The sequence below is a fragment of the Cavia porcellus genome, unplaced genomic scaffold, assembly GCF_034190915.1.
Source record: "Cavia porcellus strain 051 isolate PalLab524CR breed Dunkin Hartley unplaced genomic scaffold, mCavPor4.1 scaffold_17, whole genome shotgun sequence".
Lineage (NCBI taxonomy): Eukaryota > Metazoa > Chordata > Mammalia > Rodentia > Caviidae > Cavia > Cavia porcellus.
The window spans coordinates 25595236-25867550 of NW_026947500.1; the positions used below are offsets into that span (position 1 = coordinate 25595236).

Consider the following 272315-nt stretch of genomic DNA (forward strand, 5'->3'; position numbering starts at 1 on the left):
ATGACTGGCTCCCAAGGAGCAGAATACAGCAGAAATAACGGGCTGTCACTTCTGACATTAAGTTCCTGGGGACTCTGGCTCCTGCCTTGTCTTCCCACCTCCGGCCTTCTGTCTCTCCCTCACTCTGAAGGAAGATAGCTGCCCTGTCGTAAACTACTCTTGGGAAGGGTCAGAGGAGTGACAGCCAACAGCCAGCAAGAAACAACAGCCCTCAGTCCAGCAAGCCTCGGGTAGGGGAATTCTGCTGCACGTGGCAGGGGTGGTCTTCGAAGCCCATTCGCCCACAGCAGGACCTGAAAAGCCCTTTGTGGTAGCCTGGGGGAACCCTCAGCCAGAGTCCCGCTAAGCCATGTCCCAGTCTGGGCCCACAGAAACTGAAATAATAAATGTGTGTTTTATCTCATTTAAACCATCATGAGGTTTAAATGATATTAACAGAGGCATTAGCTCCAGAACCATTAAAAATGCTAAAAAAAAATAAATAAAAATAGTAGTTAGAGCCAGAGGAGAAGGAGGAAAAGGCAGTGCGACCTGGTCCCTTGGCCTGCACTCCTCACTCCACTGGTAATGTGTCACACAACCATGAGCAGCACCAGGTGTTCATGCTATGTCAGGCCCAGAGACACAGATGAAAGCAGTGCACCTCCAAGGATTGCCTGGTCCACTGGGGGACGGCACATGCCTGTGCTAGTGCTGGGCAGGCATCGGAGGCCTGCAGAGCCACATGTTGAAGGGTGAGACTGCTGGCCATGTGAGGAGGTCGGGCGGCAGGGGAAGGAAGGGTAGGAATGCGTGTTTTCTTCTTTCCTCAGTGGATGGGAGAGGGTAAAGATTATGGATTTAGCAAGTGTTCTGCATCAGTGCACTTGACACGCACCCAGGCAAGTGATTCAGTCCAGCGCGTCTCGGAGGGGTGTGAATCAGCAGGCTCCTCCTGATGTAGGCCTGGGAGAAGGGATTCAAGACTGCCTGTGCCCAGGCATGGGCACTGCAGAGTGGGTGACAGCCAGTCTCTGTCTTCAAACTGGCTTGGAGGTTAAACACAGGAAGGTGGGCAGGGTTGCAATACACAGGTTTGGGCATGCGATGGGATCTGTGTTTGGGACAGGTTCAGGCAGAACATCAGGCTCCTTACTTTTATAGCAGGAAGCAGTAGCTGAGCTTGACAGACCTGAGAAAGCCTTCCCTCAGACGGGAATGGTGATGTACACGTGTAATTCCAGCACTTGGGAGGCTGAGGCAGAAGGATCACAAATTGGAGCCCTGCTTTCGAAACTTAGGACTTGGTGAGACCCTGCCTCAAAATAAAAAAAATCAAAAAGTCTGGAGAAAGCAAGAGACCCTTTACCAAGAATAGCCCAGAAACAGAGGGAGAAAAGGGCCAAGACCACATCCAGGGGATGAAGATGGGATGGACCAGGAGTCGTAGCCAGCACCTCCCTGACTGTCCCTACTAGTCTGTGTAGCAGCCCAATCGAGGAGGACACAAGGCTCCTGGCTCCTGTCTTGCCTCTGTCACCAGCACTGGAATAGGAGAGTAGAGTGATAGAAACATAGACTTCAAAGTGGGAGTCCCAGTACCACCACTTACCAAAGATGCTCTCTGGCCAGCTGCTTGCTGTCTGCAAGCCTCACTTTCCCAGTCTATAAAAATGGAACAGCTTGGGGCTGGGGATTTAGCTCAGCGGCATAAGCGCCTGCCTTGCAAGCAGGCAGTCATGAGTTCCATCCCTGGTACCGAAAAAGACAAAAAAAAAAGGAACAGCTTGAGCATGGTGGTGCATGCCTTTAGTCCCAGCTAGCCAGGAGACTGATGCAGGAAGATCATTCAAATTGAGGAGTTTTTTTGATTTTTGGTACCAGGGATCGAACTCATGACCTTGCACTTGACAGGCAGGCATTTGTGCCACTGAGCTAAATCCCTGGCTAAATTGAGGAGTTCTGAGGGCAGCCTGGGCTACATAGGAAGACCTTCTTTAAAAAAAAAAAAAAAAAAGTAATCTGGGTGTGATAACACATGTCAGTAGCTCTAAGACTCTAGGAAGCTGAGGCAGGAAGACCAAGAGAGTTCAACCCAGTCTGGGCAACTTAGCAAAATCATATCTCTAAATAAATACATAAATTGATTAATTAATTTAAAAACAGGACTGGGGATGGTAGCTCAGTGTTAAGATGCCGGTTTCAATTCCCACTACCACATAGATCAAATCGAATCAAATGCAATCAAATCTCTTCCTCAGATTAACATAATGTTTAAATGAAATCCATGGAGGAATTAGCTGCAGAACCAGAAAAATGCTCAAGACTAAAAAGAGTATGACTCAGAGGTGTGAGGTCCCTTCAGCCTTCCAATCCTCTGATTCTAGGGAATCTGCTGGCCCAGCCTAAGACCTCTCCTTTTTTCCCTGTCTTGTGGGACAGAGCTGCTGGCAGTTTTGCTTTGAAGGGTAGCTACCTTCACAATTTCACTTTCTTCCTTTTTTTTTTTTTTTTTTTTTTTTTTTTTTTTTTTGAGATAAGCTCTCAATATGTAGTCCAGAGGGTCCCTGAACTTGGTATCCTTCTGTTTCAGTCTCCCACATGCTAGGGTTATAGGTATACCCCCCAGCTCAATTTCAGCTTATAACCAAAATGACCAATCTTATAAATAGGCTGACCAAGAAAGAAAAGTTTACTGCTCATAATGAATGTCACGAACTCTTTTTTGGAGAGGCATTGCTATATGTATGCCGGATGTGCCGTGCTGGAATATTAGGAGCAGAATGAGGCCTGGAAGAAATTCCAGGCTGGAAGATCACAAGTTTGAACCCAGGCCTGAACCACTTGGGGTCTTAGCAAAAAAAAAAATTAAAAAGTTGGGCATGTAGTTCAATGCAAAGGCCTGGGTTCAATTCTCCAGTAACTGATAAATTATAAAAAGCACCAGTCCCTTGGTCTGAACTCTTTGCCCCAGAAGGTGAGGTAGTGGTGGTGAGGGTGACTCAGAGATGCTCAGCCCATGGCTTGCCCTTTGGTTTACGATGGCCACCTCAGCAGTGCCAACCTTTGCCCCCAGGAGATCAGCTGTCTGACCGGTGGAGGCGGCAGACCATCTGGGAGGCTCGCCAGTGCCAAGGAAGCCTCCAGAGCTATGGGAACCGGGTTACGCAGCCGCTCCTTTCGAAGCCCCCGGTCCTCCTATGGGAAGCTCCAGGAAGGACAACTCCGGCGGACACTGAGCCTCCGGGAGGGCCGTCACAAGGGCAGGCCCCAGGACCTGGATGGAGGCCCAGAAGGGCTGGAGTCCCCTGCTCAGGAGTGGCTGCCCGGGAGACTGGAGGACACCGATCAGCTGATCCAAGCCCAGCGAGGTGCAGGCAGCCGACAGTGGCTGAAGCAGTACCAACAGGTACACTGAGGGCTGGAGGAAGGGTGGCACCATGGCAGGAGAGAGGAGGGTTCTGGGAGAGGCACCAGGGCTGCAAAGGTGGTGCAGGGTGGACACACATAGGCTACGGAACCAGGAAAAGAGCACAGCGGTCTGGACGCAAAACTGCAGACAGAGGCACCCAAGGGTCACCTTCAGAGCGCCCTGAAGATGTTGGAGATTTTCCCACGGGCACTGGGGAGTCATGCAGATTTTAGGTTGGGGATGGGTGTGCGTGTGATGTACTCAGGGTGTTTTAAAACTTTCCATATACTATGTAATGTAGTATGTTGCATGGGTGACAGAACAGAAGGCAAGGAGGGCAGCCAGTAATGTCCCAGGGTGTCATTTTATTCCTCTCTTACCCTGGGGAAAAGGAAAAATCCAGACTGCCTTGGGAGAGGTATGGGGCTGCTGGCCCTGCTGGTAGGAGAAAGGGTCACAGGTGAGGGGCACTTCTCCCTGGGGTCTACCCCCACCTTGTGGCTGTTTGTAGAACAGCACCCCAAGCCCACCGCTCAGCCCTGGCTCCTCATTTCCCTCAACCCTGGTCTTCCAGCAGGTGCGGAGGACGTGGCAGAGCTTTGTCACCAACTTCTCCCACGTGACTTTGAGTCAGTCGGCCTCCCCAGAGCCCCCACTGGACACCACTAGCTAGCAGTGTTGGAGGATGCCCCTTGCTGACCCTGCCTCTTTGCAGCTCTTCTGGACTCTGGACTGCACCGGCCTGTGTCACGTAACCCAAGGAGCCACCCCACAACCTCCACCACCCACCCCCAGTTCACTGGGAGCCCCATGCGGCTGCCCCAGGCCATGACCCTCTCTCTCCAAGGCTGGGTCTCAGCAAAGACCCCGGTGGGGCTGAAGGGAAGTGGTCGGCTCTGTGCCCTCTGGGCTTAGAGCTCCCAGAACACATGAGATAGCTCTTAGGAGCCTGCCTAGAAGTGAGGGTATCAATGCTCCCAGCCCCATGTAAGACCCCACAAGATCAGTTACCACTTCCAAGACAGAGCTTGAGGAAGCCAGACTTGTGGCTGAGATGCTCTTGGATGGATGTCATTTGGTCACAGGGCCACCACTTGCTGCTGGGTCCCCTCCCAAACAGTGAGCCCACTCAGGCAAGGACCATGTCTGGGAGGCTCTCAGTGCTGGGCACCCACTGGCCAACAGACCCAGCCTGTTTGTTGTTGCCTTCAGGCCTCAAAGTATCCCAATGAAGGAAGCAAGGGGAACATTTCCTCTTGATGTGACAGAGGGGAAACTGAGGCCCAAGGTGGAAGGGATCTGTTAATTTTGTCTTCCCTCACCCTACCCACGTCAGTGCCCAATATCGGCGCTAAACACAGGAATAAAGATCTGTTGCACTGAAGTGAATGAGTTGTCCGGTGACTGAGATGAGGCCCTCGGGCCACTCCCACTGCTGTGAGCCTGGGCCCTGAGCCCAAGCAGGGCTTACTTTGAGGCTCAGAGAGGCATAGGGGCTCGTCCAGGGATGTGCAGAGGGAGAGGGGGGACTGACCTCCAAAGAACCTGAGCTCTTTGAGGGATACCAGCGCCTACTGCAGGATCCTGGGGCTTTCCTAGCTCCAGCAGACCCACAGTTAAGAGACAGGGAGTGGCGAGGCCTCACCATCCTGGTACAGGGTCTCTTTGGGAATTGAGGAGGTACAGCAGAAATAGAGTGGATCTCCTTGTACCTCCAGAACCGAGAACCCTGGCAGGAGCACTCGGGAACAAGAGAGGTCTAGGGGAAATGCTGTCACAGCCACTTACATGCCAGTTTGGAAGCTAGACAGAGCTGAGCAGAAGCCTCCAGCCCTATTAGGTGCTGACTTCAGTTGCTCCCAGCTCAGTCCTTTTTGTAGCAGTACTAGGGGTGCCTTGGGGAACCCCGGGTCTCCAGGAAGCAGCTTGTACTCACAGCCCTGCCAAGCCATCTCAGGGTCTGCAGGAGGAAGCTGGGCCAGGCCTCTGCTCTCTGGGCCTGTCCTGGCCTCTTTGTCCCTAGAAACAAGCCCTGTGATCCTGTCTAATCCATGTCTGTCTTCCACCAGGCCAAAAGTTGCAAGGAACCTACCTGGTTTTTCCACCGGGATGCCAGGGTCACATTTTAGGGTTTAGGCTTTAGACCTGGTGTTTAGTAGATGCTCGGTAAATGATTATTGAGTGAATGTCAAGGGACAAGCTCAAGGTCACACAGGGAGTTGATGGCTGAGCTGGCCTGTAGTTCATGATCTGGGTGACTCTCACTTAGGGTGACTCTCACCTACAGTCCCACTAGTAATCCTGTGGGCAGGCAGGTAGTCCTTCAGCAGGGTTCAGCCTGTTAGGAAACTGGTTCCCAGCTGTAAGTGATACAGGACATGAAATACAAAAATATTATATTTCCTAACTTGTTAGATGTCTGATACAGCAAGATTGGATTCTCTAAAAATCAAAGAATGAATTCTAGGAGCAATGGAAGTTAATAGTAAGAAGTATTTATTGAGAGGGAGAGATATAGCTCCTGAGAGGGAAGAGGAGGCCCAAATTGGTTGCTGAGGACCCTACTTTAAGGGAAATATTATGGAGCAATACCCACATGGGTACGATGTGGATTACAGCTGTGATAAATCAATAAGGATACAAGTATAATCACTTCGGCAGCAGTGATCCAACGGGAAACAAGGATGCATGGAAAGAACAAAGACTTTTTCTAGGAAATCAAGGGACTGGAGGTTTTGGTCACCCACTGGGGTGACTGATGTCTATCTAGGTTTCATTAGGCCTAGTGTTTGTCCTTTAAGGAAATGCACAGCCCTGTTCATTTTGACTTTATCTTGAGGCCTGATCTCCAACAGATGTGTCTCTGGCCACAGTTGAGATGCGTTTCACTTTTGCCCTGGCTTTCTCAAGGACCCAGCCTTATTTGACTGCCTATAATATTTCTGCCTAGCTAAGCTGTCTATAATAAACTGTCTCTGAAGAGGTATTCCTAACCTGTCATGAGGGGGCAGTGGGCCATGACTGTCCTGGCTTCTTCAGCCTGAAGGGAGTCATAGTTATGATTGGATAGAGAGACTCTCTCAGAGGATCTAAATAAAGGCCCTCGGTAGATGTCAGGTGTTCTCATTTTGGGCATGCACATAGCTTTAAGTCTGGAGGGGAAAAAGCTAAAGAAACAATTAAGTACATGGGCCAGACAAAATGATCTACAAGACTATAATGGATATAACCAACAAATGTTTCCACCAGGAAGATCCAGTTAATCGCCTTCCATAAAGAGGATAAAGAGAAGGTCCAGGGAATTTCAGAATCTGATAAGGCCTGAATCTGTCATCAAACATCTTGCAGCCCTCAAGATATCAGCAGAAGGATCAGGAATATATGCACAACATTCAGCTTTTATAATTGCACAAGTACTCCTTGTGCTGTTGACAAGATGTCTAAGGCCATTCAGTTTTAGAGGACAGCTTCCCTCGTTAAGTTTACTTCTCATTTAGGGGACAGAGAGATCATTTGAGGTGTCATTTAAGGCCTGTTGAGTATAGTTGGTCAAGGCCTTGATGTACTGCATAACATCTTCTAATCCTAGGAAAGGGACAAAGATAGGCCAAAGGATCATTCTAGTGAAACAGTCTTCTTGACTATCGATGTTATAGAAAAATATGCAGGTTTGTGAATGTTTTTGACACTCCTGCCTTGTAGCCATATGAATCTCAGTGTGTGTCTCCCTATCAACCCTGGGGATAACCAGGACCATGAACTGGTTCCACAAGACCAATAAGTGCCACTGGGAACTTCTCATCTAATTCCAGGGTGACTAAACTAGTCACTTGCAAATCAGCCTTCAACCTGGAAAGTTACAGTTTATATACATTGCTCGGGGAGTGTTCATCCCAGGAATTTAGTAGAGTTGGGCCAATGAGAATAGGAATTATTTCTTTGTTCCCAGCATAAGGGGGCCTTCCTACCAAGTTGCCCTATAGTTGGAGATAACCATATATAATCATCCCAAATCTGAAAATAGCCATCTTGATATTTATGCTTGTTGGCTCTCATGATAGGACACTTACTTTTTCTTCAATAGGGGTTTTACTGGTACCTGTAAAGATGCTTCAGTAGTAATTTTAGAAAAGGTCTGAAAACGTACAGGATCATTAAGGGTGGAGTTCATAGGCCACTCGGTTATCTTGTAATGGTGGGCTAAACTATGAATATTTGTGCCTAGCTTAGCTGTCTATAATATAAGGAAGGCAGAAGGCTGGCTCAGGGGCTCCTAACCTGTGTTGCCACACTTAATTCAGTAATCATTCCTGGAGAATTTTAATACTGAAACAGTGAAAGGGAGGAGGGAGGAAAATCGTTTCTGGAGGAATCGCCGTGGACACTGTTTTGCTCTGTGCCAGGTCACTGAGGGGACAGTATGTTAAGCGTTTCAGAAAAAGAGCTAAACTACCTGGGTTTGAATCCAGACTGTGCCATCTGGTGGTTTGTGATCCTAGGAAAGTTACTTACCTTCTTGGTCTCAGTTTCCTCATTTTAGCTAATAACAGCATGCAGCTCCCAGGGTCCTAGGTAGGACCCCATGGATGCAGGTTCTTAGAGTGATAAAGGAAAAACTGTCCTCCAACCTAATACAATACCCATGACAGCCACTCAGGGTGGGCATGATCAGCCTTGTTCTATAAGTGAAGGAATAAAGATGCAAAAAGTGAAGTGACCACTCAGAGGCCACGCAGTGAAGACAAGGTGAGGTCTGGGCCCAGGCTCACGTCAAATCCTGAGATTGCTGGGGTTTCATGATGGAACATCAGTCTGGAGTGTGGACTCTCAGGGAGCCCCAAGACCCCCAATCCAGACTTAGGGATCAGAGGCAGCTTGGCAGGGTGGCGGGGAATAACACCTTCTTTAACATTTCAAACTTCTGCAGGCACTTGTGCCTGCTGTTACCTCCTGCCCCCTCCCAGTCATCCTCCCACTCTGTTCCCACACTGCAGCCACACTGATCTTTCTAATCATGGAATTCCTGGTCCCTTGTCACCTCAGGGCCTTCATACATATGGTTCCTTTTCCTAGAATATTATTTTTTCTCTCTATCCTTTTCTAATTTATTTTCTCTTTGCCCTTGGCTCAAATGTCATCCCTGTGCCCCCCAGGCTGGCCTGGTCTCTTTGCTATATACCCACCCCAAATCCTGGGTTCCATCCTCAGAGCAGTTAGAAGTCAGGTATGAAATGGGTTGATGGTGATTCCCTTAAAAAAAAACAAAAACAAACAAACCAAAAAAAAAAAAAACCAGGCTTTTCTGATAAAGAGGTTGATTTTATCTTAATACAATGACAATTATTCTCATTAGAGGGACATACAAAGGAAAAAATGCAGCAGAACAGAGGAAAGGCAATTTGAAGCTGAAGACAAAGTTCATAGTGACAACAAACCAGTAAGTTGAAGATTGCCATCAGCCACCAGAAACTAGAGGAGATGACAAAAGATTGTCTCCTGTAGCCTGGAAAGAAAGCATGGCCCTATCAACACTTTAATTTTAAACTTCGGTCTCCAGAGAAAATCCCTTTCATTTATTGTAAACCTTTGAGTTTGGGGTAACAACAGCTACATGAAGTTCACAGTGTGTTTGGAGGGGTGGTTAGACCTGGAGGAGAGTCAGATATTAAGTCCTGTAGTTCCATATGCAGCATAGAGGAAATCTGTGGCAAGATGTGACCTCCAATAGGCTTGGTGGCCCCGCCCCAAAGGCACTTCCAGTGGTTATAACTCCCATAGCTTCTCTTTTGGGCTTTCTCTGCTCCCTCCTTGTAGTTTTCCTCAGATGACCCATATTCCTGGCTTCTCCAAACTTTGAAAGTCTCTGCTTCACCTCAGATTTCACACTTACAGCTTCACGCACTGCCCTCTCAGGGTAACACTGCCTGGCCTCCTGAAATCTGGGTGGAAGCCTTCCTGAGCCCACAACTCTTCCATTCTGCATGTACCTAAAATCAGTGCCTCATGGATGATGCCAAGCTCTGCTGCCAGCAGGAGAATAACAAGGCTTCCCTCTCTCTTGGCTGTGGGATTGAGTTGCTAAGCACTCTCAATCCAATTTCAAGGAACAAATTCTCTAGGTCTCTGCCATTCTGGAACATGGTGTTGTGGGACTTTCTTCTCAAAGCAAAGTCTTTCACTTTCACAGTTTTGAAGCTAAAAATTGTGGAGTCCTGATGCTTCATGTGATGCCATCAGGCAGGCTTCTATTCCTTATCAGAAATCAAGATCTCCTCTGATCTATCTTTGCAATCCACAGCTTTACTGTAACTTCCTTTCTGACCAAACTCATAATGTTTTAAATCATTCTGCTGGCTTTTTGCTCTTGATTCTCTTAATAAATCTAAAAGCCCCCCAAAGTAGCCATGCCACAACTTCAACATTCAGCTGCCTTAAAATTCTGCCAAATTAATTATTCCACTGCCCTTAATTTCAGTCTCAGGCAAAGTCTCTGGACATGAGCAAAATGCTGACGAACTTTCTGCCAAGCCATAACATACATTGTCTAGAGTCCAGAAGCCAATTCAGTCTTTCTTCCCATCAGAAACCTCTTTATCCAGTTCTTACTGGATACAGCTTCAGGTATTCCAACTTAACTTTTTCAGCCAGCATCTCTGAACCTTTCCTAATTCTATCCCATCCCACAAGCCAGTTCCAAAGGCTCTTCAGTCACATAGCTAGAAAATGTCACAGCAATGACCCCACTTCTCTGGTAGCAAACTCTATCCTATCTCTCAGTCTCTCTGTCTCTCTCTCCTCTCATTGCTTTTGCTGTCTTCCACCTGCCACAAACTTTTGTCCCTCTGCCATGGAGCCAGCTGATGATGGACTAACACCTCTACAAACTGAGCTAAATAAACCTTTCCCCCTTCAACTTTATTGTGTTATTTTGATTTGTACCAGGACTTGAACTCAAGGACTTTTACTTGCCAAGCAGGCACTTGTGTCATACCCCTTTGACTTTGGACATTGAGTATTTTGTCTCATCAATGAGAGAAATGTATCTAAGACACTTGCCAAGCACATTGTGCACTTCACAGATCTTCCCTAAAATATAGCATCCACAGAGACATCCTTGGTGCTGGTGGTCACCATGGTCCATGCAGAGGCACAAGGCAGAGGTCTGAGCTTCTCTCCTCACCCAGGCCAGTGCCAGCCTAATAGCTGAGTCTCAGTTTCACACTTCTTTGTTCTAATTCAGCCATGCAGGCCAAGAGGTCTCTGCTAGTCTTCTTGGGGGTCCAAGCAGTGAGCCAGGAGCTAAAGGGACCTGAGTACCCCTGGCTCTCCCCACTGAGCTCCAGTCTCTTCTGATTACCATCCCTACCTCATGCAACTGTTCTGCTATGTTTCCAGGACTGGAGAGCTCCCTACTTATCCAGAGCTGATCATTACATGTGACCTCTGCCCTTGAGAAGCTCATAGCCTGGCTAGGGAACAGACAGACAGACAGATGGCCACTGCTCTGCTATGAAGCAGAATGGGATGAATGTTCACTGGGGCAGCATGGTGAGAGAGATTCCTTGGAGATGCTGATTCCTGAGCCAGTGTGACACTCTGGGCTTGGCTGAACCCTCTTCCCCCAGCCTCCTGAAAACCTCCTGCCAGGGAGAAGGCTGTGAGCAAGTAGAAAAAATACCTAGCAGGAAAAATAGGGCTGCTTGGCTGCACTAATGGGGAATGCAGTGAGGCGAGCAGAAAACACTCAGTCCCCAGCCTGTCTCAGAGCCAGGCTGCAGATGCAGGCTGGAGGTCCCTCGAGTCCAACAGATCCAACACTCTTTCCCCATTGAGCGTGGAGCTCAGTGTGTACAGCCCAGCAAGGAGCCAGCAATGAGGGTCAGGCCTGAGTGTAAGCCTGTGGCCCAAGCACCTGCCCCGTAATTGCTCTTGGGTAAATTGCCCTGCTCCTCTGGCCTTCATTTCCCCTCTGTAAAGTGGGGATGCTGATCTCTGTTTCCTTTGGACAGAGGGGCACATGAGATGTCAAGTGTGCAAAAGCTTGGCAAGCTTCAAGGGTGCAGCCTCCTAAGAGAGACACTTTACTCCAATCTTCTCATGACCCTCATTAAGCTGGAGAGCAATTTGTAAAAGACCTGAGGCCAGACCCTCTAAGCTTGAATCCTAGTTCCACTACTTACAAGCTGGGTAACATCAGGCAATCCCTTGACCTCTCTGTGTATTGGTCTCTTTGTTTGTTTGATAAAAATAGCAGTCCTCTTTACACGGTTATTTTATTGCCTGAGTCAATGCACACAAAACAATATAGGGTGGTTCATTAGCCCCTGGTTCTCAGTAGCCGCTTCCAGGGAATTCTCCCCCTGTGACCTTGGGCAGGTCTCAGTCTGAACCTCAGAGGCTGCCTCTGGAAAATGGGGCTGTTAATAATAGCTCCTGGCTTGAGGCCACCAAAGGATGAGACGGGCCAAGCACACAGTGTGCTGAGTGAAGGCCAGCTCAAGGAAATGCCCACTCACCAAGGACAGCCTGGGGAGCCCTGCGTGTCCCCAGCTCACCTCAGCTGTACTCAGCTCACCTCAGCTGGGTGTGACAGGGAGGAGCCCTGAGGATCTGGGAAAGTGGGCCAACAGACTAAATGGCTGCCCTGAAGCCTCCCAGGAAGGGCCTCCACTTAGAGCGTGCGACGGAATAGGACTCACAGGACAGGGCATGGGAGGAAGCTGCTCCATCCTCACTGTCTCCTCAGTCACCAAGGCTGCCGCTGGTCCTCCCCTCCCCTAACCAGCCAGGCCCCATCTCCCTCTTTGAACCCCAGGCACAAGCAGTTAACCTGAGCATTTTTTGCTGGGTGAACTTTAGAGAGGCCAAGAGGACTCATCCCTCTCCAAGAGGCCACCAGGAGTCAACCCCAAGGATGACCCACACTCTAGCAGCCACTTGGGGTACAAGTGTCTAGAAAAGGACAGAGTTAGCACTATGAGTATAGGCACCTGGAAAGGTCACCTGAGAAGAGGGTAATCTTAACCCCCGTGGCAGATCAGGAGGGTGCCCAACAGGAGAAAGAACAGAGGCAAAAGCATGGTGACCCAGGACAGCCAGGATATTGGGGAACTATGTGAAACTCATAACTTTTGCTAGGGAAGAAGTGGCAGTGGGAGACAGAAAGGTGGGCAAGGACCACTTTAAAAATACAAGAATATCATCAAATAAGCAATTTGGCAATATGTGCCTCCTGCTGGGAGAAAGCTATCACAGTCTGGCCCTAAAAGTCACAGCTGAATTTTATCAAACTTCCATATCCAAGTCCCAATTTCCAAGAACCCCCAGGGACAGAGAACATGTTAAACTACACCATGGGGCTGCAATTACCAAAATACGGATTGTAGGGACCTCTACAGCACAAACAGTTTAGGTTTTATTCTGCCATTCCATCTCCAGCAAATAAGTTTCAAAGGAAAAAAGGAGAGATAGAGTGGGAAACTCTAAATTAAAGGAAGACTGAAAAATTAACCAATTATAATGTGCTAACTTTATTTACAGCAAACATACTTTAAAAGAAGAGGTAAGGAAAGAAAAAAGAAAAATGATGAAATATTTAGAATTTCAACATTAACCAGATATTTGATAATATGATATGACTTTCTTTTTAGGAATGGAAATTATATAGTCAACCTTCTGTATCTGTGGATTCAACTGCAGATCAAAAACATTTGGGGAAAATTACATCTAGATCGAACATGTACAGACTTTTCTTTCTTGTCATTATTCCTTAAAGAATATAGTGTAACAACTATTTATCCTGTATTTGTATTGTATTATATATTGTGCATAATCTAGAAATGACTTAAAGTATACAAGAGGAGGCTGGGCATGGCGGCACAGGCCTGTAACTCTAGCACTCACAAGGTTGAAGCAGGAGGACCAGCATGAGTCCAACCTGGGCTACATAGCAACCTCAAAGCCAACCTGAACTATATAATGAGATCATGTCTCAAAAAAAAATGTACACAGGAGGATGTGCATAGACTATATGAAAATACTGCACCATTTTATACAAGGGACTTGAGCATTCTCAGATTTAGGTAGCCTGGGTAGCCTGGAACCAATTTTCCAAGGATATTGCAGAACAATTATAGTAGTCATATTAAGAAAAGATTCTTCCATTTTTTAGATTTTTAAAAACTTGTATAGATGGCACCATGCAACGTCTGGGACTTTCTTGGAAGGTGAAGGAAATGGACTTTTGAGAATGTAGATGAGCAGATCAGCCCTGAGTTAACACTGCCCAGGCAGTAGATGAGGTGGGGGAACCTAATTTGACACATATGTTTCTCACAGAGCGGTTTGAAAAGCAACAATCTCTACAAGTCCTGACCATGTGGAAATGGCTAACACTTGGCTAATGAACTCTGTACCCCAACTTACCTCCCTGGATAGGAGGCTATCCAGGGGTACAGGGTGCTAGGAACCACTGTGAGATGGCTCAAAAAGGGCTCATATGACAATGAAGACACTGTTGTCAAAAATGTCTGTGAAGGGCCTGTGTACAATTGTTTTAAAAACTGTGTCTGGGCTGGGGTCATAGATCAGATTTGCCTAGCATATCTGAGGTCCTGAATTCAACCCTCAGCACTGAAAAAATGACAAAAATAAATAAAACAAGTAAAAATCTGTATACGTTTATATAGTATCCACACCAGGACTGCGGCTGCATACTACCATTCTGTTGGCCTGGCTGTTGTTGTTGTTGTCTTTATCCCTGACTGTGCCCCTCAGTGCTGATTCCATCCCCACCACATGGGGGGGGGGTGCTGCTACAAAGAGGACTCAGGACCTGGAACTTATCACCCGGAGGATCAGAAGGCAGGAAGGATATTTGGAGTTACAGCCAACTGGATGTGGCCAGAAGTTAGCTCTGTATATTTGGAAACCTGTGGGCAGCATTTATTTGCTAGGAAGTCTGGGTCCCTTCCCCTGTTGATCCCAGAAGCCACAGTGGCCAAAGGACACAAACTGGAGAAGGGCAGGAGTGGGCAGTTTGAGGTGAGGGCCGAGGCCAGGGATTGGCACGGTGGGTGAGAAATAGCTGCAGACGCAGTGGTGTCAGAGGTGGCCTGGGCAGAGGGGGGATCTGGCAGAGCCACCATTTGCTAAGTGGACTTGGACAAGCATCTATGGACTTTGCTTGTGCACATAAACACACGAGCCCTCACTCTGTCTCTTGCCATCTCAGTGTGGCTAATTTCTGGAAGAGTCTACTTTCTCAGTGACAACATGAAAACAGTAATAGGACTGAGCTATGGCTTGTCCTGAGGTGTCCAGGAGCACTTGCTACCTATGACCTGCAACTGCTGCTGCTTGGTGTCCAGTTTCAAAGCCTTCTGTACAAAAGGCACTATAAACACAGCTAACGAAATTCAAGCCAGGTGTGGTGGTGCACACATGTAAGCCCAGCATTCTGGGAAGATAATGCAAGAGGATCAAAAGTTCAAACCCGAACTGACCAATCAATTTAGTGAGACTCTGTCTTAAAAAAAAAAAAAAAAAAAAAAAAAAGTGGGGGCAGGCTGCAGATACAGTTCAGTACAAAAGCCCTGGGTTTAATACCCAGCATTTAAAAACAAAAAAGATGAGATAAGAGTAAGGCATTAAGGGATGCTCTCTCAACCAGGTGATAAAGGTCAATCTTGACAGTGACAAAAATGGCACTTTCTGTGTGATTTTTCTCCCAAAACTCATAATATCAGTTATTTTATTAGTTTATTAATTTTGACAAATGTACATCAATTTAAGAGCCAATAAAAGGGACCCAGAAACAATGGCACATGCCTGTAATCCCAGCTCTCAGGAGGCTGAGGTAGGCCAGATTGTCATGAGTTCAAGGCCAACCTGAACTATATAGGGAGACCCTGTCTCAAAAGAAAAAAAAAAGAATGCTAAAAGGAAAACAGAGTGAAGTACATGTCTTCACAATTTTTCTATAAATCTAAAACTATTTTAGGGGCTGGGGATTTAGCTCAGCAGCATAAGCGCCTGCCTTGCAGGCAGACAGTCGTGAGTTTGATCCCTGGTACCGATAAAAACGAAAAAGACAAAAAATAAAAATAAATAAAACTATTCTAAATTGATATATTTAAAAAAGAAAAAGCCACGCATCATAGCACAAGCCTGTAATACCAGCACTTAGAAGGCTGAGGCAGGAGAATCTCTCTGAGTTTGAGGCCAGCCTGGGCTACATAGTGAGTTCAAGGCCAGTCTGCACTCCCTAGAGATCCTGTCTCCAAAAAAAGTGCTTTTTAACAAAGATCAACAACCTACATGAAAAACGAGCAAAGGAAAAAAGGCAGATGCACAGAAAGGAGAAAGGTAGGTCAATACACCTGAAGAGATGCCTAGCCACCCAATAACAGGGAAATGCAATCAAAACAGCAAAGTGTTGTCATTTTCTTCCTAAATGATTGGCAAAATTGGAGCTGATCACTGGTACCTGATGTTGCTGGGGTTTAGGAACATGTGGGCAGGAGTGGCAACTGCTACTGTTGTGTTTTTTGAGACAGGGTCTCACTATGTAGGTCAGGCTGGCCTTGAACCTACTATGGAGCCCAGGCTGGCCTGGTCCTCCTGCCTCAGCCTCCTGAGTGTTTGGATTATAGGCATGTGCCATCATTCTCGGCTTTAACAATTTGGTTGTAACTTCCAAGATAAAAGTACACCTGTCCAGTGTGTTCACTAGTGCATTATTTGTAGTAAGAAAAATCAGAAGCAACTTCAGCCCACCCATAGGAGACAATGATGAACCCGCCCACACAGCAGACTGCTTGTCAGTGGCCAAGAGGCATGAGGTGGGCTTGTAGGGCCAAGGACAATCCTCACTGCAATGCCACAGAGCATGCAGCGGGGCTGCCTCACTGGAAGTGTACTTTGTACTTTCTCCAAGTTCGTTGCTCTTATGGTCCTCATTTTACGGATGAAAAAGCTGAGGCCAAGGACTCTCCCGAGGTTATATACTTAGTAAGCGCAAAGTGTGGATTTGAACCCAGACAAACTGGCTCTAAACAACCAACAGTTTACCTCTTTCTCAACAGATATTCTATAATTATATGTACATAATATACAACATATAATTACTTAATATATAAAATAGATGTATCTATAAATACAGATATGTATTTACACAGAGTTGTCCTCAGTATCCAAGGATAATTGGCTCCTCCAGGAGCCCAGAAATATGAAACTCTATTAGAATTAACAAACCAGTTCAGCAGGACACAAGATCAATATACAAAAATCAATTGAACACTCATCCCTTGTACAGTGAAGCTGTCACCAACTAGCGGGGGTCCTTGCGTTGGTGATAATGGAAGTCGCAACAGGATGAGTTCACAAGTGAAAGCTTTAATTGGAAAGTAAGAGAAAGTGAATTTTAGCTTGAAGAACTGACAAAGATCATGCTGTCCCCATAAAGAAAAAAACAAGAGAAAGTAGCAAAGGGCTCCAGCTTGAGCAGCTGGGCAGGGTATACTGATGAGGGTCACCCTGGCTGGTTCACGAAAGAACAGAGACCAGTATCACAGGGCACTGCAGTGGGCTGGGAACCAGATCATTGTCTCCATCGTGGTTTTAGAGCTCAGAAGAAAGCCACATGGCTTCAGGGACAACCCAGTCTCATGAGATGATTTCTCTGTTTGGAGTCGTCTCAGCCATGTGGGGCTCTGCTGGAACCCAGGTGACCCCGGGTTTGCAATTTTGGGCAGCATGTGGGGTGCAGGGCACAGGGGAGGGTGGGGCTCTGGAACAGAGAGCTGTAAAACCTGGTAACTACATGACACTGTAAATCTTGAAAATTTCTTTAGCTACTATTGGAATTTGCAATCTTAAAAGGAGATGAGATGGGCTAGGTAAATTTAGAGCTAATAAACCTTGTCTTGCCATCTTTTTGGTATGGAAATTGGATCCAGGACCCTTGCACTGAACTACATTCCCAGTCACTACCCTTCCCCCTTACATTTTGAGACATAGTTTTGCTAAATCATTAAGTTGCTCCGGCCGGGCTCAAACTTTCAGTCTATCTCAGCCTCCCAGAATGCTGGATTACAGGTGGATACCATCATGCCTGGCTGTTTTGCCAACTTTTCCCAAATGGCTAACATACTTAGATCCAAAGTTTTAAGGAAATAAAGGTTACAAATGAAGGTCAAACTTGGTTGTGCTCTTACTTACCTATTGGGCATCTGTACATCCAAGTGAGGAGTCATGGGTATTAGCAAAAACCACTTTTATGACCGTGACTGCCTCAGGAGAAAACACAAATCATGTTTTTAATAAGTAACAGTTTAAGGGCGCAGGAGTTTGCCCTTTGCCCTAGTGGTCTGTGTGTCACCAAAAACCTACAGAGAGATGCTCAAGTCCTTTATAGAAAATGACATAGTATTTGCATATTAACTTACACAATCTTTCCATATACTTTAAATGATTAGATTACTAATAATACTTAATACAATGTAAATAACTGTTCTTGCCAGGCATGGTGGTGCACACCCATAATCCCAGTACTCAGGAGGCTGAGGTAGGAGGATTGCCAGGAGTTCCAGTCAGCCTGGGTTACAAAGTGAGTTCAAAGCTAGCCTGAACCACACAGAAAGACCCTGTCTAAAACAGCACACACACACGATGGATTCAATACTAACTTCCAAATCCAAAAGTTAAACTCCCTGCTTTTTTCATGTGCACCAGCCTTCCACCAATCAGCTGTCAATATGTCATTCTGCCCTTCCCCCCAAACTCCACCCCTTGTCAAAGTGAATAAAATCTCCACTTCTTTATCAGCTCCACAGGGATCTTGCACCCTTCTGCCGCCCTTCCGTGCCCACAATAAAGCCCTCCCCCAACCTTTTTTCCTCTTTATGTCCTTGCTTCTGTACCATGCCAAGGAAAAACCTTCCTATATATATATAATGTATATAATATATATAGCTCTCCTGTGTTGTTCAGGGAATAACAACAAGAAAATGACAAGACGTACATGATCAGTACAGACATAGATCCAACCACACTGCACACAGCAGCAGCAAGCTGACACTGGCTGGCAGAGTCCATGCATGGGGGAGCTGCAGACACAGAGCGTGGTCCCCACATTAATCCATGTGCATATGTGTATCTACAAACACAGATCTGAAAGAATTCCACAGCCCACCAACCTGATAAGTATTTTACCTTCCCAGGGCAAAGGGGGGGGGGTCCTTCTGATCTGTGTAGGAGAAAATTCTTTAGATCTGTGTAGGAGGGAGTGACTTTGACTCTGTGTTTTTGTTTTTTCAGTTTTTCCCTTTCCTTTTACTCTCTACTGCAGCTAGCTGCCCCTAACCAGTAACACAGGGCCCCTCCCCATGACCTGCCTCCGACAAGGCGGCGTGGATACAGAGCAGAAGGAAATCACTGCTCAGTTTGGGGTTTCAAATTAGACTTTTCTAAAGTCTAGATGGAACTGATAGCCTTGAGAATGAGCTTTGCCCCGCAGGAGCTTCCCATTAATTGCTGCCTTCTTAGGGAGATGAAGGCCACAGCTGTGGAGGTCCCCAGAAAGCAGTTTGCACCGGATGCCCAGGAGTGGAAGGAGGCGTTGAGGGAAGGAGGTACCTTTCCCTGCATCCAGCCCCCAGGTGACCTGAGATGTGTTTCCAGACTCCCCTCCCCAGGCCTGGGTCCCCTGGAATACTGGGTGCCTACCAACCTCCAGGAAAGACACTGAGCCAGAACTGAGGCCAAACCAGACCGGCTGGAAGGCTGGGAAAGGGTTTCAGAACTTAGGAAGCTGAAGTTCCATCACCATCCTTGCACCCCCGTGGAGATGGGAGAGCCTCAGGTGTTTCCTGAGCTTCCCAAGGACAGGTGCTCAGACTGAAGGTCCTGACAAAAGAAAAGGAGGCCGTTTCTGCCTCTGTGTGGCCTGTTGACAGAGCCTGGTTGGCAGCAGCAGAGAAAGCAAGGGACTGTAGCCAACATCCCAGAGTCATCAGCAAGAACACCTTGGGCAGGACAGAGAAGTGTGGAAATGAAGCACCCCTTCCTGATGCTGGAGCCACATATAACCTTCGGTGCTTGATGGTCCTGGGAAAGGACCAGGGAGAGAGGATGGTTTCATGATCTTCCAAGGTTCCTGAAATTCAGTGCATGGACACAACACAGTAGAATCAACTAAAATAGTCCAAAATAAAATAGAAAATGGGATCAAGTATGGTAGTCCCTGTCTGTAACTCCAGAATGCTAGAAGGCTGAGACGGGAGGATCACAAGTTCCCCAGCCTAGATGATCCTGTCTCAAAAAAGAAAAAGAATGCTGGTGATATAACCTCAGTGTGAAGGAACTGGGTTCAATTCCTCAGAACCAGAAAAAAAAAAGTATCACAGTACATCTCACTAAATATTGTACTTTAAAGCTTTTGCTACATGATTGTTGATTAAATGTTGCCCCGGTTTTCAAAGCTCAGCAGATTTTCTATTGTTAGCTAAGGTCAAAAATGTGAGGAAGGCATTCTTAAAGATTAAAGTCTAAGAGTAAAAAGAAAATGGCCAGCATTAAATGGGCAATATTGGGGATTTTTCTGTCATAAAGCAGAATCGCAGGCTAGTGAGCTTAGTTACTAGAGACTTAGCGTTACATTTTTCACGCCAGTGTTTGTACAGACTATGCTTAGAATCTTAAACTAGAGCCGTTTGGTTTTGATTTTTGGTGCAGTGGGGAAATAGTGAGTCCTCCAAGTCTGTAGGTTCTGCATCTGCAGATTCTACCAACTCTGGATCCAAATATCTGAAAAAAATTCCATCTGTATCAAACATGTTCAGACTTTTTTCTTGGTATTATTTCCTCAACAATGTAGCAAACAATTATTTACATAACATTTACATTGTGCCAGGCAGTACCAGTAATCTAGAGATGATTTAAATACACAAAAGGATGCACATAGATTATTTGCAAATACCATCACATTGTATATAAGGAATTTGAGTACCCAAGAATCTTGGCATTCTGGGGAAGGTTCTGGAAGCCATCCTCCACGGATAATGAGAGAAGAGTGTAGCTCTATAATTAGAACACTACTCTGTAATTTAAGAAACTTTAGAACTGGGAGTGTACTTCAATGTAGAGTCCTCACTAGTGTGCTCAAAGGCCTGGGTTCAATTCCTGGTACTCAGAGAAATATTTTTTTTTAGCTGGGTGTGACAATGTACACCTGTAATCCCAGCACTTGGGAGACTGAGGCCAGGAAATCACCAGGAGCTTTTAGGTCAGCCTGGGCTACAGTCAGTTTAAGGCCAACCTGAATTATATAACATGACCTGTCTCAAAAAATAAAAATAAAAACCCAAAACTAGGAGGCTGGGGATTTAGCTCAGCGGCATAAGCGCCTGCCTTGCAAGCAGGCAGTCTTGAGTTTGATCCCTGGTACCAATAAAAACGAAAAAGACAAAAAAAAAAAAAACCCAAAACTAATAAAATAAATTAATTTTTTAAAATATAAAAATAAAATCCAGGCATGGTGGAAAATGCCTATAATCCCAGCACTTGGGAGGTTAGGGCAGTAGGATCACTGTAAATTCAAGGCCAAGCTAGGCTATATAGCGAGTTAAAGGCTAGCCTGAACTACATGTTGAGACATTTTCTCAGAAAAAAAAATATGTATATATATATATATATATATATATATATATATATATGATCAAAAAGACCTGGAAGCCGAGTGTGGTGGTGCATGCCTATAATCCCAGCACTCATAAGGCTGAGGCAGGAGGATTGCTAAGAGTTTGAGACCAGCCTGGGCTACAAAATGAGCTCAAGGCCACCCTGAACTGCACCCTGTCTCAAAAGACAAAAAAAAAAAAAAAAAAAAAAAAAAAAAACCCTTGGAAACATAGCTCAATGGTAGAGCATCCTAGGATTCCATCCCCCATACCACCACAAAAAATAAAGAAAAATTTTTTAAAAAGTTTAATTGGATACAATGACACACACCTGTAATCCCAGCAGTCACAACTTCAAACCCAGCCTGGGCAATTTGGTGACTGAGGATGTAGCAGAGCAAAGACTCTTGATTTAATCCCCAGTGCTGAAAAAAAATAAATGAATGTCCCTATCATCACAAAAAGGACCCTAGAACCAACAGGCACCAAGTTGGCCATTGTGATGGCAATGGCAGGAGCACCAATGGAGCAAGATAAGACATGGAGAATAGACCTCTGAACCCTATGGTATTAGTGATATAAGTAATCTAGAGATTAAAGTTCATTGATGTGTTGTTTATAGCAAATACTGAGCCATTTTACGTAAGAGACATGAATAACTACAGGTTTTTGTATCCAAGTTGTTGGGGCAGGGAGGATTGTCCCAGAACCAATCCCCTGTATTTAAGGAGATATTAAGGTTAAACAAGGTCATAGGGATGGGGCCCTAATCAAATAAGACTAAGGCCTTAAAAGAGGAAGGGACATCAGAGATCCAAAAAGGGCATCTTGAGATAGAAAATATGGCTTGACCCATCTGTGTTCCCTCTGAAGGGAGTGTGAGCTGACTGGCAGTTGTCATGCTCCTTCCTCCTGACCCCAACAGGTTGCCTGGGGCAACTAAGGCTAAGATCTTCTCTTCATTTCCACAGTGGCTGCCTTCTAGGCCTTAGTAACAGGAGTCAGACTTGACTGACAGCTGTGACCCCCTTCCCTACTCTAGGGGCTGCTACAGCCTCTCTACGGAGCTTCCAGACAACTACGCCTGTCAGGCAAAGATCAGGAAGGGACTGGAACTCATCACTGATATCCCCCAAGTCCCTAAATCTGAAAGGGCTAAGATAAGCATAGCTGGCCCTCCTGGAAATGCCTAGAAGGCAGCACTAATCATGATTCCTGCCCTGTCACTTTTGTGGGGATGTGGCGGCTGTCAGTTAAGCAGTTGCTACTCCTGAAGTTTACAGGAACTGTTGCAGAAGCTGCAATTGTCCTGGATACCTGGTACCACTCTAGGAGGTACTGGCATTGGTCACACAAGCTTGAAACATGGACCTGTCCTGATAACAGCCCTGTCTTGTCACCTTAAGACATTTCTGTCCCCTTGCCATTACTGTGGAAGTCAAATATATTTATGAAAAATATAAAACTACATGCACAATCTATTCCTGTATTTAAAAAAAAGAGGCCAATGCTTTCTCTCACTCCTCTGGTCAGTCCAGAAGGGCTCCCTCTTGTACATGATCTCCCGATACTATGGCACAGGTCCAAATAAAGCCTCCCTAGGTGGTCTTATAAACCTACTCATGAGTTTTATCTCATATAATATGGGTGAAGCAGGATCCATTAAAAAGGACTGGTAACTAGGGACTACTAACCCTGAACAGTTCCAGAAACTGGCAGCATAAGCCAGTGACAAGTGAAAGATAGGCAGTGACTAGTGGCTGGGGCCAAAAAAGACTAGTGATAATGATCAGCAGAGACCTACAGAACACAGCCCCAGAGAAGCAGCAGAAACTACTGGAAGAGAGAGCCTCCAATGGGGCTACAAGCCTTGGCTGTTGAGAAGCTAATAGGGGTGTCTAGAAACTTCCATCAGCTGTCATACTAAAAGCTGTAACACCAAGAGTCGTAACACCAAGGGCTGAGAGACATTAACATTTAAACCCATACCCACTAACATCAAGGGAGCTGCACTTTGACAGTTCGTAATTTCTATCCAAATTGAGCAAAAGAACCCTTATCTGATTGGTAACAATGTGAACACAGCAAGGAGAAGGTTGTCTACAAGCCAGGAAGACAGGCCTCACCAGAAACCAACCAACCAACTCTATGGTATATTGATCTTAGACTTCCAATCTCCAAAACTGAGAATATCAATTTCTGTTGTTTAACACACACACACACACACACACACACACACACACAAATGTGGGGTATCTTGTCATAGTAATTTGAGCAGACTAATATAGATTGGGAAGAAGAAATCAAGATGGGTCAAAAGGAGAGGTAGGACAAGCTACAGAATTTGCGGGAGCTGGGACAAAGGAAAATGCTGAATGCTTTGTTTGAGAAGGCTAGATGTGGTAGCCCATCCCTGTAATTCTAGCGCCCAGGAGACTGAGACAGGAGAAACACTGTAGCCTGGGCTACAAAGTGTGTTCAAGGACAACCTGAACTGCATAGTGAAGCTCTGTCTCAAAAAGTAAAAACAAAAAATTGTTGAGAATTTTTAGATAACAATAGCCAAGCATTAAACCACATGTTCACACAGGTTATAACCCCACTAAGCTGCCCCTGAAGAGAAGTTCAGGATGGAGACCTTGACTTAGATACAAAGATCATATCTGTGTGCACTGCAGTCCCTAGACGGGCAGGCTATGCATAGGGCTGGGCACACACTAAACCAGTTCATACAGCAAGCAGAATTGGGGTGTAAATGGAGTTGCAAACCACATGTAATGAGCACTGATGGCGAGAGATTAGTTCCACAGAGACAGCAAGAGTGACGCACAAACCAGGGTCAGAGGAATCTTTTGGGAAATATTCTCACCTGGCAACATCCCTTACTCCTCCCCTCAAGGGCAGAGATGGGCAGCCATGTTTATACCACGTGACTTTCTCTCCTAGCCACTGAGCAGCAGCCCAGGGCCATCACCTGACACAAAGCAGCCAATCAGTATGCTCCTGAGACAGCACAGGTTGAAGTTTTAAACTGGATGTTAACTGGAGCAGCTGTGGCTGAGCAGCGCCCCCATGAAGAAGCTGCAGAGAAGGAAAAGAAGCTGAAAAGCTCTTGTGTTTATGACAGCTCTTCGTCCTTTGTTTTTGTTACCAGGAATTAAACTCACGACCTTGTACTTGCCAGGCAGGTGCTGTGCCGCTGAGCTATATCCGCAGCCTCCGTGTCCTTGATCTTGTCATTTATGACATCTAGCTACACTGGTGCCTTGAAGTGCTGATTCTTTTTTGATAAATCCCCTTCTTGGCTTTAGCTAGCTTAAATGGGTTTCAGGGACTTGTTAGGAGTTGGGGAAGCTTCACAGAAGGAGAAATGAGCCGGCCCCTAAAGAAAAGCAAGAAATAGAGTCCGCACACGTGTGGGAGAGAGGAATTCCTGGTGGGATAGGGGGAGGGAGGGAGGCCTGGTGGGCAGGAGACAGATGGAGCCCAGCACGATTTTAGAGTTTCTGTCCCAAAGGGACTAGGACAGGAGGATGGGACACAGGAAATCTCACACCTGGGGTTAGACCCCGGGGCAAAGGGACTTAATAGGGACAGATCCATGGCTGTCTCCAGCCTTGCCAGAGCCCTCCCTCATAAGTTAATAGGACAACAGGGCCACCACACTCTGGATCGCAGCTGTCTGGGGTGCTCTGCCGAGCACTTTTTTCAAACTCCTTCAGCTTTTCTATTTTTACCTAAGAGTTCTCAGTTCTTGAGTGGGAGGCAGTAATGAGAGAGAGTGGGAGGGGGAGAAGGAAGAATGTATTTCTTTATTCAGAGGCTGGATTGGGTTTGAGGGTTTTTCCTCTTCGTTTCTGAGGGGGAACACTTCCTCCTCAATCCTAAGGAAGTCCCTCTTCATGGGATTTTCCCCTCCTTTCACTTCTTTTACTGATTTACCCAGCAGCTCACTGCTTATTTTCAGGATTGGTTTGAACCCCACCTCTTCCGCCTGCTAGTGTTTGTTCTTGGCCACATGACGTAACCTCTCAGATTCTGAATGCATAAATTGGAGGTTGACAAAGGAAACCTCAACAAATGGGTGTCAATGCACTGGAAACCATAATGGCATGTAAAGTCTTCATACATGTGGGTTCTTGCTTTTTAAATATTGGGAAAGCACCTGCTACATGATGAACCTGAAACATCAAGAGATGAATAAGGCACGACACGTGTCCAAGTATCCAGCATCCAGTAGGGGCAGGCATAAAAATAAGTAAGTCCAGGATGGACACTACATGTGAGTATGCTAGAGGCAGGTCTAAACACTGTGGAAGAGAGGAGTAACTGGCTTCCTAGAGTAGTAGTGGAAGACTTCACAGGAGAGGGTTTTGAAGGATGAAGAAGGAGTTTACATCCTCTGGAAAGAAGACAGGGTAGGCACTGGGGATTTAGCTCAGTGCCATAGTACCTGCCTGGCAAGTGTGAGGTCCTGGCAAGTATGATTCCCAGTATCAAAAGAAAAGAAGAAAAGAAAGAAAGAAAGAAAGAAAAGAAAGAAAGAAAGAAAGAAAGAAAGAAAGAAAGAAAGAAAGAAAGAAAGAAAGAAAGAAAGAAAGAAAAAAAGCAAGCAGAGGACAGAGTACTCCAGGCATAAGGAACTGCATTAAGCAAAAGCCGAGAAACAAAGTTTCATGTGTCAGCGGCTCTGCAGCTGAAGCTTAAAGTATATGGCCTTTCAGAGGTGGTGGTGGCTGGATGACAGGCTGAAATGTCCCACCTGGACAACAGTAATGAAACTATGTGAGCAGTGATTTTTGGCTGACTGAATCTAGGAAAAATGTTTCACTGGCTCCCTGGTTAGCAAAAGACTGAACACATTCGGAGGAGGCAGACTATTCCCTTTCTTCGCTGCGCTGTGGAAACTTTGTGTCCACTTTGTCTGGAGCTCCTCAGGAGAGGGAGTGATACAGTGAGCTCTAGAGGGAACAACCTTGCCCAAGTCTGGGATCCAGTTCTGATGTGCTGAGCTGGAGGGTACACTGTCCAGATAGAGGGAGCTGGATGTGGACATACCAAGCCCCACTGACCCTCGGGTCCCCCAACCTCTTCCTGGGCTCTGGGCCCAACTTGAGCTCATGCCCCTCTGTTGCCAGGCCTGTTGTAGCTCAATGCTCACCGGCCGCCTGGCCCCCTGCTGGTGACAACTGCTGCCATCTCCAAATGCTTTCTGTAACTGTGCCTAAGCTACGGGCCATCTTGAGAAAGAAAGAGGCTAGGAATCTAGAGCCAGGTGTATGGGTGTCATGTGGCCAAGCCCAGTAATTTCCACTTTCCTGGACTTGAACTCTTCATCAGAGCCCAAGTTAGAAACTGCATCTGCCTCCCAGGATGAAGGGGGATAATGAATATAAAGATGTACTGGAAGGGCCTGCTGGGTCTTAGATGCAGTGGTTTTCTCCTCTAGCATTTCTTCATGTAACTGGCATTTTTTGGTTCGCTTTTGTGCTACCAGGAATCAAATCCAAAGGCACTCTACCACTAAGTGACACCTCCAGTCCTTTTTAATTTTTATTTTGCAACAAGATCTCACTAAATTTCCCAGGCAGGATTTGAATTTGTGATCCTTTTGTTTTGGTCTTCTAAGTAGCTGGGATTTCAGGCATGTGCCATCATGCCCAGCCTGGTATTTTGAGCTTTATGAAGCTCCTCCAGGAATGTGGGCAGAGCCAGTGTGAATACTGAAGGGCCCAAAGCCTCTTTCTCCCTCACTGTCCAGGAGGGCTCTGGCCCTCAGGAGGTAGAAAATCAGGCAAAGGAGGGGAAACCAGATGTCAGGGAAGTCATAAATAAAAAGGCAATGAGGAGCCAGGCATAGGATGACTGTAATCCTAGCCAGGCATGACTGTAATCCTAGCACTCTGAAAGGCTGAGGCAGTAGGATTGCAAATTCGAGCACAGCCTGGGCAGTTTAGTTACTTAGAAAGACCTAGTCTCAAAGTAAAAAGGAAAAAGGGCTGGGGATGCAGCCCTGTGTGAATGCCTTGAGTTCCATCCTCAGTACTGCAGAGAGGTGAAAAAAAAGAAAAAACAGAGTTGATCCTATGGGGGCTGCAGGGCAGACAAATGGTTGCTGACGGCCCACAAGCTGATTCGGAGCCAGGAAATGGCCAGCTGCTGGCTAAAGTACTGGGTTTGGGTACATTCCACCACACCTGTGCCCGGAAATTACCCTAGTGTTTGGCTGGGCCTTTGTTTCTCTGGGTCTTTTTCATGGGTAACTAGGGCTGACTCCGCCCACACAGCATCCCTGCGGGGCTGACAGGAGCACCCATGGGACAGAGCCCAGAGCATCCTTGCTCTTCAGGAACTGCTCTCAGTTGTCCCAGAGGCCAAGAGGAACAGGAGGAGGACCTAAGGGACGATGCATGTGGGCCACTTTGGGTTGGTGGACAGCCACACACATCCACAGCACGACAGCTAGTGGTAAAGATGCCCAGGCACAGGCTGCAGCTGGACCTCGCTCCTGAAGCTTGGGGACTGGCAGGCAGGCTTAAGGGGACACAGATACCAGAGCTGTGGCCTTCTCTGACTGGCCCTGCAGCAACAACCTGGACCCTAAGTTGCTTGTGACTTTCCTATACCTAGGAAGGTCCAAAGAGCCTCTGACCAGAGGCAGATGAGACTTATGTCGCCTCTTTGGGGTTACTGTAGCCTGGGTGCCTGACAGGTACCATCACCTAACGGGGGGCCGACACACTGCTAGGGACTCCAGTGCAAGTGTGGCTCCTAAAGGCAGACATCCCACTGGGAACAGCCTCTGTGCCCACATGGGGAGGCTGAAGATGAATCCACCTAGCCTAGAAGCTGTGCCCAGGCCCAGATGAGGCCCTGGGCTTGACCTCAACTTGGGTTAATTTCAGCTGTCTCAAGACTTCCAGCCACTGTCAATTCCCTGGAGACCTTGCTAATTCGACTCCAGATAACATTGCATGCCCTTCTCCTCATCATCCCTTCTGGGGACCAAGCTCCCTCATCTCCTCTCTCTCGGTCTCTGGCACTTCACTCACTCAACAAACATTCACTGAGTACCTATCACATACCATGGACTGTTCCAGATGCCAGGAACTATCCCAGGTGAAGGGAAGGAAGAAGATGAAGTTTGTCCAGGTGTAAAAAAGCAGGGTTTCTTTTTTTTTTTTTTTTTTTTTTTGTCTTTTTGAGACAGGGTCTCACTATGTGGTTCAGGCTGGCCTTGAGCTCACTTTGTAACCCAGGCTGGCCTCGAATTCGCAATGATCCTCCTGCTTCAGACTCCCAAGTGCTGGGATTACAGGCATGAGCCATCATGTCCGACAAAAGTAGGGTTTCTAACCAGACATGGTGGCACGTGCCTATAATCCTAGCACTTGGGAGGCTGAAGTATGAGTTTGAGGCCAGCCTGGGCTGCATAAGCAAGTTCAAGACCAACCTGGGCTACCTGATGAAATCCTGTCTCAAAACAAAAACAAAAAGAGCAGGAATTTTGGGAGCCAGGCTGCCTATGTTCAAATCCTGGCTCTACTGCCTCCCAGCTGTGTGACCACAACATGTTACATAATGTCCCTGAGCCTCAGCTGTAAAGTGGGACTAAGCAGAGTATCTCTCCATGGGTCCATAAGGATTCAACCCCTTCACATGCTGTTAAAGGCACTTGGCCCTAACTTACTAGTAAATGTATTGTGCGGTGACAATTATTAGTCACTGGAGGGTACAGAAAGTGAAATGCAAACAAAGACATAAGTGTGAATTATAGCAAGTGCTGTGAAGGAAATAGGCAGTGTGTCTTGGGAGACATTAGTGAGGGTGGAGGGACTTCTCTAGGAGGGGACTCAGAGGGTCTCTCTGAATAAGGGACTTCTTTAGGGTGACACTTAGAAACCAGAAGACATAACCTTGGTGACAACAGAGAAAACACTTTCCAAGTACAGGGATCAACAAGATTCCAAGGTAGAAAAAGGCTTGGCAGGTGTCAGGAATACCAGAAGGCATAGGAGGTGGGAGCTGGATGGGAGAGGGAGGTAGGGACATGACAGTCCGGAGAGGCCAGCAGGGCCAGGGCACAGAGCTCACAGGGCCTGTGGGCACAGATGGAGCCTGGCTTCTGTTTCCCATGCAGCCTGCACTCACACAAGGTGTCCACAGTTGTACTGAAGCATGTCACGCATGCAGGAAAGTGCACAGGTCCCGCATGTCCATACCATGAGTTTTCACAATGTGGACACACCTGGGAGAGGTGTGAGCAGTGTCCCAGAACCCCCATCCAAGTCCACTTTCTGTTGGAGGCTGAGTATCATAAAGAAAAGATGTCACCAGGCACAGTGGCACCTACCTATCGTCTCAGCTCCTCAGGAGACAGATGCAGGAAGATAGAAAATTCAAGACCAGTCTGGGCACTTTAGTGTGATCCCAGATCAAAATGAACTTTTCTGGAAAAGGGCTGGGGCTTTAGCTCATAGTAGAGTACTTGCTTGGTATGTGAGGCCCTGGCTTCAATTTCTAGTACCTTATAATTTTTATTTTAAAGCCATATTTTTACAGACTGTTTTAGGGGCTGAAAGATCAAGATTGGGTGGCCTCACTGAATTGATTCAGCCTCTGGGGAGGAACCCTTAGCTGTGTCACATGGCAGATGGCATCATAGTGGGAGACAGAGAGATGACATGGCAAGAGACAAGCCAGAGAGACCAAGGAGGTCCAAGTCTTCAAGTCTTGCTCTTTTATGAGCTCTACACTTTGGGGGGGGGCAGTTCTGGGGACTGAATCTAGGGATTTTGCACTGACCTACATCTACAACCCTTTTTTGGGTGGAGGCTTGACACAGGATTTCACTATGTAGTTCAGGCTGGCCTTGAACTCACTAGGTAGTTCAGGTTGGCCTCAAACTTGCAGCTATCCTCCTGCCTCAGCCTCCTGAGTGCTGGAATTACAAATGTGCACCAACATACCTGGCGCAGTTCTTTTTTATTTTTACTTGTTTGAAACAGGATCTTAGGGCTGGAGATCTAGCTCAGTAGCATAGCGCCTACCTGGCAAGTATGAAGTCCTGAGTTCAATTGCCAGTACCCTCCCCTGCAAAAAAAAAAAAAAAAAAAAAAAAGGAGATGAAAGAAGAAACAGGGTCTTATAAATTGCCTTTCTGGGCTTGAACTTGAAATCCTCCTGCCTCAGCTCCCAGCTTATTGAAGGATCTTAAACATGAAACTGACAAGATTTCCTTTCAAGTTCACTAGCGTTCTGGCACCACCAGTCCCGCAAGATTTAGGCCAGTACCGGTCTGGCCTCAGCCTTGCCTTACGCTTCTCCCCTTTTTACACAAAGTCTGTCTAGCTCCTCACTCCCTCTCAGAGAGGGAACCAGATCCTTCTGCAGGCCTCGGTTTTGCCCATGTAGAATGGGCTCAGGCACGCCGAAGCTGCAGGTGGCTACGAAGGTAAATGGCAAAAGGCAGTGAAAGCCTGACCCAGTATCCAGCCCTTCTCCCAAATATTCCCCCCACCCTTTTCTTGGAGCCGGAAGGGAAAAGAAAACGTGAGCACCCCCTATGGATGAGTGTGAAGCTGCAGCCCTCCCTCTGCCAGGGTTCTCCAGTGTCCTGCCTTTGGGACCAAGGAGTCCCTTTCCCCAAGGCCAGCATACACCCAGTCTTTGCTGAGAGAACAGTGCCCATGAGCTGCTCTCAGTTTCAAAGGCCTGGAGCATAGACAATCCGGGAAGCGCCGCCGCCTTCACACACTGGCTCTACTTTGGGGATCCTCACCTCCTTCCTCACCAGACCCCAGTCTCCAGAAGACATTACCAGGTGCCCACTCGGCTGCTCTCCTGGTCACCGTCCCTGTGACACGTGGTGCCTCCCCCCCCCCCCCCCCCCGCACATTCAGCTTCTCCTAATGCGTGCCGGGCCTCCTTTGCCAGACTGCGAGGAGGGACCTGTCCCCTGTTCCCGGAAGATGGAAAATCGCCCACACCTGGCCCTGTGCCGAGCACCAGGCGGGGGCGTCATAAATATCTCCTGAATGATTCATTCATTCCCTTGGGAGAGAAAGCTCGACCCTTAAGAGGTTAAGAGGAAGGGCTTTCAAGTCCACGACTCCTGTTCTGACTCTGACCTTTGGTACTGTGACCTTGGTCACCTTTGGGCTTGTTTCTTCACATAAAAACTGAAATGGCCACGTCCTGATTAGGATAGTTTGAGGATACTGTGGGATGATGTTACGAGCACCAACCTGGCCCACGGTAACAGTTCAATCACAGAGGGCGGGAATTCAGAGACGGGGAGGTCCCCTACCCACCCAGCCGCCTGAGGATTTTTGTTCTTGGAATGGACAGCATCGTATTGGGCCCATTTTACAGATAAAGAAACTGAAACATAAAAGGGAACAGGACAAACTGGGGCGCAGCAGGATGAGGTTAAAAACCATGCCTGAGGACTCTGTCCAGTGCTCTGTAGGCCTCTAGAAACCCCTGAGTACAGCCCTTACTACATCCTAGCTCGTCCTGGGGTCGGGAATGAGGGATTCGGCTTGGCCTCCTGCGCCCTCCCACCCCGGGTCTCCCCGGCGCGCGTTTGCAGATCTCCGGCTCACTCCCCGGCAGCGCTGCGCGGCTCTCGGGATTGGAAAGCGCTCGGGATTGTCACTTTAAATTAAAGACGGAGAGGGCGGGCGAGCGGGGGAGCGCGCGGCGGGCTCCTGGGAGCGTGCCCGGACTGCGGCGCAGCTCCTGTCCGTCGCCCCGGCCCGGCGGAGCCCCCGACCCGCGCCGCGCTCTTCCGCCTGAGGCGGGCGCCCGGCGACACTGCAGGGGTGGCGTTGCCGCCGGCGGCCTGGGTTGGCGCCGGTGCGTGCGCGCTGCGGGAGGCGGGCCGGGAGCCGAGAGCTCGAGAGTGAGCCCGAGTCGGAGCGGCGGCCCCTCGGCGAGCCCGGGTGAGTACGCACCCGGCCGACCCCGGCGCCGGCGGGGATACGCACCCTGCGCGCGGACGCACGCGTCCCCTTCCTTGCGCCACGGACCTGGGGGCCCCCCGCACACTCCTCGCGTCTGCAGCCCGGCCGCTCTTGCACGCGAACGCCAGGCACAGCGCACGCTGGGCGCCCTTGTCCGGCCCAGCCACTCCGCGCACTGCGCATCGCCTCGCGCCCGCACGCCGGCTCGCTCGCCCGCCCGCGTGTGCACACACGCGGCTTACCCCGCTGTTTACACGCCTCCCCTGAGCCCACGCCCCACGCACACCCCTCACTTTCACACTCAGCGCCCTATTTTCATTATCCCTGCCCGGGTATTAGAACCTCTAGGACCCCAGGGTCAAGCTCCCCCACTCCTGTGTCCAAAAGCGGGGAGGGGACTTCCTCAGACCAAAATGCCTGGTCTGCAGGAACTGTTCTGCTATCAGGCACGTAGCACCTCATCCCCAGGAGGCCCTGGGCAGTATGTGTGAAGAGATAGAGAAGACCTGCAGATTTGGGCAGGACGTGGGGACTGGGAGCAGGGTCTGTGAGTGGAGCCCCCCACCAACCGACCATCCTGGCAAGCCCTGTGCTGCAGAGCAGCTGTGTGCCTGCTCCTCAGTCAGTCCATCTACATGGCAAAGAGCCTGGGAAAGCCACATGCTAGTTAGAGGGTCAGCCTCTTTGAGCATGGGTGACAGGTTTGGAGAGTGACAGCAGTAGTAATTGCAATTAGAAATGGAGAAGAAACTGAGGCCCTAGAAGGGCAGTAGACCCACCTAAGTTAACAAGGCCAGTCCAAAGAAGAGTCAGGATAAGTATTCACATACCCCTGCCTCCCCACTTGGAAATACAAAACTGTGCTGGAGCGCTCAGGATTGTTGGGCCTCATAACCTAGGGTCTCAGCCTGGACTCTGTCCCCTACAGCTCCCTGTGACTATAGCAAAACCATGTCATGGGCCTGAGTTTTCATAGCCATACAAGGTCCCAGAACAGCAGCTCTTCAAAGGTTTGCAGGGAGAATGCACAGAAGTAACAGAGGCAAGTCTTTGGTACAATGCCTGGTGCACAGTAGGTGCTCAACCTCAGCCACCACCAAGCCCCAGCCAGTCTGTACTGTGGTTTCTGTGGGCTGTTTGGAGGATGACGCCAGGATGTGGTCATCTTGAAAGTGTTGGGGTGGGGGAAGCACTCAAAAGGGTCATCAAACCTACAGGTCCTAAAGACAATCTCTCGGCCTGGAATATTGAGGCTCCTCTGTATCCCCTGCCTTGGCCTCAATCCTCCTCATTACCTGCTGGTCTCAGGGTGGGGGAAGGGAGAGCTGACCCCTTGTCAGCCAGAGACATGTAGAGGATACTGAGCAAAGATGAGGTGGAGTGGGGATGCTCTTCCTCTGACAAGTTACAGAATTCCTGGAAAGCTATTTTTCTGACAAGCTTAGAAGGGGGCATCTGGCTTGGTCAGATTCCAAAAAAGCCAAGTGGGGTGCCCCCGCCCCCCTCTTCTCCTTTGTGGTGTGGCTGCCTCAGGTCTGATCAGGAATCAGCATAGTGGCCTAAAGCCCAGGCCCAGATCCATCCCTCCTTGGCACAGAGCCCAGTGTTGCTATTCATAAGCCGAGAGTCCCAGGACCCCAGCTTCCTCATCTGTAGAATGGGATCCAATAATCCATTCAATCACCAGGTCTACAGTGGGTGCTTACAGTGCACCAGGCGTAGTACTAAGCACTTAGCACATATATAGAAGCAGCAATGAGAGGTTTTGCTAGAAAGGTACTTTTGAGCTGGAATTTGAACGGGGAGCTATTGCCAGTTAGTAGTAGTTGCAGTGTAGACGGAAGGACTAAAGTAGGTTGGGTGGGGTGGGGTGGGGTGGGATGGGGTGGGAGGGGTAAAGGAGGGGAAGGTACAGTTTCAGCTTAGCTCCAATGTCTGTGCTGTTTGTTTTTGTGTGTCACTGGCTGCCATGGCCCCGTATCCTGTGCTAGCTGAAGCCATAGCCTGAAAGACCTCCAGGACACTAGCAGAAGCCCAGAAAGGTTGCCTGGGGTCAGTGGAGCTAGGGGGTCTCAGGGAACATGAGGAAAGCCACCAAAAGTATTTGCTGCAGGGCCAGACCTGGCCTGGTCTCAGCTCTTCACTCATCGGCTGAATGACCTTGGGCCAATTCACTGTCCTCTGAGCCTCCCTTTTCTCCTCCATGGAGTTCAGATAACATATTTGCTCCAGAGGGGTCTAGGGAGACAATAGTGGTGGTGCATGTAAAGTCCTTGCCTTGGGGCTTTTGCTGCCAATGGGACAGGTGCTGAGTGGAGGAACAGGTGCCACTGCTGCTGGCTTTGAGCAAGTCATTTAACCTCTCTGAACCTCTCCTACTGCATCCCAAATCCACCTCACCAGCTTAGGAGCAGAAGTGTTTTCACAAACCAGCGGGTTCTGAGAATGAATGAAGGATGGGAGAGACCAGGTGTGAACCAAGAAGAAAAATGTCCATACTCCATTATTCTTGAGGAAAAGGCAAAGTGCGCTCAGCCCCAGTGTTTACTATTGTTGCAAGAAAGGGTACAGACCCACTCTCCCGGATTTTAACTTTTCAAAGGAAGCTGAAAATCCTTTTATGGTGGTGGTGGTGTATGGGAGGGGGGGTTTGAGACAATCTGTAATCCAGATTAGCCTTGAACTTGCTATCCTCCTGCCTCAGCCTCCCAAGTGCTGAGGGTATAGTTGTATACCACCACAGCTGACTTGGAAGTCCGTGTGTGTGTGTGTGAGTGTGTGAGTGTGTGTGTGTCTGTGTGTGTGGTTTTGTGGTTCTGGAGGTCAAACCTAGAGCCTCACACATCCTAGACAAATGTTCTATGGCTGAACTACATCCCCAGGCTTTTTATTAAAATTCATTTTAATTGGAAATTTCTCAATTTATAAATGTAACTCATTTAAGTATTAGCAAATAAAACACATGCACTGGCTAGCAGTGCAGTCTATGTGTTTGTACTTCTTGGGGGCCTTTCCGGACCATGGTCAGACCAATAACCACAGCAGTTACTATTTGCCAAGCCCTGTCACACTCCCCTTGTCATTCCACCTTCCTTGTACCCTCCCAGGACAATCCTGAGCCCTTTTCACAGACGATGCAAGAACAGGGGGACTAAAAAAATTGCATGAGGCCACTCGAGCCAGGAAAGGGGAATCTGGGGCTCAGAGCTGGGGCAGTTGACTGTATACCTGGGTGCAAGCTGACATCCTTCAGGAGCCTTCACATCTGCCCAGCCTTGTCTCTCCACTTATCCAGATGTGCCCTGGCTCCTAACCCTTCACAGTGAACCACAGAGAGAACTTCTGTGCCTAGCAGACAATCACATCTTCCCCACTCAGCTTTCAGGGGACTGGTGCTGTGATGGGGAGTGTTTGAGATTCTGCAGAATGGAGGTCCCCCTGAGAAGTGATACAGCCTGAGGTTCTGCCCTGTAGCGTGCAGGCGGTGCTGTGGTGGGCGTGTAGGGGGTGTGTGTGCCTTTCCACAGTCCGTAGCTAGCATACTGCTGGCGTTGGCTGTCTCAGCTTGGCCTCTCTTGCCAAGCCAGTTCCTGCTTGGTAAGCAGGAAAGAATGCTGATGGCATTGCCGGATTTCCAGCAAGGCAGAGGCAGGCAGGAGTATGTGTTCTTGTTGTGTTTCAGTGTTTCTGGATTCCAGCCATCAGGGGATAGAGCCACTTTGGACTTGTACCAGGTGACCCATGTGACCCACAATTCTTAGGCAACGTTTCTGAAACCATATGCCTACCTGCAGTAAGACAAAGTGATTAGGAGCATGAAGCCAGATGACCTGGGTTGAATGTTTGTTAACCATGTGGCCTGGGGCAAATTACTTTAACTTCATGCTGACATTCTCATCTACAAACCAGACATCTTAACAATGCCAACCTCAAAGGATTGTTATGAGAGTTAAATGAGTTCACATATATGCAAAGTCCTTGCAGCCAAGCTTAGTGCATAAAAAGTGTTTGAGCTCTTCTCATCTCAAGGGCTGTTATTATCTCAAGCCTAGGACCCGCACTCAAGTAAGGATGGGTGAGGCATTCTGGTTGCCTGCATCCCATCACCATAGCAACCCTCATCTCATGTTGGGAGGGGGCAGCATCAGGAAAGCAGGAGCCACGAGCTGTCTGTGTATACCCTTATCTAGCTACCTTAAGGCTAATAGCACCTTCATATGGGATGGATTCTAAGCACCCCAACTTCTTGACTCCAAAGCCACTGATTGGAGAGAACCCCAGAATTCCTAAAAGTGCACAGTGTCTCGGCTGATCCCAAAGAAAGCCTAAAATATACTGGGCAGGGTTGGGAACTGGTGATCCACAGCCCACCAGCCTTTTATGACACTTTCTGTACACTTTTTGTGAATTGATTGCAGTATGTAAAAACCAGGAAGCCAGGCCTAGTGATGCATTCCTGTAGTCTCCAGTACTCAGGAAGCTGGGGCAGGAGGATCACTTGAGCCCAAGAGTTCAAGACCAGGGCAACACATTGAGACCCATCTCAAAACATAAATTAAAATTTAAAAAGAAATAAAAAATAAAAATGGGAAAAGTCCACATTTAAAAATACAAGTGCCTAGATGTGGTGGTACATGCCTTTAATCACAGCACTGAATCCTCATGCCTGAAATCCTAGGCTGAGGGAAGAGGGTCGCAAGTTCAAACTCCTGTCTAGGCAACTTAGAAAGAACCTGTCTAAAAATTAAAAAAAAAAAATTAAGATCTGGGGATGTAGATCAGGGCAGATGCCCTGAGTTCAGTCCCCATTATTACCAAAATAAATAAAATAAAACCAAACAAAAGCAATCCAAGTACTGAACCTGACTTTTCTTTAATGAACCAGAAGACCCAGCTATGCTGGGCTGGCATTTTCAGTGGATCAGAAAGGCAGCCTCCCCACAGCCAAGGAAGTACTCCAAAATTCTTACATACTTCTCCTTACCTGCCTGGGCCTGTGGGCCTTTGGGGCATAGGCACCTCTGAATGCAAGGGAACCCATATTTTGGGTATCCTGGCCTGCTGTGCCCCTGAGCAGAAATCTCAATTAGTGCAGCTCATCCCTGCTTTCCTTTTCCAGAACTCTCCACACCTACCCACTTGGAACTCATCTTTGAGCCAGACTGACTTCTTAGCAACAGTACAGTAATAATAAAACAGTAAGCAGTCGCCAGGGCTCAGGTAATGACTTGTGTGATCTCCCAGACCTTTCCAGAAGAATCTGGTGAGACTTCAGTGGTTCATAAAACCTGAAAGTAGAGGGAGAAACCATCCCAAGCAGGGAAAGGACTGAGAATAGAACTGTGGGGAAATGTGGTCTTTGCAATCTAAATGGAAGCACTGGCGGTGCAGCCCAAGAACACACCAGGGAGACTGCGCTAATGGGCAGGAGTCGTCGCTGCTCTCAGCCCGCCCATGCTAACATGGAGATGAGGCAGGGTTGCCAGATTTAGCAAAACACAGGACACTCACTAACACCAGAGTTTCAGTTAAGCAATGGATAGTTTTTTAGCATACATAATGTCCCATGCCACATTTGGGACTAAACACTAAACACTAATCTGGGAAGGCACAATGGCATTGATCTGTAGTCCCAGCTACTCAGGAGGCTGAGACAGGTGAATTATTCCAGTCCAGGAATTTGAAACTATCTTGGGCAACAGAATGAGACCTCATCTTAAAACAATTAATTTAGTAAAGTAAAAGTGAATCTGAACTCTTTTTTTTTTTTGTCTTTTTCCTTTTTATTAGTACCGGGGATTGAACTCATGACTGCCTGCTTGTAAGTCAGGTGCTTATGCCGCTGAGCTAAATCTCCATCCCATGAATCTGAACTTCTAATGCCACTGGGTATCCTGGTGGTTGATTTGTTTTCTCAGTGCTGGGCATGAAACCCAGACCCGTATACACGCCATGAAGTCATCCTGTCATTGAGCCACGTCCTCAGCCCCAACATCCTATGCTTCATCAGACAGCTCTGAAACATGGTGTTAAAGTGCTTGGAAAGAGGCTTGAATACCATTTTTTAAATGTCATTTTTTTAAAACACTCCCCCTTCAGCCAAGCTCCCCTTCCTGCTGAGTGTGAACTCGAAGAGACAGACATGCAAATGCCAGGAAGGCGCACACAGAGGCAGGGCTGGTGACCCTCTGCAGCTGTCACCACTGATACTCTTTTCCCTTTCCCTCCCAGCCACTGCAGGGGAAGCCATGGCCGTGGATGTGGCAGAATACCACCTGAGCGGTGAGTGTCCCCGCGGCCATTGGAGATGGTGCCAGGCCCGGGGTGGGAGGTGTTGGTGGGCCTGAGCGAGGGCTTTGTTTTACTGTACATACAATCAGTAACTTACCCAAGGTCGCACAGCCTTGGGGACACCATGCAGTGCACCTGAGACTTTTCTACCCCCATGGTTCCTTCCTGTAGAAGCAACTGCCTCCATCTCCAGGGCATCCCCAAGAACGTCAGTGTTAGACATGGGGACAAGCAACTCAGGGGTCACCCAGCCCCGGGGAGGGAGAATGTCTGGGATGCACGTTTCCCCTGTGACTCTATCTGGTACCAACCTCCAAGATGGGATGGCCTGGCCTGGGGTTTCCAGATGTGGTCCCCCAGCCCTGCCAGCTGCTGGTGGCTGGTGGCACCCAATGCTCCCCTCTGCATGCACAGGCAGGAGAAGTGAGCCTTAGCAAGGAAAGGGACAGTAATACCAAGTGAGGACTTAATCTCAGGTCTCCCGACTCCTAGGCTAGTACAGCCAGTCACACCAGCTGCTAACCTAACTCAGCCCTGCACTAGGCCAGGCAGAGCTGCAGGATGTGCCAGGATCACCTTTCCCAACTCTAGCCAGTGATCCTTCCTTTTTGCCAGCAGCTTACAGGTCTTTCCAATGACCTTGATGTGACAAAGCTACTCTAAGCCTCCACTTACTCATCTGTATAATGGGATCATGGAGAACTCTGGAGTTGACCTGGCCCAGCACCAACATAGCTCTCCCTGGGCCTGGTGTTTTCCCCACCTCTTCCAGGCTAAGCCCTCAGGTCTGGGGACGAGGTTACTGGCAAGTGCACAGCCAGAGTCATACAGTCTGGCAGCAGTTCACTGCCCTGTCCCTCAGCTTCCCCATCTGAAACATGGGGGCAAAAATAGAATCCACCTGGCAGGATTGTTTGGCAGACTCAATAGGTCAGTGCATGTGACAAGCTTAAGCAGGACCTGACAAATAGTAAATGCTTCCTAAGTGACCTGTTATTCATCATCCCGCTCTTCCTCTTCCTCCCCTTCATGTCTGGTCTAGCTTAAGCCCTCACTGCCTTTGAGGACTCTTCTCATATTGCCCCCAATTTGGTACTCCATAAAATCAGTCAGTCAGTGAATATCCATCGTCATTTTCTGCCCCAGCCTTGCTACTGTGTTCTGTTGACCAAGGCTTGGGCCTCGGTTCCCTAGGACCCAGGTCCTCTGAGGCCGGGCAGCCCTGCTTTTTTGCCTATCCGACTGGGCCTTGCACCTCAACCTCTGGCCACGCCTCTGCTGCCACCCACCCATGGGGCCCCTCTGGGGCAGTGTCCATGTCACTGTCCAGTCTTCCAAGTGCTGTCCTATCCCATCTGCCTCCACAGACACCAAGACCAATACAGAGCTTTGGCGTGCCAGGGCCTGAGGCCCTCTGTAGTTGTGGTTTTATTTAGCCCACAAACCACATTCTGTCCCCAGGAGCAGTCAGGATTCATCAGTTTGCTTAGTCCCTTCAACCCTGTTACCTAATCAGCCCACTTTCCACGGTCTGCCCAGGCCTGTCTATTTGCTATGATTTTTACATCAAAAACATGTCATTATGTTGGGGACCTTCCCCCATCCCCCCTTACTGATGCTGGGATGCTGGAAATGTTTCTCCAAATTACCACAGGCCCTTCCCAGTGACCTCAGTTGTCATTCTGGAAGGCCAGTGACATCCTCTCCCATGACAGTACAGCACTGTCAGCCCCCATCAGCCCACTTGGTAGGACCTTCAGGCTGTTTCCAGATTTCTTCTGTTATAAATACAGCCTTGATGACTCACACCACACATAAAACTGTTGGGATTTTTCCCCTCTGAATATGTTGGTAGGAAGTCAGGCACAGTGGCACTTACCTGTAATCCTAGCACGTTGGGAAACTGAGGCAGGAAGATGACAAGTTTGAACCCAGCTTGGGCAATTTAGCAATTCAGCAAGATCCTCTCTCAAAAATAAAATAGCTTGGGGCTGGGGATTTAGCTCAGCGGCATAAGCGCCTGCCTTTGTAAACACGTGGTCGTGAGTTCAATCCCTGGTACTGACCAAAAAAAAGAACCTCAAAAAGTAAAATAAAATATCTCAATCCAAAGGCCCTGGGTTGGATCCTCAATACCAAAAAAACCACCAACAACAACCACCACCAATCAATTCACCAGGGGAGGATCACCATGTGGGGGATGTGTTTGTCATCATCTCCATTTTCCAGATGAAGAGAGTGGGTGACTTGCTTAGGATCCAAGGTTCCTGCACCCAGGTACAGGATAAATGTTGGGTTATAGACTGGGCCTCCCCGGAGTCTGTGGGTTCTGGCTGCAGATGGTCCTGGCTGGAAGGGCTGCCCAATTGTACGATTCCATCCTGGATAGTGGACTTTGGGACAGAAGGGACAAGGAGTCCCACCAGTCCCTGGTATCCCTCACCACCACCACCACCCCCGCATTCGGCTCAGTCTGGGCTTCTTTTTTTTTTTTTTTTTTTCCTTCTCCATTGTATCTGCCCCCAACTCCCAGTCCCTGCTGCCTTACCTGGTGACACTTCTTGCTCCTTATATCTCAGCTCACACATTTCTCCTCCTGGAAGCCTTCCTGGGCTACTCCCAGTATAGTTCCTAGCAGCCTTTTTTGTATATTTATTTGTTCCCTCCCCCCAGCTCCTTAGACAGTGAGCTGCTGAAAGACAGGGGCTGGGCCTGGGGCTGACGCCCTAGCGCTGGCTCCCCCTGCCCACAGGGTACTGGCACACAGTAGGTACTCAGTGAATGGTCAGTAGTAGGTCTTCACCCCCAAAGTGCCCTCCCCGCTTCTCTCCACCTTACTGCTAGGGAACCATGCCAGGTCAATGCTTGGTGGGGCGATGGTCATGCCTGCTTGCTCTGGAGCCTGGCCTTTCTGTACCTCAATTTCCCCATATGGGTATATGAGTACAGAGGCAGTGCTGGGAACTGTATTTGCCTCTCTGCCCAATGAACCTCAGCATAGCATGGCTCCTTTTGGAAAGCAGGGCCAGGTTTCCTACAGAGGGAGGCCAACCACCGTGCCAGGTGAGCTCCCTCTGAACACAGCAGAGAAGAGCAAATCTCTGTATTAGGGGACAAGGAGGTACAGCCAGGGAAATCCCTGCACTTGGCAGTGGAGGAAAACATCCGAGCATCTGGATTTGTCCCCAAATACTGCACAGCCTGTGGCCACGTCTCACTCTCAGGATGATTCCTTGGTTTGTTGGTTTTAGGTTAGAGTTTTACTAAGAAGTAAGACACGCATACATACAACTCACCCACTCTGAAGTGCACGGCTTCTGGGGTCTTTAGTACTAGCTGCATAATTGTTTTTTGTTTTTTTGTACCAGGGATCAAACTCATGACCTCAAGCTTGCCAGGCAGGCACTTATGCCAATAGGCTAAATCCCCAGCTGTATAATCAGTTTTTATTTTTCATTATACAAAAGAAACCATTCTCCATCTAACTTCCTCCATTTGCAAATTCTAAGCATTCTATTGACAGTGTTTCCCAGGATCTACAGGGCATTCGGTCCAGGACCCCCAGATACCAAAAGCAATGAATGTTTAAGTCTCCTGTATAAAAATGCTGTAGCATTTGCATGTAACCTACTCATCCTGCCATATACCTTACACCATGTCTAGATGACTTATACGAAACATGATGTAAATGCTTTGGAAGAAGTAGTTATGCTGTACTGCCTGGGGATAATGACATGGAAGTAAGGATAACAAGTCTGCACACGTTCTGTACAAACACAGCCATCCTCGGCCCGATGACAACAGAACCATCCGGGCTGGGTGAATCCACAGAGACAGAAACCACAGACACAGGGGCAGGGCTGACTATAAATGGAATTCAACAATCTGTGGTCTTTGTGTCTGGCTTCTTTCAGGCCACATGATGTTTTCAAGGTTCATCCACATAACAGTGTGTTAGCGTCTGTACTTCTTGCCTTCTTATTGCTGGATAATATTCCGTTGCAGGGATACTCACCGTGCATTTATGTGCTCATCAGTTGGTGGACATTGGGTTGGCCTGAAGGCTTGAGGCAAAAATAGGGTCCCCCAAATCTCCCTTCTCTTCCATCAGACCCAAAAGACTGCTTTGATTATCTAGAAGCAACAATCCTCTGGAGGGTGTAAGTTTCGAGAACCAAGGAACCAAGAACAACCCTATTTGTTGAAAACCTAAAGAATATCTAACCCAGTCCAGAGCTCTTCATCTGCTTTGCCCAGTACTGAGGCCCCTACACCTAGCACTGACCCTTGCACATAGTAAGCACTCAATAAAAAGGCACTCTGTACTAAGTCTATGCTGAACAACCTGTTGAGGGAGGGGTCTGTAACCACTGTAGCCCACTAACACCAGGCTACCCTTGCCTTGCAGTCATCAAGAGCCCTCCTGGTTGGGAGGTGGGTGTCTATGCCGCAGGGGCCCTGGCACTGCTGGGAATCGCTGCTGTGAGCCTATGGAAGCTCTGGACGTCAGGAAGCTTCCCCAGCCCCTCCCCATTCCCCAATTATGACTACAGGTACCTTCAGCAGAAGTATGGGGAGACTGACACGGAAGCCAGGCCGAAGGTGAGGCCCCTGTCCTTCAGGTGCACATGATGGGGTGCCCACCCCACCCCTCCCCCACTCTGGCTCTGTGCTGGTTAACATCCTCCTGGGAATGCCACCAGACCTCCTTGTGCCCCTGCGGATCTCCTCCTCCTAGCCCAGTGCCAGGAAGTCAACAGATATGTGCTGAATGAATGAACTCTCAGTTTTAAAAACCATCTTGCAAACAAACGAACAAAAAAAGTAAGAGAGAAAACATCTTCCCAAATACCACCACTACCCAACTGTGAAATTTCCTTTCCTCTCCTCTCCTTTGTCTTCTTTCTACAGTACTAGAAATTGAGCCCAGGGATGCACTTTCATTGAGCTATGTCCCAGCCCCTTGCTACGTTGCTCAGGTTGAACTTGAACTTAAGATTCTCCTTCTTCAGTCCCCTAAGTGCTAAAATCACAGATGTGAGCTACCAAACTCAGCTCTAAACTGACTTTTTGATATATTTCTTTCTCCCCTCCTCCTTTGTTTTCATGCATACTTTTACATAGTAGGTACCACATTTCCATGGATTTTATACTCTCTTTATTTCACTTATTTATTTATTTATTATGGGTATTGGGGATCCACCTGCTTGTAAGGCAGGTGGTTACGCCGCTGAGCTAAATCCCCAACCCCATCTTTATTTCACTTATAACTGAAGATTTTTCCTCTATGGTTAACAACTGGCATAAACACCATTTCAATGGCTGCATAAGATTACTTTCTGTGTTCCATGATTTACTAAATGACACTGAATAATATATTGGATGATTTGCATGTAAAACTTTGTCTTCTTTAGGAATATACTTTGGATAGGTGCCCAGATGTGGAATTACTGTATCAGGGGGTACAGATACTTTAGGGGTATCTTCATGTAGTGCTGAATGTCTACACTCACTTGCTGAAAATGTTTCAAACGTATAGAATTCCAGAGAGTATGGCATGCATGTCTTACAAAGAAAACTTTCTTGTGAGCATTTTTGTAATTTTCTTATGATGCTACTCAGCCATCTACTGTGTGGCCATGCCCTGATGATGTAACCCACTTCCCCCTTTGCTGGACACTTAGATTGCTAACTGGTTTTTCCCTTTATCATCACTGCAGCCAGAAATGATGTGTCACCCTTGCACTTAGGAGACAGGCAGGGAGAAACTGCCAGTAGTTCAAGGACAGCCTGGGCTACATAGTGACACCTTGTTTCAAAAAAAAAAAAAAAAAAAAAAAAATTATGAGCCTCCCTGCAGTTGACATCTTTCTGGATGGAATTCTATCCCAATAAATGAACATGAAAAAACCTTTAATAACATTCTGGTTGGGAGAGAAAATGAGCAATGCAGTTATTAGTAACACAGAATAGCATTAAATAAGGAATTTAAGCTAAGGGATGCACCGCTGTTTTAAAAGGGGAATCTTGGAGGTTCCTTGAATGAGCAGAGTTAATAGTATCTCTTTGCTGGCTCCTAAAGATGGCAGTGCATACCTGTAGCCTCAGCATTCCTGGAGGCTGAGGCAGGAGGATCAGAAATTCACACCCACCCTGGGCAACTTTGTGAGACCCTGTGCTACGTGCAAAGGCCATGGTTTTAGTCCCCGGTACCGCAAAAACAAAACACAGAACCTGTAGCGCTTCTGATGCTTCCATGTCCCCTTTGCTCACCCCCAGAGAGCGCCTGCCTGGAATGCCCCACGGGCCAGTGCTCGGGGGCCACCCAGCCGCAAAGGTAGCCTCAGCATCGAGGACACCTTTGAGAGCATCAGTGAACTGGGGCCGCTGGAGCTGATGGGCCGGGAGCTGGACCTGGCCCCCTACGGGCCCCTCCGAAAGTCCCAGTCGGCGGACTCCCTGAACTCCATCTCCTCCGTGAGCAACACCTTTGGGCAGGACTTCACGCTGGGCCAGGTGGAAGTGAGCATGGCATACGATGCCGCCTCGCACACCCTGCACGTGGCTGTGCTGCAGGGCAAGGACCTCCTGGAGCGTGAGGAGGCGAGCTTCGAGTCCTGCTTCATGCGCGTCAGCCTGCTGCCCGATGAGCAGATTGTGGGCATCTCTCGGGTAAGTGCCGCCGTCCTGGTGGGCAGAGGGCCTCTGTCTAGGGCCAAATGCTGTCCGTGAGGGCGCTGGAGAGCAGCCCTGGCTGCAGATTCAGGGCCCATTGTTTTGCTCCAAAGACAGAGCCTGATTATGAGCGCAATCTTCAGCCCTCCTGTCAGGGCAGTACCGTGTGCCTGCCATGGGGTCCTGGCAGGAAAGGGATAACCTACTCAACTGGCTAACTAGGAAGAGTTTAATGACAGGGCTGCTGACTGCAGTGTGGGTGAGGAGGCGGGTGCTACCCTGGGCCTATTAATGGGAGGTCTGAAGGGACAAAGGGAAAGTGAGGGACAGGGCCCCCTTGATGGGATCTGTGCCCAGCAGTCAAGGGATTTGGTCAGTCTCCAGCAATACTACAGAGAAGGGTCTCAGTTTCCCTTTAGTGACCCTGGTACCTGACCCTACTGAAAGGCAGAGGCCAAGGGGGCAAGTTGACATGGAGGTCTGTGTGCCAGCCCCTGGAGCCCACAGCAAAGTAAAGAAACACAGAATGGAGGCTTGCTGTAGTGACACACGCCTGTAATCTCAGCACTCTGGAAAGCTGAGGCAGAAAGACTATAAGTTCTACCCGAGCCTGGGCAATTTAATGACTTAGAAGGCCCTGTCTCAAAAAATAAAAAGGATTGAGGCTGTAGCTCAGTGTGAAGGTCCTGGGTTTAGTCCCCAGTATGACAAGAAGGAAAAGGAGAAGGAAGAGGAGGAGGAGGCGAGGAAAGAGGCCAGAGTCCTTGATCCTTGATAGAAGAAGTCAGCGCCACATGGGCCATACCCTCCTGCCCAGCAGCGGGCAGCTCTAGGCTCCAGACTCCATAGCTGGGAGCCCTCCGAGATGGGCACAGTGGCCAGCCAGGATGGGAGGAGCGTGAGGACCTGAAGGACCCAAGTGTCTTCTGACTCTCCCAGATATCTGTGCCCACCTGTGCCTGGTCACTTTTACCACAGTGAACACTGGCTGGCTGGCCCTGTCATCGCTCTTTACCCCATTCTGCCACCTTACCCTAGAAAGTGTAGAACTTGCTATTAGTGGGGGCCACCCAGGGGTATTGGGTGGCCCAGCTTCCCAGAGGCAGTACAGTGGGAGGTGAGGATCACACCCCAGTTCCATCACTTTCTAGCTGGGTGACCTTGCCTAAGTCACGTAAGCACTCAGTGATCTGTGAAATGCACACCAGTCATTGAGGAAAGGGTTAATTCAGCTCAAGTCCTCAGCCCCCTCCCCAGTAAATGTTTCATGCGGCTTTTGGGACATGGAAAAGCTGCCGTCAAGATGGATCCATGCTTCCCATGGGCTAGGCCACCTGAAGGACTGTGGGTCATTTATGACATATCCCTTGAGGAGGGACACCAGCAGATAATGGGCACCACAGCCTGATGTACTCACAGGTAAGCACCTGCCCCTCAGAGCCCACTGCATTCATGATCTCACATTAGTCCCCTGAGGTCATCAGGACAGGCTGTTGAGGCAGGTTATCCATGAGGAAACTGAGGCTTAGGAAGTGCTTTGCTCAAGACTGCCATAGCAGGGGCTGGGGATTTAGCTCAGCGGCATAAGCGCCTGCCTTGCAAACGGGCAGTCGTGAGTTCGATCCCTGGTACCGATAAAAAGGAAAAAGACAAAAAAAAAAAAAAAAAAAAGAGTGAGCAGGAGACCAGGGACTCACATTCCCTTACCCATGTGCCCATAAAGCACAATGCTCAGACAATGGGTGACTGGGGGCCTGAGCCCCTGTGGGCAACAGTTTGGCCAGGACAGAGATAGGGCTAGAAATCACAAAGAGCCTGAATGTCAAGGTCAGGAGCCCAGGAGGTGGGCTTTATCCATGGGGCCAAGGAGGGGACTACATGAGCAATATGGTACCTGAAGGTCACTGTAGGAAGAACCTTACAAGAACCAGGAAGTGACAGAAAAGTATGGCCACGGTGGCTGGAGGAAGTGGAGAATTTGTTCCCAGGAAGGCAGGCTTCATAGCACCATGGCCCAGCCAGTCCCAACCAAGTGGGCAGCTGCTGCATGCAGGGGAGCCCTCCTACTTCAGGGAAGGTGCCAGGAATGAGAACTCCTCTCTTTAAATATCATGGGCCGTGACTAAGGCAGTCCCCCACACAAGGTGGGGGGCAGGGCCAGCATGTATGTGTGCCTTGCCCAAGGACCTGCCCACAGCTCCCTGGGAGGAGGCCAGTGGCAACCACTGAGCAGAACTGAGCTCAGAAACGGGGCCTCCCCCGCCCTGCCTAGTCTCTCCATCCACTTGTCTGCCCCTCCATCCAGCCATCCATTCAGGGTTGACATAGGCCTGGGATTTCAAGGGCTGGTGACTCCCTGACAAGTGTCCCAGGCCCACTGCATGTCCGACCCAGGCAGGACTAGAGTAGATGCGAGACCGAGATCGACTCCCACAGAGCGTTGCGAGGGCTCTGGTGCCACAGGCACTAAGCCCAATCACTGGGCTCAATGGGAGCACTGAATGCCACACCACCATATCTGTCACCATGGAAGAGGATACATGGAACTTTTAAACCTTGCAAATGCACGGTCGTGAGTTCAATCCCCGGTACAAAAAAAAACAAAAAAAGATAAAACCGAGCCATCTAAGGAAGGCTTGTTATTGAGACTGTGGGGACATGACAGCCAGGAGTCTGCCTCTGGGCTCAGTGTCCAGTGCTCTCTCCCTGCTGCGGCCTCCACACCCGTGGTTGCTACCTCCTCCTCAGCTTTCATGTGCTTGCCACGGCCCTTTCTTGCTGTAGATCCAGAGGAATGCCTACTCCATCTTCTTCGATGAGAAGTTCTCCATCCCGCTGGACCCCACAGCCCTGGAGGAGAAGAGCCTGCGGTTCTCTGTGTTTGGTATTGATGAGGACGAGCGGAATGTCAGCACGGGGGTGGTAGAGCTCAAGCTGTCTGTGCTCGACCTCCCGCTGCAGCCCTTTGGTGGCTGGCTCTACTTACAGGACCAGAACAAGGTAAGTCTGACCTGCCTGGCCTGCGTGGCCACCTCCAGACAGAGCATAAACACGTACACTTCCAACTACTTCCACTCCACTGCCCTTTCTGCCACAGCTAAGGCCACTCTTACAAGCTCCAGTAGGGACACAGAGCTCTGGCTCCAAAGCAGACAAGCATCAGCTTGTCTTTATAAGTGTAAGGATGCCAGGGGTACATAAATTGTCATTTAAGCGAATAATGTAACTCCAGTCTACTTGGATCTCTATGCACTACCATCATAGAAAGTTTTTTTTTTCTCAGCCTAGAAGGAGGAGACAAAATCACAGTTGATTGATATGTTTGAAAGGCAACCTCTGGACCTCCTTCCAAGGCAGGGGCCACACTTGGCATGGAGGAGGGGTGGTACATGCTTCATGGTGTGGCAGGGGTGTGCCACTCCTTTCTTCACCCTGCCAGCCCAGTGCCTGGATGTAAGGGGCCCCAAGAGCAGCAACTTCTCGATGGAGAAGAAAGCTTCCACTCTTCCCTGGACTTCTCAGGTCCTGGGGGCCAAAAGCCCTCTGAGCCACCCTTGCCCCTCCCCCAGGCTGCAGATGCGGTGGGGGAGATCCTGCTGTCCCTCAGCTACCTGCCCACAGCCGAGCGCCTCACTGTGGTGGTGGTGAAGGCCAAGAATCTTATCTGGACCAATGACAAGACCACAGCAGGTAAGGCCCTGTTGGATGCCTGGCGCCACCATGTGACCCAACCATGTGTCATGGGCACCTGGCCACTTCACCATGTGGGCGGCATGGGGCCAGGAATCCCATAGCTTCAGCTTAGCTCAAAAGCCAAGCATGGCTGGTGGGGAGATTAATCCAGCTGGGAAACATGGGAACCCCGGAAGGTACCAGCCCCCCCACCCCTCCCCACATGAGAGCAGAGAGCTTCCAGTACATCCCAAAGCAGGGACCCAGGAAGGCAACTGTAACAGGTAGCCACAGACAGAGGGCTGGAGAACCCCGACCACAGGGAGTTGCAAGCCTGAGGTGGGGGCTGCCCAGGTTCAGGCATGCGCTGCAGGAACACCCAGTGGGCGACAGCTGATGGCCAGACGGGAACTTGGTATTTCAGAGCTGTACACCATTAGGCCCTGCTGAGGTGGTACTGGGTGACTCACAGCTGACGTCTGTGCTCAGCCATTTATAGAACAGGAAGTGATGGGTCTGCCGAGCTCCGTGGAGCATCATGTGAGGGAAATGCGTGGGCTGTGAGGCAGGCTGCCAATCCAAAGTCCAGCCCTTTGCCTGACTTGCCATGCAAGCTTCAGTCTTCTCATCTGTAAAATGGGATATTTAAAATACAATAGAGCTGGGCACTGTAGTGCTCGCCTGTGGTCCCAGCTACTCAAAAGGCTGAAGCAGGAGGGGTCCTTTGAGCCTACAAGTCTAGGACCAGCCTGGGTGACATAGTGAGATCCCATCTCCTTAAACAGACAAAATCATGAAGTCCCAGTGGCAAAGCTACTGGTGATAGTGACAATAATGAATAAAGGATTGGGGAGCTGGAGCTAGGGGACTGAGCCAGAGTGGCCAGGGCTCTGCCAACCAAGTGTGGCTCTGGCCCTCACCTTACCCTGCCCACCCTCAGACCCCTTCGTCAAGGTGTACCTGCTGCAGGATGGGAGGAAGATGAGCAAAAAGAAGACAGCAGTGAAGAGAGATGACCCCAACCCAGTGTTCAATGAAGCCATGATCTTCTCAGTGCCAGCCATTGTGCTCCAGGTGAGGGGGAACAGGTCAGCCTGGGCTTTGGTCACCGCACCTCCTGGCTTCACTTTGTGGGCTCCTGCCACCAGTTGAGAAGCATTTATTGAGTGTCTGCTGGGTGCCAGCCTTGGGGTGGATGTTGGGGTGCTTACAAGGGACAGGCAGGAAAGTCCCCAGATAATGTTAATCTGCTAAGAGCATCCCAGACCTTAGTAAGTGAGGGCTTCCTGCAGGATGGGCCAGCTCAGCTGAGTGAAGGGATCTGTAGGCCCTGGAGCAGGGGTAACCCCAGGGTCAATCTCCTGAACTCCTACTATAACAATCCTGCCCAGCTCCCCACACCCCACAGCTTCTAGAAGACCCTGTGCCCTAGAGAGACCCCTCCCAGCAGAAACATCACAGACCATGGTGAAGGAATGCAGAAGACACAGCTTTGGCTACACCAGTGGCCCTGATTACATGCCTTAGAAGATGGTGATCTCGCCACCTCCCCTCACTATCTGCTTCTAGCCATCAGCACTCCAGGCCTTAGGTCAAAACCTGCATCATAGCCCTGGAGCTATACAGCATTTACTTGACCTCCCTTTCCTGGGATGCCCCACCTGCATAGGGAAGCCCAGAACTCAGCCTCATGCTGGGGGTCCCGAATCCAGACCGATGTCCCAGCCTCTCCACCAATCCTGGGCATTGTGGCCTTGCCCTACCATCCTTGTGGAACAGACTGCCCATCTGACCCTTGCCACATCTTGGGCAATCACAGTGCCACTACTCCAACTGCCGTTAAGGATTAGCGATACCCAGAGCACGGAGCCCTGCCTGTGGGCAGACATCATTCCACTCATTTAACTCACTTCACTCCTGGAAAGCCTTCTGAGGTAAGGGATCCTGTCACATTTTACCATGGGGACACAGGTAGCAAGAGTCCAAATTGATGCCCAAGGTCACACAACAAGAAGTGCTTAGGCTGATGTCTGAACCCTGGTGGTCTGGTGCCACTACTATCTGGAAGGAAGGCCAAATCCTCATCTGCCATGTCTTTGCCAGGTGGCTCTGGACAAGTCTTCTCATGTCCTAGATCAGGGGGTGGGTTCAGGGAGCTTTGCCTGACTCCCCATGAGGCCGGACACTTATAGGCTGGGACCCAGGAGACAAGGAAGATCTCTGGCAACTCTTGGTCCTCAGCATCCATGTTCCCTCCTTCCCAGGACCTGTCTCTCCGTGTGACAGTAGCCGAGAGCAGCAGTGACGGCCGTGGTGACAACGTGGGCCATGTCATCATTGGGCCATCGGCGAGTGGCATGGGCACCACACACTGGAATCAGATGCTGGCCACATTGCGCAGGCCCGTGTCCATGTGGCACCCAGTCCGGCGAAACTAGCAGCCAGAGCAGGCCAGGTGGGCAGCACAGCCACTGGGACCTGGCACACACTCAGCTCTATCCATAGCCCTCTTCATAGCCCAGCTGGAGCCATGACTGCTGGGGTTCCTGGGTGGAGTCCCCATCAGTCATCTTGGACCCTCTGTCCAGACTATAGTGGAGGAACAGGTGGACCTCTACATTTGGAAACCAGAGTTTTCTCTCACTGAGGACAAGCTCTGGCTCTAGCTGGGCCAGGGCCCACCAGAGGGCAGCAGATGCTGGCCAGTTGTGTATCATCCGGAAGTCCTCACAAGTCCTCACAAGAGTCACCCCTGGACCTGCAGGAAGACTTGGCTCCCAGAGCAGGCAAGCTTCCCCACCCCACTCCTCGGAGGCCAGCTGTCAGGCTGGCCATGCACCGGAATGGGTGATTCTCGGGAGTCAGCACTGTGCTAGGCAGTGGCAGGGGCCTCATGAACAAAAAGAAGCCCCCGGCTTACCAGGAAGTCAGGATCCCACCACCCAGGGGATCTGCTCAGTGCCCAGGGGCAGTCCAGCCATGCGGACTCAGAGTGGGCTCTGGGAACTGGGGGACAGGGAGGGCCCCATTGACAGGAAGGAGCTGTGCTCTGCGGGGTGGAGGAAAAACCCAGGCAGAGGCACAGCTCAAGGAGTAGCAAAAAAGTGAACTTCTGAACTTTCCTGACACAAGCACAGTCCTCAGTTCACACAGTGGGGACAAGAGCCTGCTTCTGGGTTGGAAAAGAGACCAAGAGACCAGAGTCGAGCAGAAGGCTTCAGGCCACATCGGAGTTCCAGGGTTACAGTCCATGAAATATTCGCCTGGAGCATCAACCATCACACAAAAACCAGAAGTGCATAGGCCAATAGCAAGGTCCTTGTGCAGGTCCTGTGCAAAATCAGCCTCTACTCCACCAGCGGACCAGGCTCTGCCAGGAAGAGACGCCTTGGGCAAGCCTGGATGCAGTCTCCGGGACACTGGGCATCTTGGGTCAAATTCCCTAAACCTTCGAGTTCAACAGATGTTAGCAAAGGCAATGGGGTGCTCTGGAGGGGAGAACAGCAGCCTGGGGATCCTGCCCAGAAGCAAAAGGGCTGGGTTGGTACATCAGTCTTTGGCTTCTGCCCCTGCTCCAGGTGTAGTGATGGTGTCATACTCCCTGCACCTGTCACTAGAGGAGCAGCAGCTGTCATCTAGCAAAGGCAGACCCAGAGGACCTCTCTACTGAAGGAGGGGAGTCCCTTCAGGGATAAAGGGATAGAGGGTCAGGAATGGGATGTACAGTAGCAGTGTCTGATCTGGGGCCACCCACGGGTAAGTGAGGAACTCTCAGGCTGGCTGTCCTGTTCCTTAGCTCCAGTGAGCTACGGAGACCCAGGCCACTGTCACCAATGACATGGCAAGAGATGGCTTGAACAGGGTTCAGAGGGTTGTGGGACTGGAACAGGACCTCGTGATACCACCAGGTCAGCACAGGGACATGCATGGCTGGGGAGCCCCTGTAGCCTGGGAGACCCCAAAACCTTTTGAACGCTGGGGCCTTGTAGGGAAGGCCATGTCCTCCTACCTTCTCTTCCCTCATATCTCCCTCCTAACTGCATGAAATGGTGACCATGGAGCCAGGGTGGCCGTGGTGGGAACTGAGAATGCTGACTGGAATGATTCTAGAACCAAATAAAGCTGGGGCAGGAAGGGGGCTTCTAGGGAGCCCTGCTCAGTCCCAATCATCTTTGTGTCTTCTCCAGAAGCAGGGTCTTGGACCCCATGGGGATGACTGCCCTTCCTCCCTGCTCTGGGTGTCCAAAGAGGCATGCAGGCTCTGCCTGGCTGGGGAGACCAGCACAACTTCATCGGCTCACTGGGAAGCTCTGAGGGAACCCTGAGCCAGTCCTGGCAAGGGAAGATGGTGATAGGGAAATTACAGAAGACTGTAGCTGGCAGCACTCAGCTGAGCCCCCAGGCTATAAAAGGACATGTCAGGTGGGTAAGGCAGGAAAAGATTTCTGGTAGAGAGTAACACGTATCAAAGGGTAGGGGTGAGCAAAATTGGAGTGATTCATCCACTTTGTGAGAGCAGGGGGGGGTGGGGCAGAGAATGGAGCTAGAGGGCAGGTCCCAAGGAGAGAGGGGCCCTGCTTGTGGAGTGACAGGTGACAGGTGCCCAGCCTGTGACCCTGTTTCACAAGCAGGTAGGTGCTGCTACTGCATCCCCTTCACACAAATGTAGAAACCAACTCAGAGAACTTAGGTGACTAGCCCAAGATCACACAGCCACAAGGTCCCAGGACGGTGATTCAGACCAAGGCTGTCTGAAGCTGTGCTCTTGGCCACTGGACAATACAGCCCCTTTCCCTGACTCTCAAAGTGGGCCCGAGGGACAGCAGAGAAAGTCTCTGGGGTGCCAGCATGTTCTGACCTCTTCCCTGGAAGATCAGACATGGGCAAGGGTGAAGAGAGGCCTTCCCCAACATGGCTGACTGTGAAGAGCTCTGGGGACCACCCCCTACCCCCACCCCCGCCGCCAGCATGTCTGGGTGAACAGAGAACTGACTAGACAGCCATCAGGGATCCATGAGCAAGGTGGAGACCAGAGGCTCCTGGAGCAGGCAGGGGTGTGGGCAACAGCCTCAGAGCACCTGAGCAGAGGAGACCAGCCGTGTCTGGGAGATAACTGGACCGAGGCTCAGAAGCCAAGGAGAGGGGCCATGAGGGCTTCCAGCAGCCCAGGTAAAACAGAAGTTTCCATCCTGTTGGTGGCAGTGGGGGGTGTGGTTTCTGGCTGGGAGCAGGTCCAGGCAGGCTGAGGGTCACTCTAAGGAGCTGCAGAGGGGACACAGAGGACCATCAGCAAGCCTTGCTCCTGCAAGGGGCAGGAAGGTGGCCTCTGAGCTCCTTTTAGGTTGGGGGCCGCTCAGCAAGGTTCTTACCTTTAGGAGAGAAGCAGGGCTACCGAGGCCGAGAGAAGCTGTCCCCCTTCTCTGCCCTAACCTTTCCACCTATCCCGATCGTCCTCAGACCTCCAGCCCTCTTCCCTTTCCTCTCCGCTACTCCCCCAGTCTGGGGCTCCACCCAGAAAGACAGATGTGTAAGTCACTGACCCGCCCAGGGCCACTGCCTGGACCAGGCCAGTGCGGCTGGAGGAAACGAGGTGCCACTGCAGTACTGCAGCCACTCCTCTCCCCACCTGTGACCCTCATCTCTGCCTGCAGACACCCCAAGGGACAGATTAGTTAAAAGGCTACATAAGCACTGAGACCAACCCACAGCGCACCCTCACTCTCTCTGCCCAACTGCTAGTCTGCCCATGCCACCCAGGACAGCTGACTGTGGCAGTGTAAAAGGTAGATTTGCTGGGAGAAAAACAGCCTGTGGGTCCATGCCTGGCACAGACCTAGGTCTGCAGCTTACATGCTGAGTGACATGTTCCTTCCTCTCTCGAGGCCTCAGTTTCCTCATCTGAAGAAACAAGGTTTTGGAGGAGAAGGCCAGCAAAGCCCTCCCCCCACACCTTTGGCTTAGAGGGGAGTGGCAGCTCTGGAACCCAACTGCCTGGGTTCAAGCTCCAGTTCCTCCACTCGCCAGCCATGGGGTCTTAAACAAATTATGCATCATCTTAGGCCTGTGTTTCCTAGTTTGTAAAGGAGCCTTGCACACACCTCATGAGAGGAATTGAATCACATGCCGTGTCCAGCACATGACAGGTAACAAGGCCAAGCCTTGGCGAAACGACACTCCAAGGTCCATGTGCCCTACCATGGCATCCCAAGGGGCAGGACTGGACCTCTGAAGTTCTGCCCCCTTAGCATCACTTAGAACGCCCTCTTATTCACCCTCCCACAACCCTAACCCTAATCCTACATCCATAGCTAGGAACCAGAGACAGAGCAGAAGGGCTGGATGACAACAGTGCAGAGAGCAGAGAAGCCACAAGGGGGCAGCAGAGAATAAATGGGACAATCTGACTTCTGGCCTCAGGGAGGTGCGGGAGGAGACAAAATGAGGCAGAGATCCTTGTCTGAAGGACCATCCCCACCCTAATCATGGATGATCCTTGCAAGCATTTGCTCCTTTGCTCATTTCTTGAATTTCTTTCCTTTTTTTTTTCTTTTTGAGACACCGTTTTACTATGCGGTTCAGGCTGGTCTTGAACTCACTTTGTAGCCCAGGCTAGCCTCAAGCTTGCAGTGATCCTCCTGCCTCAGCCTCCAGGGTACTAGGATTTCAGGCATGTGCCACCATGCCCAGCCTACTTGAATTTCTTCTGAGCCTGCCCATCTTCCTTCCTTCCTCCTCTCTTCCTCACTTGTCCTTATCCCTCCCTTCTCTTGTTTGTCCAGTCAGGCAGTCAGCTGGACACAATATCCTGAGCTGCTGGGAAGTGTCCATCTGTGGTCCCTGCCCTGGAGAAGGTCACAGCCTGGCTGGGGGCTGAGATTCTGTCTGGTACCAGCATCCCAAGGAAGCGACAAGCCAGACTAAGGACTTGACCACTTTTGCTCTTCTGGGACCTACAGGACTTACTATAAAGACTCTGTGTTTGGAATTGGGGGGAGGGGTGCGAAAGAGACTTAGTCACCCAAGGGCCGGAAGTCAGCAGCAGCCACAGTAAACAGTAAAACAGCTTGCGGTACCCTGGCCAGGCAGACTGTGACCTGAGCCACCTCCCTGCTCCAAAATTAAACTCAGGACAACAGTGTGGTCCAGAGCCCAGCAATGTCTGAAATCTGGGGGAATCCCCTGCCACTGGGGCTGATGGCTGGAACCCAGAGACTAATCTGCCTCCTCTGGAAGCACAAGCAGTAGATGGGAACAAGACTGAGCTTCACCTCAGGGACCACATCCTGATTCTGCGGCTTGCTGACCTAAGATAAGCAGCGTTCTCTGAGGCTCAGTCCCAAACCTGTAAAATCAGGGGGGTTGGTGGGGAGCAGATGGTTGCCCAGCTCACCTCACCATCAAGTGCCAAATGCTGTAACGCATATGGTGTGCTGCTGGAGGAGAGTCCTGCTCCCGGGTAACATTGGGATCCAAATGCCAGTTTGGCCTCTTATCAGCTGTGAACCTTAGAAAAGAACCTAACTTGTCTAAGCCCCAAGTTCCTCCTCTGTAAAATGGGGCTAACAATTCCTACCTCCTGGGGAACTCGGCCTGCATGTGGTTTGCAATCCACTAATGGGTGCTGTTATTATTAGGAAATGTTCAGAGAAACTGTAATTCGTGACAGCCGCCAAGTGTGTCATTAGAGTGATTATCCCTATAGCAACCAGGGACAACCGCCTCTGCCCAACTCTGAGCTCCCTCCGCGCTCGACCGGCCCCACCTTGCCTGACTACTGTGGCAGTGGGGAGCAGACGGAATGACAAGAAGGCTGGCAGCTGATGTCAGGGGACAGGGCCCATTCCTCACCACTCCTTGGGGCGGGGAGCTAAGTACCCAGCCTGGTACCTGCTCACTCCCTAGCCCTAGAGCAGTTTCGAGGAGGAAAGGGTGGCACCTTCCAGGGGAGGCACCCTGCCTCCAGGTGAGGCCTGATCCAGCCTGCTGACCACAGCCCTGAAGGTGGGCCAGGCACAGGAATTGGGGAGCTGGACACCACCTCTCCCTGCTCTGGGAACAGTGACTCCTATCCAGACTGCCCCTGTGGGGCACAGTGAAGTTCCATGGGGGCTAAAACTGGGCATGGTGCCACACACCTGGCATCCCAGAGCTCTAGGAAGCTGAGGCAGGAGGATCACAAATTTGAGCCCAGCCTGGGAAACTTGCAACTTAACAATTTAAGGAGATCTTGTTTTAAAATAAGTGAAAAAAGGGGTGGGGTGGGAATGTAATTTAGTACTGGTTCAATCCCAGCACCAAGAAAAACAACATCAAAGGGGACTTAAGGAGATTTTCAACTGCCTGGCATTGAATTCCATAGGGGTTGAGAGTAGAAACCCAAAGACTTGGGCCCCCTGTTCCTTTAAGCTTTAGTGGAATTACAATGTCCAAGCTCTAGGCAGCAAAAGAAAACATTTTAGAAACGAGTGCCAAACTGCAACCCAAAACCCACTTATTTGCCACAAAGTGCCAACACTACAATTAAACTGGAAGTTCTAGTTTAGGAGAAAAAAAATCCATACATTAACACCTTTGTCTTAAAAACACACACGATAATGGGATCACCACCATTGCTCTGGGCTGACACTGTGCCCATGTTTAAAAGACTTAAACTTTGGCCACCGAGGGAGAGAGAAAGGTAGGGGGACAGCAAGTTTCAGTCTGATGTATTCCTGGCAGCCACAGTGTCTCGCTAAGCCTGGCCCTCTGGCTGCTTCCAGAAAGGCTGGAAGCAGGGGTTTGCTCAGGCAGGCCCCCCAGCCTTGCAATAGGGTTCCCTCCTTTGGAAAATCCTTTTCCCTTCCGTGTCTGGGCTTTGTCTTCCCCCAAGACCCTGGGCTCCCAGGTCAGAAGGGTTTCCTGACTCTGCAGCCAGGGTGAAGGGCCCTTTCTCCCCACTCTTGTCCCACTCACTCACTGTTCCTCTGCCCAGATACCCCAGCACTCTGATGTCCTCCCGGGCTTGCATGTTAGGCTCTGAGCTCCCCAAGGCAGGGGCTGTGTCTTGAATGATCCAGGGTCCTCAGGCTCTTGGAACCTGTAAGCTCATCTCTGTTGATTGAATTCTAACAGTGACCCATGGCCTCCACCATATGCTGGGTAGTGTCCTAAGCACTTTAAAAATGGAAGCTTCCGTCAATGACCTTAGGTCACACACCAGCCAGGGTGGCACAGGTGATCATCCATGGGCAGACAAGCTTCCTGGTGCTGGTTAAGGAGGGCAGGGCAGAGGAGGCCTGGTAGTACCAACACACTGGCCCACAAGGGCATAGTCAGCCACCCCATTCCTCCAGCCTGAACCACCTGGGCCCGCAGGAATGCACATGCATTCATTCATTCAGCAAAGGTCACCACCCTTAGCGCCACCTCCTTCCTCCCAGAGAAAGTGAGCGGGGTGCCTCCTCCTCTGGCCCGCGCCCACCCTTCGTTCACTTCAGCTACAAGTCCAGGATGCCTTCCTGTGCCTCCGTGCCCTCACACAGTAAGTGCTCAACAAGTGTTGCTTGAGTGACTGAATGGGACCCGAGGAAAAGCGTCCCCACCCAGCTCTGCATGCCTCGCCACTCGCCGGGTGCCCTTGACGGACTGAGCCCTCTTACCTGGGCCGGGGACCGCGCCACCCACCGGGGACAGCCGCCGGCCGGCTCGCACTTCCTCCCGCCGCCCCGCCCCTTCCACATTCCTGCCCCGCCGGGCCTGCCCCGCACCCGCCCGCCACTACGCGCAGCCCGCCGTCCGTCTGTCCGCAGCTCCGCTCCGCGCCGGGGCCCCTCTCCGCCCACCCGGGATGAAGACGGCCCAAGCCACGGGCGAGGAGGCGCCGGCCAGTGTGAGGTCCGTCAAGGTGGTCCTGGTGGGCGATGGCGGCTGCGGGAAGACGTCGCTGCTGATGGTCTTCACCAATGGGGACTTCCCCGAGGTGAGTGCCTGCGCCCAGGACCTTAGGGTCGCCCAGGGCCTTAGGGTCGCCGGGCTCCGGGGCTCCACTGTGCCCTGTCTGCCCATCGCAGCCACCCGGGTGCGCAACCCCGGGTTCCCAGGGGGTCCGCCAGGAGGGCCTAGTGTTAAGGACAGAGTCCTCCCCCCACCCCCTCAGCCACTGGGAGGGAAGGCCCCAGTGACCCTCTCTATAAACTGGCACCTTCCTGGAAGGGCTGTCCCAGGGACTGAATCAGCCACCTAGGTACACAGCAGGGCCTAGGAGAACACTTGGCACCGACTTTGAAGCCAGACTGGCAAGTTTCAGATCATGTCTTTGCCACTTACAGCTGTGTGCCCTTGGGCAAATTCTTCGCTCTCTCTGTGCCCTTTCCTTAACTGATTAATAGGAATAACGCTAGCACCTACCTGAGTTAGCAGGGGAGGGAGTTGATAAAGGTCAAGCGCTCAGCTCAGCTCAGCTCCGGGCCTGCACTGCAGAAGGACTCACAGAGTTAGACACCCAGCTTGGGTCACTTCTCTATCCTTGCCGCCTACGGTGCCTAACCCCAGGGCCCCACCTTGAGGGAGAAGAGCCCACCAGGCCTGGAGTTGGACAACTGGACTGGCACCTCAGTTTTCCTACTGAACCCAGTACCCCTCAGTGGCTTGGTCCGTACTGCAGCACCACGGGGTAGAAGTAATAGACAGCTGATGGGGACAACTCCACTGAGCATCTGGTGCATTCTGCGTGCTCTGAGCCTGTCAAGGGTCAGTCTTTCCCCAACATGCTCAACAACTGCTGGACTCAGCAGTCACCAAGTCCCCGGCCAGGAGCAGAGGCTGGACCCCACCGGCTCCACCTCTTTGGGCTTCAGAAAGAGTAGGAGCCATGGGACCCTGTGAGTTTGTGTTTTCTTTTCCTCCTTCCCTGTCCCAGTGTCCTCCTGTCCACCGAGTGGTCCAGGCGCTGGGGGTCTGATGGAAGGCAGGAGAGGCTGGGCCTACAAGCAGCACTGGGCCTGCTTTTCTCTGTGGCAGCAGTGAGCTACTTTTGTGGTTTATGGGGCTGACGTCACCTCCTTTGGCCAGATACATGGATTTTAAAGTTTCGGAGAGTGTTTCCGGGCCCCTGGATACTGCCTATGGGAACCCAATCATTATGGCACTCTGACCCAGCATTATGGCACAGTTAGGAGGATCTGGGGGGAGGGCACCTAAAACACTGGGGCTGGGAGGGGCCGCATCTCACCGACATCCTGAATCAGATCCGCTTGATGGTCACAGCGTTGGTGGAGACAGCCATCCTAATTGCAGAGTGGGTGCCTTGCAGCCCAAGAACTGTGAATGTCTTAGAGCAGATGCTGGGGTGGCCAGGGGAGAGGAGGGCATGCTTGTCACTGCAGGGATCCACACTTTATCAGAGTTCTGTCCTTGTCTGGGAACCTTGGGTCTCCTGGTGCAAAGAGATGCCTCTTTTTTTAAATCACCATAAAATTCAAAAGCTGGACAGGCTTCATTGTACAGGTAAGAACAGTGACGTCAGACAGGCAGAGTCTTGCCTCCTGGCCCATGGCCCTGCTATGGCCTTCCCAGCCCTGGTCACAGTCCTCAGTACTGTGCATGCTGGACTCAGCCTCCCAGCCTCTTCTCCAGGCAGCCCTGCTCAGGCCTGGGGTCTCCGAGGCTTCCTGACTGTAGCAGACGGCAGAGAACAAGCTGTGGGCTCAAGGGGGAGGAAGGGATGGGGAGAGAGGGCAGGCAGGGACCCCAGGCCTGCAAGGCAGCCCGCTGCCCAGTCCTGACTGGCATTTGGAAACATGACCACTCCCGCAGGGCCCAAGCCCAGTGGCCTCAACCAGGTGGGGGCGGGGGGGAGGCTGCCGGGAGCACCTGGCCCTGCCTGCTGAACAAGCTGGGTCCTTCTTGGTCTCCACTAAGTGTCCCCCAGGGAAACCCAGACACACTCTCCTGAACTGTGTTCATCCTGTCTGTCAGAAGCCTCATGAGGGCAGGCCTAGGGCTGAGTCACTCCTGCCTTGGCTCAGCTGATAAGGTTAGGCAATGACTGATCCCCTGAGCAGAGGATGGCCCTCCCCGGGTTGGGTTCAAAGAGCACAACAGAGAATGTCCACAGTCCCAGGGTCACATTCCAGAGCCAGGGAGGGCAGTGACCTTCATAAACCAAAGGGGACCCACAAGCCCTTCCCTGCCCTTAGGAATTAGAGACCTCCAGAGACCTCAGGAGAGGCAAGTGGCTAGGGACTGAACCTAAGCTAAGGAGCCAGAGGTCTAGTATGCTTCCTCAGCTCCGGCAAATCCCTTCTCCTCTCTGGGCCTTACTAAGAAAACGAGGGCAGCACTGAGTGTCCAAGTTTGTAAAAATCAGAGATGGAACCACAAAGGGCTGTGGAAAGTGGGGGGCAACAGAACGGTCACCATGGGCATAAATGGAGAACCCTGGCATGTGTCTCCCAGAACGTCGTGCCAGGCAACCCTGCAGCACGTGGGGAGGGCTCACAACGTGGCCATGCTGGGAGCTTAGAGGGAGGTGCCATGTGTCCACAATGGCGGGCTAATGGCAAACCCCTGCTCCAGGCCACAGGTCAGGCTGGGGAAGGGTTGGGGAAGACAGCACCACATAGAGGGACAGAGGGACACTGGTGGGGACACTGCCCCTGACAACCAGCTGAATAGTGAGCATTCATGCTGGGGCCTCACCTGCCAGTCCATCCTCCCTACTATGTTGTGGCAGCCCAGTGACAGAACTGGTTAAGGCCACACAGCTGGTGGACCCCAAAATCAGATTCTAAGCCAAGCCCATCTGATCCCCGAGCCAGTGCTCCTATCTGCCAAGTCATATTGTCCCCAAGAGGCAGAGGGCCTGAAAGGAAGGGAAAAGCTCCGAGACAAGGAGGGGGTGGAGCCCTTGTCCACTCTCTGTTTCCATGGGGAGAGGGAACCGCAAGATGGCAGCCCTACCAGTGGGGACTTCTCCCATATGGGGCCTCCCAGGCGGCCTGGAGGACAGCACTGACCTACTGCCAGCATGCTGCTCCTGCTGGCTGACTGGTGACTCACAAAGGGGTGGGGGGCACCTGGCTTGAGGAGATGGATGAGGCTCCCCCAAGACTGGCCCCACCAGTTAACCCTGAGCATGTGATAGGGCCTAGGGACCCAAACTGCAGGGGGTCCAGCACACCCCTCAGGGCACAAAGCTCACTTCATGGCGGGGAGGAGGAAGCCCTCCTTACCTGTTGGCCAGACTGCATTTTGCAAAACCTCCCTCATCATCCCTGCCTTTTCATCTGTGTAGAAAATCTGTCCTGTTTCCTGTTGGTTCAGCCTTCATGTGAAGGGAACGACAGAAGCCAGGCAGGGCTGGAGTAGAGGAGCCTTTGCTGGCTTCCAAGAAGCAGGAGCATGGGATGTTGGGGAAGAGGACCAGAAGCCAGTTTGGGGAAGATGGCATTGCACAGCGGTCTCGTTTGATTTTCAAGAAGTTGAAAGGTAGGGGCTGGGGATTTAGCTCAGCGGCATAAGCGCCTGTCTTGCAAGCAGGCAGTCATGAGTTCGATCCCCGGTACCAATAAAAAAAAAAAAAAAGACAAAAAAAAGAAGTTGAAAGGCACTGGGCATGGTACCATATGCCTGTATTCCCAGCAATTTGGAGGCCAAAGCAGGAGGATCGCTGTGAGTTGTAGGCCAGCCTGGGCTATGTAGTGAGATCCTGTGTCAATAAATAAATAAATGTATGTTGAGAGGCAAAGAGGGACCCAAAAAACCTGAATATTCCCCAAGGCAGGGGGTTGGTCTTATTCAACGAATGTTCTTTATTGTCCAGAACTGGGCCTAGAAAAGATGTTCATGTTTGCCGAATGAATATATGATGAAAGAAGGAACAAAGGAATAACTGAAGGCTAATGTGCTTCCACAAGGAGGAGACAGGTGAAAGAAGGCTCAGAAATGGGAATCTGTTCCACTTATAAGCACAGTGGCATCTGTCTCTAGTCCCAGCTACTTGACAGGCTGAGGCCAGAGGATTGCATGTTCCAAGCTAGCCTGGGCAACTTAATGAGACACTATCTCAAAATAAAATCTGGGCTTGGGGACGTAGCTCAGTAACAGAGCATCCCTGGGTTCAATTCCCAGCCCCGTGGGGGGGCCTCCTATCCAGGAGGACAAAAATAATGCCAGTAGCTGGCATCTACGAGTGCGGGTTTTGCGCCAGGCCCTGTGCTAAGGTTCTCCATGGAATCCCTCACTGGCTCCATACAGCAACACCCTGTGGCAGGGACTTTCACCTTCTCCTGTTTTTCGTTTGTTTTTGAGACAGGGTCTCACTATGTAGCCCAGACTGGCGATTCTCCTGCCTCAGCCTCGCTCAGGAGTGCTAGGATTACAGGAATGTGCCACCACACCCAACATAACCTTCTCCTTTTGTAACCCAGAAGAACTAGGAGGACAGGGAGGGTCAGGACCTGGATGCCACTGGGCACTAGGCCTCCCCCAAGGTTGGCCACCAAGAAACCAGCCGGGAAACAATTATGCCAATGCCTCCCAAGCTAGGGGCAGTGCTAGGGGCCTTCCTGGGCTCTGGCCTGCTCCGCCCCTCTCAAAGGTTCCTCACAGCCCGCCCGCTTCGCCCCTTCTTCCTCAGAGCTACACTCCCACAGTGTTTGAGCGGCATGCTGTCAACCTACACGTGAAGGGCAAACCCGTGCACCTCCAGATCTGGGACACAGCAGGTGAGTGTGGGGGGCAGTGGGACAGGCAGGGTGCAGGAGGCCCAGCCCACTCCTTCCGAGCGGAGGAGGCCAGCCTGGCTCCAAAGCACAGGTGTTGGCCAGGATTGGGGCCCCCCAGGAACCTAAGCCCCCTAAGTTCTGCACCTGTGTCTGCCTGCCTCCCCATCCCAGAGCAGGTCCCCAGCCCTGGAACCCAATAGTTTTATGGGCCTCCCAAGCTTTCCACACTGGCTTTGATTCTCTAAGTCCTACCTGACTGTGACCTCTGCCCTCTGGCCTCCTGACGCTGCCCATATGAGAGTTCGATAAAGTCCCAGAGTCCCAGTGCCTCTGGCCTGGTCTCTGCCTCGCCTCCACTGCTGCCAGAACAGGACTTCTCAGCCAATAGCTGTCCTAGGCCAGGGCTGGTGCATCCCATGGGCAGGCCAGGTTAGCATCACCCCAAGGGTACACTGACCTAGGCCCAAAACTAGGCCCCACCAGAAGCCTCTGTCTGCTGGAGTGAGCTCCCTGACAGCAGGCAGGAGATTCGGAGAGAGTGACCGCACACTCTGCCCAGGGCAAGACGACTATGACCGCCTGCGGCCCCTGTTCTACCCCGATGCCAGCGTCCTGCTCCTCTGCTTCGACGTCACCAGCCCAAACAGCTTTGAAAATGTCTTCAACCGGGTAGGTGCTGGGGCCTAGAGAGGCACAGTTGCCAGAGCGAGGCCACTTAGCTCTCCACCTTTGACTCAGCCAACTGTCAGTGCTTTCCAAGCCTTAAATGACATGGAGTCTAATGTCCATCTGAAGAAAGTGAGGTTCAGAGAGGGCAGGGAGTTGCTCAGAGTCACACAGGAACTTGTGACAGGGTCTGCCCTCTGAGTCCCCAGTCCGGTGCTGAAAGAGTGCTGGGGCTCTCGCCATGGGGACTGTGTCTGTGAATACTGGGTGATCTGGGGTCTCCTGTGGCTGCCCAAGGTTACTTGCGGCATAGAGTCAGATTCCAGCAGCTTGAGGCAGCACCCCTCCCATCCACTTGTCAGTGGCCCCCCAGATGCTCCCAGTGAGGCGGGGTCCCTGAGGCGGCTCACAGGCATTAGAGTACTACTGCCTGAGTCCCTCTGCCCCAGCTACGGCACAGGGATCACTCAGTGCTTCCAGGCCTCCAGAAAGATAGTACACTCGAAGGTTCCTTGGGACATAGCCAGGGACAATTTTAGCAATAACAACCAGAATGGCTGCAGCCACAGTTCTTAAGAACTCACTATGAAGCTGGGCTTGGTGGTGCACTCCTGTAAACCCAGCATTTGGGAACTGAAGCAGGAGAATTTACGTGAGTTTGAGGGCAGCCTGGGCTGTGAAGTGAGTTCACAGCCAGCCTGAACTATATAGCAAAACCGTGTCTCAAAAAGAGAAATAGAGAAAGAAAGAAAGAAAGAAAGAAAGAAAGAAAGAAAGAAAGAAAGAAAGAAAGAAAAAAAGAAAGAGAACGAACGAACACACTATGGGCCAGGCTTGGTGCCATATGCCTATAACTGTAGCATTCTGGGTGGCTGAGGCAGGAGGATGGCACATTGAAACCCAGCCTGGGCAACTTAGTGACTTACTGAGATGCTGTCTCAAAAGAAAAAGATTTTTAAAAGGACTAGGGATGTAGTTCATTGCAAAGGTCCTGGTTTCAATCCCCTGTACTAAGGGAAAAAATAAAAACTTACTATGTGCCAGGCACTGTACTAGACACTTGCAATTTTTTTTCTCATTTAATCTCCCTAACAACCTGATGGTATAGATACTATTATTATTCCCAGATTGAATTACTTGTGTAAAGGTATCTATCTGTTAAAGTGGCAACTCTAGGACTTGAACTCAGGCAGTCCAGTATTTAGAGTTACTGAATGAGCACATCACTTGGCCAGGTGCTGTTCTGGGCATTTTGGACCAAGAGGAACAGTGCCTGGAACCAGGATGCCAACAGTGGCAGCAGTAAGAGGGTGTAGATTCTATTCTGAATCCGCTGGGAGGGCAAAGCCACTGAGTTTTGCTGATACAATGAACATGGGTAGGAGGGGGAAGCTGGGGCCAGACAATGGGCAGGCAGAGTGGCCCCTTCTTGGGCTGTGGATGGGAGGGCAGGGGTGGCAGTGGGAGGCCTGACCCCAGTGGGGATGTCACCCCAGTGCATGTGTCCGCAGGCCAGCGGAGGCTGAAGCCTGTCGTTCCTGGGGAAGCCACTAAAGAGCTGCTAGCCAGGCCTGTTCCTGTACAGGACAGGGAATGAGAGCAGCCAGCTGAGAGGGGAGACCACTGTCCAAGCCCTGGGAGAGGAGGAGAGGACTAGTAAGACCCTGGAGCCAGGAGAGGGGTCCTGGGTACCTTAAAGCCCTGGCCATGGAGGCAGAGGAGGGCAGATCCTGGTATCAAGGCTGGTACAGGGCTCAGGTAGGAGCCTGCTGAGAACTCCCTGTTGGATTTAAGTGGCGTTGCCCAGGAGCTTTGCAAGGACAGCTGTCATGCATGGGTGGGAGTGTGGGGTACCTGCCCAGCACCCAGCCTGGGCCCCATTGTGGCTTTAGGAGCCAGACGATATGAGCCGGTCTTTTCCGAAACAGGCACACTCAGCTGTGAGTGCTTCTGGGGATGGAAAGCCCCCTTTGGATCCCTGGCACCCCAGCTGTGGTCCAGGCTAAAATAACCCATTCCTGGTGGCCTCCATTCCACAGAGCTGTGCCATGCGGTAAGGGCCCTCCCTCCCGCAGTTGAGGCAGACACCAGCTGCTGCAACCACTTTGCAAGCTGACTTATTTTTAAATAAGTACATATTTGACCTTTTTGGAGAAGTGGCAGTGAGAGTTTTACCTCGCAGAGAGGATGGGGAGAAGCAGGGCTCTGGGCCCCACAGGGCTCAAGTCCTGCCATTCCCAACTGTGTGGCAAGACCAACTTACCCAGCCACTCTCGGTGCCTCGGTGACCGACCACATCTGTACAGTGGGCTCGATTAGAGAATCTCGGTTAGGACCCTGGGGTTAGTGAGAGCACACTTAGATCAGAGCTTGGCCCTGAGTACCTGCTCCTCAGGGGAGCAGGAGAGTGGTCCACTGAGATGGACAGGACTCCAATGGCTCATGCACCGACCCCCTCCTGCCCCCGCAGTGGTACCCAGAGGTGACTCACTTCTGCAAGAGAGTGCCCATCATTGTGGTGGGCTGCAAGACCGACCTGCGCAAGGACGAGGCACTAGTGAACAAGCTGCGGAAAAACAGGCTGGAGCCAGTGACCTACCACAGGGTAGGAGGCCGGAAGGGGGAGCGGGCACCCCTAGATCCTGTGCCACTGGACTATGCATGCGGCACACTCAGGGTTGTCTTGGAGGCTGTCAAGGAGCAGGAGCTGCCAGCACTTGGAAATGCTACTTCCAAGACCAGGAATTGTGCACACACGAGTTGGTCCTCCAGAGTCCCTGCAGCGACTCAGTCTGCAGGCCTCTCTGCTGCCTACCTGGGTTAGCCGGAAGTCCATTAGTAAGTCTTTTGAGAGGCAGAGACCCTGGAGGCGCTGGGGAAATAATGAAATGCTTAAGAACATTTAGGGTGCAGGAGCTAAGGGTACCCTGGAAAACCGCCACCTTAGCGGGGCATGGTGGCCCATGCCTATATTACCAGCAGTCTGGGAGGCTGAAGCAGGAGGATCCCAAATTTGAGTCCCTCCTAGGCAACTTAGTGGGACCCTGTCTTTTAACGGGGAGGGGGTGAGAATAAAGTTCAGTGGTAGAGCACACCCTGGATTCAGTGGGGAGATGAGGGGGACCTCTACTGTTGCCCTGAGAGGGAGACTCCGGAGAAGAGACAGCTAATAGGGCTTGGAGGGCAGACATGAGGCCCACCTGGCATCCCCAGCTCACTGCGCCCCATGTACCCCTCTCTGGCAGGGCCAGGAGATGGCGAGGTCCGTGGGCGCAGTGGCCTACCTCGAGTGTTCCGCGCGGCTCCACGACAATGTCCACGCCGTCTTCCAGGAGGCAGTGGAGGTGGCTCTCAGCAGCCGCAGTCACAACTTCTGGCGGAGAATTACCCAGAGCTTCTGCGTGGTGACCTGACTGCCCCAGAGGCTCCAAAAGGAGCTGGGCACTGACCTGCTGCCGAGGTACCTGGGCTGGACCCAGTTCCTAGGCTGGACCCACAGAACTGCGCCTCCACAGACGGGCACCACCAGCGTTGGGCGCGGCGCCTGGGAACCCTAGATGGAGTGAGGAAGGGGGCTCCCCAGCCCGACTCCCGACCGACGCCCACTTCCTGGAGTGGCTGTGCAGCCTGACCTGGCGCCACCTTGTGGGTGTTCGCGGGACTGCAGCCGAAGGTCCGGACTCCCAGAAGGCGCACCCGCCTCTCCCTACTGTCCCGGGAGTAAGCATAACAAGGAAAATGACCTCATCTTGTCCGGCCTCTTTTTCCTAAGGTCTTTACGCACGTTCCAAGGTGGGTAGGCAGCACTGCAGGAGACCCACTCGGATTCAAATGTAGTTTCATTACTTCCTGGCCCAAGAAAGTTCCTCATCTGTAAAGTGGAGCAAATCAGAGAGTTCGTCATGGGGCTTGGGGAGGAGGGAGTGGATCAGCGAATCCAACACAGGTAAAGAGCTTAACAGGCATCTCGCACCTACTTGCTTTCTGGTGTATTAGTCAAGTTTCTCCCAGTAACAAAACACACACACACACACACACACACACACACACACACACACGGACCTGTAGGGTAGGCTGGAAATACAGGTGAGCTGCTGTTGCTGTCTTGAGTTCAAATTCCACACAGCACCTGCCTGCTTGGACGCTCAGGTTGCTGACTTGAAGCAAAAGTCCTTCTTCAAAAAACCTCAGTCTCTTCTCTGAAGGCCTTCAACTGACTAGATATGTACCACCCACATAATGGAAGTTCATCTAGTTAACTTTTTTTTTCAAATGTTAATCACTTTTTTTTCACATGTTAAACACTGTCATGTCTGCGTTACTTGAGAAGCTGAGGCAGGAGGCTCACCTGAGTCCAAGAGCATAAGTCTACCCTGGGAAACATAGGGAGACCCCATCATTAAATAAATAAATAAATAAAATACAGGAGCACTTTTGCAGCAACGTCTAGGTTGGTGTTTGACCAAACAACTGGACATCATAACCTAGCCAAATTGTCACATAAAATTGTCACGCATCACACCAGACATAGTGGAGCACACCTGTAATTCCACCCCTTGGGAAGCTGAGGTAGGAGGATCACTGAGAGTTTGAGGCCAACCTAGGCTACATAGTGAGTTCAAGTGAGACCCTGACTCAAAAACAAAACAAAGCACCAACTTATTCTTCACACCTATTTATTTCCCCTGCTGAACCACCCCATACTTAGTATTCTTAACACTTAAAAAATTCATAACACCTAATTCATAACATTAAGAAGAGACAATGAAGTAGAATTTATGCTTCCCATTTATCAGTTGAGAAGACTGAGTCCCTGCCAGCACCTAGCCCATTGTTATATCCACCTTCTTGTTCATACTCTTAGCCCTTTGGAGGGTTCCTGTGTGTTATCTCCAACTCCTGTCAGTGTCAGGCCATCAGTGAGCACCTTACACACCAGGCTGTTGGAGAGTAGGTGGCAGAGGCCAAGGGTCTCTTAGGGAAGTAGCCTCAGCCAGCAGCTGGGCCTCCTCCCATCTCGACAGCATCTCACCCTCCAACACCAGTCGCACCAGAGTGCACCAAACTCTGCTCTGTGTGATTCATCCCACCTTTCCGGAGCCTCCGCTCCGTGCTGGACACTGCACCAAGCACTTGACCTGCGTTCCCTCACTTCATTTTCATGGAAACCCTATAGGATGGGCGAGATTATTACATCTGTCAGATGAGAAAGCCTGGCTGAGCATGTCCCAGGGTAACTCAGGTAAAATCCACATGGCAATGGAAATGGTTGGACTGAGATTTGAACACAGTACTACTGACTTTAGGGACAGAGAACTCTGCAGTGTCAGCAGGGTAAGCCATATGCTTAGTTAGGAACTGGGAGCAAAGAGGTGAAGGAGACAAAGATCCCAGCCATGCAAGAAGACAAGGCTGGAGATGTCACTCGGTGCTTGCCTGGGGCGTGTAAGGTTCTGGGTTCTACTAGCACAAAAGAAAAGAAAAAAGAAGAAACAAAAGAGGAAAAGGCTGTGTGAAAGTAGAAGTATCTTGCACCCAGCTTTTCAGCTGGGTGTGGTGGTGCACACCTGTTATCTCAGCACTTGGGAATGCTAAGGTAGGTGGCTGTCTACAAGTTTGAGGCCAGCCTGGGCTGCATAGTGAATTCAAGACCAGCCTGAGCTATGTAGCAAGACTGTCTCAAAAAAAAAAAAAAAAAAAAAAAAAAAAAAGCAACAACAGTAAAAAAAGACAGGCCTGTGAGAGAGAAGTTGATGTATCCAAGAATCATAGTGGGGTGGAGGTAGAGCTCAGTGGTAGATTTTTGTAGCATGCACAAGGGCCTTAGTTCCAACTCCAGAACTGCATGAGAAAAGGAAAAAAGAGAAAAGCAGGCAGGCATCAAAAGAAAATACCTATTAAGAGGTCTAAGCATGCACATTTTGGGATGTTAGCTCTCTGAGCTAGGTTAACTCACTAGGCTTGGAAAGAACAGGGAAAAACATTCCAAACTTGGGGAAGAGCAACCGAGCTGGAAATATAGGCCAGGAAAACTTGTTTCCTATTCCCCAGCAGTCTGCACTAAAATCTGTAGGAGGAGCCTGTCACGCAGGTGGCATTTCCACATGGGCTCCTGACACTATTCCCTGCTGCAGCTCAGTCCTGTGACCCAAGCTGTGAGCCCTCTCCTGGCTGAGTGGTCTCCCACCTGGAGCTGTTCTAGACAGCTTCAGGGCTGGGCGATAGTGGCTGGCTCTTCATATCACCCCAAAATAAATGGCCCGGTTCAGGTGTAGGGAATAACGTGAGGTTGCAGTTGAGCTCCAGCTCAGGGCTCAGCAATGTTAGGGACTATATGTTTGGCTTTGGTCAGATGGGACTTACCAAGAGTTTTCACGGGGTTTTATGGTAGTTGAAAATTTTGGATTTTGATCCAAAGCACCTGGGCAGAGAACAGATTACTGTAGCTTTTGGGCTGCTATTGAATGGTTTGGACTGGATCAAGCCCACAGGCATGAGAGTCATCATTCAGGCAAAAAATGAAGTGGAGACTGCTTACCTTAAGGCTGAGACCACATCCAGTCGGGGAACCCCAGGGTCTGTTTTAGGAAATGACCCTCCCTCAGTCCCCTGCAGGATTCTAAGTACTACATGGGGAACTAGATCCTGGAGTGGAGTTTCTCACTGAATCAGTTTTTTGTTGTTTTTGTTCTGTAGCATTGGAGATTGGATCCAGAGCCTTTGCCCTGAGCTATATCCCCAACCCTTTTTAATTTACTGTTTTGAAACAGGGTCTCACTGAGTCACCCACACTGGGCTTGAACTTCTGATCCTCCTGCCTGAGAGGCAGGCACCGCCACGCTCAGCTCACGGCTCATTCTGATGAGTTCACATTTGCTTACCGCATCCAAGTGCCGGGCCCCATGCTCAAGACGTTGCCAGCACAACCTCTCATCTGATGTTTAGCGGTCCAGTGAGGTCCCGAGCAACACCTGCCTCACAAATGAGGCGATAGAAGCACAAAGAGCTGCACAAATAAAATACTCCTGACTTTAACGAGAGGAAGGGCTAGGATTTAAGCACAGGGCTGTCCAGGATGTGGGCTGTAACCCCTTCTCTGGACCCTGAACCCCGGACCCTGGCTGTGTGTCAGGAGTTCATGCTCTAGGGAAAGGAGAAAGCCCAGCACTGTGAGGTACCAGAAGAGCCTCCACCTCTCACCCTCAGCTGCCCACCATTCTCGTCACAGTTGTTTTGGATGCAATGGGCAAGAGGCTTATAGCTCAGGTGTCCCATGCCAGGCCCCACTCAGTTGGGAAAGTCAGTTGCCCAGGTCAGATCACAAACAGTGCCCAAGGAACCCAGCAGAAGGGGCACAGGCTAGAATTTGTTGGTTTCTTCCCAAGTACCAGGCATGTGACTGTTGTGGCTCCTTGTTGGACCCATTTCACAGCAGAACAAATCAAGGTAGAAAGGAGAAATGACCCAGATCAATGAGGACTGCCCCTGCACTTCACTGAGGACACAGGCTGTGAGGTCAAGGTCAGGGAGGGGACAGTGACTCTCAAGCTCCCCATGGGCAGAGGGGAATCAGGATGAGATTAGGGGGCTGGAGGACACAGGTGTGCAGAGGTGGGGAGGGACTGCTGGGGTCCTCCTGGCTGAGAGGAGGTCTTGCAGGGGAGCAGTGGGAGGCAGAGCACACCTTTAGGACACCTGTCCTAGCCTCTGCAGCTCCTTTACTTCCCTCCAGAGTTCATCACCCTCTGTACTGGTCTTGTCTCCCCACTGTGAGCCAGCAAAGAGCACAAACCGGCATATTTGTTCTTGTTTTTTCTGTGCTGGAGATTGAACTCAAGCCCTTCATTATACGCTGCATCATCCCCAGCACCTCCTTCCTATTGTCTGTTTGATTGTTTGTTGCTGTCTTTTTGAGACAGGGTATCACTATGCAGTTCAGGCTGGCCTTGAGCCACTTTGTAGCCCAGACTGGCCTCAAACTTGCAACAATCCTCCTGCCTCAGCCTCCCGAGAGCTGGGATTACAGGTGTGTGCCACCATGTCTGGCTCCGCCTTTTTTTTTTTTTTTTTTTTTTTTTTTGGAGACAGAGTCTTTCTACATTGCCCAGATTGGGCTTAAACTTGTAGCTCTCCTGCTTCAGCCTTCCAGACTTCTAGAATTATAGGCATGCGTCACTGCACCCTACATACATTGGGTTATTTGGAATTTCTGGTACTTCAAGTGTCTTGCCCCTCAAAATCCTGTCTGCTTACTAATGCCTAATATATAGTGAGCACCCAATAAATCCGTGGCCAGGGAAGGAATAAATGTAGTCTCTATTTCTAGCCCTTTGCCCCTCATGGCCTGAGTCACCTGGTGTCTCCCAACTTCCAGCCTCCCTCCCAGCATCCTTCATCCTCACCACTTCCGGCAGAGCCCTTCCAGAGCAGCGATCCAATCACAAGACAACTCCGCACAAAAGCCTTCCAGCCCCCTCTACCCAGAGAAGATTCAAAGTTCCCAGTGGTGGCCCTGGCCCACTTCCCTCTGGACCTGATTCCCCGGGCAGCTCACTTCAGCCACTCCCGCAGACTCAAAGGCCACATCCAGGGAACAGTGGCCCGTGGGCCATTTGTCCAGGCCACTTTGCCACCTCAGCATTCCCTTCCTCCTGGGCACTGACTGCCAAACTTCTCTCCACCCCTGAATCCTTCAGGGTCCACCTCAGAGCCATCTTTTCTAAAAAGCCAGGTGACCTGCCACTTATTTCCTCTTCCCTGAGTGCACACACTCGCACATTTACACACTCACACACACATACACACACATCCGAGTGTCCATTCTCTGCACAGGTCCTTCAGCTAAGGAACTGAGCTTTTCTTCCTGGGCTGTGGGTGAGAAAGGCCCAGCTGGACTCCCTAGGATGACAGTTCTGGTGGCAGCACCAGGCTGTGCGTCTGGGAGGGCGGAGGCGGCAGCCGGCAGACCAGTTGGGCAGCTGCAGACGTCTAGACACAAGGAACAAGCCACCACACGTCAAGGCTTGGTGGCTTCTGGGCCGGGAAGCCGCACACAGTGCAGGGTGGACCTTGGGAAGGGTGGGGACGCTGGGAGCGAGGGAGGAATGAGGCCTCTCCCGCATGAAAGTCTGCAAGCACATCCGGAGGGTGGCGACCGGGCCAGGTGGCCTGCTTCCCACTCTCCCACCCAGTCTGCTTCGGGCCCCAGCCCAGGGCAGCCAGTCACACACAGCCATCCTAGGTGTCAGAGAAGGACACACTGGTGTGTGTGTGTGTTGGGGGGAGGGCTCTTTTTCACCCAACAGAACTCCTTTTCAGTTCCTCAGGGCCAGATGAATGGCAGCTGGGAAGGTCTGGCCCAGAGGTGAGTGACGGCCAAGAACCACAAACCACTTCTCCTCCCCCAGCTTTGGTGCTGTTTGCTGGGAAGCCAGAGTGTAGGGGTGGGGACCCCAAGTCATCTCCAGGACAGGCGACGCCCTGGCATCCTCAGAGTAGGGTGGGTTGAGCACACACTGTCTGTGAGTCATGAAACTTCCCTCTGCCTGGACAGCACTCCCCTTAGGCTTCACATCTAGGGCCCCACATCCAGGTGCTGGAACAAGGTGGCAGCTGGTCTATCGTGCCACTTCAGGCCACCCCCTTGGCTCTCTCCAACTGCCATTTGCTCCTGGGGCCTTGTCTTTGGAGGATGAGTTTTACACACTGCCCCCCCCCACCAAGGAAGTCACCCCAAAGCTGTAGGCAAGGGAATCCACAAAACCTGTGAGCATGCTATGCAGAGACCAGGCCATAACAGAAGAGAATAATGGCCCCCCACCCCTACACTGGTGGGCTTAATATCCAACCCAAATGCTTCTGAGTAACAGGTCAGGTTGTAGAGGAGATTCATCTGGGTTCGAATCCTGCCTATGAAGCTTACCAGTTATGTGATCTTGGACAGGTCACTAGGGCTCTCTTCCCTGTCAGATTCTTTTTTTAATTTTTCTCCAATTTATTATCTGTATTATTTCCTTTATCTCTAACTCTTTTTTTTTTTTAATCGGTACCAGGGATCAAACTCATGACCCCGCGCTTGCAAGGCAGGCACTTATGCCGCTGAGCCAAATCCCCAGCCCTTATCTCTAACTCTTAAGCATCATTTTCTTATCTGTAAAATGAGGGTAAGAGTACAAGCTCCCTCCTAGACTGATTGGGAGAATTAAAGGAGTTAATGCAGGGCCAGGGATATAGCTCAGCAGCACAGTGCCCACCTGGCAAATGCCAAGGTCCTGAGTTCGATTCTCAGCACCAAAAAAAAAAAAAAAAAAAAGGACTTAATGCCACTATAGTTACTAGCTATGAAATAAGAATAAGTTATTACCATGTAAGACTGTTGCAGGATCTGCAGGCCAGGAACAAACATGAGTGTTCAGTGCTGGTCCTCTCTTCCCAAACCTGACCACCAAGTCAGAGAGAAGCTAGGAAGCTCAGACCCTGCAGAAAGCCTGTGGAGGTAGGGAAGGGGATGGAGGGTCTTTACAAGCCTGGAGGATGGGGCTGGAGCCTCTGCTGAGTCTGGGAGGATGAGGCTGGAATCTCTCCAGGGCTCATGTTTGCAGGGAGACACCAACAGCAGCCAGGCCAGGGCTGACCCCATGACAAGCTCACTGTGTGCCTGTTTAAGAAACAGGAGTTGGTTGGTACCATGTGCAAGGCCTGATGTTGACTGACCGCCAAGTGGAGCGAAGTTGGGGGTACTGAGGCCATCAGGATGTAGTCCTGGAATTCCAAGGCCCTATCCTCCATGACTATCCCACAGCCAGTAGGGCAGCAGAGCGTCTAAGGTTGGCTTCTGCTACAGAGATCAACGGCTTGGCTTCCTGCCCCATGAAAGACATGAGGTCACACCTTGCCACTCTTGCTTTGGAAACAAGGTTGCTGTAGGTCCCCTCCTGCTGTCCACTCTAAAAGTATCACAGTTGTGTCCGGCGAGGAAGAACGGGAGACATTGTACCCTCCTGCCTCATTTGATACCCTCAGTTGTCTCACTTTGCAGATGAGGAGACTGAGGTTTGGAGAAACCAAGAGCTGGATCCAAAACAGTGAATAGCAGAGCTGAGACTGGAAGCAGCATGGGAGTCCCAAGCCCACCTGGGTACCGGCCAAGTGGCTGGACCTCAACCAGCAGAGGGCAGCAGGGCCCCCAGAGAGGAGCTTTTCCCAGGTCTGAAGGAGCGGACCATTCTATTTGGGGTTGTGTTTTTTTTTTTTTTTGTCTTTTTCCTTTTTACCAGTACCAGGGATCGAACTCACGACTGCCTGCTTGCAAGGCAGGCACTTATGCTGCTGAGCTAAATCCCCAGCCCCCAGGAGCGGACCATTCTGCTCTACACTCCTGCTCGGAGACCCCACAGACCCCAATTTTATTTTATTTTTGTAAAACAGAGTCTCACTACGTAGTTCAGGCTAGCTTTGAACTCACTATGTACCCCAGGGAGGTCTCGAACTTATAGCAATCTTCTTGCCTCAACCTGTCATGTGCTGGAATTATAGGCCTGTGCCACCAAGCCCAGCCCAAAAGTCTTTTGTCACTGTGATCAAACCCAGTGGTGCTCTACCACTGAGCTACATCCCAGTCATTTATTTATTTATTTATTTATTTATTTATTTGATTATTTTACTTTGAGAAGGTGTTTTGCTAATTTGCCCCAGCTGATCTCAAACCTGTGATCTTCCTGCCTCAGCCTTCTTACTAGCTGGGTTTACCAGTATGTGCCTCCATGCTGAGCTACTCCAGTAACATTTTACTGAACAAAAATGGAGACTCAGAGTGATGAGTGATTTAACTGTTCAGCAGTCTGGCCAAACCCAGAGTGAGACTTGTGCTATCCTAGGTTTGCAGTGGTTCTAAAGGGAGACAGACCTGGGTTTCAATCCAGACTCTGTACTCACTGAGTCACAAGATTACAATCAAATGCGCTGTCTACAAAAGGATTAAAGGAGACAGCACAGGAACCCACTCCTCCTGCCATGGGGCTGCCACACCTAAGCCCAAGTAACTCAAATACTTTGATTTTATCTAGAAGAGGGAGGCTGGAACGGGGAATCACCAGTCGTGCTGTCTCCCAACTCATCCTGGAACATGCAGCCTGGGATTCCCCGGGAAGGGAAGCGCTGTGGGGTTCTATGGGTGGGCACCAGGGGGCACAACCCACAGGGACAGAGCAATCCTGCGGGGCTGGCAGGAGGAGGAGGGAGAGCTGGAGGCTTGCCTGAGTGGGGGCTCCCACTGGCAAACAAACTGGGTCAGAGACTCCACCAGGGTCGCTGGGATAGGTCCACTGAGCCCACAACTGTTCTCTCCCTGTCTGCCTGCCAGGCGTGGCAAAGAGCACCTCCACCCTGCCACCTGTCTGAGGGCCTCCAGCTGACTCATTCTGAGCACCTTTGACCCCCTTTTACCTTTCACTTCCCCACTTCACTGCCCACAGCATCTGTCCTTTCCTTTCCTTTCCTTTTCTTTCTTTTTTGAGACAGGTTTCCCTTGCTTTCACTATGTAGTCATAGTGGCCTCACCTCAAACTCACAGCAATCCTTCTGCCTCAGCCTCCCCAGTGCTTGAATTACAGGTATGTGGCACCATGTCCGGCTGTATCTGAACTAAAAAATTAATATTAATACTGTTAGCTAAGCCCTATGAACTCAATATGTAACTCAGGCTGGCCTCAAATTCATGGCAGTCTTCCTGCCTTAGCCTCCCCGAATGCTGGGATTACAATCATGCACTATCATGCCTGACATTGAGGCAGGAGGATTAGAAGTTCAAACCTAGCCTGCACAATTTAGTGACTTTCAAGACTCTCTCTCAAAATAAAAACTAAATAAACTGGGTGTGATGGCACACACCTATAATCCCAGAATTTGGGTGGCTGAGGCAGGAAGATCACTGTGAGCCTGAAGCCAGCCTGAGATATAGCAAGACCCTGTCATAAATAAGTAAATAAATGTGTTAGAGATGCAGCTCAGTGCAAAGGTCTTGGGTTCAACCTCCACTACAGGGCCAAAAAAAAACAAGCTGATCATGATGGTACACATTTATAATCCCTGCACTCAGGAGGCTGAGGCAGGACTGCTGGGAGTTCACGACCTTTCTGGACTATAGGGTGAGTTCAAGGACAGCCTGAACTATATAGCAAGACCCTGTCTCAAACAGTAAAATAGCATTGCATTTTTTGTATTGCTTTTAGTTTTTCTATTGTTAAAGCTATCTAAAATACTAATTGCTATTTACGTAGCAGCCCTGATGATCAATAGTATATATTTTTATACAGCCTATGAAGTAAGTATCACACACACACACACACACACACACACACACACACACACACATTCTAGGTTTGCAGGCAAGGAAACATAAGTAGGAGACCAACTCCAGGTTAAGGCTCCTGGCAGAGAGCAGAGCGGAGACAGAGACTTAGACCTTCCTGCTCCTGAGCCCTGCCCAGAGCAACCCATTGTCCTCTAACTGAAATTCCATGAAACCAGAGTGCTGCTGCAGTTTTTCTTCAGGACTATCAAAGAGTCCAGGAATCTGTAAACTAGAGGACAGAGGTATTAAGAAAAAAAAAAAAAATGGCCAGGCATGGTGGTGTTCAAGGCCAGCCTGAACTATATAGCCAAAAACAAACAAACAAATAAAAAAAACCAAACCTTTTTGGACTTTCCTGTGACACTTGGTTTTAGATACTTGGATGCACTGTCGGAGATCAGTAAACTCCACTAGCCTGATGTTGTGTGTGGTTCAGATAGTGTCTCCTGTGAGCGCAGAGACAAGTCTTCTACATCAACAACACAGACAAGGGATGGCTCCTGCACACTCTGGGGTGGCCACTTTATGTCAGGGACATCTGGGTAATCACAGGACAAACCCAGAGGGCAGCAGTGCCGGCAGCCACCAGCTCTTTCCTGGAGCCTTTTGGAGTACGGCTTCTCACTTTTGGCTACTCCAGTCCTAGAAAGGAGGTCGGGTTCACCCCATGCAGGTCCTCTGCCAGCTCACTTAATCCTGTCACAACCCTGACAAGACGCGTCATCTTAGCCGGGGATTTAGCTCAATGGCATAGGGTCTGCCTGGCAAGTGCGAGGTCATGAGTTCGATCCCTGGTGTAAAAAGAAAAGAAATACTTTCAAAGATGGGTCATCTTTTTCAATTCATGTGTGCATCCATGTGTGCGTGCGTATGCTCATTGTACAAGCTGAGCACTGCTCTACATCTGAGCCAATCCCCAAGGTGGGTGCCCTTACCATGGAACCCACATCTGAACCTGGGCAGTTTATTCAGGGTTCGGAGTCCACGACCTTAACCCCTGCACCATGCTGTCCCTGCTTCCTGCCCTGCAAAGCTCTTCTCGTCCTCTCACGCCCTGCCCTCTTGATTTCTCTGCCTCTGGTGGTGAAACCCAGTGTTCCTCCATCCAGCACAGCAATGGGGCAAGGGGTGGTTAAGCAGGTACATGAAGTAAAAAAAGGAGAAAATGAACAACTTTGGAAATAACTTGACATTTATAGTAAAAGCACTTTGACTCATGTCCCAAGCCAGGGGTGGCTGTGCACACCAGTAATACCAGCACTCTGGAAGGCTGAGGCAGGGGGATTGAAAGTGCGAGCCCTGCCCTGGCATTTTAGTGACTTCCTAAAATAATGTTTCAAAACAAGGAATGGAAGGGCTCCAGTGGTGTAATCAGTTAGTACGCCATACTTACACAAAACAAAAACAGAGCTAGGGTGTTGGAAGCCTGTAATCCTAACACCTGGAAGGCTGAGGCAGGAGGATCACCAAGAGTTCAAGGCCATCCTGGGCTACATAGTGATTTCAAGACCAGCCTGGACTACATAGCAAGACCCTGATTCAAAAGTAAAAAGAAAAAAAGTCTGGGAGTGTAGCTCAGTGAAAAGGTCTTATGTTCAATCCCTAGCACCACAAAAGGAGACAAACTGATACACTCATATAATCAAGAGGACCCTAAGTGTGGTATGGTGTCCCAGATGAGATCCTGGGACAGAAGAATAACATTGGATAAAAACTAAGGTAATGTGCATGCAACAAAAATCTGCACTATTATTCACTTTACTAACACAGGGTTTTTACTTGTATCAACTATACGCGTTACAATAAGGTAGTAATAATAGGACTTTGGCTTTTTTTCAGGGAGGGATTGAGACAAGGCCTCACTATGAAGCTCAGGCTGGTCTTAAACTCACTCTGTAGCCCAGGCTGGACTTGAATTTATAGCAATCCTCCTGCCTCAGCCTCTTAGTTTCCGAGTATACAAGCTTATGCCACTATACCTGGCAGGCTGTCCTTTAAAGATAGCAATAACAGGGGTAACTTGGGTGCAGGGCTATATAGAAACTGCAATTTTTTGTAAATATAGAATAATTCTTTAAAAAGTTATTTATTGTTAGGTGTTTCAAGAGCGCACATCTGTAATCTCAGCACTCGGAGACCGCGGTGGGAGGATTGCTTCGAGTTTAAGACCAGCCTGGGCTAAATAGTGAGTTCAAGGCCAGCAGGTTTATATACTGAGACCCTGTCTCAAAAGAAAAAGTTGTTTACTTACTTATCTTTATTTATTGTTGCAGTGCTGAGGCTAGAACCCAGGACCTCACACAATACTAGGCAAATGTTCTACTACAAAGATACACTCCAGCCAAAACTGTTTTCACCGTTCATGTTGCTGTGCTGGGGTGGGCTTGGAGGCCTCTATAGGCCCTAATGTCCTCAAGGCCTGAGCCTGAGGCACCTGAGCATCCCTTTCAGAAGGCTGCAGGTGTGGGTCACCTGCAAGCACAGGTATCCTAGAAACCAGGGATGGGCTGAGAGCAGGTCCCAGGGACTGAGGGCAATGTTTCCCAGATTCCCTGCTTAGTTAAGAGGCTGCGAGCTGGGCAAAAACAGGTTCAAGTCACACCTCCCAGGGCCTCCTAGTCCTAAAGGCAAGCAGCAGCCTACAGAAACAGGGTGGACTGCTGGTGGTGTAAACAAACAGTTCTGCACGCTGGCAACCAGCAAAGAGAAATGTAAACTGCCCCTGGTGTTTTCCTCTCTCCTCTTCCCTCCTGCTTCCCTTTGCCAGGCAATTACAGGAAACCACTTCACCTCCATCACCCATCCAGTTTCAAATCAGATTTGTTCTTTTGTCCCAATGAGCTCACTTCAGAGCCCCAGGAGTACTGCCCAGGCCCCTGGCCTGACAGCCAGCCTAAGACACAGCCTCTACTCCAGGGCTCTGCACAGCAGGCAGAGCAGTCCAGGGCCCTCTCTGAGCTTCTGGCCCCTCTTTCTACCTCCAAACCTGCCTCCTCAGCAGAAGAGATTACATGGCAGGTATTAAAAGCTGTTAGAGCAGAGTGGGTGGGGAAAGGGGAGGATTTTCAGAGCCCAGATGGTACAGGCCTGGCACCTGCAGTGCACAAGACACAGCTGCCCACCCACCAGAAGGGGCCCTGATCCCCTCTGCTCACTTGGCACTGACCCCTTACCTCTAGCCAAAATTATCCCCAGTGCACTCTCACAGGGCTATAGACTGTGGCCACCTGTGCAGGGGCTGGGTGCCAAGATGGGGGCAGAGGTGAGCAAAGGATTATCAGCTAAGCCAGGTGGGATGGAGATTTTCACAGCTGAACTGAGGGTGGAACAGAGTGAGAACCAGGGGTGGGATGGGCAAGCAGCTGGGTGAATCTGCAGAGCCGCCGGGATGGAGGACGTCTGAGTATACACTCAGCTTAGGGTCCAGCATTAAGAGAAGCAAAGGTCAAGTTTGTGATTTGCCTCTCTCTGACTCCAAAGCTATTCCTAAGTCACTCTTTCCAGAAAGGGGAAAGTGCTCATGCAGCAATGGAGTATGGAGCAGGGGATCCAAGGGAAAATGGGGCCACCCTCCCTGGTGAGGAACAGGGAGATCCATGTGGCTTGTCATTTGCAGGGAGCAGCCTTCTCGTAACTGAAACCCCTTGAGTGAAATCTCTGGAAATCTCTATACTCCAGGTGTTACCTCTGGGGAGGTTAATTTAAAAAAACTTGGGCGAGGCACGGTGGCACACGACTGTAATCCCAGCGCACGAGACTGAGGTGTGAGGATCACTGCAAGTTCAAGGCCAGCTTGAACTACACAGTAAAACATACACCAAAAAGCAAGAAGGTGCTTGGCCCTGTGAGGGCTCCCTCTCCATAAGGATCAGAACTTCCGTTGAATAAAGTGGTCACATCCCTACTATGGAGAACCTCACGGCAAAGCAGAGTTGGAAGCTGAGCCTGCTAGTGCTCCGTAATCCCAGCACTCAAAAGGCTGAGGCAGGTGAGTTCAAGGTCAGCAAACACTACATAGTAAGACTCTGTTTCGAAAGGAAAAACCCACGAGGGCGTGCGTGTGTACATGCACTCATGCGTGCGCGCGGGCAGACACACACACACACACACACACACACACACACACACCCCAAAACTTGAGATGTGCTATTTAAAGTTTTCTTCACAACGGGCGCCCGGGAGGGGGTGCTCTCTTATCTTACCCATCACCTGAGCGCCTGAAGAACTGAAGGAGTGGTCCCGTGGGCTAAAAGAGGCCACACCTTCCTGCTCTTTGCAAACCTAGTTCTGGTTGTGTCTGTGTGTGACTCCCACCCTAGGCTCCTCAGCCATGTCGCGTGGACAGGTCTTGTCCCCCAGCCAGCAGCAGTGCCTGGCTCCTTCCTCTTTTCGGCCCCTGTGCTGGCGACTAGGGAGCTCTCTTCCTCACCTGGCCCCTGCACAGACATCCGTTTTCTTCTTTCTTAGATTTTTCTGTTACTTTGTTTTTAGTTCCCACTTAGTGGCAGTATCTGTTAACAGTACATAATAATTACATTCATCTTAGGGAATTGGTACATATCCATATTGAATCTCAATCATTTCCGCTTCCTCTTCCTCTCCCCTCCCCCCAGTCTCCTCTCACCATCCTTCAAGTTCCCCTTCCTGTGGGAGGCCCACAACTCCTTTAGCATTTGTTAGTCACATGTCATTTAACACACAGGCTTTCTGTTTAACAGAACAGAAACCACCTCCATTACATGTGTGTGTGTATGTATGTAAAGAAACAGGGTCTTGGCCTGGGGCTGTAGCTCAGTTGCAGAGCACTTGCCTAGCATGTACAAGGCCCTGGGTTCCATCCCCAGTATCACAGACACACAAAAAGAGTGTGGTGGCACACCTGTAATCCCAGCACTCATGAGGCAGAGGCAGGAAGACTGCTGCAAGTTTGAGGCCAGCCTGGGCTGTAGTGGGTTCAAATGTAGCCAGAACTATATTGCAAGATCCTGTATCAAAAAGACAAAGGGGAGAGAGAGATAAAAATAGGTTGGACTCCTGGGCTCAAAGATCCTCTTTCCTCAGCCCCCTAGCAGCTGGGGTCATAGGCATTTGCCACTGTATATGCTTCACCTGTATTTTAAAATAACCTTCTGGGGAGTTTGGCGTGCAGCCCGGGGAACCTGGGACCAAAAGTTCCCATTCAAGTCATGTGACCCTGGGCAAGAGCTTTGATAACCTCAGCATTCCCCTCATTGCTGAAGTGCTGAAATGATCACATTTTCCTCAAACAGAGCCCAGGATTCAGTGGAAAGGGTCTGGAACTGATTGGGCAGTCACTGAAAGGGTATAATTCTTATGGGGTGAATGCCTGTAATCACAGTACTCAGGAGGCTGAGGCAGGAAGATCATGAGTTCAAGACCAGCCTGAACTACATAGTAAAACCCGTCACAAAAGAATCAATAATAGTAATAATCCATCAACCCCTGAAAGCTACAGGAAAGGACAACTTGAGTGACAACTCAAGTTGGAATACCACTCTTTCCTGGGCCCCACTGGGCCTTGTCCTATTCTTTCAGAGTCCCTATGGAGCTCTCTGGAGCCTGGAACATGGCTCTCCAACACTGGCCTTAGAGGTTCTAGTCATCTGCTTGGGAGCTGTTCAGGCCACCAACTCAGCACAGGTACAGGGCAGTGAAAGTGCCAAGGAGCGACAGTCTCTGGAAGCAGCTTGCAGCTGGCAGCTGGCAGATGAATGAAAACTTTGAGGCCTGTTCTGCACCGTCCCTCAGAGGTCCCAGGGCAGCTGGAGTAGCTCACTTGATCCTGTACTCTCTATGGGCCTTTTTCCTTCCTTACCACAGCCCTTTTACTTCTCCACATTCCTGTTAGTGTCTCCTAGGACCCATCCCAAGCAAGATACAGATGGCCCCTGACTTAGAATGCTTTTGCTAAGTAAAGATTGTTTGGCTTACAATGGTATGAAAGTGATATTCATTCAGCAGAATTTGTACTTTGATTGATGGCTGGCTAGCTGGATTTTGGTCCTGCAAGTTGAACCCATGGCCTTTGCATCGAGCTACATCCCCAATCCTTTTTAAACTTCATTTTATGAGACACAATCTTCTTGCTAGTCATTAAGTTGCCCAGGTTGAGCTTGAATTTGTGATCTAGTACTCCTGCCTCAGCCTCCCAGGTTAGTGGGGTTACAGAGGTACATCATCACGCCTTAATTTGTACTTTGAAGTTTGAAGTTTGCTCTTTTTCTGAGCTAGCAATGTGCCACATGAAAATCTCTTGTGATGCAGGGATGGTGGCACATGTCAGTAAGTCCTGAGCTCCGTGGGCAGAGACAGAAGGATCGCCATGAGTTTAAATCTAGGAAAATCCTGTCTCAAAAAAAAATCTCTTGTGATGCTGCGCCACCGTGAGTCATAGCACCAGACCTGTCCCTCAATCATGAGAGTGATACTTAACAGTAGACTATGCTCGATAAAAACGAAAAAGACAAAAAAAAAATATTTAAAAAAAATGGGTTAGGATTTAGCTTATCGGCATAAGGGCCTGCCTTGCAAGTGTGCGATCGTGAGTTCGATCCCTGGTACTAATAAAAACGAAAAAGACAAAAAAATATATATATATAAAAGAAAAAAAACAGTAGACCATGCTGCCCAACTGTGATATTTAGTTAGGTATATTAAATGCATTTTCAATCCATAATATTTTCAACTTACAATGGTTTCATTGGGATGCAATTCATCATAAATTGAGGAGTATCTATACAGTACTTGCATCCTTGTCTCGAGATTGTTTCTGGACTTGCTTATTTGTTTGTTTGTTTATATGTTTGTAACAGGGTTTCAGCAGTCCCAGGCTGAACCTCAAATTTGCAGTTATCCATGCTCAGCCTCTGGAGTGTTATAAAGATTGCAGGTATGGGCTATGGCTTCAGGATTACTTTTGGGTAAATTCAAAGATAAATTCATTTAAACCAAGATTGGTGACACATGTAATCTCAGTACTCTGGGAAGCTGAGGCAGGTAGATCACAAATTCGAGCCCAGCCTGAAATAAGTCACTAGACTTAGCAAGACCTTGTCTCAAAAAACAGTGAAGGGGCTGGAGATATAGTTCAGTGCTGAAGGTCCTGGATTTAATCCTCAGTACTGGGAGTGGGGGGAAAGAGACACTTGCCTGCATTAAGGCCAAGGTTTGCTGTATTTGTCTTTTTTTTTCTTTTCTCTCTTTTTTTTTTTTTTTTTTGAGACACAGTCTTGCTATGTCACCTAGATTGGCCTCAAACTCACAACAATCTTCCTGCCTCAGTCTCCTGAGTGCTGGGATTACAGGCGTGTAACACCACGTCTGGTTGTGTTTGTCTTTCTTTTATTTATTTATTTATTTTTTTGTCTTTTTTCATTTTTATTGGTACCGGGGATCGAACTCACGACCGCCTGCTTGCAAGGCAGGTGCTTTTGCCGCTGAGCTAAATCCCCAGCCCCCGTGTTTGTCTTTCTATCTCCAGAACCTGATACACACTATCTGGGACATAGGAGGGTATGTTGATGAATGAAGAAAGCTGTGGAGGTTCTGTATTCCTCCACTGAGTCATCCTCTGCAGAGGAATCTAACCACGTTTGGAACCTTTAGTTAATAGGAATTAATGGTGATTTAGTCAGCGTTCATGGTTACAAGTGACAGAAACAGACTCTAGTTAACCAAAGAAGCTTTCATGTGTGCATGTGCGCAAGAACAAGTGTGTGGGTGTTGGGGGTAGAGGTGGCTTCCAGAATTGCTTGAGGCTGAAGAGCACCAGGTTTGGGGCAAGCAGGAAGCCAGAGGGCTTGGTGGCCCCATTCCTAGTGGCTTAACGTGTACAGGCTGATTGCTAGGGAAGCAGGACCTTGATCTTTCTCACCTATTCCAGAGTCAGCATCTTGAAAGAGAACCCTGACTAGGCCAATCCAAAGTCACATGGCAAGGCACAGGGCAAAGCAAGGAGGTGCCCATACCTTCAGCTTCCACAGAGAGGAAGTGACCGTACCCACCTCGGGGACCACAAGAAAGCACCTTTCCAGGAGAGGGGTAGGGTATCAGAACCACCTCACTAAATGGGGTGGGATGGGACCTCCAAGAAATGCAAATGTTCCCTGCTCTTTCTTGATCTCTGGATCACAGGGCAAAGTTTAGACTGAGTTACCACCTTCTGCATTCCGCGTCCTCCAACCTCTATGCGCTCCCTGCCCGACTTGAACTGCTCTTCCCTTTTCTCTGCCACTGGTGCGCTCCAGTCTCTGACCTTCAGCCCTGGCCATTGCCACCTCCCCCCGAGGTGTCCAGCTCCAGAACTCCTGCCAGGTGCCCAGTGCAGACCAATGCTGCTCTCTGCACCTCTTGCACTGAGCATAGGATACACCTTCTCCGGAGCCCCTGTGAGAGCCCGTGACCAACCTGTTTCCATTCTAGGCTCCAAACTCAGCACCAGCTCTTTCTCCCCAGGCTTTCTTTCCTCTCTACTCCAACTCCACCCCTACTGGCAGAGCCTTCCTGGCAACTACTCAGTGTGCTTTGTGCCCACCCTTCTATCATTTCATTCCCATTTGAGTCTACGCTCACATGCAAATACTTAATGTGCCGGCCATGTCCTCCTCCAATCACTGCTTCTGCAAGTTCCTCCTCTTTCCTGGCAAACTCTCTAATCGCTCCCTGGGCCCTCTGGCTACTACCCAGTGGCCTACTTTCATGTTACCCTTCATGAGCAGTCAGTGACTGAGGAAATGACTGTTCTCGAGGCTTGATTCCAGACACGGTGGAGAAATGAGCACATGACAGACTCCAGCTTCAGGAGCTGACTCCACTGGAATGAGAACAACATACACTTACACAAGATCTGAAAACACAAGAGAGCATGCAGGGAGTGCCAAACTGGGTAGACGGGTCTGCCATGCTGCAGGAACTCAGGGGGGCTGTAAGGAAGGTGTGGTATGGGGACCCCTCAGTTCATGAACTTCATTCTTTCCAGAATTCCGGTCTTTCCAACTGAGTTGGACCAGAACCGAATCAAATTCAACAGTGAGGTTCAATGTTGGGGAAATTTGATTCAGTTCTCATTCAGTTCTGTTGGCAACCAGAACGGTGGAGAGAATTGAGTTTGTGAACTGAAATACCACTGTGCTGGAGTTTGGAGGCAGAGCACATAAGGAGGACAGAGCCTGGAAAAGGAGACTTCCTGTCTAAAATATAGAGAGTGGGAGGTCTCTTCCAGAAGTCCAGGTATCCAGGGTATTTGGCCACGTAATGAAATTCAAACCCACACTTTGTGTGCGGATGGTAAGGGAGATTGAACCAGAGGCCTTCACACCAAGCCACATCCTCAGTCCTTTTCATTTTTTAATTTTGAAACAAAGTCTTCTTAATTTGCTAAGCTGCCCAGTCGGGGGTCAAACTTGTGATTCTCTTGCCTCAGCCTCCCAGTGTGCTAAGATTGCAGGCATGCACCACCAGATTTGGCTCAGAGATGATATCGAGTTGTTAGAATAAATGAGAATCTCAGGGGAGAAAAGAGCTGAGGACCAGGAACTAGAATTTGCAGAAAGCAGAGGCTGAGTCAGGAAGAAGCAAAACTCCTGTTTATGGGTCAGCAGGGGCCTGTTTCAGACTGTAAGCTCTCCTTCCTGTGTGGGGACCCTGTGGGCAGGCCCTGCATTTACCTAAATCCACACTGACCTCTGGAACAACCCCAGCTTCCTGTGATCCTCCCACTGCTTCTCAATGCCACCACTCCTTCCACTTTTGTGGGCTGAAGAATGTGGAGAGAAAACCAGAGGTTAAGAATGTTGAGGAGCTGGGGATATAGCTCAGCAACACAGTGCCTGCCTGGCAAACATGAGGTTGTAAGTTTGATTCCTGGCACCAAACAACAACAAAAAGAATCAAAAAAAGAATGGGAAGAACACAGCTTCTCAAGGAGAGAAAGGAATTACCTCCTGTATGCCTGTCTCAGTGTGGTGTGCTGCTGTAACAAAATACCTGCTAGGCATGATGGCACACAACCTATAAGCCCAGCACTTGGGAGGCTGAGGCAGGTGGAGCACCAAGAGTTCAAGGCCAGCCTTCACTATAAAGCAAGATCCTATCTCAAAGAAAAAAAAAAGGCAAAACAAAAACCCGAGACTGAGTATTTAAAAAGACACTTATTATCTTACAGTCTAGAGGCTTAGAATCTAAGATCAAGGTGGCAGCATCTGGCAAGGGCCTTCCTGCTCCACCCTTGCATGTCAAAAGAATAAAAGAAAGTGAACTTTTCCTGGCAAGTGCTTTTTATAATGACATTGATCTATCCATGAAGACTTTGCCCTCAACCCTCTCCATTAGGCTGCACTTCTCAGCATTGTTGCCTTGGTGATTAAGTTTCCAGCATATGAATTTGGGGAGGACACATTTGGGCCATAGCTGTTATGGACTAGAAACTGGTGGTCAACTTAACGCCAGCTGAATTAAATCACCATGGTGCTGAGTGTAGATGTTGCCCCTGAGGAAAGTTGCCAGCATAAATAGAGATGTGGAGAAGGAGGAGAGAGGTGTTGAGGCATTGGGGTGTGTGGGTTCTCCTATGTGTTGCTGTTTGAGCCGTTGGTTCTCCTGGAGAAGCTCTGGTCCTCACATCGAGCATTGCTTCCTGGCTCCTGAGAGGAAGATGTGTGTCGCTTGGTCTCCAGGATGAACTCATCACGCTGGCTTCTTGGCATGTACTCTACTGTGCTTGTCATTGGAGGAGCTCGGGGTGTCCGTGTTGCTGAGGATGGCTGTGGTGCTTTTCAGGACAGCCCTGGTCCTTGTTTTGAGCGTAACTTCTCAGCTCCAGTGTAGAATCCTCAGCCTACCAGCACAGCTCCTTCACCCTGCTGGCAAAGACTTTCTAGCTTTCACGGCTGACCTTTGGGCCTCGCCAGCACGGATCCAAAAGAGAGACTGGCGTGAGTCCTTCTTGTGGGCTCTGGACCTCCAGTTGGACTCATGGGAGGCATTGTCATGAGCTCTGGGTCTTCATCTAGACTCATGTGGGACATTGCTGTAGGATTCAAGCCCTTGGCTAAATATCCTATATCTTTAGTGTTGTGGATAGATTACCTGCTCTTTCTTGTATTAACTCTGGGTGACCATAATAAATAATATGATAAATTCCATATCCTGATTCTAATTTTTCTCCTCACAACCCCTGACTACAACAATAGCACTTCCAAAGAACATTCCAGAAATTTACAAGAGCAATAATCTCTGGCCAGGTATGGTGGCACACACTTGAAATTCCAGCACTTGGGAGGCTGAGGCAAGAGAATCACTGTGAGTTTGAGATCAGCCTGGGCTGCATAATGAGACACTATCTCAAAAATAAACAAACAAGTAATCTCTCTCAATCTACAATGTCCATATCTTCAAAATGATCTTTCTGTACTAGCCTTGCAACTCCTCCGTAGGTTCATCAGTAGATCTGTCCCCTCTCAGCTGACATTAATTTTGGGGCCACTGTGCTTTCTTGGCTGCTCCAGTCCTGAACACCTCCAGCTCTAACCTGCATCCCTTAGTTCCTCCCTCTCCCTTTGCTGACACCTTCTTGCCTGCCACACATACTCTTTCCTGTCTTCCTTCTGTTCTGCTCATCACAGCCAAACCCCTAAAGAAAGGTATGTACTTGCTGTCTCCTGTTCCCACTCCTTCTTGTCTCATTGCATTTGACCACCCCACCCTACTTCAAAGCCAAGGTCACCAAGGTATTGTAATGATTCCATCCATTGGTCTTCTGGTACCCCTTGACCCTTCCCTCATCACCCTATGTCCACGCAGTTTTCGTTCTTTTTCTTTGTTGTTGTCTGCTTTGAGACAGGGTTTTGCCGTGCAGTTCAGGCTGAACTTGAACTTACGCTGTAGCCCAGGCTACCCTCAAACTCACAGTGATCCTCCTGCCTCAGCCTCCTGAGTGCTGGGATTATAAGTGTGTGCTACCATGCCTGTCTCCAGCTTTCCTTCTTCATCTCTCCTGCCTCTCTAATCTTTGCTTCTCATTCTGGTGGCCACTTTTCCCATTCATTAATTCCTCAAGTGGCAATTGGGTACCTACAGAAAGCTGGGCCTAGTTCTCTCTGAAACCTCATCCTGGGATTCTGGGCTCTTTCCTCCATGCTGTCCACAAACCATCACGTTCTGCCTCAGGCCTCATCTGCTGCTGCTATTGATTTCCAGACTGCCAAGGCTGGTGCAGACTGCCCCTCCATTCCAGTTCCTACGAGGCCAGCAAGTGTTTTATTCACCCAGACTCAGTGTATACAGATGTGGACTCAGCCTTTTGGACAGACACAGCATTATGGCTTGTGTCTAGGTGTTTCCCACAAAGCCTCTTGCAGTCATAGGTGGGGCTTTGCAGGGGTGGCTGGATCTACAGTGTATGATGCCGGGATCGAGGGTGTGTGGTTACTAAATCAGTCCACTGATTGGTTTGGCATAATTCTGGAAAGGATTAAAGGTGTCCCAACCTGGGTATGAGTATAAATATAAAGGATAGAAGGAAGATTACTGTGGTTACGTGCTACTTGTTGCCTTCTGTCTATCATTGACTATTTCTCCTGTGCCATACCACCCTGCCTTGGAGCCAACCAACTATGAACTGAAACTTGTACAACCTTTTGTACTTTACTTTGGGTGTCAGGAACTTTGTTTCATCCACAAGAAAATGAACTAAGAGGCACAGCCATAACCCTCCTTCTTCCTCACATCCTAAGTATCCAGCGCATAACCAAATCCTGCTGCATCCTCCTCCTTTACTTACCTCCTCCCTTTCTCAGAAGAAGACTTACTCTATTGCTCAGGTTGGCCCTGGAGTCCTGGCCCAAGTGGTTCTCCTGCCTCAGCCTTCCAAATAGCTGGCACTAGCAGTGACTCAAACACCGCTCTCTTCATTCTTTTTGTCCTTCCAGCTGCCTGAGGCCCTGTCCTTACTGTCTTTCACTGGGATGAACAGAATATCTGACTTTCTCAACAGCATGTTGATTTATTTTCAGTCTTGGTGACTACAAACAGGGCTTTCAAACTACACTACATCCTCAGTTCCCCTACTCTTTTTTTTTTAAACAATGGCAAAGTTTATTTGAAAAAGTAAAGATGAACGTAGAGAAAATGGCTCTGCAGAGGAAGCTTGGGCTGAGTACAAGAGGAGAAACCAAGATAAATTATACCCTGAAGGAAGCAGGAAAGTCATGAGAGTCCCTGGCTCTGTTTTTACTTTGAGACAGCTATGTTGGTAGATTGCTACATTTCCCAGGCTGGGCTCAAATTTTTGATCTTCCTGCCTCAACCTGCAGGATGATGGGATTATAAGTGTGCACCACCATGCCTGGCTAGTACTCTGCTTTTGAATAAGTTCTTTCTGGAACGCACACAACCTCATCATTCCTCTGTGTCTAGGCTCACCATGAGTTGTCCTGCATAGGTGCCACACCACTAACTTAATTTACTGTGAGCCTCGTGTGACCCAGCCAGGTGATGCTGTGGTTCTTGCCACTCTCACTTGACTTCAGTGTTCCTGTTCCACAGCTTTCTGAACACGCCTGTCCTTCCCTGTGGAGGGTCTTAAGCTCTGCCCTCTCCCCGGACTGTTCCTTTTTGTTATACAGTTTCACCTCCAGCGTCATCTCAGAGAAGCTGTCCCTCTTTTCCTCACGGAATCATCCATACATACATCATTTGCTGAATAAACGGAGGCAAGTTCTGTTTCATAAATTTGCTTGTTGACAGCGCTACACTGCAGGATCTGTTCTAGTATGGGGACTCTTCCCTCACGTAGACCCCACAACTACCTCGGAAGAGGGACTCTTACCTCCATCTTGTGAGGAGACCAAAACGCTGAGAATGTCATAAGCTCAGCATGGCAACATGTTCACTGTGGAGTACAGTTGGGCAGAAGCCACAGTGCATCCCCATTGTCCCCACTGGGCTACCACACCGTGTTGGTGTCTCTCAGAGCAGGGATTTCTCTGTTGGGTACACAGTGTTCCCAGTGTCCCCTGCAGTACCTGCTGCATGGACCCTCAAGAAATCTGTGTTGCTTGAAGACGGAATACCTATCATCTGTGAGATAAAGCCCCAGCCACTTGCTGAAAATGGTGAGAGCAGGCTTTCAGGGTAGGCTCCTCTCTGTCCTCAGGCTCAGCTCTTGTCTGTGGACTGGTTTCCTGCTGCAGGGACAAAAAATGCCTTCCCTCATTGTCTTTAGGGCAACTAGATTTTTTTTGTTGTTGTTGTTTTTGGAGACATGATCCCAATATGCCATTTAGGATGGTCTTGAGCTCACTTTGTAGCTCAGGCTGGTCTCACACTTGCAACACAACAATCCTGCTGCCTCAGCCTCCCAAGTGCTGGGATTACAGGCATGAGCCACTACACCTGACTCAGCCAGAAATTTTTAAGTCACCCCAAGCATTCTTCCTCCAGTAAGCCTTCCCTGATGGGACACCCCTTCCCTACAGCAGAACTAGCCCTTTCCTCTCCTGCATAGACGGTGTGTGTGTGTATACACGCACGCATGCCTGTGTCCTGTGTAGACCTGATGTACATCATGTCACATAGTCTTGGTTTTCACTTGATGTGTGCATCCCATTATTATTAGTCACTTGTTGTTGTCACCGGGTATTGAACCCAGGACCTTGCATTTGCCAGGCAAGTACTTGTGCCCCTAGACCTAGTCACTTTTTCAAGGCTAATTTTGTTCACTACCTGAGTTGTCTCCTGATAACATAGCCTCCTGTCACTCCTATTGCAACCTTGGTGCCAAACACAGTGCTCTACTCTTTCTGGGGAAGGGATGAGTGAACCAAGTTCTGATCTGACAGTGAGAAGATGCCATTAATTTGAAGAACAGCAGAAAGTGCATAGGACCAGCTTTCAGAAGACATGGTTTATTGGTTGCAATTTCTTTACCAAGTTAACCACATGACCTTGACCAAGATGCTTAATGTCTTTGGGGCTCAGATGGCCGATTTTATACTAAGCAGGCAGGATTAAATGACCTTCAGTCTCCATGTCAGCTCTAAGAGTCTCTGATCCAGAGCTAATAACCTCTTAATAGATGAGGATCCAGGAGACACTGTTTGGAAGGAGTTAGTGCAGCAGACATCAATTGGCATGTATTCTGTGGCTCATGATAATGATCATTAGGAACCAAATCAAATAGGAGACAGTGGCTGGCAGGTTTAATTGAGGTAGTGGGGAACCAAGAAAAGGCAGTAGAAAAAGAAGAAATTAAAAAAAAAAAAAGAAAAAAGAATCTGGGCATGGTGGCACTTAGGAGGCTGGGACAAGAGGATCTCCTCAAGTTTGTGGGCAACCTGGACTACATAATGAGCTCAAGGCTAGTCTGAACTACATGGCAAGACCTTGTCTCAGAAAAAAAAAGCATTAGGCATGCTGTCTGCTACCAGTAGCTTACAAATTAGATGCCTATTGAGTGAGGAACAATTTGAGAACTTATCTATAGTATAGAAAGAAATATGGTCTCAGGCCGGGGATATAGCCCAGCAGTGTAAGCGCCTGCCTGGCAAGTACAATGTTCTCAGTTTGATTCTCGGTGTTGAGAAAAAAAAAGTCTTGCCCTTCCATGAGGAATGACATGGATTCAGATAAAAGAAGCCATTGCAGATTCTATATTTTCCAGCAAGTTGGAATTATGAATTCTATTTGCTCACTTTTCTGAGTTTGTTGACAATAAAGACACATAAAATACATGAAATACTACTGGAAAGCCAGTCGTGGTAATGCATGCCTGTAACCCCAGCACTTGGGAGGCTGAGGCAGGAGGATCACTGTGAGCTCAAGGCCAGCCTGCACTACACAATTAATTCAAGGCCAGCCTGAACTGCATCATGAGACGCTGTCTCAAAGACACAAAAACAATATCAAAAAACAACAGAAATACTACCTGAGTAATAAATACTAAAATGAAACTGAGGATGATAAAATTTATTATAGAAAATACCAATACTGATCCAAAACATAAATCCTCAAACCTTCTCCCATAGAAACATGTGCATTAGAAACATAGTTAAATCTTGCAATCAGTTCCAAAAATAAAGAAATAAGGCATAGAAGTAGGACTCCCACATTTGTTATAGTACCAGTAAAATTGTGCAGGAAGAGAGTTAACTAAGGATACAAAATTCACCAATAAGATAATTAGATCAATAGCAGAAGCAGCTCTAGTAATCATGGCCAAATCAAAATATGAACTCCAAGCTGTGGTAAATCAAGTATAATCGCAAAAAAAACAAAAAACAAAACAAAAAAAAAACATGGAAATTTCACTTTCAGCGTAGTCAGCACTGTCCTGCAGTTAGTCAGAGAGTGGGAAAATAGTTTTTGACAGAAAGAAGGGGAAAACTTGATACAGTTCATAGCTCAAATATTTAGCAAGCATTTTGGGGAAAAAAGATGCTCACTTAAAAAAATTACTCACATAATGAATAGTATGATTAAAGAGACACTCGGGGAAAAATTGAGATGTTAAGTTTATCCTACCACACCAAAAACCGTACTCCTGTGTGGACACTGAAGATGCTATCTGGAAATTGGAGACAGCAGAGAGAAATGGAACAGAAAGACTAGATCATGAAATAAGCTGGACCTTTGTGGGTGGTGGTGCGCAACTATAATCCCAGCATATGGGAGGCTGAGGCAAGAGGGTCCTTATGAGTTCAAGGCCAGCCTGGATCTTTTTACTACAAAGAGCAAAAACCAAGTGCAGTGGTGAACACCTGCAATCCCAGTACTCTGTGAAGCTGAGGTGGGAGCATCTCAAGTTCAAGCCAAGCCAGAACAGCTCAGCAATCAGCAATTTAGTGAGAACTTGTCATAGAATTTTCAAAATTCAAAATTCAGAGAGAAGAACTGGGGATGTAGCTCACTGCAAAGGCCTGAGTTTAATATACCAACAGGGTCGTGGGACGGGGGAATCAACACTCACGTTCTAGCTTGGATTTGCAGCAGTAGGGACTTTCATTGCTTTCACCTCTGTTCCAGTCATACATCAGTTTCCTGGGAGTGATTCCTATTTTATCAGCCTTAGGCACAAAGATATATGTGCCTCTCTTACTCTATCAAAATCAAACTCTGCTAGGATGCAAAGCCCCTCTAGCCTTCACACTCCTGCTTCCTTCAAAATCATCATTGTATTGTTTTATTCATCCAGTCCACACATGTGCCTGGTGAGTACCAGCACTGCCTGGCACTGCTATAAGCACTGAGCATGCTCAAATGAACAAAATGAGTAAAACTTCCTGCCCCCGGGGCTTACATCCAAGGGCAATTCTGTGTCCAATTCTTACTGTCTACATTATGTTTCCATGATTCATTGTAAAGAGGACTATTCTCTAAGTGTGTCACATCTTCACAGTGTCTTTTGCCGGATGTGAAGTCTTCAAGGGTAAAAAGCAAGGGTTCTAATTTCTTAAACCTTCTTTTTCCACTCAATAACTTAATTTAGTACTGAGCATAAGGTCCTCAGGAAGTACTCAAATCCTTCATCCAGGAAAAATGAAATAAGAAAATGAACTGTACATTTAGAGATTTGTTAAGAGGGTAGGGCTGGGGTGGAGCTCAGTGCTAGAATAATTTGTTTAGCATATGTGACACCGTGACATCTGATTCCTTGCACCAGGGAAAAAAAATTAAGAGGGTGGCTGGGTATGATGGCACACAGAGAAAGATCTCAAGTTCTATCCTAGCCTGGGCCAATTTAGATGATATAGTGAGACCCTGTCTCAAAAAAAAAAAAAAAAAAAAAAACAAAATGGAAAGGAGTTGATCTCATGTTAAATGTTCTTACCACAGTACAATACATTTTACAAAAAAGACAAGAATCCTTTAAAAAATTTTTTTGAAGCCAGGCATGGTGACTTACGTCTATAATTTCAGCAGTCGGGAGGCTTAGCAGGAGGATCGTTGCGAGTTCAAGACCAGCCTGGGCTACAAAGTGAGCTCAAGGCCAGCCTCAAAAAGACCAAAAAAAGGGGCTGGGGATTTAGCTCAGCGGCATAAGCGCCTGCCTTGCAAGCAGGCAGTCGTGAGTTCGATCCCTGGTACCGATAAAAACGAAAAAGACAAAAAGAAAAAAAAAAAAAAAAAAAAGACCAAAAAAAAAAAATTTTTTTTTTGAGACAGGGTTTTGCTAGATAGTTCCTGCTGGCTTTGAACTCACTATGTGACCCCCAATGACCTTGAACTCAAAATGATCCTCCTATCACAACCCAAGTGCTGGGATTACAGGCGTGTGCCACCATGCTCAATTAGCAATCCTTGTTGTCTTCCAGTTTCCAAAGGGTATTCTTTAATCCATTTGAGTCTGTAACAGTGCTAGGAAGGAACAGTGCAAGAGCCAATCTCTGCTTTACTTATTTTTGTTGTACCTGTGATCAACCAAGACTGTAAAGCACCCCTCCCAAAGCATCCAAAAGAATGACAGCCTTACCAGAAGCTGGCAAAAGGTACTGCACATCCTTGAAGAAGATGAGCCAAGATGAGACACACTAAGAGAGCTGAGGTACAGGTCTAAGTGCTTAGGCAACTGTCCCTGGGGGAATGTGGTAGAACACCACACAAGCATCACCACTACCTTGAACTAGACAAGCACAATATTACAAGCAGAGCCTGAGCCCCAAGGTGCTTGAAACTTCTTTTAGGAAACACAGATGTAGAGGTGTGGGACCTGTATCTCCAGTTGTAGTCTGGGGCTATGCAGGAAGTCCTACTCTCCTAGAAACGGCAAGTGGCCTCTAGATGAGCTAAGGCTGCTAAAAAGCAGGTGGGTTCCAGATGCTGCTGCAGAGAACTCTGCGACCCAGGAGAGGTAACGGTACCAAAGAGGGCCACAGACCTGGAGAATGTGGCAGCAAGGAGGCACTTGGGCAGGGCTGAGCGCCCACGTCCCCAAGGGAAGTGTCAACCATGTCTGGTGTAATATGCAAGAACCTAATGTGCCATCACGTTCAATGATACAAGAATTTGCTGGGTATTCCTTTTTTCTTGATCCATTCAGATTTTCCTTCCAGATTCAAAAGAAAACTGCTAATCATTTAAAGGCCAAGATCCCTCCACCCCACATCCAATTTTTACTTCTTGGGATGGCACAGTAACAATGATTTTGGAAGGTCCTTTGAAGGTGACAAATGTGGCAGATTCCTGCCCACAAATAACTTACAGTCTAGTGGATGCAGGTGGAAGGAAATGTTCAGGAAAAGATTCAGCCTGAATTACAAAGTGAGACCTTGTCTCAAAAAACAAACAAACAGAAATGAGGATGGGGTACAGTGATGGAAAGAAGGATGAAAAGAGATCTCAGGAGGCAGATGACAATGAGACAGAGACAGATGGAATCAGGGAAGAGAGAAAAAATAGAGATCAGGGACAACAGGAATAGAAAGGAGAGACAAGAAGCTAGCATAGGGCAGAGGAGATAAGGACCAGTTACTGTATGGGCCTTTTAAAGTATAAACTCTTGATTCACCATGCAAAAACTTGTTTTGTTTGTTTTTTTGAGAAAGGGTCTCACTATATAGTTCAGGCTAGCCTTAAACTCACTATTTGGATCAGGGTGGTCTCAAACTCATAGTGATCCTACTGCTTCAGCCTTCTAGGATTACACAGGTGCACCACCAAGCCCAGCTATGTGAAAACTTTTTAGTTTGCCTAAATTTTTGTTTTTTAAATTTTAAAATTTATTATTTTTGTTTTCTTGGTATTGTAGTTTAGACTGGCCTTAAATTTACCACGTGGCCCAGGCTGCCCTCAAACTCACAGTGACTCCTGCTTCAGCCTCCTGAATGCTGGAATTACAGGTATGCCCAGTTTATTTTTGAGGCAGGGTCTTGTTGTGTGGTTCAGGCTGGCCTTGAATTCACTGTATGGCCTTGACTTGTGATGATCCTTCTGCCTCAGCCTCCCAAGAGCTGGGAATAAGGAGTGTGCCACTACACCTGGCAGTTTTGTTGTTGTTGTTTTGAGATAGGTTCTTACTTTGCAGTTCAGGATGGCAATTTGCTTAAATACTGAAACATCTTAATTCAAAACTTTCCTTCAAACTAGAGGTCAGAAGTATAGCCTAACACCTGTTGTTCTGGCTTCTGGGGATGGTGAGACAAGAGGATCATTTGAGCTCAGAAGCTTGGATCCACCTCAGGCAACATAGCAAGATCTACTTTTAAAAAGGGAAAAAGAAGCTGGGTGTGGTGGCATATACCTGTAATTCCAGCTCTTGGAAGGTTGAGGCAGGAGGATTTTGAGTTGGAAGCCAGCTTGGATTACAGAGAGTTCAGAGTGAGCTGAACTACAAAGTGAGACCCTATCTCAAAAAATAAAACAAAAAAGCCAAGTAGCTAGAAACCAGAAGAATAGTCATTCTGTCTCTGCTGACCAAGTTCTTCAACCACTGTTTATGCTGCCTCCTGGGGAATCTTCAAGACCAAGTTCTTTATTTTGCTTTAGACTTACACCTTTTGGTACATCCTTACTTCCTAACATCATCTGAAGGGATATTGGAAACACTTTAACATAGTGAACCAAGCTACAGAGTTATCTTTCACCTCCTAAATCCTCTGCAAAGAAATAATCTGAAAACAGAGATTAGTTTATTTATCAAGACATCAGTTTATTCCAGCCAGGAAACTTCTCAGTGCTTCTGGAAGGATTTTTTCCTTCTCATCCCTTCTTCCCACATAGCATACTCCCCTTGTCTTCACAGTTGAAACCATATAGTTAATTCATAGTTCTAGTGGCCTTCCTCAGAGTTCTCCCAAACTGTATTCTCCCTGAAAATGGTTCTTTTAAGGCAAAAGGGGGAGCCTCACAGATCTGCTCTTGCCAAGTGCAGTCATTGTGATTGTGGGGGGATTTCACTAGCCATCTGCCTATCTCTTATCTCACCCTGCACATCTGCTTGGTATATTAACAAAGCCTGCCTGTGGAAAAACCACTGTGTATGTAACTGTTTAAATGTCCATGTCCCTGATTGCAGACTAGTTACCAAAAGGTTTTCAAGTGGGAAAGAGCAGCCCAAAATTTGACAACCCCTGTTGTACTTAAGATCCCATTCAGAATAAACACTGCTGCTACTTTTCTGATTTTCTGTGTCTACTCCCAGCACACCTACCTAAACTAAGCTTGTAGGCAGTTCCTGTGAGAGTTTTGTTGAGGGCCACAAATTTGGCTTATTAAGGGTTAATCACTTAGTCCAGCTACTGCTGGAGACCTCTGTTTCTTTGCTCCCCAGTATTCCTGGGTTATAAGAAGGAATGAGAAAGAAATAAAACTATTTATTTTGCAAATAGCAAAGGAGGCCCAAAAATTAATCTGACAGTGGCAAATATTTTCTTTGAAAACAAAACAAGCTGATGACTTTACAAAGAGCCAGATCCTTTTGGGGCCATACTTGGTAACACTGGTGTGAAAGATGAATGCTTTTAAAATATATTTTACTGGAGCCTGAAAGATTGAGAAAGGCCTAAGACCTGATAGTTTCAGTGATTATCTTCTTTGTATCAATGTTCTGAAAATCTGAGCGTCCTTTAAGAGCAACTGGCATCAGAATAAAGAATACTGGCCAGTGACTGGATTTTAAGGTGATGAGACCATAGGAAAGAACCAATTTTTTTTTTGCGAGGTGTTTCAGTGAGAAACAGGAGAATGCTAGATTCCTCTGTTGTAGTATACAAGGTCTTTAGCCCTCCACTTCAATTGTCTACCTTTATAATGAGTACAAAAGATACAAAGCACTTTAACTTCTCTACTAAAGATGTGAAACAAAGCCGAAAATATCTTAAAAACTCCCTAAGTCTGCATGTAGAAAAACCTTGTGCTATATGTAATAAACGACAATATCTTGGGTTTTTGCAGCACCTTTGCCCTAGACTTCAAGCTTTGATAGAAATAGAAGGTATTATTTCAATTGTCTTTCACTCACATCTTCCTAACAGTTTATGCACATCGTATGATTCACCATGTTCTCTCCATTCCTAGTTCCCAGGAATCAAGAGCTTGAAGAGTTAGAAACCAAAGTACTGTAGGGAGAAAAAGATCTGTGTGACACCACTTAGCAAGAGCATAGTGAAGCCAAGTGTCAAGCACTTGGCTGGAAAATGCCCAAGTCACTGTCCTTTGTGGGATTTATAATTCAAACGGGCCCCAAAGCAGGAGATTGGCTGGGGAAATGCCCTGTTCGCAGCTGGGCTCCTCGCATGGCACTGCTCAGATACTGCTGGCCGGGCTCTGTCGACGTCCAGAGTCTGCTTGCCCGTCGAGCAGCTGTCGAGCCGCGGGAGCCCGTCCGTGGGCAGGGCTGGCGCAGCTCGGGCCGCCACTGCCCCATCGCTGACCCTCGCGCGAGGCTGCGCGCACCTAGAGGAGACAGTTTCCTAGCCGGGCCTCCTTGCCCGCTGCGGCCCGGGGCTGCGGGGTCGGCCCCGGGGCTGGGACCAGGCCACGCAACCCTCCGTGGGGGGCGCCCCGACTCGCCGGGGGCGGGGTCACGCCCCACCCGGGGCACCGGCGCTGCGGAAACCTGAGCGTGGCCGAGGAGCGGGGGCTTCCTGGGCCACCTCCCCGGGCGCCTTCGGCCCGCGATGGGCGCGCCAGCCGCCGACGCCCCCAGGCCGTCGTCGCGGAGACCACTCCCGCGCCCCGCACCTGTGGACGTCCGTGTCCAGCGCCTGGAGCTCTCCTGGGCGAGCAGAGCCCAGGACAGACATGCTTCTCCCGTTTCCTGCCCCTTCGGAGCTGCGAGGAGTGGGTGAGGCGAGGCCGGGCCGCTGCTTCGAGGAGTCCCCGCGCCCAGGGCGGACAGGCTCGGCGGCGGGGGCGCTGGGGCCTGTCCAGGGATGGCGGGCAGGCCGGCCTTGGCCCGTGGGCCGGCGCGCGAGGGGTGGGCAGCCGGCGGGAAGGCGCCCGCTGCCCGCGCCCCCTCACCATGGGCAGCCCCGAGTGGGACGCAGAGGTCGGTCGCCCCACCGCAGTGGCCTGACCCTGGGGGACTCCGCTTTGTGATGGGCTGCTCTAGCCCAGGCCACCCGGCCCTCAGGTTGTGTGACTGTGACTGTGACTGTGCCGGGCCGCCTGGGGCAGAGCCGCAGAGAGGGAAAAGGCGAGCAGTTCCCCATTGCTAGGGGGATGTTGTGCTTGGTGGGGGGTCGGTGGGGGGGTCACCAGCCTCCCAGGAGAGGTGGGGGCAGGGTGCCCAGCGCAGCTGGCCGGCGAGGGGCGGGGTCACCGAGCTGAAGTGTGTGTGTTCGAGCGAGGGTGTGTGGGGGAGGGCGCGCGGAGAGGCGGATAGCAACACTCTGCGCGCAGGCGCGAGCAGCCGGCCGGGCCCGAGCTCTGGAAGAAGACCGGCGGGGAGCGGGGGCGGGAGGCCGGCGGTGGGGGGAGGCCGGCGGGAGGCAGGGCAGGCTGACGCGAGAGGGGGGCGGGGAGCCGCGTTGGCGTCGCGGGACGCGGGCGATTCGAGGCCGGCGCATCCGCGCGTGCGCGCGCCGGCGATGTGTTCACGTTAGAGGGGAGTGACGCGTGCGCGTTCACGTGCGCCCGGGAGAGCGGTAAGAAGCAAAGGGAAGCTAGAAGGTGGTGGGGGTGGAGAGGCTAACTGGAGGAGGGGTGGGGAGGCGGCGCCTGCGCAGTGCTCCGCTGAGAGCAGTGTGTATGTGAGAGTCTGACGGGTTCAAAATGGCGGCGGCTGCTTCAGCGGCTCCTCCTGTGTGAGGGAAACAACACCCCTCCCCGGCAGCGGCGGCGGCGGCGGCAGCTCCCAGAGCACTGTTTCAGGGGCTGGGCCTGTCGCTGCTCTGTCTATCCTGGGCAAGGGGCGCTCTGGGAGGAGGGGCAACGCCAGGGGGCCCGTATCCCGGAGTCCCCTTTCTGCGACTGGGGAGTAGCCGGGGACTCGTCCCGCAGCGCAGAGCCGGGGCTGAAGGGGAGACGTGAGGGCAGCCCGGGCCTCCAGCTCGGCGCGCCGCGCCGCTCACGCCCTCTCTGCCCCCCGGGGCCGGGGCCCGCGTTCCGGGGGGCCGAGCGGTGCAGGGAGCCTCGGCCGGGCCGGTCTCAGCTGATCGGCCGCCGCTCCTGGCTTCCGAGGCTGCCGGCCGCTGCTGGCCCAGAGCAAGGCGAGGGGGGCGCTCCCCGCTGTCGGGCCGGCCCGGCCTTCGGGTTGCTGACCGCCGGGCCGGGCGAGGCGCCGAGGGTCGTGCTCCCCTCTCTTGACGCCTCCGACGCCCGGTCTCCAAAGCCTGAAGAGGAGATTGGATCCAGCAACTGTTTCCTCTTTTCCGGGTCGCTGTGACCCTCTCGATACTGGGTTGATCCCCGGAATATCCGAAGACGACGTTTGGGATTTAATTTTTCTTCTCAGTTTTTGGAATCTTTCACTTCTCACTTGGACAAGAACTCAAGAGCAGAATCCCCGGTGAGATTCCCCCTCCCCCCTCTGCCTTGGGAAGTTTGGTTCTCTGTGTTATCGAAAGACTTAAAGTTTTTATTTCTTTTTCCGATGGGTGAACCACTGGGACGCTTTTTCCTGGGGGCGGATGGCGAGATTTGTCGTTTTTCTTGTCTGGCCCGGGCAGCCCTCAGCCGGGGGTGTAGACACAGTGTCCCTCCCGGTCGCGAGCGAAGGCTTCCTCCGGGAGGACACTGCCACGAACTGCTTTGGCAAACTATGTCATCGGGTCCTCTGGTCTCCTAGCAGTTTTGAAAGGATGCTGATAATGTGCCCGTACTGTAGTTACAAAAGAGGAAAAATTTGCATTCCCAGTGGAAGCCATTATCCATAAGACTATTTAGAAAAATGAAAACCTTGCTTGGTGTTACGGATTGACTGTCGCGTCAGCCGTTCTTTAATATTTGGAAAGGATGTGTTTTGTTCTTATCCATAGATAGAGTTGTTTTATTATTTTATCCAAAGAGATCAGATTTGATTTTTTTTTTTTGTTCCTTGATTTGCAACTCTCGGATTTGTTTCAGAGTTATGTGTATATTTATTGTGTTGGGGTAGAGGGTAGGTCTGGGGTGACAATTGTATATTGCCTTTCTGGAGGGGTAAGGGGAATTGTTTTTTGTGGTCTTTAGATCCTAATTTCTGGTCTTCCTTTAATATAGTGTAGACAGTCTGTCCTTCTTTCCCTTGGTTTCTAATTACCGATGTAACAACTAATTTGGTTAGGATCTGGATTAGTTCAGTGAGTGCTTCGCCTGGTCAGATCTCTAGAGATAAAAGTCCTGAGGTGTGGCGTTTTGTTTATTTTTTGGGCTAATGCAGTAAAGGGGAGCTTTAGTAATTGCCATCCCGTGGGCAGAAATAAGTGGTGTGGCCTGTCCACAAGGAACTGAAACAAACATCTCCTTTTGCTTAGGCCTTGTACAGTTGTATGTGGTGATTAATGTTGAACGTGACATGGAACCACTAGCCAAAGAGCAGGAAGGTCCCAAACTCATGAAGAAGAAACTGATTTCTTAGAGAGGCTCTATTTTATATCTTAAAATACCGTACTCCTTTCTGTGGAAAGAAAGCGTAAGTTTGAGAATGAGTTCTCATCTCTCATATCATTATTCTTTAGTGTTGCAATCTGGTTCCTAAGGAGGAAGAGGAAGGCAGTCCTGGAGTGGTTTCTTTATAGTAATTTCAACAGAAGAGTGAGAGATGGAACCCGAAGAAGAAAGAATTCGTTACAGCCAGAGACTGGTTAGTATTTTCTTTTTTTCTCCAGGTTTTTGAAGTAGAATAACTATTTTGTTTTCTTTTATGAATTTAGTATCACTGAACTTTTCAGGTGGCTTTTCTGTGTACTAGAGAAAGGGGATTATACATTAATATTAATGTGAGGCGTTAATGTATTAATATTTCAATTAGGCATTAGCCAAGTAGTCATTGCCTTAATATTCATCATGTTTGAAAACGGAGTCATAGCTTTAACTTTTATAAAAACAATAGCAAACCAAAGGATATTTTAGATTAAATGAGACAAGAATTCCTAATTTTACATACTGAGATTATACTAAATCCAATTGAATAAATTACATTAAAATGTAAATTTTAGGGACAAAACAGTTTGAAGAAGGATGATTCTTTATCATTGTTTAGGATTATGTGGTACCAGGATTTGTAATTTTTGTGCTGAGGAGTAGAACTGTTGATTATGTTAATAAATTAATACTTTGGTAGACTTGTGAAGTTGATGAGGGATTGATTGAGAATAGAATAAGGGATGTTAATGAAATTCTATTTTGTATTTTGAGAGGAGTGTGTGAGATATATCTTCTTGAAAGAAACTTTAGTCATAATTTGGAAAGATTAACTTGTGCAGGCATATGCTTTATTGTTTTCCTATTGTAGTTTAAGATTTGATTTTTGTTTTCTTTGAAGAGAACTGTATTAATATTCTACAAAAACTGAACTTGTGTTTATGGATTGTTATATGAGGAAAGCCACGGATTTGTACATAGTATGTAAAATTTGGTGAACTTAAAGGCCTAGATTATAACTGAAGGAATCTATGGTAGTTTTATTTGGCTCTGCATTTTAGACTGAGTTTGTGGAGGAAAAAGTGATTTTCTAATGCGTTTTCTTACGATCCTCACTTTTTGAGAAAGGCCCTATTTTCTTTTTTTAATGTGACTGTTAAAAAGGTTTGGTGTATATTAGCAGGTAGGCATATGTTTTGGTGAGTCTCATTTCAGTGATTTGTCACTTGTTCTCAATCCATGTGTTGCAAAATAATTCTTTGTCTGTTTTAAAATAAAGTGGATTTTTAAAATAATTTTAGAAATGTTTAGAATTTGTTTTGACATTATAACATCTGAATTAAACTTCTTTTGGAAACAGAAAAAGAGAGGATACTGCAAACTCTCTCCTCAGGTAGTCATTGCTATGTGGAATTCGTATTTATCAGGTGAGGCAGAGTTTTTGGTGTGTTTTGTTTTGTTTTGTTTTGTTTTAAGACAAGGCTCACCGTAGTTCAAGCTAACCTTGAATTTGCTGTGTAGCCCAGATTGGCTTTGAACTTTCAGTGATCCTCCTGCCTCACCCTCACTAGTGCTAGGAATACAGGTGTATGTTACCACACCTGGCAAGGCTGAGAATTTTTGAACTGTTCGATGGATAGAGAGGTCTTAGGATCTAGTCTTTAGAAGAAGGGTCTTTCAGCAAGCAAAACTTTTCATGTTTTATAACTAGAATGGTGTATGGTAAGAAGATCCAAGCAAGGACTTTCTAACTTTTGTCCTGGGAAGAGTTTTATTTCATTTTAGTTGTAAGATGATTGTACCTGTTGCACATATTAACCTTTTCCTTATCTAGCATTTTTTCTTCCTTTTGCTAAATGTGCTATTGAGCAATTTTGTATGTATTTTTGGGCCTCTTTCTCAGAATTTTGAATAATGATTTTGAAGTTTAGGGTAACTAATGTGTGTTTTCTTTTCTATGATTACATGACAAAATTATATGTGGTGTTGGTGGTATAGTGATGAGCATAGCTGCCTTCCAAAATTACATGTCAAGTGTAAATACCTTCTATAACAACTGTGTGTGTGTGTGTGTGTGTGTGTGTGTGTGTGTGTATGTATGTATGTGTGTATGTGTAGTACGAGGGATTGAACTCAGAGACTTTGCACTGAATTATATCCCCAAGCCCGTTTTTAATTTTTAATTTTTGAGACTGTGTCACCAAGTTGCCTATGCTGGACTAGATGGAACTTGGAATCCTCCTGCCTCATCTTCCTAGAGTCCTGTGATAAAGAGTATGTTGGTGGCTTATTTAAATCTGTCTACTGAAGGTTTTTTTTTTTTTTTTTTTTTGGTGAGGAGATACTGGGGATTGAATCCAGGACCTCATGAATATGAGGTGAGCACTTAACCACTGACTTATATCCCCATGCCTTTTTATTTTGAGACAGAATTTTAAATTGCCCAGCTTGCTGGAATTTACAATCTTCCTGCCTCAGCCTCTCAAGTAGGTGGGATTGTAGACGTGTTACTGTGATTGGCTGAAACTTTTAATGTCTCTGTGTAGTTAGTGCTCATACCCCTTTTTATTAAGTAAGTTATTTGAGGACTTTTAAGACTAAGATAAAGGCAGAGTGAAGAACTTACATTAAATCAAGTACTGAAAAGACTTAAAAAGTTTTTTTTCCCCTTGTCTTCAAAGAGTTATGGTCATTTTTAATAGTTGTTAATTTTACACACACACACTTAATGCTCTATTCATTTTTTTTCTTTTTGCATGGTGATAGGATGAAACTCAGGGGTTCCTTCATGCTAGGCAAGTATTCAACCACTGAGCAACTATGTCTGCCAGCTCCATTGTGTCTCTTTCTCCTGTATTATATTGCAATTACTGACCAGGGAACATAAAGTTGGAGAGACAAAATGCTAGGTTAATTAATTTAGCTTAGTGGTTAAAGTTTATGTAGTCCCATGCTGTATATAATTGTTAAATTTAATTGAATGACAAAGTATATTGCATTAGAGTGTTATTGACTATTAATGTATTATGGAACAAAATCTGCATGATCTTTTTTGACATAATTCAAAATAGCCCCTTGGCAGAGAAAGCGTACTATAATTTTACTTTATTTGTTTATTTATTTGTTGGTACTGGGAATCGAACTCACAACCTTGCACTTGCTAGGCAGATGCTTATGTAGCTAAGCTAAATCCCTGGCCCAATAGTTTAATTTTAAAAGTCTGAATCTAGGGGCTGAGGTTTTAGCTCAGCGGCATAAGCGCCTGCCTTGCAAGCAGGCAGTCGTGAGTTCGATCCCCGGTACCGATAAAAAGGAAAAAGACAAAAAAAAAAAAAAAAAAGTCTGAATCTAAATTTGTTTTGGACAGAAGTGACTTTCGTATCCAGGACTCTCCCTACCTTTAAAAAAAAAATTGTATTCTTTTTTTTTGTCTTTTTCGTTTTATCAGTACCAGAGATCGAACTCATGACTGCCTGCTTGCAAGGCAGGTGCTTATGCCGCTGAGCTAAATCCCCAGCCCCACTCTTTTTTTTTTTGTCTAAAAGTTGTATTCTTACTAAAAAAAACTTCATGTTTGAATGTATCCTTTTAATGTTTTTACCTACTGTAGCTATTTCAAGGGCATAGCAAATTTTGATATAGTTATACACCTACCTTTCTTTGTCATTCCTTTTTTGTTTTGGTGTTTTTTTTTGTTTTTTTTTGTTTTGGGGCGGGGTCTTGCTATGTAGCTCAGGCTGGGCTCATGGGCTTAAACCCAGCCTCTTGCCTCAGCCTCTGAATGCTGAGATTACTGATGTGTGCCACTATGCCTGGCAAGTCACTCTTAAAAAAATCAGAAGTAGCTTAAAAATTGTGTTTTGCCAAACTTTATTATTTACTTATTACATGTGGAAAAGAATTGCAACTTTGAAGAAGATAGTTAGATGGGTAGATATATAGATTGATTGCTTTGGGGCATAAGTTCTACTTGCTGGAACTAGAATGCTTATTTTGAAGTGTTGGAGTTGAACAGTTAGGAAATGACAAAAGTGGGTAAGGTTTGGATTTTTTATTTTTTTATTTTTTTGGTACTGGGGGTTGAACTCACAACCTTGAGTTTGCCAAGCAGGCACTTAAGCCGCTGAGCTAAACCCCTAGCCCCAGTGTTTGGATTTTCTGACTTGGCAGTGCAAGACTTGGCATTGTTTGTTTATTTAAATGAAAACTTTAAAAGAAAAAAAAGAGAGACCTTTAGTCCTTTTATGAATAAATTATTAGAACAAAGCCAGATCTTCCAAGGCAGGTATTTGTACCCGATGAGGTACTCAAATGGGAGGGAATAGAAGCTTCATTTTGGTGGTGGTGTTGGGTTTTCAGTTGTCCTGAGGTAAAGACAATTTATTTCTAGGAAATTTGAATATAGAACCTTATTAAGAAACATTAGTATGTACTAACGAAGGAACTTTTTCTTCTGTATGTATTGTTTTTTTCAGTAGGCAAGTGTTACAGTGATTTTGTGTGTGTGTGTGTGTGTGTCTGTGTCTGTGTCTGTGTCTGTGTCTGTGTCTGTGTCTGTGTGTGTGTATTGACTTTGAGACAGGGTCTCGCTATGCAGTTTAGGCTGGCCTTGAGTTCACCTTGTAGCCCAGGCTGGTCTTAAATTTGGAACAATTCTCCTGAGTGCTGGGATTACAGGTGTGTGCCACCATGCCTGACAGAGTCATCTGAATTTGGTATCCTATGTGAATTTGGTAACATATGACTATAATATAGCTCAATCTTTTTATTTGTTGTTGATCTTTTTATTTATTGTTGGGAACTGGTAGCACCTTACCCTGAAATTTTCTTCAAATTCAGCAGCAATTACCAGATTATCCCTTTAACAAACATTGTTGCTTGAATGACCTCAGCCTAAGGTCTTTCTGACTAGGAAAAGACTAGGTAAAATAGAATGCCTATTTTAAGTCTTGCTTTATTTTATTTTATTTATTTTTTTGTTACTGGGGATCAAACTCATGACCTTGCATTTGCCAAGTAGGCACTTAGGCCACTGAGCTAAATCCTGGGCCCTATGTGCTTTATTTTTTTGTTTGTTTCTTGAGACAGAATCTGGCTATGTAATTAAAGGCTAGCCTTGAACTTATTATATAGTTTAGAGTAATCTCAAATTTATGGTGATACTTCTGCCTCAGTCTCATCTTCAACCACAGTTCTGGGATCAGGCATGTGTGACCAATTTAGGCTTTCATATTGCTAACTAGAAAAAATTATAGGTGCTGTAAATTGTTGCTTTTGCTTATTTAGAATATTTCATGAGGTTTAACCTTCATCATGCATTGGTAGAGGACAACAGTTTGTTTTGTGTGTGTGCTGGGAATCGAACTCAGGATCTTATGCTTGCCAGGCAGGTGTTTGTGCCACTGAGCTATAGGCCTGGCCCAACAACAGTTTATTTGAGACAGTGTCTTGCTGTGTAATTCTGGCTAGTGTGTAATTCTGAACTCAGTGTAGATCAGGCTGGCCTTCAACTCCTGTGGATTCTCCTAACTTAGCCTTCCAAATCCTGGGACTATAGATGTATACCACCACACCCAGTGGCACTGTTCTGATTGTTGCAGTCTCTTTTCCTGATATAATGCAGGTGAAAAACTTGTTTTTGGGTAATTTAAAATGCAGATGAAGGTGCTCTTTATTCTTACACAGTAAGATGTATTTTGGGCATCCAGAATGAGGTTGATAGGCCCTTTTTCTTGTTTCGTTTTGCTGAGTACTAATCACTACTGAACTCACTTAGTTCATAGCTTTCTCCTTGAGTATAAACTGCTAGAGTTAGGATGTTCTTTTGTTTTGTATTTTGGTTTACTGAGACTGTTGCTGTATAACCCACATTGGCCTCTAACTTGCAGCCATCATCCTGCCTCAACCTCCCGAAGGTACTGGGAATACAGTTGTGTGCCACCACCATGCCTAGTTTAGACTGGTATTTTTTTGTTTGTTTATGGTTTATCATGAATGCTTCAGTGTCTTGACATAGTATGTGTTAAATAAAATAAGTATTGGTTTTTGTTGATGTTGAAAGCCTGGATGGTGTACTTTTCTTCAGTTTGTTTGTTTGTTTGTTTGTTTCTTTCTGAGACAGGATCTCATTATGTAGCCCAGACTAGCCTTAAACTCACAGTGATCCTTCTGCCTTAGCTTCCCTAGTGACGCGATTTCAGGTGTGCACCACCACACTTGGACACTCAGTGTTTTGAGTGATAGGAATAGGTCACTGAAGTGGGGAAGAGTTTGGAATACAGAGATGAACATCCTATCTGAGTGTTGAGTGTTGCAGTGTGAGAAGAACCAGAATGTCTAAACTGTAATACAAAAAAATTTAGGTTTAAGGTGGGGAGTACATACCTTTAATCCCAGCACTCTGGGAGGGAGAGGCAGTACAGTATTTCAAATCTGAATTTAGTTTGGGCAGTTTTGCCATCCAGAGTGACACCGTACCAAAATAAAAAGGGGTGGGCCTATAACTCAATGCAGAGGTCTTTCTTAGTCCCTACTGGAAACTAATGCTTAGATTTAGTATACCTGTCAGGTAACCATGTGTAAAGTAGCTGGGACACTAAAATAAACCAAATGTCTAGTTGAGGTTTTTTTCCTAGTTGACTTTACTTATTTATTTACTTTTTAAATTAATTAAGTTTATTGGTACATTTTAGTAATTGGTACATATTGTCACATTCATCATAGGGAATTTGTACCTGTACCTGATATATTTCTTCTTTTTTTCTCATTCTCCTACACTTACCTACTTCCTTCTTTCTTCTTTCTTTCTTTCTTTCTTTCTTTCTTTCTTTCTTTCTTTCTTTCTTTCTTTCTTTCTTTCACAGTGTCTTGCTATACAAATTTGAGTCCCACCTGGGCAAGACCCTATTTAAAAAACCACAGCAACAACAAACAATACCCAGAGTGGGAATGTAATTCAGTGGTAAAGTGCTTACCTAGAAAATGTATGAGGCCCTGGGTCACGGTGCCAACATTGCACAATAAAAGAAAAACAATAAACATTATTTATTTTTGTCTTTTTTTCCTATAAACGTGTCAAGTAGTAGGTTAGATTTTTGCATATATATTACTTTATTTAATCCTCAAACCATCTCTGTAAGGTGAATGGGGAAGTTTTTGTTTGCAGTACTCAGAATTGATCTCCGGGTCTTCACACTGAGCTGTACCCCCGGCCCTTTATTTTTTGAGACCAGGGTCTTGCTGAGTCCCAGGCAGTTTACAATTTTCTTTATTCAGCCTCCCAGAGTGCTGGGATTACAGGTGTGTACTACCATGCCCAGTTTTGTGTTTGTGTGCCTTTGAGCGTATATGTATGTGGTCTTAAACCTTAAAAAGCTCAAGATTATAAAGTTACAGCCAGGCATGGTGACTCACGCCTGTAATCCCCGCACTCAGGAGGCTGAGGCAGGAAGATCATTGGGAGTTCGAGACCAGCCTAAGCCTAGGCTACAAAGAGCTCAAGGCCAGCCTGAGCTGCATAGAGACTCTGTTTCAAAAACACCAAAAAAAAAAAAAAAAAAAAAGTTATAGAGTTAGTGAAGAGTGGAATCAGACTTTAAACACAGGTACTCCAACTCCAAGCTCCATCTGTCTAATCCATCTGATCTTTTCTGTGGTATATTTCATACAGAAAATAAGTGACACCCCCTCTTAATATATTTAATTTTAGACAGAGTATTTCTTTTTTTTTTTTTTGAGGTTTGTTTTCAAATTTTCTTCCCTAACAACTACCTGTGTAATATTTCACTGAGAAAATTATAAATACTTGATAGTGTTTCATCATGTTTAAAAAAATTGACATTGTTTTTGTGAACTTTGAATTTATCACCCTTGATTATTTAAATGGCAGTGTCATGTAATTTGTATGTTAAGCTTTTTATTTATGCATGTCACTCATATCCTTGTTTTCTGTTTTAAATTTTAGGTTCTTGGGGGTTTTCTCTATCTGTGAGTACTTGGTAAAAACTTAAACCCTAAAGATAAAAGGCAGAAAATAGTGACCAAATGAATGGTTTTGGCACATTCAGTGGTGAAGGCTACCTTCAGGTAGGTAGAGAGGAGGAGGGACGAGGGTGGCCTTTTAAAGTGGTAAAGATAGCAGTATATGTCACTATGGAGCTTGACCATCGTAAAACCTTTTTATGGATATCTGACAGATTATTAGGAGTAAAATAGATAGTTTGTTTTGGGAGGCATTGCTGAGAATATTAGATGTATCCTGAACAACTTTCAAAACCAGATGTAAACAGGAGTTAGTCATTAGATACTATGGTGTATTTTTAGCTTGATAGAATATAAAGATTTGATCATTGTATTTTAGGAATAATTTCTGCAGTTTCAAGTGAGAAGGTTATGTAGAATAATACTGAAATACAGTGGTAACCTCGGTTCACAAACTTGATTTGTTTATTATTTTGGAAAAATGGCCCTGTTGGTATTTGCATGGGAAAGATGGTCACAATCATTTTTATCACCTGGTGCAGAGTTTGCAAACAAAAGCAAAATTTTGCAAATGTTTCTGTTGGTGAACCAAATTGTTTGCCAACAAAAACATTAGTGAACCCATGTACTATCTTTGCAGGGGATAGGTACTTGAACTGTATCTCTTTTTGTTTTCATACTGGGGATCAAACTGAGGGATATTTTACGATAAAGTTATACCTCCAGTCCTTATTAATTAGTTAATTAATTAAAAAAATTTTTTGAGATAGGATTTTTCTCTGTAGTGCAGGCTGGCCTTGAACTCATTGTGTAGCCTAGGCTGGCCTTGAAATCATTGCTATCTTCCTGCCTTGGCCTCCTGAGTGCCAGAATTACAGGTGTGCACCATCATGGTTGGCTTCTAGCCTTTTTATTTTTATCTTGTTTTACTTATTTCTTACTTAGTTTGGCGCTTTACTTAATTTGGCCATTTTAAGCTGTCCTCAAATTCACAATGATCCTTCTGCATCAGCCTTTGAAAACTGAGATTACAGGTGTGTGTCACCATGCCTGGATCCCTTTTCAGTTTTTATTTTGAGACAAGGTTTCACTAAGTTGCACAGGTTGGCCTCAGTTTGTGATCCTTTTGCCTCAGCCTCCTGAGTAGCTGGGATTACAGATACGCATCTTCATGTTGGGTGGGTGCTTAAATCCTAAAGGCTATGGTTTTGAAAGTATACTTCTCGTCACAAGATTACCATTATGGAAGAATTAGGGACATGTTAGAAGTACAAGAATTTGGCCTCCAGATCAAACTTACTGAATTAGAATCTCTGGAGGGGTCACCTGTATTACAAATTTTAACAAGTTGAATGAGTCTGATGCATGCAAAAGTTTGACAAATACTCCTGTGGGTAAAGTGATAGAAATAGAAAGGTAGAGTTAGGACCAAAATACACTGGCAGTAAAGATTTGATAGAACTGAGTAATGGGTCACTACCCATTATGATGGAAAGACTGCTTAATTGGGCATCATGAGTCTTGCAGATCAACTTTGTTACCAATGGTAATTTTTTTCTTTTCTTTTTTGGTAGTACTGGGGATAGAACCCAAACTCTTGGCACTGAACTATAATCCCCAGCCCTTCTTAAAAGAATTTATTTTGGAATAGAGCCAAGTAGGACTTGAACTTGCAATCTTCCTGCCTCAGCCTCTAAAGTGCTGAAACTATAGTCATGTGCCACCGTCATGAGAGTGTGTGTTGGTCCCCGACCCCACTGTGGTTTTAGACAGAGAACTGATTTTGGAGACAAAGATAAATGAAGAATTAAGGTGTACTTGGGGATCAAATATGTGTTACCAGGAAGACCAAAATCTTTCAAAACAGGAGGAAAGAATGTGAGATGTTTTAAACAATTGGAGATATTACCAGATTTATTTTTTTATAAAAATTTATTTATTCATTTTATTTTTTGAGACAAGTTCTTACTCTGTGGGCCAGGCTGGTCTTAGACTCACTGGTCTCATACTTGTACCTATCCTCTTGCTTCAGCCTCTCCAGTGCTGCAATTGGAGTTATGTAACACCAGGCCTAGCTATTAGATTTATTTAAAACAGGGATTTTCAATTGAGGTTGACTTTTTTCTTTTTTTTTTTTATCGTGGTACCAGGGATCGAACTCACGACTGCACACTTGCAAGGCAGGCGCTTATGCCACTGAGCTAAATCCCCAGCCCCCAAGGTTGACTTTTTTCCACAGGAGACATTTCGGGAACATCTTTTTGATTATTGGACCTGGGAGAATGCTTTACTAGTGTTTGGTGTGTTGAAGCTCAAGATTCTGCTAAGGTCCAAAATGTTAATAGTGTGAGACTGACATACTTTGATGAAAAGGAAAATTATCTGTTAGGCTGGATCTGTATTTTCTTCCTGATTATCTCCTGTTCTATTAGTTATAAGTCTAACATAAAACATCTCAAAAGCAGTCTTACATTTGTTTTTCAAACAAAAATAAGCAAACAGTGTCATTGAATTTGCCCCAAAATAAGCAGTGTCACTGAATTTTCATAAAACTGATTTCATAGTAATTGCAGCCTTCAAACTAGTTGCACATTTCTTCTTTATTACTCTTATTTATTTACATATACACTGTATTTATATTTGTGTGTATGGCTTGCATTGAGTTATCTTTCCTTTCAACATACCCTGATGGATATATTGGTGTATACCATCAGGAAGCTGCAGCAGGATAGATTGAGCCAGCCTGGGCCACATAGCAAGGTTGTCTCAAAAAACCATGAAACATATCCCCCCACCTTTTTTCCCCCCTCACTCACTATGTGGCCCAGGCTGACCTCAAACTCTCAGAAATTCTTCTGCCTCAGCTTCCTAGTCACTGGGATTACAGGTGTATGTACCATCATTCCTGGCCAAAAAACATACCCTAAGATCTGAGGTAATTTAAGAAAGCATTCATTTTCAAGAGAACATTTGTTAAGTTATAGATAAAGATCCCTTTCTGATATTCTCTTAGATATATAGGAAAATGAGATAAAAGCTGGGGTATTTATGTGGGCAAATACTGAAATTACATACTATTCTCTAGCTGAATATTCCATGATCATTCCTGAGAAACGATTTCATGAGCTGATTGTGGTTCTCACCATGAATTCAAAGTAACCCTGAGACTTTATCTCTGTAATATACCCAGATCACAGCATTCAGTAATTTTTTTGTTAGGTCAGTAATTTGGTTAGCATACGCTCATTTCTGAAAGTTGCCTGAAGAGAATGTGTATTCATAATGTAATTATTTTATACAACTTCTAAAAAAAAACTTTATGGCTTTCAAGGAATATTTTTGTCTTTTCATCATCTTTCTTTTTTTTTTTTTTTTCCTTAGTCTTTTTTTTTTTTTTTTTGTCTTCTTCCTTTTCATCGATACCGGGATACTCACGACTGCCTGCTTGCACGGCAGGCACTTATGCTGCTGAGCTAAATCCCCAGCCCTTCCATAGTCTTTTAATCATTACAATTCTTGGAGTTGCCAGGATTTGGGGAAGGAGCTAGTAAATTGCAAAATCCTAGAAGGTGCTATTCATATATCTTTAGGTAAAAGATACTCTAGCAGTGCTGACTATGGCTGTGTGTGGTAGTGACCCTTGTTGGAGGGAAAGAAGATAGAAGGAAAAGTTACTCTGTATATTTGTGTACTGGGGATCAAATTCACGACCTCATGCTTTCCAGGCAAGCACTTGAACCACTGAGCTAAATCCTTGCCCCTCCCCCTGTATATTTAAACTAGGAGGGGAAAATATTTGAACCAGTCTGATTGGTTGCACTTATATAATTTGTTTTTGTTTTTGAGACAGGTCTCCCTATGTAGTTCAGCATGGCCTTGAACTCAGTATGTAGCTCAAACTGGCCTCAGACTTTAGGTGATCTTTCTGCCTCAGCCTCCTGAGTGTTGGGATTACAGGTATATGTCACCATGCCTGGGCCTTTTTTCCCTTTTTTTGAGACAGTCTTGCTAAGTCACTAAGTTGCTTAGGTTAGGCTTGAATTTTGAATATACCTGCATCAGCCTCCCAGAGGGCTGGGATTATATGCTGTACTGTGCTCGACTCAATTTTGAGATTAATTTAAATGACAGATTGGATATACAGTACTATATGTTACGTAGGCTATGTGTGTAAGGCATTGTATCATCTAGGTTTTGTGTGTGTCCACAGATGTGTTCTGAGACAGAGCTTCACAGTGTACTCCAGGCTGGCCTTGAACTTAGGTGGTCCTCCTACCTAAGCCTCTTGAGTGCTAGAATTACAGGTGTACACCACCATGCCTGGTTATATCTAGGTTTGTGAGTATGTTTTTGGTATGATGAAATTACCTAAGGACACAGTTCTCCGAATATATTTCTGTTGTTAAGTAATGCATAACTGGGCTGGGGATTTAGCTCAGTGGCATAAGTGCCTGCCTTGCAAGTCAGCGGTTGTGAGTTCAATCCCTAGTACCAGGTAAACAAACAAACAAAAAAGTAATCCATAACTGTGTTTGCTAATTTATTTCTCAGCAATCCTTTAAGGTAGCAAGTGCTAGGATCACAGGTATGCACCACCATGCCTGGCCAAATTTCTAGGTTACTTGTGGTTTTAGATAGTGTTTAATATTTTGAAGATATTATGAGGGTGATGAGATACTTGTAGGGTGGGAACCCCTCGTTGAGATTAGTAATCAGTAACAGGTGTTTTGAGAAAATGGCTTTTTGTACTGAGACTCAGATGTGTTCAAGGGTTCAGGGAACCAGATTGGGATTAAGAGAGCTCTACTCAAGGTACAGGGACCAGCTAATGCAGAACCCTAAGGTAAGAATGAGAAACTATTACTAAGCACTTTACTATGTATCAGACATCATGTAAGGCTCTTGGGATAGGCAGTGATGGCAAACCTTTTAGAGCTTTCACTGATAACAACAGCTTGCTATGGCAGGTGTGCCATAGATATGCCGCCACTGGGATTGAGTACTGAGCAAGACAGGCATGCTCTCTGTCCTAGAGCTTCTAGTCTGGTGGGAAAATCAGACATTAAATACTAGTGGTAGTAATTACGGTTTTGCAGAGGGCCACAAAGGTGAATGCAAGATACAATCAGTATAATAATATGGTGATCTAATCTAGACTTCAATAGTGGACTGAAGCATTGGGGAACACTTTTATTAAGAAAACTTTTAAAACTGAGATAATACTGTTAAGAGGTAACCAGCAAAGAGGAGGAGTGATTAGGATATTCATAAACCCCAAGGTTGGAAAGAATTTGACACATTTGAGAGACTTGTCCAGCAGCCACACACAAAAGAGCAGTGTAACTACAGAGTTAAAAGTAGAGGAAGAGAGGATCTTGACAAGGTAGTTAGAGACCAGGTCAGATAGAAGATTATCGTGAAAATAGGGGTAAGGCAGAAATTCAAAGGAGTAGTATGTTTGGATGAATGTCAGTGGCTAAATGTAGAGATAGCATACAAGAATAGATTTGGGAAAATCAGTTCAGAGTTACAGAACCACTGCAGTGGTTCTGTAAGATGTGATGTGGTCTGTTGGTGAAAGAGTAGACTTTGAGAGGAAATAGTTTGAGAAATATTTACAAAATAGCATCATAAGATTTGGTTAATTGAATGTGTTGGTGTTGCATGTGAAGGAGGTATGTAGAAGCATGACTGCCAAGTTTTGCTCATGTGTGGCTTACTGTACAATTATTTTATTGTGATAGGGCACACTAAAGGAAAAGCCAGTTTGGAGATTGAGAAGAGAAGTATACATTCAATTTGTAGTAAGTTTGGACAGGTTAAATGTGAAGAGCTTGTGAAACATCACAGTATAACTGTTGAATGGGTAATAGGATGTGATGCTGCACCTCAGGAAAGGCTTATGGGCATATGGTTTAATCTTCATATGTGTTTGGTAATCAAAGTAGGTAGAATGGAATGGCCTGCAAAGCAAGTGAGAGGGAGGGGCAGGAGAGGTAAGAGGAGAATTAGGAAAGTAGTGTCATAGGAGCCAACAAACTGTGACTCTTCCTATGTATCTGGCACTATTCTAAGCATTTGTATATTTTTATTCAATGTTTATAACCTTATAAAATGGGTGCATTTATTTTAAATTTTATTCTATAGATGAAGAGGGCACTGTGTAACTTATATCACTAGGTACTAACTGAAGAAGTTGGTTTTTGAACTCTGGCCATCTTGCTGCAGTGGGGTTTGGTTGGTTTGGGATTTTTGAGGATGTTTTTGTTTTTTTTTTTTTAAGACAAGGTCCAGGTGAGCACCACCATGCCTGGCCCCAGTGCTTTTTCTGGTTTTTTATTTCAAGACAGGCTCTTTTTTAAGACACTATGTTACACAGGTTGGGCTTGAACTTGGTCTGTGTGTTTTCTTGATAAGCTCTTAATTATTCCCCAAAGCCCCCAGAAGTTGCCCTTCTCTTAAGCACTCCTTAATCATATTCTCTAGGCACTTTGGACCAGTAACTTTGTATTTCAATTATTTATTATTTTTACCCAACCCCAAAAGACCAACCAGCCTTCTGACTGACTGACCTGTATTTCCAGGCCTTTTTCATTATTTTTAAATTTTGAGACAGGGTCTCTTTAGGTCCCTAAGTTACTCAGACTGGGCTCAATTTGAGACTCTCCTGTCTCAGTTTCTTAGAGTGTTAGGATTACAGATGTATACCTCTGCACCTGGTTTATGAGTAGACTTATTTAAGGTAAGAGCTTTTTCTCTTTTTTTTTGTATTAGGAATTGAACCCAGGGCCTTGTCACTGAACCACATCTCCAGCCCTGTCTCTCCCTATCTTTTAAATGTGGAAATAGAGTCTCACTAAATTGCCCAGCCTGAGCTTAAATTTGTGATCCTCTTGCCTCAGTCTTCCATATACTACCATGCCCAGCTTCTGAAGTTGTTGATACTGCTTGTGCAAAGCAAATTTTGTGTTTTATACATTTGTATCTGTCTGTTAGTCTGTTTGTATTTAGCATATCTCCATATTGAATGCTTAAGGGAAGGTAAAGTACTGCCCTTTGTTAGGCAGACTGAAATAAGTGAAAAGGAAGAATTAAAACGTATCAGAAAAATAGAAGTTGCTTTTGCACTAGCCAATAAGTAGTATATGTACTTATTTCTGTTTGCCTTCTAAACCAAGAGTGTTTCTTAGCAGTAAAATTTGCCTCAACCTGGGCCATACTCTTAAAAATATGTATTATTATTGGTTGTTCGTGTACTTCCTGTAGAGGTAGTTACACATTTCTCTGATGGAAACCATAGCAACAAGCAGCATATATAACAGATGTACATTTTGTGCTTGGCATTGTGCTAAATGGTTTATATGTAGTATACTTTCAGCATTGTTGTTTTGACTTAACAATTTGATTTAATACCTTGAGTTTAAGTTACTCCATTTAATAAAAGGAATCTTTCAGAAATACAGTTGGTTAAAACATAACACATGGTAATGCTGTCTGGTGGAATACTTACAGGATTTAATAAACAGTATCATGTTTGGTCCATTTATCATTTTTACCATGCTTTGTCTCAGACTTTGTAAATTGAACAAACCATTTTCTTTAGTCTTTCCTTACATGAAGATTGCTGTTGCCTTCCTGCCCCTTTATTTTTTGTAATTAACATTCTCCACACCTCCTCCAGTTATTAACAAGAATTGTTACAGGTGTAGAAGTTTAGCTCTTTTTGTTTTTTTAAATTCATTTATTCATTAAACATTGTCACATACACTATTGGTGTTTAATGAATGTGCTTGTTACACAAAAGTCAATATGTTGTGCCCTGATCTCATAGTCTGATAAGAGAAGCTATGTAAAGAAATAATTCTGTGATAAATGCCATTTAGGAGGTACAAAGTACAGAGATAAGGGAAAGAGAGGAGTGGCTAAGGAATATAAAAAAGTCTTCAAAGAGAAGATAACTACTCAGCTGGACACTAAAACACTAATGGTTGTTCCACCAGTTGTTTGGGAGTGAGGAAAGAAATTTCAAGCAGAGAAACCAGCATGTTTAGAAGACAAAAAAGTGTGAGATAGTGTAGTATTACAAATTCAAAATAGTATTGCCAGTATCAGTGTTAGTGGCACATACAAACAGAAGTGGATCTGAGATTCAGAGTGAGTCACGTTGTGTGTACCTTATATGATAGGTGGTAGAGAGACATTAGAAGTGTGAACTGGGATAGAGAAGATTCCATCATGTTTTAGAAAGATTATGGAAGTATTGTGGAGAGTCTGGAAAGTGAAGAATCCTAGAGGTCAGTCTTTGAGGTATGCATTTATTATAATGTTAGAACAAATAATAACTAAAAATCTTGGCACTGAGTGGAGATGGAATAGTAACTGAATCGAGACATTTTAGAACAGAACTGATGGTTTTGGGGGAACTTCTTAAATGTTTTTGGATTGGAAGATGACTGTTGTGGGGTTTTTTGTTACTGGAAATTGAATCAGTACGAGCACCTTGCCAGGTAGGCACTGTGCCACTGAGCCATATCATTGGCCCACTGATGTATTCTTGAGTTCTTGGTCAATAGGCGTTATCACTAATTGAGAGAGAATACTATGATTTATACAAAGTTAGAATATATTGTTTGTTTTTATTAATCTTTGTATCCATAATAGAATATTTATTTATTTTTGAAACCATTTCCCTGTTATGTTGCCCAGGATAGTCTTAAACTTGTAGGCAGGGAGTTAGAAATACAGACAGGTATATCCCACCACACCTGGATAGTCCAGTAGAATATTTAATTCACCAGTTGTTTATGGAGTTTGCTTTTAGATAGGTCTTTTTTTTTTTAATTGGTACTGAGGATCGAACTCATGACCACCTGCTTGGAAGGCAGGTGCTTATGCTGCTGAGCTAAATCCCCAGCTCTGGAGTTTGCTTTATGAAGAACTCTTATCAGAGATTCTGGGCTAATGTGAAGCACCAATGTAGATTTGGATAATTTTTGATTTGCTAGAACTAGTTCTGGATTGGGTGTGGTGTGCATGCCTATAATCCCAGTACTTGGGAGGCTGAGGCAGGAAGATTGCCATCAGCTACATAGTGAGCCCAAGGCCACCTGGGCTACGTAGTGAGACCCTGTCTTCAATTTTTTTTTTTTAAAGTGTATTCTTAGGCATGATGGTGCATTCTTGTAATCCCAGCATTCTGGGAGGCAGAAGTAGGAGGGTCACAACACAGATTCCAGCCTGAGCAGCCCAAGATTCCAGCCAACACAGCCCAGTCTGAGCAACTTTCTGATTTGGAAAAACCCTGTGTCAAAATTTTAAAAATTAAAAGGGTTAGGAATGTAGCTTTTTTTTTTTTTTTTTGTCTTTTTCATTTTTATTGGTACCAGGGATCGAACTCACGACTGCCTGCTTGCAAGGCAGGCGCTTATGCCGCTGAGCTAAATCCCCAGCCCCAGGAATGTAGCTTTAAAAAAAGAAAATTAATTTAAAAAATTTTTAAAGCTGGGACTTGTAGCTTCAGTACAAAGGCCTTATGTTCATTCCCCAATATATAGAAGTGCTCCTTCACTTAGCTTGTGAGTTCCTTCTTAATTTATTCCTGTGTTTGCAGTGTCACCATGTTTCCTGTGTATCACTTTTAACAATATTCAAAACTGTCCCAAACATAGGATGACATGTGGAGTCTCAACTTCCTTTCTTCCTTCCATCCAGATAGGATCTGTTTAGATATGTACCACAGGTTGGCCTCCAACTTGGTATATCCTCCTGACTAAGCCTTTTGACTGTTGGGATTACTACAGGTATACACCACTATGTCTGATTCTTATTCTTTTATATGTGATGCACAATTATTTCAGATTCTGCATTTAAAAAATTCTACAGAGAAGCCTTGTTCAAAGCTTTTGTAATTGTAAATAAATGATGTCTCTTGGTACTGGGGATTTAGCTTAGTGGCATAAGTGCCTGCCATGCAAGTGTGTGGTTGTGAGTTCGATCTCCGGTACCGATCAAAAAGGAAAAGACAAAAATAAAATTATATGTCTAATGTGTTCTTTTATGTAATCCATGTGGCCATTGTGATTAGCACATTCAGGAAAGCCCCTGTTGATACTTTTGCCTAAGTGAAGTTAGAAGTTTGAAGAGCTCTCAGCACCCATTTAATGAAAGAACTTCACTGGATAAAAGTAGAATAAAAAAGTAAAATGTGGGCTTCCGTGTGTGTGTGTATGTGTGTGTTTGTAAGAGAGTTTTTAAAAATTTTTATTATTTTTTTATTCTTTAATTTTTTATTTTTTGGTACCAAGAATCAAACTCAGGACCTTGTATTTGCCAGGCAGGCGCTGTGCCACAGAAGTATATCCCCTGCTCTGTTTGTACATTTATTTTTGGTACCAGGACTCGAACTCATGACCTTGCACTTTGCCAGTCAGGTGTTTGTGCTGCTGAGCTAATATCCCTGGCTGTTGGTACATTTTAGATTATATAATCACATTCATTATAGAGAATTTTTACTTGTACATGATATATCTTCCTTTTTTTCCCATTCCTCTCCCTTCAACTCCTCTCCCTTATTTACAAAGCTTTGTTTCCTTTTTTTTTGTTTACTTCCATTTTCCTTCTCATTTGAACATTTTCTTTCCATATCGTCTGTTACACATTTTTGGTTCTTATTTACACTTTCAGTTTCTCACACCAGAGAAACAATGTGGTATGTATGTATGTATTTTTAACAACATGGTATTTAAACATGTGTGTTCAATTTATTTCATGGAAGAGCATGTTACTTATGAGCATATCTCAAGGTACATTCATTTAACTAGAAATGTTTAAAAGCTTATTCTAATGGCAATGCAGTACTCCATTGTATAAAGAAAACCACATCTTTATCCATTCATCAGTTGATGGTTATTGGGCTGTTTTTAACATTTATCTATTACAAACTGTGCCACTGTTAATGTGGGCGTGCATATATCACTGTGGTATGATGCTTTCGATTCTTTATGGAAGATACCAAGAATGGGAACAGCTGAGTCAAATAAAACCTCTAGGTTTTTTTTTTTTTTTTTTTTGATACTGACGATTGAACCTTGTGCTTGCCAGTCACTAAGCTAAATCTCCGGCCCTAGTTGCAGTTTTTTGAGGTATTCCCCACACCGATTCCTACAGTGGTTGCACCACTCTCTACTCCCATCAAAAGTGAAGAAGGGTTAGGGTAAGGTCCCCAAACCCTACCAGTATTAGTTATTGGTTGATTTCTTGATACTGACCTTTCTTTCTGGAGTAAAATGGAATCTCAGCATTGTTTTAATTTGCATCTCTTGAATGACAAGCGATGCTATACCTTTTTTCACATACTTATTTGCCATTTCAGTGTCATCTGAGAAGTATCTATTCATTTCTAATGCCCCTCCCTTTTTTTTGTCATACCGGAGATCAAACTCCAGGACCTCAATGCTTACCAGGCAGGTGCTTGAGCCACTGAGCTAAACCCCCTGCCTAATGCTCCTGTTTTGATTGGATCTTTTAACTGGGGGGAAGGGGGATCTGGTTTTTTTCAGTTCTTTATATATTCTAGTTTGTGTGTGTGTGTGTGTGTGTGTGTGTGTGTGTGTGTGTGAAGAACTTTATATATTAATCCTTTGAGGAACAGATGGCAAGAATTTTTCCCACACTGAATTGTTTTTTTATAAAACACTTTCTTTTTTCTTCTTTTTTTTTGATACCAGAGATCGAACTCATTGACCTCGCACTTGCCAGGCAGGCACTTATGCTGCTGAGCTAAAGCCCCGGTCCAACAATACCTTTTGGTGTGCCAAAACTTTTTAATAAAATTAGATCCCAGTTGTTGATCCTTTGTGATAGTTCCTGTGTGATTTGGATTTTGTTCCTAAAGTGTTTACCTACACCATTCTACCTATTCTTTCTTCTAGCAGATTTAGTGTTTCTGTTTTAATATTTAGATCTTTGATACATTTGGCTTTTAGTTTAGTGCATGGTGAAAAATATGGGTCTAGTTTTAATCTTCGGCATGTGGGAAAGCCAGTTTTTCCTGCACCATTTATTAAAGAGACTATTTTGCTTCCATGGAAAGTGGTTGGCTACTTTGTCAAAGACAAGGTGGTGTGTTTGGAGTTGTTTCTGCTTCTTCTGATTTGTTTCACTGATCTTTAGCCCTTTTTTTTTTTTTTTTTTTTTTTTGCCAGTACTATACTATGCTGATTTTATCACAATTTTGTAGTGTAGTTCTTTTTGTTTTTGTTTTTGTCTTTTTCATTTTTATTGGTACCGAGGATTGAACTCACGACTGCCTGCTTGCAAGGCAGGTGCTTATGCTGCTGAGCTAAATCCCCAGCCCCAATTTCTTTTTCTTTTTCTTTTTTTTTTTTGTCTTTTTTTTTTGAGACAGGGTCTCACTATGTTCAGGCTGGCCTTGAGCTCACTTTGTAGCCCAGGTTGGTCTTGAACTTGCAACAATCCTCCCACCTCAGCCTCCCAAGTGCTGGGATTACAGGTGTGAGCCACCATGCCCTGCTCTGTAGTGTAGTTTCAAGTCAGGGATTATGATGCTACCCGCCTTACCTTTGTTGCTCAGTATTGCTTTTGGTGTTCTAGGTCTCTTCTGGTTCCAAATGAATTATAGGATTGTTTTCCCTAATTTTGTGAGATACACTATTGGTACGTTGATTGAGATTACATTAAATCTGTATAACAATTTTGGAAGTATGGCTATTTTCACTATATTGATTCTTCCTATCCAAGAACAAGGGATATTTTCCCATTTTCTGATATTCTCTTCAATCTCCTTTTGTTTAGAGTACTGTAATTTTCAATGTAAAGGTCTTTTATTCTTTCTTTGAATTGACCTTAGATGGGTTTTTTTGGATGCTATGGTGAAAGGTGTGATTTCCCTAATTTCTCTCTCAGTGATTTTGTTGTTAGTGTACAGGAATGCTTTTGATTTTTGAGGGTTGGCTTTATATCTAACTATGCTTCTGAATTTGATTTTCAAATCTAGAAGACTTTTGTGGAGCTTTTGGGGTCTTGTTGGTAGAGTATCATGTCATCTCTGAAAAATAATAACGTCTTCCTTTTCTGTCCTTATTCCTTTTTTTTGGTATTGGGGATTGAACTTGCGACCTTGCACTTGCAGGCAGGCACTTACATGGTTGAGCTAAACCCCCAGTCTATTTCTTTCTCTTGTATAATTGCTCTGGCATGTTTCCAACACTATATTGAATGTGGACATTCTTGTCTTATTACTGATTTTAGAGTGAAAACTTTGAAATTTTGTCCATTTAGTATGATGTTTGCTGTTGGTTTGTCATAGATGGCTTTTATCAGATTGAGATAAAGATCACCTGTTCCAATTTTCTGTAGGGCTTTTACCATGAGTGGATGTTAGAGTTTGTCAGATGGCTTTTCTGCATCTATTGAGATGATCATATTTTTTTTTGGCCTTGGCTCTGTAAAAATGATGTATTACATTTATTGATTGCATATGTTGAACCAACCCTACATCCCTGAGATGAATACTACTCCAGTCATGGTATATAATCTTCTTGATGACTTGCTGCATTCTGTTTGTCCATATCTTATTAAGGATTTTTGCTTCTATGTTCATGAGGAAGATTGATCTACAGTTCTCTTTTTGGTTGGATCCTTCCTGGTTTTGATATCAAGTTAATATTTGCTTCCAGGAAACAGTTTCATTAGAGAGTTTGAGAAGTAGTGGCCTTAGGTTTTCACTAAATTTCTTATAGAATTCAGCAACTATGTCAGGGCCTGAGTTTTTCTTTGTTGATAGGTTGGAGGTTTTTTTGGTTTTGTTTTGAGACATGATCTCACGTTGTAGTTCAGGCTGACTCTGAGCACTCTACATAGTCCAGGTTGGCCTTGAACTCACGGTTACCTGCCTTAGCCTCCCCAGCTGGGATTATAGGCATGCACCATCATGCCCAGCTGTTGGAAGGTTTTTAGTTATATCTTTAATTTCATTAACTGATACTGATTTAGTTTTTATATCTTCCTGATTCAGCTTTGATAATAATATGTCTCTAAGGATCTGTCCATTTCTTTTGTTTCTAACTTATTAGAATACAGGCTCTTGAGGTATTATCTTCTGGAGTTCTGCAGAATCTGTTGTAATTTTACCCTTTTCATTCCAGATTGCATGGATTTGAGTCTTTTTTTTTTTTTTTTTTTTTTTTTTGTAAGTTTGGCTAAGGGTTTGTCAATTTTATTTAATGTTTCAAAGAACTAATTTTTTTATTCATTGGTTCTTTGTATTGTTTTCTTAGTCTCCATTGCATTTATTTCTACTCTGATCTTAATATTTACCCTTGTATGAACTTTGAGTTTGACTTGCTCTTTTTCTTTTTTCCTTTCCTTTCCTTTTCCCTTTTCCCTTTTCCCTTTTCCTTTGTCTTGTCTTGTCTTTTCTTGGTACCAGGGATTGAACTCACAACCTCGTGCTTGTCAGGCAGGCACTTAAAGTGCTGAGTTAAACCCCCTGCTCTTGCTCATCTTTTTCTAAAAACTCAGGTTCAACCTTAACTTACTCATTTGAGCTTGTTGTTTTTCTCATATGGGAATTCACTACTATAAATTTCCCTTGTAGGATTGCTTTAATTGCATCTCTAAGTTCCAGTATGTTGTGTCAGCATTATTGTTTAATTGTAGAAACTCTTTTTAAATTTTAGCTGTATCTCTTTGGTTGTTAGGAGGATATTACTTAATTTACACATTTATGAAGTTTGTATGATTTCTTTTGACACCAATTTCCAATCTCATTGCACACTGTGATCTAATAATATGCATGGGATAATTTCAGTTCCTTTGCATTTATTTATGTTTTATGAGCTAGTATGTGGCCTGTTTTGGAGACTATCTCATGTGCAGCTGAGAAGAATGTGTATTCTGATGTTGTGGGTTAGAACACTGTGAACTTTTTCTAAATCCATTTGTTCAAAAGTTTGGTTCAGAGGGACTGGGGATGTAGCTCAGCACCATAGCATCTGCCTGGCTAATGCAAGGTCATGAGTTTGATTCCCAGTACCAAAAAAAGAAACCCCAAAATAAAACCATCACAAAAAGTTTGATTCAGTTCTGAGATTTTTTTTTAGTAATTTTTTTGTCTTTTTTTTTTTTTTTTTTTTTTTGGTCTGGTTGATCAGTTGGTTTGGGACAGTAGGGTAATGAGATCTTCCATTACAATTATATTAGTGTTTATTTAATTTTTCATGCCATTAATGTTTTTCCATAATGGGGTGTGCTAGTATTGTGTGTGTGTGTGTGTGTGTGTGTGTGTGTGTAATTGTTATCTCTTCCTCTTGGATTGTTCCCTTTACAAGGATGTAGTGACCGTCTTTGTTAATCAAGCTTTGCTTGAAATCTACTTTGTCTGCAAATAGAATAGCTACTCCTGCTTTTTCCTAGGTTTCTGTTGTATGGAGTATTATTTTCCATCCTTTGATTTTTGGGCTATGAATTGCTTTTTGTTACTGTCTTTTTTAAAAATTTTATTTAAAGAATAAACAAAACAGAAAACGAGTAGAGAAATAGTACATACTTTGAAGGAAAAAAACAGTAGGAAATCACTAGTTGATGATTAACAAATTGTCTTCTAACAGTTTTTCAAGATGCTAAAGTGGAGTATATAAAGTGGGGATTCAAACAGTGAGACTGCAACCAGTTCTGTTCAACTATCCAACAAAAACTTAGAAATATGGTTATCAATCCTATATATTGAACATACATGCAGTTATCCATATCTTCAATTATGTTGAGATTGAACAAACCCAAGCAGGCTAATATCACTCTGAACAAAGAATAATACTGTTGCTAGGTATCACATTATGACACTCCAGGATCAGCACTGGGTACTTCAGTGTCTCTTTTTCTTCAGAGTATTTGTTCATTTCATCATGGGTCATAAGATCAGTTCTCATAAACTGTTTATAGATTCTACACATGCATGAATCTTAACATTTATTTCTATCCTTTCTATATTAGAAGGAGAAACAAAACAAAGCAAGACAAAACAAAACATATTCCTATAAACACATGAAATGAAAAAGACTGTTGTACAAGGAGTTCTACCATAGTTCCTGTGTTGTCTCTTGTTATCTTCAATAGAATTGGCTATATCATCAGACATAGTGTAATTGAGTATATCAGTACATAACAGTATTAATAAAAGCACAACTTTGTATATAGTATAAAGCTTCAAAAGTAGGCAGTAATCAAACCAGAATGTGTATCGTAGTGAGTCTTGTCATCTTCAGTGTAGTTGCCTATACTCTCAGACTTGATACTATCAATCATAGCAGTTTTGATATCAAACAGCATTCAAACAAACCAGATTTAATCTTTCGATACCAAACAGCATTCAAACAAACCAGATTTAACTAAGATCAGTCATGATAAAACAGTGTAAGTCATACAGGACTCCAGATTAAGTTAATAGAAAATTAAAGGTGATTACTGTGCTATATCCTGATGTTTTTGGGATAGCTGTCTGTGCCCTCAACTCTAATATAAGTAGACAAACTGGGACAGAATAAAATCTAAGCAGAATGGTGCAAGTAATGTGGGCTTTAAATCCTGATACACTATTAGCTATATCTTCTGCCATCTTTTTAAAGACTCTCCTTCCCCTTTCAATTCCCCAGGGTACACTGTGCATTTTGGGGTCTCACCAAGACCCTTGGTTTTAAATTGGGGGAGGGGAGCAACCTGCTATTTATCTAAGTGGTTCCAAACCTTCTCTCACCTGAACTTGATCTCTAATTGTATTCCTTTACCTATTAAAGCCTGTTTTTCCACCTAGTCACAAATACTGGTCTAGTTGCTGCTAACTCTGGTTCTCTTGTCATATAGAGCATTGCTTTCTTATATTTGATTTTCAGTCCATGTACTCTTTTTCATGTTAATTATATTTCCTAAAAATAGCATCTCGGTGGATTCTACCTCCTGATCTACTCTACATGTGGTTCTTTTTTTTTTTTTTAATTTAGTGTATCAAGGCCATCTATATGAGAGATGATAATCAACCTTCTCTGTCTCATTTCTGTTATGATCTTTTTTTGCCATCAGTTGTCTGCTTGTCTTCTTCATTCTGTTTTCTGCTCCATTCATTGAGGCCTCTCTGCCACTGTTCCTGGAGTCCTAGTACTTTTCTCTCTCTCTAGAATGCCCTGCAGTATTTTCTGTAGAGTTGAATTGGTGGTTGCAAATTTCCCAAGTTCTTCTTTGTCTTGGAAGCATTTTGTTCTCCATTAACTCCTAGAGACAGTTTAGCAGGGTATATCAATCTGGGCTGGAGGTTATTTTCTTTCAGGGCTTAGAATATTTCACTCCAGGCTCTTTTTGACTTGATGATTTGTGTTGAGAAGTCTGCCATGATTCTGATGGGCCTTCCTTTATAGGTATCTGTTTCTTGTCTAACAGCTTTTAATATTCTGTTCTTATATTGAATTTCTAGGATCTTGATGATTATATGTCTGGGGTGTGGCTCTGTTTTGGTTGTAGGTAGCTGAGGCCTTCACTGCATTAGTGTGCGCCACCAACATAGCAAATTGAGTTCTGTATGCCTCATACATCTGTTTTATCATTTCCTTTTCCTATGTTTGGGAAGTTTTCCTTAATTATTTCTGTGAATAGCCTTTGTAGTTCCTTTGTTTGTACCCTTGCTTCTTCATTCATATTCGTTATTCTCAAGTTATAGATCCCCTTGTCTCTTTTAGCCTTTGTATTGTTACTGTTTGTTTCCTTGTGATTTTTAAAAAGTTTTTCCTTTCATAATTCCACTTTGCAAACCTGTCCTCCAGTTTGGATAATCTATCCTTAGTTTCTTTCAAGCTGATTTGCCATCTTTCCATAGAGTTTTTAATTTCCTGGTGATCTCTTTGAATCTGCTTCATGTATTCTATATATTTTTTTTATTCTTCACCATAAATGGTTCTCTCCTGTGTTTGAGTTCCTCCCTTCTTCCGTCTGTGTCTTCTTGAGGGGTGCTTAGCATCTCTCTTATTAATCTTATATCTTGCTTTACTTGGCTAAATATTTCCTTTTTGAACTTGTCTAAGAGGTCCCAAAGATATCTCTTTTTTTTTTTTTTTTTTTTGTCTTTTTCATTTTTATCAGTACCGGGGATCGAACTCACGACCGCCTGCTTGCAAGGCAGGTGCTTATGCCGCTGAGCTAAACCCCCAGCCCCTACCAAAGATATCTCTTTATGTCCACTGGTGCCGTGTCTGATATTGCATGTTTGCTGTGCTCATTCTCTTTTGTATTTACCTGTCCTGGGTCAGTGTTCTTAGGGTTGGGACCTGGGGACTTTTTATTGTTGCTTCCTCTTCTCATCTTTTTTGCTTCTTTCAGGAGGCCCCAGTTTCTTTCTTTGTTGGTTACAATTCTTCTGAAGCACACTGGCTAGACGACCCTTCCCACTGTGGTGTGCTAGTGAGCTGCAGACAGGGGCCTCCAGATCAGTCAACCTGCTGAGGCCTTCACTGCATTAGTGTGCGTCACCAACATAGCAAATTGATTTCGGATAACCTGTTGGGTGTCAGCTAGGTTGCATGACCCAGGCCAAGCTCACTCTACCAATCCCGTTCAGGAGGGGCACAACTGACTGAAGTCATTGCTGCCCCTTGTTCCTGCCAGTCCTGCCTGGTCCCAGAATGTCATATGTTGGAGCCCCCTTCTCTGTGGAATGGTTTTATTCCCATCACTCACCACAGGTCGATGCAGGTTTCCCGTTAGCTCAGCTCTCTGTTCGGCTCACTGACTCCCAACCTCAGTGTGACTGCATTTCCAGTGCAGCGGGATTTCAGACAGCTCGGTAAGTCGCTGCCACTCGGGTTCAGGTGCTGCAGTGGGAGCACTGAACCTTTTGCTGTTCCAATAGTAGCACTGGGACTGTATGTTTGATTGGTTCTTCTCACCTTAGTTTCTTCTTGGGACGAGAGAATTCATTTCCCTCTGTTCAAGACTCCCCACGCTGTATTATGTTGAATTTTAAGTTGACTATCTCAGGGAGCCTCTGTAGCCTGCTGTTATCTACCCACCATCTTTGCTTCGAAGTACTCAATTTCTTTTTGAATTAAATTGTTTTTTGTATGCTTCTTGATCCATTCTACCAGTCCATTTCTTTTGATTGGTGAATCAAGACCAGTGTTAATGGTTGTAACTGGTACATTTTGACTTATCTTTGTTACGTTGCTTTCCTATCATTGGTTCCCTTCTTTTTCCTCTGTTTAATTGGTTGTCTTGCCTGGTAGATTCATGGTTTTGAGGTTTATGGAGTTATAATGCTTGGTTATCTCTTTGTAGAATGTCCTAAAGAACATTTTATCGTGTTGGTTCAGTGGTTATCAGTTTCTTCAGGTGTTGTTTGCCATGGGAGTATCTTATTTCTCAATGAATTTTGAAAGATAATTTGTGGAGTACATCAATCTTGGTTGGAGATTGTTTTCTTTTGGGACTTAAATACTGCACTCCAAGATCTCCTTGATTTGAAGCTTTGTTTTGACAACTCTGCTGTGATTCTGATGAGCTTTTTTTTTTTTTTTTTTTAAGGTATTTGTTTCTTTTGTCTAACATTTACTAGTCTGTTCTTGTGTTGCAGTTTTGGAATCTGAACTATTATATATCTTGGTATAGATTTTTTTGATCATGACTAATTGTAGTTCTAAATACCTTACTTATCCTTAATGTCAAATACTTTTTCCATGCTTAGAAAGATTTCTGCCATTATTTCTGTGAACAGGTTTTATGTGTTGTTTGTGCAGTTTCCTGCTTTTTCATTGACTACAGTTAGTCTTATGTTATTCTTTGCATCATCAAGCAACTGTTGGATTGAATTTTCATGGTCCCTTGATATTTTTAAGAAATCTTTATTTTCATGGTCACTAACCACAATCTTCTCTATCTGATATTCTGTTCTTATGTTGGCTCATACTCTGTATACTTTCAATGAAATATTTAATTTCTTGTATATCTGTTTGAATCTTTTATGGATTCCATTTGTTTACTATGTTGAGCATTCATGGTTTCTATCATTTTCCTAAATTCTTTTTATAAAATCTGTATCTGCTCTAGAGTCACTGATCAGTGTTTCGTATGGTTGACTATCTCTGTTGTCATCTGAGAAATTATTTCTGATTTTATTTTATTTTTTCTAGACCCTTGTTCATCTGCTTTTTTTTACTTCCACTGTTACCACTTCAGAGTATCCAGATGGGTGACTTTTAAATTGTTCCACCTTGCTGCTTTCTGACTTGACTTTGGTGAGCTGAAAGTTTGGGGTCACCTTGCTTGTCTTTTCATTCCCTTCTCTTTCCCTTTCCTCCTCCCCTTCTTCCTTTTCCTCCTCCCCTTCCTCCTTCTCTTCTCTTTTTTTTGTTTATTTAATTTCTGGTTTGATATTTATAAATTGCTTTTTGCAGGAAGTTTTATTGCTAGTGTTTAGAACTCAGTACTTCTCAGATATGTCTTCAAGTGTAATTGGCTTTTGGCTTTTGAGTCTGTTGCAAGATCCTGTCTCTTCAGTATGTTAGGGATGAGAAGTTGCTGCCTATTTTGCCTAGACCCTTGTTCATTGGCACTGGCCTATAGTATTAAGATCCTTAGGCAATCTCAGTCTTGGTATACCAGGAAGAACAACTGATTAGAATAATTATGTCACCTTGGCTAAAGTAATACAGTCAGCAGTAACAGTAGTATCAAACAGCTTATTAACTATTGTCACCTTCAACTGTATGAACTGTGTTTGTAGTTATATAACAAAACCTAAAACAAACCAAAAAATTGTATAGAGAAAATATGACCTCAATATGGTGATTTTACCTGCAGGGGAGAAAACTTAAAAAGGAGTAAGGGGAAAAAATAGAGAAATAGAATAAGAGGAAGAGTTTAGAAGCAAGGCTGCAGGACAGAGGAAGATTACACAGGCTTCGGGAAATTAGTGAAGATGAGGAAGAGAGAAGGAAGAAATGAAAACAAGAACAGAACAACAGTAAAACTAGGAATAATGTTCACACTCATCTAAAAGCAAGAATAAACAAGAAAAAAAAATAGAAGAAAAGACTTCTGGGAAGATAGTGGAATGATAAACAGCACAGAAAAAGCTTTTTGAAGATTTGGTGTCAATATAGCAATGTGAGGAAGAAAAGGAGTAAAGTGGGTCCTTGGGACCTCAGCAAGGATCTGAAGCAAGAATTGAAGCCCACAAGGAGAGTGTAGAGAAATTTACATGAAGAAGAAGAAGGAGAAAGTGATACTTTCTCCCTGAGCCTTGACGTATGCATGGGAGTGGTGGCTTGAGCCTGCAGACACATGATGATTACTGACAACTCCAAAGACCTGTACAGAGAAACGTACCAGTGGAACAGAGCAGTGAACATAGCAGACTATAGCAGGTGGTGAGAGGGCAGTTAGCCACTCACCATCTTGGACAGGTCAACTGAGCTCAGAACTATTGGTTCCATCTACTGGCTCCAAATGTCAGGGTGAGGCACAACTGAGTTCTAGTCATTAGGAGAGCATGGAGACAAGTTCAAGTCAGCAGGAGGCACATGGGATTTATTTGCTTATTTCTTTATTACTAATACTAGTTTATATTAAGTCTTTGTACTTTTTTCCCCCTTTTTTTCAGTACTGAGAGTTGAACTTAAGGCAGTTACATTTTTAGGCTTTTTTCTTTTTAAAATTTTTACTTTAAAGAGCATAAAACGAAGCAAAATAATACAGAATAAAGCCAATAAAAAAAAAAAAAAAACCAGTTTAAGTGACACAGGATTTCAAAACAATAGGAAATCAGCAGTGGTTATCAAATGCCTCTTTGTTGTCTTCAAAATAGCTGCCCATACCTTCAGACATAGTAAAAATCAAACAAAACAGAACAGAATAGAACCAATAAAAATAAAACAAGGCAATAAAGGACTTCAAAACAAGACAGTAGTAAATCCAAAATGGCTACCATAGTATATTTTGTTATCTTTGAAATAGCTGCCCATACCATCAGACATAACAAAATCAAACAAAATGAAATCCGACCCAACAAAACAATGAAAATGTTATAGGACTTCAAAAGAAAATAATAGAGAATTAACAATGGCTACTACCTTCAGAAGGAGATCCCCATAGATGCTACATTGCATATTATCATCTGAATAGATGATTAGACTACTGGCTTTAGACCTGTAAAGTCAGTGAAACACTAAACACTATGTTAAATTGCATTTTACGTAAATAGCTATTATTGCAGCCTGTGTTTCTCTGGATCAGCCAGTCAGTCACTTACATGGCAAGGTGGGTGTGGGTGTTGGCCTCCTGGCTGTTCTCCCAGCAGCCCACCCATGGCACCAATTTGCAGGGAGATCTTGCTTGTTGACTTCTTGTTCTCTTTTCCTCCAGTCCATGAATGGCACTGACTCACAGGAAAACGCTGGCTCTTTGCTATTCCCCTAGCAGTCCAAGCATGGCGTGGATTCCAGGGAGGACTTGCTTCTTGTTGATTTCTTCTAAACCCTGTGCTTTCCCTAAGACTACATAGCTGCACAGTCAGAAATGGCTGAAAGTGGCTTTCAAGTCAGACTGGCCTAGACTTGAAGTGTTACTGGCCTTTTTATTTTTCATTGAAGACTGTCTTGTGAAGTTGGTTAAATTGGGCTTAAACTAAAAATTCTCTTGTGTCAGCTTTCCAGGTTGCCAGGATTACAGATGTTTATTACCATGTTCAACTTGGTTTTTATTTTGAAACAAGAGTTACTATGTAGCCCAGGCTTGCCTAGATTTATGGTCCTCTTGCCTTAGCCTCCCAAGCAGATTACAGACATGTTTACCTACTTTTTTAGGGTATTAAAAATAAGTATATAGCTGGGCATGGTAGCACACAACTATAATCCGAGTCCACAGAAGACTGAGGCTGGAGGATTGCTGTGAGTTTGAGGACAGCCTAGGCTACATAGTAAGCTCAAGGCCATTGTGTACTCTAGGCAACACCTCCCCCATCCCTCCTATCCCCCACCCCCGCTTTTTGAGACAAAGCTGGGCTATGTAGCAAGACCCTGTCTCAAAAAGCCAAAAAGCCAAAAAAAAAAAAAAAAGTATGCTAAAGTGAATATGCAGTGAGCTTACATATATTTCTGGGCTTCATGTAATTTCTAGAAGGGCAGTTAATAAAGTTTTAAAAGTAGTTATCAACATATGGAAATCCTTTACCTAGATTTTCTACTTCCTTTGAGTTATTTTGAGATAAATCCTAAATTTATTTCATCTGTAAACATTTCAAATGTGCCTGTTCATTTCCTAAGCATCTACAAGGATCATTACTGAAGGACTTTAAAGTAGGAACACTGATTTAGGTATGAAATAAGCTCTATATTCAATTTCTGAAAACTTACTTTATACAGAGAATAAAGCATAAAACTTTTTTACCATTTAGGGAATAATCACAAAGCACATAACCTTTAATTCTTCATAACTATCACTTCAGTCAAGATTTGGAGTTGGCATTTTCTTAAAACCCTCTTCTGTCTCTTGTGGGAGCACAAACATGGAACTTCTGCACTCCCCAGCCCTAAGAGGATAACTGCAAGTTTGTGTCCAAATTGTGCTGCATAATGAGTTGAACTACAAAGTGAGATCCTGTCTCAAAAAAACAAAACTAGAGCCAGGTGTGGTGGCACATGCCTGTAGTCCCAGCACTCAGGAGCCGGAGACAGGAGAATTGCCATGAGTGTGAGGCCAGCCTGGGGTACATAATGAGTTAAAGGCCCGCCTGAACTGTGAAGGGAGACTGGAAAATCAGACCAAACCAAACCAGAACTTTACTCTTTAATCACTACTTTTTCCTCCTCAGTAGAGACTTTTATCACTGTGATTTAGTTTTGCTTGATTTAGAATTTTTTAAAAAATGGAATAACAAACAGTGTTTTCATTACTTGGAATTTCAAGGTTATACGTATCACTTTGTCTTATAAAGGCTAAAAAAAAGTAGTAACAGCAACATTACCCTGCAAATAGTAAAACAATGAATCCTGCCCTGAACTAGGGAGTAAACCCAGGGCATTTGCACCAAACTGCACCCTGGCCCCTTAAAAATTTTATTTTGTGTGGGTGTCTGTGAAAGCACTCTTAAGTTCCCAGGGGGAAGCACGAGAAGATGAAGAAAATAGAGACAGAAAGCTGGGGTCAGGTGGAGCCCTTCTTCCTGATGGGAAGAAAAGACTGCTCATCCACCAAATGTGCAATCATTGATTTATACACTTATTCACATACCACGCCCTTTGCTTAACTAGCTGACTTTTTGTGCCCTGTGTTCTTGGGACTGGAACACCTGCTCACCTGCAGCACTCCATGCCCTGAGGCATTTCTCAGGTGCTCCCATGCCCTTGGGGACACTTCTGGGCACTTGTGAGCTTTCAGCTCCATTGTGTAAACAATCACTAGTTCAGTGGCTCCCAGTGATTTTGAGACAGGGTCTTACTAAATCATTAAATTGCTCATGCAGGACTAGAGTTGGGATCTTGCTGATATGGAATGTTTTCATTTATCCTGTGAAAGAATTAAAGGATTATTGCTAGGTTATATGACAAATGAGTGCTTAATTTTATTAGAGATTGTCAAACAGTTTAACCATTTTTATATTCTGAGCTCTCATAGCTGCATTTGGGCTATATGCATGATAGCATTTAGACTTCTTTATTTTTTTGTGTGTACCAAAAATTTATTCATGGATAGAAACCTACATTTATTCAAATACAGTCGTGTCATCTTCTGGAATGGTGTCGTAATTCTCTTAAGTCCCAAATTCTGACTTGAATGTCTTGCAACTCCATTTCCTGTAGAACCTTTGGCCCCAGTCTGTCACATCCAGCAATGGAGCTCTCCTTAAATAAACACTTATTTATTTATTTATTTATTTATTTAATTTTTTGTCTCAAGGATCAAACTCATGACCTTATGCTTACAAGGCAGGTGCTTATACCACTGAGCTAAATCCCAGCCCTAGATGAACACTTCTTGTCCATGCAGCCTGCTCATATTGCATCATTCAACATACAGTGCATTGAATTAAGAAGACTCATATTAGGCACAACAACATCCATTCATTATCAAACGCACACATTATTCATGCATTGTCTCTGGTCATTTGGCAGTGTCTGAAGTTCATTTGTTTACCTATGTGTCTACGTCTCATCCAAAGGCTCCTGCTTGGGTATTTACAAATATTTAATTATAATTTATATTATTTGTTAATACTTATTTATATTAAATTACACATTGCTATTTTATAATTCATCTGTTGTGTATTGTGGTGGACTTAAGTAAATATGTCCATCTGGATCATCTGTTTAGGCTTTCATATTAGCCATTCTAGTTAGTATAAAGTGGTAATGTAATTTTTAGTTTTTATGTCTCTGATGACTAATGATGTTGAGCCCCTTTTTATGAACATGTTAGTCACTTGTGTAGCTTTTATGAAGTATTTGTGCAGGCACAAGATCGTGAGTTCAATCCCCGGTACCAAAAAAAGAAAAGTGAAGTATTTGTTCAAGTCTTTTTGCTTACTTGTTCCTCCCTGGTGTGTGTGTGTGCGCACACACACACACACACACACACACCCTTCTTTCTCCTCTTCTTCTCAGTCAGGGTCTCACTGTGTAGTCCAGGCTGGCCTCAAACTTGTGATTCCCCTGCCTCAGCTTCCTGAGTTCTGGAATTAACAGTCATGAGCTATCATGATTGGCTGTGTTCATCTTCTGTTTTTGTTTTTGTTTTGAAACAGTGTCTCACTGTAATTCAAGCTGGCCTCGAACTCATGGCCTTTCTCCAGCCTCAGTCCCCTAAGTGCTGGGATTACAGATGTGTGTCACTATGCTAGGTGTTCTTCTTTTATTTATTGATTTATAGATCTGTGTATATTCTGTATGCTAGTTTTTTATAAGTTTATGTGCTTTTTCTAATCTGTGTTTTGCCTCTTCATTTGTTTTTGTTTGTTGTCACAAAGTCTTGCTGTGTAACTGGACCTGCCTTGAACTCGCTGTGTAGCCCAGGCTGGCCTTGAATTTGTGAGGGTGCTTCTGCCTCAGCCTTCTTAGTGCTGGGTTTACAGATTTACAGCACCATATGCTGCTAGTGGTATATTTTTGGTAAATGGGATTTTTATGTTTTCATTATTTAGTTTTGTTTTGTTTGTTTGAGATACTCTTACTACGTAATTCAGGCTGGCTTTGAACTCATTATGTAGCCCAGGCCGGCCTCAAACTTGGGGGCATCCTCCTGCTTCAGCCTCCCAAATGCTGGAATTACAACTGTGGGACATCATACCTGGCAAAATAGAAATTTTAAGTCATTTTTTTTTCTGTTTATGGCTTCTAAAATTTGATCCTTGCATATCCCTTTATAAGGAAATATGATAATATCTCCATTTTGTCCTTTAGGAAATAAGAGGCAAAATCACTTACTCTAAGGTTATACAGTCAGTAGGTGCCAGCTCAGACTGGAAACTAGGTCTTCTTACTTCAGGTTGAATTTCTTTCCATTACACCATGTTCTCCCTATTACCTGAAAATGATACCACACTTAACTACTTTTTCTTTTCTTAAAGTTCTATGTCCTCTTTTACTTTTGGATCTTTGCATATGCAGTACCTTTAGGTACTTTCCCTTCTTTTTTTTTTTTTTTTTTGGTCCTTTTCGTTTTTATCAGTACCAGGGATCAAACACGACTGCCTGCTTGCAAGGCAGGCGCTTATGCCGCTGAGCTAAATCCCCAGCCCCCCACTTTCCCTTCTTCCCTTTAATACTATTCTTCAGTTTTCAACTTAGATGTTATATTCACTGAGAAAATTTTGACATCTTTCCTGGTAGACGAGATGCCTCTTCTTTGATTTCTTTAACATTTGTGTTTTCTGCTATCTTAGCAAACAATATATCCCCATTGTGTTTTCACTTACTTAGGTTTTGAGGATAAGAACCATGTATTTACTAAAGTATTGACAGTATTTGGCACATGGACACATTGTAGATATTTAAAACTTCAATGAAATCATTGACTATAATTCTCTCCTTGTCTACTTGTGACAGATTTTTTTTGGTACTGTGTACTTAGGCCCCATGGTATATTTACTTAACATATTTACTGTGTAGCATTGTGATAATTCCGTTTGATTTTTTTCAGTTCCTGAAGTAGGGCAGTATATTTTGAAATGAGGCTTATAAAAATTTATATTCTCATACCTAGTAACTGTTAAAGCTTTCTATTTTTTAAAATTACTGAATTTAAGGATTTTTGTGGAGTGTTAAGACAGTGTCTCACTTTGTAGTTCAGGCTGGCCTTGAATTCACTGTATAGCGCAGGCTAGCTCCAGCACAGCAATATTACTCCTGCCTCAGCTTCCCAAGTATTGGGATTGTAGGCTTGTGCCATCTGGCTGTGTAGGAACTTTTTTTTATAGTTGATAGTGTCTTAAGCTTCAAAGTTAAACTAAGTGATAAATTTCATGGCCAGGGGTTTAGCTCAGTGGCACAAGCACCTATCTGGCAAGCGCAAGGTCATGAGTTTGATCCTTAGTACCAAAAACAAATAAATAAATTTTATAGTTGCTTGCATTTTAGCACAAATGCAACCATTAATTTCATCTTTCATTCCTAAAACTAGATGTTTTCTTACAAAGTAACCTCAAAACTTAACTGAAGTTGGCAGTTATTCTGTGATTAGGTAAGAAAATATCCTTATTTTTAGAGTAACACACTTTTAAGGATAAAAGTGTGATCTTTGTCACTTTCAGATATTTTGAGTATGAGAGAATATGTGTGTATACATATATATGTTTACATATGTATATAATTTACATACATGATATAGGCCTCACTTTGCATAGTAGTATGGGACTGTAAAAGTAACTATAGGCTGAATCCATGCAGAGTGAGAAATTTGTTATCTGTAGCCTATTAAATTTTTAAACAAAATGTTAAGAACTATTTGTTAATTATTAATATGTAAAGAAGTGAAGCTGTAGTATAACTGACATTAATTTGATATATTAGAATTGAAAACAGTTCAAACAGTATTTGCCTGTTATCTTATATTGCCTGAGATACGGTGCAGACATCTTTTGAAGCCTTACTTTCCAGTATGTTATCCTTTTCATTTTTAGTAGTGTAAAGTATCTTTGAGATATTCCTTAAAGCTTTTTTGGCTGGTGCCATGTCCTCTAGGATATCTCTCTTTTTGTTGTTGTTGTTGTTATTGTTATTGTTGTTGTTTGGGGTAAGGTCTCACTATATAGTTCAGGCTAGCTTTGAACTCATTGTGTAGCCCCAGGAAGGCTTCAAACTCACAGCAATCCTCCTGCCTTAGTCTTCCTTCAAATGCTGGTGTTACAGCCATGTACCACTATGCCCAGCTCCTAAGATATCTTTTCATCATGATGTGTTCCTCATTTATAGTAGTAAGTGAACTTTTACTAAATTCCTCTGATTGCACTTAGTTCCCTTTACTTCTATTTGAATTTCGCTTCCAGAGTTATATTTTATTTCATTGCCTCCATTTTCATTTTTGTTGGCCAATTCCCTGTTTTGATTATTTATATTTACAGAGTGTAATGTGGGCTTATTCATATTTACAGAGTGTAATGTGAGAGGCAAGGAGGCAACACAAGTTTTACTTTGTTGTTTTTGAACTGAATTACATGCCCCGTAGGAAACCCTATCCCTGATAGACTTTGAAAGAAATGATATGCTTGGTCAGTGATCATGTTATTTGGCTAGTGATTTGTGGAATGAAGACCTAACAGCAAATGTAATACTTCTGTTAACTACTCAACATTTCATATACGTGGTAGCTGAAATTCAAACTGTTATTTGAGGATCAATATCATTTTACTGAAGTATAGTAACAAATTCATGTATATTAGGACCATGCAAATCAAGCAAGTTTACAAATGAGCACAAATGTAAAAGTTTTTATTTTTCTATATAAAAATAATCATCCCTTATCTTAAATGTTTGAGACCAGAAGTTTTTCAGATCTTAGAGTTTTTTTAGATTTTGAAGTATTTGCATAGAATATATCACTTGAGCACCCCACATCTGAAAATCCAAAATCTGAAATGTTTCATATTAGTGCTGAAAAAGTTTTGAATTTTGGAGCATATTGGTATATTAAATTATATATGCTCAACTGTTAATATTAGAAGATTAACTCCTTGCAGAATGATTTATTTTTTATTTTTTTATCAGTACCGGGGATTGAACTCATGACCACCTGCTTGCAAGGCAAGGCAGGTGCTTATGCGGCTGAGCTAAATCCCCAGCCCCCTTGCACTAACTGTAGCTTTGGTTTGTAGAGAGGATCAGATGAGACACTGACTGTATATAAAAGTCTTTTGTTAACTATAATACATTATAGGGAACAAATATGTGATATGACAGAGTAGTCAGCATTTTCTGAATATCTCAAATAGGTAAGCAGTACTTTTGATATCTTACATGTATTAGGTATATCATGTGACCTTGACAACAACCTTGTGAAGTTGGTGGTATTTTATGCAACCCAGATTTATGGATGAGGGCACTGAGATTCAGGATTTATCTAAGTTTAGGAACAGAACCAGAGTTTGAATTTAGATATTCCTTGTTCTGTTGTACTGATCTGTTTTTTGGGGGGTTGGAAGTGGGGAAGTCCTTCCAGGACTTCTTTCTCCATGGCTAACTTGAGACTACAGCATGAAAAAGTGAAAAAGGAATATTGTTGATATATTAGTAAGAGAGGGGAGGACTGACCCCAATGGTGGAGGAAATAACCAGAGTGGTTAGAGTGGTTTTTCTTGTTTGTGGTACTAGGAAGTTGAAACTAGGTCCTTTGCAGTGGGCTACATCCCTATCTATGTTTTAGGGGTTTATGGTATGTTTTGGAGGGGGTCTCTTTAAGTCGCTAGGTTGCCTAGGGTGGGTTTGAATTTCCAGAGTGCTGAGATTATAGGCATGTACCATTAGACCAGGCCGGAAAACTTTTTTTTTTGAGATGAGGTCTCACTAGTGTTCATGCTGACCTTTAACTCTCTGTTTAGCCCATGCTGGCCTCAGACTTGAGGAGATACTCTGCCTCAGTCTCCTGAGTGTTGGAATTACAGTAGCACCACATCTGGTGAAAACTTTTTAAAAGAAGCCAGGAGCTAGCTCATCATTGTAAAGAAAGGTGGTAGAGCTGGGAATGGATTTTGGGAGAGGAGCTTGAAACAGCATGTGTAATATGAACTAAAGCCATACAATACAAAATGAGCAATATTGAAACTGAATGGAAAAGATTATATATTCATTTACTTACAGTAACCCCCAGCTGTAGACACTTTTCATTATTGGTTATAAGCCATAAAGCCATGTTTGCCTTCTCATACTATTGGGTTTTATGTGTGCATATTTTAACTGGAATATAAAAGTATCTTTAAAAAATTATCCAGATAACACAATTTTCTGATCTCATTTGGTTTTGGGGGAATGGAGGTGTGACTGTGGCTGTGGCTGTGGCTGTAGACTAAGCCCAGGGCCTCACACATGCAAAACAAGTGCTTTGTCATTGAGCTATATCCCCAGCCCAAAACACGTAATTTAGAACAATTATTTCTGATCTCGTTTGGGATCATGTTGATGTATATGTTCATTACTCGCTTAGAACCTGGCTGAGGAGTAAAGTTAAGTTTGTAGTTGTAATAGTTAAGCTTTCCTGAATCAGATATAAATAGCCAGAAAATCTTTGCAAGACAGGAGTTGAAACAGCTAAAGTTTGTTGAAGTGTCTGCCATTAAAGCCCAGAGCATGTAATCAGCGTAACAAACAACTGCTGTTATTAACAATTTGAGTAGGATCCTAGAGTGTCTAGGCTTGACTACATTTTCTGTGTCATCCTGGGGAAGTTCAGGTTAAAGGCTGTCTTTTTTTTTTTTTTACTGGATTTCAAGAGACAGTGGACCTAGATTAATTGATTTTGGTTTTTTGAGACAGGGTCTTGCTATGTAGTTCAGCCTGGCCTTGAACTCACTTTATAGCCCAACATCAAACTGCCCATGATCCTCCTGCCTCAGCCTCCTGAGGTAGAAATTACAGGCATGTGTCACCACATCCTGCTAAACCTAGCTTTTTTGTGTGTGTGTTAGGAATCGAACTCAGGACCCTGTGCTTGCCAGGCAGGCACTTAGGTCACTGAGCTATATCCTTGGCTCTGAACATAGCTTCAGACTAAACTTTATTATACTAGTAACAAGGAATGAGAACTTTAGGGATTGAGAAGTCTCTCCAAACTATGTAGTGTACTTGTATTAGAGGTTTTAGTAGCAAGACTCATTATCTGATGTTTTAGTGGTGAGGTAGGTCAATTCAGGACATACATATTGGTTGGTTCATTAAAGTCTTTACTTATTATTTGGTACAGGTATCACTGTTGCTTACCTTTAAGAAAACTATGGGTATGAGCTGGGGATTTAGCTCAGCAGGATAAGTGCCTGCCTGGCAAGCATTAGGTTGTGAGTTCAATCCCCGGTACCAGAAGAATAAAAAGAAAACCAGGGGTAGATTTTTTTTTAATACCTAAAACTCAAAATAAGTGACAGTCATATTTTCTCCCCACCAGAAATTCCTCACCCTGAAATTTAGTCTCAAAATTGGGTGACATGGTATCTGTTGAATTAACCAAAAGAGTTGGGGTAAGGACTTTGGTACTAGGCCAAGAACTACAGATCTACTACATAAATACCTTACAAATTTGGGATTCTACAACTATGTTCAGCGTGGTTAATGAGCCAATTAAGAAATATTCAAATACTCTAAAATGTTCACTTTTGCTCCCTTTACGGGAGGCTGGCAGAATTTTTTCCCTAAAACTATTTTAGCAGTGCAAAAGTTAAAAATAATTTTCTTATATTCCTGAATTAATTGAGTAGTCCCTTTGTGATTAACTGAATATTCCATTAGCAGAGTTATAATCGGGTTTTGATGTAGTTCATTCCAGGCTCCAACATTTGTGTGACCCTAAACAGGGTACTTTTTAAATTCTCTTGGGCCTTCGGTTCATTTCTTCTTTTCCTTTTTTCCTCCCTTTCCTTTTTTTTACCCTTCTTTTTGTGCTGATGAAGATTGAACCCAGGGCCCTATGCATCTTAGGCAAGTGCTCTACCACTGAGCCACAGTGCAGGCCCAGACCCCTTTGCTCTCATGTAGCCAAGGCTGGTTTGGAACTTGAAGTCTTCCTGCTTTAGACTCTTTGAGTACTGAGATTACAGGATTATTACTCTTAGTTGTTACACTCAACTAAGTGTACTGATTTCTAAATTGAAAATAATAATGATACCTATTTTTTTAGGATTGAGAATTTAATGGGTTAATGAATATAGATTGCTTTGTAAATAATGAATTTTAATAAATTTATTACAGTTCTCAGCAGTTAATAAATCTAAAGGCATTCCATGCCTTTTAAACCTGATTGATTTTTATCTATGTAGGTAACATACTACCACAGATAAGACTGAAGAGCCTCTTGTCTTCTCCAATCCTAATCCCTTCCCTGAAGGTAATCATTTTACCAGTTTGTGTGTATCCTTTTTGTCTTTTTCTTTGCTGTTTTATATCCACACATACCCATACATTTACTTCATAGATCAAGAATAAAATAGATGAATTAAAAGTAATTTTATGAATATTACAATTATTAGGTGTTAGAATCTATATTTTACAGATTCAGTAAATAGCAAATTTCAGCAATTTGTTATATTATGGTAGATTTTACCCAAAAGTACAGAATTCCTGACCCTGGAAAAATTTAATCAAAGGGATGAAACAAATAGCTTGTAGTTGTTTAGCTAAAAATACTGGCCACTATTTTTTGGCTAGTGGATAGGTCAACATTTAGAAAATTTGCTATCTCAGTTTACATTTACCTCAATCCTACAACTAGAAGTCAAAGATAACATGGTCTGGCAAGTAAAAAATTATGCTTTTTCTCAAAAACACAATACTTTTGCCACTACATTTTGGGTTGAAAGGAGGGTATTTTAATTACTTTTCTCATTGCTGAGACAAAATATCCAACTCCCAAAGTTAAAGGAGGAAAGGTTTATTTTAGCTCATAGTTTATAGAGATTTTGGTCTATAATTGGCTAGGTAGCATGGCAAAAGAGAAACAATTCATGGCAGGTAGAAGACAGCAAAGGTGAGTAATAAGCAATAAGCTTCTTTCTGTCTCTTGTATCTCATCTAGGCTATCCACTCTTAGGTCAAGTAGCACTCATACATATATTCCTAGCATTGCATCCTCAATCCAACCACCTCTGAAAAGCCCCACCTATGACTACATGAGGCTTTGTGGGGGGACATTTAGACACAAGCCATAACCGAGAGCAAGAGAAGAGAGTAATTGAAACTGTTCGTTTGTGAACATATAGCTCAGTTGTGGAGTACTTGCTACCATAGTGGAGGCCTTAGATTCTGTCCTAAGTGCTATAAAACAGAAAACCAAAACTACATTAACATTTCACTGACTCTCAAGTGTATTTAAATTATTTTTGTAGTTACTTATGGTATTTTTGTATTTTGTTTATTTGTAACTTATATGCATTGAGAGATGGGCCCCAGTCCACTTGATTGATTTTTAAGTGACAGTACCTTTTATATTCATGATATGCTGGAATGGCATTAATTACATTTGGAATGATTTATAGGGTTAGGTAAAATATATTATTAAAATTAATTTTACCTTTTATAGTTACTAAAAAGTTTTAAATTATAAATGTAGTTCATATTACTACAAAAACTCACTAAAGTTTTTGCTATAGAATTTTATGTGGGTCAGTCCATAGATGTTGAGTGATTTTTAACTCACTAAGATTGTCTGTGCTATTCGATATTTATGGAGTCAAAGCTTTAAAAATTTTTTTGCTAGGAAAAAATATTTTTATAAAACAGTAGGGATGTGGCATTATAGTGCCATTGTGTATGTTACTTTCTGGGAATTTCTTAGATAGTCCTCACGTCTACAAGGAATTGATCCTACCAAAGCTACCTGATTAAGCCCATCCTTGGAAAAATGGTGCTTTTCTGTCCCAGAAAAGGATCCTGGAAAGAAAAGAAAGGGGTAGGGAAAGGATTCTGGAACCAGTTATATTTTTCAACCTAGTCTTTGATGCGTAACTCCTGGGGAATAAGAAAGATTAGGTTTAACATATCATCGTACTATATTCAGTGTTGTAGAACCAGTTTTCTCTATTCATACATCCCTCTACCTTGACCTTTACCCCCCTCTTTTCACAGTACTACAGATTGAACCCAGGGCCTTTACATTGAGCTACCTTTCAGTCTTTTTTTTAATTTTTAAATTTTGAGACAGACTCTTGCTAAATTGTCCAAATTGGGCTTGCACAAAAAAATAGAGTAGTATGATGAATTGATTGATTGATTGATTGATTGAGACAGGGACTTTCAGTGCAGTTCAGGCTGGACCTGAACTCATTATGTAGCCCAAGCTAGCCTTGAGCTCCATGTGCACCTTTTATGTGAAGTTCTTACTTGTTGGGGGAAATGCCACATTTTGGGATCTCTGTTTTTTTTTTTGTTTGTTTGTTTGTTTTATACTTGGGATTGAACTCACAACCTCGCTCTTGCCAGGCAGGCATTTATGCTGCTGAGCTAAACCCCCAGTCTTCTGTATTATTTTTGTTGAATTATTTGAAAATAATTTATCTGGGTGTGGCAGTGCACACCTGCACTTGGAAGACTCAGGCAGAATTGCCGATGCTAGCCTGGCTATATAGTGAGTTTAAGGACTACCTAAATTACATAGATTGTGTCTCAATAAACCACACACACACACTCACACACACACACAAGTAAGCTAGCTTAAAATATTTGCTCTCTGCTCCTTTAAGGTAAAAGGTGGCTGGCTTTGAACAGTGATCCTACCTTGTTCCCTCTTCCCCTCTCAAGTATCTGAAATTATGTGCCACCATACCTGATGAATTGGTTTTATGTTGTTTCTGTACCAGGAATCGAACCCGGGACTTTATGCTTGCTAGGTAGGTGCTGTGCCTCTGAGCTATGTCCCTAGAGAGTTTTATGTTTTGTTTTGTTGTGGTACTAGGAATTAAATTTAGGACCTTGCACTCACCAGGCAGGTGCTTAAGCTGCTGAGCTATACTCCTGGCCTGGATTTTATGTTTTTATTGTTGCTTTTTAAGACATCTGTGTATTCTCTAAAGATAGTGGTTTGGGAATGTTTTCTTTTAGTCCATGGTTTATCCCTTTTATTTTCCCACATTTTTGGCAGAGCAAAATTTTTAACTTTATCTATTCTTTCTTCATCCCCCCATACCTGCCTGTCCTCTTTCTGTCTCTGTTGCTATCTCTCTGGCTCTTTCTGTATCTGTTTCTCTGTGTGTCTGTCTGTCTGAACCTCCCACCCTAGTTTGTTTCTGTCTTTCTGTCCCCCTGAATGTCTGTGTCTCTGTCTTCTCTTTCTGTGATACTGGGGATTTAACCCTGGGGCTTTGCATATGTTAGGCAAGTGCTCTACCACTGAGCTATCACCCGAGCATCATTTATTTTTTATTTTGAGTCAAGGTCTTACTAACTTACCCATATTGATCTGGGACTTGTGATCTTCCTGCTTCAGCCTCCTAAGTAGTTGGGATTATAGGCATTTATCACCTGTCTATTTTTTTTTTCAAATCCACTTTATTTCAAAGAAAAAGAAGAAGAAAAAAATAACATAAAATTTCAAATCATGTCAATCGGGGGCAACAATGGTACATACATTGAATATTGTCATCCCTAGATCATTCATCCAGAGACTAAGACATCTGTTACAATTGTCCTAACAGTTCCAGCACAAATCTTTCTCTTCACTGAACTTAGAGAAATCAGTAGTATAACTATTTTAACTTTTTAAATTTTATGTGTGTATTTTTGAGACAGGGTCTCCAAGTGAGTTCAAGCTGGTCCTGGACTCTGAAGCAATCCTGCCTCTCCCTCCCAAGTGTGAGATTACAGCCGTTTGCCTCCATGCCTGGCTTCCCTTCCTGTCTGGCCCCAGTTCTGGCCCTGGTCCCTTTTCCCTTTCCCTTCTTTTTCCCCTTCCCCTTCCCCTTCCCCTTCCCCTTCCCCTTCCTCTTCCTCTTCCTCTTCCCCTTCCATTCCCTTCCTAAATAGGGTATCACACTAGGTAGTTATTGTGTATTCCAGGTTGGTTTTAAATTGTTGCAGTCCTCCTTCCTCAGCCTCTGGAGTGTTAGGATTACAGTTTTGTGTCACTATACATGACATGTATACAGTATTGCCTTTTAAAATGTCTGCATTAGGCAGTTGTTTGCTCATTGCATAGCTTTAATTTTTCTAAGCAGTTTCCTCTTAAACCAGAAGTTGAGGCTAAAAGATACAGAGTGAAAGATTTCTACTTTCATAGAACTTTACTTTTTCCCTTCAGAGTTTGATGTCATTAGTGGATAGTGGTGATGGTTGCATAACAACATGAATGTACTCCCCCCCCCCAAATCCATTTTATTTCAAGGATAAAAAGAAGAGGGGGCCAGAGATATAGCTCAGCGGTGTAGCACCTGCCTGGCAAGTGCAAGATCATGAGTTCAATTCCCCATACCAAAAAAAAAAGTGTGGGGGGGATGCCAGGCGTGGTGGTATACTCCTGTAATCCCAGCACTTGGGAAGTTGAGGCAGGAGAATTGTTTACAAATTTGAGGCCAGCCTGGGCTACAAAGCAAGCCCAAAGCCATCCTAATCTGTATAGTGAGACCCTGTCTCAAGAAAACCAAAAAACCCCAAAAAATATAAAGAAGAAGGAAAAAAACAACAAAATTTCAAAACACATCAGTCAAGGGGCAACAGTGGTACATACATTGTGTGTTGTCATCCCCAAAGCATAAGATGAATGTACTTAATGTTACTGAACTGTACACCTGAAAATAGTTAAAATGGTGAATTTTATATGTATATTACCACTTACACAAAATTTTATGCCACTGCAGTACACTGAATTTGTAGTCTTATCTCTCTGCTTTTCTCTAATTACCATGGCTTCCTTTTGGTCTAATTGAAGGAGAGATTCTGAAATAAAATTCTGCAGTTCAGATTTGATTTTTTGTTTTTGTTTTTGTTTTTTTGAGACAGGGTTGTACTATGTAGTTTAGGGTAGACTTGAACGCACTCTGTAGCACATGCTGGTCTCAAACTCACAGTGATCTTCCTGCCTCAGCCTCTCGTGCTGAGATTTCAGGTCTGTGCCACGATGTCTGGGTACAGTTCAGATTTTGAAGAGCGAAAATGGCAGTGGTATTTTTCAGCCATTGCCACTGGTAGAATTTGTCTTTGTAGCCTCTCAGGAAGGCCATTGTTGAGGTCTTGGATGTTTTTAATTGTCCTCTTATTGTGGGTGGAGCCTGTGTTACTGGTGAAGACAGACTTTCCCTTTTAACTATGTGCCGTTTGCATTGCATTTGTTTAAGCTGGCCAGATGCAGGAATATCCTAATATGAGCATCAAAGTGATGATTGACAGTTTGCTGGGAAGACAAGACTACCATACCTGGCCTGACTTCATATTTTAAAGATTAGTTAGGTACTAGACATAGTTAACACTTGTCTCTAATTCCAGAACTCTGGAAGGCTTAGGCAGGACAGTTGCATGTTTGAGTCTAGCCTGGAAAACTTGGTGACTTAGCAAGACCCTGACTCAAAATAAAAAAGGAGGGTGAGAGATTTAGCTCTGCTGTGTAAGCACCCACCTGGCAAGTTCGAGGTTGTGAGTTCAATCCCTGGTACCAAAAAAATTTTTAAAAGGCTGGAAATGGATATAGCTGTGTGGAGGCCCTGATTTCTATCCCTGGTACTAGGGGAGGGTGGGGAGGAGTCTGAAATAGTGATTTTCAACATGTGGCCAAGGGATGTGCCCTGGATTGTTCTTATAGAGTCTGAGAAGTCAAACTATTTTTATAATAATACTAGGATATTATTTACTTACCTCTCTAGAAAGTAGAGATTTTACAGAAACAACAGTAGTGTTTGCCACAGTTATATGATGTGTGATGATATTGCTTTCAGGAGTAATATTTGTGTATTCTAGAATTGCACAAGGTGGTTTAGAGGATAAACACATTTTCAGAAACTAACTCAGTTTTCATTCCTCATTCTGCTCTTTGGTTATATGTACCTGCTATAATCTATAACCTCACAGCAGAACAACAAATCATTATTTAGAAATTCTAGGTCTTTTTGTTTTTTGTTTTTTTGTTTTTTTGTTTTGTTTTTTTTTTTTTTTTCTGTCTTCCTCTTTTTGTTTTTTTTAAAAACAGAGTCCATGTAGTCCAGACTGGTCTTGAACTTGTGGCAGTCCTCCTGTCTCAGCCACCCAAATGTTGGACTTTCAGGTGTACACTACCACATCCAGCTTTGTGACATAGGATTTTTGTCTTTAGCCACATAGACCATTCGTTATGGGAAATACGATCTAATCCAATGTTGATTCATGTTCAGATGCCAAGTTGCTAATATTTTTGAGCGTATGTGACTACTTTACATCTTTTATTTCCTTTAATCCTCATACAGCCCCGTGCAGTGGTTTCTGTTGTCATTATTAGTTAAGTAGCTCCTATGTAGTGAAAGGCTGAACCAGGATTTGAACCCCAGAAAACAGGCCCAGACTGTGTTACTGCACTGTACAGTGGCCTACTTTTTCCTTTGTCAAGTTTGTAAATATATTTTCATTCAAATCTCAAAATTAATCCTTTGCATTAAGGTGACATTCTTTTTTTTTTGGTACTGGGTATCAAACTCAGGACCTTGCGATTGCCAGGCAAGTGCAATGTCACTGACCTATGACCCTGCCCAAGTGTGAAATTCTTGACCTAAGCTTCCATTTTCTCAAATTTGACATAGAGTCAGTACCGAAAGTAGATTTTCAATTTTATATGTGGGAATTTTAGCTGGATTGAGGGTGATTTGGTAATGTTTTAAGACTACTACTAGGCTGCAGAAACTTAGCAAAGATAATGAACATTAACTTAAATTTTTAGGACTGGGGATTTAACTCAGTAACTTAAATTTTTAGTTTTTATAGTATAATAAGTGTAACTGTTTTATTGTTTTTCTTTTTAGTTATATGGGTCACTTCATCACTGTTATTGTAATTTTTTTTATGTAAATTCAGAGTTGAAGCCATAGTTTTCTGTCTTTAGTTGATACAAATGGGATAACTGTCTACTTAGGAAAAGTCTTGCCAGAATTTTAATACAGTAGTTCAGGGGAATGTTTGTGGGTAGTAATTTAAAATACCAACTCTTGATCTTGTGCCAATTGCTTCTGAAGCTTCTACTCCTAGATAGGAAATTTCATAAATCAAGTTTGACAGTTTGAAAAGAGGTTATATGTTGATTAAGAGGTTGACCTTTGTTAATCAAAACATTAATCACAGTTCCAGAGAAAAGGATAATGGAGGAAAGCACCCTGATGAGAGGAATGTAGCAAAACTGGAAATTAGGACATTTATGTATTATCACCTGGTTTCAAGTGACTGCTTGTTATCTCCCTAAACTCAAAGACTTCGAAGAATCAGCGTGTGTGACACGTTTCATGGTTTATATCATTTACTAAACACACATACAGAGTTAGTGTTTTCCAGGACACTCCTTTGAGATTTATAGTTCCTTTCCTTTGGCTAGGAAAAGAAATGAAAAGGGGAAGAAAAAGTAGGAAGTTTTCTCTTCCCCTTTGCTTTTTTTTTTTTTTTTTTTTGGTGTTTCTGAGACAGAGTGTGGCTGTGCAGTTCAGGCTGGCTTTGGGCTTACTTTGTAGCCCAGGTTGGTCTCAAACTTGGAAACGATTCTCCTTCTTCAGTCTCCCAAGTGCAGGTATTACAGGAGTGCACCACCACACCCTGCTTCTTCCTCTTTGCTTTTAAAGTCAACTTTAGGAATTTTTTCCTGTCCAGCTGCCTGTCTCCCTTCCTTCTTGTACTGAAGGTTGAACCTAGTACTTTCATGCTAAGCTGTATCTGCAGCCCTTCTTTTAAAAAAATTTTTTTTTAATTTTGAGATAGGGTCTCACTAAGTCACTAAATTTCCCACACTGGGTTTAAACTTTAGATACTACTACTTGTTGAGTTACAGGTGTTGCACCACTGCACCTGGTTTCCATAAGTTATCCTTATATAACAAATATTTAATCCTTGCCTTCTATGAACTAAATTGAAATAGGCTCTACCATTTATGATACTAATGACTTAACTATGTCAGTTATAGAAGATAATGAAAAAGCTGGACATTACTTTGATTCTGTGTTCTAGGTATGTGTTGCTATAGAAATAAATCAGGCAATAAATACAAGTGTTCTTAGAATATTTGAATTTTAATGAATGTTTCATTGGCTAATGAAAATAAAGTTAAGAAATTGATCTGAGAAGCTAATATTTCTGAGTTATACCTCCATTTTTTTTCTTTTCATGTTTGGGTGGTTTAAAGATTCTTTGTGATTTGGTCTTTTAAAATCCCCTTTTCTTTTTTTTCCCCCCCTTTTCTATTTCAAGAGGCAAGTAACTAGGCAGACATTTTGTTTTACTTTGGGTTAGGATGTTACGATTTTGTTTAGCTCAGGCCACTTTTTAACTGTCTTAATATATATTTAGTCTTAAAATTGTGCTGTGGCTATGGAAGAAAATGAAGATTTGGAAAAGTGGGATGGAAGAGTGAGGAATTACACATTTGTACTACACAGTTGCTTAAGAAGGACATCTTGAAGGCCACTTGAACGTTGACAAATGCTCTTACTTTCTTATTTCCAATTTCACTGGTGGTTTGACTGCACTACTTTTAGAAGATGAGCTGATTGAACATTATACATATGAAGTATAATATTGTGATATACTTTTGCCAGTACTCAAGGAGAAGAGTTTATATGCTAGGAAAACCTTTGAGAGGACAAAGAATATGTGTTAGGTGGAACATCTAAACTCATTACTTCTCTTCAAGATGATGTTTAGATGCTTAATAATTACCTTGAATTTCATAGGGTAATTTTGCTACTTTTAGACAGTTTTTTTCTTTGAAGATTTATTGTAATACCTTGATTAAAGTGAAGCAATATATGTACTTTACCTCATTTCTTAGCCTATAGCTTTTATGGAGGTCCCATTTGTGGTCTGGTTAAGTGAATCCTGACTTTCAGAAAATTATAGGATCTTTCTATATGTAGATGTTTGATACAAGTTCTGAAAAGAAATCCTAAAGAAAAGTTCTTGTTGAATTTTTTTCCCCTTTGAGACAGGGTCTTTACTATGTAGTTCAGGTTGTTCTTGAACTCACTGAATAAGTAGTCCAGGCTGGCTTCAAACTTCTGATCCTCCTGCTTTAGCCTCATAAATGCTGCAGTTTTACTTGTCTACCACCACACTTACCATCATTCTGTTTTGTTTATTTTTTTTCCTTTGAGCATTCTTCTCCTTTTCTTTCCTCGTGTGTGTGTGTGTGTGTGTGTGTGTGTGTGTGTGTGTGTGTGTACTGGAAATCAAACTCAGGACCTTGAGCTTGCCAGGCAGGCCTTTTTTGAGGGGGGAGGGAGGAAAGGAACAGGGTCTCACTATATAGTTCAGCCTGGCCTTGAACTCACTGGTGTTGTTATCTCATCCCTCCATCTTTCTTCTGTGTCTTCTTTTTACTTCCTGTTGTCTATCCTTTTATTCTAACAGTTCTTGTTTGGTTGGTTGGTTAGTTGGTTTTTGGTTTTTTGAGACAGGATCTCACTATGTAGTTCAGGCTGGTTTTGAAGTCACTGTAGAGCCCAGGCTGGCCTTGAGTTTGTAATCCTCCTGCCTCAGCCTCCCAAGTGCTGACATTACAGATGTGTGCCACTGTGAGCTTAAAAGTGCATATGAGTGTATGTTAAAGTAGTAATGTAAGAATTTTGGTATATATTGCAAAGATTCATAGTTAATTCATATAGCTTTTTTACGTTTACAAAAAGATGTTCCATCCTCTCCACCCCGGCAGTATCACAATATGAGACATGAAAATCTAGGTCTTACTTAGCTTCTTATATCATCACTAACAAGAGGTCCTGTAATTAAAACTGCTCTCGGGCAATAACATAAGAAACTCTTTTTTTTAAAAGCAATATAAGGATTGAACCCAGGGCCTTTGCACTGAGTTACATTAACTCAGTCCTTTTAAAAATTTTTTTTTTTTTTTTTTGGTCTTTTTCCTTTTTATCGGTACTGGGGATCAAACTCACGACTGCCTGCTTGCAAGGCAGGCGCTTATGCCGCTGAGCTAAATCCCCACCCCCTATCTTTTTTTTTTTTTTTTTTTGTCTTTTTTCTTTTTATGGGGAGGCTGGCCTTGTTTGAACTCATTATATAAAGCCCAGGCTGGCCTAGAATGTGCAGTGATCCTCCTTCCTCAGCTTCCCAGCAGTTTTGATCATTTTCAGTTACCCTTTCCTCCTCTACTTTTCCCTTCCTCCATATTTTGAACCTCTTTTAATTACTCCAAATAGCCTGCGGGTTTTTTTTTTTTTTTTTTTTTTGTTACCAGTGATCCAACTCATGACCTCATGCTTACCAGGCAGGCACTTGTGCCGCTGAGTGAAATCTCCAGCCCCAGGGGCTGGGGATTTAGCTCAGCGGCACAAGTGCCTGCCTTTCAAGCAGACAGTCGTGAGTTCGATCCCCGGTACCGATAAAAAGGAAAAAGACAAAAAAAAAAAAAAAAAAAAGAAATCTCCAGCCCCTCTGCCTTTATTTTTTTACTGTTTGTTTATAATTGGGCTTCATGCATAAGAGAAACCATGTGATTATTTAACTTCCTGTGTCTCACTTACTTAACATTACAGTATCAAGATCCATCCATTTTTCTGCAGGTGATTTGAGTTCATTGTTCTTTATGGCTGAATAAAATTCTGTTGTGTATGTATACCACATTTTCTTCATATATTGTCTGTTGATGGACATCTAGGCCATTTTCAGTGTTTAGCTATCCAAAATCGCACTGCTGTGAACACAAGAGTCCATATATCACTATAATATAATGTCTTTAATTCTTTCAGGACTATATCTATAAGTATAACTGAGTCAAATTGAATTTCAGTTTGTAGATTTTTGAGGAATCTATACTGATTTCCATAGAGGTTATACTAGTTTATATTCCCATCAAAAATGTAGAAGTTCCCCTTTCTCCATTCCTGCATATTCTGACCAACATTATTTGTTGCTGTTATTTGCTTAGCACCATTTATTGAAGAGTTTACCTGAAACATGTATTTTGTCTCCTTTGTCGAAAATCAGATGGCTGTAGATGTTCGAGTTTATCCCTTGATTTTGTTTCTAACTGGTCTAATTGTATGCTAGTAGTGTGCTGTTTTTGTTCCAGTGGCTCTGTAGCACTGTTGGCAAACCTATAGGGCGCTTTCCGTGATATAAAAAGCCCACTGTGGCACACATACCATAACTTTGCCACCACTGTATACTATAAAGATAGTATATTTAGAAATCAGGTACAGTGATGCTGCCAGCATCCCCTCCTCCATTGCTTTGGTATTCTGGATCTTTTGTACTTCCACATGAATTTTAGGATTGTTTTTCTAGTTGTGTGAAGAGTGTTGTTGGTATTTGGATTGATATTTCATTGAACCTGTACAGTAATATGGTCGTTTTTAGTAATGTTATTATCTTAGTCTGTAAACATGAAGTGTTTATTGTCTAGTGTCTTCAGTCTATTTTTTTTTTCTTTTTTTGAAATAGGGTCTCTTACATAGTTTAGATTGACCTTGAACTCACTATAGCCCAGGCTGGCCTTAAACCCACAGAGATCCTCCTGCTTCTAGCTCCCTGGTGATAGAATTATAGCCATGTCTGACCCTTCAGTTTTTACATTTTCATTGTAGAGGTCTTTTACCTCCTTGGCTAGATTTATTCTCAGTCATTTTGTTTGTTTGTTTGTTCTTGAGGCTATTATAAATAGGATTGTTCTCTTGATTTCTCAGTAAATTCATTACTACTGATCTTTACATGTTGATTTGTATCCTGCTACTTTGTAGAATTTATCAGATGTCAGAGACGTTTGGTGGACTGTTTAGAGTTTTCTAGGCATAAAATGATATCATCTGGAAAGAAATAAATTGACTATTCCCTTTCCTATTTGTGCCTTTTGTATTTCCTTTTGTAGTCTGCATTGGCTACAGTGCCCAGTACTGTATTACACTTACCTGCTTTCTGACTTAGGATGTGCTTTAATTTTTTCCCTAGTCAGCATGATGTTGAAATGAGGTGGTATTTTTTGTTCGTTTTGTTTTTATTTGTGTGCAGGAAAAATAAACCTGATGTACTGGTAGGTACCAGATTTTCAATATAGTGTAATATAAACTGAAAGAAGACTTAACTGAGTTGAAATTAGCTTGTAGAGAACTTTATTTTAGAATGTAGAGGCACCTTGAGTGATCACGAAGGGAGAATTAGAATTTAGAGAAGTGAAGTTATTACTGAAACTACCTTCCTGCAGAAAAAAGTAGTAGTAGAATTGATACTAGATAACTTCTTCCTTTCAACCAGTAGTGGGGAACCTATGGCACATACGCTATAGTTTGCTGTTTGTATCAGTGAAAGTTCTAGTGCTTTAGACACTTTCACTTTATTTTCTATTACCTTAAAAAAATATAGTTTTACTTTGTTTCCTTCTTTGTAAAAGAATTCCTCCTGTCATTTATTCTAATTCTTACCAGTTATTATCTTAGGCAAGAAAACTTACTTACTATAAAATACAAAATGATAAAATTATGTGTTAGTTTCCAAAGGATGATTTTTATTATATTACATTATTAGTCTTTTAAAATTAGGATAAACAAACTGGGTGCACACTTCTAATCCCAGTACTTGAGGGCCAAGGCAAGAAGACTACTGTGAGTTCCAAGGCCAAGCCTGGGCCACACAGTGAGTTTATGGTCAACATAAACTACATAGTGCAATCTTGTCTTAAAAAAGAAAAGGAAATAAGACTATAATAAATAAAATTTGCCATTTTAATTACTTTAAAGTATTCCATTCAGTATCATTGATTATACTCACAGTCTTGTAGTACCATCATCACTATCTCCAAACTCATTCATTACCTCAAGCAGAAATTTTTACTTAGTTTTGTGTTTTATTTTTCAAGGGATCAAACTTACAACCTTGTGCTTGCCAGGCAGGCATTTACACTGCTGAGCTAAATTCTGGCCCTTGGTTTTTTTTTTTTTTTTTTTTTTTTTTAGGCAGGGTCTTGATACATAATTCAGGCTGGCCTCAAACTCATGGGGATCTCCAGCCTTAGCATCCTGAGTGCTAAGATTACAGGCATGTGTTACCAACACCCCACCCAAATATAAACTCTTAATCACAAAGCAATAACTTTCTAGTCTACCTTCCCTGAGCCTTTGCTAACTTTTATTCTACTTTGTGTCTTTATGGCTACAAATTTTAGGTACCTCATATGACAGGAATCATGTATTTTTGCTTTTTTTGTGAATAGTTTGTTTCACTTAGCATAATGTCCACAAGGTTCATTCATGTTGTTAGAGTGTCCGAAGTTCATTTCTTTTTCTGGCTGAATAGTACTCCATTTTATGTATATTCTGTATTTATTAATGTATTCATCAGTTGATACTTGAGTTATTTCTACCTTTTGACTATTGTGAATAATGCATTTGTGACCATTGTAAAAAATTTCCAAGTGTCTGATTTCAGTTCTTTCGTTTTGTTTTGTTTTTGTCTTTTTGAGGTAGGGTCTTGCTATGCAGTTCAGGCTGGCCTTGAGCTCACTTTGTTGCCCAGGCTGGTCTTGAATTTGCTACAGTCCTCCTGCCTCAGCTTCTTGAGTGCTGGGATTATAGGCACGTATCACCACATTTGGTTTGAGTTCTTTTGGAAGTAGAATTACTAGGTTATATATGTAATATGGGGGGACAATTACTGTATTTTCATTATAAGCTCTACCATTTTACTTTGACCCCAGCAATTCATGAGAGTTCTAGTTTTGCCACTTTATACTGATACTCATTTTCTGTTTTAAATTTAATTAAAAAAATTTTTTACAGTAACTGTACTCTGAATGGTTATGAGGGTAGGATCTCATTGTGGTTTGGATTTTCCCTAATGACTAATGATAATGAGTAAATCTTTCATATTCTTAATGGCCATTGGTATATCTTCTCTGGTTTAAGTTGGAAAGTTTGAATTTGGTTGTTATTGTAAGACGTCATTAAATATTGGGAATATCAAAGATCTTATCAAATACATGATTTGCTAATATTTCCTCCCATTCTATGGTTTGGCTTTTCAGTCTCTTGAAATACAACTTGCTGTTTTGTTTTTGGCAGTGCTAGGGTTTGAGCTTCAGGGCCTTTGCATTGAACCAACTCTTTTTTTACTTTTTAGATTTTGAGACAAGGTCTTACTGAGTTGTTAAATTGCCTAGGCTTGGGCTCAAACTTTTGATCTTCCTGCCTCAGTCTCTCAGAGGACTGGAATTACTGTATATGCATTATCACTATTCCGGGACCCCTACCCTTTGAAACAGGGTCTCACTATGCAGTTCAGGCTGGCCTTCAGCCTGCTTTGTAACACAGGCTGATCTCGAACTTGCAATGATCCTCCTGCCTCAGCTTCCTGAGTTCTGGGATTACAGATTTCTACCACCACGGCTGGCTCCATTTTGTTTTGAGGTCTGAGTGTGGTTTCTTGCTCCATAGCCCAGGCTGACCCTGAATTCATCATCCTCCTGCCTCAGCCTACCAGGTACTAGGATTACTGTTGTGTACTACCACACCTGTTCATTTTTCTCCTTTAACCTATTAATGTAGTGACATTTCTGGCACATTGTATGAATACCTGCCTGTTTTGTTTTATTTACTGGCTAAAATGGCTGTTTTTAAGATGGGTGTGGTGGTATGCATGCTGATAAATCCTAGCACTTGAGAGGCTGAGGCAGGAGGATTGTTGGGAGTTCCAGGCCACCCTGGTCTACATAGTAAGATACTATCTTAGTTTTTTTTTTAATCGGTACTGGGGATCAAACTCACGACCTTGCGCTTGCAAGGCAGGCGCTTATGTCACTGAGCTAAATCCCCAGCCCAGTAAGATATTATCTTAAAAAAAAAAAAAAAAAAGCTAAAAACTGAAAATGGCTATGTATAGAAAATGATTGTGCTTTTTTCCAAAAAAAACAAAAAAAACAAAAAAAAGTTCTTTAATAGTGTGCCCTTTTATTGGTCTGTATCAAACTTTTTCTCATAAAAATACATTGCTTTACTTAAATATATATATCACCTTTTATTTTATAGATTTTTTTATTGAGATGAAATTTGTATGCCATTAAATCTACCCTTTTAAAAATGTATAATTTAGTGGAGTTTTCTTTTTTTGTATTTTCACAAAAGTTGTACAGATGCCAGTCACCAGTATCTAATTCCAGAACATTTAGATTACCCCAAAGAAACCCAGTACGCATTAATAGTTACTTCCCATCTCTCTTCACCCTGGCTCTGGGTAATCATTAATATACTTCTTATCTCTGTATATTTATTCTGGACATTTCATATAAATAGAATCATATAGTATGTGGTCTTTTATGATGGACTTTTTCATTTGGCATAGAGATTATCAGTAATTGTCTTTTTTTTTTTTTCCTTTTTTTTTTTTTTTAAATTTTATTTAAGGAGAAAAGAAAAAAAAAGCAGGGAAAGGGTACAAGTTATACAGATTTACAGAAAAAAAATGAACAGTAGGAAATCACTAGTTAATGGATTACATATTGTCATCTTAGAAATAATTGTTCAAGTCACAAAATTAAAGCTTGTAAAGTGGACATTCCATCAATGATACTGCAAACAGTTCTGTTCATTGATCCAATAAAACTCTGTGATATCATTTTCTATCTTATACACTTAAATATACACGCAGTTATATAGTTTGGAGCACTTTCTTTTCCTCTCTTTTGTACCATGACTATTACACATTTTGGGTTTCATTGCTCCCACGGTTCTTATTACTTTTTTGGAAGAGAGTAAAACCAAATGTGACATAACAGAACAGAATCGGTCAAGTCAAAAGGGTGGACATAATAGATAATGTAAAAACATAATACAAGGTGATCAACAATGGTTACCATAATGCCTCCCGCTATCTCTAATAGAATTGCCTATATCGTTAGTTATAATACAATTGAACAAAACAGTAAAGAATAAAACCAACAAAACCAAAACATTGGAGACATTGTAGGTCTTCAAAAGTAGATAAAAGTCAACAAGAATGGGCGTCATAATGAATCTCATTATCTTCACAGCTGATGCCTAAACTTTCGAACCTGATACTATCCAGCAAAACAGAATAGGGGAACATCAGTTAAAAACCAGATGGTGAGAGTAATACAGGGCTTTAAATCAAGGTAATGAAAAGTCAAAGTGGGTTACTATAATATATCCTGCTATTTTTTTCCTTTAATTAAAAGGATAAAGATAAAAAAGTAAATAATGGAGTGGAGATTGAGATAAAAGAGGGCATAACAACGAAACAGCGCAGATCAAAACATAACCATTTAAGCAGAATAGTGTTTCACCACCAGATAATCCTAACCTAAAAGTAGGTACCATATTGTCTTTCTTTGAAATCCTTGAGTACAACTTCGTATACTGTAGCATTAAGTATATCAAAACAATGTAAAACCATTCAAGAGAATGACAGCATTACAGAGTATTTAGAATCGACTAACAGAAAATGAATAATGGTTTCTGTATAATCTCCTTGTCTTTACAAGGTTTTTGCTTATACTATCGTACATAATAAAATCCAATAAGATACAACCTATTTAGACTATTGGAGACAGAAGGACAAAAGCTAGATGAGACTTCAAAACAAGATGATACTAAATCGGTATTACCTATTAAGATGTCATTTTCTCCAAAATAGCTGTTCCTATCATCCAATCTTCTCTGCCTCATTTCTGTTGAGCTCTTTTTCTGTCAGTAGCTGTCAGTTTGTCTTCTTCATTTTGTTCTCTGCTCCATTCGTTGTGGCCTCTCTGCCATTATTTCTGGATTCTTTGTATTTTTCTTTTTTTAGAATATCCTGCAATACTCTCTGTAGAGTTGAATTGGTGGTTGCAAATTCCCCCAGTTCCTCTTTATCCTGGAAGCACCTTGTTTTTCCATCAATTTCCAGGGACAGTTGTGCAGGATATCTCAATCTTGGCTGGAGATTATTATCTTTCAAAGCTTGAATTATTTCCCCCCACGCTCTTCGTGATTTGATGGTTTGTGCCGAGAAATCTGCTGTAATTCTGATGGGTGTTCCCTTGTAAGTGGTCTGTTTCTTGTCTCTGACAGCTTTTAATATTCTGTTCTTGTATTGAATTTCTGGAATTTTTATTATTATATGCCTGGGTGTTGCTCTGTTTGGGTTGTAGGTAGCTGGGGTCCTGTATGCCTCATACATCTGAGTATCTTTACCTTTTGCTAAATTAGGAAAATTCTCCTGGATTATTTCTGTGAGTAGCTTTTGTAGTTCACTTGTTTGTGTCCCTACTTCTTCTTTTATGTTCTTAATCCTTAAGTTATGGATCCTCTTATCATCTTCTTGTCTTTGTATTATTGCTGTTTGTTTCTTTGTTATTTTTAAGAAGTTTTTCATTTCATTCTCCCATATTACAAGTCTGCCCTCCAGTTCAGATAGTCTGTCCTTAGTTTCTTTCAAGCTGTTATGCCAGTCTTCTATAGACTTCTTGGTATCTTGATAGTCCCTTTGAACCTGCTTCACGTATTCTATGGTTTCTCTGTTTTCTCCATCAAACAATTCTCCCCTTTTTTTCTGTTCTTCCATTCCACCGCCTGTTTTTTCTTGGGTGGTACTTAGCATTTCTCTAACTATTCTGCATACTTCTAGCTTCAGGTCGTTGATAACTTCATTCCTGAATTGGTCTATGAGGCTCTCTATATGGTGCCTTATGTATATTGGTGCGGTGTCTGCTATTGCCTGTTTCTCAGAATTGGGGGCCGAGGAGCCTTTCTTGTTGCTGCCTCTTCTCATGCTGCCTCTTCTTCTCTGTTCCTTATATATGCAAGCTTATATAAGAGGCCCAGCTTCTCTCCCAGTCAGCCACAGCCTGATCGAATTGCGCCAGTTAGGTGTTCCTGCTCACCGCTGCGCACCAGGGAGTTACGGACCAGGCAGCCTAGGCGTCTCCCCTCCCGGCCACCGTCAGGCTCTGGGATCTGGGTTGGGACAGCCTACCAGGTCCGCCAGCAGCGTCACGCAGGCCAGGCACTTTTCACCAATCCCGCCTGAGAGGGGGATGTGTGGCTGGAGTCGCCCCCGCGCCCTGCTCCCGCAGGACTGCTTGGGCCCAGAAAGTCCTCCGCTGGAGTCAAACTGTGGTAGAGTGTCAGCTTCTCTCACTCACCTCACCACAAGTCAGTGCACGCCTCCCTGCCGTTCGCAGATTGCCGTTCTCAGAGCTTCTGCGCGTCTCTCTCCTTGCTGAGCCACTGTAGAGGCAGCCAGCCACCACTCAGCGGGAAACCCAAATCGCGGCTTACAATGGCGCGGGGTCCAGCCTCCACACCGAGGCTTTTCTGTTCCTGTTTTAGCACCAGGAATGCATTCCAAGTTGGTTTCTCTCAGCCCAGTTCGTTCCTGAGTCAGCAGAGCATATCTCCACCTGCTTATGTCTCCTTAGTCCGCACCATTCCTGGCTTCTGAGCCAAGTCTTTCAGAGAGCCTCCGGTAGTTGCTGTTATCTGTCCGCCATGTTCTCCCGGAAGTCCAGTAATTGTCTTTTTTGCTAAATAACATTTCATCATACAGGGCAGGGGGTATAGTTTGGTCAGTGGTGCAGTGCCTGCCTGGCACGTATGAAATCCTGAGTCCAATTCCTGGTATCCAAAAACAAACAAACAAACAAAACATTGTACAGATGATAACACATTTTATTTATCCATTCTTACCTTTTTTTTTTTTTTTTTTTTTAATCGGTACCAGGGCTCAAACTCACAACCACATACTTGCAAGGCAGGCGCTTTTGCTGCTGAGCTAAATCCCCAGCCCCTTATCCATTCTTCTGTTAATGAATCTTTGAGTTGTTTCTACTTTCTGTTGATCGTGAATAATGTTGCTGTTAATAATGCTGTGAGAGAGTCAGGCATAGTGGTGTACTCCTGAGTCTCAGCAACTCAGGAGACTAAGGCAGCACAGGAGGATTACTTAAAGCTGTGAGTTTGAGATGAACCTGGGCAATATAATCAGACTCTTATCTCAAAAAAAAGAAGGTGTCATAAATATGTGTACGTTTTGTATGAATGTGTTTTCATTCTGTTGACTAGGTAGATGCTTAGGAATAGAATCCTGAGTCATATGATAACTTTATATTGAATCATTTCAGAGCCTGCCAGTGTTTTCCAAAGGTGCTTCCTTACTATTTTATATTCCCACCAGCAGTGCTTTGAGGATTCTACTTTCTCCACATCCCCTCTAACACTTGTTATTTGACTTAAATAGTAACTCACTGTGATTTTGATTTGCATTTCTGTAATGACTAATAATGTTAAGCTAGTGATAAATGATGTTTCAAGTGCTTCCTGGCCAGTTGTAAATTTTCATAAATTATCTATTCAAATCCTTTGCCCATTTTGAAATTGTTCATTTTTGTTCTTTTTATTGATTTGTAAAAATTCTTTAAATATTCTGAATATTAGATTAGTGCTTTTCAAATGGGAGAAAATCCTATTTCATAGGGATTTTTTTCCGCTCACTTTTCTGGATCATTTTAAAATACGAAAGGTTTTCATTTTGTTGTTACTGGTGCTTTGGATGTTATATTTATGAAACCATTGCCTAATCTAAAGTATGAGTATCTGCTGTGGGAAACAGATTTCAGTATTCAGTTTGTACCTGTTAATTACTGTGACACTCAGTTCAGGCCCTATGGAGATTGGCATCCATAGCCGGCCAGTGACTTCTTATCTGCTGTATGAAAAGCACTTGGAGTACAAGTAGCACACACCAGTAATTTAGTTGGAAATTGTTCGCTAATTTTGATGGGTGGGAGATTGGAGGCTGGTTTCCTTAGTGTGTCCCTGCCTTCTGAGTTTCATTATAGCAGAGATTTTGTTATAGCCTACAGTCTAGGGTTGTTAGGATTGGATACCTTTTTTTAAGCATTTATGAGATATGCATAGAAATTTATATTAACTAAGGTTCTTACATTAAAATGGGGAATAGGAAAATTCCACTCTGTCTACCTTCACACTGTTAAAACTGATGAGTAATTTTCATACATGGTTGCTGACATCCCATTTTCAACACTCAAAAAGAAATCAAGAATCTAAATTTTTGTGTTGTCTTTAAGAAATTGGAATGGTTTGGCTGGAACAGGAGCCTCTCACCTTTATACTTAACTGAATTAAATTCTTATTGAAAATAGGAAAAGAAAAGCATTTATAAAGACAGGAATAGCCAGGGATATAGCTCAGTGACAGCACCTGCCTAGCAAACATGACGTCATGAGTTTGCTCTCTGGTACCAATAAATAAACAAACAAACAAACAAACAAACAGGAAGGTTGGTGGAATCTTTTGCTACGACAGTTAGAAGTGTTGGAATAATAAGGATGATTATTTGTTTTGACAGGCATTTAGAATTTACAGTGAAAGTGCTTTCTAAAGGTAATTACTTGAGCCAGGTGAGCATGGTGACACATACCTATAATATCAGCACCCAGGAGGCCGAGGCAGAAGAATTGGTTTGAGTTCAGGGCCAGCCTTGGCTACTAAAGTTCAAGGCCAACTTGAACTACAATGTGAGACTGTCTCAAAGGAAAAAAAAAAAAAGTAACTATTTGAGGAAACTACTAGTCTCTAGTACTTCAATTACATATAGGAAATAAAATGAGGAAGAAAACTGGTTAATGTTTAAACACACACACACAAACATGTAAGACACTGTAATTGAAATCCTCCATAAAAAAGGTATCTAAAATTATTTTGAACAATGATGGCCTTATTAAGTTTACGAAATGTATTAAGATTGTTTCTTCCAGACTACTAGTAAGTGTTAAGAGGCTTTTTACTAAATATGGAAAAAGGTATGATATCAGTAACTTCAATCTTGTTTTCCACTGGTGTGCAACAAATCTATTTTCATTTTTATGATTTAATTTCTGCCCATTTATACATTTTCATTTCCTAAGAGACTTCTCTAGTGTCTTATTTTACATGGTTATTTTAAAGGCAAGTTTTGTGTAATCAATTCTAGATCTAGGTTTTTAAATTCCAGGTGTGGCTGTTTTTAGCACCTGTAAGTGCAGGGCTACTTTTTGCTTCTGCCATTTGTCACATGATTGTGTTCTCAAGAAATTTTTGCAAGTGTTAACACTGAATAAAATAAAATATATTAAAAAGTAAATTTGTGACATAAGCAACATTGTTCTATAACAGCTTATGAGATAGAGTTAACATACTGCAAAATTCACTAAAGTGTATAAAGTGTACTTACACAGAGATGTGTAAATATTGGCACTAATTCCAGAATATGTTCATGGCTTCTGAGAGAAAGGCCATACCATTAGCAGTTACTTCCCATTCTTCCTGTTTCCTGACCCTTGGAACTACTTACCTACTTTCTGTCTCTATGGGTTTGCCTATTTCAGACATTTTATATAAACTAAATCATATAATGTGTAGTCTTTTGTGTCTGGCATTTATTTGGCTTAACGTTTCTCTCTTTCTCCCTCTCTCCCTCTCTTCCTTTCCTGAGACAAGTCTCCTTTTGTAATTCAGACTGGCCTTGAATTCATGGTGATCTTCCTACCTCAGCCTTCTGAATGCTGGAATTACAGGCATGATCCACCATACCTGGCTTCTGTCTGTCTGTCTGTCTGTCTGTCTTTCTTTCTTTCTTTCTTTCTTTCTTTCTTTCTTTCTTTCTTTCTTTCTTTCTGCAGTGTTAGGAATCAAACTGAGGGCTTCAATGCATGTTAGACAAGTGCTGTACCACTGAGCTACTCCACTAGTCCTGTTGTCCTTGTTTTTGAGAATAACCATCATAGTAGACATGAAGTAATACCTGTCTTTTTTTGTTTTGTACCAGAGATCAAACTCATGACCTCATGCTTGCCAAGCAGGCACTTATGCCACTGAGCTAAATCTATGGCAGCGTTTCACTAAGCAGTTCAGACTGATCTTGAACTGACTTTGTACCCAAGCTGACCTTCTGCCTCAGCCTCCCAAATGCTGGAATTACAGATGTGTGCCACCATGCCCAGTCTCACTATGGTTTTGATTTCCATTTCCCTTAGACTCAAGATACTGAGCGTCTTTTTCTGTTTTCTTTCTTTCTTTCTCTTTCCTTCGTTCCTTCCTTGCTTGCTTGCTTGCTTCCTTCCTTCCTTCCTTCCTTTGTACCAGAGATCAAACTTAGGACCTTGTATTTGTCAAGCAGGTGCTTATTGAGCATCTTTTCATGTGCTTATTTGCTATTTGTGTATTATCTTTGGGGAAACATATTATCTCTAAATATGGATGGTCTGCGGAAATAGCATACCGTTGCTTAGCTTTCCTTATCTGAGATAGAGTTTTTGGCTTTAAATTAATATTCAAGTGTTTTAATCTATCTTTGAGATCTTTTTTTGGTACCGGGAATTGAACTCACAACCTCACGCCTGCCAGGCAGGTGCTTATGCTGCTGAGCTAAATCTCTGGTTCATTGAGGTTTTTTTATAAAATTAATCTTAGATATAGCTCTTCCCTATGAAAAGGAATTATATTCTCAGTTGAGTTTCTATAAAGACAGAGTTTATATCCACTTTTTGTTTGCTGTAGGGTCTTACCTTGTAGTTCAGGCCTTGAACTTAAAATATAGCCAAAGTCAGCCTCAAATTCGCGACCCTTGTGCCTCAGCCTGCTAAGTGTTGGGATGACAGGAATGTACTACCATGCCTGACAGTTTGTCCACACTTTGATAACCCATGATAGGTACAGTATGCAGTAGGTCCTACTTGACTCTTTTATTGTGAATTTCTATCTCTAGGCTTAAAAAGTTAGCAAAGGTTAAAGTCACAGGTAGCTAATCCAGTGGCGCTCATTAAAACTGTTATAGAGTACTCAGCATTCTGAGATGTGTTAGCTGATCTTGAATTGAAAGAATAGACCTGTAAAGTAAGGAAAATTGGTAGTTGACATAGCAACTAAGGTTGAAAGTAGCATTTTGTAGATTGGGGGCACCGGCTACTTGTAGATGGGCATAGGGAAGTACGTGATTTCATCCATATGTCCCTTATTTCCCAGCGTGGTACTATGCGACGACGCTATGAAGATGATGGCATTTCAGACGATGAAATTGAAGGGAAAAGAACTTTTGACTTGGAAGAGAAGCTCCACACCAACAAATACAATGCCAATTTTGTTACATTTATGGAAGGGAAAGGTCAGTATCATTTTGATTCAGAGGCACAGTTCCTTGTATAGGAAGTCATAGACGACTATTAATGTAGCATATATGCAACTAAAATATTGCCCGTTGATGCTATTTATCTATCCATTTTCTTTGGTTACATAATATGACTTGTTCAAACCTCTCTTCCCCTGTTCTCGTACCCTTGAGACATTCTTTATGTTGGAAGGAGTCAGAGATGGGCATGGTGGCTCATACTTGTAATCTCAGTAAGTGAGAGGCTGAGGCACAAGTACAAGTTTGAGCCTAGCCCAGGCAACTTAGTGATTTTTTTTAAGGCTCTGTCTCAAAGTGGGGTGGGCACTGGAGATATAGCTGAGTGCTCCTTGTGTTCAAATCCCAGTACTACAAAAAAAGAAAAAAGTAAAAATGTTGTAGTCTTTTATTAGGCTAGGAATGATGTTGTTGTTTTGATTTTTTTGAGACAGGGTCTTCGTTTGTAGCACAGGCTGGCCTTGAACTTAATATGTTGCCCAGGCTGGCTTCAAACTCAGTGATCTTTCTGCCTCAGCTTCCTGAGGGCTGGGATTACAGATGTGGATCCACCATGCTTGGTTGTTTTGTTTTCTTAATGGATTTTTCCTTCTCTCATCCCTTTTCTTGGGTTTAAAGTGTACAATAAAATTCCTTTTGTGCATATACTCACCTCACTGAAACCAAGGTGGGATTCTGTATGTGTCATATAACTTTGGAACTTACCAAACTGACAAAGATGTCATATCTGTATTGTAGTGGTCAGAATTAAATCTTTGGTAAGATTAATGGCAATTTCTAGTTTATGAAATAACTCATTAATAGTACTGTACCTTCTGTTAAGTTCTAAATTTCCTGTAAAAATACAGACATAGCAAACTCCTAAAGCCCTATTCTTCAGAGTGCTATTCCTATTTCCTATGAGGAACTTCTTGATAAAAAGCATGTGTTTTTTGTCTCATAGAACACAATAGTATGCACAAAAGAAAAATCTGTCTATGCTTTATTTACTTCCTGTTTATGATCCTCCTTCCTTTTTTTTTAAACTGTACCTTTTGCCTTTCTAATAATTGTTTTTCTGTGGTGATAGATTTTAATGTAGAGTATATCCAGCGGGGTGGTTTGAGAGACCCTCTGATATTCAAGAATTCTGATGGACTTGGAATAAAGTAAGTGTTCTGGGCCTGGCTGGGCATGGTTGTAAAAGTAAACTATGGGAGTATTAAGAACCTAGAGCTGGGCCGGGGATTTAGCTCAGTGGCATAAGCACCTCCCTTGCAAGCACGCAGTTGTGAGTTTGATCTATGGTACTTAAAAAAAAAAAAAAAAAACAGAGCAGTAGATAATTTAAAATAATTTCCCCCTTACTTAAAAATGTGTTTTAAGGTGGTTCAATCCCAGCACTCTGGGAGGCCAAAACAGGAGGATCACAAGTTCAGTCTATGCTGGGCAGTTTCATGAGGTCTTATAGGGTGGAGAAAGGATAGCAGTTCAATTCAAAGACCCTGGGTTTAAATCACTAGTACAGCCAAGAAAGGAAAAGAAATGTTACACATATAATTCATGTTATAAGTAAATGAAACAGTGTAGATGAGCTAAGAAGAAATTTAAATCTCTTGAAATCTTCCACTTTTAAATATTCATTGTAAACATTTGTTATGTATTTTTTCCTATATCACTGTGTGAATATAGTGTATAATCATATTTTAAAAGTGATTCAAAGTGTAAATGTGAAGATTTATGTGTTTGACTGGGGAACCATGTACTTGAAGAAAAAACTCACTCTGATTAGACAAGTTGTACTTTTGATTTATACTCACTGATGTTTGTTTTCTAGGATGCCAGATCCAGACTTTACTGTGAATGATGTTAAAATGTGTGTAGGTAAGTATTAAGCTTTTGAGTTCAGGGGCTTTGAGGCACGGATTTAAGACACAGGACTGAGTCCTAAATCTCAGACTTAGATATAATGTTCTGGAACATTCAAGTGTATACTCAATTAGGAACTACTATTTTATTAGCCTCTAAGAATTTTCTCACAGAAAGTTATAAAAGTTACCTCGTTTAATACTCACTAACCAGAGAACCTTTGAATCTGTATCCTTTTCTTTTATCACTGTGTATCCTTCCCTGTCTCCATAAGGTCCTGTCTTCCTAGGCAGCCTATTCAGGAAACTGAAAATTTTTCTCTGAAACAAGGAGTCTTCTGTCAACTATGATTCTCTTTCTGCATCCTAAAAACAGTAGAGGTTTTAAGTATGGATACATTAAAATTTGTCATCCATGATTAAATTGAATCTTTTTTTTTTTTTTTTGGTCTTTTTTTCATTTTTATCAGTACCAGGGATCGAACTCACGACTGCCTGCTTGCAAGGCAGGCACTTATGCCACTGAGCTAAATCCCCAGCCCCGATTAAATTGAATTTTTAATCCAATTTATATTTTGTTGTGTTTAAAATTTAGGAAAAGAAAGACATTTTCATGAGATAATTAAAGAACAGAACTTCAGGAAGGGATCCAGAAACATTGAGCTTAGTTTTATACTGCGGCCCTGGGATACTTCTAGTATCCATAGGAGTTCAGAGGTGGTAGCTGTCCTGTACACAATAAGGCAGTAAAATTGCATAAACTTTTTTAGAAGTGTTTCCAACAGGACGTGAGACAAAAGGAATATTTTCCTCTTTCCTCCTAATACCATAATTCTGTTGTGTTTTGTCCTCTTGAACTGAAGCTCCAGTGCTATTTTTTGCTTTGAAAATAAATATCACCATACGTTTTCTTGCCTACTTGAGGGTCCTTTACTCAGACTACTGAGTAAAGTCTTCAGTTTATCTAAAAGATGAAAGTCATAGGGCAGGTAGTTCTCTGATGTCAGTATTACCCATTCTTTCACTGTTCCTGTGTTAGATTCTAGCCATCTGCCTGCCACTGTTATATTCTAGTACTTAGAGCAGACCCTAAATTGTAGTAAGTACTTAGTAAAACTGTTGAATAATTAAAACACTTTCCCACTCTATAGAAGCAAAACTTTCTCTCTGGGGCTGCCTTGCATAATCTACTTGAATATCTTGAATATTTACTAGCCAGTTATTCCACTTTTGTTTTTGTTTTTGTTTTGTTTTGTTTTGTTTTGTTTTGAGGTGCTGGGAAGCAAATCCAAGAACTTGTATATGCTAGGCAAGTGCTGTACCACTGAGCTGTATCCTCCACCCCTCACTTCTTCCATCTTTTCTTTTTTCATCATTCTCTTTTATACTTTCTTTCTTAATGGACCTTTGGGACAACAATTCCCTGGGTCTATAACATAGTAGATAACCGTAGCTTTTCTTTATTGCTTAGGTATTCTTATGGTTTATGGTCCATGAGTGACCTTCATGTGTAATAACTTGTTAAAGTGGGATTCTGGAAAGGTGATGGAACTTTTCTTCCCCATGTAGATAATGGTTGCACTAGCAGGCTGTCTGATGGTGTTATTTTAGAATTTTCTAGTCTATTGAAAGCTTAGCTTCCAAAGGACGATTTGGACAGTAAAGTACAGTTAATTTCCATCAATATCAGATCTTAGCCTACTTGGTCATCCTGCCTGCCTCCTCATCCCACCAACCATGGTACCTCCACCAACTATGGGTATGTTTCCTGAAACAACCAGCAAATAGCTTGCCAGAGCCAGGATAGGCAAAAAAGGGCCTGTCCTTCAAATGTTGGAAAACTGTGCTATGATCACTGATTGCTGCTTGTGATTATAGAAATACAAAGAGTCAGATGACTGTGGTTGATCTTCCATCAACTGTTGCAGGCTTCTCTTCTCCTATCCAGGCAATTTCCAGGATATTTTGTAGGGATATTTTTCTAGTTCTTTTCATTTTTCTATCTGGAAACCAGACATTGTAGACTTAAGTTGTTCAAAGCACCTGCATATATGGGAAAACTGGATAGTGACCACACATGCCCAGGACAAGATGCAGGCTCAGAAGACATAAAAACATTGTCTGTTTATACCTAAGTTTGATCTGTGGCACAGGAATGGCCTTACAACAGTTAAAAACAAACAAGGTCAGGCATGATGGCACACACCTGTAATCTCAGCTCTCACGAAGCTGTGGCAGAAGGATCACTGGGAGTTCAAGGCCAGCCTGGGTTACATAGTGAAACTGCATCTCAAAGAGACCAAAACAAATAAACTACAACAAAAAACTCCTGAAAAACAGTGGTAAATACATACCAAACCTTGGGAAAAGGGAAGAGTCTCATTCCAAGTGTTACCACATTACTATTATTTAGATGTCCAATTTTCAACAGGAAAGTATGACCCATTAAAAAAGACAAAAGTGAATTAATAGAAAATGTCCCTGAAAAAGACCAAATTGCTAATCTAAGAAAGATTTTAAAACAATTGCATTAAAGATACTCAACTAAAGGAAGGTAGAGAAGTTGGGAAAACAGTTTATGAATGATCAAAATTTATGATCAATAAAAAGAAAAAGGCTAAAAAGAAACCAAAAAAACCAAGCATGGTGGCACATGACTGCATTCCCAGCACTTGAGAGGCCGGGGCAGGAGGATTGTTGCAAGTTTGAGACTAGTCTGGGCACTTTTAAATTCACTAGGAATATTCAGAGGCAGATGTCAGCAACTTTCCTATACTATGCCTATTGGTCATCATGTTTCTGCTTCACCACTGCCTAAAGTGATAGAATAAATGACATGGATTGAAACTTGTGAAACTATGAGCCAAAATATTTCATCCTTTAAATTTATTGGCGGGGGGGCCTCTTAGTACAATCACCATTCTAATAATTTTTTATTAGTCCATGTTTGTAGTACATGGTGATTATAGTTATCAGGAGGACTTCATGTACATATGTCTCCTTACCCTCCCCTCCTCCCAGCTGCATTTTGTTGTTGCTGGTTTTTTAAACAGTCTCAATATGTAGTTCAGGGTGATCATGTAACTCACTATGTAGTCCAGGCTGGCCTTGAATTTGCAGTGATCTTCCTATTTCAAACTCTGCTTAGTGCTGAGATTACTCTTGTGTGCCACTGTGCCCAGCTGTTATTGCATTTCCCCCCACCTTCCATCCTTTTCTTCCTATTATCTATCTTTTTATTCTAACTTTTTTTTTTTTTTTTGGTTATTTTTTGGCTTTTCGAGAATGTCTTGCTATGTAGTTCAGGCTGATCTTGATCTCATTGTATAGCCTGGGCTGGCTGTGAACTCATGTCAATCCTACTGCCTCAGCCTCCCAAATACTGGCACTACAACTGTGTGCCACCATACTTGGTGTATTCAAACTGTTTTTAAGAAATGCTCAGTTCATGACAGCTCTGCTCACATGCCATCTTTATAAAAGGGGGCAAGTTCAGCTCTCTTCTCTTTTACCTTTTTGTCTCTAGTCATATAATGACGCAGCAAAAGGCCCTTGCTAGCATCTTGATATTGGACTTCCCATTCTCTGTAACTGTGAGCCAGAAAATTCTATTCATTTACCTAGTCTTAGGTATTCTGTTAAATCAGCACAGACTATGACAGGCCCTAAGAGGTGATGTGGGACGCCATTGAGCAGACTAGTATACATGTTGTAGGAATATCAGAAAGGACAGAGAGACCATGCAAATCAATAATGGCTGGAAGTTTGCAACTTTGATCAATAACATGAATATAAAAATCTCAGTGAACTACAAAAAGATGAACTTACAAAACCCTTCCCAACCACCATTGAGGAATAGTAAAATCAAATCTTGCAGAAGCCAAAGATAGACTGTTAGAAACCTCAGGATAAAAGTTGCTCATCACATGCAGGGATGTATGATAAGATTATGAAATGATTTCTGATCATAAACTTTGGAGTTCAGTAGGAAGTGAATCACTGTCCTGAAAAATGCTAAAAGAATGTCAGTCGAGAATCTTAATTAAGTTGCCAAAACTGTCCTTGAAAAGGAAGGGAGAAGCTAAGATATTCTCAGATATCAGAGCAAAAGCCAAGAGTTGTTACCACTAAAACTCTTCTGCAAGAAATGTTCGCCAAAGTCAGGCATGGTAGCATGTGCCTGTAATCCCAGCACTTAGGAAGCTGAGGCAAGAGGTTCACTGAGAGTTCAAGGCCAATTTGGGCTACATAGTGAGTTCAAGACCAGCCTAAAGTACATGGCAATACCTATCTCAAAAACAAAACAAAAAAAACAAGAAAGTCACCTTTCAAGGTGAAACGAAAGGACTACACTTAACTTGAAGCCATATGAAAAATAAACTTCCCAATAAAAGTAAGTACATGGATCATTATAAAGGCTAGTATTAGTGTGACAATGGCTTGTTAATTCTTATTTCCATATAGTGTAAGACTAATGCTCCCTACCTCTACCCCCAGTACTGGGATTGAACCCAAAGCCTTTGCTCTGGGATGCATCTCTAGCCCTTTTAAAAATTGTTTTTTGAGACAGACTCTCATTAAGTTGTGAAGGCTGGACTCAAATCAACACCCTCCTGCCTCAGCCTCTCAGTGTGCTGAGTGTGTACATATGTGGTACAATTTTAAAGTAATTGAAGAAACGGGACAAGAAAATCTGTAAGATGTATGTAGACATCAAACAACAAAATGACAGTAGTATGTCCTTTCTTTTCAGTGTAAACTTGAAACTTCAATCAAAAGGTATTGATAGAATGTATTTAACAACATGATCTTACTGTGCTTTCTGCAAGATACTTTTGTAAATAGTAGTCAAAAGAGAAGGGGTGGCTGTAATAAATCGGCTTTAAATAAAAATGGTTATAAGACACAGTGACATGCAGTGACACGTTAATGTTCAACAGAATAAAAAAGCAATACAAGTCATTAGCACAGTGGTACCCCAATGACAGACCACCAAAATATATAAACCAAAAACTAGCAACTGAAGGAAGAAATGTACAACTCTGTACAATAATACAGAGACTTTAGTACCCCTAGTCAGTTATAGATGGAGTATTTAACACAAACCAGTTAGATCTAATAAACGCCTGTATGTTTAATAATTATGATAATCACCAATGGGGAGATATATTCAAGTATACATATACCTAGAAAATTTTCTAAGACCATGTATAAGGCCACAAATTAAATGTTAGTAGATTTGTTTGTTTGTTTGAGACGGTTTCACCATACAGTTCAGGTTGGCCTTGAACTCAGTTTGTTAACCTAGGCAGTCCTCAAACTGACAGTGATCCTCCTGTCTTAGCCTCTCAAGTGCTTGAATTGCAGCCCTGCACCATCACGCACTGGCCAATAGATTTTTTTTTTTAAAAACATCAAAATGCCTTCTTCAAACAAAAGAAGATAAAGTTAGAAATTAATAGCAGAAGTAAAACCATGATGTTTACAAAAATTCTTTAAATAACCAGGGGTATAAAGAAGAAATCCCAAGGGTAATCAGAAATTACTTATAGGCAAACTAACACAAACACACAGAAATGCATACCAAAATTTAAAGGATATAGTGAAAGTAGTGCGAAGGGAGAAATTTATAAATGATTGCATTGAAAAATAAATCTCAGTGGGCATGATGATGCTTACCTGAAATCACAGCACTTGGGAGGCTCAGGAAAGAGGATCACTGTGAGTCTGAGGCCAGCCTGGGCCACATAGTAAGTTTAAGGCCAGTCTGAACTACATAGCAAGACCCTATCTCAAAAAAAACCAAACAACTAAATAACTAAATATCAAATCAGCAACTTAACTATAATTTTAGGAACTAGAAAATGAAAAACTAAAAATAGCAGAAGTAAAGAAAGAATAAAGATAAAGTTAGGCATGATGGTGTTACACCTGTAATCCAAGCCCTTGGAAGACTGAGGCAGGAAGATTGTTGTAAGTTTGAGAGCAGCCTGCACTACAAAGTGATACTGTGTCTTTAAAAAAAAGCATGTGTATATAGTAAAGATTAGGGCAGAGATAAAAATACGGAAGAATTGATCAAAATGAAACCAAAAATTGGTGGTCCTCCTCCCTCCTTTCCACCTGAGATTCATTTTAGGATGTCACAAACACTAGGGAATTGCTTAACCACTGAGCTATATCCTCATTCTTTTTTAAAAAAAATTTTGTTTTGAGTCAGGTTCTCACTAAGTTGCCCATGCTGGCTTGAATTTATCATTTCTTCCTACCTCAGTCTCTTGAGTAGTAGTTCAAATTACAGGTGTCTACCACCACAGCTGGCAAAAAATCTTTAAAAGCTTTAAAAAGATCAACAAAATTGACAAACCTTTAGTTAGATGAAGTAAGGAATGAAAATTAGCAAAGTCAGAAATGAAAAGACACTACTGCCAATTTTAAGGAAATAAAAAGAAAACAAAGTGAAAAATTTTAAATGAGAAAAAATACAAAAGAGAAAAGAAATTTAAAAGGACTGACCCACCAAAAAATGTCTGCAAGAGAGTACGATTCACAGTTGTTTACCAGTAAACTGACTAGATGAAGTTGATAAATTCTTAAAAAACACCAAATATATCAAGACTAAGTCACAGATTTTTTAAAAAACCTGGATAAATATATAAGCAGTAAACAGGTGAAACCAGTATTCAGAATTCACCCAACAAAGAAAAGCCTTAGCCTGACCACTCAGTGGTGAATTCTACTGAACATTTGAGCCAGTCCTTCTCAAACTTTCCCAAAGAATTAAAAGAGAAAATACTTGTAAACTCGTTCTCTAAGGACAGCATTACCTTGAAACTAAAGCCAGAGAAAAACAATACAAGAAAACCAGACCAAAATCTGTTGTGAACATTGATACAGAAATCCTCAAAAAGCCTGTTACAAATTCAATTCAGCAGCATGTTAAAAGAATTAGATGTTCTGACCAGTTGGGATTTATTTCTGGAAAGCAAAGATGGTTCAACAATAATCAGTGTAATAGCACCACATTAACAGAGGGGGGCACGTTACCATCTCAATTGCTTCAGAAAAGGCTTTTGAGAATATGCAGTTTTTTAAATTAAAAAAACACTCAAAAGACTAGAAATAGAAGAAAACCTCATCGTAATTAAAACCAGTATACAAAAAGCTACAGCAAACATACTGAGTGGTGAAAGACCAAAAACCTTTTCCTTTCTGATGAGACATAAGGATGCCTATTTTTGCCACTTTTATTCAACATGGTATGGGAATTCTAACCTGATTAGTTAGGCAAAAAAGAAAAGATACAAAAGGCATTCAAATTAGGAAGAAAAAAGTTATCTCTGTTCACAGATAAAATTATCTTACACCTAGAAAATGCCAAAGATCACACCAAAAAGACTTAGAAATTCAGTGAAGTAGCAGGATACAAAGAACACAGCGGTTGCATTTGTGTGCACGACAGTGAATGATCTGAAACGGAAATTATACCATGTGTGATCATTTACTTCCAGGCTCTCTATTCTACCCTGGAAGTAAGTGCTCATATATGTCCAAGTGATTCTAAACAAGGGTATCAAAGCCATTCAGTGGTGGTTGGGGGGAGGGACCATCTTTCCACAAGTATACTGATAAACTAGATTATTAAATGCCTAGAAATGAAATTGGACTCCTACCTAATGTCATATGCAAAAAGTAACTAAAAATGGATTAAAGACCAAAATACGAGACTTAAAACTATAAAACTCTTAGAAGAAAATAGTGTAAGGGCCTCATGGTACTAGTTTTAGCAGTGAATTCTTGGATAAGACATCAGATAAACTGGTGGCAGGGCATGGTAGTACATACCTATAGTCCCAGCATTTGGAAGACTGAGGAAGGATTTAGTACAGACTGGCCTTGAACTCTGCATTCTGAATACTGGGATTACAGGCTGGTGCCAACATGCCTAGCTGCATTCAGACTTTTGAAGTACAGATTTTGTTTTGTTTTCTTGGCTAACTAGTGATTGCCAAAATGCAGTGAATAGAACATTAATTATAATACTCCATTATCAGTATATGAACTACTTTTTGCTAATACAGCTCTTTTTATCCTAGAGTGTTGCTTTTCCCATGTCTTTTTTAAAAGTATGCAGTTTAGTGGCTTAAGTGTATTCACAGTGTGTGATCATCACTGCTATCTGCTTTCAGAACTTTCTCATCGTGCCAAACCAAAACTACATACCTGTTAAACAGTCATTCCCTCCTCTTACTGCCTGACAACCACTGATCTGCTTTATACTTCTGTAGATTTGTCTAGGTTGAATATTTCAATATAAATGGAATTATGTGGTATGTAGACTTCCTGTAGTACTTCTTTCCCATAGCATATTTTAAAAGATTATCCATTCTGCTGTATATATTAGTATTTCAGTTCCTTTTTATAGCTGAATATTTTGTTATATGAATTTGTCACAATTAATTTATTCATTTGGTTTACTTCTAACTACCATGAATAGAGTTACTGTGAGTGTTCATTTACACACTTCCATTTGAACACCTCTTCAGTTCTTTAGTATGTATACTTAGAAATGGAATTATTGGACTGTGTGGCTATTCTATGATTAATTTATTGGGGAACTGCCAAGCTTTTCCTTATGGCTGTAATATTTGGTATTTTCACCAGTAATATGCAGGTGCTCCAGTTTCTCTCCATCTTTTACAGCACTTGTTATTTTCATTTTGAGGATTATAGCCATCCTAGTGAATATGAAGTGGTTATCTCATAGCAGCTTTCATTCGGCATTCTCTTCTTCCCGTATCGAGTGAATTTATTTAGTGGGTTGCCTTACATTTTCACTTATATTTTCAATGTACTTCTCCTATGCATTTTACTCTTAACCATATTCTTGTTATCTCTTGTCTCTTACTATACTATAAACTTTTAATGCAGTGGACTAGCCCCTAATACTTACTACCTGGTATAACTAACTACTCAGGCTATGTACACATAGTAGTAGTTTTTTCTGTCCAATTTGTTTTTTGTTTTTGTTTTTTTAATCTTTTTTTTTTTTTGTCTTTTTCCTTTTTATCGTTACCAGGGATCGAACTCATGACTGCCTGCTCGAAAGGCAGGCACTTATGCTGCTGAGCTAAACCCCAGCCCCATTGTTTTTTTGGTTTTTTGGTTTTTTGGTTTTTTTTTTTTTTTGTCTTTTTATCGGTACTGGGGATTGAACTCACGACTGCCTGCTTCCAAGGCAGGCATGTTTTTTGTCTTTTTATTGGTACCGGGGATTGAACTCACGACTGCCTGCTTCCAAGGCAGGCGCTTATGCCGCTGAGCTAAATCCCCAGCCCCCATTGTTTTTTTTTAATCTTTTTAAAAAAGGGTTTCACTGTGCAGTTCACGCTGACCTAGAATTCACTGTGTAGCCCAGGCTGGCCTTGAACTTTTAGTGGTTCTCCTGCCTCAGACTCCCAAGTACTGAGATTACAAGTGTGTACCACTATACCTGACCTTCGCTCCTTTTTATAATAATTGCTTAAAATAATTTTGTTGTACTGCCTTGTCATAGCTTCTCTTATTTTATTGCTTTTGCTTGGAATTGTTCCTGTTCAATAATATTTTATTTGAATCCTGTTTGACCTTCTATTTCTTTTCCTAAAACTTTTTCTGAACAGTCTGGTAAAAATATTTAATTTGTTTGTTTGTACTGCTACCATGTAATTCATCACATACTTTGTACTCAAACATTTTCCTTCCTTGATTAAATTCTCACAGTGGTCCACATAGTGACTTTTAACTCTCAAAAGGCATTCAGGGGGCCAAGGATTTAGCTCAGCGGCATAAGCGCCCTCCTTGGTAACAAAACCAAACAAACAAACAAAAAAAGGCATTCTGATTGAGAGGATACATAATTTGTCCAAGTAGTACTGGTGCTGATGTTTAAATAATTGGAGCCACCTAATACTTTCAGTTTAACTCTTGGGGCATGTTACATTTTGTTGTTGTCATAGTTCATAGAGAATTTCACGAAGACCCTTGTGTCTATCGTGGCATTTTTATCACATTGAAAATATTTGTGGATGAATAAGTGTCAGGTATGGGGGAAAATCTAGTTACACCAAAGGACAGACAAATTCAAGCTGACATACACTAACTGCTAGTGGATTCTTTATTCAAATTGGAAGAATAGATCAGGTCATTGTTCAAGCCTGTACCAACACAGTGTAACTCAATGGGTTTGAGCATTGATTAGAGTTAGACTGCCTGGGTTTTTGCCCTCCTTTGTCAGTTACCTGATACCCTCAGATTATCACTTAGCATTAGAATTGTCAAGATTAAGTGAGATACTAAATTGAAGATTCAAACTGGGCATGGTGATGCATACCTATTATCCCAGCACTCAGGGGACTGAGGCAAGAGCATTGGCTCGAATTTGAGGCCAGCCTAAGCTATGTAGTGAATTCAGGGACAGCCTGAACTATATAGCAAGACCTTATCTCAAAAAACAAAACAAAAACTCCAAAAGATTGAATACCTGACAGTGTAGTAAACGTACCATACGGAGTTGTTATTTTAATCTTACCTGTTGTCTTTCTCATTCTCTGTGATTTGATTTTGTTGTCTCAAGTGAGAATTCTCTACTTATCTATTACTGAGTATCCTGAATAGGAAAGTACAGGTTATTTTCTTTTACTTGTGTTGTATACTCGTAATATATTTAAGGGTATTAGTGGCTTAGGAGAAATGATCAGTGCATCTTTCATGGCAGGGAGTCGTCGGATGGTGGACGTTATGGATGTGAATACCCAGAAAGGCATTGAAATGACCATGGCTCAGTGGACACGCTACTATGAGACTCCAGAAGAAGAGCGAGAGAAACTCTATAATGTCATCAGCCTAGAGTTTAGCCACACCAGGCTGGAGAACATGGTACAGAGACCTTCAACGGTTAGTCTGGTCATTTTCTCCATGTTGTTGTCAGTAGAAAAGTTTTTTGCTAAGGGAACTCAGAACTTTTTGCATATACCAAGAACAAGCTGAATGAAGACTATTTGATAGAATTAACTTATATTTAGAAGAATCTTCATATTCTAAAATAAATTAGTTTTATGTAGGGCAGGATCATTCTGATTTGCATCACCAATAAGTTCATTTAGGAACTTTGACCTTTTCATGTGCTGGGAAGCTAAAAATTTGCTTATAATTAAATGAGAAGTATACTTAAATTTCTGTTCTATAGGTTAACACTTGCTGAAAAAGGCTTAGGAGAAAAACTGAGTTAGAGCCAAGTGAGCCTTTTTTTTTTTTTTTTTTTTTTTTTTTGGTCCCAGGGTATGAACTCATGACCTTGCACTTCCCAGGCAGGTGCTTGTGCCCTGAGGTAAATCCCTCACCAGCCCTAGGTGATTAAGAGATGGTTGCTGCCAGGTAGTTGATAGATGCCTGTAATCCCAGCACTCAGGAGGCAGATGAGGAGGATCATCAGGAGTTTGAGGCCAATTTGAAACTACCTAGTGAGTTCCAGGACAATCTGAACTACACAGCAAGACCCTGTCTCAAGAAACCAAAATTTAAAAAGGAGAAAGACAGAGTGGGTAACTAGATCCTACTAGTAGTAATAGATTGGCAATCCATCTTAAAAGAGTAAAATAGCTTTTGATCTTTAGCTCTCCTGAAGGCAGATTTTTATTTAACCCATCTTTTGGCTTAAAATACTGGCTATCTATACAGTATCAAGAAGATTGCTTTCCCTTAGGGGAATTGATTTCACTAGTCATTGGAGCTTTTCTTCTGTTTCCATTTAATTTCTGACTCAGAGCTCATAGGAAACCTTGAATGGTGGCACACATTTGTAGTCTCAGTTACTCAGGAAAAAGAGGCAAGAAGATCATTCGAGCCCAGGAATTTGAAGTTAGCCTAGGGCCACTCTGGGTAGTGAGACCTTGTCTTAAAGACTAACAGAAAACTCACTTGAGTCAGATATTCCACCTAGTATAGCAGATCTTGGAATGTTCTAGTCATTTTATGAAAGTAAAAATCTCAACCTATCTACACTGAAATTAATCATACCCTTTGACTTTAAAGTTGAAATGTGATCATTGTTTATGCTACCTCTAAGTATACACATGTGTATGTTACTAATAAGTTGGGTTAATATATATAACTAGTATGCTGACACATACACACAAAAGCAGGAAATGTTCTCATTATTTTCGCTGTCATCTGAATTTCTCAGTAAGAGAAGCTTCTTTTTGACAGGGTAGGTGGTACATTCCTATAATCCCAGCACTTGGGAGGCTGAGTTAGTAGGATTGCCATGGGTTTGAACCTAGCTTGAATTACAAACTGAAGTCATGACCATCTTGAACTGCATAACAAAATGCTATCTCAAAAAGACAAAAAAACAAAAAACTTCTTTCACTCTAAATGACAAGAGTCCTCTCTGCATTAGTTGTCACTGTTTTGTCATGTGAAAATACAGGGATATTAGTGGTTAGAGTTTTAACTTTTTTTCCCTCCCACTACTAGGGATCAAACCCAGAACTTAGTGCCTGCTAAACAAGTACTGTACCACTGAGCTAGATCTCTATCCATCTATCTAGACTTCTTTTTTGGTTTTGTTTTTTGAGGCAGGGTCTCATTATATAGTCCAGGCTATACTTGAACTCATGACAATCTTCCTTCCTCAGGCCCCCTAGGACTGAGATTAATAGGTATGTACCATCATGACCATTTTACCTAGCCTTCTGAATGGCCAAACATAGTCCACTAAATAAATAACTGTAAGAGGTCTATAACAACATTGTTTATAAATTCATCTCTTTAATATTTCTAGAATTTAATGGCATAAAGTACATGTCTATCTTAAGTGTACTTTTCAATGAGTTTTGCCAGATTTATTTACTTACGAAAGTATTAGCATAGTATGTAGGAGTTTCCTATGTTATCTCCTAACCTCAGAGCAACATAACCTTTTACCTTTTTTTTTTCTTTCTATTTTTGCACTGCTGGATATCAAACCTAGGACTCTGAGTATACCAGGCAACCAGTCTTCTACTGAGCCACATCCCTATCCCTGCCTTAATGTCTTATGATCTTCACTACCTTTAAAGTTTATTAGTTCAACAAATGCCTATATCTCAGCACTGTATTAGCACTGGAGGTACAGAAGGAAATAGGATCATTGTTGCCCTGTAAGAATGCTTTAGAGACTCACAGGGAAGAAAGGATGAGAAAATATTCATTTATATGAACTAATACAGTAAGAACTTTACAGAGTCTGGAGATGTAGCCCATTGATAGAGCACTTATGTAACATCAGAGGCTGAGTTTGATTCAAGCACTGTGAAAAAAAGGGAGCGGGGACAAGTACAAAATATTGCAGGAGCACATAGGAAAGACCAACCTTACCTAAGCTCAATATAAAGGAAATAATAAGGCAAAGAGGGGAAGGTGAAAATTGCAAGGAGAAGGAAAAACATGTAAAAGTAGCTATAGAAAGGTAAGGTGGGCAACTTCTCAATGCTCGTTGTAAGAGATAGCATAAAAAAATGGTCATTTGTCATTGTCATTCCAGTAGTAACTAAAGGTGATTTAAAAAGAAAACAGCAACAAATGGATTGGCAATGTAGTTTAATAAGAGCCCTAGATAAAGCCCTGTCCCCTCCCCAAAAGCAACAGATAAACATAGGGTATGTTTGTTTGGTGATGGGAAGATTAGTTAATTGAAGGCTGTAAGTTATTTTTGTGCATCGTATGAATAGATCGGGTCCAAGATACTGGATTTCTTGCTCATATAAATTTAGTTTGAGTATAGAGCAGGTTGAAATTGTATTATCCCCAGTAGAGACTTGCTCACTCACTTTTTTTTTTTTTCTTTGTTTGTTTGTTCATTTGTTTGAGACAGGGTCTTGTTATGTAGTTCAGGTTGGCCTTGAACTCAATATGTAGCCCAGGTTGGCCTCAAACTCAAAGTGAACAGTGATTCTCCTGCCTCAGCCTTCCAAGTATTGGGATTATAGGCATGCACCACCATGCCCAGCTTGAGACTCACTGTTTTATGGATTCAGGTATTTAACAAAGGGCTATTCAAAGGCTAAACATTAACCTATAACCTAAAAGGAAACTATAAACATGTTCCCATAAATTCTCTCTGTACTCAAAAGATAATAATAGCAAAGAAAGAATGGCAAATGACAGACTTGCTACAGGTGAGAAAGTCTTTCTCTGAATAAACACTTGATTAATAAAAGGGAAGGGGAGAAAAGGATATAGCTCAGCGGCACAGCACCTGCCTGGCAAGTGCAAGGTCTTGAGTTCAATCCCCAGTACTAAAAAATAAAAAAAGAAAAATAGTGAAGCATTCCAACCTTTCCCCGCTTCATCCAGAGATGAGACCTTATGGTATACTGGACAAGTAATAACAGTACAATGAAGTGGGAGGTGCTGGCCACTACATTTAAGAAACAAAAAGTAGGTTTTGTGTGAAAAAAATAAAAGAAAGGCATCTGTAAGTTCTTAGTTAAAACTGCTGACTCCTTAGTAGGGTCCTCATAGTTGTCCCTCATTTGGCTTGTTTCTTCCATGTCATTATTGAGCCTTTTTAAAATACTGTCCCACTAGCAACATCTGGATTTTCACTGGACATTGTCTCCTATCATTGTGCAGTTTTTTGTTTTTGTTTTTTGTTTTGGGTACTGGGGATCGAACTCATGACCTCATGCTTGCCAGGCAGGTGCTTTTGCCACTGAGCTAAACCCCTGGCCTCTTACCATTGTATGGTTTTTGTTTGTCTAGATATACATTGTAAGGAAAACAGATGATCAAATATGTAATTGTGAAAAAACAAAAAAAAAATGTGTAATTGTGCTAAAACATATCAGATGCATAATTTTTTAGTCATAAGTAAAATATTTGCAGTATCAACACTGTGTTGAATCCTTGGTGGCTTGATTCTCATGCTTTAACTATTTAGGGCTGTTTCTTGGGCTTAGGTACTTGAGTGCAGGCAGTTTCTAGAAAGTATTAAAATAAGGTCATATTGTTTTCATACCTCTTTCAGTTAATATAATTTAAAACAGGTTCCTAAATTCTGATAACATTGTTTCAAGTATTTTAATATAATTTTATCTTAAGCATATCCCTTTGAGATAATTATATTAGATTTCTGTAGATGCGTTCTAGGACTTCTATGATTTTTAAAAATATAACAGACCTGGAGCTCTTTGATTCCCACCCCACTAGTATCTATAGCATATTCCCCACAGAAAGCTGAAAATCCATACTGGATTTCTTTTCTTACTTTTTCCTCCTTCCCTTCCTCCCTGCCCTCCCTTTCCCTCCCCATTCTTCACTCTCTTAACTTTTAGTATCTTAGCTTTTCAAACAGTAGTGTATCTTTCAGTGAGTTTACTGGTACTTTCCAGATAGCACCTTTTACTGGTCAAAAAGCAAAGCATGTTAGACCAGTATTGATACAGAATTCTTATTTGGTCATGGCTGTGTGTCATTTAATGAGTCCATTTTGATGAATTCTGTCTTTATAGTCATCTTTATTCTCATCTAATATTTACTTCTAGAACATTTACCTCTTGACCCTAAGATTCACCAACAGATATTTTTAATTTACTTACAATGACATTATCTCTTGGTACATATTTAAAGGGATCTATTTTTCTTTTTATTTTTGAGACAAGATCTTGCTATGTAGTTCAGACTAGCCTTGAACTCACTGTGTAACCCAGGCTTGAACTTGGGGCAATCATCTTGCCTCAGCCTCCCAAGCGCTGGGATTATAGACATAGGAATTCTGTTTTTCTTGACTTTCATATTCTCTTTAACCCTAACTCTTCCCTTAGAACTTAAATATTTCCTCTTTTTTAAAAGGTGGATTTCATTGACTGGGTAGACAACATGTGGCCAAGGCATTTGAAGGAAAGTCAGACTGAATCAACAAATGCCATCTTAGAAATGCAGTACCCTAAAGTGCAGAAGTAAGTGATTTACTTTATGGTTTTTTAATGTATGCTCTGAGAAACCAAAGTGACAACAGGGAATAATTCCTGTACTTTGGTATTTGCTGTATATTGCTATTAAAATAATAATAATTTAAGTAATAGATTTTGCAGGTCCAAAAGAAAAAGAGTGTATATTGGAGTACTGTAGCACTTAATCCCACGGTTAAAGAAAAAAACTGTGTGCCATGGCAATATGTTAACTTGAAATTGCATCCTTTTCACCTACTAGAAATGATTAGATGGGAGGAAGATAGGAAGAGTACATGGGAGAATGTGGCATTTTAGTGAATGTGTCCTCTTTCCATCAGTATGCTAATGCTGCTTTTTTTTTGGGTGTCAGGTACTGTTTAATGAGTGTTCGAGGCTGCTATACTGACTTTCATGTGGACTTTGGTGGTACCTCTGTTTGGTATCACATCCACCAAGGGGGAAAGGTACGGTCATAGTCGTGGTAAGGAGTGGAATCTGCAGTTACTTAATATGCCCTGGAAATGAATGTTTGTATCTGGAGAGAATTGTAGATTTGAATTAACCTTCATGTCTAGTGTTCAGTATGTATTTGAATGTTTAGACCACTATCACTATGCCAAGATTGGCATTGTAATAGGCAATATCAACAGTCTTGTTTCTAGATTCCCCAAGTGAAGTGAAGCCAAAAGAGTAATTTTAGGAGGAGAACATAATTTCTGTATTTGGAAATGTAATAATGTAATAGAAGGAAATACACATATTGGATAGCTTCACAGTGAAATCAGTAAACAAGATCCAAATCAACTTTCCCCACTTGGAGGCATTGGTTAGAAATGTGGATTTGGGAGCTGAGGATTTAGCTCAGCGGCATAAGTGCCTGCCTTGCAAGCATGTGGTCGTGAGTTTGATCCCTGATACCGATAAAAATACAAAAATACAACACCCCCCCAAAAAAAAAGAAATGTGGATTTTGAAAAAAATACCTTCACTCCTAAAGAATTCCATTTCAGTTTGTTAGAGTGTTTCTCAACCCTATGTGAGAATGGAGACATATAGTTAATATCAGAGGTTTATAGTTAGCCTTTTCCCTCTTATTAGAAGTAAATGCATTTACGAGCAAAAGTAGAATTAAAATAAAAACAGATACTGGTTTTTTGCAGTTTTTTTTTTTTTAAAGTATGAGTTACTGCTCTAGAATAAATCCCTAATAGTCATTTTATTTACTTTAGATCCATGTAAGTTTTGTCCTCTTCGTCTTAGTCACTACCTTGGAACAAAGCAATCCTAGGCCAGTCTCTTGAAAGATACTATACTTAAATAGCTGTTATTTTGGTCTCTTAAGGCCAGACAGCCACATGTTTAAAGGAACTGCTGGGGCTGGGGATTTAGCTCAGCGGCATAAGCTCCTGCCTTGCAAGCAGGCAGTCGTGAGTTCGGTGCCTGGCACCGATAAAAAGGAAAAAGACAATCAATCAATTAATCAATCAATCAATCAATGGAGCTGCTTAGTTAATAGGCCAAATGCCCTTTTTCTCTCTAAGACCTGAATGGATTCTGGGTTCTATAGATATACTCCAGGGAAGTTCGGATGCTATTTGGTGTGATCAAGTGAATGACAAGATCTACTTCTTTGGGTCCTTAGAGTTTCCCAGACCCTTAAGTTGTATAAGATGGGAGAATTGCTTGCCTGTCTTCTACTTTGGTAGTCTTTTAATTTTGTACTTGTTTCAGTTGAGGGAAATGACTGGGTCATGTCAATGGCTGTTAACAGACTGAAGTTTTTTAACTCACAGGTCTTCTGGCTCATCCCCCCTACAGCCCACAACCTGGAGCTGTACGAGAATTGGCTGCTGTCAGGGAAACAGGGAGACATCTTTCTGGGTGATCGAGTGTCAGATTGTCAACGCATTGAGCTCAAGCAGGGCTATACCTTCGTCATTCCCTCAGGTAAGGAAGATGCAGAAGTGGGTTGTTTATTTTAGACACCTTAAATAAAAGAAAGTTGACCTTAAAAGAAACAGATGGATTACCTCCAAGAATGGTTGTGCTACTAAAGGGTACAGCAAATAATGGTGTCCTTTCTGTCATTATGGAGTAGATTCTGAGAGGGTATATTAAGAAAAAAAACTTGTAATGACGGTGATTTAACACTAAAGGTATGTCAGAATTGCTACTGGAGGGCTGGGGATGTATCTCAGCAGTACATTGCCTGTCTGAAAAGTACAAGGCCCTGAATTCGATTCCTAGTATGAAAGTAAATAATTTTTAAAAAGAATTGCTTTTCAGAAGACCCACACATTTGAGCCCCACATTAGCCTCAGTAATTCAGAATCTCTTTAGAGATGACCTAATCTACAGATGATGTTCCACCTCTGGTGAAGAACTACTTAGGTTTCTAGGAATGGCTATGAGGGCCAGAGTGCCACTAAATCAACAGTATTCTTGATCAAATCATTATTTCTAAAACATATATTTATAAAGAGCACAGGTTTTGAAGTCATAGTCCTGCTTGAGAATTCTAAGTGTTTACTGCTAGATATCACTTTGATCAAATATTTCTTTTTCTTTTTTGAGATATTAGAGTTTGACCCTAGGGCCTTAACACTGAGCGACATGTTCAGCACTTTTTAGACATTGTATTTCACGACCGAGTCTTGCTAAATCAGTAAGTTGCCCAGCCTGAGCTTGAACTTGCAATCTTGCCTCAGCCTCTCCAGTGCTGGGATTATAAGTGTGAGCTACCACACGACTTATTTATTAAAAGTTTCTTCGACAGGGGATGAAGATCAGTGGTAAAGAATTTTCCTAGCCTGAGCAAAGCCCTAGGTTTGATGCTTAGCCAAACAGACATACACTTACATACATACTTTCTCGTGACGGGTGTGATAGCACATATCTACAGTCTGAGCTATTTAGGATGCTGAGGTGGGAGGATCACTTGAGCATACAAGTTGGAAACCAGCCTGGGTGGCATAGCAAGATCTTGTCTCAAAAAAACTTATGAACATTTTCTCATTTGATGTTCACCATCAACCAGGTAAAGTATAATTTATCCTGATTTTATAGAGAAAACTGAAGCTTTTGGGGGGGGGTGTCTTTTTTGTTTTTGGTACCAGGGATTGAACTCACGACTGCCTGCTTGCAAGGCAGGTGCTTATGACGCTGAGCTAAATCCCCAGCCCCGAAAATTGAATCTTTAAGAGCTTAAATAATTTGACCAATCACTGAGAATACTACACTGTGTGCTTTCAGCTTCTATCTCTATTCCCTTTTCTTCCAGGCTGGATTCATGCTGTATATACACCTACAGACACATTAGTGTTTGGAGGCAATTTTTTGCATAGCTTCAACATCCCCATGCAGTTAAAGATATACAACATTGAAGATCGGACACGGGTAAGTAATTTTATGGAACAGTTATATGTGTAGAGGATTATACCATTAAGAAAAGATGTTGCAAGAGATTCATGAGTATTTTATTAAAATTTTACTTTTTCTTGGAAGCGCTTAAAATGTTATGTTCACATTTTGGTAATATTAAAAAAATAAAGTTTTAGGAAAGTTAACTTACTTGGTTTTGGAGAGTCAATTGTTTGAAGTTCTTGATACCTTGGATTTTCATAAGAACATAAATGAATATCTAACATAATCTCAAGCCATGCTTCTCATTTTTATGCTCATGTAATAATTTCATTTGATTACCAACCCCCAGACCACTTTACTTTAATACTTACATGTGTATCCTGTTGGAACTGGGAGTGTTACATTCCTATACCAGCACTCAGGAGGCTGAAGCAAGAGGATTGCTGTGAGTTCAAAACCAGCCTGAACTACTTAGCAAGACCCTGGCTCAAAACAAACCAAGCAAATGAATAAACAAACAAAAATATATATACTGTCTTTCTCAGCGGGGGTTCCATGAGAGAGTTAGGTGCTGTAGTCCTTATGTATCTTTATTTTCTGTATTTCCTAGATGGCCCATAGCAGACTGGTACCATTCTAGGTACATAGGAAAAAAATACAATCATTATACTTCATGGATACCAAACAAAAAACTTGCAAACTTTCTTGGATATAGGACACAGGGTCTTGCTGTGTAGTTCAGGCTGGCCCCAACTCATGGCCATCCTTTAGCCTCCTGAGTACTGGAATTATAGGTATGCACTCCCACACCCTACCAAACTTTTTGTAAAGACCCAAAGAGTAAAGATTCTCAGCTTTATGGTCCATAAAATATCTGCTGTAGCTATTGAGCCCTATCTCATAGTATAAGGGAAAGCAGTGTTTTAAAATAATTTTTATAAATGTGAACTTCTACTTATTTGTTAAAAGTAATGAAACTAAATAGATTGTAGTTTAATGAGTCTGAAGTAGTAATATTAACCCACCTATTGCAAGAGTCACTATGAAGATCAGTGTTACAATTCATTCCCTTTTTTAAGGTTCAGTATGACTGCTATACCCTAGGCTTAATTGTTTTGGTTTCAGGAAAGAAAAGGAAAAATATATTCAGTAGCATAAGTAAAATGAGCACCTTTCTTTTTCATATTCCCTGTAAATTGTTAAACTGGTTGAAATTAATCTTGATATAATTCTTAGACTTTATTCCAAAATGTCTGTTTTCCATATCTAACTGTATCTTTTAAAGTATGGCTTCTTTTATTTCAAATAAGGAATTCTGAATATGTGGGAAAAAATATAATCATTATCTCTAATTTCATTACATCCTCTATATAGTAGGCACAATCAGAATATACAATGAGTATTTTATAATTCATATAGTAAAAGACACATTGCTATTAATCCTCTCCCAAAAAAAGTACTTCCTCTTACTTCAGACACACTTATTCCATCATCTACTTATTCCCATCGTATTTTCTGAAATAGTTCTGGAAGCCCTCTTTTGTGAGCATCTTTACAAAGTATGATCAAAAATACATGGGTGAATGCTGCTGCTTAGTTCCATTACTTTTAACAAATAAGTAGAAGTTCGCATTTATAAAAATTATTTTAAAACACTGCTTTCCCTTATACTATGAGATAGGGTTCACCATCTGTTGGATGGTGAATGCCATCCAACAGAAAGGCAAGCTCAGGCTGGGGATTTGCTCAGCGGCGTAAGCATCTGCCTTGCAAGCAGGCATTTGTGAGTTTGATCCCCGGTACCGCTAAAAAGGAAAAAGACAAAAAAAAAAAAAAAAAAAAAAAGGCAAGCTCATAAAAACATGTTGTATCCTCATCTACCTTATTCTTTGGATCTGGTGCTATGCAATTTTTGGTTCTTCTTCTTAAAGTTAAAATGACCATGAAAGTTAATTAAACATGTTGAATTCAGGACATTGGAGCAGCCATACAGTACAACTAAAGACACTCATGAAAAAGAGAACTTCCAAAACCACTTTAGAAAGTGTCAAGAATGATGGGATAAGTGTATTTGAAAAAAAGTAGGGAGTATTTCAAGGAATATTAATGGCAGTGTGTTTAACCACAATGCTTTATGAAGGAAATACAAAGCAAATTATAAAAGTCAATGTTTTGGTTACTTTGACCTACGAGACCAGTGTAGAAACTTACTATTTAAACTTGAATGTTAAAAAGTACTTTTGTTGTTGTTGTCTTTCTGAAACAGGGTCTCATTATACAGTTCAGGCTGTCCTTGAGCTCACCTTGTAGCCCAGGCTGATCTTGAACTCAAAAAGATCCTCCTACCTCAGCCTCCCAAGTACTGGGATTACCATGCCCAGCTGAAAATTACTCTCTTAAAGCTTTGAAAATTTCATTTAATGAAGATTTTTTTCCCCTTGTTTTGATATGATGTCTTGCCATGGTGCCTGGGCTGACCTCAAATGCTTGATTACTTATAATCCCAGCACATGGTGGGGCCAAAACAAGAAGATTCCAAGCTCAAACCCAAGCTGGGAAATTTACTGATATCCTTTCACAACGTGGAATGAGAATGGGGGATATACCTCCAAGCAAAGGCCCTAAGCTCAGTTTCCAAAAACAAAACAAATTTGGGTTCAAGTGATCATCCTCCCTCCTTTCTCAGTCACCTGGGTAGCTGGTCCTAAGGATGCATGCTGCCATTCCTGACTTGTAATGAGTACTTTTAAAAGCCTCCCCGCCCCCCGTTCTATCTCATTCTCAGAGATTAAATATGTTTTTGTGGTATTTGGTAGCATATATAAAATATATTATGAGCAAATTGGATACATAGTGTTGTGGTTAATTTTAATATAGTCTGATGAGCTCCAAGTTAAAAAAATTTCCTTTGAGATATGGTTGCCCAATCAAGCCCTGAAGTCCTGGGCTCAGGTGATCCTGCTGCCTCAGCCTCTCAAGAAAAATGTCAGTACTCTTTGAAGGCTAGTGAGGAGTGTTGTATTTGACTTGGGGGACCAAAGACCTTAGTTTTTACCTGCCACCCATGCTCCACTTTACCAAAAATAAATTAACCTGACTTTTAAGTAAGGGAAGAGAAGCCGTTCTGTTTATTTAAAATTATAACCATGTGAAAGACCCTAATTCAGGGTCTGGCTATTTTGGATTAGAAAGCTAATTAGGATTGGCTATGAAAAATAGAACATGCCTCTCCTGCTCTGCAGTAAAAAAAAGTTTTCTCAAGTCTATTGTGTCCAAGTCAGGCATGGTAGCACATGCCTGTAGTCTCAGCACTCAGGAGGTTGAAGCAGGAGGATCCAAGTGAGTTTGAAGGAAACCTGCACTACAAAGTGAGACCCTGTTTCCAAAAACAAAGAAACAAACAAAAGAAGTATATTGTCTCCTACTCTAAAATCTTATCCTCTATCCTAAAACTCAAAAATTTCTTTTTGATACTTGCCCACTGAAACAAGACAGCTTCTTGGTGGTTCTGAATGGTCACCCCCAATACCTTTTGTCTATATAATGATTATTTTCAAAGGCTAGTATTTTCTAAGTTGATGGATGGACTCAGGTTCATGCTTTAAATGCCAACTTGAGTTTGCAGATTGACTGGCAGTGCTCTTTGCTGAGTTAGACCATGTGTCAGTCCTTGAAAAGTGCCATCACCTCATCATTCTGTCTCTGTATAGGTTCCAAATAAGTTCCGCTATCCATTCTACTATGAGATGTGTTGGTATGTGTTGGAGCGCTATGTGTACTGTATAACCAACCGTTCCCACCTAACTAAGGAATTTCAGAAAGAATCTCTCAGCATGGGTAAGTGTTCTGCCTACATAAATTGTCTAATATTTTGTGTTTCTATTTGTGTGTGTGTGGGGGTGGGGGGTACTGGGGATCAACTCCAGAGCCTTTATTCTGACTAACATCCCCAGCACTTTTTTTCATGTGTTTATTTTGAGACAGTGTGCTTAGTCACTAAAGTGCCCAGACTGGTCTCAAATTCGTGATTCCCCTGCCTCAGCCTCCCAAAGTACTGGAATTACCAATGCATTCAAGGCCAATCTGAGCTATGTAGTGAGTTCAGGGATAACCTAGCATAGCAAGTCCCTGCTTCAAACAAGATAAACTTGTCCAGCTATTTTACTAAATAGTTTACAAATGTTCAATTTTGATTACTACCTGTGATGTGAATATAATTATATCCATGTTACAGATGGGAACAATAAGATTGAAAAGATTTCAAAACTTGCCCAGAATCTTACAGTTAATAAGTAGTTAAGCCACAACTTGAATCATACGGGTCAGACTCTAAAACCTATGCTCTTAACCTTTGTACTTTGAACATTTCCTCAACATCTATCATGAGTACTATTTTACTGGATGATATGGTAGTTTCAGTATACATTTTTAGACTTTTCCGTGTCTCACATTGGCAAGAAGCCAACACTGTAATATGCTGTGATCACAGGTTTCTTTGAAATCTTCAATCCAAGGAAGATACCTTTTGCTTTAGCATTTTCTTCTAACTGTATAACTTTGCTCTTAGTTTATAATCTCAAAATTGAAAAAGCTGGGGCTGGGGATTTAGCTCAGTGGCATAAGCGCCTGCCTTGCAAGCAGGCAGTCGTGAGTTCAATCCCTGGTACCGATAAAAACGAAAAAGACAAAAAAAAAAAAAAAAAAAAATTGAAAAAGCTAACCCAACATACGAAACCAAAGTACAGGATTGTATATACAGTATGATCCAATCTTGTTTTAAAGTATATCTTAAAAATGTATCTAATTGAATCAGGCATGCTGGTGCATACCTGTAATCCTAGCACATGAGGGGCTGAGGCAGAAGGATCATTGTGAGTTCCAAGCCACTCTGACTTATATAGTGAGACCTTTTATAAGACAAACAAACAAAACAGGATTATGAGTTCAAGCCAGACAAATTAGTGACTTTGAGTGACCTTGTCTCAAAGCAAAAAATAGCTCAGTGTGAATGAGCCCAGTGTGAAAAAGATAAATCCCCAGTCACCATCACCACTACCCCCTGCTATATATGCATATACATAAAAAAAGATGGAAAGAAAATACAGTACACTGTTCAGTTGTTACTCCAGAGCAGAGGGAAAAGGGATGACTTACTTCCTTATAACATCATGCATTTTCTAAATTATTAGTAATAAAGATGTGTTATAGGACTAATAAAGATTATCACTGTGGCAACATTAAAATTTTCCTTTTCAAAAATACTCACTTTGTTCTGCTCTCCATGTTGCTGGGATTTGAACTGCCCAGAGCTTAATTTTATATACTTCATATTGTCTGTTCTTTTAGAAGATAATGAAATTAAAATCCCAAATTCAAGTTTAAATTTGAAAGTAATTTGTAGCCTCTTTCATGGGAAACTTACTGCTAGTACACAAAGACAGGATTCTTCCTAGCCATTAGAAATGCAACTGATCATTACCTCAGTTGTCCTACTAGAGCACGATCTACCTGTTACCATGATTTTCAACAGTGGACCACAGTGGATTTTCAACAGGGGAATAAGGAGAGATGGTGTTTAAAGATGAGAACTTTGCCCCTTATCTCTTGTTGTGTGCATGGCTAAGTGACATGGTCTTTTTTCATTTTTCCTTTGTGTTGGTAGATCTGGAGTTGAATGGATTGGAGTCTGGAAATGGGGATGAGGAAGGAGTAGACCGAGAAACCCGACGCTTGAGCAGTAGGCGTTCTGTCCTTACCAGCCCTGTAGCCAATGGGGTCAACTTGGATTATGATGGCCTGGGAAAAACCTGCCGAAGTCTTCCAAGTCTGAAGAAAACTTTGTCTGGGGACTCGTCCTCTGACTCTAGCAGGGGCTCCCATAATGGCCAAGTGTGGGATCCCCAGTGTAGCCCCCGAAAGGACAGGCAAGTGCATCTGACCCATTTTGAACTTGAAGGCCTTCGTTGCCTTGTAGATAAGTTGGAGTCTCTGCCACTGCACAAGAAGTGTGTTCCCACAGGGATAGAAGATGAAGATGCTCTTATTGCTGATGTAAAGGTAAGCAACTATTAACCTGACTAAAGCAATCAGTTTCTAATTTTAAAGGTAGAAAGCACAGGAATTTAGTAAGATCTCTGGTTCAGCTACAGAGAAGTGAAATAAGTACACGTGTTTTTTAGTGCTGCTTAGTGTGTTGAATCCTACAGTGAAGTTAGGTTCCTATTCAAAAATAACTGCATTTTGTGTGTTCGATGAAGATTTAAATTCAGCCCTTAAAACACAGAATCCAGGCTGACCACCAAAATAAAGGTGAACCTGAGAAAATATGTACATTAAGCTTATGTTGTGTTCTGATAAAGAGACCTATTGTGAAACAAAAGAGAAGCTAATAGCAGTCTCATCCTAAGCAGATTGAGAGAAAAGAAAATTGTCGGGGCTGGGGATTTAGCTCAGCGGCGTAAGCACCCTGCCTTGCAAGCAGGCAGTTGCAAGTTCGATCCCTGGTACCGATAAAAAAGAAAAAGACAAAAAACAAAACAAAACAGAAAATTGTCTTATGCTCTGTATGTTGAGTAGATACAACATCTTTAGTTGCTATATTAAGACAAATGCATCAGGACAACTTCCCAAAAAAGTGTCACTTTAAGCATAATCCTGACTATGATTTCATCATATTTTTCTTGTTTTTTAAGAGGTCTTCCAACATAAATTAAAAAAAAAAAAAAAAAAAACGGGGTTGGGGATTTAGCTCAGTGGCCTAAGTGCCTGCCTTGCAAGCTCGCAGTCATGAGTTCGATCCCTGGTACCAATAAAAAACAGTAACAAAAAAAACCCACTTTGCCTACCCCTCATACATTAGGCTAAAAGAAATGAGCTTATTTCTATGAAATCCTGATTTGAGTTCTCTAAACTGGAAAAAAATCTCTTACCCCCCTTCTTCCTCTTATGTCTCTGCCCCATCATCTCTCACCCCAACTCCATCTCTCTCTGGTATCTTGCTCTGTCTCTGTCTGTCTTTACCTCACTTCCCCTCTCTGGTACCTTGCTAACCTTAAACTCCTGAGTTTAGACTATCCTACTGCCTCACTGGCTCAGTCTTCTAAGTAGCTTGGATTATAAATGTGTCACTGTACCCAGCATTATTTTCTTTCTGTTTTTCTCTTCCTTCCCTTCAGTCTTTTAAGTACCCTATGAAGAAAGATTTCTAAGATTATGTCTTGTAAATGTATTTGATCTGTGTATCTATTTCTTGCTCTCCTTTTTCCTCTTTCTGTCACTCTTCCTTCTCACTTTCTTCTTTCCTCTTCCCCCTTCCCCTTTTTCCTCCTTCCCTTTCTCTTTTTCCCCTTCCCCTTTCTTCCTTGTTTCAGCCCAGTCCTCCCTTCCCCATTGTGTTCATCAAACTAAGGGCCTTGTGCATGCTAGACAGACTGTCTACCACTGAGCTACACCTATAGCCCACAATTTCCTTTTTAAATCGGGATCTGGAGCTGTATCTTGGGTATGTGTATTCAAAATCTGAACCATGGTTCATAATAAATGTTTTTTAAATTGCTACATATATTATTTTAGGCCATAAAGAACTTACAGAGAATAATTCTGTGACCCCCAATAAAAATGGACTAAATGTCATATAGTATGTCTTTCCTATCCCTGATTCTTGATTCAAGTTTTGTTTGTTTATTTTGTTGAGACAGGGTCTTGCTGTATAGTTCAGGCTAGTCTTGATGAGACTGTGTAACCCAGGCTGGCCTCAGACTCCCAAGTGCTGGATTTACAGGCATAATGCCACTGCTTGGCACCATATAACCAGCTGTGATATTCCCCAGCTTTTGTCATCTCAAGAAAGTATTCCAAGACTGAAATGGGACATATTTTTTTTTTCTTTTTACAGTTGACTTTGGTTTTGTTTTTGTTTTTGTTTTGATACTGGGGATCAAACTTACAACCTCACACTTGCCAAGGTGGGTGCTTATGCCGCTAAGCTAAACCCCTAGCCCTACAATTGATATTTAAATTACATAAAACATGTACATGCATCAGTAAAAAGGCAAACAATTACAGAAACTAAGAGTAGTAACTTGGTGAGATGGGTCCTCTTTAATAGCAGTAGAAGCTGAACATTTGGTGGTGAAGTTTAGTTTTATAAGGTTTGCTTTAGAAGAGGCAGGTGGTATCATTGCAGCTTTTATTTAAAGGAGGAAATTACATCATTCCAGGTTAATGTAGTCCCATTTCCACAATTAGTGTGTAACAAAAGAAATTTAGCCATGCTTTTCCAGACTCAAGTTAGGTATCAGACTCATTCCATACACTTGAGTGAACAAAGAACATTTGAGTTTTTTTTATTGTGATAGGATTTAAATAATTATATAATCTCGAGTGTTTAGTCAAGTGTAACATTGTCATAGTCACTTTTTTACTGCTAAGACACAATACCTGATACCCACAGATTAAAGGAAAAGAGGTTTGTTTTGGCCCACAGTTTGTAGAAGTTTCAGTTCATAGTTGGTCAAACCCCAAGGCAGGACAGCATGGCAGAGGAGTATAGTAACATGGAGACTGTAGCATGGCAGACAGGAAGCAGGAGCCAGCCAAAAAGGGTGATAAAGCCTTCCAGGCCATATACCCCATGACCTCCCTCTTCCACTCAGATGCCACCTCCTAATAGCAAGTCATCTATAAACCTACATAGTCCATTCAGAGGTCCCACCTACCATTACATGAGGTTTTAAGGGAAGAGGGAATATCTAGATCTTTCCTAAATAAATCTCTGTATATGGCTATTCTATCATAAATGTGTATGGGAAACAAATTATAACCTTGAGACTTTTTAACTTCTATTATTGTCTTTAGAACCCTATGAAGAAAGATTTCTAAGATTGTATCATAAATTTTTAAAATTTGGGTGTTTGTATTTTTAATTCATGAGAAAGAGTATCTTTTGAGTTCTAAGGTAGATGTCTGTAGATAGGTTTGATGTCATTGAATCCAATTGTAGAAGTCATATTATACTCCACTAATCAGTCATACAAAGTTAACAGTCCTAACTGAAATATAATTGAAATAGACAGGCTCCCATTAAGTAAAGTCATTGGCGTAATTAAATAAAATTAGAAGCTGTGTGTGGTACCACACTTTTCATCCTGGCACTCTTAAGAGGCTGAGGCAGGAAGATCCCATGCTTGAGCCCAGTCTGGGCAACTTTGCAGCTTTGAAAGACCCTGTCTCAAAAAGTGGAGGGGGGAGATACTCAGGGCAAGAACTCTGGGTTCAGTCCCAGGTACCATCAAAACCTAAACAAGATAGCCAGTGTCAGAAAATACCAGATTTAGATCTCGTATCTACAGGTAGTTTCATTTATAATCAAATAAAATAATTATTCCTGTATTTGAAGTTATGTTTAGAGAGAGATTGCAATAATGTGTTTAGAACTTCAGTACTTTGAGAATCTAAGCATCACTGAAAAGGAAAAGCAATGAATGAGGTAGATGTCTAATCACTGCAGTTGGGAACAAAAGGAAACAAAAATTTAGTCTTCATGCAAAAAGAGGAATTATTTCCTTTTAAAATCTCTTTGGCTGGTCTGGCATGTGGTAGTACATGCCTGTAATCCCACCACTCTGGTGGCTGAGGTGGGAGGATTACCATGAGTTTGAGGCCAGCCTGTGCTCCATAATGAGACCTGTCTCAAGAAAGACAGACAAGGCAGGCAGGCAGACCAAAAAGTGAATGAGTGAATGAATGAATAAAATTTCTCTGGCTGGGCTTGACTGAGCATCCTGGGAGTTAATGTCTGTCACAAGAAGGCCCAAAAGGTCTAGTGCAAGGAACCCCGGAGCCAGGACATCTACCTGAGGCTTTTGGTCAAGCTATTCAGGTTTCTGGCCAAATGAACCAATTTTACTTTTAACCAGGTTGTGCTAAAGGGGCTGTTCATGTTTTGCTCTAATCTGCCAACTAAGTCCCTTTCCTGAATGATCTAGAAGATGAAGTTTCCTGGCTGGGAAAATAAAACTGCTGTGGTCATGAGGACAATATTAGATAACATGCAGGCCCAGGAGGTGGTCGAACTGAAGGTTTGTTCCTTGTGTTTGAGCAGCCAGGCCAGCAGCCATATTTTCAAGGCTAGGGATAAGTTGAGTTTAGAGCCAAGCATTGTGGACCATACCTGTAACCTCAGCATTCGGGAGGCAGGCAGAAGATTGCTGTGAATTTGGGGCCAGCGTGGGCTACACAGTGAGTTCAAAGCCAGCCTGGATTACATAGTGATATCTTGTCTCAAAATATATATATATATATTTTTGGATGTAAAAAAAAAAAAAAAATCTGGTTCCCAGAAATAACTAGTAGAAGAAATGAGAAGAAAAGTAATGATACAAGGTACCTATAATTTCATATTCTCTGGAAAAAAAGTCCAGTTTAGTATGATGATAAAAGAACTTTGAATATTCTAAAATGTTAAGTTTACAGTATTGAAAAAAGAACGATAGAATTGAAAGGAGAGTGAATTAAAAATATGGGATCAAAACATATTAACTGACTGGTAAAATGAATCAGGCTAGGTAAGGTTCTGTTTGGGAAAAGTGTGGGTAATCTCAATTTTTTGAGAAAGACTGCTAAAAGAAAAAGAGTTCTCTCCAAGTTACAACCTTTACATACATTCAATAAAAAGGCAAGATATGGAAGAATATATAGATATTCCTCATTTAACAACTGGCCTGTTTAACTACTGTTCAGACTTATGACCAAGGCATGCTATTTAGACTTACAACTCAGTTTTTGGTTATTTTTTTTTTTCACATTTCAGCCTGTACCTCTTGTTTATACAGCACCAATATCTTTTTTAAAAAGTATACCTTATTTATACAGTACTGTAATTTTTGCTGATTGTTCTGCATAGGACTATAATTTTATGTTGTACATTACAGTACTCCATGTAAGTTAACCCAAATGAAAACAAAGTCATCAAGTTGGAATTTCTTTTGACCATATTTTTGTTCTGATTATTGTAATGTGCATACACAGTTCTTCATTTAGCAAATAATTCATTTAACAACATAGTCATAAGAACATAACTTGGTCCTTAAATGAGGACTGTATAACAACCCTATTAATGTAAACAAAAAGTCTTTATGTTGATACCTTGCAAGGAATTCTTAATTGGTGCACCCCAAACTGCTGTGAGCAGGGCACAGCAGGATGGTGGAAGTCAGCTAGAATTTGTGATAAAGTAAGAAATGGTAGAAAGGGCTAGGGGTTTAGCTCAGCGGCTTAAGTGCCTGCCAGGTAAGCTACGAGGTCTCGAGTTTGATCCCTAATATCAAAAATAAAAGAAATGATAGAAAGATCTAATATAATCAGCTCTTAATCCATTAAGCCAGTTGTGTTTTGTTTTGTTTTGATGATTCTGAAGATCAAATCAAAGGCCTTCAGCTACATTAAATACATCCCCAGTCCATGTTTTTATTTCTTATTTTGAAACAAGGTCTTATATATCACTGCTAAATTACCCAGGCTGCCTCAATCTTGTAAGCCTACTACCTTGGCCTTCCAGAGTGCTGGGATTGCAGGAGTGTAGTACCATACCCACCCCATTAAGGCAGTCTCAATCTCTCTCTCTCTCTCTCTAATTTTATTTATTTGTTTGTTTGTTTGTTTGTTTGTTTGTTTTGGTGCCAGGGATCAAACTCACAACCTTGAGCTTGCCAGGCAGGCACTTAATGCTGCTGAACTAAATCCTTGGCTTTTTAAAATTATTTATTTATTTATTTGGTCTTTTTGAGACAGGGTCTCACTATGCAGTTCAGGCTGGCCTTGAGCTCACTTTGTAGCCTAGGCTGGTCTCAAATTTGCAATGATCCCTCTGCCTCAAGATTCCCAAGTACTGGGATTACAGGCATGTACCACCACGTCTGGCTGCTTTTTTTTTTTTTTTTTTTTTTTTTTTTTTTTCAGTGTAAGGTTACATATAATACAGAACTACAAAAAAAAGCATAACAGTAAGAAATCACCTGTTAATAGATTACATATTATCATCTTGGAAATAGTTGCTCAAATCACAGTATCAAAGAATACAAAGTAGACATTCAAACAGAGAGACTACAAACAGCTGTGTTCAATGATCCAAAAATATTAATATAGTCAGCTATTCAACATCCCTATACACACTTGCTGTTATATCCGTTAGAGCTCTTTTTTCCCCTTCCTCTCTTTTTACAACAAAATTTACACATTTTAGATTTTATTACTCCTTAGTTCTTATTACTTTTTGGGGGGGGAGAATAAAGTCAAATATGGCAGAATAAAGCTGTCAGTGAAAACCAAGGACAGACTTAGCACATGATGTAGAACAGAGTATACGGTTATTAACAATAGTTATCAACGTTGTCTCTTGTTTCCTTAAAAAGATTTGTCTATCTCATTAGATATTATAAAGTTGGACAAAACAGTAGAGAACAAGACCAATAAAACTTAGACATTGTAAACATTACAGGACTTCCAAAGGAGACAATAGTCAAACCAGAATGGGCATCTTAGTGAATCTTACTGCCTTCAAAGTAGTTGCCTATACCCTCGGACCTGATACTATCCCACAGAATGGAACAGAGTCTAATCAGTCAAAACAAGATCGTGGGAGCATTACAGGACTTCAAAACAAGTTAATAGGAAATCGAAAAGAGTTACTATTATATATCCTAATTTTTTAAATTTTTCCCTTAATTAAAATAAACATAAGAAATAACTAAATAATTTTTTTAAAGAATAATAGTTACCATAGTGTCTGTCTTTTTCCTTGAGATATTTGGATAAAACTTCATATACTATAGCTTCAAATATTTCCATATCAAGAAGGCTTTTTTCTTTTTTAAACCAATCTGTACAATGAAAACTTTACTTCTAGTTTTAATTAACAATATTTTTAATAATTAACATTCTTACTGACTATAAAGTTTTAAATCCAAACTCATTTACTAGACACAAGGCTTTAAAATATTTTTATTACATTCTTACACTGTGTATATTCTTACTATTTCTTATCTTTGTTGCCTATTTTGAATTAATAGGAAAAGAAAATAAGGCCTTGTTTAATTTACAATTTGGAAACCTACTTAGAAGGGTTTTCCTAGTGCCCTATATGATTTTCATCCCTTCCTGTCAGCCTCTAGAAGTGCTTTAGAGTGATGTGTCTTTCTTAAGTATTTGTACTTTATCATCCCTCCAGGTTAGAATAGTACTGTGGACCAAAATAATGCATTTTCCAAGACCTTTTAATAGCCTAGGATCACTGTAAAGAAAATCTTTTCAGGCCGAGGATTTAGCTCAGCAGCGTAAGTGCCTGCCTTGGAAGCACGAGGTCTTAAGTACAGTCCCCGTACCAAAAAAAAGAAAAAAGAAAGAAAGTAAGTAAATAAATAAATAAAATCTTTTCAAACAAAATAAACTGCACTGGATCTCTGTGTCTTAAAGTACAAGGGAGAGGCTTAGGGTTAGGATGACCACATAAACAACCAAGAGCATCAGTCTGAAGCACAAAAGTCCCTCCTTCCTTGGTAAATTACTATAAAAATTAGCATGCAAACCTATAGTAGAGGCCTATAATAGTTCCAGCTGCTGTGTAGAATCAAGATTGAAGGCAGGAAAGTGGCTTGAGCCCAGGAGTTTGATGCCAGCCAGGCAACAGAGCAAGACATCAAATTAGGAAGGAAGGAACCAGGCCAGGTGGTTGGAGCATGCTAATAATCCCAGTACCCTGGGAGCCTGAAGCAAGAGATTTGAAAACTCACCCCAAGTTTGGGCAATTTAGTGACACCCTATCTCAAGGACTGGTAGAGTAGCTCAGTGTGACCAGCCTGGGTTTAATCCCCAGTACTGGAAAAGAAAAGGGAAGACAGTGGAGAGGGAGTAAGAAAAAAAGGGAAGAGGGGAGGTATGTGTCTATGTCTGTGTCTGTGTCTGTTTAAACAGGCAGGATGGAGAGTCAGAAGTATTTTGTTTTTCATTAGACTATATCATTTCGTTTCTCTTTTGATAAAAAATGAAATTCTCAGCACTGAGATTCCAGTTGGTCGTGATAGCACATGGGAGGCTGCAACAGGAGTATTGTGTGAGTTTGAGGCTGGCCTGGGCTACATAGTGAGTTCAAGGCCACCCTAAACTACACAGCGAGACCCTGTCTCAAAAAAACAAAGCAGAGGGGCTGGGGATTTAGTGGGGCTGGCGATTTAGCTCAGCGGCATAAGCGCCTGCCTTGCAAGCAGGCAGTCATGAATTCGATCCCTGATACCGATAAAAACTAAAAAGACCAAAAAAAAAAAAAAGCAGAGTCAAGGCATGGTGGCACATGCCTATAATCCTAGCAGTCAGGAGACTGAGATAGGTGGATTGTTGAAAGTTCGAGACTAGCCTGGGCTACAAAGTTAGCTCAAGACCAGCTTGATCTACATATTGAGATCCTGTCTCAAAAAGAGAAAACCCACTGAGATTCCACCTTACTCAGAAAAACAGCCATCATCAAGAAATCAAATAATAATGCTGGAGAGACTGGGAGAGGAAAGGGACCATTCTACATTTTTGGTGGAATGTAAACCAGCACAACCACTATGGAAAACAGTGTGGAGCTGCTTCAAAAAAAGTGAGAATAAAAATTCCATTTTACCCAGTTAAAAAAGTGGAGCTCTCAATATATGGACATTTACAGATATATGACAATAAAGCCACAGACCTCAAAAAAGCCTATTGAGCCACTGAATCTATTCTAGAAACTTACTGAAACAACTACACCGGGAATAAGAAGGCTTCAATAGTGACAGCTAGATGTTTATGTCAAAGAAGTAATAGTAATTTCCCAAAAAAAACAAGTTTTAATTCTGTGAGGATCTAAAAATTACTTAAACATGGATCCAAACTACTGCTGTGTAGGCTTCTGTTCCTGCCCAGCCTGTCCTCAGTGTTGATATACAGTGCATGTAGATTTCTGGAAATCCAGCCTTCCCTTTTCTCCTATAGCCCAAACAGAGAGTGGGTGGTCTGAACTTCACGTTGTCCAGGATCTGAATGTGTGGAATTGTAGGCAACACATGTTGGTCAAATAGCTGTCAGCAAATGGCATCCAGGTCTAAAAGCATGCGAGGGTGGCTGTTTCCCGAGGGACTGTCAAGAATGAGAGCAGGAGCTGTAATGTTGCTCAGTGGTAGGATACCAGCATAGAGTTTGGGAGGCCCAGATTCACTCCTCAGTAAAGCAGAATCATATTCTGGGAGTGATACACTGAGGTGAAGCATTCTGATGGACAAAGGAGGCTGATGGAGTTGGTTCCTGGGCCTTGGTTAGAGTAAGGAGAGCAAAGTTCTTTGATCTTAGGTTGTGCCTCATTAGTTTGAGTTGATCATGATGGAACTGCTAATAGATTGCTACATAGACATTTCTAGAATGTTGATGGTTTCTAGTGGGAACTAGAAAAGGCATATGTTGGAGATGTAGTTGATGGGAAATTTATTGAGTATTGCATATTGATTGGAATGTTATTTCTAAATATTTTTTTAAATGGAAAAACATGCTAGTTTTGGATCACAGACTGGAAGCCACATGTCCAAAGCAAGTAAAGCAAAAAAGATAAAAGGTGAAGGTAACTTGGGAGAAGCTCAGTCTGTTTTTTGATTTCTTCTCTGTGGCCAGTGAGGCAGTCTGAGGTATATGCTGAGAAGAGAGATTCTGTGTGTGTGTGTGTGTGTGTGTGTGTGTGTGTGTACGCGCAGCATGCAGTCAGCAAGACAGATCTGACACAATAAGAAGTGACCCTGAAGGGAAGGGTGTGGACTGAGACAAGGACAAATGTGGGCCATGGTGCCTAAGCAGAATGGGTTAAAGCTTTCCCTTCTGCTAGCGCCTTCTGAAGTCAGCCACCAGGAGCCCTTAGGGGCTGGCCCTGAGTTCTCCTGTTGCGGTGGTAGAGGGAGGGAGACAGGGTGGCCACGCTCCCTCCTGGCAGTGCCTCCTCCAATGAGGAGCAGAAGAGCTGCGACTGAACACACCCTCTCTCAGTGCTGCAGCGGAACCGCCGGGCCCTCTGCCTGCCTAGCTCACTCGAGCTCAGCTCCCCCTCCTGCCATCTTCCGTTGCAAAGCATTTCTGGGAGCTGCATGTGGGTGACGCAGCAGCATTGTTCACAGGCACAGGAAGCCACGGCTGAGCTGAAGGGCTCGAGAAGGAGCTCAGATCACTGCATGCTGCCCTCTCTGGGTAGCCTGAAGGGTTAGAGCCGACTACCCTGCCTTATGTGCCCTGGGAGATTTCAGGATTTTCGAGTAAATCGGGATTTTCCTAGAGGCAGAAAACCAAACTTCTTCCGCACAACTTCCAACACAGAAAACAAAACAAAGACGGTGGGGAAACTTCACCCAAGAGCCTCGGCAGCTCCAGAGCGACAAGAAACGCAAGGTCAGGCGATCAGTTGGCAAACGCATTCTGGTTTGGGGTGTATATTACTGTAGGGACTTTGTCTCAGCAAACAGGCAGAAGAGCTGCCTGACAGGCAAGTCCAGGACAATGCTTACGTTACTTGGTGGTGTTGCCTGAGCCATTGCTGCACTTGTTCCTTCACTGTGGGATATGCTTTGGAACTGGGTTGCGTTGCTTTTTGGATTGCTTTTCCCCTTCTACCCAGGCCCTTCTGTTCTCTTTCTCTCCCTCTGATCTGTGGGGTGTGGGCCTGTATTTGAATGTTCTCCTGAATGTCTGGAACCTAGATAGGAGTCAGCCTTTCCACACTCCACCCCCGCTCCCCTATCCCAAGCCCCTCTAGTGAGGGGTGGTGGCTTCTTTATATGGTTTCTTATAGGGCCTCAGCTGGAGTCTGCCTTTTTTGATGAAAGCAGGGCGTGCTTGGTTGAATGGCCCCAGCAAAATAAGGCTTGGAAGGAAATCTGCATTTCCCTCCACACCCACACATACCCCAGTAACAGCCATGTATGTGTGAACAGCTACCCCCCACACACACACCGACAGTTTCTCCGCCTACCCTTCCCTGTGGCACCCGCAAAAGTCTTACAGGTAAATTAGACTGCTTTTGGTGAACAGTTAAGTTCCTTTTCTACTCTCTTAAACAATCGCAAATCTTTTGATGCAGTTTGTTTTGCTAAAAGTGGAAAGTCCCTGTTTGTGGACAGCTTAGTTCTCTCCGGCAAAGGAAATGGGCAGAGTCCTACTCTTCAGTAGTGTGACATGGGGGAGGGGAGCAGTGCACTCCCTAGCACACATTTTTAATGGACCCAAATTTTTCACCCTGGGGAGATTAGAAATCCTAACCAGAGCCTTGTCCCACGTGGCACCACACCCCGCCTCTTCACCCTTACACAGTATGGTGCTAACAGGAGGCTCCAGAATAGGGTGCCATAGCAACTTGAAGTAAATAAAACGACTGCAGATGAGATCAGTTTGGGGGAAGGTGTGAGGCATCTAGAAACTTGGTAAAGGGGGTGCTTCATAGGGGAGCTTCTTGGGATGTTGCAGGGAGTTTTTTGAGTCTTAACTCTGGGATTTGGAACATGATTCTTAAGGATACAAATAAGAGAAAAATAATTAAAAGTCCTGAAGAAGCCACAGGCATGCCAACCTGTCTAGGTTAAAGTTTAGTCTTTACTGAAACAGTTCCTATCCTGTACACATAAGCCAAGTATAACTTGTCCCCAGATTTGCATTTTTTTTTTTTTTTTTGCTGTGTTGTTGCTTTAGGGCTCCTGAGGTCAGAGAAAGGAGACTTTCATTCTTCTAGAAAGTTTAGGCTTTGTAAATCTCTGTAGAAAACATGAAAGATTTGTCTGAAAATAACAGCCAATGTGATTAACTTAAGTGGCAGTTTCTTACTGTAGTGTCGTTCTAAGTCACAGAAATTTGATTAAAGCCATAAGAAGTATTGCCCTTACCACTAAGACTGTACCTGTTCCATTACTAGGAATAAAGGCAGATAGCTGACTCTGTGTGTTTGTGTGTGTGTGTGTGTGTGTGTGTGAGAGAGAGAGAGAGAGAGAGACTGAGACTCTGTAAGCAGCCTTTAAAAAAAACAAAATTCTAGGCTGGGGATGTATGTAGCTCAATGACAGGAGCACCTGCCTGGCAAGCACAAGGTCCTGAGTTTAATTCCCAATACTGTACACCCCCAAAGAAAGAAAGAAAACAGAATCTTGGGTCAAATCAGAACATTAATGCTCTGCTGCTGATCGTTTTCAGTGTTAGCCGACTTTGATGCAGTGTTGCTCCATTCTGCAAAATGAAGGCAGCGCTTGAAGAGATGATATTAAGTTTTATTGTCATATATAAGAAAAACATGATAAGTAATGCTTTGTTGCTACAGTAGCTAGTTGCTTTAGTGTAAATGTTAGCCTGGCTACATATGTAAAGAGTTGGGTGCAAAGGTAAGTTTGAAGTCTTTATATTACTGTAGTAGTCTTGAGTTCACTCTTTCATCCTTGATTTCCTTATTTTTAAGTCTAAAGACTGTTGCTGGCCTGTGCTTTCCCTTGGTACTTTTGAGAGGTCCGAGGCTGAGTGGTTGGCTACTGCTGGGAGTAGTTGGCACTGTGTTTATCATATGTTGCCTTTTCCTTCTTTCTTATCCAACCCTCAGGTTTTGTTGGAGGAGCTTGCCAGTAGTGACCCCAAGTTAGCTCTCACTGGAGTCCCTATAGTACAGTGGCCAAAAAGGGATAAGGTAAGAAACTCTTCTACTTGATCTTCAGCCTGTTTAAGCCTCTTGCTAGCTGATCATTACTATTCCAGGAAGAAAAGAACAACTATACAGGTTTTGGTACTTTAATACAAACTGACAGAAAATCATTACTCAGTTTTGTCCTAACTCTTAGGTCAAGGCAATTGGCTATTTTTGGAGGTGACTGTCTTAACAGAATTCTCAGACTGCAAGGTCTTCCTCTAGATTCAGATGCCAAGTTGTGCATTTGTGACCAAAGTGATCAGCTCCTATGCTTCTGACCCAGTGACTCAGTTTATCTTTGCAGATATGATTTAAAAACAGTTAAGTACGTACATATTTAAAAGATGAGAGTTTTTCTTCTTTTTTTTTGGTACCAGAGATTGAACTCATAACCTCATGCTTGCGAGGCAGGCACTTATGCCACTCAGCTAAACCCCCAGCCTGAGAGTTTTTCTGTATTATAATGGGACCATACTCTCAGTGTTGCCTGAATTGGGACTTTTCAGTGTAGAATTGAAAAGAGAAGAAAAGAATTACTGTCTGTTAATGTAAGACTCTTAAAGCTCCCTATGAATTTTTAGTATATTGTCCTCTTTCATGGTTATGTTAAATAAATGAGAGCATTCTAATCCTGGCCATGAGTTTAGTAGATAAATTAGATCATTCTTTGCTATTTCCTAGCTGGCATTTGCAAAGCCACTACATTCCATGGATGGTTAGACAGAATAGGACCTCTTACTCCTTCATAGGTGGCAGGTCCCACTTGGCCACATAGGACTACCCCAGAACAGTCTAATCATCTTTGGCTGTTGAGTATTTTCTGTCAGAAAGATATGGTAGTATTTTCTGTCAGAAAGATATGGTAGGAAATTAAAGATGTAATTTTTGTCCTTGAAAAGGTCATTAACAAGGTAAATGCAGATGGTTAAATTATAAACATATATCTGAGAAATCTATTCCATACTTAAATGTTAATTGGACTATCTGCTGTGTACCAGCTTGTTTCCTGGGATTCAGAGTGGTAAAGAAAGGAACAAGATCAGTTTAACCCTTGAGTAGTTTGTTGTCCTATTTATTTTGGACCATATTGTGTATAGTCAGTATAAGGAAATAATAGAGGGCCTCTGGGGTGACTCAAGTACATGGCACTTATCCAGAAATCTTCAGGGATGGACAAATATTACAGTTCTGCAAAATGAAATGGATGCGGCTGAAGCAGTAGATCAAAAGGGTAAAATAGTACCTGGCACATTTTTTCTGTGGAGATCAAAATGGTAAATACTTTAGATTTGGTATGCTACACAACCACGGCTTCTCTCAGTTCTATGTATCATGTAGCCATACACAATACATAAATGAGCATGGTTGTGTTTTAGTAAAATATATTTATGAAAATAGGCAGTGAGCAGATTTGCCCACAGAGTTCTGAGCTAGGTATACTGCCATGTAATCTTCTACCCTCTGCAGTCTTAAAGCAATTTGATATGGTTGACCTCACTGCTTTCTCTTTCCAGCTTAAATTCCCCACCCGGCCAAAGGTGCGGGTTCCAACCATCCCTATCACAAAGCCTCACACTATGAAGCCAGCTCCTCGCCTAACACCTGTGCGGCCGGCAGCTGCCTCCCCCATTGTGTCAGGAGCCAGGCGGAGAAGAGTGCGCTGTAGGAAATGCAAAGCCTGTGTGCAAGGAGAGTGCGGTGTTTGCCACTACTGCAGAGACATGAAGAAGTTTGGGGGACCTGGACGCATGAAACAGTCCTGTGTCCTCCGACAGTGCTTGGCAGTGAGTGATCTGCTGGGTAAAGATGTTGGGGGATGGGCATCGGTGCCAGAGGGACTAGAAGACAAGTGGTATAGAACCAGAGACTGCAGAGCTAAGTTATGCTCTCTTTGACATTCTTCATTTTGTCCTTCTCTCCCTGGATTCAGAAAGTACTAAAAATAATCTAATCTTTTGGCCTTACTCACCTAGTTTTTAAACAAGAGATTAATGTTTGAAGGGCAAGTCATTTGCCTTCATCCCTTTTTAACTTGTGAGCCTTAAGAACAAGCCAACTCAAAGGAAAGAGTCTCTCTTGGTTTCTGACTCCCAGGCAGTTGAATCCCTTCATCTTTCCCATTTTTTTCTACCAAAACCCCATCTTCTCTCTAAGCTATCGCAGTGCTCCCCACATACTTACTAACTAGAGAATTTTAAGAACCAAATCTCTTTTTAAAGGGAAACTGAAATGGTAAAGATTTAAATTTATTCTCTTAGTCTCTGTCTTTTTCCTTTTGTAGCCCAGACTGCCTCACTCAGTCACATGTTCCCTCTGTGGTGAGGTAGATCAGAATGAAGAGACACAGGACTTTGAGAAGAAACTCATGGAATGCTGTATCTGCAATGAGATTGTTCATCCTGGCTGCCTCCAGGTGAGGAGCATCACGGCTCATAGAGCAACTGAAGGATGGGACACCTGTCACTGGTGTCTGCCACCATCCCTACCACTGTGAACCCTTAGCTTCATAGTCATATAGTGGAGTAGTCTCAACATTATCACCTAACGTTGAAGGAGTCCTCAGTTTTATCAGGTTTAGTGCACAGCTGAGCTTTTTAAAAGTAATAAGGGAAGCCAAGCATGATGGCACACACTCATAATCCCAGCATTTGCGAGGCTGAGGCAAGAGGGCTGCTGTGAGTTCAAAGCCAGCCCGGGCCACATAGTGAGTTCAAGACCAGCCTGGATTACACAGTGAAACTGTGTCTTAAAACAAATTTTTTTTTTTTTTCCGTTTTTATCAGTACCAGGGATCGAACTCACGACTGCCTGCTTGCAAGGCAGGCGCTTATGCCGCTGAGCTAAATCCCCAACCCCTCAAAACAATTTAAAAAAAAAAGAAAGAAAGGCTAGGCATGGTGGTGCACACCTGTAATCTCAGCACTCAGGAGGTTGTAGCAGGAGGATCACTGGGAGTTTAAGGCCAGCCTGATCTACATAATGAGACCCTGTCTCAGAAAAAGAAAACAGATTTAGTCCTTACGACGACCTTATAAGATAGACATTTTATCCCCTTTTTTACAGTTGAGTCACTAAATTGTTAGTCTCTGAACCCAAGTAATAACAGTCCAGATCCCCAAGATCAGATCTAGCACCATTGGCAAGATACCATCTAGAGAGGAAACCCCTCATTGACCCAGACTCTTGAAAAACTTTTTTCAGGGAGGTGTTAAGACAAGAGTCTTGCTTAGATTTCAGGCTGGCCTTAAATGCACTGTGTAGTCCATGCTGGCCTCAAACTGTCAGTGATCATCCTGACTTTGCCTCCTGAGTGTTGGCATTACAGGCATGCACCACCACAGCCTTGAAAGACTTCCTGTAGCCTGCATTTGACAAGTAATCAAAATGAGGGTGGCCATTTTCCATCCTGAGAGTAGTATTAGTGTCTTCTGAAACCAAGTAGCTCTCCATTTTTCTTCCCCTGCAAAAGCTGCTTCTCACATGTGTTAGTGTGTAACAAAGGCAGAAGAGACTAAGTCATTTTAATTCTCTCTTTGCCTATAGATGGATGGAGAGGGTTTGCTTAATGAGGAACTGCCAAATTGCTGGGAGTGTCCAAAGTGTTACCAGGAGGACAGCTCGGAGAAAGCCCAGGTAAAAGAACCACACTGACTTCTTTTGTGACAGGAAAAGAAGTGTTCAGCCTGGGAAATTGCTGTACATTGGCCTTTCCAACAGTATATCTTTTTTTCCTTGGGTTACTTGTTGAGTTGTTAGTGTAGTTTTGTTGTTGGTTTAGTTTCAGTTGGGTTGGGTTGGGTTGGGTTGGGTTTTTGTATTTCTAAATACTGTAGAAGTTGGGATCCTTAAATTCCTGAGGTCCTCTTATACTCTAGGGCACTAGAAAGGGAGGAACCACAGCTGGGCTGTTGAGGGAAGAAAGGTACGAAGGCTTTCTCCTGAGAAATGTTATTGGAGGAGAGGCAGTGGCCTGGAGTTACCCTTAAATACTGGAGTTTCTAGTTAAGCAAATTTACATTTTTTTGTCATCTTCACCTCTGTGGCCCGATAGAAAGACCTGCCAACCCCCACATGCCCAGATTGTGTCATTCAAAGGCAGTCCCTCTCCTGGAGGAAATGGGGACCAGCTCCATGACCTTGGCCAGGCAGTGGAGATTGCTGGCCTTCTAGTCGCCAGTAATATCTAAAAGGGCTCTGGTTACTCAGGCTGGCAAGCCAAGGGCACATATGCTAAGGGCACATATGGGAGGAGGCAGCTGGCCTTGCATCAGTCTTTTAGGGACCCCTCCACTAGAGTAGGGAAGGGTCATAAGGGAATTTCTTAGCTTGTTTATTTCTTCCATTTGGGCATTGAGGTAGCTAAAGTTACAGTTTAAATGTCTTTGAGGGCAAGGGTTTTGCAAGTTGACCAGTGCTAAAATTCTCCTTATTCCAAATTCTTGGCCCTGTATGACTTTACATTTGTCCTCACTGCTAGTGTTGAGAGTTGGCATCCCTGACATAGCAGAGGGGTTGATAGATGCTGGGTTTCAATCACTCTCTTAATACCTGTATGTTGTCAAAGCCAGCACCTAGAAGATGGTTATTCCCTCCCAACCATGTGACGAAGGAGTATGAAGAGAAAAGGGAACATAGCCCAAGACTGTTGGTTAGGGACATAAAGTATCTCCGAAGGAAAATTTAAACTACTGATAGAGTTCCTCTTGGCAGTATTGACTGGATTTTGTCACAGTGTAGCCGAAGTGGTTTCCAGGAAAGGACAACTGTCTGGTGAGCAGGGTGTCACAGGATGAGGTGAGGCCCTGTATGGAGTTCCTTACTATAGTCTTAAGCAGATCCCTTGGCAGTGGTGCAATTTCTCACCAAGGTTCTCATTCTGCTTTCTCTCTCTCATGGGGAATAGAAGGCTGCAGCTGGGAAAGCCAAGCTGAAGTGCTAGGGAGCTGAAAATCTAAAAGTTGGTGGCTTTTGCTGTTCTTGGTCCCTGCTTCATCATCCAAGTGTTATTTTTTCCACTACTAATAAGAAACATATCACTTGAGTAAAAGAGCTGAATGAGAGAAGATTTAAAATGTTGGGGGTTGGGGATGTAGCTCAGTGGCATAAGCGCCTGCCTGGCAAATGTGAAGTCATGAGTTCGATCCCCAGTACCAAAAAAAAAAAAAGAAAGATTTTAAAATGGTTGGGTTATACAGTGGTAGACTTTAAACAGTATTTTTCCCAAGGAATGATCCAGAAGTTGGGACAAGAAATAAGTAACATTGGGTATAGAATCAAGCAGCCCAGATTTGAGTCTCACTCCTCTGTACTTGAACCGCCATCCTTTTTATCAGAAATGGGTTTCCCAAGTAACCCATTTAATGATTTTTGTTCCACAATCAGTGTTCTCTGGTGTAGCATGAGCTCTGTTGCGCATCTTTGCAGAGTCTAAATTGCAGGCTCTGAGGAAATGAGCCCCTCTGGTAGCAGTGACCAGTCTTCTTTCAGGCTCACCCTGTCAGTTTAGAGGATTTGGAGAAAAGGAAGCACTGATGTTGCTTTTCTGGGCGCATTTTGCAGAAGCGGAAAATGGAAGAGAGTGATGAAGAAGCTGTGCAAGCCAAAGTCCTGCGGCCCCTGCGGAGCTGCGATGAGCCCCTCACACCCCCGCCCCATTCACCCACTTCCATGCTGCAGCTCATCCACGACCCCGCTTCCCCCCGGGGTATGGTGACTCGGTCATCCCCTGGGGCTGGCCCCAGCGACCACCACAGTGCCAGCCGCGATGAGCGCTTCAAACGGCGGCAGTTGCTACGGCTGCAAGCCACAGAGCGCACCATGGTACGGGAAAAGGAGAACAATCCCAGCGGCAAAAAGGAGCTGTCTGAAGTTGAGAAAGCCAAGATCCGGGGATCGTACCTCACTGTCACGCTACAGAGGCCCACCAAAGAGCTCCACGGGACATCCATTGTACCCAAGCTGCAGGCCATCACGGCCTCCTCTGCCAATCTTCGCCATTCCCCCCGCGTGCTAGTGCAGCACTGTCCAGCCCGAACCCCCCAGCGTGGGGATGAGGAGGGGCTGGGGGGAGAGGAGGAAGAAGAGGAGGAGGAGGAGGAAGATGACAGTGCAGAGGAGGGGGGTGCGTCCAGGCTGAATGGCCGGGGCAGTTGGGCTCAGGATGGAGACGAAAGCTGGATGCAGCGGGAGGTCTGGATGTCTGTCTTCCGCTACCTCAGCCGCAGAGAACTTTGTGAATGTATGCGAGTGTGCAAGACGTGGTATAAATGGTGAGCAGGGATACAAGGGCTTAAGAATAGGGGTCTGGGAATAGGTGGCAGGTCTTGTGTAACAGAACAGAATGTACCTCAGCATTTGAAGGCTTCTCTTCGAGGATCTGTAAGGAATCAGTGGGCTCATTTGTTTTCAGGCTGTGGGTTCTGTTAAAGATACGGCCTATTGTGTCCGAAGATGTCATGTAGGAGAATTTGACCTTTGCCTCATCTCCCTTCTGTGTTCGTCAACTCTCATTGTTTGGGAGAGGGATCTGATTTGGGAGATGGGTTTGTACACTGTATGCTAAATTCTCAGCCTTACAGGCTGAAAGTCGTACCACACACATGGTCATCAGCTCCACTTAACATACGCTGATTGAAAATCCAGTGTGCTAGTCATCTTCTGGTTTTGGTGACACAGATAGCTACACTTAAATACCCTCAGAGAAGTAGGCATGTTTTCCGAAGTGAATTTGAGGAGTTTATAATCTACCAGTTTTTCTTCTCTACACCCCCGCCCCCACCCTAAACCATGATTCCTTTCTCCATCAAGCAGGGTCCACTTGTGAAGCTTTCTGAGACTTAGTTTTCCTTGTTCAAGAGATCAGTTGTTTCTCAAATTGAACAGACAATTAGAGGGGAGAATCCATAGTGGTAATGAACAAAGAGCTTTCTGTTGGGTATTGTGGGTTTACCTGAAGCTCTAGGATATATATCCCTTACATCTGGGTCACCCCGTTATAGTAGTTCCCAAAATGTGGCATCCTGCCATGGGCATTTCCCTGTTAACTTGTTAAAAACATGGATTCTAAGGCTGCGTGGCATTGCATACCTGTCATCCCAGCACTGAAGGGAGACTTAAGACAGGAGTATTTTAAGTCCTAGCCTAGCCTGCAGTGTAATGACTTACTGAGACCCTGTCAAAATAAAAAGGGGCTGAGCTGTAGCTCAGTGTAAAAGTCCTGGGCTCGCTCGCTTATTCATTAGTTACATGCCATGCACCCACACATGCGTGCGCACACACACAAAAACTGCAGATTCTATGGAGCAGGTCTAACAGTGTACTCTTGAGAGCCCTCTAGGAGAGTGTTCTCAGGTTTGAACACCCCTCCTGCTCTTTGCTCTGTAGCCAGCAGCTTGCTCTTGCCATAGAAGTCTTTCAGGACCTATTTTCTGCCAACACATTCATATTTCTCAAGTCAGAATTAACATTTGATCAGCCCAGATTCTCTTAATATTTTTCTTTGTAGAGCTGGTGGGCGTCCCTGGCTCAACCCCTTGGTTTCTAGGCTAGGGCACACAAGACACTCATTGTGCGCCGTCTCCCCACCCTGTCAACCAAACTCTGAGCTGGGCTCCGAGGCAGAAACTATAAAATACTAAATGAAACCTACACGTTATAGTGTCGTTTGTGGCCTGTGGATCTGTAGGTTGCAGTGAAAACTGTTCCTCTCAGTTCTGGACTGGGCTGGCTAGAAAATGTCAAGCCAGCACTGCCTCATAAACCGAAGGGTGAGGGAAGGCTCAAGTTCTGATAAGGAGTCTCTTTGGGCCCTTGGCAGTAACGAACTTAAAATGGGGCATATTTTAGAGGTATATAGTAGAACCCTGAATCTTGTGCAGCCATTTATTACTCAAGGGAGAGGATGAAGCAAGCCACGTACCTTCAGACAGTATGAAGTCAAGCAATTTGAAGTTTCCTTTATATATAACACTTGTGTTTCCGACCTCTTCAGAGGAAGTCAGTGTGAACTTGTTAAGTTAAATACTATTTAACATACAGGTTTGTAAAGTGTCTAGTTGCTATAGGATAAGAAAGTTTTGTCAGTACTGAGGCACAGAATCTCAGGGTGGGATCCTTGGTACTCCTAAGAATATAGGGAAGTGACCCTCAAAGTATTCTGCTTTTTCTAAAAGCCTCCAGTGGTCTGATGGGAGCTCTCTTGACAGGGATATTAAGTTAATGACAGCTAGTTCTCTTCCCTTCTGTCAGGTGCTGTGACAAGAGACTTTGGACAAAAATTGACTTGAGTAGGTGTAAGGCCATTGTACCCCAGGCTCTCAGTGGCATCATCAAGAGGCAACCAGTTAGCCTTGACCTCAGTTGGACCAACATCTCCAAAAAGCAGCTGACATGGCTGGTCAATAGGCTGCCAGGTAAGTGAGCTATGCTGTTGGCAGTGCTTCTTACAGGTACTTCAGGACCATTTAGGTCAGCAATCGCAAGCCATTGTTGCCTTTCTGCTTACCAGGAGATGTCCCTGGGGCCATCACAGTGACTGCACTAGAGAGTAAAGAATGGGCTTAGGTTCTGCTATCAGCCCTGCAGGTCTCCTCAGCACAGCCACTGAAGGGAAAACTAGAATCAGGTGTGCCTTGATCAGCAGCACCTTGTAAGCCATTGAACATTTTTTTGAGATCTCACTCATTCTTCATTGCTCTAGCAGGAGCTAAGCAATTGGTTTAACAACAAAGCCTAGATACAACATAGGGTATCATAGACATCTTCGAGCTTGATTATTAGAAAAGCACATAGTTCTTCTCTCCCATTAGCTTGGAAATCGATTCACTTTATTCTGGTTGGCTGTCAGCTGAGACTTTGAATGGGTTAGTAGAGTATATTCCTTGTCTCTGTTTCTATTCATTGCAGGCCTGAAAGACCTCCTCCTAGCTGGCTGTTCCTGGTCTGCAGTCTCTGCCCTCAGCACCTCCAGCTGCCCCCTTCTCAGGACCCTTGATCTTCGGTGGGCAGTAGGAATTAAGGACCCTCAAATTCGGGACTTGCTTACTCCATCAGCTGATAAACCAGGTATGCCCCGGAACTTATTTTTCTGTGCTTGTCTTGAAGCTTTGGTTTTCCACAGATCTCATCCTCAAAAGCTGAGGTAATCTCAAAACTGAAGTTGTGGAAGAATAGAATGCAAAATGAGAACACAAAGATGGACTGTGTACAAATACAGGTTACCTATTTACAAGCGAGATAATTACCAATAACTGAAGAAAATGAGTCCACTCTCTGGGTTAGTGGAGTTTGGGGCTTGGAGAGGAAGAGCCTGAGGAAGTCTCTCAAACCTTAGTAGCTGAGATGGAATGTCAACAGCTGCTGCCAGGATAGCCTAGAAAAGCTTGGAGCTGTGGGTAGGGGAGGAGCATTCCATACATACCCATGCACGTGAGGCAGAATCTGGCTCTGGGAAGAAAGAAAACTTGTCTTGTTTCCTAGAAACTGCCCCCACATGCTGCTTACTCGGCAGGGCTGGGCGTGGGCAATTCTTCTAAGCCCTATCAATGGGGCTTGGCCAGCAAGTAGCTGATGCTGCCTGGAGCTTTGGAGCTGTATTGGAGAATTAAAAGTTTCGATCATGGTTTTTTTTCTTGCCTATGCAGGTCAGGACAATCGCAGCAAGCTCCGAAACATGACTGACTTCCGGCTGGCAGGCCTTGATATCACAGACGCCACACTTCGCCTCATCATTCGCCACATGCCCCTCCTGTCTCGACTTGACCTCAGTCACTGCAGCCATCTTACAGATCAGTCCTCCAACCTTCTCACTGCTGTTGGGTCTTCCACTCGTTACTCCCTCACAGAGCTCAATATGGCAGGTACGCTGCTGCTGCTGCCGGGTACCCCTGCCTCTGGAGGTCTCAGCCCTCCCTAGAACTTGACCAGTAAACCAGTGACTGGGGGTCAGTTGAACCATTTGTGCTCATTTGAATTATTGGGGAGGGGTGAGAACTATACAGTATGTAAGGTGTCCTTGTGCACGGCCACCATCCAGCTGCAGTTTGGTCAGCTCGTGTACTTATGTCCATAGTGCTGGGAGTGAGTCAGCGAGAAAGTCTAGTCTCTGAGGCAGGTAGTCACAGACTAAGTGGTTTTTTTGTTTTGTTTGTTTGTTTATTTAGCATTTTGGGGAAACACAGCTAGGGAACCAATGGTGAGGGAGGGTATCTGTGGCAGTGTGTATGTGACCTGTGACTTCATGGCCACTTCACCTACAGGTTGCAATAAACTGACAGACCAGACCCTGATGTACCTACGGCGCATTGCCAATGTCACCCTGATTGACCTTCGAGGATGCAAGCAGATCACTCGAAAAGCCTGCGAGCACTTCATCTCAGACTTGTCCATCAACAGCCTTTACTGCCTGTCTGATGAGAAGCTGATACAGAAGATTAGCTAAGACACGCCTAGCCTGAACTAAACAGGAAATGGATCTTCCCTAGCCTCCCCGCTGAGGAGAGCCTCTCCCTGACCCTGCACGGGCTCTGAGGCCAGCGTCACACTCCCTCTCTGCTCTTCTGTCCTTGAGCCCTTCTCCCACAGGTGGGGTAGAGAGGGTGGACAACACCAGGCTTACCTCCTTGCTCCTCTCCCAAGGAAAAGGGAGTAGCAGTTGATGTGAGGGAAAGGAAAGCACAGGCTGTGCTGTCGTGGTGCCTGCTTAGTTGCTCACCTGCCAGGAGGCTGGGCTCACCATCTAGGGGATTTGTGCAACCTTCACCTGCGCCAGATCTTGGGACCCCCCTTCCCACCCGTGGCCCCAGCAGTGCCTGGTTCAGAGCAGACTCCAGGGAAGAAAACAGTCCTGCCTCCACAGCCAGGTTCTCCTCGTGGTGTCCAGTGCGTGTCTCTCCTCTGTCACACTCTCCCAGCTTCTGCAGGAGGGGCCAGCACCCCCAGGAATGCCAGGCCCAGCAGATCCCACTGGTGCTGTTGATGTCCAAAGCCTCGTGCCCGTGTCTGTGCTCACCCTCCTTTCCTCTCCCTGAGCTTGATGCTGTCCAGCGTTCGTGCTCATTCATGTAATACAGTGTATCCCCTTCCATCCAGCCCCTGACTTTCCCACTAGTCTCTCTGAGGCCCTTGTTGCACTTATTGGGGTTGATGCTCTTCAGAGCTGGAATTGTACCCCAGAAACACCCCCATTGCATTGCTACCCAGGCAGAGTCTGAGATAGGCACCATCTCCTTGTTTCCCCTCTCTCTTGCCTCCCACTGACTGCCCTTTTCCACGTGTCCTCCTTCCTGCCTGAATAGGGCTTCCCTGGGATGCGTGTTCTCAGAGGGAGCAGCCTTTCTCCCCCGCCAGGTGAGGAGAGCAGAGGACTGGCTGAATCCCTACCTGCCCCTAGGCCTCTGGTTTAGTGTGGCCTCTAGGAGCCCAGGCCTGTGCATTGCCCCAGCAGCTCACTGACCTGGTGCCTTTCAAGGGTCAAGGGGTCCTTAGAAGCCAGTCACCTGCCCTCTGCCCATAGCCATGGAAGAGGGTGTGCATGTGCCTCTGTGTGTGTGTGTGTGTGTGTGTGTGTGTGTGTGTGTGTGTGTGTGTATAGAGGGGGGAAGGAAGTGTCTCCCACTTCACCACCCTTTGTCAAGCCCTATCAGCTGCCCCCTTTTACTTTGCATTGAACGGTCTGTCCAAAGATCCTCTCTCTAGGGCAGCAGAGAGCTTTCTGCACTTTAAAAAAAAAGAAAGAAAGAAAATAAAGGTCGGAATTTATTCGGGGTCAGTATTTAAGTGTGTGAGGAGATGCTTAATAGCCTGTGGCAAAAGCTTCTAAGTGACAGACGCAAATTTGCACTCTGCTCCCCATCTTTAAGGAGATTGATAGCACAACCTTGCCCCGCCTCCTTGTTCTCCAGCCTCATCCCTTCCGGTCCCTTTCCTGTAGCCCAATCTCAGGCTTTCCTCCTCTTAAACCTACTGGGGGGAGGGGACAGAGCAAGGCACCAGGGCTCTGAAGTATGAGCTACCCTAAGGAGAGACGCTACCCTAAGGAGAGACGTCAGCTGCACCTTTGCCACTGCCAAAGCAATAGAGGTAGAGGGCCCCCCTCTTTGCCATCCACCCTGGCATTAACTAAACTTCTTAGGAAACTGGGTCCTGGTAAGGGGTGGCACTGTACCTTCTTCCATTCTGCTGATTCTTTTGACTGCACCTTAAAAACAGCAGTCTGCTCCTGTGACCTTCTCCCCCTTCATTGGTCTCTAGGCCCCAGAAGTCTGGGGCTGAAATGTTGAGGAAATGCCAGTGACTTACTCCAGAGTGCCTCAGTTAGGGGAACTTACCTGTAAAGAACCCTGGGTATTGAGCAAAAACCTTATTAATATTGTTAGTAACCCATAATTGGAAGCTTCCTGCCTCCCCCCCCCTCGGTTGCTCCTGTGGAAAATACTGAAGATTAAGTTCTGTTACATTGTCTTTTTGTAAAAGGGGAGGTGGAGAGACCCCTTCAAGAGCAGGGATTGTGCCGGGAGAGTGCCTCTGACTTTGGGACATTTCATCCACAAAAATTTCCAAGCTGATAGTTTGTTTGGAGTTTTGGTTTTTATGTTTGAATTTTGGTTTGGAAAAACAAGCATTTTTACGGTGCACACAAATTGGTCAGCAGAAAAGGGAGCCCAATGGCAGCAAATGGACCAGTGCCCCTGTTGGGTTTTACTTTTCATTGGCACTGAGGAGAAAATGGTTTTTAGAGGTGAGGGTTGGTCCACATCAAGGAGAAAAGTATCTATTTGGGGACAGAGGAACCCGGGAGTTCCATCACCTTCCTGCATCTGCTTTTAGCTGCAGCCTTGCCAGGAGAACCTACCCTCCTCAGATCACAGGACCAGACCTCTGCCTCCATCTTTCCAAGCATCGGGGCAAAAAACCACAAAGGAAAGGAAGAAAATTTATATATATATAAATATATATATAATATAAAAATCACTTGGTGATTAAAAAAATAATTGCTCCATAAATAAAACTCCTAAAGTCACTATGTTTAAAAGAATTTCATTGTGTTTTTTGTTTTATGGGAAAATATTGTAAATATATATTTTTTGTTGCTGATTTAGAGTCAATCTCCAATGTTGTGCTAAAAATTTTAAATTAAATGTAAGCATTATGGGGGTGAGTCTTAACGCTATCTCACTTGACACAATAGGGTTATTTTGGGCCAGGGAAGGAGGGAAGCTAGTTGGACTTTGTTTTGTTTTCTAAAAGTTCTCCACTATTGGTTTTAGAAAGAACAAGAACATCTTTACTCTGACATATGGAAATGGGAGATATTTGTGTAATAAAATTTTTAAAAGACAAAAAATAGCCTCCAATGGAAAGTATTTTGATTTGGTTTTTTTTTGTTTTGTTTTGTTTTTGTTTTTAAATAAAAAGCCTTTAAAAACAAAAGCTTTCTGCTTTAGTGTCTGTGCACATGGGAGGGTGGTTGGAAGGTCACAAGGGTGGGGCACCCACGGTCTGGGCCTGGAGTTCATGGCTCAGCAAAAGCGGGGAACAAGACTCTGGCCCCCAGGCCATCTGAGGTTCCTGGGTACTTCCCATGCTGTAGCACCAAAAGGTGCTAACGTGCTTCCAGCACCACCATGTGCTTCAAGGCAAACTTGATTTTCTGAGACCAGATTTCACTAAGTTGCCAGGCTGGCTTCAAACCTGGGATCAGCCTGAGAGCTTTCAGTCATGTTACACCACTCCTGGCATCAGAAACTTTCTAAGGGGTTCAATATTGAGATTAACTGACCCATCCTACTTCACCCCCCAAAAAAGGCAGTACTCTAGTCATTTGTGAGAGCTGGAAGGGATCCTAGAGTTGCTCTCCTGGGAATGGGCCAGTTATTTCTGATCCTCACCCCCACCACCACCAAGTCATCACCCAATGTCAAGGTCAAGCTCCTCCCTGAAAGCAGTCCCTGCTCTAAACCAGGTAGGTCACGATAGGCATTTCCCCCCACCTCGTCCCTATGATGGTTTGTCACTTGGCATGTTAACTTAGCTTCCAGCCTCTAAATGCTTAAGTGCTGCCTGAGAATTTAGTAGGTGCTCCTTACCCAGGTACCACATCCCAAGAGGACCAGAGTCCTACCTAGGGATTCTTGAGCAGGAGCTCCCTGTTAATCCTACTCCCCTACACTGATGAGGGCTGAGCTGATGTTGGTTTCCTGAGGATGGATATGGATGTAGCCTTGTTTCGATGTTACCATGAAAGGAAGAATCAAACCCAGTATCTCAAACCCTCAGCCTCCTTTTATTCTCATCTCTGTCACCCTAGTTCATGCCACCTCAACTATAGCAACAACTTTTAAGGAGTCTCCCACTTTCCGGTCCAACCCATCTCCACATTGGCAGCCAGAACACCTCTTGGAAGATAAAATTTGAGTTGTCTTCCTTGCTGAAAACTTCAGTATATAAAGTCTCAGTGTGGCCCATGGGGCTGTCAAGCTTTTAGACACTCACCTTTGAACCTCCTGCTCCTTTCTCCTGACAGCTAACCTGTTCTGCCATCTCTGGGCTTATGCTCGTTCTGTTCCTTATGTATGTTAAACCTTCCCCAATATACATGTGACTTCCTCTGGGAAGTCAGCCCACACTGCTGAAGACTGGAATGGGTGTTCCCAGTGTCTGCTGGAGTCCTCTCAGGTCAGTGTCCCTACCTGGACTAGAAACTTCATAGGACACAGCTGAGTCTGTGCCACTCATTCATGCCTGGCTCCTAAACAGAGCTTGACACGTAATAAGCCCAGGAGCCACTGAACAAGTGTTTGCAGCAGCTCACTCAGAGGTCTTACCTCCACATTAACTCACCTTTTCATCACTAACCTGTATCTTCCCCACTCCCGAGCTGGCCTTCAACCTCCTGTCTCAGCCTCCCAAGTATCCAGGATTACAGGAGTATGCCACTGTACCTGTCTTTCCTTTTAGCTTGTATGGATACTACTTGCCTCTATTTTGGCATTGGAAGGGAATCTTTTTTCTCTTTTTTCCAGTATTGATAATTGAACCCAAGGCATTTACACTGAACTGCATCCCCACAGAGCTATTATTTTGAGACCAGGTCTCAGTAAGTTGCCCAATGTGGGTTCAAACTTGCAGTCCTCTTTCTCAGTCTCCCAGAGTGCTAGAATAACAGGCATGCCTCACTACACCTACCTAAAGCCCATTTCTTATCTAACTAGCATTCAGCAAGGAATTAATCTTTCTCAGGCATACACAAAAATCTTCAATAACCCTCCAGGGATATCTAAACTTAGAATACATTAAACTCGCCCTCAGTACCTGTAAATTAGGATGTACCATGGCTGACACACAAAGTGAGTGTCTCCACCTAAGGGGCCTTGAATTGAGCACCTATGTAGTCCCCAGGTGTACACTGTTTCATGTTAGTGGGTGTTTTATGTCACCCACACAACTTCTCACTTCAAATGTGAACACTCAGCTCAGTGACCTAAGTGCCTGCCTGGCAAGCATGAGGTCATGAGTTTGATCCCTGGTACTACCAAAAACAAAAAATCTGAACACTCTGTCTTTCATAGGCAACATAGTTTTGATTTTTTTTTTTTTTAAGACAGGGTCTCGCTATATAGTTCACACTGGCCTTGAATCCACTATGAAGCCCAGTCAGGCACTGTACCGCTGAGCTACATTCCCAGCCCTTGCCTCAACCTCTGAGTGCTGGGATTACAGACATGCGCCACCATGACTGGCTCATGGGCAACACAGTGACAACAGCTGATATCTGCTGGGCCTAAGTGGTAGCCACAGTTCTCAGCAACTCACAGGTAGTAACTCACAGCATTCTCACAGCAACGCTACTCTCTGCCAGTTGAGAAACTGAGCTACAGACACTGAACCGTTAGCCCCAAAGTGACTTGGTCAGTTAAACCCAGAGTCTGGCTCCCCAGCCTCTCTGTATACATGTGATGTCATATCCTACTCATGCCCCCCACCCTATAAGGCAGCTGTCCTCATCCTACAGGTGACAAAGCTAAGCTTCAGAAGGTGAAGTGTGATGGATCTGAAGCTGGTGGCAGAGCTGGGACTCTGCAGGCTGCCATCCCCTGCTGAGTATTCCAGATGAAGGGCTTCCCCACTCTATACCCCAAAGCACTTCCAATCGCCTTGAGGCCAGGATAACCTTGGCTCCTGCCCAGGAGTGGGGATATACCCAAATGTCTTGATCCTGATTACAGCAAAAGATATATATGGAGGCGGGTGACTGGCAGGTCCAACTTGGTAGACAGTGCCCTGTGCAATAGTCACACAGGGTTTGGCATGCCGAAGGGCTCAAACTTAAGTTTCATGCTTTATTCTATTCTAAAACTCTTAATTTTTAAAAAAGGGGCCAGGGGTTTTTGTTTTGCACTAGCACCTGCAAATGATGAAGCAGTGTCTTCCTCTCACTACCTTTTAGGCTTCAGCTCTGAGAGCCCAGGCCAGGGAAGAAATGTCGGAGCCAACACAGGCATCAACACGCTATGGGACACTTGGTTTGACCCTCTTACCCCAGACTGTGGCCTAGCATCTGCTACCCCTTCCCTGTTGATTCCCCTTCAAAGCTCCGGCTGCTGACCCCAAAGTGCGCCCTGTGGGAGCTAGCACAACACACAGAGGGACAAGGAGAGGCTGCACCCCGAAAGACCCAGGGAAGTTTAAACGCAAAAAGAGGAGTAGAAGGAGGGAAATCAAAAATCTTGAGAGATCCGCCAGGGAAGACACAAGTAAGGGCTACCCAAGATGCTCCAGCATGACACTGGCTGCTCAGGAGGCCTTCTCACCAAGCCCACTGCTGCACACCCCCGGTCTTTGTTCATCTGCCAAACAATCCAGCCAGACCAGACTTAAAGAGAAGTTAACTCGTCTAAGGCATTTCAGCAGCTTAGCACAAGGCGGCGCTGAGATCCGACCAGACGTCGTCCTTTCCATCTCCTCCATCTCTCCCCGCCACACACACACACACACACACACACACACACACACACACACACACACACACACACACACACACACACACACACACACACACACACACACAGTGAGTACCAGTAACTACGGCGTGGGGACGGCGCTGAGATCCGACCAGACGTCGTCCTTTCCATCTCCTCCATCTCTCCCCGCCACACACACACACACACACACACACACACACACACACACACACACACACACACACACACACACACACACACACACACACACACAGTGAGTACCAGTAACTACGGCGTGGGGACTACGAGACCGTGAGCCGGAAACTCACAGGCGGGTAGCGAGCTCCGAGGCGCAAAGCGACAGCTGAGAACCCAGCGGGCTCCGGGATTAGGCTGAGCGGAAGGCGCCAGGACACATGCGCACTGGGCACAGGTCTGGGGTGGGCGGGATCTGGGAGCCTGGGGGCCCACGTCCGCGCCCAGGCTGGAAGGCGGAAGAGGAGCGCGCGTCCGCGGCTATGCGGGCTGCGAGACCTCCTGAGTGTCCTCCAGGAGGCGCTGCTCTCGAGCGGCGAAAGCAAGGATCCAGAAACCCAGACAGGTCCGAACAGGACACGAAGGAGCTAAGGTCCCAGGCGGAGAAGATATGGGAGCCTCCTAGATTCCTAGGCCCCTTTTCTCCCCAGAGCCTCCTCCTCATTGGCTGTTTCACAGGCCTGGAAAACTCTTAGCTTACCCATAACTCACTTGGTTCTCTCGGAAAATACCCTTCATCAGAAGCTAACCTGATTTCACCTGAGGCTTCTTTTGGCTCTTCTACCTACTTTTGGGACTGTTTGGAGCATTAAAGGAGGTCGGTTGGGCTGCAGGCCAGCGACCCGCACACAGTGAGAACTCGATAAATGTCAGCAGTCGTTTTTATGCCTAGTTTGCCTATGAGTTCATGTCTGTCTCTTCCTGTGTTGGATCCCAAGGCCAAGTGTCTGGCACTTGAAAGGAGCCCAAGAAGCATCTAATCAATGAGTGAATAAAGGAACTCCCAGTGGCCCAGCCAGAGGTCACTGATGTCTGGACACCGGTGGCAGGGAGGTGAAACGCTGACCATGTGAAGCAAGAGTTTCTTCAAGTCAGGCTGGCATGTGGCTGGGGACACCCAAGCCACCCTCCTGCTCTTCAAAGCCCAGGATGGAGAGAGGAGACAGCTGGCACTCCTGGGCCTTGGTGGGAGGCAGTCTTCACAGTCACAAGCACACTAAGTCACAATCAAGACTTGGTCCAGTCTGCCCACCCTCCCCCTGACCTTTCCTGAGTGGTTCCACCTCCTGCAATGTGGTGCTTGCCATCTTGGTTGGAGACGAATGTTTAAAGCTCTTCTTCCCCACCAGTCTGGGCCATCATGGAGTCCTGTTTCTCTTTACATTCCTAACTTTGCGCAGGTCTCATTCTGGGGATGTCTTCATTCTTGGTGACAAACAGGGACATCAAGGAAGAGCCCTATAAGCAGGATGAGCAAGAACCTGCCGGGGCTGGAGATTTAGCTCAGTGGCATAAGCGCCTGCCTTGCAAGCAGGCAGTCGTGAGTTCGATCCCTGGTACCAATAAAAAGGAAAAAGACAAAAAAAAAAAAAAAAAAGAACCTGCCATACGGAACAGAGGAGGTGGGCAGGCTAGGTAAGAACTGTGCAAGGTGCAGGGGTGGAACTGGACTGGGCTAATTCTAGTGGCAGAAGGCCAGGGAGACTGGAGCCAGATGGGCAGAAGGTGCTGAATTAGTGGTGAGCAGGGCTAGGCTGTCAGGTCTTTAGGCAGGAAGAAGGCTGTAGCTCATCCTAAGCTCAGGGGCAGGGACCATCACTGGAGTTGAGATTAATTCAGACCTGGGAAAGCTCTACTCAAAGGGGACAGGGAACTCAGAAGGAGCCTGATGCAAGCATCCAGGCAAGAGGTGGGGGCTGAGACAAGGCTACAGCAGAGCACGTGGAGGAGGCAGGTATAGAGAGATAGACAGCTGTAGCACTGATGACAACAGATGTGTATTTCTGGGGGCCAGGACAGGTGAAGGAAGAGAGGCATGGAAGTGGACTCCTAGGATTTGGAAAATGGAGGATCTGCAACTGAAATGGGGAGAGAAGAGCAGGTTGGACACGGGCTGGGTGGTGGGAGCAGGAGCTCCATGTGGGCCATGTTGAGTTTGCAACACCTATTAGTCGCCAGTGGAGATGCCAAGTAGTGGTTTGTCATAGGCTGCCAGCTGGACAGAGATGGGCCTCTTCTCCTCTTTGCGCTCTAGCACCTTGGCCAGAGCCCAGCACAGCCTGGGGCACCTGCTAAGAGGTTGGTGAGAGAAGGAATCACTGAAACGGCCCTGAAAGGATTACAGTCGGCTTTCCCAGACCACCAGAGGGCAGCACCATCCCAAAGACCAGTCTCCCCAAGGTCAGGGCCTTTCACTCTCAAAACCAGGGCTTTCAGGAGTTCCTCTCCCAGGAATTGAAAAGAGACAGGGCTAGAAACCAGGCTGATGGAGAAAGAGTCCCAGCTTCAGGCCTGGCCAGAGCTGTGGGTCAGGCTTTGGGTGGAATGGCACACTTGGGTTTCCAAATACTGGAAGTGGGGAGGGCCACTTTCTGGAACAGGATAGCTGGGATTTCTGAACCATACAAAGACTAGGGTCTGAGAAGTTCACTGGGCAGAACTTTTTTAAAATAGGAAAACCCAAGCTAACATAATGGCTGTGCTCACACTTCTAAAGAATCAGGGCAGGGAATGAGGCAAAGAGGTTAGCCGCCTCTTGCTGTGGTATCTGATCTTTTTTTTCTGCCCCAAATTCTAAGTGCTCCATGAGCTCGTTCACTTGGTCACATATTCATTCATTTATTGGTTCATTCATCACACACTTACTAATGTCTCCCTGAATCTGGTCCTCTGGCAGACCCCAAGGCAGGAGATGAACCAGGCAGTATCAGTTACAGAGGCCCTAGTGAGCTGTTCTTGGTACCAAACAGGCAGTGCTTACATCAGATCTACAATTTAGAATGGCATCTCTGAATTGGGGCAGTGGCCATGATGATTTTGAGACATGGATAGATCAAGAAGATTCTGAGGAGGCCAGACAGCAAGCTGTGGTGATAAACAAGAGAAGGGGGAAGGTTGAAGAAAGAGTCCCAAAGAAGAAGCCTGGGGTTTTGATTTGGCTAGCTGGGTAGGTGGTGGTATCACCTACTGAGGAGACCTCAGCATCTCGAATTTGCCCTGTTGATTCGAGAAGCTAGCCTAGAAGCACACAGGGGAGTCTCTGCCTTGCAAAATGGTCCTGGATACTGATCCATGAGCTAGCATGAGGACTGAATTCTGTATCTAGGGCTGAGGGAAGTTGGGCTCTGCCATATTGGAAAGCAGAGAAGTACTCAGAAAGAAGCATGTTCAGATGGGGCTGTTGCCTTGAGATACCCAGCTTGTTCTTTTTTGGGTGGGGTCTCTGTAGGGTGAGTTTTCCTTGCCTGGCAATACTGGACCCCTGTAATCACCTAAGAGAGGTTTGTCCCCCACACTGTGAAACCATCAAGAGTAAGCTTTTGGATGGGACAGGGTGCAGGGAAGAAAGCTGAGGTGAGCATGCTGGCCAAGGATGTTGGTCCAGATTGGGAGCCCTACAGCCAGGATGGGCCTGGAGCATAAGGGGAGGCAGTAGGGATGGGGTACATTGTAGTCTGAAGGCACTTGTCAGGTCCCAGGTTCTTGCATCATGATCTGTTCTGTGTCCCAGGCTAGATGTTCAAAGTTCTGGATGTTGATGCTCCAAGTCCAGGTCAGGGACCTTTTGAAAACTCTAGGTCCGTGTTATGGTATTGGGTCTGGGATTGGAAAAAGCTGGGTTAGTAACTAGGATGAGATCAAGGTTTTGGCCTGTTGGAGGCCTGGGGTCAGTGTGAAGTCTGGGTAAGGGCTCGGAGCTGTGATTAGAGGTCACAGTCATAGTCTGCGGTCCGAGGTCCGAGGTCTCAGTTTAAGGTCCTATTTGGTGTCTGAAGTCAGGATCTTTATCCCAGGAGTGGCGTCAGGTTGTGGGTGAATAGTGGTGTGCAAGCTCAGGGAGTCAGAGGGTTATAGCCAGAGACTCAGAGTCAAGTTCCAGAATCATATTCTGAAGTTTGAGTCTAGGGCTATTGGTCAGTGTCCAGGATCCGTTGGATCCACGGCTAGTGTTGGCTCAGGAGCCTGGGATCCAGAGACGTGACTCGAGGTCGTGGCTACAATGTGGGTCTAGGGGCGTCTTCAACCCAGGACTCCTGTCGCGTTCTAGGTGCAGGGTGGACAACCGAGGTTATGATTAGGGTCTGGATTAGGCTCTCACATCTAGGTCGGTCTGAGTTCCGCCTGCCGGTGCTCCGGCCCCGCCCGCGCGGCCTCCAGGGGGCGCCGCTGCTCGCCAGCGCCGCCCGCCCAGCTAGTCCCCTCGCCGGATCGCTGGCGCTGCGCGCTGCAGGCGGGGCCGGAGGCGGCGGCGGCGGCGGCGCCCCGACTGCAGTCCCGGCGGGAGCGGAGTGCGAGCCGGGGCCGGGCCCGAGCCGGCGCCATGGGGCGGCGTCGCCTGTGAGCGGCGGCGAACCGAGCCGCGGGCGCCGAGAGAGGCGGGCAGGACCCGGCGGACGGACGGCGGCGGCGCCGCTGAGGCCGAGGAGCCGCGCGGCCGGGCCGGGCCGGGCCGGGCCGAACAAGCGGGAGAGGAGCGGAGCCTGGAGCCTCCGGCGGCGGCGGGAGGAGGAGCAGCGCCGCCGCCGCCAAGATGGCGGACCTGGAGGCGGTACTGGCCGATGTGAGCTACCTGATGGCCATGGAGAAGAGCAAGGCCACGCCGGCCGCGCGCGCCAGCAAGAAGATCCTGCTGCCCGAGCCCAGGTGAGTCGCCCGCTCGCGCCCTGAGCCCCTGGCCCGCGGCCCCGCGGCCCCGCGCCCCCTGGTCCCCCGGCGCCCGCCCTCACGACCCTCTGCCCCGCAGCCCCAGGCCCTGCGCGCCCCAACTCCGGGGCGCCCGGCCGCACTGCCCCGGCCCGCTCTGCCGCTTCCTGCTTCTCACAGCTGGCCTGGTCGCTGTCAGCCCCTGGCTCTTGCCTCCTTCCTCAAGGCCCTGTCGCTGTCCTTCCTTCTCGCCGTCCTAAGGATCCCCTCCCTGGGCCTGCCTTTATTTACCCCTTCTGTCCTACTGTAGTATCCGGTCTCCCGCCTCTACTTCCAGCGCCACCCTTGGGGAGTCCATTCCTCCATCCACTTTCCTACAGTCTACACTTGGGTGAGGCTGGGGAGAGAAGAGTCGTTTGGACTCTCGCCCTCCCCTCTACTGGGGTCACTGCCCCAAGCTTGGATTGAGAGTGCTTTAAAATGCCACGGGGGTCACAGAACGGGCTGCTGCAGCATCTCGGGGTGGGAGGGGAACAGCGCTCAGGTGAAGGACTCTCTCTCTGCCCACTCTGGCCGTAGTGCCTTGTGGGCTCTTGATCAGGGGACATCCCACCCAGCACACCTGCAAAAGCTGGAACGAGGGGGCTGCCACCTTTCTGTTAGACAACTGTTGTCATCACACCTGGTATCAAAGTTTAAACTGTTCAGGGTGTCAGGGCAGAGGTGCACAAGATGCAGGCAATGGCTGGGCTTGTCCCATATTTTATGGCCCATAGATAGAATGTGTTTCCATCGTTCGAGGCCAAACAGCAGCCTAGGGGTGAGGACAGGTGTGGTTTTCTGTCCTGAAACAGGTGAGGAAGCCAAAGCCCCAGACTGGCCTTCCCAGTGTTACCCAAGTAATCCAAGGTGATGCCTGGCCTCCACAGCGGGGCTTTCAGCTTTAGTTCCGCATTTTGCCCACTGCTTTGGCCTGAACAGAGGGGCCTGGATGTCTGCATCTGTGAGAGCAGATGTGCCCACCCACCAGGATCCCAAGGCCAGTCCCTGCTCCTGGTGCCTGCCTGAGAGTAGTTGCCAGCTGGTTCCCTAGCGGGTTGGAACCTGGACTTGCCCTCCCTGCCATGGTCTTGTCATGGACTTTGGGCAAGTCCCTTCCCATTTCTAGGCCTGGATTTTGGTATCTGTGAAATGTGGACAGTGTGAAATCAGGACTGTGACTATGGTGTCCTCAGACTTTGAAGCAAGGCTAGCAGCTGCAGGGGTGCACTGCCTGGCTTTCTCCTGCCCCCTCCTCCCTGCCTGCTCACTGGGTTTCGGATTGACTGAATGCTAAGCCTGGGAGAAGAAAATTGGTCTGTGTTTTGAAAAGGCCGTTGGGCCCCCCCCCCCTTTTTTTTCTAAGATATTTGCAATCAGATTTCTCAAAACAGGAACCAGACAGACTGTCATCTGGGGCCATTCAGGGAGCAGTGACAGTTAGGACAAAAACGAGTTCAGAAATGACAAAGCTATGAGGGAGGAAACATGAAGGGAATTAACCTCTAGGACTATCCTTGGTGGCTGCAGCCTGGAGACCACCCCCCTCCCTGCAGGTGGGAGCTTTGAGGTGGGGCCTTTTTCTGGAACTCCCTGCATTTGGGTAATAGTTTCCCAGAATGCATCATTGTGATGGGCCCCGCCTTGTGCAGGTGTGTTAGAACCCTGAGAAACAAGCCCGTCCTCTTTCCCTGGACTCTTTCCACCCATGATAGTGATTATGTGATAGCAGTAAGAATAGAAATTATAATAATTCATTATTTTGACATCTGTCATCTCAGTTGATCCACAAGCAACCTGTGAAATTGGTAAGGCCATGCTTAGCATGCAGTAGTTGCTTAAGAAACATCGAGGGTGAGCAATGTCTTATAATCCTGAGCAGAAACAAGGTGGGCTGGAAGTTTTAGGGGAATGGCAGGCATCACACATTATTCTGTAGGGTCATCATTAGCAGCACAGCATTGAGCAGATGGCCCACATCTATGAATGGCCTAGAAGCAATGGCAAACCTTTCAGAGCTTCTAGTGATAACAGACAGCCTCCTGTGGCACGCCGTGCCATAGGTTCACCACCACTGAGCCGCCAGTACTGAGCGTGGATGTGCTAAGGCCAAGGAAAGACCCTGAGCTGCCCTGCAGCACTGGACTGGCCCTGGAGGTCAGGCTTCTTGTTTTGGAGCATAAGCCACCCTTTCCACTAGGCCTTGCACATGCCCCCAGGGTCAGATACCTGCTGCCCTCGAGAAGGTGGTTGTGACTGCATGCATCCACCTAGTCTTTCCAGTTTGCAGAATGCTGTTTACTTCATTTTGTGCTTTTCACAACTAGGAGAAGCAGGCCCAGCTTGCCTGAAGCTCAGAGAGAGAAAAGGGGACTGGTCCTGGTCACAGAAGGACCTGGGATTGTAACTATGGGTCTAGAGCCAGGGCCAGTGCCCTCCTCTGTATACCTCTGCTCTCACCCACAGTTTGTGGGGTAAGGTGGCTTGTATTCCTTGTCTGCCGAGCCATGGGTCTCCAGTGGTAGCTTGGAAGCAGTGGAGCAGCCCTTGGTGTCACCAGCTGTCACAGTTCACAAGGCCCAGTCTCCTCCTGTTAGCTGAAACAGAGAGTCAGAGTTTGCTGGCAAAGCTCATTGTGCAGAGGGGCAGCTCCATTCCAGGGTCGGATATAGGGTTGTGTCTTCTCTATTCCCACAGGGCAGGGAGAAGGACCGTGATTTGTGCCCATGACAGGAGCTTTTCCCACCGTGGAGTTGCCCGTCTTGGCAGCCTCACCATGGATGGTACCCAGGGTTGTAGCTTGGCTGAGAGCTAAGGCTGGCATCACAGTCCTGACTTCCCAGCTCTGGGGAACAGGAGTCATTGGGCAGAGTGCCACTTTGACTTGGCACAGGGGCCTCCCCTTCTGTTACCCATAGAATCCAAGGAAACAGACCCGTTTCCTGACCTCTTTGTAGGAGGCAATATTGTGTAGCTGGAAGACAGGGGCCCTGGCTGCTTGTCCTTCCGCAACACCTGCTCATGTGGGACCCAGGTGGGTCCCTCATCCTGGCTAGGCCTGCCTTATTTTCTACCTGGGTAAAAAAGAGGGGGCTGCCCTTCATGGATGACCTCCCCACGTTCCTCCCACCAGCCCTCCGGGCCTGCGGTCTGGCCTCCCCACGCAGGAGCTGCCATCTCCTTTTCCCAGCAGCAGCCGCAGCAGCCAGCTTGTAATTATCGTCATTTGCCTAATATGACCACTGAGGCCTCATGTAATTAATCTCTGGGCTCCTGGTTGAGAAGCCCTGCCTGGGCGGTCCCAGGAGGTACCCCCTGCCCTCCCTGGTGACACTGACAGTCCCAGTAGCAGCATGAGGGAGCCTCATGCCTCTTGCAGCCTGCGGGTCCCTTGGCTATTTCCCAGTCCCTCCCCCACCACACGCTTCCTCCCCACTGCCCTTCTCTGGCTTCCCTGTCTCCCCAGACCCTGTCACTCTTCCTCTGCTGCTGCTGCTTCTTTTTCGTTCCTGTTAACTCCTTGCAGCCAGGACTTCCTGCCTCCATTTGTGGGGGAAGGGGTACAGGGAAGGCTTTGCCCGTCTTCCTCCCGCAGCTTCTTCATCTCCAGTAGAAACCCTGCTGCCTCCAGCGTCTGTCCCTTACCCAAAACTTTCCACTCCACAAGCCATATCCTCCTCCTCCTCCTCCTCCTGCTCCTGAAAACAAGATTATCGTTTCTACAGTCACTCGCTCTGGGCCTTTGAAGCTGCCACTGCTGTTCCCCAGGAATGGGTCTCTGGGATGGCTTTTCCCATCTGTCCTCCTTTCCAGAGCTGAGGTTTTCACGGCTTCGCCATTAAGTCGCTCACTTCCCCGCCATCCCGTCAGTAAATGGATTTGAAGGGAGCATGAGCATTGCAGGTTGGGATCCGTGCATGGGAATCTGGGCGCTGTCAGCCAAGAGAATGATGTGTCCTATTAATGCACAGTTGATCCCTAGTAGTAAATTCCCTGTGACGTCAGGTGTAGGCACGCTCTGCTCTGCAGCAGCGTTTCCTCCTTGTGCCTTGGTTGCTGTGCAGAGAGGGCTGGGCCCTAAGGGCCCAGTGGATTTGGGTATGTTCAGACTCTGTGTGCTTGGCTGTTGCTTCATAGATATTATAGAACAGGCAGTGGGAGCATGTGATGGCCTTCAAGGACGTCTCAGCCTCCACCATACTTGCCCTTTCCTCCTGGGCCTTTTCTCCACTCCCCACTGGCACCCAAGGTCCATTTTCTCTGGACAGAGTCATGCTTAAGTTATTTCTAGTCTGTTTCAAATGAGATCCGAAAGTGAGGGGTTTGGCTGCAGTTTTTTCTAAAACATCTTGTCTCTGCACTGCTACTGACGACAACGGGTGAACCGCAGTGGTGGGCGTTCTGGTGGCAGTGGGAGTGGGGGCAGCGCTCTGATGCTGGAAGCTGACCGGGGCTTGGGGTGGGGAGACCTGCAAGCAGGGAGCTCTGGGGGTCTGTTCTAGCGCATGCTAACCAGGAGGCAGATTTTGATCTCTGAAGCTGCAGTAAGGTGCAGGGTGTGGGTGCTTATAGCATATTTGTGACATTTGATGAGGCCACCAGAGTGCCTCTTCCTGTGTGTACCCGCAAGGGAGCCTGGGAGTCTGGGCTTCTGTAGACATCAGTAGTGGGCTCATGTGCACAGAGCCAGCTGTCGTTCTCTTACCTTGGCTGAGGGCTTCCTGTGGGTTTGGCAGTCAGGATTGGTCTTTCTCATTCGATAGTGTACCCATCCTTGATCTTTGAGAATATTGTCAACCCCAAGGAGAATCATTGAGAAATAGTCATAAGAAACCCTAGGGGACTTCCTCCTACTCCTCTGACCTTGGTGCCAGGTTTCCTGGAAATGCCACTGGGGAGTGCCTTGGCCGCAGATTTAGTAACTGTCATCTCCCTGAGAGTAGTGGTTCCCAGCGTGGCTGCCCGGGACCTGCTGACCTGGAAGCCAGTAGCCTTGGAGCCAGCCTGCATCTTCCTGAGATGTCAAGACATCGCTGTCAAGAACACTGAGATATGGACCTGGCCTGCCAGGTGCTAGCCAAGCCTGTTCTACTCAAGCAGATTCCTGGAGGGACACTGCCCTAGCAGGAGTGGACAGGAAGGCAGCCAGCAGAGGCTGGTACCTCTGAGACACTGCACCCAGGGCTGTGGAGGCTGAGGGGGCCCTCTTAAGAAGTATTTTACAGCCAGGGTTTGCACAGGCTGTGCAAATCCTGCACAGGCCCACTGGGGGCCCCCAGGCCAGCAGCTCAGTTTCTCTTCCAGTTCTAGCCTCCAAGGGCCCAGGCTAGTGTGCTCAGCCACTGCACTACAGAGTGCAAGACTCACTCCTCTTCTGGGCCACATGGTACCAGAAAGTACCAAAATGTCCTCCTCACTTGTCACCCCTCCCTGCCTGTTACCTCAGTGTCCTGTCACCTGAGTCACTGTGCTGTGAGAAAGGAAGTTCCTTCCCCCCAGTGTCAAGCTGGGCCTGCTCATTCACTGCTTTGTGAGTGCTTAGTTAATGGGGTTTCTGGGAATGGGGCACAGGCAACCACCGAGCACCTCGGGGCCAAGGCACGCTGGATCCTCTGGCAGGGCTGATACCAGGCCTTGGATAAAACAACACCAGCACATGAGAGTGGTTTGGCTGGGGTGTAGTGACACACACCTGTAATGCCAGCACTCCAGAGGCTAAGGCAGGAGGATCGCTGTGAGTTCAAGGCCAACCTGGGCTACATAGTGAGTTCAGAAAAAAAGAAAAAAAACCACGAAGCTATTCTGAGGAGTAGCAACCACTCTGCTGTGTTTAGCTCCAGCGGGCGGGCCCAGCCCTGCTAGGAGACTGCCTGGCCTCCTATGGCATGTAACCAGTTAGCACACGATCATATTCAAGAAGGAATGGCACTGGCTGTGAGCAAGCTTTGGGGGTGCCAGGGAGTGGAACTAGATGGCTGTGTCCCGTGATCCAGAAGACATAGGCTGACAGTGGCTTAGTGACCCAGCACTACAGGAATGTCCACTCCTGTCATGTCTTCTTGGGCAGCATGAGGTGGCAATTCAGCATTGCCTTGACACCCTTGTTTTGTAAATGAGGAAACAACATTTAAAGTCTATGACTTGGCCTCCCAGAAAGAAGGAGGGGAAGAACCTTGGAGAACCCAGAATTGAGTAGATGCCATCTGGGCACCAGAGCCCAGGGGTTCCGAGGCCCTTCCCCAAAGAGATCAGGCCCCCAGACCCCACCTCTGAGGATTCTTAGGACTCTTAACGATCCTGAGTGGATTTTGGGAGCCACTTATCCCTGGATATGGGGTTGTTGACTTGGGTGGGGACAGGGACACTGCTCTGAACACATCTCTTGCTACTACCAGCACTGGGGAGTGGGTGCCGGAGATGTTGAACTAGCTTGGGGAGCTGCTTCCGCTGCCCGTGCCAGCCTGTACCTGCCGCCCCAAGGGAACTTCCCCCAGTGACACGTTTTCTAACCTGCTTGTTTCTTCAACTGCCAGCCCCATGGGGATAGACAGGAAACCCTAAAATTGCCACTTTGAGGACCTTCCATTCGAAGACGCTGCTCAGGCCTGACCTAGTGTTTGGTTTGGTGCGGGGGGAGGGGGGGACTGTTTATTTTATTTAGAAAAGACTTTTTTCTTTTTAAGGAAGAACATGAAGTGCTGTGGGCTGGGAAGAATGCTGTGACCATGCTCAGGCGTGGCTGTTGAGGGGAGCCTAGGGTCCTGCTTCCTGCTGTGACCTGGGTCTGTGCCACATGGAGCCCCCAAGAAGGCAGGAGGCCCTGCTTGGCAGCTTCCTCTGTCTTCGCCAACAGGGTGTCTTACCAAGCACATTTCCCTGTTGGGGACTATTGTGTGTCTAGCTGTTCTGAGCCACATGGTAGGAAGAGGCAGTGGCTGCTTACTGGCCCCGGCGTGAACATTCCCTCTGCCAAGCTGACTTGTTTTGCTGGTTCCCAGGAAGCAAGCCTCAGACTCAGGAGCTTCCCAGGGAAGCCCCGTGGTGGCTCACATTCCCAGGGCCGTGCTTCACTTGTGGGTAAATTGCTTTACTTGTCAACTGCATTTGCACATCTGTGTCTGCCACTTGGCCATTCCTCTCTGATCCCTTACTGCCGTGGAAAATTGGCATTTTGTGATATTTCTGTCCCACTTTACTGATTTTTCTTATCCCTTTCTCTGTGGACCAAAACACACCACAATACAAGAATCAGGTACAGAGGCGGAGCAACCAGAGCTAAGCCAAGGGGCAGTGAAGGTCTCACCTTCCTGGACCATCTGCCAGGTGAGACCCAGGTATTTGACCTTTCAGATTCCTGGGCTCCATGCCCCTGTGTCCCTCTGGCAGCCCCCAATGAGTCTTGAGAGCTCAGCAGGTATGACCTGACCCAGCCTCCTCCACTGGGTTCCTAGGCTGCATCCTGTAGGGCTGGGATGGTCTTGCTCAGTTGGACAGCTTTTACTAAGCCCCTGCTGCATGTGGCTTGATTTGTCCTTATCTCCCAAGTCCCTGTGAATCCCACAGAGTTGGGGAGGTATGTTGTAGAGGATGACTTTTGTGTGAGCCCCCGAAGGAGGGCTGGGAGTGCCAGTGTGGACCAGCAGCTTGTGCAGCCTTGGAGCCCCTCCCTGTTTGTGAAGAATGTCCTTGCTTTTTCAGAGGGAAGCAGCTCTGAGGCGCTAGCATGGTGGGGGAGGGGTACCCTGGGGTCTTGGAGCTTCTGGGCTGATACCTTTTCTTCCTACTTGGATGGGGTCTGTGCTAAAGGAGTTTCAGGATAGGAACACAGGGTTGCCAAGGCCTATCCTTGTCATCAAGGTCTACTTCCTATTGGAGGCAGCTTTTGGAAGAGGTCATGGCGTCTCCCAGCCTCGGAGGGTGGGAAGCAGGCAGGAGGGTTAGAGCTTCAGGGTTGTGCTTGCCTGCTGTTATCTCACATGGCCTTTCCTGAGGAAGGCTCCAAGGCACAAGATGGCGGGGAGGGTGGACTTGTGACCCCACTGCCCTGGAACCATGTTCTTCTAGAGCTCTGGGCAGGCCCAGAAGCCTGCCTTGAAGACTGGCCTGGTAAACTCACTTCCTGCCCGTCCCACCTCAAGCCATTCCTCACCGCTGAGTGTCATCTGCCTGGGCTTCTCCTGTGGTAACCCAGGGAGTCTGTGCCCCAGTCTCCGAAGTCCCCCTGATATCCAAGACACTGCCCTTCTTCATGTCCCTTTGTTGTGTCCTCCTCCTTGCTCTGTGGTCCTCTTCTTACCCTGGGGCCAGCAATCCTTTGCTTGTCCCCAGGTCCCCCAACTTATCCTGGGGCTTCACTCTCTGGGAACATGCTCTTTGCTCCTCAGAGACCCCACAAAGTTCCATGTTCTGCACACAGCCACTCCCCACCCCCCAGAGTGTACCTTCCCTTCCACGCCTCCCCTCACCAACTGCTGACCACGGGGCTGCGGAGGCAATGCACATCCTGCCTGATATCACAGACCCAGGGCCTGCATGCTGAGCAGAGCTGCATGCAGGGTAGACCGGGTTTCATGACTCCTCACATGACCCTGATGCTTGACTATGGCCTGGGTGACCAGGGCAGCCATTCTGGGTTCCCTGGGGCTGAGGAGGTGCAGTGCGACACACAGGGAGCCCCAGCGTGCAGCTCTGAATCCTCTTCATCCGAGGCCTGCTGGTGTCTATTCATGCCCTTCAGGGCCACAGGGGTAAGACATGGCCTGGGAGACACAGCATGGTTCCCAGCCTGCACGTGCCCTCGGTTGGGCAGCTGAGCACCACCAGTAGCCCAGGGTAGTGAGAGCCAAATGTGACCACAGCTGGCTGGTGAGGCAGGCCGGTAGGATCAGACCGCAGGTAGCTCAGAAGAGGGGGACAGCAAAGGGACATCGGAGGCATGGAGTGCAGCCTGGGTGGCTTCTCTAGGCTTTGCCCACTGTGTGCTCAGTGCTGAGAAAAACAGGGCAGTGAGTGTGGGCTTAGCTTTTGGGGGCCACTGCAGGCGGCTTCTCTCCTACATCGATCCAGATGCAGACCCAGGGCAAGTGACACAGAACAGGGGACAAGTTCACTAGTCGGGACACAAACACTGCAGCTTGGTTCTCTTGTTCATTCTTTTTCTCTCTCCGTTTTTTCAGGTTGGGATACAGTTAATACAGTATAGAACCCAGCATTTGAAAGTATGTCTCTTTCCGTGGTTTTTAGTTTGCACCGTGTTGTGCAACTCTCACCCCTATCTAATGCTGCGCATCTCCCTCAACACAGGAAGAAGCCCCATACCAGTGGCAGGCCCTCCCTGTGCCTGCCCCAGGCCCTGCAGCTACCGCGTACTGCCTGTGCCATGGTCTCATGAACCGAGTCGCACAGTCTGTAGCCTTTTGTGCCCATCCTCTCTCCCCCTGTGGTAGTGCGTGTCAGTGCTTCATTCCTTTTTACGGCCAGACAACACGCCAGTGTATGGATGTGCTGCCTGTGCTTGTCTGTACACCCACTGACGGATGAGGCCTGGCATGTGCAATTTAGTCAAGTTCTCAAAGCTGGCAAGTGGCAGCGCTGGCACTTCTGCAGGTCACAGGCTTTGGGGAGGGAAAGCCATCTGCTGTTCACCTAGCCTTTGGGGGCAGAGCCTGGGGGCCACCGTCTCCTTTGCGAAAAGCCAGCACAGGTGTCCTTTGGTCCATCTCCGGTGTGACTTTAGTCAGGATGAGGGAGCAGCAGGGATGGCTGCTGCCCTGGAGGAAGCAGTGACACCCCTGACACAGGCTTCTGGGAAGGGCCCTGCTCACTGTACCCCCTCTGCCGGCAGCATCCGCAGTGTCATGCAGAAGTACCTGGAGGACCGGGGTGAAGTGACCTTCGAGAAGATTTTCTCCCAAAAGCTGGGTGAGTGCAGCCCATGGGCTTCTCCAGCCTAGCTGTCCAACTGCCCAGGCCCCCAGGGAGAATCCAAGGTTGACTCCCTGCTGCCCACCCTAGCTGGGGTGTGGCATTCCCTTCTCCCAGGAGGTGTGGCCTCCCATCTATTCAGGGTTTCCCCAGGTGCCTCCAGGGCCTGCTCTAGTCCAGCTGTGGCCCTTCGTACCTCTTAGCCCCTGGCTATCAGCCCAGGAAGCCCCGTAGTGGTGGGGGCCTGGTCTTCCAGAGCTGCCAGGGAAGTTCCTCCTTTGGGGTTTTTGTTTTTAAGAGTTGCAGCTTCCCCTTGGCGCAGCCACAGCTGCTCTGTGCCGTTGGTAGAACTGACAGGAAGAGGCGGGGCCCTTCCTGTGGCGCCTGCCCAGCTGTGGTTGGCCCCGCCCCGCCCCCAGGGCTGTCTGAGCAACCTGCCTGTGCAAAGCCAGCTCCTCTGTTCTTCCTCCTCTTGGTGCTGGTGCCTGTCAGAGCCTTGGAAGTTTCATGCTATCTACCCCTTGGCCAGGCCCTGCAGGTAGGCTTGAAGCCTCCCAGGGAAGCAGTTTGAGCCACACACAGCTGAGTAGGCGTTCCCAGAAACAGGATCTGGGCATGTCCTGGTAGGATCCTGGTAGGATCAGGCACCAGAGGTTGGCCTTGGGACATCGGTGTGCCAGGAAGCACACAGCTTGGATCCCAGACTCTCTGGGGCAAGTTGCTGCACCTCTTTTATCATGGTGCTGTCCCCACCAGGGAGATGAGACTCCTGAGGCTCACTGACAGAGACTGACAGGAATGGATGAGGTGATGTCAGTGAGGGCATTTTGTCTACTGTACACCCTGTTCACAAATGCTTGAAGGTGCTGCATTCAGAAGCCAGGCTGCCCTTTCCAGAAATGATAACTGCCAGGCCCACGCCTGTAATCTCAACATTCTGGGAGGCTGAGGAAGAACGACTGTAAATTCAAGCCCAGCTTGGGCAACTCAGTGACTTAGTGAGACCTTAGCTCCTAATGGAAAATAAAAAGGACTGGAGGTGTGGCTTGGTGTGAAGCCCCTGGGTTTAATCCCTAGTGCCACACACAAAGAAAGAGAGAGAGAGAGAGAGAAGTGGGGAAAGGGAGAAAGGGAAAAGAAACGAGAGCTGACAGCGTGGGGAGAGGGGGCCAGGGCAGTGGAGGCATAGATGATGCCCGGACAAGTCCCCCAAAGAGACATGGGAAGTCGCCAGCACAGGTCCAGTCCATGTTGAACCTGAGGCCCAAGGAGGGTGTGGGGCTGGGGCCAGGCCTCAGCCCGACTCCTTTCTCCCAGGCAAGGGCAAGGATGTCTCAAGGCCCTGAGCATCCACCTGTGGCCCCTTGCCTCTTTTGTTGGTCTCTTACCCTGGCCTGCTCCTGTTCTAAGGCCCTCACTCTTGGGCCTGTCTTTCCTGGGAACCTGCCACATGTCCAGCAGGTGCCCCAAAGCCTCACATTCCTCAGCTGGCCCCAGTTTCTCTGACTCCTGGCTAGGCTGCAGTGAGAAGAGGGGAGCAGGAACGTTGCCTTGGGGCCTCCTTCCTGCTGCTGTGGTGTGAGCTGGCCCAGGTGGCCGGCATTGGGACAGCATTCAAACAGCATTGCACTGCCCTCCAAGGCCTGTGCTGGAGTGCAGGCAGAGCCCTGACACCCACCTGGGGTTCCGGTGCTGCCCTCACCCCTTCCTCACTGAGTGCTTGTCACCTTCCAGCCACCATCAGAGGAGGCAGATTCTGGGAAGGAGGAGAAACTTGGGGCTCCTGAACTAAAATCTAAGAATCCTCAGGTTGGCAGTGGCCAGCCAGCCCCACCTGTGCCACCCCCGCCATAACCAGTTCAGCACAGGGAGTCCCAACCCACTCCGCGCACAGTGACAGGAAGGCCTGAGAGGAGTCAGGCTCTGTGTGACCTGTCCAGTTGCTTTTAGGGTACCTGCTCTTCCGAGACTTCTGCCTCAACCACCTGGAGGAGGCCAAGCCCTTGGTAGAGTTCTACGAGGAGGTGAGTAGGCTGCCACCTAGGGCCCAGAGGAGGCCCAGGCCTGCTCTGGCTGGAGACAGGGGGGCATTGGGCTGACTCTCCTGAGTCGGTACCCCATCCCCATCAGCCACAGACCTGTGGCTCCTGCCTTCCAGATCAAGAAATATGAGAAGCTAGAGACAGAGGAAGAGCGTGAGGCCCGAAGTCGAGAGATCTTTGACTCCTACATCATGAAGGAGCTACTGGCCTGCTCTCATGTAAGTGCCCTGGGCAGTTCCTCCCTGGGCCTGTTGGGGGGAAGAGGTGATGAACTCATGGCCACCTCTGTCCCCTCCAGCCCTTCTCCAAGAGTGCCACTGAGCACGTCCAGGGCCACTTGGCGAAGAGGCAGGTGCCTCCAGATCTCTTCCAGGTGGGTGCTAGGCTTAGTCCCTACTGGCCCCATCCTTCCAGGCCAGAGTCCTCCTTGGACAATCAAAAGTTAAGAACCCAGGCAGTTGGGGGCAGAGCAAGGGTAACCTCAGCTGAAGGGGCTCAGTCACCCACTTTCAGCTTCTTCCCTAGCCCTATATCGAAGAGATTTGTCAGAATCTCCGAGGAGATGTGTTTCAGAAGTTCATTGAAAGGTGAGTGTGGTGTTGTGGGGAGGGCCAGAGGCTGCTCTGAGAAGGGGACAGGGTACCTGCTTTGGTCCTAAGCAGGTGGTGCTGGGCCTGTCACAGCCTGTTCACAGGGATGAGATCTCTAAGTGTGTCCATGGGCCATACACATCTTCCCTCCCATGGACTGTCCAGGACCTTGCCAGGGCCCCAGGAGCGCACCGCCTATAACCCACACAGATGCAGTAGGACCTAGGGGTTGGTTGTGAGCAGATCTCTGGGAGATGCAGGGAATATAGCTCAGTAGTGCAGCACTTGCCTGGCAAGTGCAAAGTCCAGAGTTCAATTCCCAGCTCCGGATTGATTGAGGATATAACACTGTTTTTAGATTCTTAGCTGCCCAGCCTTGGAGCAGGTGGCTTCATGGGGATTAAGCTTTGCGTTGCTGGAGCTAGAGGATATGGTGGCAGGAAGTCAGGAGTGGCCGAGGAGACTTCCCCTCTCAGTCTTTCTAGACCCCACACAGCTAATGGCTGAGCCCATGCTGGGCCCAGCACAAGCTTAGGGCATTCCCACATCACCCTGCCAGGACCCGAAGGTAGTCAGTGGGGCGAGCTTATGTCTCCAACCCCGATCTGCCCACTCCAGAGCTTGCCTGAGCCCAGATTCTCCTCTTACAGTGATAAGTTCACACGATTTTGTCAGTGGAAAAATGTGGAGCTCAACATCCATGTAAGTGGGACCGGGTAGAGTGTCGCCAGGTCCAGGGTGGCCAGGTGGGAGGGAGGTGGGAGCACCCTTCAGCCATGTCCAAGGGAGGACCCCAGCGGGGAGATATGTGGCCAGGCATGGGTGTAGGGGATTCTGGTGGTCTTTAGTGACCCTAGCTGTTGCCACCCCTGCAGCTGACCATGAATGACTTCAGTGTGCATCGAATCATCGGTCGTGGGGGCTTTGGCGAGGTCTACGGGTGCCGGAAAGCAGACACTGGCAAGATGTGCGCACCCTGCCCAGCGGGCATTTGGTGGGATGATCAAGGGAGGAATCAGGCTCCTGGGGGTTCCCTGAATGCCAGCGCATCCTAGAGAGGAGCCATGAGGGGATTGGTGCCCCAAGTTTGGGGTCCCTGAGTGGGTCGCCTCTGCCTGGAGCATACTGTCCCCACCTGCTGCTGCCCACTGCCTCCTGTCTTGCTTGGGCTGTTACAACTCTGCAGGCTCCTCGAAGCCTCCAGTGAGCCAGAACCTTCTGTCCTCTCTGAAACTCTAGCTTGTGTCACGTGCCTGTACTGTATCTAGTGTCCCTCAAACCCCCTCAGGCAGCCCTGGGGCTCAGCTCTGAGGTGGGTGCTGACTGCAGCCACCCTTCCCAACCCCAGGTACGCCATGAAATGTCTGGACAAGAAGCGCATCAAGATGAAGCAGGGGGAGACCCTGGCACTGAACGAGCGCATCATGCTTTCCCTTGTCAGCACCGGGGTGAGCTGGGAAGCCAGGGTGGGCCCCACAGCAACTTTGGTTGGGGACCCCATGCAGTCTCTCCTCACAACCCCTCTCTTCTAGGACTGTCCCTTCATCGTCTGCATGTCATATGCGTTCCACACACCGGACAAGCTCAGCTTCATCCTAGATCTCATGAATGGTGAGTGGGCACTGGCCCCGGGTGGCACTTGGGGCAGGCTGGGGCAGGCAGCTGAGCTCACCCTGCAGGGCTTCCTCAGGTGGGGACCTGCATTACCACCTGTCCCAGCACGGGGTCTTCTCTGAGGCTGACATGCGGTTCTACGCGGCCGAGATCATCCTAGGCCTAGAGCACATGCACAACCGCTTCGTTGTCTACCGGGACCTGAAGGTGAGGTGCCACCTGCCACCTATTCCTTGTCCCTCCTTGCCACACCCGGCCTGCAGACCTGGGACAAGGCTGGCCGATCTCCTCCCCTTGAGCCCTTTCCTCTGAGCCACTCTCTGGCTTTAGATGACTAGGGAAAGGAGGGCCCAGGACCCCATAACCCTCCCTGCTGGGCCAGGCAACACTCAACACTCACTGGGCTTCCCCCCACAGCCGGCCAACATCCTTCTGGACGAGCACGGCCATGTGCGCATCTCCGACCTGGGCCTGGCCTGTGACTTCTCCAAAAAGAAGCCCCACGCCAGTGTGTGAGTGCCCCGGCCGGCCACCTGTTTCCTCCCTGCACCTGTGCCCCACACACACACACACACACACACACTCCTACTCATGGCCCTTTGCTTCTGCAGGGGCACCCATGGGTACATGGCCCCCGAGGTCCTGCAGAAGGGTGTGGCGTATGACAGCAGTGCGGACTGGTTCTCCCTGGGCTGCATGCTCTTCAAGTTGCTTCGGGGGTGAGTGGACCATCATCGGTGGGCAGTGGGGACAGAGAGAGGCTATGCCAAGTACAAGGGAGGAGCCCTCAGGCAGCACCCTGATTTTAGACAAGACTGATTTATATTGTCTGCCTCAGTTTCCTCTTTTCTGGTGTTTGATCTTGGTCTTCGGCCTCTCTTGCCTAGGCACAGCCCCTTCCGGCAGCACAAGACCAAAGACAAACATGAGATCGACCGCATGACATTGACAATGGTGAGCATAAGGGTCTCCTCAGTGGGGCTGGTATGTCCTGCAGGTGCCAAGGTGACAAACTGTTGGTTCCCACCAACCAGCAGTGATCTCAAGCTGCTGATCCCCTCTGTTCCTGTGAGGCAGACTTGTCCACATACTCTACCAGCTGTTGTCACAGCTCACATTTACAGCTGTGTGAGGTAGCACACACCTATAATACCAGCACTCTTAGAAGCTGAGACAGAAAGGTCACAAATTGAAGCCTGGCTCTGGCAACTTAGCAACTAAGCGAGACTTTGTCTAAAAAAGGGTATAAAGACCCTGGGTTCAATCCCTAGTACTGGGGACAGGGGGAGCTTATACTTGCTGAGGCCATTTGGAAGCCTGGCTTTGTTTCTACCTGCTGAGGGCTGGACCTGCTCCCCAGAGCTGTGACAGGGCCAGAGGCTTCTCCTCAGCCCCTGCCAACATCCTCTCCTCCCTCAAGGCTGTGGAGCTGCCTGACTCCTTCTCCCCCGAACTCCGCTCCCTGCTGGAAGGTTTGCTGCAGAGGGATGTCCACCGGAGGCTGGGCTGTCTGGGCCGTGGGTGAGTGCTCTGTTCACCACCGTGCAGCTATGTGAGTTGCTGCTGTGGGCTGCTGGATGAACCAGGCCTCTGGTTGTGCCCCCAACACCCCAAGAAGGAGGGCTGGGTCCATCATTCAGAGCCCGCCTCCTTTGAGATGCTTACATGTGGGTCATGGCCAGCCCTAGCCCATGTCCTCAGAGTAGAAGGGTTGCCTGGGCTTGGAGGGCTGGGGCCTTGCTCCCAAAGGGGCCCTTATAACAAAGATAGTGATGACAATAGCAGCTTTTTATGTCCGTTGAACTTTCACTGAATGTCAGGCAGGATGCTGCAAGATTACCAGCATTGAAGCTCACAGCAGTCCCCTAAAGTGTGAAGTGCTGCCCTCCCATTTAGAGATGAGGAAGGAGGCTTGGGGTCAAGGAGCTTTCCGAGGTTCACAGAGGCAGAAAGTGAGAAAGTGGCTGAGGCAGAAATAGCGCAGCCGGGCCTACCTGATTGCACGGAGGTGCCGAGCCCAAGTGACAGCCTCTCTCCACAGGGCCCAGGAGGTGAAGGAGAGCCCATTCTTCCGCTCGCTGGACTGGCAGATGGTCTTCTTGCAGAAGGTAACAGCCGGCATGGGCCGGTCTGGGGCCCCCTGAACCTTTCTCAGTGAATGCTGATGCCCAACCCTGTCCTGTTGCAGTATCCGCCCCCACTGATCCCCCCACGGGGGGAGGTGAACGCAGCCGACGCCTTTGACATTGGCTCCTTTGATGAGGAGGACACAAAAGGAATCAAGGTACCAGGCCCTGCCTGGCTACACATCTGAGCCCTGAACTTGACCTGGGGTGGGGGATCCTTGTTCCTCCTCTGCCCCTATCATAACCTTTCCACCCGAGGGCACAAGTCCCCCTCCCCCAACGTCCCTGGCAGGTGGTTGGACCACGCCATCCCCACCCCAGGGCCTTGGGCAGGCAGGTGGCTGATTATATCCTGGCACCTTCTGTGGCTCCACATGTCCCTGCCCTGTCTGCCTGGTGAAGTTACTGGACAGTGACCAGGAGCTCTACCGCAACTTCCCCCTCACCATCTCGGAGCGGTGGCAGCAGGAGGTGGCAGAAACTGTCTTTGACACCATCAATGCTGAGACTGACCGGCTGGAAGCCCGAAAGAAAGCCAAAAACAAACAGCTGGGCCATGAGGAAGGTGAGGGCTCACTGCCCGCATAGAAATGAGGAGCAGACTTAAGATTAAGGAAGTCTCCCAAGCTGCAGGCACAAGGTGGCCACGTGGGGCTCTAACCTGGACCGCCCTCTATGTCTCGTGGCAGACTACGCCCTGGGCAAGGACTGCATCATGCATGGCTACATGTCCAAGATGGGCAACCCCTTCCTGACACAGTGGCAGCGGCGCTACTTCTACCTGTTCCCGAACCGGCTCGAATGGCGGGGCGAGGGCGAGGCCCCGGTAAGGAGCTGGCTGGGGCACCTCGCACAAGGGTGGCTGGCCAGGCCTGCCCCTCACTGCCTGCCCCCACCCCGCAGCAGAGCCTGCTGACCATGGAGGAGATCCAGTCGGTGGAGGAGACGCAGATCAAGGAGCGCAAGTGCCTCCTGCTCAAGATCCGTGGTGGCAAGCAGTTTGTCCTGCAGTGCGACGTGAGTGGGGTGCTGGGCTGCAGGGGGAGGACAGCAGGGTGCCCGGCTGAGGCTGACGGAGGCTGGGCCCACACAGAGCGATCCGGAGCTGGTACAGTGGAAAAAGGAGCTGCGGGATGCCTACCGGGAGGCCCAGCAGCTGGTGCAGCGTGTGCCCAAGATGAAGAACAAGCCACGCTCGCCCGTAGTGGAGCTGAGCAAGGTGCCGCTCATCCAGCGTGGCAGCGCCAACGGCCTCTGACCCGCCTACCCGCCTGCCCGCCGTCTTTTATAAACCTCTAATTTATTTTGTCGAATTTTTATTATTTGTTTTCCCGCAAAGCGGAAAAGGTTTTATTTTGTAATTATTGTGATCTCCTGTGGCCCCAGCCTGGCCCAGTCCCCAGGGAGGGGCCTGCTTGCCTCAACTCCTGCTGCCACCACCTCAGCCACTGTCCTGCACCCCCCCACCCTGACCCCTGGAGCCACCCACTCCCAGTGTCTTCCTGTGGGGGACAGCAGCAACCCCCCACAGCCTTCCCTGGGGAACAAAGCCACCCTGAGCTGTGCCACCTCAGGCTCTGTGGGCTGTGCTCTGCCCACGGCATGCCTGGGTATCCCAGTGTCCCCTTCCCCTGGAGGGTGCAGTGCAGGGACCCTACTTGAACTTTCTTACCACAGCCCTCCTGCAACAGAGAAACAGCCTGTACTGTCCTGCACTCCGGCCACTGGGGAAAGGAGGGAGTCCCTTGTTTCCTTGGCCTAGAGGCCTCCCATGGGGACCAGTGCTCTTAGGCCTTGGTTCAGGAAAAGCCCCTGTGTCACTGGCTGCCCCCGTTGCCCCATCCCTGGACACTGGGGCTTAGCCAAGGGGGTGGCACTGGCAGCAGCTGCTGCTGTCTTCCCCACAGCCTCCACTCCCTCCCATTGAGCACCAGGATTCAGGACCACAAATGGGCAGCTGCGGATTGGGCCCCACTGGCCTAGCCGGGCCCCTGGCTCCCTGGCCCTGGGCTGGTGAAGCCCCCCTGCCCAGGACTACAGCAGGCCAGCCTGGGCAGGTTGGTAGCACAATGAGAGGGGGGTCCCTGCCCCAGCCGTTCAGTCCCACGGCCATGTCCTGTCAATGCCACCACCCATGGGTGCCACCTCACCCACCGCATGCCCCTTGTGCCAGTTGCGCTGCCGTGTGTGGTGTCGCGCCCCCCCCCCCAGGGGCTGGGTTGGCGCACCCCCTCTTGTTTACTCACTCCCGGGGCGTTTCTTTGCCGATTTTTGAATGTGATTTTAAAGAGTGAAAAATGAGACTATGCGTTTTTATAAAAAATGGTGCCTGACTCCTCGCTGGCTCAGACTCTCTTTGTGCCTGGTGACGACTTTTCAGCCTCCATCTGACTGGGGCTAAAGCAAGAGGGTCGTGTGGCACGGAATCCCCTCTGCTGCCGAAGTGGCCTTCAAGCAGGCCCAGGCCCTCTTGTGGGCAGGATGAGTATACCCCTGTCCGCTTGCCCACAGATGCCTGTCTCACCACGGTGCAGCAGAATGGTGCCCATCCCCCACCTTTCAGGAGAAGGGTGTCTCCTGCCCACTTCCCACGTAAGCAGGAAGAGGTGCCGGCAGTTCCACATTTGGGGTCACATTTGGGCTGACCAGGGCTGTGTCAGCCTTACTGAACTTCCCTTACCCATCAGGCATGGTGCTGAGCTCCCTTGCATACCAAGGCCCAGTTTTATTGGCCACATTGGCTTCTGGACCCTTGGCTGTCTCTGACTTTAGCCTTCCTTCGGGTCTCACTGTCCAGATCCACCATCAGTCTTCTCATCTCCACAGAGCCAGCTCCCTTTTCTCCACATTCTACCTCTTGATCCCTGAAGTGATGGGCAAATGTTTGCCCCTGTCTTCTCTTCCGGTCATGCTGTGCGCAGCAGAGCCCACATGGTACAGAACAGCGGCTGGTCACTTACCAGCGGCTGGTCCCTGGAAGCAGGGACACCAACAAGCTACTACTTCTGTCCAGCAAAGACATCCTCATGACAGTGGTGGCAGAGGAAGAGACAAAAAGGTCAGATGGAAGAACATGGCCTAACGGGAATGGGCTGGGCTCCAGGGTGACAGGATGGGGGTCCAGAGTGGAATGCAAGGTTTGTGGTGCCATCTATAATACAGCAGTGCAGAGGAAAACTGAACATGCGGCTTCATTTGACTTTTGTCATCCTGAAGGCCTAAAGATATTCTGGAGGAGGCATCAGAGTGACCATGGGAACATACAGGCTCTCAGCCAGGGAGAAGCTAGACTTCTGGATCAGGGTGCACCGAGGGACCCTTGAAGAGGAGGGGCAGTTTATGGAAGTAAGGAACTGGTAGGGAGCTGCGTATGAGCGCAGAACTCCAGAGAGCCTGGGTCTGAGAAAGTCCTGCTGGATTTGGGTTTGAAGAGGATGTGGGGAAGAGACAGCCTCTCTGAAAAAGGTGGAAGCCACAGAAGCCTGAGCAATGGCAGCCAGCAGAGGCTGACTTTATAGCTGAGCAGACCTGCAGACATTACAGATGAACTGATGACACCACAGGGTGGGTGGCAGTGATTCCACTGACCACAATAGGGGGAAGGTAAGAGTGGCAGTCAGGCCTCCTAGCTTGGAAACTTGATCATAATAATGTCTTAGAACAATAGGGGACCCTTACACTAGATCTCCAGTACAGTATCTGGTCCATTTACAAACAGGGAGACTAAGACCAGAAGCTCCAATTCAGCAAGCCTAGCTGCACCCTCACTCCCCAATGAAACTGGGGTCACAGCACCCAGACTGGGTCTTTTTGAGCAAAGGGCCAGAACTAAGCCTATTGAGGCCAGCACCCTAGTTCCTGTGTGGGTAGAGGTGATGGTTCTGTTTTGAAACTCTCCTTCCTGTCCTGACATTGGCAGCAGAGTGCAGGCTTTACATAAAGGACCCGTGCAGCGGCAGAGTTCACCGTGGACAGTCCACTAGCAAAGCTGGCGCTTGTTGGGCTTAGGTTCCCTACTCTCCAACACTCCCATTCCAGATTCCAATACCCTGGGGACTGCTGGGTCAGCCTAGCTCATGTGGTGGCCTTCCAACTCTGGCCCAAGTTCTTGGGGGAAGGGGCCTCACACTCAGCTGGATAACATTTAGGGGCAAACTGTTGGGTGCTCATTCTTCAGAGCATTCAGTGGTCTGTATGGGCGGTGAGGGATCCAGGGCCTTCCACCTAACCTGCGCCCACAGGCACAATCTGGACGCAGGATCAGAAATCAGAAGATGGGGCGTGAGCCAGGGTCTACCAAGGAGGCACTGATCACCCACTGGCTATAAGACCACGACCCGCACACACATGACTCAGAGGCCTAGTCTCCTTCCCCTCCCCCACTTTACTCCTCGAAGCCACCCTGCCCCTAGGCTCCCCTCCCTTTCTGGACCTGTATGGAGGGATCTACGCAGGATCGGGGGCGCCCCCCGTAGGCCGAGAACGGAGCTGCATCCAGGCCTCGCCCTCCGAGACGGCACCCACTCATCCCCCAAGACCCTTGCCAACCTAAAGCCCGGGCAGGGACCTTGTCCCGGCTTTTCCCGAACGCACGTGGTTGCCCCGTCGCCTGGGCAGCACCCTCGCCCATCCCCTGCGCGCGGGCCAGATTGCAGTTGCTATGGCTGCGGGAGGGGAGGGGGCGCGCAGCCTGACGCCCCGCCCCGTCCTGGCGAAGCCCCGCCCCCGAGGGCCCCGCACCGCCCTCCTCGCCGTCTGTGCGGCTGCTGCAGCTGCCGCGGATGCGCGGGGCTGCGGAGGGCGCGTCTCGGGCGCGGCTGGGAGCAGAGGTGAGAGGTCCGCGCCAGGCCCGAAGCCGAGAGAGGCTGGGCCACGCCGGCCGTCCTCCCGGGATGCGGCGCTGAGGCCCAGCATGGCCAGCCAGGGCCCCACCTTCCCGCTGCACCGGCTGGTCTGGGCGAACCGGCACCGCGAACTGGAGGCCCTGCTGCACAGTCGCCAGGTGAGGCCCTGCCTGCTGGGTCCCCGCCCAGGGCTATGATCTCGGTCCTCAGCCGCGTCCCATTTCCCAGCTCCCAGCTCCCAGCTCCCAGCTCCCAGCCCGATCAGAAGCCCAGATGACCTGCCCTCCCGCTTGAGCCTGTGGCCGCCTCTCCCAACGCTGGGCCTCATCCCGCGCTCTGCCCGCCTCACACGGCATCACGCTGTCCAATTCACTCATGTCACCACCGAGCAATGCTGATTACAGACCCAAACAAAACTCATGGCCAAACTAATGACATCCCTCACCTGCATCTCTGACCAGTCCCCGCCACCAGAAGGCCAGCACCGCCTGTGGCAGGAGGCAGGAGAGGTGGGCAAGCCTTTCCCATCAGCTCCCTCCCCTCCCTGGCCATATGGGCCACTCTCTGCCATCTCCCTGGCCTGACTGCTGTCCTTATTTCCCATCATGACTCCAGCCCGTCCCACCTCTAGACTCTGCCTTGGCCTCTGCTCTCTTCCCCTGTGCTGAGTGTCCATCTCCCTCAGCACAACATTGAACAGGAGGACCCCAGAGGGCGGACTCCCCTGGAGCTGGCTGTGTCCCTAGGAAACCTGGAGTCTGTGAGAGTCCTCCTTCGGCACAATGCCAACGTGGGCAAAGAGAGCCGCCAGGGCTGGGCAGGTATATGGAGGGCAGGGCTGCTCCCAGCCTGGGAGCGGGGTTGATGAGTAGGAGTGAGTTGCACAGGGCCAGGGACATTGGGAAGACTTCCCTCAGCAGCTGGTGCCCCCAGTCCTGCAGGAGGCAGTCAGCACTGGAGACCCTGAGATGGTGCAGCTGGTGCTTCAGTACCGGGACTTCCAGAGGGCCACACAGAGGCTGGCTGGCATTCCAGAACTGCTCAACAAACTCCGCCAGGTACAGCCAGGCACAGGATGTGTCCAGTAAAGGGGGATGGGGTACCATGGTGGGGACCACCTGGCCCTCAATAAATCTGGGTCCTAGGGCACCCAGCCCATGCAGCACTCTGCCCACCCGGGCCTTGATCCAAAAACAGAGTCTTGTGGATGAGACTGGGCTCTTTGGAATGAAAGCCTTCACCTGCATGGAGGGTCCTAGGTGCCCCAAATCTCTGCAGAGTTTTAGGCTTTGGACCTCCTGGAGAATACCAGTTTCCTGGAGGGAAGCAGTAGAAACAGCCAGGCCCCTGGAATATATAGTTCTGTGCCCTCTCCATCTTTTCTCAGGTGTGTAGAGGGGCCTTGTGGGCAAAGCACACTACCTCATGGCCTCCCAGGGGCAGCCCTGGAGGGTTCATTATGCCCCCTTTACTAATGCAGCCTTAGGAACTCATTGCCCACTCACCTAGTTCCGTGTTTTGTGGCCTGTTGACTGGCCTTATGTCTTCAGATGCTTATGACTTTCATATGTAGACCACACATGACCCCCCTTGGCCCAGCCTCCCTGGGCAGGGTTTGGTTGTGTTGGGACCATAGCTGGGCCATGGGAGTGCAGCAAGATTCCCTTTGGTCTGCCCAAGCATCAGGCCAGGCCCTTACATTGGCTCTGGTCTCTCTCAGGCCCCTGATTTCTACGTGGAGATGAAGTGGGAGTTTACCAGCTGGGGTGAGTGGCGATCACTTGGCTCCCAGAGACATGGAATGGGGTCTTTGGGAAGACCCCTGGTGACCTTGGTGCTCCTCCAGTGCCCCTCGTGTCCAAGATGTGCCCAAGCGACGTGTACCGAGTATGGAAGCGGGGTGAGAGCCTGCGAGTGGACACCAGTCTCCTGGGCTTTGAGCACATGACCTGGCAGCGCGGCCGTAGAAGCTTCATCTTCAAGGGCCAGGGTGAGCTCTGGGACACATGCCAGGGGGCACGCTGGCACCCCCTGATTCTTGGTGGTTTTGGAGGGTGATGCTGTCCTTTCTGCATCATCCAGAGGTGGAGACTGATGTGGGAGTGGAGGGCAATGCAGGGACTGCGGCTGGACCACTGAGCCCCTAGCAGAAGAGGGTAGCCTGCTAGTGGGGCCCAGCACTGACATGTCCCTCCTCCCTGTACCCCTGCCACTGCAGAGGCTGGAGCCCTGGTGATGGAAGTGGACCATGACCGGCAGGTGGTGCACACAGAGATGCTGGGGCTCGATCTGCATGAGCCCGAAGCACTGCTGGCCGCCATGCGGCCCAGCGAGGAACATGTAGCCAGCCGCCTCACCTCCCCTATTGTCTCCACCCACCTGGACACTCGCAATGTGGCTTTTGAGAGGTCAGCTGGGGCCTAGGGCAGCGTGGGTGGGATGAGAGAGGTAGCAGAAACCACAGTGGATGAGACCAGGGCTGTCCGTGAGCCACTGTCACAGGATGGTCAGTCTGGGGGAGGGGTGTCCCTGGCAGCCCTGTGTCCTTCCATGGCGCACTCTTGTGGCAAGCTCGGAGCCTCTAAATACTCGGTGCTGGCTACTGCCCTCCCAGGGAAGGGGCAAGGCCAGGATGTCCTGCATTTCTCTTTCTCCTTTTTTTTTGTCTTTTTTTGTTTTTATCGGTACCAGGGATCGAACTCAGGACTGCCTGCTTGCAAGGCAGGCACTTATGCCACTGAGCTAAATCCCCAGCCCCTTCTCTTTCTCCTTTTTTTCCCCAGTGCTGGGAATGGAACTCAAGGCTGCACACATGTAGTCGAGTGGACTAGTGCTGAACTACATTCCCAGCCACTTGCCTTTTTTTTAAATCAAGGCAGGGCCCTGCTAAGTTGCCTAGTCTGGCCCCAACTTGCAATTCTCTTGCCTCAGACTCTTGAGTAGCTCAGGTCACAGGTGTGTGCCACCATCACTGTGCCTGACTGTCCCTTTTCTTGACTTCTGACTTCACACATTTTCCATAAAAACAAGCACTGAGGCTATGATTCAAGGCTGTGCTGGCTTCTCATTAGCAACAGCCATGTTTGGGGCAGAGTCCTTTCTAGGTAGCCAAGAAACCAAAAGTGTTACTTCTCTAATAACGTATGATCCTGATTGTAGTGTTGTAGTGTCAGGCTTTGGAAACACATTTTTTTTTTAGTCAGAGTCTTGACATGCAGTTTAGGCTGATATTTAACTCACTATGTAAGCCCAGGTTGGCCTCAAACTCATGGTGATCCTCCTGCCTCAGCCTCCCAAGTACTGTATCACCACACCAGCCAAGCCCAGCTCTCAAGAAAAAACTTAAATTATTACTTGTTCCCATCCCCTCCCCTGACCCTAAGCATCTACTAATCTGCTCTCTGCCTCTGTATACCTCTGTGATTTGGACTTTCATATGAATGAAATTTTATTTTTTTTATCAGTACCAGGGATTGAACTCATGACCACACGCTTGCAAGGCAGGTGCTTATGCCACTGAGCTAAATCCCCAGCCCTATGAATGAAATTTTAAAATGTGACCTCTTATGTCTTGGCCTTTTTCACTTAGTATAATGGCTTTTTGTTTGTTTGTTTTGTTTTCTTTTGTTACCAGGGATCAAACTCAAGACCGTGCACTTGCCAGGCAGGTGCTTATGCCACTGAGCTAAATCTCCGGCCCCCTAGTATAATGTTTTTTAAGTTTCATCCAACTCGTACCATGTAATTACTTCGTTCCTTTTTTATGGCCAAATTCAATTGTGTGAACATACCACGTTTGTTTATTCATTAGTCCACAGACAGACACGTAGGTCATTTCTATTATAGTATTTGTCTATTATCAGTAAGGCTGCTATAAACATTTGCATGCAAGTTTTATGTGCACATTTGTTTTCATTTCTTCTGGGTCCGTACATCAGAGTAGAATTACTCTGTCATGTGGGAACTCAATATTTAATTGAGCAACCGCTGAACTGTTCACCAGAGGAGGCGTGCCACTTTACATTTTTCCCAGCAGTGTAGTGTGTGAAGGTTCCAGTTTCTCCATATTCTCACCAATGCTTGTTATTAATTTTTTTTTCTGTTTTGTTTTGGTTTTTGAGACAAGGTCTCACCATGTAGTCCAGAGTGCCTTGAGCTCATTATATAGCCCAGGCTGACTTTGAACTTATGGCTATCCTCCTTCCTGAGCCTCCCAAGTGCTAGGATTACAGGTGTGAACTGCCATGGCTGGCTCATTGTCTATTCATCCATTTTTGGATTATTGCTATCCAAGTGGCAGTGAAGCACATCTCACTGTGATTTTGATTTGTGTTTCCCTAATGACTTTCAATATTGAGCATCTTTTCATGTGTTTATTGGTGATTTATTTCTGTGTCTTCTTTGGAGAAATGTCTGTTCATACCTGTTACCCAAGTTTTTAAACTGGCTTATCTTTTTCTTATTGAACTATGAGAGTTCTCTATGTAGACATGGTGGTCTTTTTTTAAATTTAAATTTATTTATTTATTGTTTGTATTTTTGAGACAGGATCTTGCTATGTAGTTCAGGCTGGCCTAGAGCTCACTTTGTAGCCTAGGCTACAAACTTATAGAAAATCCAGGTTTCGAACTCACAACGATCCTCCTGCCTCAGCCTCCTGAATGCTGGGATTATAGGTGTGCACCACCACGCCTGGCTCTGTGGATCTTTGCACTTTCTTTTTTTTTTAATTTTTTTTTTTTTGTCTTTTTCATTTTTATCGGTACCGGGGATTGAACTCATGACCGCCTGCTTGCAAGGCAGGTGCTTATGCCACTGAGCTAAATCCCCAGCCCCAATCTTTGCACTTTCTTGATGGTGTCCTTTAATTTTGATGCTGATAGTTTATTTTTCTTTAGTGGCACTTATTTATTTATTTTTGTGGTACTGGAGATTGAATCTGGGATCTTCATACTGAGCTATATCCATGGCCCTTTCTTCTTTTTAATTTTGAGACAGGGTCTTGCTGAGTTGCCTGGGTTGGGCTTGAACTTTCAGACCTCTTGCCTCAGCCTCCCAGAGTACCAGGATTACAGCCGTGCCCAGCTTGTGCTTGTTATCTCTAATAATATTTTGTCAAGACTAAAGTCACGGAGATCCCCCCACTCCATTTTCTTCTAAAAGTTTTAGCTCTCACAGTGAAGTCTTCGACCCATTTTGAGTTAATTCTATTTTATTTTATTTTATTTATTTATTTTTTGTCACTTGCTTGTTTTTTTGAGACAGCATCTCATGGTGCCTTATACCTACTGTTCAGCCCAGGCTAGCCTCACAGCAATCTTATGCTAGCCTCCCACATGCTGAGATTTTTTTTGTGTGTTATTGTTTTGTTTTTGTCTTTTTGAAACAGGATTTCACTATGCAGTTCAGGCTGCATAGTTTCAGATTTATAGTTCAGGCTGCATAGTTTCAGATTTACAGAGACCCTCCTACTTCAGCCTCCCAAGTGCTGGGATTACGGTTATGCACCATGACACCCAGCTTCAGACTGTTATTTTGTTGTTTTGGTACTGGGAATCAAACTCACAGCCTTGTGCTTGTCAGACAGGCATTGTACCAGTTGAGCTATATCTCCCATCCCTTCAGACTGGTCATTATGAAGCCCAGGCTAGTTTGAACTCACAGTGATCCTCCTGCCTCAGCCTCCTGAGTGCTGAGATAACAGGTATGCATCACCATACTTGGTTTATTCTTTTTCACTGCTGAAGGTTGATCTCAGCATCTTAACACTGAGCTTTTATAAAAAAATTTTTTTTAGCTAGGCATGGTGGCACATGCCTGTAATCCCAGCACTCGAGAGGCTGAGGCAGGAAGATTGCCGTAGGAGTTCAAGGCCAGTCTGAACTATGCAGTGAGACCCTGTTTCAAAAAAAAAAAAAAAAATTCACCAGGTTCCTGAATTTTCCAAGCTGGGTTCAAATCTGTAACCCCCATGGTGCTGGGATAACAGGCCCATGCCACTGTGCCTCGCTTGCTTTCTCCTTTCTGATTGCTGTGAGTTGAGTCTGTCATTTCCAGTGTGTTCATGGTGAAGGTTAGGTTACTGGTAAGAGAATTCTGTGTGTGTGGTACTGAGGGTTAACCAGGCCCTTCACACTTAGCTGTGTCCTCAGCTCTTTCTTATTTTGCAACAGGGTCTCACTAAGCCTCATGCTGCCCAAGCTGAGCCTGAACTTGAGGATCCTCCTGCTTTAGTCTCCCAGAGTGCTGAGATCACAGGCATCTACCACCAGGCCTCGCTTCTTTGTTTTCAAGTTTTTGGCACGGGGTCTCAGGGTGGCCTCCGCTCAACATGGTTCTCCTGCCTCAGCCTCCTGAGTGCCACCATACATGATTTTTCTTTTCCTTCCTTCCCTTCTTCTTTCTCCTCTTTCTTTCTCTTTGTCTTTCTTTCTCTCGTTCATTCTTTCTTCTTTTGATACCAGGTCTTGCTGTGTTACCCAGACTAGTCTCAGATGATCTTCCCTCCTACCTTAGCCTTCTAAATATAGGTGGGCACCACAATGCCCAACTCCTCTTTCTTTCTTTTTATTTATTTTTATGTTTTGTTTTGTTTTGAGGCAGGGTATCGCTGTGCGGTTCACGCTGGCCTTGAGCTCACTTTGTAGCCCAAGCTGGTCTCGAACTTGCCACAATCTGCCTGCCTCAGCCTTCCAAGTGCTGGGATAACAGGAGTGCACCACCACGCCCGGCTTGCTTGCTTGCCGGGATCAAACTCGTGACCTCATACTTGCCAGGCAGGTGCTCATGCCACTGAGCTAAATCACTGGCCCCCAACTCTTTCTTGCAGCAATTTACAGCTATAAATTTCCCACTCGGTCTGGCATTAGCTGTGCCCTGTTGTGATATGTTGCGCTTTCATTTCTGTTTATCTCAAAGTATTTTCTGACTTTTTTTATTCTTTCAACTACTTTCCTCACATTTGTAAGTTCCTAAGTTATTTTTTTCTTTTCTTTTCTTGTTTGTCTTTTTCCTTTTTATCGGTACCAGGGATCGAACTCACAACTCCCTGCTTTACAAGGCAGGCGCTGAGCTATGCCGCTGAGCTAAATCCCCAGCCCCAAGTTATTTTTTTCTAATTTCATTCCATTGTGGTTGGAAAACATACTTTGTGTGCCTTCCGTCCTTTGAATCTTATTGAGGTTTCTTTTATCACCCACCATATGGTTTGTCCCAAAAAATGTCCCATGTGCACGCGAGAATTGTATTGTTTTATAGCTGGGTGGTGTGTTTCCCAAATAGCTATAAAGTCTAGTTGATGCTGTTGTTCATTTTTTCTGTTTCTTTGATCTTTTGTCTGTGTGTTTTACTCAGAAGTAAAAGTGGGCTATTGAAGTCTCCAGCTGTCATTTGGAATCGACATACTTTTACCTTTTCGTTATGGAAAATTTCACATGGGCTGGGGATGTGGGATGCTCCTGGGTGGTAGAGCACTTGCCTGGCACACACAAGGCCCCAGATTCCATCTCAGGCACTAAAAAAATTAAAAATAAAAATTCAGATGTACATGGAAGAAGAGCTAAATCCCTGTCCCTGTCCCTTCCCATTTTAAAGCACACCCCAGGTGTCAGACCTTGTCAACAGTGAATGTTTCTGCACACAAAGAAAGATGTTTTCTAATCCAGCCCAGACAGCATTATCACATCTGATAAACTTCCTCAGGATCATCTAGGCCCCGGCCTTGTTCAGATGGCCCCAGATGGCCCCATCCGCAAGGCCCCTCTGAGTTCCTCCCTGGGAAGGGACCCAGCACGCCGTCCTCACCAGCTCCTGTTTGGTCTGTCACAGGAACAAAAGCGGTATCTGGGGATGGCGGTCTGAGAAGATGGAGACTGTCAGCGGCTACGAGGCCAAGGCAGGAGAGGCCAGTGATGGGGGCTGGGGTAGCAGACGAGGCCCAGGAGTTCAACTCCTTTTCCACACCCATGCCCAATGTGGCAGGAGAGGCGGAGTAGTGCCAAACACCCATGGGAACTCATTGGGGCCTGAGGGCCCTGCTGAGCCCCACCTCCACCCCGACCAAATTTGCTTATTGGGTGACTCCTGGGGTTCAGACCCTGCCACCTCCTCCACTGTGGGGAGTGAGCCCACCTGTCTCTGGGGTCCTGTGCTGGTGAGGCTGAGTGTGGGGAACAGGCTCTCAACCCCCAGCTCTCCCTGTCTCTCCTGCTCCCCAGGTATACAGTGCCACCAACGTGGAGCTGGTGACACGCACACGCACAGAGCACCTCTCTGATCAGGACAAGTCGAGGAGCAAAGGTAAACCCAGGTGCGCCTGCCTGCTGCCCAGAGTAGTCCCAGAGAAGCTAGGAGGATTTCCATCCTCTTTGTCCCTCTGTCCCCCAGCAGGAAGCTCCCAAGTGGGGAGCAGGGGGTGGGGCAGGCTGGGCTGTGGCCCACAGTCCCCTCACGGCCCCCTCCCTTCTCCTCAGCGGGGAAGACTCCTTTCCAGTCCTTCCTGGGGATGGCCCAGCAGCACTCCTCCCACAGTGGGGTGAGTAGGGGCTGGGAAGGGCCAGGCCAGAGGGGGGCAGGGCATCATCTGTCCATCCTGAGGCTAAGTGTGGTTCTGGGGCCCACCCAGGCTCCTGTGCAGCAGACAGCCAGCCCCACCAACCCCACAGCCATTTCCCCTGATGAATACTTTGACCCCAGCTTCAGCCTGGAGTCCAGAAACATCGGCCGCCCCATCGAGATGTCCAGCAAGGTACAGAGGTAAGGTTTGGGGGCTGGCTGGGGACTTCCTTAGGGACAGGGGCCCCACAAGCCTTTGCAGCCCCCTGTCACTGTGATGGACCTGCTCATCTAACAAGCTTCTGTCTGGATTCTGCTCTGGAGGGCAGCAGCCCCGTGTCTTATCCATGGTCCTAAGCACCAAGCATGCTCTGTGACCCAGTGTCAGTCACAATTCTTTGGTGAAGGGCCGGGGATTTGGCTCAGTGGTGTAAGTGCCTGCCTGATGAGCACAAGGTTGTGAGTTTGATCCCAGGTACAAAAAAAAAACAAAACCCAAAACCTGTAATTCTTTGATGAACCAATGAATAAATGAATGGGTGGCACCATCCTGTATGGTTTTCTAATTTGGTGAGCATGTGCTGGAGGCCAGGCAAGACAGAATGGGAAGGGCATAGAGCTCTGCCATCCTGGCCTCTGGGGCAAAGAAAATATCTTCCCTTCCTGGAATCTGATTTCCTCTTCAATGAAATGAAGTCATACTTGCCCTCCCACCTCTCAAAGGACCTGTGGCCAGTTGACTTATACCAGGCCCAGCACTCTCCAGGCTACCTTATGGATCTGCTCAGCCAGGCCGGAATTCAGGCTTTAGGAGTCCTGACCCCAGGGCTGAGCTATTCAGCAAAGTGTGCAGCAGTGGCCGGCTCTGTGCAGAGGAGGAAGATGAGGCTGCAGATGAGGCACAGAAAATGGCCCACAAGGGCCAGGGATTTAGCTCAGTGGCGTAAGTGCCTATCTGGCAAACATGAGGTCATGAGTTTTGATCCCCAGTACCAAAAAAAAAAAAAAAAAAGGCCCACAGCCTGGCCCCTGCTGTCCTCACTCAGACCAGATAAACTGACAAAACCATCATGGGTACCAGTGTAGCCCTAGGTTCTGGGACACCAGCCACAGGGTTAGGATACAGGTTACCAGGGGAAGCAGGCAAGGGCAGCTGAGCAGAGAGGATGGTACCCCAGGCAGGTGACCAGAGGTGGTGGGCCTCAATGGGAAGGCCACCAGAGAGTCCCTAACCCATGTCCTGTGGTTGGCTGGACAGATTCAAGGCAACACTATGGTTGAGTGAGGAGCACCCACTCTCCCTGGGTGACCAGGTGACACCCATCATTGACCTGATGGCCATCAGCAATGCTCACTTTGCCAAGTTGCGTGACTTCATCACCCTGCGCCTTCCCCCTGGCTTCCCCGTAAAGATTGGTGAGGGGGCATCCTGGGGCAGTGGGATGGGGTGCCCCAGGGAAGGAGGCCTATAAGGGTCAAGTGGCTCAGGCCTGGCTGTCTCCCTAGAGATTCCCCTTTTCCACGTGCTCAATGCCCGAATCACCTTCAGCAACTTGTGTGGCTGTGATGAACCCCTGAGTTCGGTGTGGGTGCCAGCCCCCAGCTCTGCCCTTGCTACTTCAGGTACCCCACACGGGGCACAGAGGGAGGCTGTGTGGCTCTCTAGGGGCTGAAGCATAGGAGCTGAGTGTGGTCCCTCTTCTGCCTCCCCAGGGAACCCCTTCCCATGTGAGGTGGACCCCACTGTGTTTGAGGTCCCTGAGGGATACAGTGTCCTGGGTGCTGAGCGTAGTGAGCCCCTTCGAGACGAGGACGATGACCTGCTACAGTTTGCCATCCAGCAGAGCCTGCTTGAGGCGGGCACGGAGGCAGAGCAGGTAGGGCTGTGGTGGGGTGGGGGGTCCTGGCCTCTGCAGCCACAGGGCCAAGGTGACAGCTCTGGGTTCTGGCTGCTGCAGGTGACTGTCTGGGAAGCTCTGACCAACTCTCGGCCTGGTGCCCACCCTCCTCCCCAAGCCACTGTGTATGAGGAGCAGCTTCAACTGGAGCGGTGAGGCCCTATGGGACCCACCAGGTCCCTGCCTCAGCCCCGTGGGTCTGAGCCTCCAGCAGTCCCCTGGCTAGTGGGTAGCCCAGAGGTGCTGCTCCTAGGACCCTGTGTCTTCTCCAAAGCCACCGTCCAGCAGTGGTGCTGCCCGCCACCAAAGGTGGCATGAGGGACAGAGAGATAGGTCCTGCTTGTCCTTTCTCATCATTGTCCTAATTCCCCAAAGCTATGCACCCCACCCCTTTTCTCCTCCCACAGCCTTCAAACTTTGGTCTGCTCTCTCCTCTCACTCCTGTCTGGAGGGCCCTCCAGGAAAGCCTGCAGCTGTCCACAGAGACCAGGGTCCCTGGATCCCCCGAGAGGACACTCTCGTCCCTGGCTCCTCCGAGCTTTGAGGAGCAGCTTCGCTTGGCCCTTGAGTTGTCCTCTCGGGAGCAGGAAGAGCGGGATCGTCGGGGGCAGCAGGAGGAGGAGGACCTCCAGCGGATCCTGCAGCTGTCGCTCACCGAGCACTGAGCCACATGGCCCTTGGAGGGCTAAGGCCACTTCCTCCGCCCACTTTTATAATTTATTTATTTATAAACTGTCTGCTGCTGGACTTGGGGCCTGGAGCCCAGGGATGGCTGGCAGAGGCACTGAGATGGAAATAAAGAGTCTATTAGCAGCAGGCTTGCTCAACTCAAGCTGGGGGCTCTCGGGTGGGAAGCACTGAGGAAGACAGCATGGGCAGTGACCTCAGAGCTGGCTTTGGATCCTAACTATGGCCCCTTTAGCTTCTCTGAACTTCTGTTTCTTGGACTGTAAAATAAGGAGACAGCCCTCACACCCGGGACTGTGTGTTGGGAAGGTGAAAGGAACCAACATCAGGTGCTGTCCCCTGCGCCCTGCCCACCTACCGGGGACCCACGTCCCTATCTTCTGACCTGGCGTTCTAGGATCCTGGTAAAGATAAGGTGGGGTCTGCAGACCCTACTCACAGCCCCCATCCCTGTAGCCCAAGCTCAGCTTCCTGCCCTTACTCCAGTGTGTTCTAACAGGTGACAGTGCCTAAGTTACTTCCTCAGCAGTAGCTGGGAACCGGCTCAGCCCTCCCCTCCTGGCCTTGAACACGGATTTGAGACTCCTCTGTGAGGTTCCTAGGCTATCCTCCTGCCCCTAGCCATCCGTATTGGGGACTGAACCCAAGACCTTCAAGCTGAGCAACTCCCTTTCCCATTTTTTATTTTGAGACAGGCTGTGTAAGATCCTCCTGCCTCAGCCTCTAAGAGTGCTGGGATTAGAGGCCTGCACCACCATGCCTAGCTTCCTGGGCTACTTCTATGCCCCACCCATTTTGCCCTGAAGTTTGCTGTGTCCCAAAGATTCATGCAGAATTGGAGACATTAAGGCCAGCCAGCAAAAAACATTTTGGGGTGAGGGTTCCTGATTTAGGACCCACTTTACCTGATCCTAAGACCTGCCCCATCCTAGGGTCCTACTTCTGTTGATCTGTTATGGCCCAAAGAGGCTCGGGCGCAGGTGATCCAACTGGGCGGGGCAGGGAGTGCTGGGCCACTTCCTGGGAGGAGAGGCAAACCAGAGAAGAAGTACCAAGTTGGGAATCCGCACCTGCGCCCCGCCCTCAGCCCGCCTCCAGCGTGGATGGGGCGGGGCGAGGCGAGCCACTAGGGGCGGGCCGTGGTCCCTGCGTGCGGCCTCCGCAGCCAGGGCTGGCCGAGAGACTGGCCCTTTAAGGGCCGCCCCCGAGGAGGTGCCAGGCTCTGGCGGCTCCTCTCTCCTTCCTGGTCCTGCGGGGCAGGGACAGTCCTGGGGCTGTGGGAGGGGGCCCTGCCCAGTGCCCGCCCAGACGCCCCCGTCTAACTCCATGGCCCTGGTCACAGTGAGCCGCTCGCCACCGGCCAGCGGCCACTCCACGCCTGTGGGGCCCGCGGTGAGTCTGGCTTGGTCCCATCACGCAGTTAGCTGCCAGCTGGGCCTGGGGGGTCGCGTCTGCCCACGGTAGCCTCTGCTCACTCTTGGGGTGGGCAGGGGGGACCTCGAAGCTTAGACTCGAGGGGGTTGGGGTCGTCTTGGGGATCCTAGGAACTCGACCAGGGCGAGATCTGGAGTGTTGAGCGCCAGCCCCGTCTGTGGAGGCCCGGATCCACGCAGCTTTCCCACGCCTTCGGCATCCCCAGCCCACCTGTCCCGCCACATCTGGACTTGGGCTGGGCTGGAGCTGGGCTCCCCAGGGCATGCTGGTCGGGAGGGGGTGGGGGGAGAAAGGAATTGGCATCTGACACCTCCCCTCCCCCCTCACAAGGGCTGGGCGTTCCCTGCTGCTGCCCCCCACTTGGAGCCCCTGGAGAAGGGGATGGGAGGAGGCGAGAGCTCCCCGCCCTCACTCCCCGCTGGGGGCTGCTTCCTCAGCAGGACCCGGCAGCCCGGCGCAGAAGCCAGCTCCAGCGCAGGTTAGCACCTCTCCTGAGATAGACGCCTCCGTCTAGCCCCCAGGACTGGCTACTCTCATCCAGGTGTTGGGAACAGAGGGCATCCTGCAGGGCCAAAACTCTGCAGTCCATAGGTGGGCCCTGGTTCGGGTGGGCTGGGCTGCTGGGTCCTGCTGGCATGTGACCAAACCCAAGAATTGCCCTGGCTTCCACCTTCCCCTGGTCAGCTGGTGCTCCCTTTACCCACTACCCAGGACACTGACTCAGGCCAGTAGCCATAAGCCAAAGAGCAGGATGGGACGGCAGGGGCTAAGGACTCTTGGATCCCCAGTCAGCTTTATTGTGCCTCCAGGTGGGCTGGCAAGAGGTCTGGCCAGGCCAGCTAGAGGGAGGGGTTTGAGAGCCTAAGGCTTGTTCTCTAGATGTGGTTATCATCTCTGGCCCCTTGGTTATCCACTCTCCTGCCCTCTGGGGATGGGCCAGCGATCCACAGTGACATGCCTCCATGGGATTCAGACACTCCCTAAAGTTTGAGAAGCCCAGGCTGTAACGATTCCCCATGGCCCTGCCAGGCAGAGCTTTGCAGTGCTCCGAGGAGCTGTCCTGGGACTACAGGATGATGGCAGGGACAATGGTGACATACCTGACGCCAGCTCTGAGCCAGTGGTGGAACTCGCTGGTGAGGAGCAGCCCCAGGGGGACCAGCCAGATGGGCAAGGGCCCCAGAGTCCCAAGAAACAGGAGCAGAGACAGCACCTGCACCTCATGGTGGAACTGCTGAGGCCACAAGATGACATCCACCTGGTAAGGGGTCCCCCAGAGCCCATCAGAAGAGGGATGGGGGGCTGTGTGTCTGGGGAGCAATGGTGTGAGAGCAGGGGGCACCCTGTGCAGGAGAGGTTACCCAGACCCCACGAGCCTGCTGTTTCAGGTAGACATCCTAATGGGTAGGCCATGTCTGCAGCTCTGGGGAGCTGGGAAAGGACAGGGAGATTAGTCCTGGGTACCAAATCGGGCCAAGTTAGGTCCGTGGTATGGGAGTCACATGGAGGGTCACTATTCAGCTAGGGGAGAGATGGCAAGGTGTCCACAAGGCACCTGCCAGTGGCTGGTGTGCTGTAAAGGCCAGGCAGAGGGAGGGAAACCGCTACAGGGTGGTGGCCTCCAGGGGCGCCTGAGGGCCTGCTCCCAAAAACCTGTGGAGACACCTGCTGTCAGCAGCACAATGTGACAAAGATGTGCTCTTTCCCAGAGCAAGGTTTTGAACAGAAGCACTGAACTGTGCTGTAAGATTAGGTCCTTAATATTTCTTTGAAGATAACTTTTAATATTTATTTAACAGTGCTGGGCATGGATCCCAGAGCCTCATATATGCTAGGCAAGCACCCAGGCATGATAAGCATTTCTTGAATGAAATGATGGTAACAGTAAGCGATAAGATCTTTAAAAACCTCATTCCTAGGCAAAACCAAAAATCCAGCCACTGTCAGTTCTGTTCCCCTTATTTGTCCATACACTCTCCCTTTAAGAGTCATTAATCTTTGTACTCCGAAGGTTGAGGCAAGAGGGTCAAAAGTCCAAGCCCAGCCTGGGTAATTTAATAGGAAACTGTCTCAAAATAAAAAGTTTAAAAAGGACTGGGGATGTAGCTCAGGGTGAAGGACCTGGGTTCAATTCCCTAGTACAAAGTAAAAATAATAATAATTGGACCATGAAATCCAAATGTTGGGGACTACTGGATTGGGGCCACTGATCTTTGCGGGGGCTGTTCTGCCCTGCAGTGTGTCCAGGTTGGTGGAGTAGAAGCAAGGTTCTCACCATAATGCTGGGCTCCTCCCCCTATCCTCCCAGGCAGCCCAGCTGGAGGCCGCCCGACCCCCAAGGCTCCGATACCTGCTGGTGGTTTCCACGAGTGAATGTGTCAATCAGGAGGAGACAGTCCTCCTGGGTGTAGATTTTCCTGATGGCAGGTAGGGGTGAGGAGAGGAGGGGGAGGGGCAAGGAAGGGAGGTGGGGGCAACAACTCTCCCTGTAATCTCTCCCAGCTCTCCCAGCTGCACCCTGGGCCTGGTCTTACCCCTCTGGAGTGACACCCAAGTGTTTCTAGATGGAGATGGGTGAGTCGTGACGATGGGAAAGGAGGGGCCTGGCACTGGGGAATAGCAGGACTGGAGCTGGAGAACTGGGGTCTACCTCAGCTCTAGCTCAGATTCGCTGTGTGATCCTGGGCAAGTCACCTAACTTCTCTGGACCTCAGCCTCCAGACGTGTGATGGAAGGGCAGGTTCTCTGTCTGTCTGAGAGCCTAACATTGGTTCCATGGCACCCGTCTCCTACAGGGGCTTCAGTGTGACATCTGGAGGGCAGAGCCGAATCTTCAAGCCCATCTCTATCCAGACCATGTGGTAAGTACAGCAAGTCCCAGCCTCCTTCTAGACAGATGGCTACAGTACCTGGTGAGGGCAGCAGGGAGGACAGTGTGGCCGTTTTCTACTCCTGTTCCAGGGCCACTCTCCAGGTGCTGCACCAGGCGTGTGAGGCAGCTCTAGCCAGCGGTCTTGTGCCTGGTGGGAGTGCCCTCGCATGGGCTGCCCACTACCAGGAGAGACTGAACTCTGACCAGAGCTGCCTCAATGAGTGGACGGCCATGGCTGACCTGGAATCCCTGAGACCCCCCAGTGCGGAGCCTGGCCGGTCAGTGTGGGTGGGGACTTTGGTCAGGGGAGGGAGAGGGGTCTCCCAGCAGAGAGGAAAGGGGCCCTTGACACAGGGGCTCTGCTCCCAGGCCCTCAGAGCAGGAACAGATGGAGCAGGCGATCCGGGCCGAGTTATGGGAGGTGCTGGACACCAGTGACCTGGATAGCATCACTTCCAAAGAGGTGGGCAGGGTGGGCAGTGGACCAAGATGTGGGACTCCCTAGCCAGGGCAATGGGATTCCCTCTCTGTAAAGTTCTTCCTGCCTTGCTGTCCTCTGGTCCTGAGCCACTCCAATACCTTGGCCTTAGCTCTGTCTAGATGGGACAGGGTACTGTTGTTGGAGGCCCCAGAGGGAAAGGGACCAGGACTTCTCCCCTGCCCCTGCCTGCAGATCCGCCAGGCCCTGGAGCTGCGCCTGGGGTGCCCTCTCCAGCAGTACCGTGACTTCATCGACAACCAGATGCTGCTGCTCATGGCTCAGCAAGACCGTGCCTCCCGCATCTTCCCCCACCTCTACCTGGTGAGCATGGCTGTTTGGGAAGGGCCCAGAGTGCCGTGGCTGCTGGTGAGAGGCACGGGGAGGTAAGAGAGCCTGGTGCTTCTCTCCCTCAACCCCACAGGGCTCTGAGTGGAATGCGGCCAACCTGGAGGAGCTACAGAGAAACAGGTGGGGTTCCAGGCCTCTCTCCCTTTCCTTGGTCTCCTACAGAGGCTTTCCTGCAGATTTAGGACCCCCAACCACTCTCAGCAGCACCCCCTAGGGTTTTTGCCCTTACATGGGTTCTCAGGCCTCATCAGGACAGAAGCTGCTGCCCACTGGCCAGCCCCTGGGCTTCTGTTTCCCCTGTCCCCATAAACAAGTCTGGAAGCCAGGGCCTTGACCATACTCAGAGAAGGGGCAGAAGCACCTGCTGCTATACCAGCTGGCCATGTCTTAGACAAGAAGGGTGTTCTTCTCCAAGGGGAGAATTGACTGCCTACTTTCAGGGCTACCTGTCATCTGTCCAAAGCTTTGTGGGAGACCTGCTATAGCCTCTGCTGCTGCAGAACCACCCAAGCTCAGTTTAGCAAAAAAGCTGTTCTTCAGCTAAATTGGCAATATAGTAGAAGGATCTGTGTTGCAACTGCCTGCAGTTACCTGGACTAGGTGGGAAACTCAAGCCTAGCAAAGTAAAATGATGTGCTCAAGGTCTGACACCTGGTTCAGTCCTCCTCCCTGCAGCCTAACTCAGAAGCGAAGACTAGACAGAAATGCCCACAGTCTGCGGGTCTGCGGGCCAATGTGCCTGGTGTCCCTGCCCACATCAGTCTGGCCTTGGGCCCTCTGGTACAGGGTCAGCCACATCTTGAACATGGCCCGGGAGATCGACAACTTCTTCCCTGACCGCTTCGTCTACTACAATGTGCGCCTCTGGGATGAGGAGTCAGCGCAGCTGCTGCCCCACTGGAAGGAGACTCATCGCTTCATTGAGGCTGCGAGGTCAGGTCTCAGAGGCTGGGTCCTAACTGCATGCCGGCCCTGTGCCTTCATCCTGCCCAACCTACACTGAGGCCCCATCCCGCCTCCGACCTTGGGTGTCCTCACTTCCTTCCCCTCTCTGACCTCCTCTGTGCTGCTGCTGTTCAGTGTGGGAGGGCTGGGGCTGACTGTGTTCTGCCTCCGCAGAACCCAGGGCACCCGGGTGCTGGTTCACTGCAAGATGGGCGTCAGCCGCTCGGCTGCCACGGTATTGGCCTATGCCATGAAGCAGTATGGCTGGAGCCTGGAGCAGGCTCTGCTGCATGTCCAGGAGCTCCGGCCCATCATCCGCCCCAACCCCGGCTTCCTGCGCCAGCTGCAGACCTACCAGGGCATCCTGACTGCCAGGTATGGTGGGAGCAGTGGGGCATGCTGGGGGGTTGCTGTGTCCCCTAAAGCTGACGCAGTTACCTCTTTGCAGCCGCCAGAGCCAGGTCTGGGAGCAGAAAGTGGGTGGGAGCTCTGCAGAGGAGCCCTTGGCCCCTGAAGTCTCTATATCACTCCCGCCACTCCCACCAGAACTGGGGGGCAGTGGGGTGGCGAAGGTTACAGGCTTGGAAGAGAGCCAGGCAACCCCAAAAGAAGAGTCTGGGCTGCGGCCCCGAATCAACCTCCGAGGGATCATGCGATCCATCAGTCTCCTGGAGCCCACTTCAGAGCCGGAGAGTACCTTGGAGGAGGCTAGTAATCTGCCAGAGGTGAGGCTGGGCTTCGGAGTGCCACAGGTGGGGGCAGGGCCACAGGGAGGTGGGTGCATGGGAACGATCAGTACCCAGTCCACAGTGGCCTTACTCAGGGTCCCCTGGCGCTCAGGACCTGTGGGGGCCTGCTCCTTGCTCCCTCCATACTGTCACCTTGACACCTCTCAGCACCAGGCAACCCCAGCTTGCCCTGTGAGCACCCTGAGGCCGGGAATCATGTCCTGGACATCTCCCTTTCATCTCACAGAGTGGCCAAGGAGACCAGTGAGGGCAGGCGAGGTCACTGAACCCAGTATCTGAGGAGCCGCAGTCAGGGAGCAGGGGCAAGCTCACCCCGGCCTAGGTCACAGGCAGCTTCCAGCTTAACTAAGGGACTCACTTTCTATGGGGCTGGGCCCCCAGCCATGGAGACACCTCCTACCCTAGATGGGGGATAAGATGATCACTGAGGCCCTCCCAAATCTAGGGAGCCACATGGCAAAGGATGGGGTGTCAAGGCCTTAGCACTCACACTACCCAGTACTGACTGAGTTGAGGGAGCACCCTGTGGGCTGAGTGCTGCAGGGAACAGGCTGACAGGAAGCTGGCCTTGCCTAAGGAAGCCAAGCCCCACCGTGATGAGGCTGAATGGCTTGCCTTGGAGGAAGGAGAGTCTGCTGAGTGGGCCACACTGGGGAAAGGCTTCCTGGAGGAGGCCCTGAGCGTGAGCGATAGGGAGGCATGCAGTGTTGGTGCCCACTGCAGTGGGTAGAGGCATGTGTCCTCACTGGGCACCAGACACACACGTCACATGACCCAGCTCAGGCCCAATGCCTAGAGTTTCATTGGTGCTCACTGGGCTAACTGTATACAAAGGCAGAAGGGTTAAAGGAGGAGAAGAGGCTGACAAGAGAGCTGGTGGCAGGTGAGGGAGGCTGACGGAGGGGCAGAGGGAAGCTGTACCTGGTGAGGTCAAGGAGCACAGACAACAGAGCTGGGTGCTGTCTTCCCTTCTCTGGAAATGTGGTCTGAAACCAGTTCAGTCTCTCTGTATTCATTCAACAAACACTCTGCCCCTACCCTTCTGGCTCTGAACTCACCATGGCGTTTCTTCCTTACCTCCTCCCCTACCCAGGTTTTCTCCTCCCATGAGTCTTCCGATGAGGAGCCTCCACAGCACTTCCCTCAGCTCCCAAGGCCCGAGGGAGGCCCCAGGGTCCATAAGGGGCCTTGGCCTGCCCTGAAATCCCGCCAGTCTGTGGTTGCCCTCCAGACCGCTGCCCTGGTGGCCAGACGGACTCAGGCCTTCCAGGAGCAGGGGCGGGGAGAGGCTGGCCTGTCCTCCACAGGCAGGCTCCGGAAGATGGTGAGGCAGGCCAGTGTGGATGACAGTGGAGAAGAGGGTGGGGCCTGAGCCCTCACACATACTCACATCCCCCTAGACACTAAAACGGGTGATCCACGGCTCCTGGAACAAGTTCCTCACACCCTCTGTGGGCCCCAGACCCCTGTCTCCACAGTCTCACGTCCCACCACCTTACATCTCAGACCACGTCCTGTCAAGGGCTCAAGACTTCCAGGGGCTGGGGGTTTAGCTCAGCGGCATAAGTGCCTGCCTTGCAAGCAGGCAGTCATGAGTTCGATCCCCAGTACCGATAAAAAGGAAAAAGACAAAAAAAAAAAAAAAAAGATTTCCTCTACACTGGGGATGTGGTAGAGCTACTAAAGGTGCCTTTGGGGATGAGACCACCCTGGTTTTACTCTCAGCTTGGCCTAAAACACTTGCAGCCAGAAAATCAAAAAAAAAGAACTTTTCATGGCAGTTTTCCTGGCTCACCCTCCTAATCCCCCCACTTTCCCCCATTTCACTCCGGGAGTCATCCAGGCCAGAGATCATGGCCCCCAAAGGCAGACAGAACCTTTAGGGCCCTGCCCTGGAGGCTCTGGGAACATTGCCAGGTCACCTCCCTCACACACCTCACAAATGGCCCCCACTGCCCCCAGTCCTCCCACGGCCCACACTGGGTCACAGGGCACCTGGCCAAAGTCTTGTCTTTCATGGCCTCTGGCCAGGCAGTTTTTCATGTTCTTATAGTATCTGGCTTTATACTGAGAAATAAAAAACATTTTCATAGTAAGTGATTTTCCACTTGATCATAAGGCCATCTGTCTTTCAATCAGATCCTTCTTTGTTTTTCCAGGAGGTGTGCAGCCTGTCCCACTCCTGCGTTGTCCCACGTATCCATAAAGGATCTGTCTGGGGGAACCACAGTGTTTGGGGGGTGGGGTGGGAGGAAGAATGTGGAGGAGTGGAGAGGACCAGCTATCTACCTCATCTCCAGGGCGGGGCCTGGGTAGGTGCTGGCTGATGGGAACAGGTCTACCAGTCTACCTGGGGCATAAAGTGTTGGGCTGTGTTGGCACAGCTGAAGGGAGTGACCCATGAAGAAATGGCAGCTGCTGTTTCCGCCTATCGGGCAAGACCAAGCCTGTTCCAAAGCCAACACTCCCTTAGGATACCTGATGCTAGTTCTCAGGGGTATTTTGAGTACCAAGCATCATCTTCCTCCTGCTACCATGAAAAGGACCCTTAGTAACCCTCCCGTCCCATCTCAGGGTTTCTTCTGTTCCTTTTAGTGTTTCGAGAAGAATCAGTGCATCTGTCTCTGCCACACTGTGGTGGCTTGTGGGGAAAAGGGTGCTACTTGACTCCCTGAAAGCAGGCCTCAGAGGTAAGAGCTGGCTCTCTGACAGAGGCAATGTGCCCAGTATACCCTGGGGGACTCCCAGCACTCCTGTAACCACAGTGCTGAAATTTGGATGCCAGCCATGGCTTCACCGCTTCTAAGCTGCTTTACCTTGAGTCTCTTCTCTCTTTCTGTAAACAAAGGGATTCATTAGACGAGGCAAGCCCTAAGCACCCTCCCCATTTTTTTTCTTTTTTATCCAGACACATCATTTATCCATTGCTAGAATTCAGCTGTATGTGCTATCCAGAAGAGGACTCATTTGCACCTGTCTGGGTGGCTCACCCAGGGGTCACAGGGTCGGGGAGGGGTATACAGGAAAGCTGGTTTCTGTTTCTAAGCCACTCTACTGAGCAGCCAACCAGGAGTCCCTCCAGAGCACCCCTTCTCCTGGCCTGGGGCTGCAGGTGGATTGGGGTCACCATGCCAGGATGCAAGCCAAGACCAGGCTCTGCCTCCTTTGGCTTTGACAGCCTGAAAGGCGAGATCCAATCATGAACTCAGAGCTGCCCCCCTCCTTAAGTGGATTCTTACAATGAGGAGTCCAAGAATTTAGCAGTAGGGAAGAACAAGCAGTGGAAGGGAAACTGTTTGCATCAAAAACATAAATAATTAAGATCCATATATAATATAAAGCTCACACAAATTGCTAAGGAAGCAAAAATTAAGGATTTAAAACGAAGTCTTCTATCCTGGCTTCTGCTCCCTCACTCCTATCTTCATACAACAACTGCAGCTTGAGGTCCTCCAAAGCCCCTCCATAAAAGAAAAAGAAGCCATCCCCATGCTTATGCAGTGAAGTAACACTAGTGTGTGTATTCTTTTAAAATTCACTTAAAATATAAATGACAGCATGTTCACATACAATGCTTTGAAAAATTCTCACGAGTTACATATGGATACATAAAGATTTATCTCATTTTTAAAATAACCACACACATTCCATTCATGGAACCCACATTTATTTTAGTGGTCACTTACTGAAGGACATTTGTTTACATTGTAAAAAATCTCACTCCAAATGTCTCATTAAGTACTCTGGTATATAGCTTTTTATGTGCATATGGTAACTGCACTTAAAGGACATATTTCTAGAATTGCTAGAGCAAAGGTAACGTGCCTTTTTTATGTGGTGAAGCTTATTTTTCTTGCATGAATCTCCACCAATTAGAGTGAATAGGAGTGCCTGGCTGCATCCTTAGCCTGCACATCCAGTCATTACCTTGCAGCACTCCCAAAGGAAGAAAGGGCAGGCTTTACAATTACCACCGTTTTTACTTTTTATTAAATCAAAATTTAATGTTGGACATAGTGGTGCAAACTTGTTAACTCCAGAACTTTGGAGAGAGGCTGAGGCAGGAGGATTGCTGTGAGTTCATGGCCAGCCTGAACTACCTAGTGAGATGGTCTCAAAAACACGTCCCCTCCAAAAAAATTCATTACCCAATGTTTATATCATACTAGAACAGGTCCTTTGGAGAAAGAACATGGCTTTCACTGCCAAACAGTCATCTCTCATTATTTAAATTTCTTTCAAGTCTCCTAATAGGTGTCACCACCATTCCAATAATATTCTGTTGCTCACTAGTTGCTATTCTTCTATCAAGAGATTCATAAAGGGGTCAGATTCCCACACTATTCTTTGGACATGTCAGCCACCATTTAATTTCAATAATAACTTCTTAGATGGATGTGGTGGTACACCCCAGTATTGCATTCCAGCACTTTAGGAGGCTGACATAGGAGGATCATAAACTCGAGTCCAGGTTGAACAATTTAGCAAGACTCTGCTCCAAAATATTTTTTTTTTAAAGCCAGTCAAATTTAGCAGTGCGGGGGGGGGGGGTGTATACCAACTTTAGTGACACTAATGTTAGTAAGTTCTGATAACCCACTGTCATCGGACCAGCCTCTGCTCCAAAATTTAAATAAAATTTTAACTGGGTGTGGTGGCGCTGTAATCCTAGTGCTCAAGAGGCTGAGGCAGGTGCATTGCCAGGGGTTCAAGGTCAGCCTCAACTATATCATGAGAGCTTGTCTCAATGAAATAAAAAATTGTTTTTTTGTCTTTTTCCTTTTTATCGGTACCGGGGATCAAACTCACAACTGCCTGCTTTCAAGGCAGGCGCTTATGCCGCTGAGCTAAACCCCCAGTCCCTTAAATTTAAAAATTTTAAATAAAATTTAACAGGGGAGTGTAAAAAGATAACTTCGTTCATAATTTCAAGCACAGGAGGGTAAGCTCTGCTCCTGAAGTCTACTCTTTGGCCTCAGAGTCCTACCACTGTTTTTTGGTTTTGTGTTTG

At 45.9% G+C, this 272315-nt stretch overlaps 7 protein-coding genes and 2 long non-coding RNA genes across 34 annotated transcripts; 7 read left to right on the forward strand and 2 right to left on the reverse strand.

Annotated features, from left to right (window-relative positions):
• Nucleotides 1-3055: 3055 nt before the first annotated feature.
• On the forward strand, nt 3056-4775 carry CUNH11orf86 (chromosome unknown C11orf86 homolog). 2 transcript variants are annotated; one of them, XM_023564362.2, is made up of 2 exons: nt 3056-3388; nt 3969-4775. In XM_023564362.2, the coding sequence occupies exons 1-2, from the start codon at nt 3131-3133 to the stop codon at nt 4062-4064; spliced, it is 354 nt and encodes a 117-aa protein (XP_023420130.2). In that variant the 5' UTR covers nt 3056-3130; the 3' UTR covers nt 4065-4775. The 2 variants fall into 2 exon arrangements, with proteins under 2 accessions (XP_023420130.2, XP_063083661.1); XM_063227591.1 differs by having other exon boundaries at nt 3058-3388; nt 3966-4775.
• An 8122-nt stretch (nt 4776-12897) lies between these two features.
• On the reverse strand, nt 12898-17682 carry LOC134470897 (uncharacterized). The gene is made up of 2 exons (XR_010040102.1): nt 17612-17682; nt 12898-16784 (listed from the first exon to the last, which is right to left on the reverse strand). It is a non-coding gene; the product is annotated as an uncharacterized LOC134470897 (long non-coding RNA).
• Nucleotides 17683-31586: 13904 nt separating this feature from the next.
• Nucleotides 31587-52845, forward strand: Syt12 (synaptotagmin 12). Its single transcript, XM_003468283.5, has 8 exons — nt 31587-32015; nt 38268-38318; nt 42736-42929; nt 44607-44999; nt 47787-48002; nt 48572-48692; nt 49615-49748; nt 50939-52845. The coding sequence occupies exons 2-8, from the start codon at nt 38285-38287 to the stop codon at nt 51110-51112; spliced, it is 1266 nt and encodes a 421-aa protein (XP_003468331.1). The 5' UTR covers nt 31587-32015; nt 38268-38284; the 3' UTR covers nt 51113-52845.
• On the reverse strand, nt 47614-94546 carry LOC134470896 (uncharacterized). Its single transcript, XR_010040101.1, has 7 exons — nt 94381-94546; nt 82276-82381; nt 59884-67916; nt 59061-59126; nt 49635-58580; nt 49145-49303; nt 47614-47852 (listed from the first exon to the last, which is right to left on the reverse strand). It is a non-coding gene; the product is annotated as an uncharacterized LOC134470896 (long non-coding RNA).
• On the forward strand, nt 58456-67792 carry Rhod (ras homolog family member D). Its single transcript, XM_063227590.1, has 5 exons — nt 58456-58632; nt 63292-63379; nt 63939-64048; nt 66516-66650; nt 67291-67792. Exons 1-5 carry the CDS (start codon nt 58501-58503, stop codon nt 67456-67458), a joined length of 633 nt encoding a protein of 210 aa, XP_063083660.1. The 5' UTR covers nt 58456-58500; the 3' UTR covers nt 67459-67792.
• A 6611-nt stretch (nt 94547-101157) lies between the features above and the next one.
• On the forward strand, nt 101158-219643 carry Kdm2a (lysine demethylase 2A). 6 transcript variants are annotated; one of them, XM_013150811.3, is made up of 21 exons: nt 101158-101859; nt 103010-103134; nt 166249-166387; nt 167478-167556; nt 168225-168271; nt 179012-179190; nt 184129-184235; nt 184600-184693; nt 186023-186176; nt 187510-187625; nt 191303-191429; nt 193255-193649; nt 206218-206301; nt 207816-208085; nt 208583-208714; nt 209845-209934; nt 211861-212570; nt 214549-214712; nt 215206-215364; nt 215943-216158; nt 216558-219643. In XM_013150811.3, the coding sequence occupies exons 2-21, from the start codon at nt 103093-103095 to the stop codon at nt 216737-216739; spliced, it is 3486 nt and encodes a 1161-aa protein (XP_013006265.2). In that variant the 5' UTR covers nt 101158-101859; nt 103010-103092; the 3' UTR covers nt 216740-219643. The 6 variants fall into 6 exon arrangements, with proteins under 6 accessions (XP_013006265.2, XP_063083663.1, XP_063083665.1 ...); XM_063227593.1 differs by lacking the exon at nt 101158-101859 and adding an exon at nt 110878-110999; XM_063227595.1 differs by lacking the exon at nt 101158-101859 and adding an exon at nt 110878-110900.
• An 8106-nt stretch (nt 219644-227749) lies between these two features.
• Nucleotides 227750-246826, forward strand: Grk2 (G protein-coupled receptor kinase 2). Of its 2 annotated transcripts, none has more exons than XM_013150820.2 (21): nt 227750-228158; nt 238042-238118; nt 240072-240145; nt 240280-240381; nt 240462-240536; nt 240689-240750; nt 241404-241455; nt 241629-241720; nt 242102-242201; nt 242286-242364; nt 242444-242574; nt 242785-242879; nt 242979-243086; nt 243255-243321; nt 243788-243888; nt 244409-244475; nt 244556-244651; nt 244896-245058; nt 245183-245319; nt 245400-245510; nt 245587-246826. In XM_013150820.2, the coding sequence occupies exons 1-21, from the start codon at nt 228046-228048 to the stop codon at nt 245749-245751; spliced, it is 2067 nt and encodes a 688-aa protein (XP_013006274.2). In that variant the 5' UTR covers nt 227750-228045; the 3' UTR covers nt 245752-246826. The 2 variants fall into 2 exon arrangements, with proteins under 2 accessions (XP_013006274.2, XP_003468149.3); XM_003468101.4 differs by having other exon boundaries at nt 227752-228158; nt 245397-245510.
• A 139-nt stretch (nt 246827-246965) lies between these two features.
• Ankrd13d (ankyrin repeat domain 13D) lies at nt 246966-260953 on the forward strand. Of its 17 annotated transcripts, XM_063227603.1 has the most exons (18): nt 246966-247551; nt 247710-247838; nt 248735-249495; nt 249799-249846; nt 250023-250158; nt 250271-250395; nt 251058-251103; nt 251184-251327; nt 251556-251745; nt 257165-257240; nt 257554-257635; nt 257809-257870; nt 257961-258091; nt 259149-259306; nt 259397-259513; nt 259604-259767; nt 259849-259940; nt 260196-260952. In XM_063227603.1, the coding sequence occupies exons 3-18, from the start codon at nt 249154-249156 to the stop codon at nt 260647-260649; spliced, it is 2367 nt and encodes a 788-aa protein (XP_063083673.1). In that variant the 5' UTR covers nt 246966-247551; nt 247710-247838; nt 248735-249153; the 3' UTR covers nt 260650-260952. The 17 variants fall into 17 exon arrangements, with proteins under 17 accessions (XP_063083673.1, XP_063083672.1, XP_063083676.1 ...); XM_063227602.1 differs by having other exon boundaries at nt 247710-249495; XM_063227606.1 differs by having other exon boundaries at nt 246966-249495; nt 260250-260953.
• Nucleotides 260954-261629: 676 nt separating this feature from the next.
• Ssh3 (slingshot protein phosphatase 3) lies at nt 261630-269400 on the forward strand. Of its 3 annotated transcripts, none has more exons than XM_013150821.3 (14): nt 261630-261867; nt 262020-262387; nt 262939-263170; nt 264218-264336; nt 264412-264483; nt 264705-264770; nt 264871-265059; nt 265151-265244; nt 265455-265583; nt 265684-265730; nt 266397-266543; nt 266730-266930; nt 267004-267280; nt 268398-269400. In XM_013150821.3, the coding sequence occupies exons 1-14, from the start codon at nt 261802-261804 to the stop codon at nt 268674-268676; spliced, it is 2286 nt and encodes a 761-aa protein (XP_013006275.2). In that variant the 5' UTR covers nt 261630-261801; the 3' UTR covers nt 268677-269400. The 3 variants fall into 3 exon arrangements, with proteins under 3 accessions (XP_013006275.2, XP_005003078.2, XP_003468334.2); XM_005003021.4 differs by having other exon boundaries at nt 261636-261867; nt 262350-262387; XM_003468286.5 differs by having other exon boundaries at nt 261637-261867; nt 262347-262387.
• Nucleotides 269401-272315: the final 2915 nt, after the last annotated feature.

Coding starts and splice junctions, on each gene's coding strand:
- Rhod (XM_063227590.1), top strand. CDS start 58,501: ATGAAGACGGCCCAAGCCACGGGCGAGGAGGCGCCGGCCAGTGTGAGG. Junction 63,380..63,938: donor CCAGATCTGGGACACAGCAG/GTGAGTGTGGGG, acceptor CACTCTGCCCAG/GGCAAGACGACTATGACCGC. Junction 66,651..67,290: donor AGCCAGTGACCTACCACAGG/GTAGGAGGCCGG, acceptor CCTCTCTGGCAG/GGCCAGGAGATGGCGAGGTC.
- Grk2 (XM_003468101.4), top strand. CDS start 228,046: ATGGCGGACCTGGAGGCGGTACTGGCCGATGTGAGCTACCTGATGGCC. Junction 240,146..240,279: donor TGGTAGAGTTCTACGAGGAG/GTGAGTAGGCTG, acceptor CCTGCCTTCCAG/ATCAAGAAATATGAGAAGCT. Junction 242,880..242,978: donor AAGAAGCCCCACGCCAGTGT/GTGAGTGCCCCG, acceptor TTGCTTCTGCAG/GGGCACCCATGGGTACATGG.
- Syt12 (XM_003468283.5), top strand. CDS start 38,285: ATGGCCGTGGATGTGGCAGAATACCACCTGAGCG. Junction 38,319..42,735: donor GGCAGAATACCACCTGAGCG/GTGAGTGTCCCC, acceptor CTTGCCTTGCAG/TCATCAAGAGCCCTCCTGGT. Junction 49,749..50,938: donor TGCCAGCCATTGTGCTCCAG/GTGAGGGGGAAC, acceptor CCTCCTTCCCAG/GACCTGTCTCTCCGTGTGAC.
- CUNH11orf86 (XM_063227591.1), top strand. CDS start 3,131: ATGGGAACCGGGTTACGCAGCCGCTCCTTTCGAAGCCCCCGGTCCTCC. Junction 3,389..3,965: donor GGCTGAAGCAGTACCAACAG/GTACACTGAGGG, acceptor CTGGTCTTCCAG/CAGGTGCGGAGGACGTGGCA.
- Ankrd13d (XM_063227601.1), top strand. CDS start 249,154: ATGGCTGCGGGAGGGGAGGGGGCGCGCAGCCTGACGCCCCGCCCCGTC. Junction 249,496..249,798: donor CCCTGCTGCACAGTCGCCAG/GTGAGGCCCTGC, acceptor ATCTCTGACCAG/TCCCCGCCACCAGAAGGCCA. Junction 259,768..259,848: donor CGGGCACGGAGGCAGAGCAG/GTAGGGCTGTGG, acceptor TGGCTGCTGCAG/GTGACTGTCTGGGAAGCTCT.
- Kdm2a (XM_013150811.3), top strand. CDS start 103,093: ATGGAACCCGAAGAAGAAAGAATTCGTTACAGCCAGAGACTG. Junction 184,236..184,599: donor CAGTACCCTAAAGTGCAGAA/GTAAGTGATTTA, acceptor TTTGGGTGTCAG/GTACTGTTTAATGAGTGTTC. Junction 214,713..215,205: donor GCTGGTCAATAGGCTGCCAG/GTAAGTGAGCTA, acceptor TATTCATTGCAG/GCCTGAAAGACCTCCTCCTA.
- Ssh3 (XM_013150821.3), top strand. CDS start 261,802: ATGGCCCTGGTCACAGTGAGCCGCTCGCCACCGGCCAGCGGCCACTCC. Junction 264,337..264,411: donor GTAGATTTTCCTGATGGCAG/GTAGGGGTGAGG, acceptor AATCTCTCCCAG/CTCTCCCAGCTGCACCCTGG. Junction 264,484..264,704: donor GTGTTTCTAGATGGAGATGG/GTGAGTCGTGAC, acceptor CGTCTCCTACAG/GGGCTTCAGTGTGACATCTG.